The sequence below is a fragment of the Leuresthes tenuis genome, unplaced genomic scaffold (assembly GCF_036924035.1).
Source record: "Leuresthes tenuis unplaced genomic scaffold, fLeuTen1.0.hap1 SCAF_4, whole genome shotgun sequence".
Lineage (NCBI taxonomy): Eukaryota > Metazoa > Chordata > Actinopteri > Atheriniformes > Atherinopsidae > Leuresthes > Leuresthes tenuis.
In genome coordinates, this window is record NW_027325358.1 from 9645518 (window position 1) to 9932993 (window position 287476).

Genomic DNA, 287476 nt, shown 5'->3' on the forward strand with positions numbered 1-287476 from the left:
GAGCATTTTTCCTTCTAGAATGAAGAGGAATAGATGTATAAACTGCCATAAAATGCTAATACTCCAGTAAAGCAGTATCTCATAATTTACCCAAGTTAATGTGTTCAGTTACTTTTCACCTGAATAATTTTAACATGACTCATAAGATAAATTCCTGAAGACCATCAGGTTTTAACATAAACTTTGTTTTTTGATATATACATGGAAAAAAGTCAGAATTGAATTTTGTATATAGCGCTTATTTTGCTAATATTAGCGTGAAAATTTTTTTGTTCAGTAACTATGTTGAGTGAAAGTGTGAGCTTGGTTTGCTGTTTGTTAGACTAAAAGTTTTAAGGCAAGGCACTATATGCTCTTTCTAATATCCCATTTATATCTGAATGTAAGATCAAACTTTCAGACATATCTCAATTAAGATAGACTCAACAGAGAAGAGGATTGGTCTGTGGAGTCGAGTTGCTCACTCCACGTCCGACAGCAAGTTCCAAGCAAAACAACTGCTAAGTCATATTTTTAAAAGGAAGAGCTGTAATGGCTGTCTGTTTTATTTTGACCAAACCATGTCATTTGAATTACATTAGTATTTCAGAAAAGTGTGTCAGCTTGTAAAAAAATGACATTACATGTTTCACTTCAGTCTGTTATGCTTTGTTGACTTTGTTGAGCTTAGTTGACTTCTTTTTGAGATATGATACAATCCTAGATACTGTGCAATGTTTTTGTATATTGGGCTGTACCTCGTAGGCTTCCTCTTGTCTCATAGTGACACTTTGCCCTCTTTAATGGCGTTATATAGTTCATCAGTAACAGCCTCATAACACCCGGCACGACTGTTCAGAAAACAGATCTTTTCTCTTGTGTCTTGTGGCTTGTATCCTTCCCTCTGCAGACGCACTTTTGAAATTTTGAAAGTGCCTGAGAATAAAAGCAGGAAAAAGTTTGCATCCTCATTTCTTATTTCTTTTTTTTGTTGTTGTTAGAAACAGGTTTTTGTCGTTGCATTGTTGTCTCACCAGTAGTGTCAACAGAAGACAGGAGTCGCAGAAAGACAGGCCGTGCATAGGAAGGAAGAGCTTTCTGTACAGCGATCCAGAATGCATCAAGGTCAAAATGGCCCCCTGCGTGAGCTATTGCAGCCATACCAGCCTTTCCTTCTACACCTACACACAGTGGCAGACAGTGATAGACAGTCAGTTTTTTTTGTACTTGAGTCTTTGGATTTGTATGTTTATTTCTTCCTAACTGTCTCATCTCCTCTGTACCTGGTACTGACACCCCATAGACAGCTACATCAGTGTGTCCCATCAGGCGACTGAGGACTCCCTCCACCTCTGTGGTCGAAACATTTTCTCCTCGCCAACGAAATGTGTCACCGCTGCGGTCCTTAAAATATATGTAACCATATTCATCCTTCACCAGCACATCACCTAATGAGAGAGAAGGAAAAAATATCAATTACTATCATCCCTGAAGGCGATTGCAGTAATAAGATTAATCAAATTGTGTGATACTTTCTTAATCAGTGAAACACACAATTTTGCATTTACAATATTCTTGTTGTATATCTATCAGTGCTCTAAGCTTATCTATTTTCTCTGTAAGTGATCTCACATTCCCCTTGATGACTAAGCAGAGAAACGGCAAAAACATCCTCATCATTTCTCTATATTTGGCTCCTGCTCTGCATTCTGGTGTCTTCTCTTTGACCTTACTCTTTTTGGGGTCTTATTTCAGGCATTACTTTCACCTTTAACAGCTCAATAAGCTGCTCCCACATGCATACGACTCTCATTTGGCAAGGTAATCAGCAGAATCAGAATCAGCAGAAAGTAAAGCATTCAAATCAGTGAAGAAAAAAAATAATCAACATGTTTTTTTTGCATTTTTTTACAGAAAAAAACTCAAAAACACAAGAAAATAGAAAGAATGACACAATATAACCAGGGCAACTACAACAAGCTGCCAGTCTTGAACCTTGAATTGTGCTCTGTAAATATCATCTTATGATAATATAGTGTTGATTTTGCCATCCAAAGATGTCCACTCACTATAATTTTGAATAGTGAGATTACAGTCCAAAGTTTTTTGTAAATCTGGCAGTTATGAGTCTTAAATATTCTTATAATGAGTTGACTCAAGTGCAAACTCTTGTACCCTGTATCCAAACTGTGTAGTGTGTTATTGTTGTGTGATATAGAGAGGTGGTCAAGCTCTCTTAGCTTTAAATAGTTTTAAAGTCTCTAATACCAATCATCATTTGCTGTTTTTGCAACTCACAGGGAGTTGAAGCCTGTCTGATGGTGAACTGAGAGAAAGTGGTAAACACATAGGAAATGTTCAGCACAAATTAGGGCAATTTGTAACCCAGCTGTCCTACACTGGATGTCTTTGTATGAACTCAGCAAAGCTGTAAATCAAAACCCAGACATCATATCATTACTATTCCGACTTAAAGAGACAGGGTAAAACATGCCTGAGACATAAGCAGAGTCTCCCATCTTGAATATATTGTGAGATATTTTCTGATTTGTTGAGTCCTGATCAGCGTAACCGTCAAATCTCCTGAGTGGATCAGTGTCATTGATGCATCCGACTAGCATACCTGGCTCCCCTGCAGAGACAGACCTTTGTTATTATCTACAACAAGTTTTCATCCTGTTATGGCTTCATCTCTGAGTGTGTGATGTTACCAGGCAGGCAGGGGATACAGAGTCCTTGTGAATCCCTGAGCAGCTCATTGTGATCCTGCTTTACCCTGACAAGTCTGATGGGGTAAAAGCTGGGCATGATGCAGCTAATGAAGCCACATGATCCCACCTAGATGTGTAAACACAAGATACAACTCATTTTTTTTCAGTCCTTCAGCTTATTAAGATTTGAAACAATTAGCATAAAAGCATACTTTTCCATCTATGTTGATTAGACTGCAATTGCATTCAGTTGCACCATAAAATTCCCCAACTCTTTGGATTCTGAATCTCTGGACAAACTCCTCCCACACAGAAGGACGGAGGCCATTACCGATGGCAACTCGGACACGGTGATGAGCCTCAGATGGACTGACAGGTTGGGCCAACAGATAACGACAGATCTCCCCTATGTACTGGATTACCTGGATATGCACACACATGCACAATTACGCACAAAATTGGAGGGACTTGCTTACAGAAGAATATTAAAAGGACTAGCTTGTGGCATACACACTTATTGTAGCAGTGTGAACTCACAGTGCATTTGTATTTAACACAGTCATCCCAAAAGCATTTGGCTGAGAACTTCCTCTTGATTACAACAGTCGTACCGAACAGCAAACACTGCCCCACACCCATGATGGCACCTGTAACCATACACATCAACACATGCAGCATGCCAAAAAAAAAGACCAAGAGTCCAAGCCAATAGCAACAAAAGACATTACTGACTCAATAATACTGGGTTATTGCAAATCAGCCATATTCTAAAAGGGTTATAATCATACGATAAATCGATTATGAAGCATATGTCAAACAGAGTTAGACCTACCTGCAGAGTGATATAGAGGAAGGCAGGTATAGACAATGTCATCACGACACACGCCAAAAGCATGAAAAATGGAGGTAGCGATACGGAAATACCTGACAATTGAGATTAAATAAACTGAGTGATAGTTTGTACATACTGACAGTCTAGATGGTGAATCAAACACATCTTCCCAGAGCTTAAGTATTTGGTGAGAAAGACAGACACTCTCTGTCTGTCTGACAAAGCAGGGAAAAAAGTTTTGATACCAGACTTAAGTAAAAGTACAGATATAGACATTTATAAATACTCCATTAAAAATGAAAGTGTTGCATGATTTGTTGACGCAAACTTCATCATCATGACTTATTATTAACTGTTTGTCTGCTGAAGCATCTGTGAGTAAACTGCATGTTGCAGCTGTTGCAATAAGAGTTATAAATAGCTTTTCATTGTTGTGCATTTTTTTCTCAAAATTAATTCAAAGACGCATCAGTTCAGGTCACAGATGAACTCACCGGCTGTGAACTATTATAGCTGCCTTTGGCATTCCTGTTGTACCAGAGGTGCAAATGTAGAAAAGTCTGTCTGCATTGAAACAGAGAAGAAAAGTTCGGATGGATGTTAGAAATTCTTCAACCTTTCATTGTCTGTTTTGTGTTCGACAGTGTTTTATTTGTCTGATATGTACCAAGACATAATTCCTTCACATGACAAGTGAGCGAGCAAAGACTTGAAAAGTATCGACATAGGAATGTAGTATAATAACAAAGGTCAAAACCAATACAGATGTGCAACAAAATTAATTAAAGTAACAAATCCTCAAGTGTACCATGTGAACCAAACAGGATTCCTAGTAACATTTATAAGGTTATACACAGAGACCAGGGTTTAGTGTGTGTTGGTACATGTGCTGTTAAATTGATAGATAGCAAACATGATAAAATCTGGCACCAAACAAATTTCTGTGGCAGGCAAAGACTTGTTAAGAAGATTATGTTGCAATCAGTGTTACATCTTGTAAATGTAACATAAGAATGAAAACAGAACATGTGCATACCCCCATCCCATGGACAAGCAGTACAGAACTTTACCATTGAATCCTTTCTTTAGTTTGTACTGTGGTGGGTGTGTGGGAGAACGAGACAGAAGGGCATTCAAACTCTGAACCTTGGATCTGCAGAGCTTCTCCTCCTCCACCTCACCAATACTGAACAAAACCATGCTGGGCTGCAAAAAGCGAGTCACCTCTGATACCGCTGGGGGTGATCAACAATGTAGATGAGTAGATAAGCATGGAAGACAACACATCTTTCTGTTAACTGGGTTGTACTGATGAGATTTAAAAAAAAAAAATGTATCAAACATTTTATCAGCTTGTTATATTGTAAGCAAATATTTCCAGTCACAGGATATGTTCAAACCTTTAGTCATTTCAGTTCCAAATACCATCGCCTGAGCACGACAGATGCTGATGCAGTGCATTAGAGACTGTTGTCGAAGATTGTGATTAATGAATGCTGACTCTACACCTATCATTGCCAGTCCCAGCCACAAAGCTACCACTAAAGGCTGGTTTTCCATGTACAAAGCTACAACATCCCCCTCAGTCCAGCCTTGTGCCAGAGCCCAATGGGCCACAGCATGGCATCGCTCCTGCAGCTCCCTAAAAGTCCAAACCTGACGGAAATAAAGATAGAAATGCTGTGAGCTTCTTTTTAAAAGATTCTATCTAAGTGCAGGTTCCAGAGCCTTAATTTATGTTTTTATTTGCAATTCTCTCACCTCTCCTGTGGCCTCATAGATCAAGGCAGCTTTATCTGGATGCATCTTCACAGTCTGGGCAAACAAGGCAGGGATAGTGCTCCTATTTCGCAGATTACGATACATGGAAAACCTCAATCGAATAATAATAGCCAGACATCTATCAGACAGAAAGAAGTGGTCAGGGAGGAATGAAGGATGGTTGAAATTAAGAAGGTAACATGTAAGAAATAATATGGATTTCAAATGGGAGACATTTGGAGAAACATGCTCATACAAACTTCCATACATTAAGTCTCTTTTGATGGTGTGCAGAACAATTTGAACTTTCTTCCAGGATCCCATCCAGGCCATGAAGAGCCCCAACACTACCAACAGTTTGCAGAACCAGGGAAGAGAGAGCAACAACACAGCCCCCAAAACAACGAGGCTCAAAAAGACACAGCTCATCTGATTCATTATCTGTGGAAGAGCAAATAGTGACATCGTGTACAAAAAGGTGTCAGAATAAACAGATTTAAAGAGAGCAAATGCTTACCTGTCAAAAATTTTAGGAATGCTCCCCTTAGAAAAGAAACATGGAAGAGCAGCAGTTAGTCCTAAAGAGCTCTGTGTGAGGCCACAGTGTCAGCAGCAGGAGAAGCAAACCGAGGCAGATGTTTACAGTGCAGTTGTCGGAGGTTAAATACTTGATAAGCAGCTTTCCAGAGAGAGCAGCGCAGGTTACAACTTATAGCGCCTGCGTCAGAGCATAGCGAGTGTGATTCATTATCCTCAGAGGCAAAATGTAACATCTGCTTTGTACACTGTAAATTTTAAGGGGGAATGAAGTAAGAGTCACAAAGTAAAAAATTAAGAGGCAATGGTGCCTACTTCACTAGAAGATAATCATTACTGTTTACTTGAAATACAAGCAGGATTTTAAAACCAGAGTGAAGCAAATTTCAACAATGAAAACTGGTCAGGAAATGTAATAAATAATCCTGTAAACAGAATCACAGAATAAAATTTGGCAATGTTTGCAAAACAGCTCATTTTAACTGTTGTCATATGACAAGATGGTAACAAAGCCTCCAGATGATAACAAACAAAAACAATCAAAAGGGAATTAAATGTAAAAGAACAGATCAACTATAAAACTCTATTAAAAGATAATTGAATATATTTATTCCTTAATCTTCAAGTAAAAGAGTTTAATTCATGCATTGAAAGTATAGACTTACTCAATTCATTATATCGAACTGGTGTTATAACATTTCTAGAATCTGGTTTGAGTTAACTGAGCCTACTCTAAAAGACTTTGAGATTTTAATTCTGTGTAATGGATATGTCAGCTCATTTACTGATCCTTTACTCATCATGTAAATGCCATAGCATTTACCACACATTACAATATATCCCTTGCTCCTCCCAGCTGCTCGCTGCTTCACCCAACTGTGGGCGCACTTTGGTTCCTGGGGTGCTTTGTCGGGGGCATCAGGGCAGGTACTGGCCCACTTTCCTTGTTGTCTGGGGTGGCCTGGTCCTCTCTGGTGTAGGGTGGGGCCACTGTCAAGGGTTTGGGTGGTTGTCTGACTCACAGGGCCCTGGGTCCCACACTCGACTCATGCTTGGATACCCGGCGCTTGGTGGGGCTGGTAGGCTGTCGGACCTGGTTCCAGGGACCTCTGCTTCATGACCGTTGGGAGCTCTGTCTAGGGTTTCCCTTCGCTGTTTTCTGGGTGGGAGCGTGGTTGTCCCTGCGGTGGGCTGCTTGGGTTCAGTGCTCTGTGGGGCTGCTGGTTGCCTGGGTCTTGGGGCCCTCTCTGTCTGCTTCTGATTTCTGAGGGGAGGTGCAGTGGTAGTCCTATATATCCATTATTCAAAAACAGTCCATGTAAGACCTGTGCCAAATAATTTTTTTGCACAGACACTTATTCTACAGTTGCTGTGTCATCCTATGGTTCTAATCATCAGTATCCACAGTTTTGTTTTTATCCTCTTGCTGCTGGTGTTGTTGTTGCTGTTTGTGTTTTTCTCATATTGTCTTCCTGCAGGTGCTCCTGATGGTTCTTCACCTGCTTTTCCAACAGATATCATGGAGAGTTTTCAATAAATTCTCTACAGATGTAGCAGTTCGTTGATGCTGTTTTCTTCCTTTGTATCTTTGTCTCCTTTCTCTTAATCTTTTCTCTTTTCTTTGTTTTCATAAATATATTTATATCCATAAAGCTTCCCTTGGCAAAGCAAATGCTTGTCCTGATGCTGGACAGGACAGGGTTAAAAAAAAAAACAATGACAACAAAAAAATGATTTGTGTGTGTTAATAAAAAGTTATGCAATATAAGCTGCATTCCACAGAATGTTTAAAGTCTTTAATCACTGATATCTAATGCAAAGGTTAGTGGTTGAGACCTTTTATAAACTTAGTCTGACGGATAGAGACTCTTAGACAAGAAATACCTCTCCACATATTGGTTTATCTTAATAAACACATCCATAAAGACAAATTTTCAGATGAAGTAGAAGCTTTAATAAAATCTGTGGCGAATATTCTTTAAAGAAAACAGTACCAAATAGTATACAAGACGAAGTAAAAAAATAAGAAAATATAACTATAGTATATTCTAATAACAAGGATTCTTACATTCACAAAAAGCAGCAAAATGCATTTTGCTTTTTCACATAAAACAGATTTTGCAATAAATGAATAAGAAGTTTTGATGATCGTAAGATAAAAAAAAATAACTGCAGTCCCACTTATGAACCAAGGAACAGTTTAGCTGTTAAAACATATTATTGGTTGGTCTTGATTTGCAATTTAAATCTAAACCCCCCAAAAAAAATAAGACCAAACCAGTCACAATCTAAAAAATAATACTAAATAAAAACAACTGCTTTGGAACCCAAAAAAACAAGTTTGACAGTTTTTATGATTTCTGTAAATCTAGAAATGTAAAAAAATAAAAATAAAAAAGGTAAACCTTTCAGGTACTGTAAGTGAGGCTGCCTCTCAAGTCTTTTTGATTATTACACTATGTTTATGCATTTGGCAGACGCTTTTATCCAAAGCGACTTACATGTAGGTGGGTAGGCTAAGGGGCTCTTGCCTAAGGACCCCTACTGGAGGTAGTACCTTTTATGTAGGGGATATGAACCCAGGTCTCCCACACAAAAGGTGGCAATCATACCACTACACTATCCAGCCACCCTATGTAAGTGAATGTGCTGATCATCATCTTTACAACGGAAAAGTGCAATAATAGATCTCCTTACTGATAAAACTTTACACTAACTAACACTGAGTAGTGGCACAGGCAAACAGCTATGATCTAGCTAAAAACACAGTACCAAAATAGACATTTATTTGAAAAAACACAGTTTGATAGCAGGAAGCTGCAGGCTTATCAGAAGGGTGGGTCTGCTTTTGGTGATTGCTTAAACAATAATTTTGTCCCCATTTAGTTTGTTTGGTTTATGATTTCAAGAATAATAAACAAACGTGAGTCAGAAAATAAAAAGCACAACTCCATTATTAACCAAGACGAATCCTTTAAAGTTAGCCACAAGTGATTTACAAAAATCACTCATTTTGTTTGAAATCAAAGGAACAGCAGGAGCCCACGTGGAAACTTGAAGAAACTCAGAGGCCGTTTATGAGTAATTTTCATCATCAGTCACTTGTTTCTTTCCTATTACAACATACTGTGAAGTACAGTACATGGTTACAAATACAATTTCAAAAGTTCCCATAAACAAAAAGCATACCCACCCTTATTTTTAAATCTTACATTTATAGAAAACACAGTGCAAACTATTTGCTCGTGCTCATATATATGTAGACAGCTATTGTCTGCACTTGGAAATAAATATATCACCACTCTGAAGGGAATACAGCTTATATTATGATTGTGATATGTTCTTGAAGAACTGATGAGCTACTCATGTTGCTTTCCACTCAAAGAGCTCCTGAATAAACACTTCCAACACATGGCTTGTTCTTGCCACCTGAATTATCTGAATAATTTTGATAATTCCCAATATATCTTGAATTACAGTGAGTTCTATAGAAGACCAATTGAAAATCCTCCAAATATTGAGATACATGTTAAACTTTACAACCTGTAATACACCTTACTGGCAGATAAACAACTGGATTTAAGTTTATGGTTTTTCAGTTGTAAATAATGAAAAAACTAAATTTGGTCCCATTAACATAATGAAGATGAGAAAACCTAAGGTTCAACTACATGGAATAACTTCATTCTTTTTATTGCAACCTCTCTCGTGTGTTACTATTCAAAGACAAATGTTACCGTCTTGCAGGTTCTCAATGCCACAAATTTAAAAGAAAGTTTAACTTTCTTTAACTTTAGAGGTAAAGCTCTCCTACTCCAAAATATTTAAGCACAGAGCCATCAGCAATCTGACAGAGATGCTTGGAAGCCACACACTCCCATTGAGTCACACTGTTGCACTATATAATGCATACCCCGTTTGATGCATTATTCAGGAATTTGATCTAAATTGGTCATCATCCTTAATTCAAATTAAGCTAATAATTAAGACTTTAAAGTCATTTACAAATGATTAGTAAAACTACAAATCAGTTGAGGAGAAAATAAACAATTTTCCATAGATTTCTATACAAAATGACTTTCCGCAAGAACAGGAGTCACCCCCTGTTGGTCATTAGATAGAATGCATATTTAAGTCATTATACCATTGGTTTAAGTTTTCCATAAAACAACATGCATCTTTTATGAGTCTATCTATGCTCTTTCCCAATTGATAAATTATGCAAAATTAATTTTAATTTTCATTTAGGTTCATTTGGCCACCAGTTTCTGGGTGCAAAATAGCAAGTTGAAAAATCACAGATTTACCAATACACAAGAAGCTAACATGTTTAAACTAACATGTGGGTGACAAAATAAATTACTTGAGTTTCATTTGAAGAGAATCCAGCCTTTAGGCCAAACAGCCTAAAAAGTCTGTCTTTGAGGGAGGGAAATAGGTGGGACTCTTCATATTTGGGATTCTCCTGTGTGCTGCCCACTCCGAGAACCCTAAAAGGAGACAAACCACATCATGAGAAATGATATTCATCATTTAAGCAAAAGTAGCAAAACCAGGGACAGACTTGAAGTAAATAAAAGCCTTGAATCACCACCCCTACATAGTCCCTAGCAGGGTTATCGTGACACTTTCTCACAATGATCCAGCAGTCACGGTGTCATTTTCACATTTCCCCTGAAAATGTCATCCCAATACTATTATTTACTGTGCTTGTTGTAAACTTGTATTAAAGTTGGCTTATTAAATCTATGAAAGGCATTCTGCAATATTTTTGAAAGACGTGTTACTTAATGCAGAAGCCTGTTTTTCCACTGTATTACACATGCTTACGTATAAACAAGATGAAGATTTACGATATGGTTAGGTGGTGAAATGTTTCTAAGCAAACAGTCAAAATGTGTCCAAAATGTCTGATATTCTGCACATATGCTGGCATGCAATCTATATCACACACGTAGGCATGATAATGAATCTGAATAAGTGGCACCTTCCTGTAGGGTTGTATTAATATGTGGTCACTTTTACTTGCGCTTTAGAGCAAAACTAACTGCAAATACTGAAAATTACCTATTGTTCCTCCATTCACTGTTTTGTTCTCACAATCACTCCAACGTCTCCTCATTAATCACCAGCATGGCTCTCTGCAGCTAGAGAATAAATTAGATTACAATAGATTTGTGGATATTTCCATCTGGCTGTGCACTGTCAGTTTTCAATTTTTCCACAGCAGTATTATCGTTTATGAAGTTGTTTGTGACTAAAAGAAATAATTAATGGTGCTTTAAACCTGGCAGCACTGGCCAATACCAATATTCAGCTGGAGAACGGTTGGAAATAAAGCAAAACAGCATTTGGCTGTATGGTGAGAGAGACTGAGGGTGCGGCTCTAAATGAGGGAGCTGGGTAGTAAATCAGGAGAGGTATCACAGTTGCAATAATAAAGCAAATCAGACAAATAAAGTGGATTTTTTAAAATGTTTTACATTAGTAATTTTTCATGGTACAAAAATAAATAAAATTTTCAAAACTTTGCAGACAAGTGGTGTTTGCAGTTTTAGTCTCCAAGCTGTGGGACCACTTCTCTCTTAATGTGTAGCCACTTTGGGCTTTTCCACAAATTCCACATGAGATTTTCCCCAAAACTAAACTCTACCATTTGTCAAAGGGATATATACATTTTACGACTCTACAGTACCACTCAAAAGAGTATTTCTTTCTTATGATCTGACTCCTGTTACTCAATGTCTAATATGTTAAATTTTGAACATCATCTGCATGATATTCTTGAAGAATTACAAATTATAGCAAAATTGAAAATCAGTTAACCAATTTGTTTCAGCTGAATACCCCAATCTGGATGTCTACAAGTTGTTGGAAGCACGGCCACTTAAGGATTCCCATTCAAATCTTCTGAGATAGTCACATTTAAACAAATGTTTGAAGGTTGGAGGTGTAAGGCTACAGTATTCAAAAGAGCAAAGGTCAGACAATGGAAAAGGTTTTTTTTTTCTTTCCTCCCCCATTGATCAGCTCATGACCCTTTGATATATGTTCTAATATATGTTCTTTTACTTTCCAAGAAGTATGTTTCCTTTGTCTCATTTTAATTTGGAAAATGAAACATAGTACTGGAGGGAAATTTCAGGATAACTGACCTTGAATGATTATAATCTATTATCTGCTCTTTGTGTATCTGGTACATACATTTTACATGTAAGTATTGTTAACTATGATGTTAAATAAATGCAGTGCAATAAAAATCATGTTTCAAAATTCAATCAAAGGGCTTGGAGAAGTGAATTCAGTCACTTTCCACATGTGTGCTTGTAATATCGACAGAAAATCAATACTTACTTGTGACTGACTGCTGGAGGGATTGGTGCTGCTGAAGTCTGAGCGTTTCTTCATCTGTGGTGTGCAGAGGATATTAATGTACTCCTCTCTCACCTGCAGAGGGCAGCAGAACATCAGCAAAATAATCATGCTTCACCTAACCAATCATACTTATTCATGCTTTATTGCAACCTATCTTATTTGTTATCACTTTCTCTCCCCTTTTTAAAAATATTCTAAAGTAAATGATTGACATTTTGCATTCTTGTTAAACTTTGTCATTAAATGTCCACACCAAGCTTCACACTGCCACCATGCCCTACCTGTTTAGACAACAGGCAGTGCATGATAAAGACCAGAGCACCCTGTAGGCTGTTGAGAATAGTGAAAATATATTCCACTGGAGTGAGACCCTTTTGAAACAGGAAGGCTCCAAACACCCACATCAGACCCAGCACACACATCTGGGCTATGGCAGTCACTGTGAAAGCTCTGCAGGGGAAAAAGCAGGATGGGACATGGGGAAAAGCATTACTGTATGAGATTACATAAGGAGGTCTCATGGTTGGTTACATGTAGAAGAAAAAAAGTTCACAGCAGTCAAAGAATAGACTTTACCTCCTGCTCTAAGCTAGTGGTAGCTAACAAGCTAAAGGCAAACTATAGAAATATAAGATTAGAATAAAGAGTTCATGCCATTTTAGAACACTGCACTGCTTGAAACTTTTGTAGAATTGTTTGAGGTATTTCATCCTTTTTTGCCATTTGAATGAGAAGTTTACTTTCCAAATTCTGCCTGACTAATCTCTGATTGACGAGCCAATGCATCCAAGGATGGATACTTTTTAACTCAGATGTATTTTGCAGCTGTACACATTTATTGAGTGTCTATTATTGAATATAAAAATGAGCACAGGGTGGACAGAATTGGGGAGAAACGTCCTTCAGAAGTTGCTCAAAAAACATCCACTTCATATTTTTCCAGATAATTCTTTCCATGAAAGCATTTCTCCATCACCAAGCTGTTGCACTAAATCCTTTTTTTTTTTAACTTGTTTGCGTAGTGGAGAAGCTGTGTTACTTAACAGATTATAACAGCAAACCCACACTATGACACATGCACACATTCATGAACATGCAGACTGACTTAATTTTGTGCAGCTTGGAAAGGTCTGGGTTGAGGCTGGTGAACTTCTGGGCGAGTTTCCAGACGGTGATGATGAAGAAAAAGACATTGAGGATGATAATGAAGCACACAGGGCCGAAGAAGCTCCAGATGAGGTCAGATGACAGCCAGCAGCTATGTTTGGGGGAGAGGAAACATAAGTTTACAACAAAATGTTTACGTCAGAGATTGATAACAGTATGTTTGTTTAATCTACCGACGTCATTCTACAATAAGAATGTTGATGCGCTTTGACAATAATCCACTCTTCCTTCCCTTTTATGCTCTTCCATACAACAAAAAAATAAGCCATTTTCATGTAATTTCCCCTTTCTTCACACACTTACTGACGATCAGTGCCGTATCCATTTGGTCTGATGATGGCAGAAATAATGACGATAACAAGAGGTGTTCCATAACCGGTGACATACAGGTAGAGGGGTCGAATGGTAGCATTGAACACCAGGACAACCATGCGGTACAGCTGCACCCCTTCTAACAGCATCCAGGTGAACACGCCCAGGAAGAACAAATGGAGCATCGCTGCCACGAACTTGCAGCCACCCTGTAATATCAAATTAAATGTGGAGATTAAACAGCTCAGAGAAGATGGCGGGACGCTCTGTCACCTCAGCAAGCTGAAGGCAGTACTTTGAGTAGGAACTACTCACAAAAGTAGATGTTATTGGTTATTCTAATATCCATAACATTACAATACAAATATAAATCACTGGTGGAAGTAGCAGACAGATCATTTTGCTTGATTAAAAGTAAGAATACCTTTCATTTAAAGGTATAATATTTGGAATCAGTAACTATTGTTATCAATAGTAAATTTGGAAGTAAAGTTTTAAGAATCCATTCAGTTGAATGTAAATTCAAAATGGAACTGATTTTACATCACTGAATTAAAGAAAAGAACTAATAAACTAAACCTTTACCACTTATTAGGTCACAGAGATTTTGACAGTTTTGGTTCATTGCAGAAAAAAACTAACGTACAACGTAGCAAGTATAAACTAACTTTTCTTTCTCTGAGGACGCAAGCTTGAATTTTGTATGATTTTTTTTTCTTTTTATTTCTCCTGACTCTGAGATGAACAGAACCTGATAAGCATTGGGCTAAGTTTGGCTTTGAATGGGAGCTAGTTTTTCAGAGACAATATGATGCTGTGTTTCAGGATGCTCAGAAAAACCAGAGGGGTTATTTAGCCACAAGCATGAGTTCAGGATTTGTTAACATACTTATAATCCTGCAGAAATCTTCTGATGTTGATGTGAAGAAGACTCTGCTTTGTATTATGAGTAGAAAATCTTGTAAACGTATTAACATGTTAAACATCAAATGTGTAACAAGTGCTGACATCCAGTTGTACAAATTCCATGTTGTAACTATCAAAGCTGCAGCCAAACTTTAAGGGCCACAAATAACATGAATATTATGCTCTAGAGCCAACCCACAACATGATGTTTCAATGTGTAAAACATGTGAAAGAATTAAGTCAAATACTGAAGTTTTCATGCCTATTTTGATTGTAATGATAATTAACATAAAACTGGCTACAGTGAATAGATATGTAAGCAGAGTGACATCACAAGCAAGCAAATTGCAGCCCTCCCTGAGTAAACTAACAAGAGCGTAAATAATAAAAAGCTAAAAAAAAAAAAAAAGACCTTAGCAGCATCAAAGAGCTGCAGCTGGTCTGTTTCTGAGATGTTAAATGTGTTGTTTTTTATGTATAAAGCTTAATAAAAGCATCACGTGTTAGTTTAAACTAACAAAGTATTTTTTTTTTAGTAGTACAAACACACTGAAACAAGCCCACTCAAGCTTGAAAGATGTTGGAAACTAAAGTCTGAGCTAACAATGACCTGATTTTATACAAACATTGTTTAGTTAATACTATTTTTGTCCTATTTAGTCTTCCGGTTTCCCTTTCCAGATGTCTATAAGTACACATATATGTCATATTTATAGACTGCTATCCCCTCCAAAGTTATGTCTCCGCCAAGGCGTACACTTCAGCGTGGTCTTTGTGGTGAGTTCATATGCTATTTTACTCTGGATGTGCCATCAGTTACAAAACAAATGTCTAAAAATTAGACATCAGTTCACCCTTTCTTTTTGTAGCATTCTTAGCAATTAGGGAATGTAACATCACAATGAGTATCACAGGTTCTTAACATACCTCAGGTGTGGTTTGAGAAATTCCAACCAGGAAGATTAAGTCAGCCACGAAGAGGCAGATGCAGAGGTGCAGGTGGATGGTGTTACGGGTCCCTTGTATAGAGCGGCAGAACTTAAATGTCAGAATGCTCAGTATTAGACAAAGAAGGGAGATAACCAGTCCAATCTTGGTCACCACCAGAAGTCCAAAGTCGGGCTGAAAGAGAAGACATGTCAGGTCCCAATGACATTTCTCTCATAAAAACCAAGGGGTTTTGAAAATATCTATTAATTTGAAATGTTACATGCTATGATCATCAACAAGCCACTGACTGGCAGAGAGCGTAAAGTATTTTCATCAGGGGAATTAGTTTTTAAGAAACAGCTTTCTACTGCAAAAGTAAATGGTGTTAGTGAGAACCATTCCAGACATATAATTACAGGCTGGGAAACATAAATGATCAGCCTAAAAGCTTTAAAGGTCTTTAAAAGCTCTGTAAGTGATGTGAAGCAGATCTTTGATCTTCGTAGGGGCCAAAACAGAAGAAAGTCATTTTTGCTGAAGCTTCAACTGTCATGTTTTAAGATTAAATGCCCCTGTAAACTGGACCTTTTCATTAGGTTTCTGTTTAGCTTTGCGCATATGTTACTTACCTCCATGGGGTAAAGGGCCATGAGCACAGCAAAGCTGCTGAGATGCTTGCATGTGCACACAGTGTGTGTGGCATTAGATTGCTGCTGATGGCAACCATCTGTGGACCAGGCTCCTTTCTCTTTCCAGTATGCACAGATGTAGCTCAGCTCCGGGGACTCCTTTATTTCCTAATACACAAATCAAAACTAAAACCGGCTGTATGCTTTTACTAGAGAATTATGTAATCTTAAGGACAGTTTAACACTTTCCCAGCAAAATGTTTCATCTGTGAGGACTGTGTTGCAATCTTCATGTTTTATTTGGATGTCTTTTGATTTTGATGCTCAAAAGAAGAAGCACACTATTCAAAGTATGTGACCTCAGTTATCACAGGTGGGGCTACCTGTAGATGCCTGAGGGTGATGGTGACATTGTGGCTCAGGTTCTGAGTGGATGGGTTGGAAACCACAACGGACACAACTTTGGAGAAGATCTGAAAGGACATGTCATCATTTTCATCTTCTTTGAGCTCCTCAAAAGATCCGTTCACTGATCCCTCAAGATTCTTGTAGCTCAACAGTGCAGCCAGAGCAAAACCTGTAAAAGACACTGGAAGTAAGAATATGTCGAATGTAAAGTGTTACTTACTTATTAAAATAGAAGATGAGTTTACCTGGGTACGTTCCCGTCCCAGCTGCTGTTTTCCAGTCAGTGCTGAGAGCAGCATTTTCATTTGTCAAATAGATTGGTCCAGTTGGTGGAGTTCTTCCTCTTTGAATAGCAATCTGTGCATCTTTTTAAGCAAACATGCACAATAATCTTAGTTCCTTAAAAGTTCATCATCATCAGGAAGGCACAAAAAAGCTTGTGACCTTTTTCAGATGTAGCAATCAGAGCTGAGCTCATAGATTCAAACTTCCTACCTGTCTCTGCAGTCTCTATCTTGGTAATGTTGTGTTTGAGCTGAGGACCAATCAGTAAAATAGAATTCTCGACAGTACTGAGCAGCCCGCTCACACCTTCACTGCTGTCCAGAGGTCCAGGGGACAGAATCGAATCTGCAGCTGTGAGAAGTTTCTATTTGAGATGCAGAACACAAGAGGAGGGCTGTGAATTCTATGCACGATATTCCACTTAAATACCAATTCTTTAAAATGACCTCTCCACAGTTGTTTTCATTTTGGTTTTAGTTTTTTGTTTTTGCAAAAAAAAAAAAAACTTGTCTGTGATGAAGAAATATTAAGTCGGCGTAATGGCGTAATATTTAACCAGTTCAAGCAATTTTTCCAGAGTTAGATTGTAAAAAATTGGCAACATTGTGAGGTTTAAGGGTTTAAAAAGGGTTCCTGGGAAAGCTGAAAGCCATTCATTATGTGTTTACGCCTTTGGGGACAGATGTGTAGTCTAGAGGACAGATTGGATCTGTTTTTTTCTCAGATTAATACACTCAAAAATGGATCAAATCACAATGCAAAAACATGCAAGAAACTTTGAACATCTACAACTCAAAAAGTAATAAATGTATCCAGCTAACATGTATTTCCCTGCTCAATAATAAACTTTTGAAGACCACAGATGGTTTCATCTGAAATTTAGCATGTTTATCAAATATAGACATATTCTGTTCTCTGACTATTGTAAAAAAAATAGTTCAGTGTTTTACCCCAAAATTTCAAAAGTCAAGCTGACAAGCGTAAAATTCCCTATTCACTTTAGTATTTGGGATTTATCTGTCACATAAATTCCCCTTTCACCAGAAGGAACAAAAATGATATACATATATAAATTAATACTTTATAGTGGAAACTTTTGGTTGAGTTTACGCATGATTTGCATGTGGTGTCAGAGTGTGTGTGCTTTGTATCTTTTCCTGACCTCTAACAGAGCATCTCCTTCAGACTTTCCTTCACCAGAAGTGATGGAGCCAGACAGAGCCAAGCAGCTGTTTTTCATCATGGACAATATGTCTGCCAGATCTAAGAGTGACTGGGAAACAGAGAGAAAATAAAGAGACTATGCTACTTCCTATAGACTGAAGTTCATGCATACATATTTCAGAAAATCAGCAGAAATGTTCTTACAGGAAATTGGACCTTGAATATTTTGATTAACATTAGCCCCACCTATTATATTCTCTATGTGCGCTAATTAATTGTCTTTAATTGTGACTGCTCCAATGTTTGAGTTATGCTGACAATATTGAGTTCAAACTCACCTGTGCATGCCTACTGTCAGCACTGAATCTTTCACAGTTGAGCTCTAGATGAAACAGAGCCAAATATTTAGATTACCCTCACACTAGAAGACTAATACTTGACTTCAACATTCATTTGAAGTGAAGAAGAGTGAGAGAGTCATTGAAACAAAGCTGTGAAGAAGAGGTTATGAGCCTTATCATGTGACACCACAAGTCACTAGAATTCGATTAGTCAGCACAGAAACTAGAGGAAAAGTAGTGCAGAGCATTCACAGTAAAGACTAAAAAAAAGTATTTACACAATGATGGAGATAAAAATGGATCAACATTTCTGTTTTCATTTCCAACTGTACTTTTTGTCTGTCTGTGTCTGTGATTTTACAAACGCAGCTGCTGTGGTGCAAAACTAATTTCAGATTTATTTGACAATAAAGTATTACAATCATAATCACTATCATATGCATGTATCTTTCTATCAATTCCCCTAATTATTTACCTTATCATTTAATTTTCAATGTATTCTATTGATCTTTTCACTAATCACTCATTAATTTATTTATTCATTCTTTATCCCGAAGTTTCTATCCATATTTTCTTCACATTCTCCCTTTATCTATTTATTCATTTATCAAACCTTGTTTATTTTCGTATTTTCTAACACTATTATTGTCATTTTTATCCTATTCCCTTCACATTTCCTCACTCTAATTATTTGTCTAATCCCATTTCTTTTCATGTTTAATGTAAGTATTTTTTTGTTTCTTTCCTGTATATATCTCCTTTAATATGCAAATGAGGAGGGCTGTCTATCATTTTCAGAAGGACAAGTAACAGGGGTGTTAAGATGCAAAGACAGAAAAGCAATGAAGTGCACATTTCATATGATAAGTAAAGGTGTACACTTACCTGAACAGGGGGTCCTTTCATTGCCATAATTGGTGTATCCTTCTGAACACTCACACCAATAACTCCCATTAGTATTCCTGCAACTGCCTTCCTTTCCACAGATGGCTTCGTTTTTAGCTTTCGTGCATTCATCTATGTCTGTGTTAAGACACACAGCAAAGGCACAGTTGATGACTGACATTCTTAAAGACCAACAACTTTAATGACTATAAACTATAAACCAAGAAGCTAACAGCTAAAGTATGGTGGCTTCTACCTCCTGGTGTTCTGAATGCTTCTAGCATTGTTGTGAGATTTTGTCTTTCCATTTAAAGATAGTTAAAAGCTGCAATTAGTACTAGCTGGAGGAAGGAGATGACTTTGTAGATTAAGTCATAGTATGAAGTTATAGAATTGTGGTAAAACATAAAGAAAATCCCCTCAGAACAGGTATATTTTATTTGAGGAAAAGTTGATGAGGTAAAATCAATCTATATGATTTATTCTGGTGTTAAAAATGTAATTTTTTTCAGTATATTGACCAAAAGTACTGTGAGAGCATTTTTTATTTATTAATTTTTCCCCAATATGCACTGGATAAATCTAGTTATTTAATAATAACTACAATTGTTCTCTCCCTCCCTTCTCTAAAATAATTAGAAATAAATTGCACAGCCCTCGGGGTCTTCTTCCAGAAGCCTTATTTGGTGTCGTCTGGAATACCAGCAGCTTTTTTGACTGTTTTGTCTGTATGACGGAGATTACAGCGCTTGGATATTTTCATAAATATTCCCTGCTTGTGTTATTGTTATGCCATGTTTCAGCATTTATCACAAAGATCTTGGTTGAATAAACCGTATGACGTGATGTCTGGGTACGTCTTAGGCTCTGCGTTTTTCCAGGTTATGAATGTTTATGGTTATGAATATGAAGAACCTGTTAAAACTAAGTGCAGACAGTATGTGGCAGAAGGTACCGGATCTTCATCAGGTGAAGAGGAGATATTTAAGTAAACTTTTATTTTCACTTCCTGACTGCAACCTGTTTGTGTATGCTTCTCTTTGTCTTTCAGTGAATTTCATGTGTTGAGCTTAGTTTTGAACAATCGCAAAAAATGACAAAAGCCAAATACATTTTTTCTGTTTATCTTTCCCAGAACAGTACCTCACAGCTTGAACTGAAACACAAAAAAATAGAATAAAAAAATAATCTATAAACACTCACCTTCACAGGGTCCAGCATTGCTGCTGTTAATCTTGACGTACCCAAACTTGCAGGTACAGTTGTAGCTCCCCATCATATTTTTGCATTTAGCAAATGGACCACATATTTTTGTATTATCTGTGCACTCATTGATATCTGACAGACCAAAAGGTAAAGGCAAAGTTAAGAGAGACTCTGGAGTCTTTGTCAATGGCCTTACACATTCACACACTCAAACACAACACTTACCACGGCACTGTCCATCCGTTGTGAAACTAGACTTCCCATTTCTATTTCTGTACCCAGGGAGGCACTCACAGAAGAAGCTGCCGTTTGTGTTCAAGCATCTTGAGTGGTTCCCACATAGTGCACTGGCATTATCACACTCATTCATATCTATTGTTTAAAGAAAAAAATAATCATTGTGCAATTCAAGTCAATATTTATTGTGTGACTTAAGAGCCACTTTGAGTCTGAGTATTTCTGTGGATATTTAAAATTCTTTAAAAAAAAAAAAGGACGGTCTTTTGCGAAATCTCGCAAAACTTTCTCGCAAACCTTTCTGGTGAAGTTTCGCGAGATCATATGAGATTTATAATTACATCCGGTTTAGTTAGGCTCATGGAAATACATACAAACATGGAGTGAGATAAATTTATTGAATTTTATTTTGAAATGGGCCTAAAATACAGTGAGATAAAAACGGTGCTCAGCAGTAGACACGGCTTTGAAATTAGCGAGAGACACCTCAAAAGATTCCTGAGCGAGAGAGGACTTTCTCGACGAAACACCGCGAGACCTCGGGAGCTCGCAAAAGTCCGTCCTTTTTTTTTTTTCACCCAGAATTTTTTTCCGTATTTTTTTTAGTATTGATTAAATGCTAGCTAAAATGCAAAAGATTTAACAAAAAGTTTTTAAAAAATAACGTTTATAAAATAAACTCTACTAATCAGCACTTTACATGATGGCAACACTCTTGATTTGAGCATTGGTGGACAGAAACAAAGTGTCTGTTCCAGTGTTCCTCAACTCTGGTGCTCAGGGGCCACTGCCCTGCATGTTTTAGATGTTCTCTTGCTTCAACAGACATGGCTCAAACTAATGGGTTATTAACAGGCCTGAGCGAAAAGCCATTTAATTTTGATCAAGTGTGTTGTTGCAAGGAAATAGAGAAAACATCCAAGGCAGTGGCCCCAGCAGACCAGAGTTGATAAACACTGAGGTAGATGCTACACTTTCTGTTTTACCTATACAGTCAGAACCATTAACTGCAAATCCAGCGTTACATCCGAAGACAGATTTCCACATCACACATGCAACCCCTGTAGAGAAAGAGAGATAGATCAGTTTACTTTTTGTTAGATAAAAAAAAAGACTATGCAAGTTTATATAAGTTACACCAAAAATATCCCCAAATAGGATCCCCAAGGACCCAAGGAAACTATGTACATCCACTGGACAACTCACAATGTCGCTCAAACTGGTCCTGTGTGTAATAATGGATTACTTTAAGTCTTCAAATATACAAACTGAATGGTCTTTCTTGGCTTCCATACCTAAGAAAACATATATCCAAATATTCAATTAAATTTTGTCCGATAGATCAACCTGAATGTTACATACTAGACTCAAAATTATTAATTTTTGAAAACACAAACCTGAGTCTGTGTGTCAGGAATGGGAATGTGGTTTATTTTCTTCCTCATAGTCTTTCAGTATTTACAAAGTTAACCGCTATCTATGTGCAACCTTTGAAGATTTCAGCTCACACCTACTTTAGCCCACACCCACTCACAGTTTGTAATTGAAAATGTGCCCAAACCAAGACTTTATCTCATCCTTTTAAGCTTATCAACTGGCTACTGATTTAACGGAAATATTTGAGTGATGATGATTTTTAGAAAAACGTACATACTCATGGGAAGAGCCTATGACATACATACATTTTTTTCTTTAGTTTTGCTAAGTACTTGTGTACGAGTATTCCAGATGTCAAGCAGTTTATAATTTTACATATGTTTATACAACCGCTCCCATTTTAACCCATCCTCTTTCCCATCTTGTCTAATACAGCTTGGTTGAGAGCTCCTTGTGTCAGTTTTCAACACATGGAGAACTATTCTGCAGCTTCATATTGCCTGTTAACATCTGGCACAAAATTATGAACTGCCTGCTCCAATTGTAAACAGTGACAGGAAAACATCATTCTATTATAATGGATTATGAACAACTAACATAGACTACATGAAGACTTTAGAGAGGAAAAGGGGGATAGACACCCAACTCCGACCCATGTGACCTGTGTTGGCGTCTGCTGTTTTTTTTTTTTGTTTTTTTTTATCCAGGATGTTCCCTGCCTTTCACTAGATGGAAGCTGGGATAAGCTTCAACCCCCCTGCAACCGTGAACAGGTATGGAAAATGAATAAATAGCAGTAATTTTTTCCAACGGATTTTATTCTTCTTTTATTCTACTGTAGCTTACCATTTTTGTTAGGCATTTAAAGTACTTGGTTATGGTTAGGAAAACATCCACTTTAGTTGTTGAATTTAACAATGAAATACATTGAATTGCATGAAGCTTTACCAACATTTCCATGTTACCATGACACAACTGCTGTAACTCTTGAAACTGCATGCTTTGGAAATGCACTCAGTCTGTATGTGACAAGATATTTATGTGACAGCTTTTACAGGTCTGTGTTAAGGAAAAGTGGCTTTTTAGACATACCTCTAGACTGATCAGTATCTTTCAAACTACAAGTAAGCAATTTATCAAAATCATCTTGGTGCTTTCTGACACTCTGAAGTTGTAACTACATTCTCAAATGAGGGCAAAATCTGCCAAAATGTACAGTAAATCCTCATTTTATGTCCATGCGTTTTTACTACATCTTTTCCAAATAACCACCAACCTCACTGGTACATTGTCTTTCAAAAGTTTTTGTGGTTCTGTCCGACTTGGATAGTTTCCGCTTACACCCATTTCACTTTTCACCCACTCTGAATTATGCCCTTCTTTTGCAGTATTGACATGTATAAATCTTGCTTGTAAACCAGTGTTGGCATGTTTACACACTCAGCTAAGCCTGTGAACACAATAAATAGTGTGGATTTTGTATATTTCCCCCTGCTCCAGCCATGACACACCCTCAGCATGCAAGAAATGAACCTAGCATCAAAACAGAAACTTGTCAGTTACATTCCTATGACTAAGGAGTTTGTGAAATCGTAGAAAACAGCACCCTGTCCACGTGGTATTAAACATTCCCAGAGCCTTTCCGGTGTGTTTTATTACTTCGGTCACAATGAGCCTTCTGTTGTTTTGTGATGAGGCTGAAGTCCCGCATTAACGCCTTAGGCAAACCAGACAGGGTTTGACAGTGGCAATGAGTGTGAGAAACAGTGTGACTGTGTCTAATTATATGATGAAATATCTGTGGATGGAAACAAGGCCTGAATATATCCAGCGAGTAACTTTGCACTCAGTTCATAGGCTTCATTCACCATAGAGGAGAATGCATTGCCTTCGCTGTGTGTATATTCTGCCTCACATTTCTTTATAAGCTGTGTGTTGCATTTCTCTCTTTCTGTCTCTCTTCATGTTGCATTATGTCAGTGCTGATAAATCTTCTCCCTGAGTGAAGCTCCTTGTGCAAAGCTTGGCTCATTTGCTTAGAAAAGTCAAGCCCACTAATGGTTGCAGTTCAGCGGCTTGTTAAGGGGAATTTTTGAGACTACTAACTTTAGAAAAGGTCATACTCAAAAGAATAGTTCTGTTCTTATGAGAAAGTTTTGCTTTGACTGGGGTTGCTTTCATCTTGCCAGTGTGTGTGTGTGTGTGCTAAAGCAGCATTTACCATAAAGGTGACTTTGACTACATTCGTAGGTGTTGTGTCTGTCTGATCCAGACAGATTTTATCAACATGTAGCGTCACAAATGTGAAAGGGGCAGGCTCGAAACTTCCCAGGTGGTCAGTTCTGGATCAAAATAAAGCCCAAACTTGATAATCATCATGAGTACCCACCAGTATTCAGGTATCAATGCAGTGGTCACTACTGAGTACTCAGGGGTCAGAGAGTCAACATGCTGATGGACATCACAGCTGTTGTCATCGCTTCACTAGTTAGCCTATTATTTATTTCTCTTTTACTTATAACTTAATGCTCAGTTAAAATATGTTCTAATTGGATATTAGTCTATATATGTCAGCAATATCTATTTAGAGTGTAAAATTGTTAATTTAACTCGTGATATGCAAAACCCTTTCACATTTTCTCAAGACATTCATGTCCACACGGTACTCAATGGACATGCATTTTCCATTTTGTCAGACTCTAATCAATTCTAGTCAAACATAGAGGACCATCTCTGTAGTCAACCTACTCCCATCACCGCAGTGTGAAAAGACTATCTTCATTCAAGAACTATGAAGATTTGATACGTAAATATTTTCAATAAATTTGGTTTTTATTTCATTGCATCTTGATGTGAAGGTTTTTTTTGTTATTTTACCCATTTGTTCTTGTCTTGTTTGAGTTTGTTATCTTGTTGTATTTAATCTATTTAACTTTTTGTTCAAATAATTGTCAATATGTTTTTATCAGTGGAAGGGAGGAATCTACATTCAGATTCTAGCCTCTTTGGCACAGTGTTTTCAACTTCTGTCATCTATGTGCAACTATAGTGTAAAACACACATTTCAGTTTTGCTATGGCATAAAAACACTCTAGACTAGTTTTTGGTGTCATAAATCATAAAATAGTATCTAGTAATTATACAATTAACAATTAACATATACCATGCCTCTCGCCCAATGACTGCTGGGACAGGCTGCAGCCGCCCCGCAACCCGACAGTTGGATTAAGCGGGTATAGAAAATGGATGGATGGATGGACAATTTACACATATAATTTAATTTATATTTGTGATTGGGAGAAAATAACATAATTTGTGCCTGTAATTTGTTTTATAAGAGACACTCGAGTGACACTATTTAATAGTTCCCAACTATTTGTAACATTTTGCAATATCATTTATAATCTAGAAGGACACTAAGAGATAGTATACTTCCACCTAGTTCCCTCTCCCTCCCTCAGTATGACCAGACTAACCTTTCACAGAAATATGTGACCACAACTTCTTCAACACCACTTACGCTAACTTTTCAACAGTTATTACAAAAGATTGTTTTCTTATTGCAGTCTAGAGGTAAAAGTCTAGAGGTAAAACATCGAATAATCCTAATTCGTACTAACTGCGATTTGATAAGACATGCTGAGATAAGATCTCTTTTCCTGTTTGTCAGTTTTGGTGCTGGTTTCAATTGGCTGTAACGGCCAATTCTGACCACTTTTGTAAGGCTAATTCTAAAGATCATCTGATGCTGGTGGTGCCTGTGAAAATCCAATATAGCCAAAAATCCAATAAGTGAGACTGAGTCATTAGAACTTTGAACTCATCTTTATCTGAGGAATCCGAAAGCACTGAAGATGTGAAAATTGGGACGTGAGGTTCAAAATTTACTTGGATAAAGATACCTACGTTGAAGCACTGACTGAGTTCCAGTGTAATACTATGAAGGATTTTAGAGCACCATTGCGTTGACAAAATATGTCCACAGATAAACCCAAACACAGAGTAGTTTCCACAGAAATAGGAGTCACCAGACACACATACACATACAAGGAGAAAATGATTTGGGCTATATCGCAAGTCATTAAAGTCATAAACCTGCATTCATGTTTGTTTTGCTGATCTACAGCATGCAGTGTGATATGTTGTAAATGCAACATGGACATATCCTGTACATCATGACATGAAGTTGTTATTACCAAACGGTCAGCAAGCAGTTGTCAATTCACACACCAACCAGACACAAAGCAGCATAAACAAATATTTGCAGTCCCGTCACAGGAAACTTGTTTCCATTCATCCTGTTTTTAGATATTCAGTCCACCATCTATAACTACTACAGAAAACACAGCTGTTGGGCAGTTGTGTGGCAGAATGAACGATAGTGGGGTTATTTGTGTGAGTTGGTGTTATTACTTTTTAAAAGTTTCCCTTTCTACTTTTAGATTCATATCATGTAATTCACAGTGTTGAAGAATTTTAAAAAGTCTCTAATATTCCACTATGATTACTATAGTTTTAAATTACTTCTACAGTTCCCCTATAAAAAGAATATCGGTAGTCATGTGTTCGACAAAATGAAGAAGTACATCAACTGAAGAGATGGAGCATTTCTAAATTTACCCATACTTTTTGTTTCCTTTTTCTAGCCTTCACACACCCACTAAGTAAAACACATACACTGTGTAGACTTACCAAGTATAAGCAGTGTCTTCCCAAACCACATGTTGATGGCAAACAGTAGTCCCACACAGAAGATTTATTCATAAAAGGAAGAACCAATGATTAATTGTAATTGAAATTTAAAAAAAAATAAATAGATCCTCTCACAAAAGTTGAAAAAAGCTGATTTTCTGCTGTAATTGTTGTCCAAAGTCCACAGAAATCCACAGAGCATTAGGGAGGAATAATAAAAAGTGATCCTTAAAAAGATGTGTCCTTTTAGAAGAGGATATTTAGGTACAAGGCAGGAAAAAGAACAGTGAACCTTCACCAACTTTCTTCCTCTCTCTGATTCCGACTCTAACTGTGAGCACGCCTTGCGCTCCCTAAGATTCTCCACCCCTTTCTGCTCTGTGTCTCTCTCTCCTCCCTTTCACTAGTCTTTGTGGGCTTGTGTCACTCAAGCCGCTTTTTCTTGCTCTTTTCTTTCACACCAAATCTTTCATAGTGAGCATGTTTCTCACACTGGCACCGTATCACGTTGCTTACAGACACAAACCCCCGCTCTGTCTACGCCATCTTTCACATTTCCCTCCATGCTCCAGTGGCCTCTGTTTCAGGAGCTATTCACAACACTGTCATGAGAGACCGAAAAAGAAAAAAAAAGGGGGGGGGGTAACTGAAGAGAGGGCGATGACTAACACTCAGTCCAAGCAGCTGCTGCTGCACTTGAGTTTTGCCAGTAAGTAATCCTATATCCGCTCCCATTCTCTCCCTACTCCCTCTTTGCATCTCCTCCCCCTTTCCCTCCTTTCCCTCCCACATTCAAACCTTCAGTGGAAAACCCTCTGCATTTTCTCAACCCCCCAGACAGTAAGAAAACAGACTGGTGACGGATGTACCTCTTCAAGATCACAGCAGAGTGGTTCAAGAGAAAATAGCAGTATAAAAGTTATCAAGTAATGACTCAATAAAATGGAGGCACGTAAACAGAAAATAGAGCATAAACAGTGTATGAGATCTTGAAACTTATGGTCAATCAAAAATTAGAAAACTTTTTACTTTCAGTGCAAAGTGATAAATGTAGATTTTGGTGCATATACTGTAAGCCTTGTTTATTTCAGCAAGACAATGCCATACCATATTCTGCATGTATTATAGCAGGATTTAATAGTAAAGGTCCAAGTTTTAAATCATTTGTCTACATGTTTTGTCATCCTATTCACACATTATAATTACTTTATTTTACGTTACACAAGGCCCCACCTTTTACCTAAATGCATTGCATCTGATAAGACATGAGCTCTTTCGACATACTTACTTAATTCCTGAAGAGTTGTGAATATTTATAGTAGGTTGGTTTTGATCGTGCGCTTCTTGATTTCATGGTTTATGTGTAAATTCAGCCATAAAGTGTTGCCCAGTGGTTACACTTCTTTACAGCACAATAGTTCTTGCAGAAATGCACTTTGTGATCAGGTACCAACTATTGTTTTTTTTATGGCTAAATGTTCATTTCTTTTTTTTTTTTTGTTGATTTAAAGTTTCACCATCGCGTAAAATGCCTTAAAAAAGTTTGCAAATCAAAAGGACAGGACCAGTGCTGGTTTCACGTAACAAAGAGGTTAGCATAGCTGGCTATGGCATGATTGGACTTTTATCACACCTGAAGTTTTTCCAGACATACTGGTATTTAACAACTAGTTAGTGACAAGACAAAGACATCAAATTAGTATCAGACTGAAGTCTGGATCAAAGATTTCTGTTACAGATTAATGAGCTGACCACCAGCTTAGTGCCTGTTGAACAACATGTTTAACCACTTCCTTGAACTATTAGTTTTGCTATCTAAAAGGCTCAAAATAAGCCATTACACTCCAAAATCTGTACATTTGGATTATTGCTAATTGTACAACTCAGAAAGTGGATGAATTTAAAGCTTGGTAACCATACTTCCGTTAAACAATGATCAGGCAATCGCTGCTCAGCAGAGGAATGACGTAGGTTATCATTGGGTATCTGCTGAAATCTCACAAAAGAGGAAGGAAAGGTGGCTGTAAGATATACAAGTGTAAGCAAAAGCAGAAAGATCTTTACAAATACGTGTAGGAAAATATCATAAGTAGCTGAAAGTGAGCATAGTGAGTTGGCTTAGATCATGACATTATTAAGAGCAGCAGATTCCATTTTATACTTCCAAGCGTGGAAACAATCTGTCATCATGGTTACTGTACTGTGTACAAAAACACAAAATGAATGTCATATTTTTAAGTGTGTGACAGTTATAGGTTTGAAGTTTATTTTCTTGTTGCATGCTGTGGTGGCACACAACCTACATTAAGCTTACTTTCAGCTCTGAGAGAATTGTGACCCCATTTCCTTTCCTTTGGTCTCACATCATCTCTCTGTGACTTGGCTCTCTAAAGCAACATATTGACTCTCTGACATTGTTTATCATCATATTAAATCAGACAGAGGGCAGACATACAGAGACAAATTAACAGACACATGGAGACACACAAATCATTCACACATGAAGGCAGGAAGAGGACAAGATTATGATGCTTCAGCATCTTCAGTAAACAAAAGGCTAAATGAAAGCAGACACATTGCATGTGTTTGCATGTGGAGGTGGACTGCACTGACACAAATTGGTAAATTTGTTTGCTTAAATGGTTGTCAGGTTGTGAAAACCAACTGAAACGTTTTCTGCAAATGTGCTTTTAGTGACTTTCTATGATCCCATAGGGAAAGATCCAGATAGTGTGAGTGTTTTTGTTTTTCTTACTTTATTGGGACCTTGTCTGGTATAACTGCTGACTTTGTTGGGACCAGTAGTCCTTTTGAGGGCCAATTTCTGGTCCACAGGAGGCAGAACATCATTGTGCGGTCAGGGTAAGGGCGAGGCTAATTGATATTCTGTTAATGTTATAGCTGGGCTGTACACAATGAATGGAAGTTGAAGCTATGTCCCAAAATGAAAGCTGCACAAGCCTGTGAGTGTTGCGTGTGTGAATGCAGTTGTGTTGGCTGCCATTGCACGTTAATCCCACATGTATTTTGTTAACGTCTGTATGTTGTGACCATCAGTCATCTAAAAGCAGTGTGGGAAAAATGTGATCTGTCAGAGGAAAAATGTTAGTCATTCAAGTGGCAGCTTAGACAGTTTTAAGGAAGATATGTGGTTGTCTTTCAGGGCACATTCTAGTTCTTATTTTTTTTAGAGCGTGTGACAAACTGTGATTTGATCATAACAGCAGGAATTGTCTCGCCCCTTACTATAATTGAACAGTATGTGTGTGAATAAAAAACAGCTGACCAGTGAGCTAACCTAAAAGCATTCAGGTGTCAACAACTTCCTGCAACATCACTACATATTGCACTGAAATGTGATGTCACCACAGCAGACCACAGCAAAACAGGAAACACAGAAGTACTTCTGAGAACACCAGTTCCATTTTAAAAAGCATTACAAGAAAACCAAAAAGACATAAAAGAAAACACATCATACTTTCACTTAGCACAACAATAATTCAAAAAGAAAACATTTTAGTGAACACAAAAAGAAAGATATAATACAATTTCTGTAGATGCTACAATGAAAAAGGAGCACAACAGAACAGCAAAACACATCCATCCATTTGCTATACCTGCTTAATCCAGATATCTATAAATCCTGGAGCCTATCCCAGCTGTCACTGGGCAAGAGGCGGGGTACACCCTGGACAGATCGCCAGTCCATCACAGGGCCACACAGAGACAAACAACCATGCACGCTCACACTCACTCCCAGGGTCAATTTAGAGACACCAGTTAACATGCATGTTTTTAGACAGTGGGAGGACGCTGGAGTACCGGGTGAGAACCCACGCATACACAGGGAGAACATGAAAACTCCACACAGAAAGGTCCCAGCAAAGATTTGAAAAAAGAATCTTCTGGCTGTGAGGGGACAGTGCTAAGCATCGCACCACCATGCGGTCCTAACAAAACACGACGAAACAGAAGTTAGAACATTAGTTTAAAATGCACGTTCCTCAGGATTAAACACTCAAACACAACAAAACACAACAACATAGCAATACCTCTAAAATCTATAAAGTTTATGAAACAGCAACAAATTCAAGCCCCTTTTACATATGAGAAAGCACATTAAAACACAGCAGCCATGGGTTATTTTGACATATGATCCACTGATCTGTTATTAAACTAATAACAGCACAGTGCAAGCTATCGTCTGTCATGATTTTCTACAGTAATTACTTGCAGCACCAAATATATTTTTCACAGCATTTGAAAAATTAATGAGATTGAATTACTTACTCTAGAAGGACTTGTGTCATGAAGTTTTGTGTGATGATGCAGCTTATCTTCTGAAAACCTACTGTTGACTGGCTGATCAAGTCAGTATGTTTTATATCTAATGTTTGAGAAAGACAAAAAATACCACATTGCTGACAACACAACAGGCAAGTGTTACACACAGTGAGGTGGTTAACATCGTTGATTCATAGCAAGAACATTCCCAGTGCAAATCAAGGCTTTTCTGCAGAGTTTGCATGTTCAACTTGTGCATGTATGGGTTTTCTCTGGGTACTCCTGGTTCCTTACACAGACCAAAAATGTCCTTGTTAGGTTAATTGGTGATTCTGGTAAGGAGTGATTTGTCTCTACGAGGCCTGGCAAGTTGTCCACGGTGTACCCTGAGTTTCACGCGATGGCAGCAAAGATAGGCTCCAGTTCCCCATGAACCTGAACGGGATTGAGAGGGTTGGGTGAATGGAAATAAACTAATGATTGTGTTTGTCTGACCAAAACTGGATTTTTAAAACGCATGTAAACATGTTAGTCTAACCGAAGTCAAGTAATATCAAACTTCTCAGATAATGCCGATGTGGATCAATCACTTCCATACATATGCATTTAGCCTCAAGCGGGCCGTCACAGCATCGGACACACTTTGGTCTATAGCTCCCGTCCACTCCTGTGCATGTCCACATCGAGCTCTAACTGTAGCTCGATTCAGCTGTGCATGTAACCATGCTGAATGATTGTAACCATGCATTTTCTTCTAAAGTCTCAGAAATGCCCAAACTTCTACTTTAACTTGAAGAAAGAAAGCCTTTAGATTTAAGATATAATATTTGTAAGCAGTGTATAGTAATGCTTGTGTTTTAAAGTTTCACTCTGCTCAGGTTCTCACTTATACTAAAACAAAGGAACATTGGATTTCAGTTCAGTCTGTGAACAGATCTGTAGAGCCCTGTTAGGGCTAAACGGAACATCAAGCTTAAGATGTCGTCAAGACATTTAGAAAGTTACAGAGAAAAATGGGAATTCTTGCCTCCAAAGCTTGATTGAAACCAAAGACTCACAGTCAAAATATCCCTGTCACCCATAATTCTTTTAGTCAAAACCTTTTTTGCAATATTGAACAACTGAATTATCCCTTTAACATATTTATGATTAAATCCAACATTGATTTTCAAAACATACAAACCAGTTGCATTCATGCAACATGATTCATATCTTTACTAGCCCCACATTAAAACAAGTTTCCATGACAACTGTGCTAACCCAGCATTTGTGGTTTTCTTTTGTGAGCGAAAGGGAAGTATGAGGTAAAGTCGGAGAGCATCAGATCTTGTATCTTGTATGACTGATAAAACCTGATGCTTGTGCAGAATCCAGTTTGTTTTATTCTCAGTTGTTAGATATAGAAGCTGTGCTCCAAAATATGTTTGCTTTCACAGGCAAACCTGTCTGATTTCCAAAAGAAGTTTGAAAGATACATCGTCTGGGTACAATCAAAGAGTGGACACGACTGTAAATAATTGCTGTTAAAAGTTAGGGTTGAAGGCCAACCCGTGGGTCATGAGAGTTTGGAAGCAGTTCCAAGGAAACATCTGTCAATCTGTCAATGCCCCAACAGTACATGTACTTTGAAAGAAGAATTCAACACCTGTTTTTTTTTTTTGGTGTGAGCTTTTCTCCAGGTTTAAAGCAGCATTAGTTGCTGTGGCACAGTATATGAAGAAATTACCTCTGTATTACATCACAGCAGTAGGGTGGAAAAATCTAAATTTATAATACAAACAGCTGTTGAAACGTCAGTGCCCAAATCTGCTGGCACACACACTACTAAAAGCAAGAATTTCCAGATGGAAACAGAGTGAATGGATTGTCTGCTCCCACTGCTGCAGTTGCTTTTGACTTCCTGAAATACACTCCCAAGCATACTATTTTATTTTCCAGCAGTCTGTGAGAGCAACTGACAATACGGTACAGACTGAAAAATCCCACTCAGCTACCACACTCATTTCTCTTCATCTCATGTCCACTTTACTTCTACTATCATTTTTCTGTCTGTGTTTTTAAACCCTGTTTGTTATCTATATCCTGATTAAAACAAAACACTTCCTAATAAAACTAGAGGATACTACTCATTTGACTCTGACCCTTCAGATGTTCAATTTCTTTTATCCAGTTTATATGCTGTTAGTGAAATGTTGTGGGAAAGTGATAAATGTTTTTTTCATGTGTCACTATATCAAGGAAGGGATCAGCAAAACCAATAGTTTACTGATTTATAACTGTAATAACTGATCATTTTAGTGTTGACTTACACTATAGTTTTCAAAAACATTATTTCAGTACTTTTTATTCTGTAAGTGCTATGTAACATAAAAAGTGGTCATTAATTTTTTTACTGTACACAAAATAAACAACTTAGACCTGTTTATGACTTTAACAAGTAGAAGAATGTGATGCAGTGTACACGTCGTGCTAAACTGTGACTGTGTCACCTCCCTCTTTCTTGTGCTTATGTACCCATGTATTTTTACCAGAAGTGCAACTTAAGCTTTTTCCGAACCTCAAGCGGTTTCATGGTGATACCACATCCACCAAAATATAAACACAGATACACACAGTTGTGGTTAAGATTGCTCAAGCATTGAACATGTTAAGTGTTTACCAGTCGTAGAGGAACGGATATCATGCAGCACAGGAAAAACCGAGATAGAGGTAATGAAAGCATCTGTGCACAGTGAACACTGAAGATAGTCTTTAAAGTGGTTAGTTCGAAATGAAGAAGTGAGTGCCATAATCACAGGACATCCTGACACTGGTTTGTACATATGGTGCCTTGCAAAAAGCAGAAACTGTTCTTCACTTTTTTCTCTTTCTTTTTCAGCACTACAGCCACTGCAGGGTGATACTGAAGAAGAAGGGGCTGATTATGATCTGTCAACTGTAACCATAGCAATTCTAACTGTAACTATGTAACTGTAAATATGTGTTCCTGTGTGAGCTACATATCTGTGATGACTGAGCAAAGGAAATGACTCTGTTCACTCTTTTTCACTCTGTTCACTCACTATTTTATCAAAATTGATTAGATAAAAGAGGTAGACACTAAGATTCTTCTTCTTTGACATGCTTATTATCAGGTCAGGTGTGCTTTTTTCTTTTTCTTTCCCTTTCCTTGTCCTGCCTGCACTGGGGACTTTCCTCCATTTGATCATATTAACTCCACCCCCAGTCATTACAAGAAGCACAGCTTCCAATTGAATCTCAGTTTTCTGAGATACATAGGTAAGATACATAGGTAACTGTTATCAACAACATGTGAACAAGGGTTTAGAGTCCTACAAATCCTAGTTAAACCATTATTGCCATTTGTTACACTGTTAAATCTACTGAGGTAGGTCTGAGACAGGCTACTTAGACACATCCTAAGTAGCTTTACATATATTACAAATTATTGCATTAGTATGGCAGAAACAACATACTTTTAAAATGCATGTCAACATGTTAGTCTGACAAAAATAGTATGAAATGAAGCTTCTCAAAACCTAATTAGCTGGGGACTGAACACTCCAACACGTAACCATGCTGACAGTTGAGACAAGCTATAGTTACAGCTTGAGACTTAATTATTTAACTGGACCACTGTCCCTGTACCAGTAAAAAGGCACAGAAGGGGAATCGCTGCTACGCTGTAGACTATGTGTGTAAATGTTCTTCTGACTTTCCCTATGGGAGATCATCCGGCCATCAGTTCATACATCCATTTATTATCTTCCGCTTATCTATCTATTGAGGTCAGGTTGCGAAGGCAACTGGTCCGGAATTGAAAGCCAGACATCCCTGATCCCAGCTACATTCTGCAGCTTTTCCTGGGAGGTCCCAGGGTGTTGCCAGGCCAGAAATGCTGTATAATCCCTCCAGCGTGTTCTGAGTATGCCCTGAATTTGTGGGATCTCCTCCCAGATGGATATGAGTGTTTTCTTTATTTTGTGTTTGTTTGTTTTGTGGGAGATCATTGTAATTACAGCTGAATTTTCTGCAGACATTGTCTTTAAGTTACTTGGGTGGTGAATGGTGCTTTTGTCAGATTATAAAAAAAATCAATATGACTGTCTGACCACAGAGACCATAAGTTGACACATGACCTTAATGGGCTGATTTTCTTATGCCTGTAGTCGTCTGACAAAAGAAACAGAAAAATATGTAAATGGAAGCAGCTATACTTGAAATCCAGCTGTAATGATATACATTTACACATTATTGTTTATACAGAAGGGCTACATGGTGGTGTGGTGGTTAGCACAGTCATCTCACAGTGAGAGGGTTCCAGGTTAAACGCCTGGCTGGGGCCTTTCTGTGTGGCGTTTCCATGTTCTCCCCCTGTATGCGCAGGTTCTCTCTGGGTACTCCAGTTTCTGCCCACCATCCAAAAACATACATGTTAGATTAATTGGTGTCTCTAAAATTGTCCTTAGGAGTGAGTGTGTCTGTGGTTGTTTGTCTCTGTGGCCCTGTGATGGGCTGGCATCCTGTCCAGGGTGTACCCTGCCTCTTGCTCGATGACCACTGGGATAGGCTCCAGCCCCCCACGACCCGAGTGACTGATTAAGCAGTTATAGAAGATGGATGGATGTTTTTTTCAACTTTAGAGCATGTACAGCGCCAATGCTCATTTGTATAGTTTAGTGTATACATGCAAGAGTCATTCTGGTTATCTGGTTGTGTTGGCCTGGTTTTAGGAAGCTAAATTCTCACAATTTTGATGAGATTGACATGTTTACAAGTATCTTATAAGTCATGTTTTGTAACTTGCACAGACTTTTTTTCAGTGCTATGACTGTATGTCTTGCTGGTTTCGGAAACCGCAAGACAACACTGTCTTATTTCCCCTCATTCACACTTTCCAAATAGTGAAGGCTCTAGGAGTTTGATTTGCATCAGTGTCATAAAAGGTGTGAAGTAAAACATTTAGATCACTGCAAAACTGAAAAAGCTAAAGCGGCAGAGTGTTGAAGTTCACAACACACACTCAAGCTTTGGTACAAACTGGTAAAAAACAATTGTATCAGAATATTGATATCAGGGTCCCTGTAAAAAAAAACAGCCAATCATGTCATGCCCTGCATAGCAGACGCATTTCAACAAGTTCACACATTCACACATGGCATGTCTCACGCTGAAAAATAATTAACTTTGTCGCACAGAAATTCTAATGGACTATAAACTAGTCAATGAAAGGTTACTGTGCGCTTGTACAGCTCTCTTGATTTACCCATGGGCAAATCACAAAACAGAATTTCTCAGCCAATCAAAAAACAGAATTTCTTGTTGCCGTGTGAGGTCTGAAATAGCTTTCAGCTGAATGCACAGCGGACGTAACCTATGCTCTGAATGCGTGCAGAAGTTGTAGACGAGCTGGAGGTGGAAGAGAGCCGTCAGGATCATCATCAGGTAAGATGAGAAGAAGAACAGGGTAAGAAATATTCAGCACACACCCTTTGAAATGAGCAACTTAATGAAAAATATATTAGGAGTGTAATTAGGCTTTCATGGTTCATTTTTTTCAAAGGTGGCTGGTATGAGCAGATTCCCAAGGCTGTCTACAATTGCCGACCTGGTATTAGTTCTGCCACACTCAAATGCTGACGCATAGAGGGTTTTTTCCATGGTGGGGCTCAATAAAACCAAGACCAGGAACATGTTGGCTCTGGATGGAACTCTGTCATCCATCATGACTGTGAAAATGGCTGACATTGAACCACAGTGCTTTAAATAGGAGCCCCCAATATCAGTCATCAAGGCATCAAAATCTGCCACAAACACTTACAACACTCATAAACAAACACACACAGAGAGGGACAGAATATTGAACAAAAATGTTTTTCTCTGATGTTGAGTGCATGTCCCATTACCTGAAGTCTGCCATTCTTACAGGTATGAGTTGTTTCTTCACCTCAGTTCCTGTAGTTGCTCTGTAAAACTTGCTTTTTGGAGAGATGTATACTCTTCTAAATCACTTCTTCCAGGGTTTCTTCCAGTAGTTCCCCCTTTGGATCATTTTGGATCAATCCCCTGTCAGTGATGTAACTTGCTATATTAATATCAGGTGGGTGTTTTACCTTCAGTAAACCAATAAGCTAAAAGCCATATATGCCTCAGGCTGACTTGTTTAAAATAGAGTGCTAGATGTCATAGTCAACGTGTGTGTGTGTGGTCACTAGCACAGTTTGTTGTTGGTGGTGAAGAGGTCAGCCGGAAGTGGCTCTATTATCGATAGTTGAAATGGGTACAGCGCCACCTATCGTACTGGGGTATGACATGCTGTGTGCCAGTGATTCCATTCCTTCACCGCCATATATCCAAGGATAATTACCCTTGCTCAAATAAGGAGCAAAACCCAACTATAGGTATAATCAAGATAATCTCATCATGTAACCCCACTGACTGGTTCATCCTCGAGTTAGGTGGCTTTTTAATGCTTGAATAAATCACAGGTCAGTGTTAAGTAGCTTGACAAACAAACAAAAACATTTGCCTAACTATTGCTCAAGACCACTTTAAAAGGTGACAAGAAAGTCTCATTCCTGGGAAGCAAAATATAAAGAATAAGGAGTAGTACTACAGTATTATACTGTACTAGTACTACATGTGACATGATTATAAAGATTAGCAAATGGGGCATATTCTTACTGCTTCCTGCTTGACAAGTTAGAAACAGAAACGTTTCACACTGACACAATGTGAGATCAGGCAGAGTTGTGATATTTTGCACTCTGGTATTCATCTCAGCTCTGCAGCCAACACAGCACAGGAACTGAAAACATTATCACCCCCATCAGCCTCCCTTCCTATGTCCTGAGTAAACTGTTGTTTCTATATAGTGCCCCACCACAGCTTATCCAACTTCACCAGGTGGAAACCCACAGCAACAGACTTGGTAGGTACCCCCCCCTTCAACTTATCACTTCCTGGGGAAACTCTCACCTCAGCGGTTACTTCCTGAATGATCAGGTTTGACTGTGTTATTACTGTTGGGACATTGCTCTGGTCTTCATCCAAAACTAAATGTTTCAGTGATGTGAGGAAGGAGTATTTAACTGCCCTTGTGTACTGATACAGGCTGTGTGTTTATTTTTCCCTTCTCCTTACCTCTTAAGCCTAACATAAACATGTTATCCAGTGCCAATACAGAGCTACTACCTAGTCTTACTGCTTTCTAAATTATTGTAATGTTTCTGAAGTTGTGACAAACTGTTTGTGTGAGTGTGTGCGCACATCCCTTTTCTGGGACGTCATCTTGAGTCTTTCTGTTTATACGAGGCTCCATAAGAGACCATAAGTCCACGTCGAGTTAATATATATACAAAGTGATATACACAGATAGAGCTGGATCAGATTTCATGAATTAGTGTTTCCTCTCCACTGATACATTAATCTTCTCTTTTCCAACTCAAAGGCTTTTTATAATTCTAATTTAACAATGAATGTGGGTATCTCTCTTGTATTTTCCTCTCTGCTTTAGCTGTCTGAGAAGTGAGGGGGTGGATTGAGGTGACAGGGGGCAGATGTTTCCTCATCAGCTTTGAAGTGCCTGTAAAGATGGAGTAAAGACTAGTGGAAAGGGTAAAACCAATTTCTCCATGGAGGCTTTGTGAGTGAGGCCAAAGACACATGCAGCAGATAGAGGATTTGTTCTGGCAGCAGCTTTGGAAATGGCAGCTCACTGTTCAACCTTATGCCGTGACCACAAACCTTTATTGAGGGCATAACACCTAATATAGGCAGAGCTACTTCAAATATTGTGCAACAGCTCAACTATCGGGCACGCTTGTTGCAACACATTTTATTGGCCAAACAGGACTTTGTTCAGTGCATGGTTATAGTCCAAATGTACACTGAGGGCCGCTGTGATCAGCCAAAGGTTTTCGTCATTTATAAAGATGATGGCATGTAGTCGTCTGGAAAAAAAAAACCTTGACTGTGCTCTGCATCTGTCCCTCCATTTGTTAAGTGTGGCAGCTCGGAGTGCTTATTTGGCCCGAGGACAAATATATGTGTGTCCTAAAGCAATATATTGCCACCATGTGGTTAAAGAAATGACTTTGGATTGATGCTCTGATTTAACATCAGTTAAACTCCTGTTATCCCTTTCGTTGGTTTAATTCTGTTCTTGGTCGTTTTGTATTCCACTTCCATTCTGTCAATGGTGTCTTGGACTTAGAGCCCCCTCAAATGTTTCACATTCAGAACAAATACTAAAAGCAAATGTTACGCTTAAAACTAAAAAAAAATGTAGAAGAATGATAATGCAGAAGTCAAATATCAATAGAATTTTCAATTCCTCAAAAACAGTCTGTGTTGCAGGAGGGTGTGATGTTCACCCACATGAACACATCTGGTGGGTGTGCAAAGTGTTTGGTAATCAGCAGTTCAGTAGCCTGAAGGCTTGCATGTAGAAGCTGTCCCTAAAAAACGGTTGGTACAGGTCTGGATGCTCCCCCGTTTCACCACTACAGTTTATGGGTTTGTTTTGCTTCTATTGTTGTTTCTGTTAGGTTGTTTATAAAAAATCTAAACATTAAAAAATGAAAATCAACATTACAAAATTGGATTAGATAATATGTTGATTTTGTGGTGCTTAATCCAGACATCATTTGGATGAACTGGCCATACACTGTAACACCAGCAGTTTGGGAACAAAACAACATTGTTTCTGGCTCTCTGCTGCTTATCAAATTTAGACCCATTACTCTTTCACCCACCATCCCCCAAAGCAATGGATGATGACTCTTATGTGTGCTCTGTCTCAAGGAAGCAAAGAACATCAAACATTAGAAACTGTCATGAAAAAAAAAATGTATAAAAAAACATGCTGTAAATTTACATGCTTTTGCACATAATAAAACACACCTTTTATGACCAATAGTCAGCAGCTAAGCTCAGGTCAGGAAAACATGAGAACAACTTCAATTTTCATGTTACACCAAGCTGTCTTTTTTATTCTCTTTTCAAAGATTAGAGTTTTTCATATTTATGTCATGATCTCAACGACTTTTATATAAGATTACATTCTTGTTTGTTTTCTTCTACCTTTTTTTTTTTTTTACTATTGAACTATAGTGTAGCAAAGGAAATTAATGAAGGAAAGCAGGCTGTAATTCACATAAAGAAAAAACCTCCCACACCCATAATGTTAGATGTTAGTCACAGAGTTCCAGAGTATCAATTCCCTTTAAAAGTACATCATTAACCCCTGCGCCATAATTCCAAGAGTTCAAGGAGCAGGAGCATGGTATACATCAAAATAGATTAATTTATTAAATATGATTTTCCCTGCATGATTTTTATTTTTTGTCAGTGAGCTAAAGTGGGACCATGTCGTTTTAAGCTGTAAAGATAAAACAGACAAAAGAAACAGACACGATTAGACAGTGAAATAAACACAAAACAGAAAATTCACTTAGATGTACTTTGAATAACAAATCCTAAACACCCTCTCACCTTTTATAATGACTTTTGTCAATGCCTCACTGGAACCAATGTGATTGGTGGCCACACATTTGTATGTTCCGCTGTCGCTCAGTTTAACATGGGCTATCAGTAGCTTTCCATCTTTTGTGGTCTCTGCTCCAGCAGATAAATTGCCCCTGCCCACCCGGCTCCACGTGAACTGCATGGGATGAGTGCCGTGGGCGAGGCACTGCACCAGCAGGGCGTCTCCGGGCCGGAGCCTCACCTGGTCAGGCAGGCTGGTGGCGTACGGAGGGGCTGCGTGAAGAAAAAATACCATTAATCTCAACTTGAGTTGAGACAGAGAATCTAAGTGTGTTTGATATGTGTATCCACTCACACTCGACCTCCATCTGCGTGTACGCCTCACTGTAGCCATTTATGTTGGTTGCATTGCAGATGTACTCTCCCGAGTCTTGGCGCCCCACGCTGGTGATTGTCAGAACTCCATTAACCATTGTGTGTTTCCATGGCAATGGTGCTCGTAGTTTGGACCAGGTAATAACAGGAGGAGGGGAACCTGAAAAGAAATTCAATTTGAGAATTGGGAGCAGAAATAGAAGATATTCATAACACAACCACACAGACATCTTACCACTGGCCTTGCACTCCATTGTGACAATTTGCCCTTCCACCACAGTCAATTCTGGGCTGTTCACTGAAGCCACAGGTGCTCCTGGTTGGCCATCAACATGGACCTGAATTTTGACTTCTGAAATACCCTCATTGTTCTCAGCCTGGCAAATGTACACTCCTGAGTCCTCTGGACGTATGGCATTCCACTGAGAAAACAGTCAAATATCATGTTCTAGGCATTTTTCTAAATGTGGACATTGATTCAAGAACAACTTGCTTGGGTTAGTATTTCACCTTAATAGTGTTGACATCATTTATCTCTGAGGTAACCAGCTGGAGGGTGGAGCCTTGGCGTTTCCAGGACAATGTGGGGCGTGGCCTGCCTGTAGCGCGACATTCCACTGACAAAGAGTCACCTACCCTGGCCCGCAGGGGCCCTGCTGGTGTCAGCCGTACTTTAGGAGAATCTGAGAGAAATATGGTAATGCTTTCATTTATAGTCTGACTTGTATCAACCAAGCAAGTTTGAGTAGAATATGAATGCAATTAAGTCCAATCCATCAAGTCCTCCAATAAAAATGACTAATAAGTTGTTTGTATGGCTAATAACAGTTTTTTTTTTGTATTCCAAACTAGTTGGTTAGGATTAAAACAAACATCACTGTTAGAACTAAAACCTACTACTATCGTCACAATTATGGTCCTAATTTGTCTTTGCACTTCACATGCAGTTGCTTTCACGACCACTAAAAGTCACATATTTTTGTAGGTTGTTGTTGTTTGCATGAAGAAATTACCCATTGGGGTCTTTTTTGGGAGGACAGCCTCAAGTGCTGTTTAATCTATCTACGGTTATTTTACTGTCATGACCCAAAAATGTATTTTGCATCATGGGAAATCCATTGACCTACACTAGAAGCTTTGAAACTGGCTGGTGCCAATCAAATCAGTCATAAAACAATAGGGGATGTGTTCCTAGATTACAAGTACACAAAAATTAGGTGTTAAACATCCAACACTTAGCTTGGAGCAGGTTACAGGATATTTGGCAAATGGAAGGTGTCATTTCACCCTCTTCTTACTCTGGAACACACCTGGCTCTGGAGCTTTCTTGTGATCTTGAGCTCTCTCAGTTAAGCTCACAACCTTTATGTTAACCATGTTTATTTGCTTTTTGTTGCTCTGTATGTCAAATACAATTGATTATAGCATCTTTTTTCCAATGACTACCTGTGGTGGCAACAAATGACACCCTGATAAGATGAGATTTGCATTAGATTTTCTCTCAGGGAGTCTAGATTTTACAGTTTTGCCACTGCACACACCAAGATGAGGAAAATGTTAGTAGAAAAGACAAAGCTCACGTTTGACGTTCAGCATAGCATTGGCAGAGCTGCGGCCAGTGGAGCTGACAGCCACACAGCGGTATTGGCCCTGGTTTCCAGGTCGTGCATTCACAAACGTCAACACGGACCCATCAGGACCAATTTTAACATTGTCTAGATGAAAACAAGAGAGTTCAGTTAGACCTCACAAATACACAGTTGTATAGAAAAAAAAGGGAGTACACTTGCTTTCAATTTTAAGGTTTTTACATTTCAAGACATCTCAGTTTGTATGTTAGCTGTTAAAGTTCATGATACCACAGAAAAAGACTGAATAAATATGGCTTGTTCGGAAAGCTTATCTATAAAACTGTCATGGCAGCACAGCTCAGGTTTGAAAAACTTCTGGATCAATGTATGGATAGACAAGACAAAGTGGAGATATCAATGATTTAGGCTTGTTTTACAGTCATCGGACCTGGACACCTTGCAAGCATGAAGTCAACCATGAACTCCTCTGTATACCAAAGTTTTCTTCAGTCAAATATGAGGCCATCTTTCTGTCCACTAAAACTTGGCTCAAACTGACTCACGTAACAGGACAATGACCCCAAACCCAGTAGCAAATGTACAACAGAACGTTTGAAACAGAAAAGAATCAAGGTGTTGCAATGGTCCAGTCAAAGTCCAGACCTCTAAACAAATGCCTGGCAGCCTGAATGAGTTGAAACAACATTGTAAAGAGTGAGCCAAAATTCTTCCTCACTGATGTCACTTTAACTTATAGCAGCAATATGTGGTTCTACAGGAAATCAAATTACTGAGTGTACTTATTTTTTTAAACACTTCTGCATTTAGTTTTTTTCATTGAATAATTCTTGAGAAGGTGTAACGTGTTGTTCATCTGAGGTTGTATTTTAAGACCTGGTAAGCACCAGATGCTTTTTTGTCATATCCTGATATGCACAACCTTGACATTGAAAGAAGATGTGCTGTCCTTTCACATGACTGTAGGTGATTTTACGTGAACTGTGCTTTTGTGGTAATGTGCTTGGTCCTGACCTGGTAATGCTTGGTTATTGGGTCTACTCCACTCAAGTTGGACCGGTTGCACTGTGCTCTTCGCTTGGCACCGAAAGCTGACAGACTCTCCCTGGTGCACGGTAGCAGACCGGGGCTCCACTGTGACCACTGGAGCCTGACCAACCGCTGCACAGAAAAACACATCAAACACATGTGCAAGAACGCACACATGTATAATCAATCTGTGAACTTTCAGATCGCTCTGGGTAAAATGCAATGTAAACAAAGACCACCCCACAGCAGGCAACCAGAACAAACTCCCAGATTGATCTGTAGTGTGACATGGTCACAAAACAAATGTGAAAACAGTTTTTAAAAAAATTAGATTTATCACAATGAAAGTGGACTTAAAGACAGCACTTTTCTACTTTAATGGACTGGTTCAACTTAATCACTTAATGAAAACCATTTGTTGTGCTCATAAAAAGAAAAAAACAGAGTAGATTATAACGACAGAGTGTAGACTGAGATTCTAGGTCAGCTTTAATCTATTTCTAATGCAAGGAGTACAATTATATTTCTTATTTTAACTGACCCTTTTAGTCTATATAACAGACTATAAACTAAATGAAAAGCTGTCAGAGGGACAAAACAAGCAACATGAGAATAAACTCTTATTTGTTGTTTGAATTGAATCTTATTCATTACCTGAACATAGTAGAGAGCACAGGATCAGAATCACAGGAGATAAATCCATGATGAGTGCAGAACAGCCCCACTGTCACTGCTGTGTACAGCCTTTCTCTGTCTTTGTCCATCTCTTATCATTTTCAACCTTTAACCAATCAACTGTCCTCTTCCCCAATTCAAATACAGCCTGGAAGCTCAAGTTACTTATAAAGCACAGACTTTTACATTTCTGAACTCTTTCTGAGCTAATTATTGTCTCATTTTGATGTGCCAAAAGTTATCCAAGGACTTTTGAGTTGGTTTGTGTTTTTTGACTGATCTGTCGATGTCAGGCAAAAGGAAAACAGATTTCATCTCTTTACTCTTCCCAGAATTATTCTGTGATCCAGAAAGTGATCACTCTCCAGCCAAACAGAACCTATCAGTAAAATCGTTTTTGAAAATATGCAAAGAAATTTTGAAAGAATAACTAATAACAACATAATATAACAATTTCTTAATCTTAATTATTTGAATTAGGGGCCTACGTGGCTATAAGACCCTATGTATTAATAAAAGGAAGAGAAAATTGTCTTAAGTTTGGAAGAATTAGAATTAGTTTCATTGCAGAACATTTAGAATGTGATGCAACTGATAACTGTCAGGAACTGGTGGAGAGGTAGGACCCAGATGTAGTTCTCTTGGTTAAAAAAAAAAAAAAAACGAGGTTTATTCCACAAACAAGACGGGGAGCATGAAGAGCCGGATCATCAAAAATGCTTAACTATGAAAAAACACTAACAAAAATCAACTAAATCAAGACTATGAAACACAGAGGACTGTGGTAACAAGACTATGAATAAACAGGACTGTGACAAAACAAGACTATGAGGCAGGTGACCAAACTTATCTTTTCGTGACTCGGCATGAAGGGATAGTGAGGATTCTGCAGGGACTGAAAGTAAACCAGGAAGCTAAATACTGTGAAGGGAGTGATCAGTGAATGAGGTGCAGCTGTGAACAATGAGACAGGTGACGTGGGTGAACCAAACGTGACAGGGGAAAAACATGGCTAGAACATAACATGATTAAACAAACTGTGACATAACATAAACTGATAGGGCAGACTGTGACAATAACCATAAGATAACTACTGTTTATATGCCAGATAATGTGCCAGCTAATCAAATCAAAGCAGTTAAGAATACATTTTCCCTTTTAATAAACCAGCACTTCACTCCGTTAGTGTTAAAAACTTACCATGGTATTTTCTAATACTGAAAAGCTACAAAATTGTAGCACTCACTATACAATATTATCAGACACAAGCCTTATCTTCCTGCCTTATGTGCTCTTTCAGAAATAAATTTAATATTTACAATTTTCAAACAAAATTAAGCATCATTGTACTACAAGGCCACAATATTACTGCTTTACTTTGGTTCATTCAGTTAAAGATTTTTTTTTTTATCCTAAATTAAATCATTTTGAATCTCATTTTAATCTCATTTTGAAATAAAGAAATATCAGCCAAGATGAGCATTCAACTGATTTGCTGAATTCTGATTCTATTGTAGATATAAAATAAGATATACAGTTTGTATAGAATACAGAGTAATTTGAAAGTCTCTTGTGAGTTAAAGTCTTTCCACTTTTTTCTTGCTCAGGGATAGCAATTACGAAAGAAACCAAAAGCTTTGTAGGGCCCAGGAGCGGTCAGGTTCTATGCGATGGATGCACAAAACACCCTACAGAGTAATCAAAGGCTTGCTTTTAAAATCACCTTTCACCATTATGCTTAAAAGCAGCGTTGATTGCATTGTTTTCAGAAAAAATAAAATAATTTCACAATTTAAAATGACCTCATTTAATACCCACAGAGCCCAGTGTTATTATAACCTGCATGTTCTAATCTAAAATCTTACTCATATAACCACTTCTTTGTTCATGAAGAGTTACAAAGAGACACATTTATGTTTTATTAGAATGATTTATGTTCAGGATCAAACATCTTGGTCTTGATCCAGCGAGCTGACAATAAACCCAGCCTCTACAGTTTTAGCTTTCCAGATTTGCTCTGATGTTTATTTTAAAAACCAACAAATCCAGACTTGTAAAAAATCTTTGACCCGTGAATATCAATATCGTCTAATGTGAAAAACTCAGTCAGCCTTACGTCCGCTTATGATGTCCGACTGGCTGACATACATAACTAAAGATTAACTACAAAAAAAGAAGTGATAAGAAAAAAAGGCAGACAGAAAAAGAAGGTAAAGAGGATGCAGTGACATTACTCAACACTAGAGGACACACATGAAAAAAAAAACACATGATCAATACTGAAACAACAATCCAGTTTATGTCAGACAATTTACAAAAATGTAATAAATGACAATGTGTTTATTCGTTTTTGGTTGTGTGGGGATAGTGACATTACTTTAAAAAAAAAAACTTTAAGAAAAAAGAAAAATACAAATATCCATGCGTAACATAACATGCATCTTTTTAATCTTGAAATAAAACAATGAATCAAAATTTGGGGCGATAGTTCAAAACACATATAGGCTCTTAACTCTTCTGTAGTTTCTTCGTTTTAAGTTCTTTTCAGAGACAAACACAAAAAGGAAAATTAGAAAAACACTGTGTTTTAAGGTGATCCTGTACTGCACAGACTCAGCTGGAAATCTGAAGTCTGAAGATGAAAAGAGAGAACAGTAGAGCATCAGATGGGGGTGACAGAGCCCACGATGACTCGTGTTCTGGGTGAGGAAGAATAGGATTCACATTGTATTGCCAGCCTCCATCAACCTAAACAAAAGAGATTCAGAAAGAGACAGAATATTATCAATAGGGGGAGAATGTAGAATGTATACAAATTTATTGTGTTTGTTTGTAAATGTAAAATTTAACTTTACTTTAATCAGTTTATCACATGTAGACCTCCAAGGAATATAAGTGATTACCTGACTGTGTATACACTTACATTAATTTACTTAAGTACAACTGTATACTATGAACACTTTGCCTCTATGATGGAAGTCTACTGTTCACTGTCTTATTGATGGTTTGATTTGAATTTCTGGTTCATTCTTGGATTTTATGTTTCTTGATCCAGTTTTACTGCTACAGTTGAAGATATTTCACGCATTATGCTATCAAACTCAGTGAATACCCTTTACAAGTGTCTGAAAAAAGCTTAGTTGGTATTTCAAAAACAGACCAACATCAGGTGCCACAAATACCCCGTTTCCTTTTACATGAATAAAGTTGTTGCGTAGGTTTTCTTTAATGCTCAACAACAATCCTGATTCAGTTACTGACAAAGTCCTGGATATCTACAAGAAATACTTTATTTCAGTGTTGTATGTTCAGTGTACAACTTCTTAACCCAGTAAAAAAAAAGGCTTTCCACGTCTTAACATGACTACTAAATTGCAGAGTGTCTACAGTAACAAGGTGTAAAAGCGGCTACTCACGTGGAGACAAGGAGGTAGGATAGTTTCTCCAGATGGTTCCTCTTAACCTCTGATCAGGTGTGTAACAGGGAGCTGGATATTCTCCTGTTAGTGAAGAGATGACAGAGGTAAGTTAACCATCATATCAGTCTTCCAGACAGGCCTGTTTTTTTTCTGTATGACGCAAACCTTTATTCAAACTTTATTTAACCAAGAAAATCAGACTCTGGATACTCAAAATCTCTCTTGCTAGATCATTCTAGTCAAGACTGTCAGCAGATCTATCAGCAACTCACACAACAGTACACACATAATTTACATAAAACAAATTCAACTACAACAACAAACATGCATATCAACACTAAAAGACTTATGAATATCAAAAGAGGTCATCATCAGTTATCAGGGGTAAAGTAGGGCAGTTACAATCAACCATTACATTTGCAGCTAAATGTTTATGCCTCCAAACTGTGAATCATTTCTTTGAATTTGCTCAATGAACTCCCTCAGTGTCAGTTGTTTCTGGAACTGATTCCAAGCAGAGGGAGGCAGTTATACTTAAAAGCCCTTTTTCACAATTCAGCATGGCTTTTAGGGATGGTTAGAAGGGATTAGGAGTCTTGAGAATGAAGACAATATATTTCTATGCTGTTTTGAAAAATGGAGACTGGGTGGAAGAGGACCACCAATAGCTTTGTACACAGAGTTATAAAATTGTTGTCTGTATATTCAGATCATCCAACCTAAGCAAACAGATGAGTGAGAGTTTTAAGGTCTGTGATGAACCTCTGTGCTCCACGGTAGACTGTATTTAAAGAATAACAATCATACGAATATGCTTGCATATAATTAGCGTCTCCATATTCCAGCACAAAAGTAGTAGTGACAAGTCTGTTTTTGGCCTGAAAGAAAAGACTTGATTCTGCAGAAAAAAACACGCTGGATATAAGGCGCAAAAGACAACGAGTCATCAAATAGATTTGTTTTACAACACAAATGCGATCTTAAAACCTTGGAAAGTAGATGGAATAATCTGAGGTTTGGTTTTTGTATTTGAGAGCATCATTAGTTTGGTTTTGTTGAGATTCTAAACAAGTCCTAAATCAAAATGGTACGCTGGACAGTATTGAAAGGTTGTTGTGGCTGATGGAGGGAGTGGTTAGTTGTGGTTGCAGGGGAGTTCATCACTGTACCATCAACAGTTCAAATAAAATTGGCATCGAAGGCCCTTCAATCAAAATCGTTAACATATCAAATGAACAGGGGTGATCCCAGGACTGACCTCTGGGCAATGCTTTTTGTTATACTGTTTGAAAATGATCTGTCTAAACAGATCATTTTCAAACAGTATGAGCCCACAGTCCGACACAGTAAGTATTTGCTTTGGTATTTCATGAACTACTGTGTTAAAAGGCTTACATAGAGCCTTACAGTGTTGTGTGTAGATTTAATACCTGTAACTTTCACATGCACATCATGCTTATTCTACTTTCAGGTAACAAAGTATTTTTACACTGCAGTGCTGCTACTTTAAAAGATCTAAACGCTGACTGCTCCATGTGATTGCCTGCTCCTCTCAGTTAGTGCCTGGTAATCTCACATAGTTTTGGGCTGCTCTTTTTTTTAACCCAGCTCCTTCACTTCTTTTGGGCTTGTTTTTATACATCTGCTTAGGCGTTACTGTCACAAAATCTGGCAACAGGATAGTGCATTGATAGCACTGGAGAGAGTTGCTGTCTGCAACTTGACCGTTAGATTTGTCATTGTTGCATACTCTTCCTTTGGGTACCTGAGTTTGGTGTAACTGGGGAGCTAGCTTGACTGGCAAGTGAGCAATCACTTGCAGCGTCTGCAGCTGTCTTAGCATACAGATTTGCTTCTCCCTGGAACTTTGCAATGTTCTTCTTGTACCGAATCCTTTTGTTTCCGAACCAGTTGGCCACCTGAGAGGATTAAAGAAGGGAAAAAATTAAGCTGACCGCTGGCACAACACATAGTTATTTTCATGTTATAGATCATGGGGTTTTTTGGCAATAATTTTTTCTCAATTGACATCCTGACCTGAGCAGCAGTAATGAAGCACTTGTTGGCCAGCTCCTCTTTAGTCTCCTCATTAGGGTATGGGTTTGCCAGATGAGAGTAAAAATATTCATTCAAAATCTGTGTTGCCTGTTTGCTGAAGTTTCTTCGTTTCCGTCTGACAGAACAGGGACAATTGCACAATTTAAACACACTGGAAGATTATCGGTGAGAGGAGAAAGGAAAATAAACATGAGCGACCCAACCTGGCATCCAGGAACCTGGAACGTAGAATCATGACAGCTTCGCATGTGCTCTGCTTTAACTGCATCTGGATGGCGCTGAACTTGTGGTGGATGATTGACACCATTCGCTCAATCTCTTTGGGTGAGATGGGTCGTGTACGTGACTGCTCCCTCAGCAGGTTCATCACATGGCTGGTAAATTCACTGCATGCCTGTATGAGATGAGAGGCAAACGGGAATGCAATGACTCTTCTCTTACCTCTCTATTGTGAAATATGTTTTTTGCTTCAATAACACACCTGTTCACATTTCTCCAGCTCAGCGTGGTAAATCTGTCGTATCTGAGCGAGCCTTTCTCTGTAGTCGTCAAATTCTGTATTTCTGTGGTCAGGCAACCTTCCAGCTGTCGCAGCAACCGCTGCTGCAGAAGCTCTCCCCTTCTCTGGACCTGCGACCCCCTCCGCTAACAGCATGTTGTCCAGTCGCATGATGTGAGGGTCTGGAGGATCCTCTTGATGACAACCTTGTATATTGAGAACTGTGGAGAGGTACAGAGACTGTCATGCCTTACATCTACTCAGATTATATTTCATTTTGTTAAAAAAAAAAAAAATTTAAAAGTTTAGCAGCTTTAGTTTTATTAGTTCGAAATGTGGGGCATCTGCAGACCGAAACACACCAACTGGAAAATTTAGACAATTTGGTTGAAAAATGGAAAAAGGGAGCTTAACAACACTGTGTACCCTGCTTATGTCACACTTTTCAATCAAACTGCCAGCTCTGCTACGTAGAACTGAAAACAGTGGGTGCCCACTACATTAGACTTTTTACACACAACCCCTCTAACATTCAAAGTCAAGAAGTTTATAAAGGATGTAACTGTTGCAGATTAGAAGCTTATTCAGCATAATGCTGCATGTGTGAAGCATAAATACAAATGGGTGATTTATATACCAGAATCACACAAAAAAGTATTTTCACACTGTATTCTAGTTCTTCAAAAATGTTCCAAAGTCCAAACACAATGGCATAAAAAGCCATTAACTGCTGTAAACTCAAGAAATATCCAAACAATGTAATCTACTATGACCTAGCCACATGACTCTTTATTGCAATCAAACATCTGAAAAAATAGTGCAGGTAGAGTCAGCAGTTCTTAAACTGGATAAGATCTTTTTTTTTTCTTTGCGTGACTGAATTTGCTGGAGACAGAAAAATGAACTTAACCGAAGTCTGTAAAGAAAGCTGAGACATGTGACACCAGCCCCAGGGAGGTTCACATTTTAAAAAAACTGTGGCTGTTGCTGTGGTACTGAGACCATCTTTCCTTGGTATGCAGTCCAAAAGAAAAAAACAAATGAACAAGACACACATACGCAACACACTCTGCACACACACAGCTTTTAATAACGCTCCTTAAAGAGTGACTAAAGGCTCAGGGAAAAACAAGGGCTCATTTGAGAGGTCGCTAATTTGCAGTTATGCAAATCAAGTGACAATAACAAGGTAGTTCAAGGGAGTGTCTCCCATTCATAATCCATAACGAGACCACTGACAGCCTATAAACATTGAAACACAGTAATGAACTGTGTATCAGATAAACTAGTTGGGAATCAGCTCGATGCACTTAGTCAGAACCAGTAAAGACGGTTGTTCTGCAAATACACACAGTATGTCAGCTGTAACTGCACGAATGTGAGTATGACGGAAAATATATTACATGTGGCAAAGAACCAGGTTATTGCTACTGCCCCTCTAACATTTCTCTTCTCATGTATGAGTCTAATCTCTTCCTTTAATTTTCTCTCATTCCCATGGCCGCTTAATCTAATTCAGGGTGAGGGTGGGGGACTGGAGCCTATCCCAGCTGTCATCGGGCTAGAAGTCAGGTACACCCTGCATGGGTCCTAATTCAAAATGTCTGATAATCTGTCTAGTTTTAAACTAGAAGTGTGAGGGGAAAGTCAGAAAGAAAAGATAAGATACATTTAGTTGCCAGCCTTTTGGTTATTTCATTATAATTATTATCTTAAGAAACTGAAGCATGTGTCGAGCATGCAGAGTGCATATGAAGGATGAATGTAGCCACCATGACTCTAATCCATGTTCCAGTGGTAATAATATCAATCAACACTGACTGAAATTCATAGAATCTATGTTGACCCATTCAAGCCACAGGAAAGTGGTGTGCAATACACACAAGTGAGCTGAGCAGGCAGATAAATGCAAGATGGCTCCACTTACGGAAAGATGAGTGTCAAAGAGTCATCTGTTGGTTCCCTCATCTTTGCATTTTTCCCCATTTCTTTCTAAAAACTATTTGCAGCTTAACATATTTTACATCTTCCTTTACCACCTTTCTCTTTTCCCCGTATGGTTGATATTGTAAATTCAGTCTGTTAAGTAAGTAGGTAAGATATCTAGTTGTCTTGAAACCTCTAAATCCCTCTCATTTCAGTGTGACCTCATTCTACTTTGTGTTGAAGATGTTTAGAGCTCAAAAGTGAAGGACAGACGAGTTCTTACTCAGTAAAATAGAAAGTTTGGCCATTCAGGCCAAACAGAATATCACTTCTGTGTGTTAATAAGGTGGGGAGAGGTGAAGAAAAGTAATGTAGGATCTAATGCAACATTTAGGGCCGACATTTTTGTATGAACAGATCCTGCTTCTGTTCAGTCACGTGGATCGCAAAACAATTGGAACTAATTCAACATTGTATCATCTTAACTACTGGCACATACTCCTGCTGTTAATCACCCAGATTAGAAGATCCTGTTGCTCCCATGAATTTCCTCCTGCAGTGGTGCTTCTAGCCTTTCACCATCTGAACATTTGGAGGAGAGCCTCACCAATAATCATCAAGGCAGCCAGCAGAGGATCAGTTTTAGAAAAATCCAACCTCAAACTGAGGGCACTTGAGTACGACACACCGAGCACAAGAGCAAGAGAGGGAGAAAGGGAGACAATGCATTAATAACATGTAGAAACTGGTCAGTAAAGCCTGGAAGACGTAGTTGAACAACAATACAATCTGCTTTTTTGTCTCCAATCTCTCTCTCAGTCTCTGTCACAGTTGTGCCATCATGTGAGTCACCAATAAACATACAAAACAAAACAAAAAGAACAGTAAATGACATGATTAAGATTCCTAACACATTAAATGTCTTTACTCATGTTGTCCTGCAACCCTTTGCTTCACTGGCTGATATAAAAGTAAGTGACATGTGGACATCTTACCTGTTTTTTCTTTGATTTCACACAGGACACTGAAGAGAGCAGCCTTCATTTTATGGGAATTTAAAGCATGTTTCCTTGAATGGAAAAAATCACAGAATGACACACAGATATTACATTACAAACACATTTTTGTTTGTGAGCTTTTTAGTATCATGATTGTGGGCACTGGAACCCATAAGTAAAAGATCTAACACAGTAGACGTACAACCTTAGTTCCACAAAGCCTAATTTTGATGGCAGCAACGCATCTTATAAAAGTTGGGACAGGGAAATAAAAGTAGGTGGTACAAAAAAGAAATAGAACATGTTACAACTAATTAGGTGAACTGGCAACCAATATTAATTACATTATTTGTATAAAAAGAGCACCTTACAGAGGCAGATAGTCTCATTCAGTAATATGTAAACTTGAATAGAGGTTTTACAGCAACATATGTTCCCATCCAGACAACATCTTTTCTCAGGGAAGGCCTTGTATATTTCAGCAAGACAATGTTAAACAACATATTGATTCTATTACAACAGCTTATCTTCATTGTAGAAGAGTCAGGGTGCTGGTCTGACTTTCCTGCAGGCCAGATAGAGTGTAATGAGGGAGAGGGATAAAAACTATGCCATCTTAAGGTATACTGAATCCCCCCTGTTTAGACCCTTTTTACTTCTGTTATTACCTGGCCTGGGCCTCATCCATACTCTCATCTGTAATGGCCATCATCTGCTGGAAGATGTGACCAATGTCCTGCTGCGTCTGGTCATCGCTATGGTGTTTCCTAATGTTAGGATCACCCAGGTCGTCTCGATTAAGTTCAATATGGACCGGGATGAGGTGGGCCTCGTCTTCCATTGCACGTTAAAACCAGTATGGGGTTAGAAATGGATGGAGGGTGACTACAGAGAGAGTTTCTTCTCCATTTTAAGAACGTTCAACGCCAGAAGGCTGAGAAGTTCTCCAAAATATCCTGAAAACTGAGAGCAGTGTTGTAAGAGCTGGAGCAGTCTTGCCTTGGTCTGAATTAGGACGAAAAAGAAACAAAACAATGCAGCAGTCTTCCAACTTAGTTGGAAAATAAATTAGATGCAAACAAGTTGTCTCTAATAACCGTGGTTACTTTTTGGTATGGGATAACTTTGTTGATCAAATATAACACCAAGGTGCAGTTGTTTTAATAAACGACGTGGCGTGAAACTTCTTCCAGTGAAGAAGCAAAGCAGTGAGACTCTGAAAGCCCGATCTGTCTCTGCAAACACCCAAAAGATGAAAAAGATAACACACTGCCTATCCTTCTGAGTTCAATTAAAGCGTGGCTTATATAAAAGCGTCTATCTCAAAACCTGAGAGTCTATTTAATGTGGCCGCCCTCCTGCTCTCCTTTTATCTCCGAACACCGTCCGCTCGATCATAAAATGTGTGAACGGACCGGGTCACCGAAAACCGAACTACAGGTATTCCTGTGAAACTTCATCCATCTGGTTCGGTCCACGGCTACCACTGACGGGTGAGACACATTTGCTGTTGCTTATTCTTGTTTCCCACACTGGTGTCCGTGAGTTGTTCCACACCTCCGACGAAATACCAGAGAACACAAGCTTACTGCCCACTGTCAAGTTACACAACACGAGCAAAAACGATTTCCGCTAGAGACCTTTAGGGTGTTGTTACTTAAATCGGGTCATTTTCACACCATAAATCTCCCACTGGAGTCCAGCTGGGTTTAGATTTAGGTTCTAAACCAATCAGGGCCCATTCATGTCCTAAGGGGACAGTGTCATCCTGGTGCAGATATTCATAATATAACAAATAACAAAAAACAACTTGGTATTTGGTCACTTTGTCACCATTCAGCAACAAAATGATCTAATCACAATATAGGAGGGAACGCCACTGCAGCTCATTCATATAATAAAGTGATCAGACTTTATCTCAACCACCCAATGTAATCACTGTTGTGTCTATCAGTTCTTGGCATTCTCATACAATAGTTCCCTCAATAATACCCAAACACCGTGCGTGAAGTACATTCACAGATCGTGTGTGTACTATATATGCACTGTATCCATGTGTTTAGCGTGTATAGTATCTGCCACTTAGGTATTTAACACTGCCTGTATATATTATGGACACCTGAATCTAACTATCAGATGATTTGGTTGCTTCAGTTGGTTATAAGTTCAACAACATTATATGCCCAAACAAACTCTGAATATACTGAATTTCCGGGTTTTTCCATTGATATAATTTATTTCCTGCCCTGATGGAACAGGCATATTCCAAGATGACAAGCTAAAACTCTGAAAGAGTAGTTCAGGGAGCAGGAGTCATCATTTTCATATATGGATTGGCTGCAACAGTGCCCAGACCTTATCTTTGGGAGGTGCTGAAGAAGGACTTTACACAGTAGTACGACCCTCCCCTCATCAATAAAAGATGAATATGTAAGACAGTTGTGTTACTACTTCCTCTTTTTTCTTTTTTTTTTTTTTTGGTCTAGCTCTGAGGACTTATTATCTAACAGTTGATTCTATACTTCTTGTGTAATTTAAATTAATTTAGTTTTTTTTATGTTATTCTTGATTCTTACTGTTGCAACGAGTGAATTTCCCCTATGATTCTAAATAAAGTCTTCATATATAATTGAAGAGAATTTAATAATACTTTATTTAAAAAAAGAAAACTTCGAAACATAACAACTCACTACCAGTAATTAGTTATTAATCTTTTTGTTTGTGTGTGTTTTATATGCGTAGAATTATTGCTGTGGGCAGGAATGACTCCCTGTATCACTCTTGTTGCAGCGGAGCTGAAGAAACCTCTGGATGAATGCACTTTGAACACACTTTGATCACCCTGTTATGTAGAGGATATGCAGTATATTATACAGGAGTAGCTGGAAACAATAGATGTTGGAAATTTCTGTGCCTTGGAGTTAACCCATATATCCATTTTCCATACCTGCTTCAGTCTTATCAGGGAGAGAACAGCAAACCTCACATAGAAAGGCTTCAGATGGGGTTCAAACTGGTGACCTTCTTGTTGTGAGGTGACAGTGTTGACCACCACAGCACAATGCAGTCCCTACAGAGCTTGTTTCAGTCAAAATTATTCAAATTGCTGTTATGAAATTTAAAGTTTTGGAGAGAATATTTTTTAATGTTTGCAAGTTCAGATGATCAGTAAACCTGATACTCCGTATGGCAATTATTTTTTTTTTACTTTTAATTTGAAAGCGATATTGATGAAGTTCCGGTCTCACCCTGAGTTTTCTGGATGGCTTAATGCAGCTTCTCTCCACCAGTATGTCGGCGGGCTCCGGAGAGCGCAGTGGTTTGATTTGAAACCGCGAAGAGGCCATTGTTTTACTGTGGAAACCGTGTTGTTGCTGCTTTTATACAATCACTTTGTGTAGAGTTAGTGTAATTTTTTTCAGATAGCTGACTGAGAGGATTCCTTTGCTGATGTTAGATGTTATAGACTCGAATAAACAGTACTCTTGGTTGCTTTTATGAGGTGTCCTGATAATGACATCGTGCAAGACTCACACACAGCAAACTGCTCTCACCAAGGAGCATCCACACAGATGTGCTGAGGCTCAGCCACACAGATGCTCTCACTGACACTCTGCCTCATCAACCCCTTGTTTTATTGTCTCTGCTGATTACAGATGCCTTTTCCCTCTGTAATTGGATGATTAGACAGTAGAGCTAAGTGCTTTGATTATGTTCTCCATGCAGGAACAGTCCACCTGCCCCAGCCCCTCTACAAACACCACCCATGGTCTGCTCTTGCTGTTGCCATGCCAACAGGGATCTGAGCCCCTCTGGATGCTGCAGTCTAGTATCTCAATTTCTCTCTCACACACACACACACACACACACACACACACACAAAACATCATTGTCGAGTAAGAGGGATGCCTGGCAATTGCGTGTTGTTTTTTTTAGGCTGAACAGAATCATCCATGTGCTGTTGCTGCCATGTTGCATGGAAAAGATTATAAATCAGTTTGTATTTGGGTAGTTTTAACAGGACTATTCACATGTTTGTGTTCACTCACCACTGAAAACATGCAAAAATGTCAAAAAACTTCAACTCACATTGAAGTGTCTTTGCTAAACATAATCTATCTTACTGCTGCTACTATCAAGAATTAATCATTTTGCATAGGACAAGGTGGTGTTCACATTGAAGCAGCATCATGGGGTTGGGGTTATAATTCTATATTTTCCATCACAAAAGACAATATGAAGGTAAGCGGCCTGGCAGTGCTCTCAACATATTTGCTCTCAGAAACACTCAGCTTTACAGCTTTCAACAGGTTCGTGCTAAACACATCAAACTCCAGGACAAATGATCGTCTTTGTTTGTGAGTGTTTTTAAATCACGCGTCAGTGAGTATTTATGGAAACAAAACAGTATGTGGCTGACTTGAAAAAATGTAGTGTACATGTTCATTTTCATGAAAAAACATGTCACTCAGTGAGATCCTTTCCCTTATATTTAAAGGATTGTAGCGCATAGAAATTAACAATAATTTGGGGCTTTGGGGTGTCTTCTGGTGGTATTAAAAGTGAGTAGAAATTTAGTGTGCACTCCCACCAGTCCATATACCTTTCATTTATCCATTAGTCACCTCTCTGCTGTCATCCTTTTCCATTATACTTTACCCTCTTCCTCTGCCCAAGTCTGTCCTGCTTACCCTTGTTTTCATGTAAATGAGAAACAATCCATCTTTCAGCTCCTTGCTGTTCATCCTACTCAACCCAGTACACCTAAATTATCTGATGAATTTTGACTTCAATGTGACATTAATTCACTCGTTCAACAGTGAATGCGTTGAAGGACAGAGACTGAGGAACAAATCATGAGTAACCTTTCCTATCCTTGTAATTTGTACTATATCGGACGTAAGTGTGCTGGTTGGGATTGCGTGGGTAATATGACGTGTTTTATGCTTTCAACCGAAACCAAGCCTAAACGGAGCGGTTCCGTAATGAAACGAGGCTAATTGTGGGACAACGTTTTTTTCTTTGATCGCTGTTTGTAACATAAGCTTCTGGTAAACGATATTCACCATAAAAGAGGATAATATTTCAGAAGAAGAAGCTGTTTTAATTAAAGCTGTTAACAGTGGACGGTACTTTCGTAACGCTCCTGCCATCTTGCGTTCATAACGTGAGCTAGTTCCACGTGTTGCCCCGATGTCTGATGGGAAATGTAGTAAGAATGAACTACTCACTTCCTCATTCGACGAGAACGAGCTAAATATTTCCAGTGGTGGCTAACAAGTTTTTTAAACCGCGAAATCACAGCGCATCGAAAAGACACAAGTAACACAGAGGCAGAGTAAGTATATTTCTATACGTTTATATGAGCCACTTGATGAAACAATGAGTGTTTTGGCTAATTTTGAGCAAGAAAGAGCGAAGTTTTCTCAACGGAACAATCAGCAGAGAGTAAGGTAAACTCGGTTTGTCATGAATGTATCAATTGTGACTCAAATCCGTCTTTGTTCATTCTGTCATATTTTGTATGTAACTCTTTAACAATGTACTTAAACTTTTTGTGTAAGACATAAAAATGTTTTAGCGTTGTTGTCAAAGTTGTCATTAGAGCACTTGAACTGTTAATGCCAAGAGTGATTTAGGCTACCTGCATCTGACTGGTGTTGTTTTCCACTTGGTTCACACAATGACAATAAGCATTCCATGAGTACATATCTCAAAAATGTCCTTACTGCAGTTCCACACTTAAAGTAGTTGAGTCATTAATGTACGTGATGTTTTATAATTATTATTCCTAAAAATTGCATCAGGTTCTTCTTTACATCTCTAGATATTATTTAATCTCGCGATTCCTCTTATGATGTATTCTAGTAAGACTTTTGGGAATTTGTTTGTTAGACACATAAAAGACTTGTAAGAGTGGGGTATTAAATTATTAGCAGCAGTTGTAGGCCAAAAAGATTTGGGGGTGGCCACTGTGGAGAATTTTTTTGGAGTAATCTTGTTGGTGTTGGGGATGAATTCTGAATAGATTCATTCTGTCCGCGATTATGTCGTTATAACCTAACTATTTAGACTGAATAAGATGCGGTTGTCCTAAACAATGAAGTCTAAGGGTAACGGACCCTATTTAGGCTCTGTTTACCTCTGCCAGATCCCACTCGTCACATGCACACAACAGGTTGGTTGTCATGGCACCAACAAACGCATTCTTTTACACACATTATGGACAATGGGAATATTTGCAATTATAATATTGTAATCGTTGTATTAAAAGTTTGAAAACTTTTATTGGAAGGACCACAATGTAAATAAAACCCTCTGGCAATCAGAAAATTAAAAACAATATTTATATTGGTGCTTGAATGTGTCCATGTTCTAAGAATAGATAAACAGACAGAAAAATTACAATTCATCATTTATTTATAGACTGAAACGATCCAGTATTTCAGGTATGTGAATGCAAATGATTCTGATCGTTTGTTTTTCAGCTATTGTTGTAGCATTACCTGCAACTAAATGTTCTGAGTAACAGCTGCACATCAGACAGTTAAAACATTCTGTTCAGAACAGCTTCAACTGCTGGATGTTTCCTCATTTGAATTGCTTGCCTCAGGCCCTTTCACAACATCTCTGTTGGATTGTGAACTAGACTTTGACGCGGAGATCTAAAAACATTAGATTAATCATTCTTTGTGGAATACCTTTCAGCTTGCTGCATCACTTAGTTGCTATTGATCATTTCTTGGAACAATGTCCTGATATTTTTAATTGGAATTCATTGAATTCGTTTGGACACTCTTAGAAAAGAGATTTTAAATCTTAAGAGTTTTTAGTTCCTGATTAAATACTTAAGGGTTCTTGGCATTACGGTGTAAACAGACCCAAACGATGATGCTAACACCCCCGTGTGTCACAGAAAACACAGGACTGGTGCTGAAATGCACTGATTTTCTTTCTGGAAGCATAACACTTTAAAAGGAATTTAAAGAAAAAACTTCTTTTTTTTAAGTCTCTTCCTTCCTCAAAAAACATTTTTAACATGTCGTCAAGAGTTGTATCTAACTACAAACAGATAGTTATGTTGGATCTATTTGCTTGGATGTTACTCTGGATTCCTTTGCAACCACATAAACAACTTGGTGTTGGTGTTGCATTTGTTAATCCAGCGCTCCTGGTGAGTGGGTTTAATAAATTAGAATTTTCTCTGTTTTTGACTGTAGATTGCTGGTCCATACTCTTTCAAGTCAGTTTTGTAACCTTTTCCATCCTGATCACCATCATCAACTCTGTGCGTGATGACCTCAGAGTTCTCCTTTCTTAGTGACACAGTGCACCAAAAACATGTGCTGTAAGGATCAGACTTTGGTAGTTCTCAGTTCTTTAAATAAATCAGGGCACCTACTCGCAGTTGATTCTCATCCCAGAAATCCCACTATTGAGCCAAAAAAAATCACTGTAATTAACATGCTTTTTTTTTAGGTTCAACTTCTTTTTTCACTCACATCACATATGTATAATATTGAATCATTTTGCTTATATCTTAACCATGTCTAGGTTCTACAAAGCACGTTACAGTTTGTTTCTCATTGACTCACACATTCATACAGCACTTTTCTCTACAATCACTCACAAATTAACAAAGCAGGGGCAGAGTGGGTAACACACAGACGCACTGAGGACTGAACACCCGAAGTGGAAGACAACCATTCTGCCACCCTCATTTGTTTAATTAGATTCTAAGACTCAGGTGAAAAGTATTTGTATGTATGTAGAAATTCAAAGGGGTTTACAGACTTAAGCACCACTGTATATTTTTGGAATTATCATTGTTTACACCAATCAAAAAAAGCTGCTGCCCTCCTCTCCAGATGCCCTCTACTCCTGCACTTTCCTTTCTTTATTAAAGTTTGTCCTTTTTCTCGCATTCAGATGTCCTTGATGGAGCATGGGACATCCCGGCCTGTGACGGCAGTGGCCTGGACCTCCAACTCCAGCACCCTGCCCAAAGATTTTACCCTGGTAGGAGCAGAAATGTGTATTCTGGGTTGATATAATGGTGCATAGATATGTCCATGTTGCTCACCGCCTTGACCAAAAGCAGTTTGCTTTGTTTCAGTAGAGTGTCTTCATGTCCATGCTTTTATAACTGATTAGAAGAAGCTTTATTGTCATCGTACAAGAATACAACAAAACTGCGTTTGGCTGCAGATCTTGTAGAAGCTACAATGTCACAAGCACAGAACGTAATACAAGTAATAAATGTTAAAGTGCAGTTAAAGAAGTGATATATAAATAGTTTGTTTTTGGGGAGGAGGGGTGTCATGGTTCCTCCAGCAGTCTCTTCACAGTTCTGGGGAAGAAGCTGTGTTTAAGTCTGTTGGTGCGGGCTTGCATGACTCTGAGACTCTGGGAAACCTGGTGAAAATGGAGTGTCCTGGGTGGGCGGGGCCTTCCTGGATCTTTGTGGCTCGTCGGAGGAGAAGGCTCGAGTAGATCTCCTCTAGGCGTGGGAGTGGGGAGCCAATGATCCACTGAGCAGTCTTGATGACCTGCTGCAGTTCTTTCTTCCCGGATGCAGGGCAGCTGGCATACCACACTCTCTATTGTGCTGTTAGAGCCAGATTTGACAAGCCTTATTACTTCAGTGTAAGTAGTCATAAGCTTTATTTTGACCACCGGAGCTTTTTCCAGAAACTAAAGCCTTTTCTTTAAACCTCTCAATTTCTACCACAGCATCAAGGCACTAAACAGATATTTTACCTCCAAAAAGGGCGCTGGTAGTGAAGTAGTGCTTTTGAAATATGGAACCTTTTGGGTGGGACAATTCTAATTGGTCAAGTATTCCCAGCGATTTACTGTATTTCCATCATTTCACATTTAATCTCCACAACAGCTCATAAACTCTACTAACTTAAAGGTGTACCAAAGGAATAGTTGTTTGGAAAGACAACATTTGAACTCGGATATTTGTGCCTTCTTCAGTCAGCTCACAGCAAAACCTGAGCTGGTGGGCCGAGTTTGAAAATGAATGAGGAGAAAATCTTGACAAAAAGACCGATGAATAAAAACATTAAGACACCAGAAACCAGTGTACATTGACCAGTTCTGAGTTCATTCATCTAAAGCGCACTTCTTAGTGTGACTGCACCGCTGTGTCCAGCATGGCCGCCCTGATACTCAAACAGAGATGTTTCACATTAAAACTGACTTGATTTTTCTCATGTCCCCTGTATCAGAGTGGTACTGTGAAAAAGAAAGCCCTCGGACATATGCTTTTGATACAAAATGCAAAAGTCTGATACCAAGATGGTAGAACACCCGGCATCATTCTGTAGTTCAGTTAAATGAAGCTTGAAATGTTGTGAAATGGCTTTTTGTAGAGCTTTAAACCTCAGACTGTTTGGAGTGGCATCAACCGACTCTAAACTGCCATCGCTGAAGATTGACAAAAAAAACTGTGGTGAAAACTGTAAAAAAATATAATATTAACATTCACCAAAGTAACATCAAGTTTGTTCAAGTTGAGAGGTTTCCCAAACACAGCCTCCATCCAATAAACAGCTGTATACAAACTCTGATGTTCACACTCCGCAGTTTACTCTGCTGGCCTGGATGCAACTGAATGCAGTTAAACCCCCGGAGTTGTGCCTTTCTGAAGAGTCCCTGAGGGAAAACTTTACAGTTTAAGAACCTTCTCAGCAGCCATCAGATGATGCACCTTCCAGGAGCAACAGCCTTTGTTTCGGGCCTTCAGATGTTGCTGAACAGAAAGTCTGTTAACAGTACCTGGTGAACAGATTTATAGGCTGAGACCTTCTGTTCCGTGTCCCGGTGATTGTACGAATCCAGACAAGCAAATGAAAGCATCTTAAAAGCTACATTATTGTCAAACAGTAGTTGATAGGGCAGAGGTTTTATTTTGCCTTTTTTGATCTCCTCATGGATTGTTTCGCCACGTCTCGAAAGCCAAGCCAAGCAATAGCATTAGTATTACTGTTATTATTGTATAACCTGAGCACTTCTGGTACCAGAAAACCTGCTCCTTCACAGCAGATTCTGTTCACATGCAGATTTCTCTTCATATCTATGCTCTGTAATCCAATGTACCCTTTTTCCCTTAAAATTTCTCGACTTTTGCAGATCGGTCTCACAGAAGACGGAGCATCAGCGAATTTCACTCGTAGCTTTGGGATGAAGTCTGGATATTACCTCTGTTACAACAAGGTAACACCCAGAGATGTTCCCAGACTTTGAGAAATGTTTTACCACAAGACTTTTGCGTCTCTCTTTGGGCGCCATACACTTAAATCACTTGTATCTCTCTGTGTAGGACCTGACAGGTGGCATGGTGGTGTCAGACATTCAGATTATTTCAGAAAAAGACTCTATTCCTCATGGTTACTGCTACATAGCAGAGCACCTCGAACCAAGTGAGTGCACACACACACATTGACAGATTTTCCACATTTAGGAGTAGTCTTGTATTTATTCAATCCTCCTTTGTTGTACTGTCTGATTGATGGAGGTTTCCTGTGCTTGTCTGTGTTTGTGTGTTCAGAGGCCTCCGTTTCAAAGAAAAAGCGCATGTGTGTGCGTCTCGCCCCGCTGGGCAGTGTAGACTCAGCTGTGTTGGATATCAAACTGACGGCCAAAAGCAAGATGATGTTGCAGCATTACACATATGTGGGGTTGGTAACATTTGCAGATATGTTCATTTATCTTCATCCTCATTCATGAAATGTTTCTGGTTTCATAAAAACAGCATTATTTTACCTGAAATTGATCATTTAAAAGAAAATCGGATGGTGCATCGAGTGCTTTAGTGATAATTTTATAGTTCTTAATTTGTCATTAATTTTCCTTTTACACAGAGACATCCATGGCTATGTGCTGTGGTGCAGAAAGGGGCTATTTTCTAGCCCTGTGCCCCAAGCCAAGCCCCGCAATTTCAGCCTGGACCTCCGTAAGCTCTCCTTGGAGCAGCCGCCTGCTCCTCTTATTCTCAGACCCAGGTAGAGCTCTTAAATATAATGACTTGTTTTGAGAAGTCGTTATCGTGTATATCTCACTCAAGACGATATACAGTAGGTATAAAAAAAAACTAGAGAAACTATGGTTTCATTACCCTACACCAAAGTTTGCATCCTTGACATTAATATCTTCCTTTTCCTTCTCCAGCAATCCTCCTCCTCTGCCGCAGAGCAGAATAAGTCAGAGACGCTGTAGCCTCAAAACTGACGCCAACTCGGACAAACCTGACGGTAGTTCTCAGGGAATTACAGGTACACCAAACTCATTTTTTGCGGGATTTTTATTAACATTAATGGTTTAATCAGTCTGACCGTGACGACATTCAGTCATTCACACATCGGCCGAATTGATGTTAATGTTCCTCACAGCTTCATTCAAACGTCCTTATGGTAGTAAAGGAGAGCGCTAACGTCAGATTCCAATACCAGAATACTGATCTTGAGGAAGGCCGGAGAGCCAAGAGTCTGTAGATGAGGCATAATGCCTTTAAAGCTGGACTGTATAGCACTTTCATCAGCACCTCTGAAAGCACTGCTTTTCACTGTTGTGTGTCCCATCTTTTCCTGTCAGACAGAGAGGAGAAGCTGCGGTGTGATCCAAAAAAAAGCAAAAAAATGTGGAGATAAGTTAGATTTAAAAGAACTTTATAGACGTGGCACAGAACTGTTTTATATAGCAGCACAACATTCTGAAATTACAAAACAAACCTCAGTTAAAAGATAGATAACTTCTGTAATTACATTTTCCAAATCGATCCAGGGAAAAATGGCAGCATCTGTGTGATTCCTTTGACAAAAGCAGACGATTTGCTAAATTAAGATCCACCCTTAACCGTGCGTCCGATCTGTTAATGGCGGTTGGGTCTAACCCAGTGAGTTTGCTGTCATGAGAGAGGGCTGCATTTCATGAATAGGCTGAAGTCTCAGCAACATTATTGTTGACTTGTTGCTGTTTCTCACCTGAGACTCCCACTCAGCTGTTATACCCTTCTCTCCCTGCAGCTCTAGATGGAGTTCCTTTCAGCCTGCATCCAAATTATGATATCCAGGCCAATGGAAAGGTAGGGTTCATATTTACAACTAACTAAATAACACTTTTTCTCATTTTCACCCCTTATACAAATAAGTATTGTTTATGCTTTTCTCTGTCGTGTTGCTCATAGACCCTGCAGCTAAACTTCCAGTTAAACAACATTCGCATAAAGTCCCTTAAAGACATTGAAAATGAGGTAGGTTCACATCTGATCTTTGATTTCTGCCGTGTCATTTTTGCCTCCGTAAATTGAAAACATACTTGCTTTTTTTGTTTTTTCAGTACGATTACACGTTCACCGTTGAGGAGTCTGCTGCAAAGAGGACCAGACCTTCAATCCCATCAGAAGGTGACTCCTCAGATCAGTGACCTTTGCACTGGGTCAAAACAGCAATAACCAGTTTCTGTCACCTAATTGTATCTGAGGGGGGGGATCTAGGGCAGCGACTTAAATGAGGGTACAGATGAAGGATTATCATGCCTGCATTTAGGTTCATATAGTGAAGTTACCATTTGAGAGATGAGATTGGTTACATTGTGTCTCACGTTAAAATTTGAACAACTCGAAGTTACTTGCCAAAGATGAGGCCTGTTTGAAGACAAATGAAAGGACTAAAAATGCGGTTAGCTTCGGATCTCTAAAGCAACTGCAGCATTAAGACAAATGTCTTTTCTTTTTAGTTTCTTATTTTTCAAATGTAGAATATTTGAATGCTAAAAATTGAGATGCACTTTGCCACTTAAGATGTCTTCTTCTTGTTATTTTGTATGTTTGCTTGTTACACATCTTGATGCTTTTCAGTCAGCAACAGCAGAGCTGTGGATAATCTTTGCCAGGCATGACAACATCTATATGTAGAATATGGTGCAATTCCTTGAAAGAATAGTGGCCTCGTGTCCAGTTTATATAATTCCCTGTTTAATAATGTAATATTTTAAAGGTGAATGGAGGAAAGGGGAAAGTTGTATTTTTTTCTGGTCTTTTTATGTATAGCTGAGTAAGGACCAAATATTTATCAGTGTTGAATGTCGTTTTATAACCTTTAAAACAAACCTACTGCATGAAAAAATAAAAGTTCAAAGAAATAGTCATTTAGGAATGAGTGTGCTTTTATGTGCTGTACCTTAAACAAAAACGTCCTGTATTTACACACTTTTTGAGAGGTTTTTGAGAGGACTCATAAGAATCTATCTGAAAGTTTCATAGCTTCAGGCTGTAAATTATGAAAGAAATCCAAAGTAGAATAAGAACACTATTTTTTATTTTGTCACTGTAGTAGCCTGATCTGAGCTGAAACAAACAGACTATTTTCAAACAGAATGGCAGCTTGTTTTCCGATATGATGTACAGGCTGCAGTTTTTAAGGCTTGCACTAGTGGGTAAGAAAGGGTGGCGTGGGACTGTTAAAAAGGTCGGTATTTTTATGTAAAAGCCACTCATTAATAAACTCACGGTTAATCATACAGTGTGATCCTGGTTAGCTTATGATTAATACTGTAATTCAATATGATTTGCAGGTGCCCAAGTATCTGGTACCTCAAAGCACAGGACTGTGCAAAAGTCTGGAGCCGCAACTCATTTCTCTAAATTTTGTGTCCATGGATATTGACTTAATTGAAATCTTTCAAAGTGGTCTTGAGCAATAGTTCTCCAGGCTTTCTGAAGGTCTTTCACAGTTTTACTTTGGACAGTGGCTGGTTTTTCTGCTCATTTTTAGTCCAGTTCTTATACCAGACCATTTTCAGAGGGATCTGTTTGTTAAGCCATTTAACACAGATCTATGAATCATTCAAATGTGAAAAACGGAACCTTACCAAAGGAACCAGTGTTGTGTCTTCATAAGGGAGACAACTTAAAGCAAAAGAACAAACATAAATACTATCTTTAAGCTTTTACGAGCAGCCTGTTGCAAAAACATGAACGATAACACAGTTTGACAGACATAAAATAGTATTTTTGCCCCAACAAGGTGACTCCCAAAGAGTGGTTAGCAGAAAACATGGCATATCTCAGCACTGAATGCAGTGTGTTCTTGAAGAATTAAAGAAAAGTGAAGGACAAAAGTGAACTGTATCTGACAGTGATGTCCTTGAGAAAGAAGAAAAATCCAGCAAAGACCTGACACAGGAGCTGAGAGATACATCTGGATCTTCAGTTGATTCATCCACTGTTCACTGAAGCCTCGTCAGAAATGGTCTCCATGGAAGGGTGGCTGTCAAGAAGCCATTCTTAAGGAAGGGAAACGGGGAGAAAAGGCTGAGCTATGCCAAATTACACAATGAGTTGACTAAAAAAAAAAAAATCAGTGCCAACAGGTCTTATGGAGGGATGAATCCTCCCCAGAGCCCAGACTTCAACATTATTGAAGCAGTGTGGGATTATCTGACAAAGAACGGAACAAAAGGCAGCCGACATCCAAAGAAGAGCTTTGGGATGTCCTTCAAGAAGCCTGGAGAACTATTCCTGAAGACTCCTTAAAGAAATGACAGAAAGCTCGTCTAAGAGGGTTCAGACTGTGTTGAAGAATAAAGGTGCTCTGACCAAATATTGACTTTGAAGCTGGTTAGAATAGTACAAAATCCATTTTTCCTTAATATACTGCACTTCTGTTTGCAAATGTTTTAGTAAATCACTGATTCTAATTCCTGGTAATGTATAAAGAACTGAAAGCAGCCTGAAAACTTTCACATAGTACAGTAGTTTTTGTGCATTGGTCGGTAGTTTAATAAATTGGCCGATTCACTGTAAAATTAACTGTTATTGTGAGTGATTTTTTTTAAAGGAATAATACCAAACATTTCCCTCATACTATTATACTAATGTCATGTCTCTCATCTCTTTGTTTGGAAGGTTAGGTTCACTTTATCTTAAAAACGTGAACTTTGGGCTATTCTTTGGTCCAATCAATTCAGTTTTTACCAAAACAATAACAGACGGCTATATATAAATAAACATCATATGCAGTTCTGTAAGAAAGTGAATGAAAACACTTGATAAACGTGATTTGTGTATTTTTTAAGAGCTACACAGAGACCAAACCTGAGCAGTGGCTTATTTTTTGCATAATCTCTTCTTCCAGGTCTCCTTTGTTGTTATTCTGCAGAAGACTTCGACTCAGTCTGATGCCGTATTTATATAAAACAGGATGTTGCTCACTGGTAGTGAATTTGCAGTACTGCAGTCACTGCTGGTCTGTTTGTTCTGTTTTCCGGAAAACGAGCTCTGATTCCAACCAGCTGTTTCCCGCCTCGCACAGATCAGCTGCACACACACACACACACGAACACGCACTCGTAGTAGGCGGAGGCAAGAAGCCACACACACACACACACACACACACTGGAGGGAACCCCATCAGCTGTAGAAAGCAACACAGCTTGAATATACTTTTATTTTCAAACGCTTCCTCTCAGATTAAATTTGCAGTGGTGTTTATGATATGCGTCACTGAGCAGTTCAGCGAGACCTCTGCGATAAAAACGAACATCCTATTTCAGCGAAGTGGAGGGAGAAGGAAACAGAAAACACGAACTACAGAAGGTGGCTTTGAAAGCATGGAATATTTCATGATGCCGACAGAGAAGATACCGTCCTTACAGCAGTTCAAGAAGACGGAGAAGGATGTTATCGGAGGTCTTTGCAGGTGTGTAGCATAAATTAGCCATTTGTTATGGGACGATACTGCTCTCCTAAATGATCTTTCATGTGGCTGTAGCGTGTGCATGTGTGTGTGGTACGGGCTGGCTTCATGTAGCATGCTAGCTGTTAGCTTCGCTGCCATACCTTGGCAGCTGAAGCACGCTTGTAGAAACAAGCTGCTTGTTGTTCACTTTGCGGCTGTTGGCAGCGTTGATATACGAGCTTATCCTACCCGCGATTTTACGTTAGCTGGTTGGCTTATTTGTTACCATATGCGGAGCACGTTTCAGATAATTTCCCTCACAAATATGTAAATCAGCGAGGTGAAATCGAAACATTCGGGTCCGGATGGTTACCAACCACGTGGTAGTTAATGTGTTCGCCGCCGTTTCGCTGCTACACGATAAATCACGCCTGTAACGACATAGTTTCTTACAAGATCGGCCGTTTACCCCCGAGGAGATTAATGAATAATTTATTAACACTTGTGTGAAAATGGGGTGCTATAAACTGGGCTTCGGCTCCAGTAGGCGCGTGTTTAAATGCAGCTCCGCGCAGCAGCCATCGTTGTGTCATGTGCTAAAATTAGCTTAGCCTGGCTAACAAGTTAGATGTCACTGCGCACTTGTCTTTTTGACTGAGTTTAATGTGGGCTGGCTTCTTTAAAGTCGTTTCTTTTTAGCTCATTCAGTAGAAGTGAAATGTCTGATGTGTGTAACATTGCACACAAGTGCAAATCTGTCGGTTACTTATCAATAACAAAGCGTTAGCTCGGCGCTAATGGTGGAAAGCATTGTTCTCCGTGGTGCCAGGGGGCCTGCTGTTGCTGCTGGCGGAGTCACATTTCACTGCTGCTGCTCTCCAGATGGGCTGAGGCGCCCCCTTGCGGACACGTTGAAAGCCCGCGGCTCCTGGCAACAACAGCTGACAGCAGCTGGTTTCTGCTCTGAACAACAAACCTCGATACCTCTCCAGTCTGAAGGGCAGATGTGGTTGTTTTTCTGTTCCCTTTGCTGATTAAAGACCCCAGATTTGTGTGACAAGCAGCAAATTCTGACTACCACGAACTTTTTTTTTTTTTTTTTTTGCAGGGCAGACAATATCATGAACATATGCAACGGCTCATGTCACCAGATTATTTCTAGTTTTTTATTGCTTTATTACGATAGTATTTCTCATTGATCTTTTAGTTAAGTGTTATACCACAGCTTTAAAAACGTACACCTAGAAAAGAAAGACATATTGGAGAATAATTCCAAATAGAAGATCCAGATCCTATTTTGAAGAAATAGTTGGTACATTAGACTCGACCTGCTTGATGAAATTCTTTTGTCGCATATTTGCATATTATTTATCCTAAAAGACTGATTTACATTTGCTCCTCAGTCAGTCATGAAGAAAGCTGAAGTTTTCACAACACAGCAGGGCGCAAAGTCATAAATGCATTTCAAGCTTATTTTGAATCATTTCGAGGTTTGTTTTCTCAACTGTGGCGTTTACTTTAACATAAATGTCTTGTAGACATGCGGTGCTGAAGTGAAACCTGACAGTTTAGCTTTAGACTTCAAGCTGAGAGCGTGGCTGCTTGTCAGCCTTCTTAGACGGGAGCTGTGTCTTGTGTCTGACCTTTTTCCTCAGTAAATCTTCCAGATCTGGTTTTTCAGGTTTGTCGTGGACATCACCAGCCTTAATGGTTCACAGATTTTTTTTCACCCCCTTTTGGTAAATATGACACAGGGTCTTAGCAGCATGACTTCTGACATCATTAGGTAGCGGTGGGTGAGGGGGCACTGAGTTCAGCCAAACTCAAAGGCCTCCAGGCAGCTAGACAGGGGAATGTAAAGAGGTCGGCACTAAGAGTCAAGCCTCGGGCTGAAGGTTGTAAGTGTTATTGTAAGAGATTGCTGCCAGTTGTAGATTTTGAGATTCGTTTTGTGCCATTGTACGGTTTACTCGCATTTTGTTCATGTGAAGATAAATCGCATAAAGTCTAGCGCTCAGAGAGCACGTCTTCTCTCAAGGACAAGGCGAAATTTTGTAACTAACCAAATTTCATTCTGATCGATATAATTATAATAATTATATAATTTCTTTACAAAAGTTTTTCCTCTCACTCAACCCCAAGTTTCATTGAATTCAGATGGGTAGTTTAGTCATTTAGATAGAGAAAGAAATATAATGACACTCCTCTGCCTCTGGATTGATGTCAGTAGTGAATTACTTTTAAGTTGGGCCTTACCCTACATCTGTGGAAATGTAATAAATATCTGTCCTTTTTGGTGTGTTGTCCAACTAACAAATAGGTAAACTGTACAAAAACCTAACCTCATGGCAGAGGTTAAATTCGCTTTGTTAAACGATGAAGAGTTTTGTGACTTCAGGACAGACTGATGAACATCTCCCTCCTTTAATTTCTCTCAGCCTGGCAAACATCCCCCTCAGTCCAGAGTCGGTCCAGGATCAAGAGAGACGCATCCGCCGTGAAATCGCCAACAGCAATGAGCGCCGTCGTATGCAGAGCATCAACGCCGGATTCCAGTCCCTCAAAACACTCCTGCCACACACAGATGGAGAAAAACTCAGCAAGGTGCTTCTTTTTTTCCCTCTAATGAGCACAGCGGGAGTTTATATCTGTCAAAACATTTTGACTGGTATAACTTCTCTTTGAGTGTCGGGAACAGTGTCAGGAAGTTGTATTATAACGTGTCCAAACACCGCCCCGGTTTTTGTCCCTGCCAGGCTGCCATCCTGCAGCAGACGTCCGACTACATCTTCACTCTGGAGCAGGAAAAGACACAACTTCTGGCCCAGAACAACCAGCTCAAGCGCTTCATCCAGGTAGCTGCATGTGCCACCATTTTGGCATTTTCTTCTTTGTAGAACGTGTAAATGACGATTATCTTTGTTTCAACCCATTTTATACAGAGATAGATACTCGTGCCTTGCATGGCTCATTGCACCTTGTGTAAGGTTCATACGGTTTCCAAGCATTGAGGTGGCTGGAGCTCTGCCTTGTTTAGGGAAAGAATACAGATGAGCAGAGACATCATCATAACTTCCTGCTTATTTTGGTTGTAGTGTTGCCTGATCTGAGTTGTCTTTTGAGGCACTGTGCTCTCTCAAATGTTTCACCAGTGTCCCCTTCGGCTGGCCTTCACACGGTCGTGTCAGTGTGTGGTGTGTTGTGTCGGGGCTGGACAGGAGGATTGACCTGGAGTCTGAGTTTTGAGTGTTATTAAAGGGAACACAAAGAGTTAAGCACCAGATCTACTGGTCGTTTGGACCACGGAGATGTGTCGTTTGGAGAAGAAAATTCCACCAATCGGCTAAAAGCAGCACCGGTTTAAGTCAGTTTGATATTGACTTTTTGCCCCTCCCCCCCCCCCCCCCCCCCCCCCCCCCCCCGATATCACAGGAGTTTGGTGGCTCATCACCTAAAAGGAGAAGAGCAGAAGAAAAGGATGAAGGGATTGGGTCTCCAGACACGCTGGAGGAGGAGAAGGTGGAAGACCTGAGGAGGGAGATGTTAGAGCTGCGGCAGCAACTGGACAAGGAGCGTTCGGCTCGCATGCAGTTGGAGGAGCAGGTGAGATTTGATTGCTATCAAACCATTTCTTTCAGTTAAGCAGGAAGTGTGCGTTAGCTTTAAAACTCAAGTCAGTACTGCCAGAATTGAGCGGTCATTTTTAAAAAGTACTTCATAACTCGTTGTTTGTCAAGTTCCTGCAGGTGATGGACGTCCACATCTAAAGAACACAAAAGGCTCTTGTCCAGTGATCAGAACTGCAAACATTAAAATACTACACAGCTAATGGTGCTGACACATTTATCAGTACATCAGCCAGTTCCTGATAAGCCCACATCCTGGATCTGCCTGAGCAGCAGGTTAAGACTGAACAGGTGCTGGGGACAAACAGAAACTAAAACAGGCCATTAACATGCTAAGTAAACACCGAGAGGGGGCAGGTGTTTGATACTACCAAGGAATCGAAGGCTCTGTCCACATTAACACGGATTATTGGCAAAACAAGCTTTTTCTTGTGTGTTTGCAGCTTTTATCCACATACAAACTCCAACGTCTACATCTGGCTAGCGTTGCTTCACCACATCATCTGTCTGTCCACACCGTTCCACCCTTACACAAACGTTCCATCACTCTGGACATTGTTCCTTTGAAACAAAACAGAGCATTAGTCATTTCTGTGAATGGCCTCTTTATAACGCCGGCTTGTTTATTAGTAATGCACTTACGATGGAAACTGTATGAAAGGTGCTGCTTTATCATAAAGGCGTCATCATGAATGCTGTTGCAGGTGCGCTCTCTGGACACCCAGCTGCACCCAGAGCGTCTGAAGGTGATCACCCAGCAGGTGGAGGAGGAGCAGGCACTACTCCAGAGCCAGACACTTCTACGGCTACAGCAGATCCACGCCGCTGACAGACAAACGCACAGTCCACAGGTCAGGAACGTGCGCGCACACGCATCTTAGGTGGCTTTGCAACAGTTTCCAGACCTGGTGTTGCTGCAGTTTGCAGAATGTTTGCAGAATGACTTCATACGTGTAATTAATGTGTTGTCTGTTTTCCAGGGGCTGGCTCCTGCCTCAACCCACCACCCCACGGTCATCGTCCCAGCTCCAACACTAACCCAGCACCCCCACCATCACGTCACTGTGGTGACCATGAGTCCGTCTGCCCACACCAGCACCGTTTCCACTTCCAGACAGAACCTGGACACCATTGTGCAGGTTTGAGCTTGTTTTACTCTCTACAGAGAGTCCTTGTGGCGCTCCGTTGCTCATACACAATCAGAGTGCGATCTCATCACTGCGCTGTTAAAACTGTTTTGTGTTTTTTCTGGCAGGCCATCCAGCACATCGAACGCACTCAGGAGAGAAGAGCCAGCGCCGAAGAGGAGCAAAGGAGAGCTGTCATCGTTAGCCCCACCCACGTCGCTATGGACACCGCCTGCTCAGACACAGACACGGACACAGAGGGAGAGGACTGCTCCATGAACTGATCTACCCCATAAACACTTAGTCGTGCACGCACACACACAAACACTTAAAACACCTTCTCTCACTGTAAGATTCCCTCCAGGAGCTTGACTACTTTTTAGAAAATATTTCTTTGGCATTATCCAAACTCCTAAATCCAGTGGTTAAGCTCTGTGTCAGACTTGTACTGTAGAATCTCTGAATATTGAAAACATAGGATGGTCAGCGTGCAGAGGAAGCCCCGAGGGATTTCTGTTTTTCGATGTCAGAGCCGGCCTGTGGCTTCTTGAAAAATTGAAAGGGTCTTCTCGTGTAAAAAGCTATCGGCGTCTGTCAGCCTGTCACATGTCTGCGTGTGCACCAAACAGCCGCAGTACCAACGCGAGCTGTCGGCACCGGCACTCTGACAGTATTACTAAAAACGACTGGAGTCAGTATATCGGAGAGTTGAATGTCACAACACAATAAGCAAGCAGCTCTTAACTCTGACACGAGATATGGAGTTGCATTTTCTTTATTATTTCTTTTTTGTTGTATCTTGTTGCCAGTGGCCGTAAAAACCCAACTTAAACTACAACTGAAGCTATTTCTTAATATCAGAATTCAGGAAAAAGGCACTCAATTACAAAGTATGATTTGAAGATGCACATTAATTGAAACGATTTCTGATTTACTTGAAAATTTGCGTTTTGATACCTATGTAAGCCCTTGAAAATAAGCTGAACAATTTTGTTGGGTCTTTCAGATTTAATGTTTTTCACGTTTATGCTAGCATTTACTTTGTGTCAGGGTTACTGAATGCTGAAGGTTGATATTTTGTTATAATGAGATTAACAAATTGGAGGTTTTCACAGAGCTGTCTGAGACAAATTTGAAAAGATTTGATTTCAGACTCTGATTTCAGTTTGAAGCCAGTTATCCCCTCCATCTATTATCCACTGTTTACACTGGTTGTTGTATTCATAACCTGAGGGGAAGAAAATAGTTTTGTTTTTAAAAAAAAAAAAAAAAAGGAACCAAACGTTGGCTCACTGCATGAAAACTTTTAGCAGCTTTTTGTTAATATCAGGTGTTGATATCCATTCTGTTAGAGACTTTTTGACTAAATCGGACTCAATTTTAGCTGAAAATGTGGGATATTTGGCTGATGGGAAAATCTGAAACGGATTTGGATGATTCTGGTTTCCGATGAAAGACCGAAATCTATCATCCGGTCGTGGTTTGTCGATTTCAGCGACTATGCACTAGCATTGTTGGTATTTATGCAATTCCATCTTCTGTACATTTTGTTGGGGTCACTTATACGTGAGGTGAAGTTCTCTATGCACCGTTGATAGGTGTGTACATTACACCTACAGTATATGTATGAAACTTGACGTGCTTGTATCAAAGAATGTAGTCTCTACTTGCAAGGTGCTTTTTTTTTTGTCAACGTGGTGCTCTGCTGGTGAACCGTCAACTGATGCCAAAACCCTTCGTGTAACTTCAGGTCGTCATGTTTCCTGCGTGTACCTGAATTTTCTATTTGGTGATTTGGAGAGTTGAGGAGTTTGGATGATGAGTTCTATTTGTTCACATGTAAAAACAACCATGACAACACACTGAACTTCCACCCAGTTTGGAAAAGCAGGAAGAGAATTTTAAGTATTGGCAGCTTTAGTTGGAAAACTAATATCGGCTCAATGTAGAGTGACAGTAAGACTACACTAAAACGCTCTGAAGTGAATTGCAGATGTGCCACCCACGATCCCCCCCCCCAAATCTTCTCTTCTCTCTGAAACTCAGCAAGTCTGTCCACCTCATGTTACTCTGCTTATATTTGTCTCGGGAATTTGACTGGAAACTCCTGCTCCGAGCCTCTCTCCTGTCATACTCGATTTGATTCGCTGACTCGATGCTGTAAACATTCCTTTATTTGGATTAGTATCTGTCTTTTGATGTCCTGTATGTTCTGTTGCCAACTGAATGCATATTACTACTCACGCTTTTCTCTTGTGTTACGCAGGCTTTTGCTATGACATCTTGCTTGTTTTCTTTTTTTTTTTTTTATGAACACGTGACACAATGTGTTCAGTAACACTGTCTTTTGTGGGATGTGTGGACACTTCACTCAATTATCAGTTGGTTAGACTAGTTTAGTTTTTTTTTTCCAAGCCAAACGTGGGGGGAGGGGGGCTCTTTATATTGTTTGTGAAGCTTGATTAAAGGGTTGGTGTTTTGCTGACAAATGTTGAGCTACAACCTGAATTTCAGGTTTGGTTTGCTTATCGGTCAGAGAAACACGTTGCCCTTGAATGTTTCTGTGTATTGTGTTGGCAGCATTGCTGTCTTTTTGGTGGAATTTTACATATGAAGCACTTGTTCTGTACTGCCTAAATCAGTTATGAGGAAGATTTTCTTTTCAGTTTCTGTTTTTTGCTGCCATTTATTTTTTCTAAGCTCTTTGCTGTGACGCAATTCAACATCTGTCGTTGATGTTCTGCTCTTTTGTCTCTTATTCGTGTTACTTGCCCTGCTTTCCATATTTTTTTCAGTGACAAGCCTTTTTATATTTTGTGTGACTTAGTTTTTTTTTTTTTTTTCATCAGTCCATTTCGATGAGAAGCTGTTATATTTTGTTTATATAAAAAAACAACTTGGGTAAACCGGCCTTTGTAAGGATGAAAAAAAAAAATAAAATTTGTACTTTTTTTATTACCCTCTTTACTGTTTGATTAACTTTAATTATCATAACACTTTCTATCCACCAGGTGGTGACAATGAGTTGCCCTTCATGTGACAACAGCAGACAACAGTTGCTCTGCAGCCTTGAGTTTACATTATTGCTTAAAAAAATCAAATAATATGCATAAATAGCTTATTTTGATCATTAATTTGTATGAATATAGTTTTAAAATATTTTTAACTGAGACAGCCATGTGCAAGTCGCACTGTATAAAGCTTTAGTGAGCTAATAGTAATTTTGGTGCACGGGCATGGAGCTGTAAGGCTCCATTTGAATCTTGAATCTTGGAACTAATTACCGTAGGTTTAGCTGCAAAACGCTGGTATTATTGGGTAGAAAAAGATCCCAGAGAGGCAGAGTTTTTCAGAAGTAAAGGGACAGGCAGGAATTCACTGTGGTAAAATTGTAACCATTGTTTCCTAACAAAACAATTAAAACAAATAGTTCATTAGCTATGGGACATGATATTGCTATAACATTTGGAGAATCCAAAAAATTCTCTATAAATCAGAATCTAAAATCAAATGGCCATGATTTTTGGACCTTCCGGCTGCATTTAGCTATTCAGATTAGATGCAACTTATGTTACTATCTTTCATACTGGTGCAGACATTACTGGTACTGCTTTTATCTTTCAAGTCGTCATTTTTAAGCTCATTAAAAAATATTTATTTAAAATACAAATTAACACAAGGATAAAATCAACAATCTATATTAAAAACTGAAAGTTCAGCCTTTCGAATGCTTTTTTCTGTCTCTTCAGTGGCCCAGAGATAAATCTTCCACAGATTGTGACAGACAGAACCTCGGGTTTTAGGCAAATCTGAAATCCCTGCATGCACTCCATGACAGATTTTTTTCACCTGATAATTTATTAATCCATGAATAACTCTGCACCTTTGATCTATTATTTCTATGCAGAAACACAATCCAATTTAATCTTGTATGTTGAAAACTAAAGAGGAAAAACTACCAGAGAATATTGTTCTTTGCTGCAAACGCAAATGCAAGCACAAACTTCCCTAAAAAAGAAAAAATGCCACAAGATGCAGAAATGCTGCAGAATCTTCCGGGCCATACTGTAGCTCGTTAAAGACGGACAGACGTGAAATGGAGAACTGTGCGGTAGCGTGACTAATGAAAAATACTTCATGCTCCAGGCTCAAGAGGAAACCTATCAGTCCACAATTCAAAGCCAGCATCCACCACAAGTATGTGGATGCATTGTTGTACCGGTTTTATTGATAGAAATTTAAAAACCGCACACATACTGCATCAGAGACTAAATGTCATGATTCATTGTCTAGAGACGATCAGTATCTGCAAAATTGCTGGCCAGTCTAATCAATAGTGAAAAAAAAAGCTCAAATAAGTTTCCGTTCCCTCTTAGACATTAATCTCTAAACTATGAGATCACAACGTGGTCAGCAAGTCTTCCTGTTTCACTCTTCTTTCAACGTTCCTGACAGGGGCGGGCAGCTGTTCCGACACACAATGGCAGATATGGTTGGAGCTGCTGCGCCCCACCTCCTTCGGTGTGCCCTCTGACCTTCAGCAGTAGCATTATATATAGCTGGGAGAGATGATCAGAAGGCCCCTGGCAGCCAAAATGAAGTCTCTGGTGTCTGCGTGCTGCTTGCTGTCTCTCTTGGTACTGTCAGCTGCAGGTACGAGATGGGGTTTGGGTGGAAAATTCAAGAATTGCAGTGCTATTTGTTAGGTGCATTGAGGAATTTATCCTAGAAGGTGTGGATGGAATATGGATGGAGTATGGAAATCTTGATCTTGATCCACTACAGCTGAAATGGTTGCATGTGTTTTTTGCCTTTGTCTGTGACAGCTTTGCCAGTCTTGCTAACAGTTTGATTAGCTCTGTTAAGTAATATATTTAAAAAAAACGCTTGGATGTGTTTATTTTGAGATAGTTGATCAAATGACAACATTTGCAACTAAATTTTGAAAGTATTGCATTTTTTTGTAGTGAAGAGTAGTATTTGTGTTTGTATAAGTGGAAATGTGGTGGCTGAGGTGGGACTCCAGCTGATGGAAACTGTCCTGCCTGCCTCTTATTCTCTCTCTGAAGAGAAACGCTGCAACAGAACTGACAGTGACCAGACTCAAGTGGCACTTCATCCAAAACAAAACCTGGCTGAAATGATTTGTTTGTCCTACTGGTTCTTTCACAGCTTGCCAGGCTAGTTGCAGAAGAAGACCGTGTCTAAGTATGGGTTGCGGCTTTTTGTAGCCATTTGATAATTCACAAACTTGCCCGAAAGTCCAATAACTATTCCTCTGTGGAAATATCTCACATTGAAGATGTCTACATCAAGTGGGTTCCTCCTTTTTACTTCTACATTACAGTTAAAGCGGTGAACACCCTTGTCTGTCCTTGCACTGATTCATTTTGACCCCCACAAGCTGTTGTAGTCAGGTGTCAGGAGTCTGTCAGACAAAGTCGTCATCAGATACTGCTGTCACCAACAGCATGGACTGATACACATCTCTTTGAAGCTCCTAGGATTGGATGAATATCATTTACTCAGATGCAAAGACTTAATTCTTTTGCATCTTCTTGAAAACAACATGATCATAAAGTCCCAAGTACAAACTCTGTGTCTCCAGCTGCTGTGAACGCCATCTCATTAAAGCTTTCTCTGCTCTATTTGCCGAGCTGCTAATCTGTCATCCCTGTCAGCGGAGACGATATGGGGGGGTGTCCATTCTAAAACAGGCACTAGAGAGATCAGCAGTGGGCATGTAGGACCAGAGCACAGTAGTTCAGCAGTTGGCCACTATAAAATTACATATTTACATGATCATAAGCTTTTAAAAGTCAAGTTAAATTGAAGCAGCTTGAAGGCGAAAGAGAGTGGTAATTAACAAGAACAGATGCAGATAAAAGCTTGATTGTGTTCCTGAGCACTTTTCTTTTATGCTGTTGAGAAATGCTTTGCATACATTAATATGTAACACTATTTTTGTCTGTGACTACTACGATAAAGTGATGTTGATGAACAGTCGCACGCTGTTGCAGGGTTAGGTTTAGCAGTGTTGCAGCCCAGCTTCATGACAATCACAGGGAGGTGAAGAGCATCACACATCCTGAAAATAGAAGTGGAATTATCCCTCCTTCTTTTCACCCTCTGACTCATTGTGTGGCTATTTTTGTTTATCCAGCAACCAGGCACCTGTCCCACTCTATCCCCAAAACACTGCGCTCAGCCCAGGCTTCACTGTGTAGGGCGCTGGGACTGAGGAGGCACCAGGGAGGTGTGATAGTGTTGGAAGCAGGAAAAAGATCGGCGCACTGCTCCAATAACTTAACAAAAAATAGTATGCAGTTTTTAAAAAATAAATAAAATGTATGTGAATATTATAAATTTTTATTCTAGCTGATACTCAGAAATGTTTCCAATGAACAGAATACTTGTCTGGCGATAATCCTCCTTTTTGTATTTTATTTACACCATACTGAATTAATGTAAGATTGACAACAAAAGTTTTTTCTTGACTTGATCAATTTAAAAAAAGATGGAATAAATTACTTTATGCAATCTGAAAGGGACTATAACAGACCTACAGAGAATCATCACCAAATCATCACTGTCTGCAGCATTAGCGCTTTGATTTTATAAATCTATAGCTCAGAATTAGATAGATTGTTCATTTTCCCTTCCAGTTCCCTCAGTTAAGGAGCTGGTGAAGATTAAACTGCCTTAAAAGCAAAGACTTATATTTGATCACCAAATAAATTAAAACTATTAATGGATGTTAATACTTGGATTTGTTGCCAGTAGTATTGATACATTTCCGAATGAGCCTAACAGACGGAGGCACTGGTATCCAGGGAGTCAGGGGTCTTCTGGATTTATCCTGAACGAAAGACATAAGATTAGATGCAAAAAATAGGCTTTAATTTAGAAACATAACGTTAAAAGATGTAGCGTGATAACAAAGAAAAAACAGTCTTGCAAAAAAGAGCTGAAGTGTAATCCAAAATAAATAAATTGGGACAAAATGCACAAGATGCAGAATGGAAACAAAGAGACACAAAATTACCAAAACTAAACTTCCACAAAATCACCACAAGGAAACACTTAATGATGAAGGGCATAGATACACTGATAGAAAGACAACCAAATATTGTATCGTCTTGGTTTTTGGTTGCTTCGTGTTTCTTCAAGTCTGTGTAGTGGTATGATTGCCATCTTTCATGTGGGGGACCAGGGTTCAAATCCCCTGCATGAAAGGTACTATCCCCAGTAGCGGTTGTTAGGCAAGACCCCCTTACCCTATCTGCCTACCTGTAAGTTGCTTTGGGTAAAAGTATCTGCCAAACACATAAACATAACATAACATATAATGCATGTATGGACATGAGTAAATGCTGGGATATTTAGGCAAACTCTATGTTTGTTCTAGTCTGCCTAATTCAGTTGCTCTCAATTGTCCTATAGAAAGGACTCAAGTATATTACAAGTACATTTGTATTCTTGTGCAGTATTTGAGCAAATGTACAAAAGTTATATTCCAGAGCTAACAAATTAAAGTCTCTTTTGATTCCAAGGTTTTACATAGCAGGTCCTAATGAGAAACCATCTGGTCCTTACCAGGTCTTAAAATTAGGTGGGATGACCAACAACACATGAAATGTCTTACCGTGTCATCATTTTTTAAATCAAACTGAGCCAAAAGTGCAGAAACAGTGTGTGAAAAACTCAAGCCCACCCTTACTGCCTCCATAGGAATTTAGAGGGTAAGTAGCAGCCAAGTGCTGCTAATCAAATGCACTTGATCCACTGATCACCAGCGAGTGTGAGCACCTCCATAAAAGCAGAAAGTTTTATCAGTTTTCTGGTCTGGAGCATTTAGGTGTGTGTGTGTGACCGAAATACTAAAAAAAAACAAAAAAAAAACAAGCGCACACTGTGCAGGCTCCACTTAACCGGTTAGATGTTAATTTCATGACAGTACAATTAGAAAAAAAGACACAGGAAAGGTTGCAGGAGAAAGCCTCTTCTATCTAAAAAGAACATGGAAGCAGAACCAAGCATAGCATATCAGCACAAACACTTCATACCAACTATCAAACGTGATGATGGGCTGATCACTGCCACGGGACATGGACACCTTGTAGTCATTGATTTGAACAGGAACTCTTCTGTATACCAAAATATTCTAGAGTCACTTGTGAGGGTGTTTGTCTGACAGCTGTAACTTGCCTGAAATTTGGTCATGAAACAAGAGACAGCGCAATGATGCCAAACACACCAAAAAAACAACAGAATGTCTGCAAAAGAAAAACATGGAGGTGTTGCAATGTCCTAGCCGAGGTCCAGACCTCAACTTGACTAAAATGCCACGATGCCATGCTAAATGTGGTTCTACAAGGTATAAAATCATGGGGCAGTAGTGTTTCAGCATGCTGCTTCTGCATTTTGACATAGCTTTTGTTGAATAATTAACCATACAGTGTAAAACCTCATGTGCTGTTTTTCTCATTAGTTCCTGTAAAGTAAAACCTTAGAATTGGTAACGGGTGAATTTTCCTTTTCACTTGACTTTCTTTACTGAAAGAGAGGATTGTTGCTGTGCAGGTATTAGACAAAACTAATATTTGAACCGATGATGGAGAAAAACAAAACACTGAAGGATAATCACAGTTATTTTAATTCATCCTGAGGGAAGACATAACAAACAGCAAAATTTCCTGGTAATCCATCCAATATTTGTTGTACTCTTTGAGCCCAACTAACCACCAGAACCACATAACATGCCTGGAGTCATGTCACTTCTGAGACAGAAAAACATCTTGGAGATAGTTTTCCCTCTTTATTATTGCAGTCTTTGCAACATCAACCTCAGAAACGCAGTTGTATTATTCTCACATGTACTTTATCTCTCATATTTTTCTCCTCCCACCAGCACATAGTTTTTAGCTTCCATGATTATAACTGTTTGTTATGATTATATGATTATAATTCTTTAATTAAATTTGGCCACTACCAGCAGCTACCACAGCAGAAAATGATCTCCTTGTTTTATCTGCATAGCTATCTCAGGACATGACATGTGGAGAAAAACCAGTGGACTAAAAGTAGCTTGCATGATTGCAGTTTTAACTTGGAGTTCTGTGCTTGTTGTACAGTTTTTATGGAGGGATTACCTGTAGTTACTGTGTAACTGTAGAAACATCAGCTTACTATGTAGGCTTTGATGATAAACTAGAGAACAGAATCACATTTAACATACTCTGTGTAACAACTTTGGGTATGTAACACCTCTTAACTTTTGGTTCATTGACTCATTGCAGGATCCTGGCTGCTCCGCTGCTGTTCATGTTGCAATGCAGGCGACGCTGTAGCACTATGTCTTTGGACTACATTCAAACCCACCCCAACAAATCCTACATGGTTTGATCAGACCAGTATCTGAGCACCTTCAGACACTGGTCAGGTTACTCCTCATTAATCCCCTTCCTTTCCTTGATTCATTTACTGACACCAATTATTGACACCTACAGTACACTTAAGACTGGCCATGATGGTTTTTATGAGACCGGGTTCTGCAGCAAATGCCACTCGCTGGATAGGCACGTGTCAGTCTCAGCCAGTCACTGTCTGCAATGACACTTACATCTTTCTGAAGATGTGAACAAACCCTCAAAAGACTCGGGCCCGCTAAACCTAGACACTAAACATCAGGGCTACAAATTTCTGCGGAGCTGATTCATATGCTGGCTTTTTCTCCAGCTGGGTCATGGCCCTGAAAATGTAACGGTTCACCTGTATGGATTGACTGAGATAAAAATCTGCAATGCCATGTACATATTCAAAGTTCGGACTTCCCTTGAATTCAAGAAAAGGTTATCTTGTAAAAAGCCAGAAACAAAAAACTGTCCCAAACTCAATCAGTTTGCACACAGTGTTCTGTAGCCTCCAACAATGGCAGACACCTCGGGAGGTGATAAGCTAAACAACTTACAAGAGGTGACTAATTACATCATGGGAGTAAAATTATTTCATGTAAGATTCACTGGCTTAAAATAACAGGAAAAAGCATCATGGATAGCTGCACAGATGACAGGACAGTACATGGCGTCCTGCTTGCATCATTTAAGGCAGCTGGGTGAGTGTTAAGTCTTTCATCCCAGCTCAAAATACAAATGTGTCTTGACTCCAAAGCAGCTGAACTTGGTTTGGCAGACTCAAGCTAAACAATTTAGACTGTTCTCGACACTAAAGGAAAAAAACCCTGTCACCTCGTCATGGCATCTGTGGTGATACTGGCCTGATACTTTCCTGAAATGCCATCTTGGTTCACTTTACTGATGTAATTGAGGATGTGAATGTCAACCCAAAGGTTAGCAACGATGACTCTGATGACTCCATCAAATACTCCAGCAAGCCATGAAACGGAGTGGTGTCTAATTTTCATCATTATTATTATTCGGAAAGAAGAAACTTGTGATCTATCAGATTTAGGTGCGAACAATGGAAAAGTTACATGAATAAACACGACAAATCAGCTGTCAGAGGCTTTTGGCCTTCATCCATTGCCCTGAATCCATCTTGAAACGTGAACTGAAGACATACATTTAGTGTTATACTGTGTACAACTGTGTGTTCCTCCTCGCTGGTGGCAGTTAAAATTAAATACAGGTCACAACCTTGTGCTCTTTGCACACTGCAGTTGTGAAGGATATCCACACGCATGTGGAGTAATTCAGAGGGAGAAAAAAGTTTAACAGTATTAGCAAAATCAGAATAACAACTGTCTTTAGTATCTTAGCAAAAATAAATGTTGAGTCATTGAGTTGGAGAAATGTGTGAAACAGAAAAACAGTTATAGCCACTAGTCACAAGTAATTTGTACCTGTGTTATTGCTTATACCTTAATACATTCATTTGAAGGGAAGCCACTTGGGTCTCTGGTACAGTAAGCTCATTTTAAGGATGTTGACCATAAGACACAAAGACTGATTCTAAAAAGATTTTGTCTTCATACCAGCTTTTTGCTTGCCTTTACAGATTTACATTAAGCATCAATAAACTGATGTTGGTATGGCATCTAAAAACTGACATTCACACTTTAGTGTGTTTTCCTATTTCAAAGATATAATCATAGTTTGAAATGAAGAAATTTAGGAAATTTCATTTACATGTTTGCAGAGTGAATAAGCCCCAGTACACTCATGAATTAACTGAATTAAGCTTTTTGGTCTAAAAGCTCAATTCTAGCCCAAATTGTCCGCTGAGTTATCCTCTTTTGAATTCTCTAAACAACTGTCCAATGTTTGTCAGCCTTAAATAGTACATTCCTTATACCACCATTCAAGGAGCTGAAATCTGAGTCTGAAATATGGGAGGTGCTGGACATGTGATGTGGTCTGTTCTCACCGTGGCTGAGTCCATGTCAAGTGCTGATGTAGCACACAAAGATGACTGATCTGAGTTAAATGAAACTCTAACTCCTTTACTTTGTGGAATCTGACTCATTTCATTGCACTCGTTTCAAGTTTGGGACACTTTTAAATGTAATGGGACTGCTGGTTAGCCAGGTAATCATCATGGCCATCAGAGGAGTAAAGAATGGGCATTATCATGCAGTGTGAGACGATTGGATGTCATTAGAAATGACTCATTACGGTGGATTGTGTTGTTACAAATAGTTATGTACATCAAAATATTGCCTCTGTGTTAACAATGTTTTCTTTTGAATGTTAGTGGCGATAAAGTGACAGTAGTTCACACATGGCCAACAAAAAAAAAAATGGTCAAAGACTATACATGTTGAGTAATCTGAAATGGTATTATGTATGTTTTTAGTTTTGTTATGGTATGTTGCAGACTTGTTGTGTTTTACTCCTCAGGGAAGCTGTAGTATCTATCCAGGATGAATGTTACAGGTCTATATCAAGCTTAAATGTAAGACATTGACATAAAATGTTCTCAGAGGCTGTAACTTAAAAGGTTTTTTGTTAAAATCACTCAGGGGAAGCTTGTACAGTCATAGTCCTTTTCTTTCTGTCTCCTTAGATCTCCTGACAGAGCCCTCTGTCCACGATGAGGAGCCTCTGATGCATCTGCAGCTCCAGCAGTCGGAGGGAGACCTCTTCTCCTGCAGCTGTGACACAACAGAGGAGCACGCCAGCCAGAGCTCCTCCAATGACACCCCAGCCCCAGAGAGGGCTGTGTGTCAGCCCTGCAAACCATTGTCAGCTGCTGAAGAAGAGCCAGCCACACTGTCAGAGCATGAGGAGGAGGAAGCACCTCCATCTGAAGACGACTCTTCTGCTGAGGTGGTTGCAACTGATGAAGACCAGGAGGAGGTTGTAGAGGAAGATGAAGAGGTGACATCTGAGGAAAAGGCTGAAGCGGAGCCTGAAGAGGACTCACTGGAAGATCAAAGTAGGGAGGGGGAAGTATCTGAGGAGGAGGCAATACCCGAAGAGGAGGGGGATTCTTTTTCTGAGACTGAGGAAGAAGAGGAGGAAGTCGTGGAAGGCGAAGGAGAAGAAGTGGAGGAATTAACCCAAGTTGAGGAGGTGTTTTTAAGTCAGGAGGCCGATGTAGAGCAGGAGGAAGCTGCTGCTGGAGAAGAAGCTGTTGAGGAATTAGAAGATGCACAAGAGGAAACGGAGGTGGCAGAGGAGCAGATAACTATGGAAACTGTCCCCCAGGAAGCCATAGTCGCTGAGGAGGAGGTTGAAGGAACTGAGTCCGATTCAGAACCTGAAACAGAGCCTGAACCTGAGGAAACGCAGCCAGAACAGACAGAGGAGCCAATATCAGAGTCAGGTGCTGTTTTAGAAGATATTTTAGATTCAGAGCTAGAACCAGAGGTAACAGCAGAACCTGAACCTGAACCTGAACCAATTTCAGAACCAGAAGTAACAGCAGAACCTGAACCAATTTCAGAACCAGAAGTAATAGCAGAACCTGGACCTGAACCAGTTTCAGAACCAGAAGTAATAGCAGAACCTGGACCTGAACCAGTTTCAGAACCAGAAGTAATAGTGGAACCTGAACCAATTTCAGAACCAGAAGTAATAGTGGAATCTGAACCTGAAGTAATATCAAAACCAGAAGTGACAGAGCCTGAACCAGAACCTGTGGAGGCGGTCACACCAGACTCTGTTGAGGAAGTAGCTGTGGACGATGCAGTGGTGGAAACCCCAGTGAAGACTCCAGTGGCTGCAGAGGCTCCTGCTGAGGAAGTGACAGTGGAGGAGCCAAAGCCTCGAGCCAAAGGTACAAAAGTGTCTAAATGTTAGAGGTGACATCATTCTAGAGAGTTTTCAAGTTTATCTGGAAGTAAGAAGTTAGTTAAAACCTGTCATTGACAAAGTAAGTCAGTACGCTAAATGTCTTGGTAAAATCAGGAGACGGATAACACAGCACAATTATTTATACATGGGAGTGGACACAGAAACACCAAAATAAGCAGGGGGGGGGGGGGCTTCGCTTAGATAACAAAACAAATCAAAACCAATAGGACCCTACAATTATGTTAAATCTGTTTTGCAAGCTAACTGCTGATGCATTTGCTTGGAATGAATTATGTTGGTGATAATGTTCCAAGGCCCCAATGTCCCCATATCAAACTAGTTTGCGTCACAGGCCACAAAACTCCTACAAGTCCTCACCAAAAGTGGCACAGATGATCGTCAGAGAAACTGTATTCATTTGGGAATGTGATATTTAATTTTATGTAATTTAAGAGAGATAGATCATGACATAACAGCAAACTTCAACCTTCCTCTCCTTTTCTTTCTCACTTGACCATGCCAAACCCCCATAATTTGACACTGTGTGTAGCTAAATGAGAATTAGCAACAACCTCCTGTACAGAAATAAACAGACAGAAATAGCCGTGGAAAGGAATACATAGAAAGATAGATGGACAACAGCATGGTACAACAGTTGGACCAGTACTCAGCCCACATGGCCTGGTCACTCACAGCTCAGGAAACCGTTTACCATTTCTGCAAAGGTTATTGTGCTTCACAGCTCTATTATGGTTCACTAATGTAACATAATCACTGTCTCTCAGTTAGATATTACTGATTACCTGCACTTACAGGTAAATATAACAGACTTTAACAGTTGACTGACTGTTTGTTTATCCAATTAGAGCACAAAGAAAGTGAGGCTTTGGGCTCAACCCTGAGGGACCGCTCCCACATTGAGGACATGCTGCGACTGGCAACTGCTGAGCCCTCGGTAGAGTTCTCTGGTAAGAAACAACCAACTCAAAATTACCGATAAGACACAATAGGGCATATTCACTGACTGTGCAGGCACTCACACCCCAAGCTTAAAAACATATGCACATGCCAAACAGTAAAAAAGAAAAAAAACAGTCCCTTGATCAAAATTTGGATCTTCTGTGAAGTCTCTCAGACCTTTGTTGTGAAATGCCTGAAGTACTGAAATAAAAATGCTTCAAAATGTTTACAGCTACTTTGTCAGTGAAAAAGAAAACCAGATGTGTTTGCATGCAAATGAAAGGAAGTCTTAAACAATTTGTGGGTTTTCTGCTGATACTATTCTGAAAATTGTTTCATGATGTCCACGTTCCTGGCCTCTTTGTGTGAGTGATGAAACTGTATGAACGCATGCATGTGTGTGTGAAGGCAGGTAATTAATCCGTGCAAATGTGTAACTTTGTCCTCAGTATGAAAACCTCTCTGTTCCGTTGAGCCAGATCGGTCCATGTCAGAAAAGCTCATAAGTTGCAGCAAAGCCAGTCTTAATCACCTCGGCTCCATTCAGTAAACTTCATGAGAGCGATTCATCACGTACAGAGGAACTAAGTTTTTTCAACAGTTATGGTAGCAATAGCATATAACTTAGCCTTTCTTTGCTTTTCTCTGTGTAGGCGCCATAAAGACACTACTGAACATCTACCACAAGGCCATCAAGCCAATGGAACAAATTTTCAAATACAATGAGCTCAGACAGCATGAAGTCACAGGTAAGTCAGCTTTCTAAAGCAGCAGCATGGACAACACAGCACATGCACTGCCTTAACAACTTAGTTTATGCAGATTCCTATTACAACAGGTAACTATAATGTATAAACAAAACTGTGCAACTTTTTTCAATCACATTGTGTAATACACACAGTGCAAATGTTAATGAACGGGAACTGTGAAGAAACCATGAAGTCCACAAATAGTCATAATTTAGAACATCCACGGAGCCAGAACTGGTCATTTTTCAAACCAGGCACTGAGAGAAGCACAATAAGGACTCTGTCTGCCGAAGTTTAAAGAGAGCATATGAGGGCCAGGCGTCCCACAACTTTGTTCCATAGCTCTTGAGCCCGGGTGGGGGTGGGGGTGGGCAGGATGAAGCCTTCGCACTGTGCCATGCCACTCTGAGACACCATGTGGTGCAGAATGAAAGTACAATCAAAATATTCAAAGGTAATATTTTTGTCATCATTGCATAAAGGTTTATGAGAATTGAAGATTCTGTTTAAGTGAGCTAAGTTGGTAGTTTGCCTTGAGGGTGAAAGTTGGAGGATGCTCATGGAGAGCATTATGATGCTCAGTGGCACTAAAAGCTGAATCACTGTTGCTTCCATAACATGAAACCTTTCAGTAACGGCATGTAAGACTATATTTTGATTTACATTTGAAGACGATTTGTAACTCTTAATCTACTTTAAACCATGATATAATCTTTTGACGTAATACTTCATTACCATTGAATTTAGAAAGAACTTTTCAGAAAAGTAGTAATGAAAAAAAGGTTAACCTCTACAACTGTTGCTTGTATTCTTATCTGCAAATAACAGTTTCTGATGGTGTTCACATCAAACACCAATCAAAATATGAAAAGATTTTCCAGCCTGAGTTGTAAAAATATTTCACTGTAAAACTATAACAAATTCATTGTCTCTTACTGCATATTTTCCAATTCATGGAGTGTTTATCTCATGGAGTCAAATATCTCAAGTCTAATATAACAAGTCTTGATATGATGCTCACATTTCTGGACGTTTATGCAAATTAAAGTATTTTTTCAAGTATAACACCTAATTTGCATAATGGAGAATAACATTTACAAAACATTTGAATTACAAAATTATACTGTATTAAAGTAAGTATAAACTGGAAAAGTGTACCCCACCTTGTGGTGTCTCCCTATAAGTGAAAGCTTTCACCTAAAGCCAAAGATTGCACATACGAAAATAACTCATGTTCTTGAACATCCTCAAAAATGTCTTTATTCCTGAAAGTATTTGACAGCTGTCATCTGTTGATCTGCCACTGAGACATGAACAACGTATACTGGCTATCTTGACAAATGCTAAGAAAATAATCCTCCTTAACAGAAAATAATCATGGTTTTCTGCTTGATTATATCTCCATACAAGGAAGAATGTAGAAAGATCTCTGCATAGCTTCCTATGCAACAGTATAATGTTGGGCCACCATTGTCTACAGTAGATTTTGTTTGTTGCTTTTCTTTCAATCCCTTTCTTTGTATTGGATATACAAAACCTCAGATGGCGAGATCACCTCCAAGCCCATGGTTTTGTTTCTGGGGCCCTGGAGTGTCGGGAAGTCCTCCATGATCAATTACCTGCTGGGACTCCATGGCACCTCCAAGGAACTCTATACAGGTCCACACCCGTAAAACCACATTGCTAACATCTCAGCATAACAAAACTGTGTTACTGTGTAGATCCTCTGAGATCATCCCTTCTTCATCTTTGCACCAGGTGCTGAACCCACCACGTCTGAGTACACAGTCATTATGCACGGTGAGAAATATCGAAGCATAGAGGGCATCGTCATGGCAGCAGACAGTTCGCGGTCCTTATCTCCCCTGGAGAAGTTTGGACAAGGTTTCCTGGAGCGACTGGTCGGCATTGAGATGCCTCACAAGCTGCTGGAGAGGGTCACCTTTGTGGACACACCAGGCATCATTGAAAACCGCAAACAGCAGGAAAGAGGTGACACGTACTTACAGACTGCAGCAGATGTTTAGATATTAATTATCTTTAGTTTATTATATTGTCACAATAAGCTGTTTTTCTAAGTAATGTCTTTAAAAAACAGCATCTATAGCCACATTGTTCCACTGAAACACATAAACTAAATTGTAAAAGACTGCGATGGGCCTTGTGATTCGCTCCATGAATGTATCAGTGTAGATTCTCATTCATCCAGGTTGTGCTAATCCCAAAAGCTTGAATAATGGTCAGGTGAGTCAGTGACACTCCCCACCAACTAGTGTAGAACTGAGGAAGTCTTTCAGATGGTAGGTGAAACGTCTTCATGAATCAAGAAACAGAAATCCACTCCAGAAACATTTCAGCACAGCTTTATGCAAACGGATGTCCACTGTGATTAACAAGGACACTGAATCAATCAGTATAACATTTCACGGTGAAGTGCAACACGCATCTACAAGGAGGCAGGTTAGAAGTTTGGAAGTTTTAGAACACGTTAGGTTTTATTTGTGATGTGATTTTGACAAGTCGAAATAGATTTGTACAGAAAACAAAGGATCCAGACCAGTCAAAAGTTTGGTAATCATGTCTTTTTAAGCCTATTTATTGAAGCCTATTCCACTAAAACACAAATGATGAAAAGAGCTAGGTTTGATACTTTTGTGCTGCCTTGTACTAATAATGCATTTTAAACCTTAAGCTTAAAGTTTCTCAGTGTGTATTGTTGTGTCTTGTGTCAGTTGTGCTACTTTGTGGCATTTAGAGGGTGTTATCTTTTATGTATTTCATCACTTACAGTCCTCTTCCTCTTTAGGTTACCCTTACAGCGAGGTGTGCCAGTGGTTCATCGATCGAGCGGATCTGATCTTCCTGGTGTTTGATCCCACCAAGCTGGACGTGGGAGGCGAGCTTGAGATGCTCTTCAGGCAGATGAAGGGCCGTGAGTCCCAGATTCGTCTCATCCTCAATAAGGCCGACAGTCTTTCCACGCAGGACCTGATGAGAGTCTATGGGGCCCTGTTCTGGAGCATGGCACCACTGATCAATGTCACTGAGCCCCCTCGTGTGTACGTCAGCTCGTTCTGGCCTCAGGACTACGCTGCGGACACTAGCCGAGAACTCTTCATGAGGGAGGAAATATCCCTGCTGGAGGACCTCAACCAGGTAAATCTATTTCTCTTGTTTTGATCAACAATGTGTGGTCTTAGATTTAAAACAAGAAATATATATAAATATATATTCAGTCACTCACATTATTTGGAAAAGATCCTGTTAGGCTCTGACCTCATTGACCTCATTCCCCACAAGATAAAGTAGAAAAAAACTAGCTCAGCCCTCAGGTGAGTGGGGGGGTGGCTATGAGAAAAGAAGGGATTGCAAACAGCTGCTTGATGTTGTTTTGAGAGCATTTGAGTGTAGTTTACTTGAGATACGTGTGCTTGTTTGGATGCTTTGTGTCATTTGTGACTAATACTCTGTTTGGTCTTTGTACAAGTACCAGATGTCGCTCTGAAGCAAAGGCAGAAATATGATTTCTCCGATTCAGGGGCCACATTTAAAAAAGAGGGGTCCAGTATATATCCAATGTCAGGACACAATACTTTTTTCAGTGATGTGTAAATTGTTCTTTGTTAAAAAAAAATAGTCAGATTTATCTTCTTTTGTGTATAAACACAGCATTGCTAACTCACTTTAGGTGTTTTAAATGATACAGCTTATAACTTTTACTTATAACTTTTACTCAGCTATCAAATCAGCAGGGACCAGACTGTTGCCAACCGGTTTTTCTCGCCTCTTTCCTTGCAGGTCATTGAGAATCAGATAGAGAACAAAATCGCCTTCATCCGCCAGCATGCCATCCGTGTGCGCATCCATGCCCTGCTGGTGGACCGCTATCTCCAGACCTACTATGACAAGCTGGGCTGGTTTGGTGACCCCTATGAGGTGTTACAAGACATTGTCAATGACCCCGACAAGTATTACATCTTCAAGTCCATTCTGGCCAAGACCAATGTCAGCAAGTTCGACCTGCCTGACAAGGAGGCCTATCAGGACTTCTTTGGAGTTAACCCGATCTCCAACTTTAAGCAGCTCTCCTACCACTGTAGCTGGTCTGCCGGCTGCCTGCTGGAGAAGATAGAGAAAGCGATCTCACACGAGCTACCGAGTCTACTCATCAGCGTCAGCAAGAGCACAGACACACCAGCTCCCGCAAAGGCAGCACCAGCACCAGCACCCCCACCTCCTCTCCCTGGTACCTGCAAGGGTCCCGACTGTGAAGAGAAACCCAAAAACCGCTGGAGGAGGCAATGAGACAGATGAGAAAGGTGCAGGAGGAGGAAAGCAGGTGGTAGATGGCAGCGGCAGCCAGAGGGTTTCCTGAAATAATTACCACTTGTGTGGACTTGAGGCCTGGCTTTGGGTGAAACAAGAGATCTAACGAGAAACAAAGAAGAGAAAATGTGAAAAAATCTAGAGTTGACGACAGACCTGAGTCAGAGAGGACTTAAGAATATTTCTTAATGTTTGTTTAAATCTGCTGAATGTACCAAACTGACATATGACTGCCCAACAATAATTATCTGGTGCACACTGAATTGTATTGGGCACCTGTTTAAAAGAAGAAAATCAGCTTTTGCACATATTTGATCACAATTTCATGTATAGTGTAGATAAAAATGGGGTGTTGTGCAAGCTGTGCTAAATGTCTGCAGCAGAAAATACTTAAGAGGTAGCGTCTCTTTAACCTCTCATGATATGTAAATGAAATAACAACAACTGTTTTCCTGTTTTTCCTTTCCATTATTTATTCCCTTTTTCATCAAAGAGAGATGCTGGCAGTGACTTCCTCACTACTGGGATGATAAATTCTGCCACTCTTATGTTTTTTTTGTGTGTCAAGTCTGAAGATTCAGTCTAATCTGCTGTGCTGTGACTCACCTAGCCACCTTGTAATGTGCTGAAATCAGGATAGGCTGATATTGGTGCATTCAAATAGAAATAAGGGTGCTCACTTTGTGTTCAGTTGCTGCTTTTCACTGTTACTGGAGTCATTTTTCTCTGCATTATGCTGTACTATATTTGTCATGTTAACTGTTTTTGAACATTTTTCTGCATTTTAAAAGAGTAACGAGAATTTTTAAATCTAACTTGTAGTTTCCAACTTAAGTAAGCGTGTATACAGTGTAAGTGATGCATTTTCAACCCTTTGAATTGTTAGTTTTACCTCAGCAGTGCTGCATACCACATGGGCATTTCCTTAAAAAAAATCTTTTCTTCAGTCTGTTTATAGTTGTTGTTGTTTTGTGTGATTTCTTTTGAGTAAACAACAAAAATAAATCAGCAAGCTTGTTTCTTTTCTGAAGCCTTGAAGATATCAAGTTAAAATCTTTTGTAATGAAATAATTGCAACTCACAATTCAACTGTGTGGTTGTTTAGCTGCACAATAAAAGGTGAAATGGTGTTTGGGAAATACACGAGCAAAGGGGCAGTGATTCTCATAATACACAGGTTAGGATTGCAGACCAATTTGACTATAAACAGTATTCCAGCATTGTATGAATCTTACACGTGTGTAACAGCTGGGTGAACACACCTCAGATCGAGTAACTTAAAAGAAAAATGACGTTTCTTGAAAGCCGCTGATTAATATTCCTCTGCAATGACTTTAAACAGGCAGCAGATGGCGCTTCCCTTCAAAGTGTTGACTCAACATATCAAAAGAAAGAAGTTTGATTTCCTTTTTAAAGTGAACTTAGCTTTTAGTCTTTAAGCTTTGTAAAATCCCAAATCAGAGAATAAATCACCTACTTTTATTTTATAAAATCCTTTTACTATGAATACATGCACACTCAACTACAGTAGTTTGTGATGTTCTTGTTATAATCCCTGTATCATTTCATCAAACGGGTGGATTCTATTTGCCATAAATGGTATAAATGTATGAGTGTAAATTGATCTAAAATTTGCTATTGTTCACAAAAACAAACTTTCTGATCCCAGAAATGAGAAACCAGGAGATGCCACAGAGCCAACACTGTGATAACAATTCAATAACAAGTTGGAGACCGTATTTGAATATTGAATGAGTTCAGTTTTTTACTTTACCCTAAGTACTGGAACTAAAAATGTCTGTAGTCATCTGAAATTACACTATGCATTTGTTTTGTGCTGTACATGACATACAGTCATCTAGTAAACACATGAGGGATGAGTGAAGAGGCAGTTCAAAGTGTGAAACGGCTAAAATTCAGAAAGATTTAGCTGAAAACACTCTAGAAGCCATTGGCTGTCTTTTCATTAAATAAATAATGTTACTGGAAAACCATGATTTGCCAGTTGTTCTCGGATATGGCCGTCACAATATCAAGGTTTCATTAAACAGTTATCATGATCATATGAATTGATATTATCGCAACCTCAATGGAGGTTAATAATTCTAGGAGAGAAAAATGCGTTTAATTTGTTATTATTCTCTGTTACACAAATAAAAAAGAAAAATAAGGAGGAGACAGTCTGTGATCATACTGTGACTGTAAAAACATAACATTTGCGAATAAGGCACAGGGCCCAACTTATTTAAAAATGGGATGAAATATGTAAATATATGTATATATATCATATTAGGCTATTATTAGTTATTATTAATTAAATAATTGAATAATTATTACAGTTAAGTCTGTTTGTTCGTACAGTTTGACAAACTAACTGCCAAAGCAGCCTGTGCCCAGTGGGATGTGTTGGACTGAACCAACTGAAAGTGGCGTAGGTTTGGGGGTGTGTGATTTTCTTTAGCTTGTTTTTGGTAGTAACAAATATCTACACCATGAAATATTCAAATTCACCACTGTTATACAAAAAGTGTGCGAGCAAAAATATATTTTTGCACCCTAAAACTGAGTAATGGGGATGCAGTTGCTCCATTGCTCGTTGGGCCTATGTATGTATGTAGTCATCTAGCTACAGACATTCACGATGTATTTGAGGTGACAAATTACAGCCAAGCTTTAGCTCTCAGACAGACGACCTCATATCAGACTCTGGAATATTTTCTATACAAAGATGTCAACTCAGTGACTTCAAGGTCACTGAGGTGTTGCATTTGGTTTGCTCCAAACGTGCTGCTCTGCATTATGACCGAACATCTCCACTTTGGTCTGGCTTGTCCAAAGGACATTGTTCCGAGTCTTGTGGTTTGTTCAGATGTAACTTTACTAACCTAAACTGTGCTGCCATGTTCTTTTTCTACTGCAAGCTTTGCAACAAGCCATACTTTTTATAATTGTACTGTCAGGAACTTTAACATTTAACATGCTAACTGAGGCCTGAAGAGTCTTAGATGTAGCTCTTGGGTTTTTTGCAGTTTCTCTAAGCATTGTACTGACCTTGTCTGACCTTGGTATGAACTTGCCAGGACATCCACATATGGGAAGATTGACTAAGGCCTTGAAAGTTTTCCACTTCTGAATAATCTTACTCATGGTAGAATGATGGATCCCAAATTGTTTGGAAATTGTTTCATAACCCAGATTGATCCCAGACTGATGGGCAGCAACAATTGATTTTGTAAGATCACTGCTGATTTCTTTTCTCTTTGGCGCTGTGTTAACACACACCTGAATGCTGCAGGTCCGCAAACTGAGTCTGTATTTTGGTTTAGTTTTTGTTCAATAAACAATTAAACTGTGTTATATGTTGTGTGTCGTTCATGTAAAGTTGTATTCATCTAATTTTAAGACCTGGTGGGACTAGATTTTCTCTTATTACAGCCAGGTATTAAAATAATTTAATTGAAAGAGGATTTACTTTCTTTTTCAGATGTCTGCATATTCTAAAAGTACTCTTTGAAAGTATTGGATGAAATAAAGATTTTGACTTAAAGATGACAAAGATGTAACTTAAACATTAAAGGTTAAAACATTTTTATTGCACATTGGCTACATAGGATACATTTAAGGAAGAAAATAAGACTTACTCTTTGATATGGATGGCGTTTCCTGTAGAGTTTCAACACATTTTCCGCTGTGGTTTGTTGTATAAATTCACCTCACGAAACAAAAGTTTCTTCTTCTTCTTAAACATCAACATCAAAATGTACAGCTCTAGTTGGGAGTCACCTCTAAGGCAACATGTTCATTTTCCACAGTGGCACATATAATGTCACATGCTCATGCTCAACACAACATGGACACACTTGTTCATATGCAATAAAATTGTTCCACCTTCTAACACATGTCTGAGCTCATGTAATCTGTGTTTGCTGAGCTCACACCATGCTCCCAGGTTCTCTGCGTAGTCTGTGCAGACTTATCAGGGAAGCTTTATCATCTCCTCAAACAGTCCTCTCTTGTAAGCTCTTGAACTTAAGCATGAGCACGCCACCCACATGTCGTGTACACACACACTTATTTGTGCAGAGGATTAGTAACTATACGGAATCTGAAGTTCAAATATTATTGCATCTGTAACAATACTCACACACAGTAACTCTGAACCTTTGAACTATGAACCTGAACTATGAACCTTTGTCACCTTGTCTATCTTCTTCCTGTTCACCTGCAGTTCAAAATCTCATCTCGTTACTTAACTTCGCCGTGGTAACACTAACAAACCACAAACAAGCTTAGTTACAGTATGCGATAGCCAACTTAACTCAGACATAAATTTTGTCCATTTGAAAGAGAAAATGGCCCTGATGTAATCATTTGTCTGTAATGTTGAAAATAATCGAAACATCAAGGAACGTAGGAATTAAGAGAAGAGAGAAGCGACATGATAACAGCAGATAAACCAGCTTGTTGTAGTATGTTGACACAGTTGATTCTCAAGAAGCCATTTCTTCATATTGTGTGTGAGTGATTAATAGGATGAGGACTGCCTGTCTAATTGTGATGAAGACTTTCACAGATGTTATGTTTGACTATATGTACTCTTCCTGTGTTGCATTGCACAGTTTTGTCTGGCTGCTTCTCTTCTAACTCTGTTGGTAGTAGATTTGAAATAAAATCGTAGCCTTGTAAATTAGACAAAATTTCTTGTGCTTCATGAAAAATTCCTCAGCGATTTAAGTTGAGAATACTTGCAAGAAATATGACAATGATGACAACTAAATTACTTTTTTCCCCAGAACCTCCATTAATTTTAAAAGAGTAGGGTATGTATCAGTACAACTTAATAAACAATAGCTAATCTGATGCAAATGCGACTCTGTACATGCTTTTTATGCCTCGTATTATGTTGACGTGCTGACCTGTGCTAATAATTTAATCATTTCAGAGACTTTCTTTATTTTTCTTGATAACAGAACTTTTCTAGATTTTTCGGAGCCCATTTACCAACTTTGCTGGCAATTTAAAACGAGCATATTGTGCCAGAATCTGAAATGTTGTTTCTGCACTATGGGTTGACATAACTTGAACAGCTCGTTGTATTTACATTTTAGACTGTGTCCCAACTTTTTGTTTTGTAGGAAAAATGATTTTAGCTTTACAATAAACCTCATGATTCAGATTCAAATCACACCACTACTCTGAAAACTCGCAATAAATGCCCCTCCTTTGTTTCAATTTCTAATTTCATAATTGTGCTTAATATACAAAATAGAGCAGAAAACGTTAAGGAAGGTGATGTGCAATGATTACTGACTCATTTTCGGGTGTAGTATGTATGGTAGAGAAGCCTGGCATATCACTGTTTATAGCATGTTGTTTGTCCTCTGTTTGACATGCTACCAAAAGTAAAAGTGATTTGTTGTCCTTTTTGCGTGTCATATGAATTATAATCACAGCAAACAGCAACCAAACTTGTGTTGGAATTATCAGGGTAAACGCTAAAATACTTATTCACAAGGGAGTGGAGATGGCCAAGCTCTTATCTGAATACGAACCCTCAATCATCAAGTTAAACGCAGACAAGCAGAGGAAAACCGGAAGTCCAAGTCTACCTTCAAAATAAAGTTGTTTGACATAATTTACATTAGTTTGCCAAATTTTGTTGGTTGGTTTTGAGTTAAAGTGCATATGCTGAAAGTTTCTTTCTGCCTGGAATGCGGTTAATAATGAGTTGATTACTGGTTAACTATAGTTTTAAACTCTTTACAGCATGGAGACTTGTTAAACAACTTGGACACAAACAAAAAACTTTGTTTGTATATATATTTTTTAAAGTTATAATGGGCTATCTTACAAGTTATACATTTACTTTGATTACCTGACCTTATCAAACTGATCTAACAAGTAAGCATTATCAATACTGCTAAGAGTGCCTGAATAATTTTGACATCTTTCTATTAAACACATATAACTGTTATCAGTCATGAACTTCATATTAATGATGGAACTTTCAACTATAATTCAACGCTGAAGGTACCCTTTAATAGACATGGAAATTAGCCTCCCAGCTACTTCTCCTGGTGTTTACTCCCTTGACACATGAAAATTGCCTCTGTGAAATGGATTAAAATATTCCCTATTACAGCATTTCTGCAGTTATAATTGATCGTTTCTCCACATGATAGACAAATCAATGGGAATTTTATTGAGCAGGTTTTACTACGTTGCTTTTACTACTAAATCTAGTCTTTTTGACTATCCTGCATACACGCTTGATAACTAAACCGGAAGTATATTTTGTCTGCGCGAAGGTTGCTTAACAGATTCACCACCCTGTACCAGCTGTACAACAGCTGGGTAAGGATTTCCGACCCAGTCACAACGAAGATGGTGGCAGTTTCAAGAGTGGAGATACAGCGTTCGCCCGGGTGAGACCGAAAGAACAAGCGCGAAACTCCAGCTGTATATGCGTCGGTTCACCCACCAACTCCGCTAGAGAGCTTTGAATCAAGGGGGAAAAGGGTGACAACCAGCGACGGACGGAAGAGGACGCACCACAGCCAGAGCGCACAGTGTTGTGTTTGTTGGACACATGCATGCCAGCGAAAACTAGTGCTATCCAGACCTAAGGAATTGGTTGAGATAAGGAGATAAGGAGCATTTTTGTGATAATCCAACCGAGGAGATCCGAGGGGTTCCCATCGCTGCACTGGGGATTTTTTTCCTTCGTTGCTCTAAGGGAATGCGAGGGGAGGAAATCCAGCCTCAGCTCCAAATAAGCAGAGACTCTTAACTGGTCTCTTCTCCAAACGCAGGAAATACGGCCTGGGAAAAAAAAAAGTTTGGGAGCTTTTGGAAACGAGAGGGGGCCTATCGCTGACGCTTTGCATGCGTTTCAGGCTGCGACTTGATTCTTTTACCATAACATTCTTATATTAAGCGGTCAATATATGTGACCGAATAAGTTAAAGAAACGCATTCAGATTTTACACGCTGTTGGTGGTGTTATTTGCAAGAGTTTTGATCATCACTATTTATAGACCAGCCTGCTCCGACCGAGGCTGTTCCTCATAGCTGTATGTTTTGCCAACTGCGCGCAACAAGTTGCAGACACTCCCAGCAGAGGTAAACCTACGCTAATTTGGGACAGTGGATGGAATTTTCTGCTCTTGTCTTTTCGGATCACGCGTCTCTTAATAGCGCACACCCCTTCCCGAGCCCCCCTTTGGAAAGCAGAGGGGGACATAAACGGTGCAGATCCGGAGAGGGAGTTCAGGAAAGGACGGGGCTGTATCGGTGGGAACAGGCCTGCCTGTCAGGCCTTCTGTGATTTGGGTCTTGAGCTGGACAAGGCTCCAAAATAACTCGGTCACGAATCTTTTGCAGAGGCCCGCTGGAATATAGATGGGAGGCGAATGCATGGGAATAAGAAATGGAAATCCCTCACGCTCTGAGCCACGCATGAGAATGGATGTAGTGGGAGGTAAAGCCCATTTAATTACAGATCACCCACTTTTTTTTAGTCAACTGAATTAAACAGGTTCTCCCTATTTCAGACTGCCATTTGTTTTTGTATAAAACATTTGCTGTGTGAAAAAAGTAACAAAGCCCGATTAACTGAAAATTAATTGAATTAATGATCCACACATTTTTATTTTAACACTGTTATAACGACAAGATCTGTGGTCTGTTTTAAGAGGGTTAAAGGGAGTGTTTATGGATGATTTATCGCGCATGTTGTGGAGATAAAGGGACAGTGTAACTTTTGTAGACAACTGTTGACAGTTTAAATCGTATCTGCACATACCATGAAACCTTGGGCTTGAACTCTTATTTTTCCACACAAGCAACAAGCACTAAGGAATGAGGGAAGAAATGGGCATTTTTCCTGACGTTATCTAACTTTATTATGTCAGCAGTATCAAAACATTGCGCACATCCAGGGGAGATCATTTCCAGTCGTGTAACGTCAGGGCTGACTTGATAAAGAAAACCGTTGCATCACTAGCCAGTCCTTTCCGAGAAGGATGTTCAATTCAGGAGGCAGAAAGAGTGATGACAGTGTTTTTACCGCAGCTGGAGAGAAAGCCGGGCTCCTATCCAGAGCCTCTTTGGAGAAGGATGCATGTAATGTGAGTACTGACGCAAACCCAGGGTTGGATAATGGTGTGCTCAAGAAACTGGAACGGTGCGTCTTATGTGAGTGAGTGTGCAGGCTGCTGTGCGCGTAGCCAATACGTCTGTGCCGTGCTCACCATTCATGCACAGTGATTATTACAAAAAAAAAAAACACCTTTTGCACTCCCTCCCTCTCTGTCTACCTATTTTGTCACTCCATCACCGCCGCCTCCTCCCTCCTCTCCTAGCCAGGCGTGCACACACGTCGCTCGTGCACCGACTCTAATTGCCTGAGCGCCTTCAGAGGATTTTATTAATATTTAACACCTCTGTCGCACCCCCTCGTTTCCGCGTCGCACCAGTCAACATGGCCACGCTACAGCATCACCGGCAGCTTCTTATGCATGGCACGGAGGTGAGCTGCGACTCCGGAAGGGATGGCGCCGTGACTGTGCGGATTACCAACAACTCGCCACACATGCATCAACACGAGCGTCTCAGGGTTCCCAACAGTGGAGCAAGAGTAGCTGGAGGCTGTGGGGCTGCCAGTAAAGTAAACCCCAACCTCCACAAGTACAGCATCTCCTCTACCTGCAGCTCAGCAGACTCCAGACCGGCTGTGACCTCCACCCCCAGGGTGAAAAGGATTGTACCGCCTCTATTTGAACGCTCTGCTGCTCAATGCTGGGACCCCAAGTTTGACTCTCCCATCCTGGAGGAGGCATGCCAAGAGAGGTGTTTTCCCCAAAAACAGAGGCGGTTCCGCTATGTCCTGTTCTACTTGGCAGTGGCATCTGGACTCTGGGGAGTGTACTTTGGGATCAATAGTGACCGCTGCTACCCCATGACCTTTCTAGCCCCCACTGCCTCCTTTTTGGCCTTATTAGTGCTCCTGTTTTTGTTCACCTTCACCCAGCCATACGCATGGTTGTACAACCAAACCACCTTGCTCCTGATAGCAGTTACCTTTGCCATCACTTTAGCTCCACAGATACAAACTGCTGGCTATACTGAGCTGGAGTGGGCCGGTGGTGGCAATGTCTCCCAGAACAAAGTGGCTACACCTCCAATTCCGTGCATCTCACCTGTTGGCACCTTTTCATTGTGCATAGAGGTTCTTTTGTTGTTATACAGTGTCCTCCATGTCCGTCTGTATGCCTCCGTGATGCTGGGGCTTCTGTATTCTATATTATTTGAGGCATTAGGATGGCTGCCATTGCTCCAGAGGAGTTCTGACAATACTGGACAGGTGTCGGGGTTAGTGGGCTCTGACTGGGAAGAAGACACACTCCGCTGGCTGGGTCCAGCCAAAGGTCTACTCCACTTATGTGCCCATGTCATTGGCATCCACCTGTTCATCATGTCAGAAGTACGTACCCGTAGTACATTTCTCAAAGTGGGCCAGGCTATCATGCATGGCAAAGACTTGGAGGTGGAGAAGGCCTTGAAGGAGCGTATGATCCACTCAGTCATGCCGAGACGAGTTGCAGACGAGCTGATGAAGCAGGGGGATGACGAGGGTGGTGGCGAGAATTCTGGCAAGCGATATTCCTCTGGCGCCTGCTCTGCCTCAGCCGTTGCAGTGGGAGGTGGAGGAGGCTGCGGAGCTTCACAAGCCCCAAGTGTTATAAGCTCTAAGAATAACCCTCACAACAATCATAAACGCAAAAAGACCTCAATCCCCAGAGGGCAGATAATATTTAGGCCCTTTAACATGAAGCGCATGGAGCCCGTGAGCATTCTCTTCGCTGACATTGTGGGCTTCACCAAAATGTCTGCTAATAAGTCAGCTCCAGCTTTGGTGGGCCTTCTTAATGACCTGTTTGGACGTTTTGACAGACTCTGCGAACTAACCTGTTGTGAGAAGATAAGCACTCTGGGAGATTGCTACTACTGTGTAGCAGGCTGCCCCGAGCCCAGACCGGAACATGCCTACTGCTGTGTGGAGATGGGTTTGGGCATGATCCAGGCCATCGAGCAGTTCTGTCAGGAGACGTGTGAGACTGTGAACATGCGTGTTGGTGTCCACACAGGCACCGTCCTGTGTGGGATCCTTGGAATGAAGCGCTTCAAATTTGACGTATGGTCAAATGATGTCAATCTGGCGAACTTGATGGAGCAGCTGGGTGTGGCTGGCAAGGTTCATCTGTCAGAAGCTACCGCCCGTTTCCTGGACGACCGTTACCAGATTGAGGATGGGCAGGTGGCAGAGAGAGCCGGGCAAAGTGTGATGGAGAAACTGAAGGGTAAGAGGCTGTTAAACTCTGATTTCCTTATGAGCGCATGAAATGACATTGTGTTACAGAAAGTCAAGATGGGTATGAGATGTGGATCTCTGGTCTTGAACCAGGTGACACTGATTAATGATTACTTGAAAAGATAGATATGCTATTACCAATAAGCCTATCTTTAGAGTTTATTGAGCTTGTGATAAGATATTGAATGCTGGACTTCCAGCATAGGTGAGAAACGTATGATGCCATGAGGAGGAGGGCATTACATTTCAAAAGTCACACATTTAGTGGGTCAATGTTCCCACTAAAAGTGTGTACTTTAGCACATGGTCATCACGTCACTACATGTTTAGACAGTGCTGAAAAATGTTATCTGACCAGCTAGACCTGTTAAAATGTTGTAGCAGTCGCAGCAGAGATCAGACTATATGACTAAGAGATTAGAGCACCAAGAAGAGGGACATCCAACTGATTTATATCAGTTGGATATCGTTCAACATTTCCTAACAGTTAGTTGACAATAGAGCATTTAGTACTCACACACAAACACACACACACCCACAAGAACATGTATCACCCTAGTTATAATTACTTTAGTGCTAAATAGTAGTTCTGTAGATATGTATAGTTTATAAATGGGATATTTAGAAGCAGAGCTCGAGAGACATGTTTTGAATGGGGCTTGAGATAAGAACCTTAAATCTCCAAATGCAACATATGAATTTGAAATCCTCGCTACAGACAAATGTCAGCTACGTACATGATAACAATATTACCAGATACTAGCAGCTCAAGGATGACAAGATAAGTATACATTTCTGAGAGAAGGCTTAGATGTGTGTCTGTGACTGATGCAGAAAGCTGGTTCAGTATATTTCTTGAGATCGGTTACATGAAGACAAACAAGGTCAGTCCTGTAGCACAAATGAGCCCTATCTTGAATCTGTTTTAGCAGTTTTTGGCCCATATTACTGTTGATGTTTGTGGCTCGTTGTTGCGGTTGGGCAGCATGAGCTGAGACTGCAGTCAATAAGAAGAGAACTGACTGGATTTACTGTTCTGAGGCAGGTTATTCTGCTGGGAAAAGGTGGTCATCATATTGTGCCCACAACCTGTGGGAAAAGTATTGGGAAAGGGCAGAGACCAAACAGGGGGAATGAAGTGTGAAAAGATATTCCACTTCGCTTGCGTGCAACTTGTCAAGCATTTAATTCTATTGAGTCGATTCACGGAGATGACTGGGTCATGATATACAACTTGTGAAACAATATAGAAGAAATGGTTTAGGTTTCATTTGTTCATAATCTTTTAGCAACTAGATAACCTGAGGAAAAAAATGACAGGACTTTTAATTTTGCAGCCTCTGATAAAATATATTGAATCACTGATCTTGGAGGATTCAGCGGTTTTACTTTGTGGAAACAAAGGTTATGGTTATGAAAAAAGATCAATTTGATCTAACAGCTAAATGTTCTTGCTTTAAAAACATGCCTAAATTGAACAAGTGTATTATTACTTTGTTACAGCTCTTCTAAACTTCAGTTCTTTGAGGCATGGACTTCTTTTTCTTCTTATTTTGCGTCAGTCTTGTTCCAACTTTCTTGTGTAGCAGACAAACAGATCAGCGTTGCAGGATGGTGTCTTGTCATGGACTTTTTTTTCACATTTCCACCTTGACTTTTTAGTTTTATGGAGATCTTAACTGTAAAAGAAACGTGATGGAAAAGATTGCTTGAAAATGTATCTGACAGAAACTTTATGCATTTACATGGCATACACATACAACCTCTTCAATACCAAGAATATCTGTCTCTTTTCTACTGTGTATTTGATTAATTGGGGACTCTTAAGTTCATACAAAGCGTTATTTCAAATGGTATTTTGATGCGATGAATCATGACTAATGACTCTTAATCACAAATACCTGAGCTTGTAACAGTAGGTATGCATACATACACGTAAAATACACATGCAGTCTGCCTTAATCAATGTAACTAATCTCTACAGCAGGGAGTTCCTCATGGGTTGTCTAATATTAGGTCTCTTGTGAAAAGAGCCTGTCTGTTCTATTGGCAGGCCTTATATCAGAGTGTATTCACACTTGGCTCTAAATGGTGCCATCACTCTATTTCCAGACTGGTGAACAGTGAGAGAGAGATATTGACAAGCAGCTTTTGTTGAGGGGGAGAAAAGATGAGATTGAATGGCATTTAGTTTCACACCGAAACAGAGAGCAATTGTTTCCTTTTAAAGGTGGGGAGACGGCACTGAAAGTTTGCTTCTTTTGTGTAAAGGAAGAAGGGTTATCGCTCTTTTTAAGACAAACTGACAGTTTCATTACAAGAGAAATCAACGTGTAGTTGAATTTATTGTGTATTTACAACCTTTCTTGGAATGTTATCTCCAGAGTCTTTGTCCCACCGTCTCTTGCCCTCTGTCCTGTGTCCCCACCCTTTCATATTCCTCATTTTCTTCTTTTCTTTTCATCACTCTTGCTGTGTTATCACAGTCATTGTCTAAGTTTCCTACCTGTCACCCAGGGTTGTACTCGTGGTCTGTTGTATAACACTCCCTTAGTGCTGTATGTCTGTCTTTAGTCAGAGCTTTGCTATATATCCCCCAGCAGGCTGAGTGAGTCACCTCAGATGGCATGCTCTGAGACATTCTCCTCTTTGTCGCTCAGTACCCATTACTGTGCTCTCCTTTTAGCATCAAAAACTGAGCCAACTAAGCAGTGTTTGACCATGAATTAGATACTTAGGTTGTCAATAGCTGTTTAAGAAATGCACTGTCTGGCTAGTGTATTGTGACGGCTCATGTAGCAGCTAAAATCTATGTAGAACTATTGAGATTATATTACCATGGGTTTTATATCATTTGGATTTGAATGATTCTGATATAATTGATAAACCTTTTAAAGTGCTCATATTGATCATGCTGTGAGTAATTTGGTTAAAAAATGAAAGATAAAGCATGAAAAGTGAGAACCTTTAACAAAGAAAACTGTGAATGTCACATCTGTTAAAGCTGAAGCATACCATGCTGTCTTCCCACACTTCCCACCTTGTTAGATTAGTCTGGATTCAAATGTCGACTCTATGTCCTAATTATTTTCAACGCACTTTCATACCATTATTTGAGCTGCTTCTACTCCCTTGAAAATCTCAATCTGAAACTGAAAATGATACAGCACTATAATAATAGAGCTTGTCTCCATCTCCTACTATAGCTTCAGCAGATATTTCACAGCGATACAGGCAAGGCACTGTTGCAGTGCAGAAACAGGTTTAAACAGCTATCCATCCTTGTTAAAGTGATATGCTTATGTGCTTAAAAACATGATTAGTCATCTGTCTACATCTTAAAATATTAAGCAACAGAAGCCATATAAAATATATCATTTCTGTGTGTTAGGGCACCATACACTAACTTCACACTCAGGCTAAAGGCACTGCAATTTAGCTACTGGCTACTGAGCTCAGCTAAACCAGCACAGCTCCACTGTAACTTTTTTAGCACCTCTGGGACATTCTGCTAATTTTTCCTGTCATTTGCTCTCGTCTAGAGATAGAGAATGGGTTGGACTCTGCTTTCTGACTTCTGCGATCCACTGATAAAGATGAGAATGCTGACTCACTGATGAAGTCTGTGGGATTCATTTGGGAATGTGAAGTCGAAGTTCTTAAAGTCGATTACTCTAACAGCATTCGAAGACAGGGAAACTGCGCCACGGATTATGGTTAAGCTGTAAAATACAGCATATATATTTCTTTCATTTCTGCATTTTCATTACATTTAGTGCAGATTCTTTGAAACAATTTGACTTGACAGCCATGAGAGGAGAGCAGAATGCTAACATGCTGTTAAATCACTTCCGTGTTGAGGGGCTGGAAAATTAATATGTGACATTCAACATTTGAAGTTCCAGTTTGATACACGGAGAGACAAACACTGGGTTGCAGCCAACTAAAACTTAACGTATTTGTAATAGAAAAAATATTTAATATTCAGTTTGATATTCAAATACTCCCCCAGTTTTATGTTTACCTGATGGGATTAACTAAATGTGGGTGATTAGTACTTTGATACTAACCAGTCAGGAGCTAGTAGCAATTTTGTTTTGTTTCTCAGTGTCTTTCCCGACAAAACTTAGAATATTTTCTCAGTATTAAGCTTCATCATAGTTAAAAAGAAGATTATTTTAAGAATAACTAGCTAGAAGTTTGAACCTGTACTGTGCAAACACCTTAAGGAGACTCAACAGTGTACATAACTGATGTGTAACTCAAAGATAAAAGGGTGAAATAAATATGAAAAGGTCTCATGGGAAAAAACTCAAAAAGCTAAAACAAGTATAGAATCACAGAAAGTACGATATCACAACAAATCCACACTAAATATGATCAATTGATATGTGAGGTTAGAGTTTTGATAAAGACTTAAATATCGTCATCTATCGACAAAAAACGACAGATAACCAAACATAAATAACAAAATATATCCAAAAAGCAGGCTAACAGGAAGGCCATAAGCTGATTTTTCACAGTTTTTTTTTTTTTGACGAGCATTTAAAAGAAGTGAAAGAGAAGACTTGGATGGAGATGGTAAATATTGAAAAATCTTCCACCAAAATACAAATACGTTTATACATTTGCATAGAAACAGCGGAAAGATTAAGATTCAAATGACATGACACACCAGCTCTCTCTGGTCTAACTAGCTTCTCAGATATGATATGATATCCCAGATACTCCCTGAGATTACAATAATTCATAAGTAGAGCTCTCGCCATTTTTCTTTTGTGGGTGTCCATCAAAGTCGTTTTTCTTTCTTTCATTGAGATAAGATATCTAATTTCTGTTTAGGACCATTTCTTCTTTTGTTTTTGTACGCAGCTCAGTTTATTCACTTTAAGCCGGTCAATTTTGTGGCTTTTCAAAAGGCTGCTTCAGATTTGCTTTTTGTCAACAGCTGATTTTTAAAATAAGATATTTTACCAACGTCTACAATTTTGATTTGACTTATATTATTTACACATAAGACAGCCAGGACAGGTGCAGGTAATCATGCCCATAGTGGGTTGTTGAGAAATCATTTGTCAATTTTTGTTAAAGCACATCAGGACTTGCAGGATTCCTTTTAGCACACTGTTTCCAGGTTTAATTTAGTCAGTAATTGTTAGATTTTACACACAGATTTTAGTTAATTTTTTTCTCACATCCTCAGCATTCCTCCTTTGCCTCGCATTCAAATTGCCGTTGTGTAACTGCTTCCTCTCAGTCGCTCCGCTCGTCTGCTCGTGTCTCATCTGTCCTTTCTAATTCAGTCCTGCCATGTCTCTTTTAGCTTCTAGCACACGAATACTCGCACATTTCCCTGCAGGTGGTGAGGACTGCAGTTTTCTGCTTTGGGTTCTTGTTAGGGTGGTCTTTGCATCCCCACTTTATCTGTTGCTGTGGTGGTTGTTTTAGGCTTTTTATGTTTGACTGTTGCTGCTTTGGGTAAATAGATTGTGAGTTTTCAGGGTTTCTTATTAGCCTGTGTGTGCATTAGTGTGTTTCAATGAGAGTGCAGCGCAGCAGCAGGTTTTATGTCTGCTGGACTCAGGGTTGGTTCTGGTCTTGAACTCTTCTCATGATATCATAGCAAAGCAATGGCTCCTCTTCAGTGTCGGTTTGTGCCATCTGAAGGTAACTTTGATTGTGGAGGTAAAATGTGTGTTTGCAGATGAATACATGCAAGAACTAGCATCTTTTTCATTTTGCTATTCTTCTCCGCTTTTTTTGTTACTGAGGACTGAGCTCAATAAATATCTGTCTTTAGATGACTGATTATTAAAACAACCAATAAGCAGACAATGAAAATGTATAAATTGAATGATTTAGACATTGTTCTTTTCCCCTTTAATGCCTTTTCAGATTAGCACCTTGGCAGCACTGTTGGAGAAATAGTATTTCACATTCACTTTCTGTAGTCAGAGGTTTTCTTTATTTTTCAGGAGATCGAATTTCATTGCAAAAAAAATGTGAAGAGGAAGAGGTGATCATTAAAACAGAGACAGAAAGCAGTTAGCTTAGCCTCGCTGTTGCATTATAATCGCCTCTACTCTCAGATCCTCACCTTTCAGTGACAGCTGCAGCGCTGCACTGGCTTGTCAAACAGAATGTCTATTTGCGTGTGTGAGTGTATGTTTTACAATAAAGATAAGGCATCTAGAAAATATAACAAAGCGACTGATCAAAGTGTTTTGTCTTAAATACACTGACACACACGTGGGCTGTTCACACAGAAATTTATCACCAGCAGGTGACTGTAGAAGCTAATTTAAGCATTTAATTGTTATCTCTGTGCGATGTACTCTGTGTGAATGTCTTATTCTTTTTATATTTTTTTCTTTTCTGACCTCTTTTTCAACATCTTCATCTGCAGTGCCATACACACTACCTGAAATGTGTTTTTTTGCTTACAATATACCTCTGTGTTCCTGTACACCTGCACTTCATGTGTTTTCACTTGACAGAGATTCTTTGTACAAGATTGAGAGGCCCCATTTGGCCCCAGGCCTGAGAAACAGTGTGTTTTTGTTTCTCCCCTGGTACTCATGCGTTACTTCTCAGCAATGCTGCCGTTACATGGTTCAGATGTCAACTGTAATCACTTGACCTGGTTGTCTTGGAGGCACATCTGTGTGTCTCTGTCTGCATGTGACTGTCTTTACATAAGATAACCGAAAAGCAAAACACTGTACAGAAGCATTAGGGCAGAAAATGGGAAAACAGAGAAAGGAGAGACAGGAATTTACTGTTAAATGAGCCAGAATTAAATCAAAAGTTAATGAGGATATTTTAGATTTTTTTTTCTTTTAAAGCTTAAGACCATTTTTTCAGAACTTATGACTTCAAATGAGGTGTGAAAGTCATGTCTGGAGCAATGACTGGTCCTGTTCATAAAATACCTCTTCTTGGATGATGTGACCATAAGAGGACAGGTCACAGTGGGTCTCCTGGCATTGACATTCATCTCAAGAGAAGACTAACAGAGGAATGTACTAATACTGAGGCTAAGAGCAAAACCAAAATACAAAAGTCCAGGGTCCCCTTTCATGGCTCCATGTTATCTTCTGCCTGCATACAGTTGTCTGTTGAAAGCTATGATGTTTAAAGATTGTTAAAGTAAAGAGTAAACATAGATTACATATATTACACATCTAGTCTGAACTGATCACCTTTTGTTATTGGATCTCAGTGAGTAGTAATCAGGGCCCAGGAGGACAAGAGATCATTAAATCCTGATCAAAATGGGCTTTTTTGATGGTGGTAACTTACTGGTAAAAACTGTAAATAATTGTGAATACTCGATTGTGTGGAAATTCTCTCTCAATCCTTCCTTTATTTAAAGGCAGCAGCAATTGTTTGCCCAACATAATTCCTGATGTCTTTCTTCCTTGGCATTTTTAAAACTCTTGATTCCTATAGAAGCTGTAAGGGTGTACTTTTTAGTTGTTCACACACTGTTCTGCATTTTGGCTATATATTAAGTTCTTGCTAAACAAATATTGACACGTGTAATGTGCCTTTTGTTGTTCTTCATCTGAGGTTGTATTTACCTAATTTTAAGACCTGGTGAGGACCAGATGATTATTTTTCTTAAAATCTTTTCTATGTGTATATATAACAACAGAGTTAACAATCAGGATTTAATTTTCAAATCAGAGGTTGCACCCTTCTGACTTTCTGGTCACTCTTTACACTTGAAGGCACCGTGCAGCTTATATTTACAGTTTTCTCTGTACATCACGATGAGCTATTTTTTTTGTGCAAACAATATCAGCCGTAGAAAGTCCACCAATCACCAGCAGTCAGTAGCTCTGATAGCAGGACCTTTCTACGGATAGTAAAGTTTCCTCTTGTAGACATTCAGTTGCCCTTTTTTTTCTTCTGTATATCTCACACTCTTTTCTAATAGACTCGTCTGCATCTCTCTCAATGGATCGGCAGAAATGCTAATTCACCTTCTTTTCCAGACAGCCACCTAATAAACTGTTGTTTTTATTCACACATCCCACATGCTTCACTGGAGGCCTGTCATTTCTGTTGCTCAAGAATGTCATGAGTCAAGTTTGTTTGCCTGTGTGTTCACTGTTGATAAGCGTGCCATGCCCTGTCCTTGCCTGATTGCAGATGTTTAGCATATACACCCTCACATGTTTGTACTTCTATCTTTGTGAGGACATTCATTGAAATAACCTTTATTATAATACAATATGAACCCAGTTTTAACCCAGACTATAAAACAAAGTCTTGGCCCTCCAACGCTCCTTTGAAAGTGTTTCAGAGAGAAGCAGCCCAACCCTTTTCCAAAATGTCTCAATGCCCAACTCACACACTCGCCCACACATTGCTAATCTTTGAATTTAAGTTTTCTGCCCTTGCAATGCGTCTTGCTATTTTTAGAAGGAGTTCATGCGGTAATTCACTGAATTCCAAACATAATTTGCCTGCTCATATTGCATGTATGTTTGTATAGGAGCTGTCTGTCATTTAATGAACCTTTACATAACACAGTTGTGACACATGACTTTGCCTCGGCATGTACGTGTTTGCCTGTATTTGCTTATATTCTGCCACTTAGATACATTATTACTGACTTAGCACTCGATATATAGACCTGGGTTTCTCACTGCACTGAAGCTTGATTGTGGTTTTCACATGTGTAAGTCGCTTTGGATAAAAGCCTCTGCTAAATGACTAAATAGAAATTTATGTAACAGACAATGAAAGTGTTTTCTTTAGAAGTGTGTTTTTCTTTTTTCAGTGGGGTTGTGGGAGGTACTTATGATTAGTCTGTGTTTTTACATGCGATAGAAAAGTCAAACCTCAAAAATGTACTGATTTGCAAGAAAAAGCTATACTGTGGATTTTTGCACCACATCATTTCTGCATCAGACAGTTAAATGGACAGCATTCACGTAACACAATCCTTGTTGACACAAAATCAAAAACTGTCTGATTCAGAGGGGACATAGTGTGAGAATCCACAATGTAGCTCTCTGTCACATTTCTTTGAATATTTGTGTTGTCAGCGCTGCAAAAATCGCTCTTCTTATGGCCCATTTTGTGTAGCTTTTAGCATTAGCTAGTCTGTCATGATTCGTTTCTGACTCTTCTCTGACTGCTGTCTAACACAGGTAAGGCTCTGCCCTCTCAATAGTACCTCACACAACCCCACTTAAAAAAATATTAGATATCTGTATAATGACTATCTAACAGTCTTCATCATGATCGGTATAGTTTTATTGTAGATTTTGCTGTTTACAGCAAAGCTGTATCATTGATTTGGCTACTTAAAACGCTTTTTACACTGGTCAAAAACCTACTGACACCTGCTAACACCAGGCTTTTGAGTGCAGTGAGAAAGCATTCAGTGTATCACCAGTCAGTCCTGGGTATACTGTTGCAAGCCTCTGAGCACTGAGAGTAAACACACTGCTGCTGGCAATGGAAAAGAATTTGATTGGCTTGTTTTTGCAGGTGCTCCCGCATTAAAAGAAACACCCTAAATATTGTTCTTGGTGTGAATTCAGCTCAGGTAAAATAGCAAGTCAGATTGGGAAAGTTGGCTTTGGATTAGATAAATGTCAAGTAAAGAAAATAAAAGTAAGATTTTATGTCATAGTGGGCTCTGTGGATCAAAACTGCTTCCAAATTAAAACAGTTCAGTACACAGTTAGACAAGAAATGGGACGTAATGTTGGTATTTTGGATAAATGCTTTGAATGTTGCATGAAGCATTCCTTGTCACAGTCATCCCTCTTACTTTTTGGTTGGCAGCTGTTGGATTGTCGTAATGAATCACTGTCTGGGAACAAAGGCTCACCCAATATGTCTGCTGACTTGTTACTAATTGACCAGCTCACAAAGAATGTACGACTGTCAGAGCAGTGGAGTTGAAGAATATATTCTGTTTGTAGATGGGGGGGGCTTGGTTTTTCATTTTGGGGTTTACTCATGATATATCAGTGTCTCCCATTCACCTGTCAATCAGTCTTCATTGTGTGTCGTATGACTATTTTTTTCAATTTTGACATTTGCAACAGCTGTTTTTGTGTGTGTTTGTGTGCATGCACCAACTACAGTTTGCTGGAGTGCTGCTGTGTTAAATGGATGGCTGAATAATAAACACTGTACATGGCCTCAAGCCTGTTGAAAAATCCATGAACTTCCTCTGCACTCGTTTATATAGCTGAGGTGCTCATAAAACAGAGAAAAAGGGTTTATAGTCTGTGTTGGGGGGAAATGTCAGGGTGAGATTTGAGATCGCAAACTCAACACGTCAAGGCAAAAGCGACGAATTGATTTGATACTTGTTCAAATGTTCGACTGGCACATCACTAGACAAGGCTTTGGATAGAGGTGTAAAAATGTCCTTCGACATCATACTTGTGTATAAAAAGGGTCAATGTGCAAATAATAATTTCAAAACAGTTTTGTTATTCCTTCTCAGAGCATTCAAGAAAGACATGCTGATCATTAGATGGACACCTTATTTTACAAATATTCAGTTAGTATGTCCATTTTATGCATTTGATGTCCATTTATGGCGTTTGAAAAGACTTTTAGTCACTCAATTCTGGCACGTTAACTGTCACTGTTTAAACAGTCGTTAAGTCGATGTATGTTTTTTCTTCCTACATATGCATTTCTAGCCCTGTGCACGCAATGCTTTTATTGTCTTGTTGAGATGGGCAGATGTGTGATCACACGTAAATGTCTGTGCAAACATGCAGAGAAAAGGGTTTTATGGGTTATCTCAGGTCACAGAGGCTCAGAAGAGCTGACACACACTTAATAGTTAAGTCATTAATCCACAGTTATAAGGTCATAAACTAAAGCATTGGGAAAATTAGTATTGGGTGGTGTCTTTGTATGAGAGAAGTTACAAAGTAGTCAGTTCATCTGAAGGCAATGTTTCTTTCTGTTTTTGATGAAAATCTACTCCTTATCCAAACTAATGATATTGATTTGTGGTATTCCATCAAGTTGATGATGTGATATTGCTTCAATAATAAGTTACATTTTAATCTGCTATAGATTGCTCTATTCAGATCTAATTATCCTTTGGATACTATTCATTTAAAGTCCAAATTTTGTCATAGTCTAGCTAATAAAAAAGGATAAAAAAAAGGCTGGAGCTCACTGATTCTAATGCAGTTTGATAGTCCAAACAGACTAATGTCTCAACACTACTGTGTGTTCTTCAAAGTCAAAGTAAATACAGAATGAAGGCCGGCAATTATAGTCAATCTCACACAGGTGTGTATAAGTCATTGGATGAGCATTTTAACCTCATTGCACAACTATAACTTTGGATAGCCAAAACAAGGGTGGGGATTCATGCATTAAAAATCCACCTAACACACTTGTTGTGCCATCAGAGAGAAAAGAAAACAGGCACAAAGATAAAGTGCAGACATCTAAAAATGGTTGGCACACACGGACATACCATACCAGACATTAAAAGTGAAAGGTCAATAGCACAGAAAATGCAACCCCTCTGAAAGAGGCAGAATAGTGAACACCTGTTATGTATAAAATCAAATAACACATGAAAAATTCAGGTCTTCGTTGATGCCAAAGGGCTCTAATGTAATTAAAGTGGATCCATTAAGCTTCTCTATAAAGCAAAAGGTTAATGATGTCACCACCTCTGGAGGAAGGTGAGATTATTTTCAATTCCCCAAAATGCCCATGATTCTGCAGAGCCATGATTAGCCTATACATAGTGTGGGGCAATTGCATTGTCAATGTTTTTAATACAGTTTTCAAAGCTCTCTTTGTATGTCTCACATGAAGAAGACCACAAGGACATCTCAGCAAATACACAACATGTGTGCTACTGCATTTAATGAGCAATTTGATAAAGTACTTTTTACCGGTATGTGGATGTGGAAAGAACTTTGTGTCTGACAAGTTAGAGGTGTTGTTGGTGCTGGTGTTAAATGGTTTTCTAGTATTAGGATGCACCAATCTGTCTCCTAGGTTACGATAATGTTTAAAGTTCATCAAGGGGCTTGAGGGGGCAGAGCTGATATTATTCAAAGATGGTCACCTTTGGAGGACATGCCAATGGTATTTTTACCATACCTGCAAGTGGCGAATACTCTGTAGAGAAAGTAATACACATGGAGGTAGTGGCAGGTTTGTTTTTCTGCATTTTGGCAGAAAAACAAGTAGATGTATAGATTTTTCCGTGGTAATGTAAAACTTGCCTGACTGTAGATGGTGATATGGTGTTCTGGCACCTTCCAGTTAATGGCTGACTGGTGCCTTGGGGTCTCTGAGTTGTTCCTGACCATCCAGTTCCCAAAAGGTTACCTTTGAACTGAAAGTGGCAGTTTGGGTCTTCTTCCAGGTTCTTCTTCCTGGTTGTAAATTCTGTTGTTGTTGTTGTTTAGAAATGGTTGCAATGGACATTCCTGACCTGTGTAAATGTTACAATTCCTTTTATCACATCTAATTTGAGCTCCTTTAGACTCCCCCATTGTGCCGTGTATCACTCAATTCAGTAAGTGCTGTCAAAATAAATATTTTTCTTTTTTTGACTCAAAAAAGCTGCCAGCTGCTGTCAGTCACGATGACTAACAGGAAATGAAAATATTGGCCTTCGCATGTTAATATGTTTTGCTGATTTCAGCACCACTGACTCAGTAACATGTGTATGACAGCCCAGTCTCACCAGAAATTGTAAAATATGAACATCTGTCCACATCTCCACTACATAGCAGATTCAAATCCAGGTTTAGAAATTGTGAGATGACAACGTTTTTAGTTTTTTTTGCCAATTATTTTGTGCTAAATTGCTTATGGTCATGTAATGGAAACTGCAACCAGCGAGCAAAAGACTGTACGTCCATTCTAACCCTAACCCTGTACTTTCAGCTCTCAACCGTAACCATTAGCGCATGGGAGCAAAGTGGGAAAGTAGGTGGGAGTAGAACAGCGAACAAACTGAGGAAAATATTGCAAAGAATGGGATTAGAGGTAGCAACCTCTCACTTGAAGGACATGTAGAATTTTCTCGAGTAAGACATGTTTGTCCCCCACTGGCTCTATCACCTCACAACGTGAACATGCGGAAACGTCATCAGAGGTGCGACGGGTTTAAAATCCATGCTGAACCAATCATAGCACGTCATCTGAGCAAGCAGCACATTGATTGATTCTCTGTTATGGTTGAAAATTGGACATTTATTCATCATCAATCGTGACTTTCAGGGTCAGGAGTTTGCACAGATTCAAAACTTCTGCCGGGTCACATTTAAATGTTGTTTTCGGGTTGTGTATTTTGCCATCTCACATGGTAAATGCTGTTCCTTGGTGGTCTGTGGAAGGAGAGAGCTGTGTGACATCAGAGGGAAGAAGAGAAGAGAAGCAGGGAGAAGAGGGAACATATTTTCTGGTCATGACCCCTTCCCAAGGATTTCCCACAGTCTAACTCTAGGCAGCGAGGGAGGTGTGTGTGTGTGTGTGTGTGTGTGTGTGGGGGTGTGTGTCTGTGTGTGTATCTATTTGTGATTAATAAGGGCATAATGAATCACTGGCATACAGCAGAACAAAAAATGCATGACTCAAATGAGACTGTAATTAATGTACATTTGCACTAAAACATGTTCTACAAAGATACGGCCTTACAAGGATGATGAATATCTTTTTCTTGCTGTATGTGTTTTAGGCTTTGTTTCACCCCCACATACTGTCAGCTTACTAAAATACGCTGTTAGACCACTAGAGTGAGTTTGTGACATTGCTCAGATAGGCGTGACCCAAATTGTCATCAGCTTTCCCTTTGAAGTAAGACCAAGGTTGGTCATTTCTTCCTCAAGGACTGTCCTCTCCTGCTGAGCAGCAGCCTCCTCGGGAGAAACCCAGAGACTGTGAACTGAGACACGAAAAAGACTTTTAACAGCTGTGTGTGTCTGTGCATGTCTCTGTTTATCAGAGTGACGCAATGGCAGTCGGAGTGCGTCACTGTTCCTTTCAACCCACTGCTCTACATGCCACAGAACCACACACGAGTGGGACCAACTGAGGTAGAACATTGATCATTGTTGAACAGGGTGAATGATGAAAAAGAGGTGTAGGTAAATGTGTAAGCTGCATTGAACGCATTCCTGTTTTAACCTTTGTTAAATATTCTGTTGTACACTTAGGGTGATGTGACAAAGGTCTGAAGTTTGAGCCATGGAGTCACACTCACTGACCCACCAGTCTCCCCATAGACTCTTAAATAAATCCACACAGGGTTTAAAAAAAACAAAAAAAAGATATAGGAGGTAGGTGAAAAAAGAGAAAAGGACAAAGGAGACAGAGAGCGTGAGGAACTCCCAGGGCTGAAATGATGGCACAAAAGAGAGAAGGGAGGAGGGATGGGAGGATGGAAGGGAGGATATTTGAGAAAGGATCATGTGGGAGCCTCATCCCTTGGTTCCATCAGCCTGTCCAAATATGGAGGCTTCTGCTATTGTCGAGCCCTGTTCTCAAGACCCGTCAACGACCAGGGAGAAAGCTGGAGGGTTGGAGGGGGTGCGCGTGTACAGAAAAAAGAGATTGAGTGGTGGGAGAAAGTTCAAGCGAAAAGCAGATAGATGACAAATGAGAGACCAAGACAAACAACCTAATAAAGATGGGTTGTAAGAGGTGCTGTGAGATGTAAGGCTTGGCAAGGCAGGAGGAGTTTAAAGTTAGAGCACTAGTTGGGTAAAGCCGAATACATGGAGGGCCAAGTTTGTGGAAAGGAAAAACAAGTTAAAGTCTATTTTTAGTGCTGGAGTTGTTTGCTTTCTGACTATTGCGAGCAGGAAGATGAAAGCAAAAAATGAGAGAACAAAGTTAGATGACTCTCACAGAGAGCCTTAGGTGATCCTTCTCTGCTTCTGTTTTGAAGTTGATTTGCTTTAATGCTTAATTGGTTTGACTAAATGTTTAGGTGTTTGTCACTGCCTCAATAGCCCCTTTGACACACAGATTGTAGCAAAATATTACTTATAAGACCCCGTCGTCATGCTGCCATTGCTCATCTTGACTTGTCCACACTGATAAAAGAGATCTGGGCTAATGCTGCCCTGGTGTTTGCTCTCAGTTGCTGCCACACAGGAATCGGAGGCGTGAGTTGTAACGCAACACCGTCTGTGTCTTTTGCGACGTGCACCACCATGCGAGCTCTCCCTTTCACACAGATGTCAATTTGACTCTGTGACTACTTCCGCCACAAAGAGGCAACGCCAAAGTTCTCGGTACCTTTCACACAAAACAGTGAGGTGCAGTGAAATCCTCAACAATCATGTCCTGAAAAGGTTGTTTGAAAGAGGTTATCCTTTTCTTATTTTCACACACTTTTCTGTGTGTGAGACCAGAGGGGAGCCAGCGACCTTTGGGCCACTGGGGATGGTTTTGATCATGTGGTTGGAAGCTGACATAAGGTGAAAGGTCACTTGTCAGGAAATGCAGAGTCCAGGCTGGGTCGACCCTCTGGGGATTGTCTGAAATGTCAGTTTTGGTTAAAAACATTCACCCCGACACTCTGCCAGCAGAACTTGAGCAGGGCCTGTGTGTAAATTTGTGTTAGCTCACGTATGGTTTTGTTCACCGAGTGTTATGGAACTGTCTCGCTCGAGTTTTTGTCTTAGTATGTAGTGTCGGTTATGGAAAGCTGTGCAATCACTCACGTGTATTTATGAGTGAGTTATTATGTAAGAGCTGATGTGCAGTGTAAGGAATTCTTCAGTAATGCATTTCTTTTCATTACAGCTTCACGGTTCGATCCGCACAATGTCAGAAAAAGCCATCAATGAGACATTCTCTAAACTATTTATTTATCTTACCGTTAAATATTGAACATTTATTTTGCACTGATATAAATTGTTTTTTGCTTAGACAGATTACTTTGATCTTGATGAGTAACTTTACCAACCCTTTCAGAATTACATAATTGTGTTTGAAAGAGTATGCTTGCCATTCTTTGGGAGTTGCTAGAGAGCAACTTTCTGATGAGTTTGTGTCCACTATGAGCATAGTCTTGGAGTGTACATGTGGAATGTGACGACTCAGCTATACTTCCTCTTCATTCACCCTTGTTTTCACCGATTGATCGGCTGATTTATGTGTGTGTGCACCCTTTGTTTTTGGGGTTATGCATGCAAATGGATGTGCATGTGGTGTGCATGTGTGTTTTTAAGTTGGGATTTTTTTAAATGTGTGAGGTTAGTCATACAAGCAGAAACTAACAGGTTTGTGTCTGTGTTTGTTTGGATCGACCAGCTAATTTGTCTCAAACATGTGGATGCTGCATATTTCCTTCAAAGGGTTCTATTTTTGATGATGTACGACTTTTTTACGCACAAACACCGGATAATCAGAAGTGTTAGCAGAATATTTAACAGTTAGGTTTAAGTTTTGAGTTAGCTGTACAAAACCTTCTAATTTGCATGCTTGGACACTTATGGAAACCTACGGAGATATAACAGTAAAAGAAACACTTTATTACTCTCAATATTACTAGTGTTGTCTGATGTACTAAGAGACGTATAACAAATTAATGGAAATCTGGCATAAATAAGTCTCATAACTGATTCAGATTCTCTCACCCGTGACACATAAACCCACTGGATTGTTTTGGTCACTTTGATTAAGAATGTACTTTAATATACTATTTATCTATTCAATCACAAGATAGATGACAGATCTTTATACGTGTTTTTTTTTTTTTTAGTTTGGGTTTATTGGGCTGTACTCAATTGCAGATATCAAATCAAAGCAGGGGAATTTACTGTTGTGAAATGTCATTCTGGAGGTCAGATGTGGCATTTCAGAAAGAGTTGTATGTTTTGGTGGATATTTGTTTGAAGTAACCAGATGTGTTTGTGATCTAAGTGGGTGTTCAAACCCAAATTAGTATAATGCCACGCTTTAGTTCTTCTTTGTCTTTCACTCCACGCATGTTTAAATAAAAACGACGAAAAAGAAAATTATCGTGTTAGTCCACCCAAAGCTTTCAAAATACATGTTAGTCTGACTGAAATCGTAAGAAATCAAGTTTCCCAAACCCGGACTAACACACTAAGATAACGTGATTGGGATCAAATCACTCTTGCATGTATACAATACTCCGATGAGCCAATGCACTCCACAGATGGTTCAAATAACTTTTTGTAAAAATAGTAAAACATGCATGTAAGTTTTTATTAACACAGCAGAATTCCCAATAAAGCTGTTCTCATTCACATTTTTTTTAGTTTCTTTGTGAGATGGTTAAACACATCAAACTGAAAATCAGCCCACTGAGAATATGTGTCAACTTGAGGTCGCTTGAAGCATTTCCAGACTGCTTATCTGCTCTAATAAAATCCTGATTTTATAACTGCAGCTTCATCTGACAAAATCACCATTCAACTAACTCAAAGAAAACATCTGTGCTGTTGTTTTGACTATATGTACATGAATGATAATCTCCCACAGAGAACATTAGAGACAGCATAATGACTTGAATGTTTTCCTACACTGTCCACAGCATCGTGGTGTTGGACAAACTTAAGTCAATAACTCAGTTCCCCTTTTGAGGTACATATAGCTGTAAATGTACCTCAGCTCTGCTGTGCATGTAACCATACTGACAGAGGGCATTACATAGGTTGTTACTGGTAGGAGGTGTGGATGTGAGGCAGGACATCCCCAGGCTATAGAAAATTAGAGTGCTTCTCTGCTTCAAACCTAAGGCACAGAGGGTTCTTTTGAGGTGAAGGACTTTTCCTGTCAAGTGAACATCAGAGTGGTGTGGAGCCGGCGATGGTCTTGAGACACATCCCTTTGCTTCTTGGACCCCAATACAATGAAAGATGTGGGCAGTGAGTATAAAAGAATAAGATGTGAAACTACTGCATGGTGCTGCACGGTGGTGTGGTGGTTAGCACTGTCACCTCACAGCAAGAGGGTTCCATGTTCAACTACCAGCCGGGGCCCTTCTGTGTGGAGTTTGCATGTTCTCCCCGTGTATGTGTGGGTTCTCTCTGGGTACTCCAGCTTCCTCCCACCATCCAAAAACATGCATGTTAGGTTAATTGGCAACTCTAAATTGTCTCTAGGAGTGAGCGTGTGTGGTTGTTTGTCTCTGGTGACCTGTCCAGGGTGTATCCCACAATGACTGCTTGGATAGGCTCCAGCCACCAGACCTGACTGACAGATTAAATGGGTATAGAAAATGGATGAATGGAATAACATGTAAAACTAATAATACAATGTCATCAGTGCAGTTTGAAGCTTGCCTGAAAAAATTGATTAATCCAAATTAGCTATATTGAGAGCATTTTTTCCCCGAGAATGCTGCCTTATAGAGCCACAGTGAACATGCATTTTTCTGTTTATTCTGTTAGAAATTTGTTATGAGAATCAGTCCATTAGGACTACATGTCAACTCAGAGTCACTTAAAGCATTTCCAAGCTGTCGCTCTTCTCTAAATAAAATCCTTATTTTATTCAAGTAACTTAAAGACAACAACTGCGCAGTGAAGATATACGTACACACGTATACAATATTTGCCCACAGATAAACTCAGAAAGGGCAGAATGTCTTGAACACTTTTTCTCACAGTCCACAGCGCTGTGGGTAAATAATTCGATTTCGCTACCGGTGCATTTATACTGGGACAAAGACAGTGGTCCAGTGAACTGGTCAAGTGGAGCTGTAACCGGAGCTCGACTCAGGAGTGTTTGTTCTTTCCAGCTGTTAAACACTCTCACAAATCAAGGTTTGTTTTAAGATTCAGAGCAGACTGATGATAAAGTTCAAAAGCTGAAATTATTGTAGACAAAGAATGTGAGTCATGCAAGGCATGATAAAAATCCAAGGCCGTCAAAGCACTGCTGGTCTCTTACCTCCACCGTAGCATCTCTGTGCCATTTGCCACTATCTGTTTTCACTATGTAGTCTGCGTCTGTGGCATGTCAGCCTTTTGCCTCTTGTGTAAAAGACATGCTAGAGTAAAAAGGCTGATCACAGAAAATGTCTCTTACATCATTGCCTCGAGAATCTTTGCTGACCTTAAGAAACATTTCAGCACTCTATTCAGTTGAGTGTGTTGTTATATTTAGAAAATCATACGAAAGTATGAATTTCTTGAGCAGTTCATCTCAGCCAACTAGAAACTAGTAGAACAATCTTCAATTCTGTAAAGGGCTGATTAAAAGACACTCATTTTTATTCTTCACCGTAACACTGTAATGGGTCACAGAGAAAACCCATCTGGCTAGTTCCCATTACCTGATTTGTGGTGAGTGAAAGTAGTGACCATTAACTTGAGACAAAACTTTGAGGAAGAAGACACGGAAGTAGACACCTCAACCGTATACTGTGAAACTGATTTGGAAATGATTTTCCAGCTCCTCTTATGCCAATCAGGGTTTTCAAAAAACGCATTAAGCACATAAAAATAGTGCAAAACATTTTTTTTAGATTAAGGATAACAAGAAGGCATGAGATCTTTGCAGCTTGTCTGTTTGTGTTTTAGCAGGATTATGTAAAATATGAAGCACTTCTCGAACATAGAACTCCCAGAAAGTACCCTGTTTCTAAACGATCTAGGTGTGTGTTTACAACTTACATAGTTTTTTTTAAAAGGATTTTGCTTCTTCTGTTTTATAACACACAACTTCATAATACATAGAAAAAAAGGTAAGATTCTGACTACTATCGTCTGTAAAAAATGCCTGGAGGAGCACTAACTTCACAATTGTTACAAAATAGTTTCCCTCCTTTTTATTAAATTTACTGACTGTTTCCATTACAAATTATGTTTTATTGCAGTTAAAATCTAGAGGACCAAAACTCGAGCAATGAATGACAGGTTTAAAAGAAACTCTGTCTTTTAGTATTTTGACAGTGACTTTGAAGGATGTACAGCTTCATTCACACAATTTTGACATGTTTCTTTAACCCAGTTGCTTTAGTAAGACGCTGCCATTTTTAGCATGAACCCGCAGCCAATCACGTGCCTTATAAACCAGTGTCCTGAGAGGTCAGCTCCTGTGTGAGGCCTTTGTTTTTTTTTTTTATCTTTTTGCTTTTACTTTTATTGTTATATTCAGATGAGGTATAAAAAATCTAATATTTTAAGACCCTGAATGTTCCACTCAAAGTCTCACTATACTAGACCGACATGGCAGGGGTTCTTTTACCTGTCTGAGACTGAGTATCTGTGATTTCTAGAAAGTGAAATAGTAATGTTTTACTCCAATGACAGGGGCGTTCTCTTTGGAACAGTTTCTAAGTGATTGAGTGTTGTTGGCCTGAAGGCAGAGGACATCTGCCAAGTCTATGATGATGTGGTGCTCAGAACAAGACATACGCTTCCTCCAACCTCCCAGGATCAGTTCATTGTTAGATATGCTTTCACAAATAATTCAATTTAAGCTGACAAGGAAGGGAATGGAATTTTGATGGCACTCCATTATTTGGCCCATTTGGACTGAAGCATCTTTCAGCGGACTACATTTGCAGCTCATGGTTAGCCAAAAACCCTCCTTCAAACAGTTATGCACCAAAAGATAGAAACCGACTTTAATCAACTGGTAATCAGAAGTTACTTAAGTCAAACAGAAGAATATATACTTATGTTTATGCTCTAAAATGTACTTTTGGTATTAAAGTAACTGATAGAAGGACAATTCCAGCAGCTGTGTCAATGCAAAGCCAGCTGGACCATTTATCATAGAATACCCTGATGAATACATTTATGACTAGAAATTATTCAAATTTGGGTGAAAATGTAGAATGCATGTTTGACCAACTTTACCTGAGTTACCGATCAGGAAGTCCTGATTATTTTTTTTCTTAGTCTTGCCGGTTGGAAATCTTGAATATGGAGTCCCCAGTTGTTGTTATACGTTTGAGTCTCCCTCTAATCTGCTATCCAACCTTGTTACGTCTATTACGTTTGTCGTGTGTCAATCGATCAACCAAGGGATAGCCATTTCTAAACGGTGCTGTCCTACCGATGCAGGTTAAAAATTACCTTCATTTCGGCACACAAAAATGCAAAAGAAAAAATAATTAGTTTTTCCAATCAAATTTGTGAAAAGAAAAACAAAAAATGTCCTCATAAAGATAAATAAAGATAGATAGTAGAAAGTGCAGATATTTGTCTAAAACTGAAGCCGGTAAAGCAAATGTTGCCAGAAAGAAGAAAACTTAGAAAAGTACAGATACCTGAAAATTATTCTTCAGTGCAGTAACAAAGTATTTACTTTTTGTTACTTCCAACCTCTGCTGGTAATGAGATCAATTTGATACTTTAAAAGTAGGTTCCTATTTCACTTAATTCAATCTGAAGAGTTCAAAGGTGGTTACCTCACCGTGGGTAGTAATTGTGAAATTGAAATCATGGAGTTGGTAATTAACTTATTAAAATCACTACAGCTACATCTTGACTCCAGTGAAGTATTATATCAACAGATTTGCATCAAACGAACTCAAAGAAAGTGTAAAAACTGAAGAAGAAATAGGAGTTAGTCACTGCAGAGTTGGAGGAATGAAAAAGATGCAGTGGATCATGTGTGCTTGATTTACTGAAAATGTTGCAGATACTCTGTAGTACACAAACCAGCATTTTATCCCGCCCACTAAGCATCAGACTGACGCACATGCTTTGACATACACGTAGGTCAGACTCTCATCAGTCACACTTGAACAAGCTTACACATTTCTGGATGTCTTTCCCTTTTCTGTTTTATGAAGAAATATGAGTGGCGTCAGCTCAAGACATTCACTGAATGGATCCTCCCTCATTTTAACTCTTAATACTTGAAATACTTCCACATCTCTTTCGTATTATGGTATGTGTCAGGTATACAGTTTGTACATATGTGACAAAAGTGTCGATGAACCATGATCCCACATAGTTAAAAAAAAACTCTCCTTGACATCAAAGGCAGGAGTATTGAGTTCACCTGAGTTGAACTTAGATAGAAACATAAAAACACAAAACAATCTCAATCACTCTCTTATTTCTGAAGTGAATCAATGAGGCATTTTTATAAAAGTGTTTGTTACAGAATGCCTCAAAAGTTTCCAAAACGTCAAATCTCTCACATAACTATAAGATAAAATGTTAAAATTACTCAAATTTGATATGAGGTGATAATCAATTCGAAATATGGCATAAATCTTTTAATAAAAAGCCTGATGAATCACACCGTAAGGTATGAATTAGAGGGGTGTTTTTTTCCTGAAAGTCATTTCACAAATTGGAAAGATCATTGATGAAGAGCAAGGCTCCAATAGGACTATTCCTAAAACACAAGCAGAAAACTGAACAATTTGGGGGCATTTGTGCCAAACCAGAAGTTTCTTTTTATGAATAAAAGTCTTCTGCAGTCAGGCTGAGGCAGGGAGTCTGCTAATATTCACGATGTGGGTCACTTTTTGTCCCACAGTTCCTACAGTCATCTCCTTGCTATCAAGGATAGAGGTGTTGCTGAGGCCAACTAGCCAGGTTACTGTGTGTTTGGACAGGCTGATAGCAGCTGGCTATGAGCCACCACTCTAATCCACTGTTTGTGTATTTCCTTGTTGGCTCTGCACCAGTGTGAACAGACCAGAGCCCGCGGATGATATGCAAACATAGTTGGTGAAACACCCAGCATTGCATTACCATCTGCTCGTCAGCATTTGTCTGCATCAACAAAGCATAGGGCATGATTGGTTGATGAGTGTACAGCTCAAACATATGTAATGTAATGGCTTCATCAGTCTGTTAAAGAGGCCTTATGAGGCTTTTTGGGGCTTTCCCTTTCCTTCAGTGGTTTGCTTAATTTTTTGTACATGTTGAAGGCCACCATCGCCTCACAGCGAGAGGCTCCAGGTTCGATCCTCACCTGGGGCCTTTCTGTGTGGAGTTTGCATGTTCTCCCCGTGTATGCGTGGGTTCTCTCCGGGTACTCCGGCTTCCTCCCACCGTCCAAAAACATGCATGTTAGGTTAATTGGTGATTCTAAAATTGTCCTTAGGAGTGAGTGTGAGCATTGTTTGTCTCTGTGTGGCCCTATGATGGACTGGCGACCTGTCCAGGGTGTACCCCGCCTCTCGCCCTATGACCGCTGGGGTAGGCTCCAGCCCCCCGCGACCAGACCGACGGATTAAGCGGGTATAGAAAATGGATGGATGGATGGATGTTAAAGGCCTTAAAAGGTACAAATCCCATGGTTTACTCCTAAGAGAGTTGCTCTCCACAGCAAAAGACTTCATATTTATCTCCTAAATCATCATGGTATCATGTGGAGTGAGGTCATAATTGGTATGTGTACATCAGTGGAGAGCACATGCTTGGTGCTCGTCATCATAACACTGCAGAGTGGGGATGGTTTTGTACCTTCTGTCATCTTCCTGTGTCTAGTTGATACTCTCATTTTTGCTTAACAAACAATTGATTGATTTTTTCAAAAGATGCTTCCGTGCTGCTGCGATTCCAAATCATCGATCAGGACAGTGGAGGCAGTGTTAAAGAAAAAGGCAACAACCCACTTGTTTCAACAGGAGCTACACGTGCAGTTTATGTGTGCAAAACACCAGCCTGAATAAAAAACTACAGTGTGACAGATTCAGTGCTAGCATTGGAGCATGTCTGCCTCAAGTGTTTTAAAATTAATCGATAAAAAGTTGTGCTGGATTGCGATTTAAGCTGTGAAATTCTCTATAAAGACCATCTCATTGTTGTAGTTGAAAACAGTAGTCTGGAGCTTTGCAGGTGTCTTGAACTGCCTGACGTGGAATTTATAGTCCTTCACTTGTCAATATCTACTATGAAAACGCATGCACGATGCCAGCTTTGTAACAGAGGGAGAAGAGAACCAGAAAAAAAACATTTTGGTGCTTTACCAGATGATCTGAGGAGAAAACAATAGTTGGTATGGAAGTTTCCACAGCATTTTTCCACAGTTTTTTTTCTTAATTCAATGAGCTGATTCCACTAAAAAGCTGATCATCTGCTAGATACAGTCTCTCTGGGCTTTTGTGTCTCTGTATGTTAATTTGACCACTTACACACACTTGTACTGTGTTGAAAGTTAAACATAAATGCTGCCAAGTTTAAATTAGACTATTTGATTTACATGAACGTTCCCATGACATAAACATGAAGGAGGACGAGTTTAGTGAGCATCAGTGTGATTTGGAGTTTCGTCTGAAGTAGGATTTTTATTAACATTTTTGGTTGTAATTGCCGAGACTCTCAATAACTGCTAGTTCTATTCAATTGGATGATAACAAATTACTATTTGTAGCGTGCTGCTGATCTTATCCTTTACTTTCCAGTCAAATCATCGTGAAAGAGAAATTTATTTAAATAAACTTGTAAATAAGACTTTTTTTTCTTTAATTTTTGCTTTTTGTTAGGAATGAAGACATACCTGATCTCAGGAAAGAAGCTGGATTACGATGTGCAGTGTGGCTGTTCTCAGATGGGACTGCAAGGTGGGGATTTTGTAGGGGTCAACCTGCCCTCCTGCCCTCAACCCCGCACTCCAGACCTCATTCCTGGAGGCGCACAGGCTGCTGAGTCGCTGCTGCCCCACCAACCAACGGAGAGGACTGGGGTAAGATTAATAGTTTAGAAATAAAAACATAAATTAGAGTGTTTTTTATGCTATTCAGAGTAACGAAAATCACAACTAGCATTTTTGCTTCTTTTGCTTAAGATGACTGACTCACTTAAAGTACTAAATTTAAATCTAAACTTAAAAGGATGTTTATTACTTACTGTGTGAGTTTCCTTCTCTTACCTGCTGTAGACAGCAGTCAGAAGCTACTTTGAAAGGGGCCCTAGTAAGAGCTGATATTTTTTCTGTCTTAAAACAACTCAAACCCTGCGTAACTGTCTCATGAAGAAGGGACACGGTTGAAAAATCCACAACATAGAATTTGCTTGGACTGCAATAAATATTTTGGATGTGTGAGTTGCTTTTTGAATGCTGAAACGTTTGCTCTTCACATACTCCTTACCGAGGATCTTTTAGTTTTAACTTTGATTCTCCAGCCTGAGAGTGCCCTGACCGCTGCTTGCTGAAGGTGAAACATAAAAACATGAAATAGAAAACATATGAGCAGAAATCTTCAGCTTGTATTGTAAATTGCTGACTTTGTTCTTATGCTTTTCAATATTCTTTGAATATATGATAGTGTCTCTTGGAAAGTCGATGCAATTTATGGGATCCAGACTTGAAAGGTAATACAATGCAAGTGTTGCTTCAGGTCACAAAGGGTTAATTATTAGGAAGTTACTGAGAGACTGCTACTGGTCCTTTGACCCAGACAAAACTTAACATACAAGTGCTAGCGGTTTTGTCAGTCATGTATAGTGAGATGTTGTTGTAGCACAAACTGCTCCTGTGTAATATGTTTTAATTTGTCAGCCTCTCCTCCTGCTATCATTTATCTCTCTAGCCTCCCTATATGTTCCATAGTACAGTTCGGTCCGCTGTAACAGAGCAGGGTGATGATGTGGCCATGTTAAATGGCTGCCAGGAAGAACACAAGACCAGCAGTGCCAAGGTACAATGCACATGCACAGACATTTTGTCACTTAAGCTGCGTAGCACGTGAAGCCTGCATTTTCTCTTTCCTTTATCACCTTCATCTCCTTGTTCAGTTCATCCCAGGTCACAGCCCCAGAGCAGCCAATGGCCTCCTGAGTCCCCCACTGGAGGACCCAGTGCGCGCCAGCCAGAGTTCACTGTGTGACATCCTCCAGGAGAAGGAAAAGAAGACCAGCACGAGCACAGGAACTGGCACTAGCCTTGGTATGGCTGGAGGCCCGGGGGCAACAGGTACAGGCATGGATCATTCTGCCCTCATCCAGCTTCGCGAGGAGAATTTCAAACAGAAAAGCGACGCCCACTTCGTGGACGTTATCAGGGAGGACAGGTGAGCAAAGAGGTTAAAGGTGGAATTTATGAACTGATAATGTCACTTGAGAATGATTGATTGTGCTCGACTGGGTGATAGAGTGAATCGCGCTAAAAAAGCTACTTGATCTTGAATAAGATGTTTTCAGAATTTCAGTTATGAACCTTTGTACTTAGGGTGTGTATCTACCCTGGCACTCATAAAACAAAGATGCACACACCAAACAGAAACTATGAAAACTACGTGAAAATAGATGACGCATTTAGTGATAACTCAAAAATATGATCTGAAGGCTTTACAATTAAAATCAGAGCCTTTCAGACTTATTGTTTGTTTGTTCTGTTATGAATATGTAAATAAGTTATTACACTTGTTGCATATTTTCCAGTAAATACACTGAGGAGATCCATCAATTATCACCTGAAGCCACATATAGGATTACTATATTTAGATTTGCCCACCTTGTTGTACTGGTAGGGGACTTTTTATGAACTGATGATTATTCTAATGTTTTTTTTTATACATTTGATTCCAGTGGAAAGTTATCGTTTAAACTCATTTTTACCTTTTTTTTTCATCCCTGCTCCGCAGTCTCATGAAAGACTACTTTTTCAAGCCACCAATCAACAAGATCAGCCTCAACTTCCTAGAGAGACCTCTGGAAAAGGCCTATCGCAACAGCTACAAGGAGGAGGTGCACAAATACAAGCAAACACATGCACACGCTCTGTTTTCTGTATTGATTTACAAATAAGAACTTTGTTTTTACCTTTTTTTTCTTTCACCCCTTTTAAAATATTTGTTTAATAGAGCACACACAACAACTTTTTCCCTGTACCTTGTCCAAGATTTTATGCCTCACACTCTCCCAGTCTGAGGTCCAGTTTCAGTAGGCCAGCACTGACTCCCACAGTCTTGCAGCCCCCTGCTGTTACACCAGTGTCACTACACAACTAAAAAAACACAAACACACACTGTAATGATTAGAGTTGAACTTTTATTCATTTTTAAGTAAACCTTTTCAACAGTTTACAGTTAAGCTCTCTTTAATTCGAATTGCTGTGTAGATTTTATGTCCTCTGACAGACGTGTGGTAAATAGATAAACAAGCGTGGGGTTAGTCTCTCTAAAAAAATGTGCTGCTGCTTCTCCTAATTTTCACCAAACCTTCTCCCTGCAGGTGATGAGCCAGGTTCAGGTGCAGACATTTGCAAGCTCCACTTTCAGCTCCTTCCTGGATGTTCTCCTCAGCTGTTTCTTCTTCCTGGCGTTGACTCTGGCCTGCTTCCTTCCGTCTCTGGTGAGCCCAGCCACCTCGGGCTCTCCAGCCCTCACTGCCCTGGTCCTGGCTCCCATTGCTGCTCTGCTGGAGCTGGCCTCCCTAGTGCTGTCCATACGGTGAGAGGGTTTTAGGCTGATGGCATGCACACATATGTATTTGCGGATGTGAGAGTGCTCACATGTTTTATATCAGAAATGTTTTTACCAATGCACTAAAAGAAATTTATTTTTATAACTATTTTATGAAACAAATGTCAGTGACTCAGAGTGTTTTCCCCCGTTCAGTTTTTCCTGGCAGGATGGAGAAGCCCCTGAAATGTTATTTATAAGCTGCCATTGTGTTTTAAATCTGTATCTCTTGAGCCATAAAGTCACAGGATTAAAAATCACTGATAGACTAATGTGTTACACTGTAACTCCCCACAGACACCAGCACAAATTATTGTAAACTTAAAGTTTTATTTGGCTCCCAGGCCACAGTCCATTAATTTCCCTGGTCAGATCTGACTGGCTCGTGTCCAGTATTTTGACGAACTCAAGTACTGGCTCTGAAACTGGCACAATGACATATTGGTACCATGTTTGGTTCCAAACCTCAAAGAAAAAAGAAAAAACTTCTAGGATTTTCCAGTGCTCAGAGTGCTAAAAATGTGTTCTTACGTTTATTTTGTTTAATGGGTGTGCATTAAGAGTATTTAAGGATTGATTCATTTTCACTCGTTGCCATGCATAACTAGGCAATAAATCTTCTTTTTAATTATTAGTTTTTACTGTGACTTTGGCAGCATTGTTGTTGTAGCAGTTTGTCTTAATTAAGAACAAATGAGAGTCTACTGCACTTCTTTCCTCACTGCTTAGAAATATGAGTGATGGAGTAAAAGCAGAAGAGCAAAAATATGTTTATTTGTGCTGTATTTGGTCAAATTTGGATTTCCTTCAGGTATTACTCAGGTTTGTATATTGTGATTCTCATTTAGACAAGTCGAAGAGTGATCTTTAACTAATGATGATGAGTTCGGGTGAGCTTCACTCCTTGTCTTTCTTTGGTTTCAGCCGGTCGCTGTTTTCTTGTCAGCAACAAAGAAGTTTTTGGGATATTTGCATTTGTTACCAGTTAATTTTGAAACTGATTTAAAAATATTACTGCATATGTTTACAAAACCCGTTTGAAAACCCACTTTTTATTCTTTGGGATTTAAATCAGACTTAACATTTGTTTTTTATTTAGTGATCTTTTGTAGTTGTTATTGCCTTTATTCTTTAAACCGTATTCTTTTAGTAGAGCTGCACTTTGGTGAACACCTGTTGTTTTTAGACCTGCTCATGATTAAATGGACCTGACTTGATTAATGCTTGGAGTTTTGTTGCTGGAGACACTTCCCCTGCTGTCTCCTCATAATTCTTTGTCCTCCTCTTCCTCCTGCAGCATAACCTTCTATTTGGAGGAGCTGATGAAATGTACTTACTCCCTACTCCTGGTGATTTCTGGCTGGGTCTCTCGTCACTTGATTGGGGCTGTGTTAGTCTCCCTGCCTGCAATCTCTGTCTTGTCCCATCTCATATCCAGTGTCCACCTTCCCCTCCAGGTAAATATAAGCATTTGGTATTTGGGTTAAAATGTGTAGTGAACAGAGGCAGAGAAACGTATCTGTATTCGAAGGAAAAGCTCTACATCTAATCATTCCAGAGAATTAAAAAACAAACATGATGCTCATTAACAGCCTGAAAATATGGTGCAGTAAACAGAGCTTTAAATGAACTTGCTGTGCTTCAGTTGTTGCTGCTTTTCACTGACGAGCAGTTGCATTGTACAGCTGCTGTCAGCTCCGAATGATACTAAAAACTTCTCACATGTGGCATCTGAGCCAGGACCGATTTGCCTTTGCTGCGCATCGGTGTCATGTGTGAAAGTACAGAGGCGGCATGAGAAGTCCATGTCGATCCACTGTTACATCTCTGAACTGGCAAGGGTGGGAGTCACAGAGGTGAAACTGGCTACGCCTACAAGGTCAGCTGACATTGTGGAACACAGCCCTCTAACCGACAATGCTGCTGTCGCTTTGCCGATTCTGCTGAGTGGATTTATTTTGCCAATAAGCTGCAACCAATAAGTGAAAAGGGCTCACGACTGAGATCTTTGGTACTTTTATACAGGTAGTCATTTTTAAACTATAAGGATTTTCCTCTGCTAATAACTCCATACCAGTGTGAGCACAGATGAGTTTGTGGGTTTAGAAGTTTGCCAATCGTGGCCTGAAGCCAGAGTTTAATTAGAAGGCATTAGCCCTGAAAACACCTCCCCTGAAGACATTAACACCAGCAGTGTTGACGCATCTTCTTTTCTGTGTCCTGCACTGAGAACAGCTATGCTTTTCTTTTGCTCTTTTTTCAGTCCAGGCCTCTTTGCTCAGTACAAGCTTGACTCTCACCTCCCAGCTTCGAGCCAACAGCTGCTTGTGAGATGTGTGGTGTTTTGATATCTTGTTTTTCACAGATTTTCTATATTTCTCTCCCACCGTGTCATATCTCCCTCTGCTCTCTCCATCTCTGTGGGGCTTGCAGATCAAAGCGGTACTTTCAGGGAGAATTGTTAATTAGACATGCAGTTTTTTTGGACTTTAATGTCTTTGAAGTTATTAAGACTTTAATGTTAGGGCTAAAAGGCGGAAATTATTGAGAGTGAGGTCATATGTGAGGATGAGAGGTAAAAAGATGCAGTCTGTGAATTTTCCTGAATTTCTTCATCTCTTTGTATGAAAATAGCACTCTGTGTTTCAGAAAGACCAAATTCTCTTATCATGATTTAAATAGCATTTTACATTTACATTTTGTGGCTGTGCATATTTTACATATTAGTGATATGGGGTGTTGTCATTAATTAGAAATGAAAATATGTTTGCAAAACCCCAAAAAGCGATCAATAACTACTTGACATCAGTACACTGTATTTCTCAGGGTTTTTATTTGATGTTGTTAAACCGTAAGTGGCCAGAAATTAGAGATATTTGAGAATGCTATAAAAAAACAACTCATAATTAAAACTGAAACCTGGAAAGATATTAAAATCTAAGAAAATTATGCTTGTTACGAAACGTAAAACCCTCCTTTACAGGATAGCAGAGTGCCACACAAAATAATGTTACAAGACTGTGTAAGATCTGATTATTATTATCTAAAAAAACTAATGAAATAATTAACAAAATGTATGGAACTAACGTTGTCTTGTTAAAAGAGCAAAAATGACTCATTTAAAAGCCAGTATTTGTGCTAGTATGGGAGTGCATTATTGCACATGTTATGGGCAACAGGGATATGTGTGTGAGGGCACCATTAAAGCTGAACAATATATAGAGGTTACGGAGGAACATACGCTGCCATCCAGACCTTTTATTCCAGAGAGGGCTTTGCTGCATAGATTGTTGCTTAAAGAATGATGATAATGCTTTCCAATTTTTCCAATGATTTTTACATATTTCAAGTATTTGTGTTAAGTTTAGTGATAGCTCTGGTATAAAAACTGTGTTTCAGTCTGTATGTTCTTGTTTTTATTGCCCTGTAACAACTTTCAAAGGGCAACAGTTCAGGCGGGTGGTGTCCAGGGTGTGACGGATCCTTGAGGGCTTTTTTCAGACTGCAGGATCTGTAAATGTTATCATGAGAGGAGAGATCGCAGCCACTGATTATGTTCAGCAGTATCAATGATCCACTGGAGTGTTTTGGTAGATTATGAAACTGTAGAAAGGAGGCTCTGAACAGTTGAGCCTCTCAAATTTTGTATCAAGCAAGATTGTTCACTTTTAACACATAAGCACCTGATCTTATCACCTGACTCAGCTTATAGTATCAAAATGAGACTGAGACATACTTTGATAGTTGAAGGAAAATTGTGTTTTGTGGTCAACATTAACTAAAGCAGTAGAAAACCTTTTCCATCAACCTCTTATTTACTTTGATAGGATAAGTTCAGTGATTGGTTCATTTCTCTGCAGGTCACCATGTTCCTGTGCTGTGCCACCATCCTGGCCATCATCCAGTATTGTAACTTCTGTCAGTTGAGTTTTTGGATGCGTTCAATCCTGGCCACAACCACAGGGGTTGCCCTGCTGTTATTGCTGTACAGTCCCTTTCACAGGTACAGTTGCATGTTATCTGCACATATATGAACGTATTAAATGCATGTGTTTAATTCTTATAGGTGGCAAAGAAATAAATGTAGCTGAGGCTTGTTATCTATAAGCAGCACATAACCAATTTTTTAGGCTCATTACTTTACTGCTGCCTGCTCCTGAGCCAGTGTAAAGCATTTTAATCTGATCTGTAAATCAATCTCATGTATGTATTGTGCGTGTTGGTGTGTGGGGGTTTATGACTGGTCCTTTCCCCTGACTGACTCTGCTCTCATCTCTTTCAGCTCAAGTAATAACAGCGTGCCAGTTCATGGGTGAGTGTCTCCATAGAAACAGAGCGTCTTGATCGATGAGTGTGGTTTGAAGGGTCAACAGGAGCAACAGCTCTTTTATATACTTCATAACTGCAGTTCTGCCAGGCTTTTGCTCATTGTCTTGCCTTCCTGATATTTATTCTGGTCCCCGCCCCTCTCCTCCTCCTCTGGCTCTCGCTGTGTGCACCAGTAGTGATGGCTGCTAAATGCCACTCGTGATGGAAATGACTCATCCAGCCCGCAAGTCAAAACTAAGCATTTTACCAAGTAGACAAGTGAGGAGGAGATGATTGATTCATTTTCTTATCTCTCGGTAGTTGCTCTGTCTCATGATTTTTTTTTTTTATATCACAGTAATTTAAAAACTATGATCAACCACAGGGTCGTTGATCAGTGACGCCTGAGCCTCAGGGTCTGATACAGTATAGTTTAATAGACTCTAAGCAAACACAAACCATTTTGCTCTTCATTTCTACTGAACACACTCATTCGTCACTCAAGGCTGAAAACACGAATTTAGCGACTCTGAGGAGCTTCTTTGTAGTTGCACCCTCAAAGAGATTTTCTGAAGCCGCTTATTAAACCCAAAACATGATTTTTTATTTATTTTTTCAAGCATTCTGTTTTTAATGTGCTGTGGGTCGCTTTGTAGCATCATCCAACAAGAAAAAGAAGATATCTACAGAGTTTAGCATTCATTGCCATGTGTGTGTTCTGAATATTCAAAATATAAATGCAACTTTTGTCTCATATGCCCAGAGACAACCAGCAGTGTTTTCCTTCTAGATTAAGATTTGTTAACACCCTCTTTCTTTGTCTTACTGGATACATAAAGATTGTTGCCCTTGGCTTCTTTGTCACATCTCTCAGGATTCACATTGTGCACTGTGAATGATCTTTAGGGGCAATAGCAATAGCCCTAAATTTTCTCCATTTGCAGACGTCTTTAGAAATTATTTTGTAGATTTTTCCATCTCTGTGCATCCCTGTAACACTTCTTCTAACAACATGTTAAAGTTGTTGTGGTCACGGCAGATTTTCACCAGGCTTCATGAGTAAGCAGACTTGGTATGGGTTCATTTTTGGGGACCACACACTACATTCACATTTCCAATTTCATCTTCTCAACTGCAACACCTGATTGCATGTAGATGTTGGAGAGGTCATCAACACAGAGGTTCACATCTTTTTCCTGTCTAAACTGAGAATGATTACTCAGTGTTCAAGACTCAGATGAAGATCAGTCCACATTAAATGACTAATGAATGCAGAAATCCCAATGACAAAGATTTTAATTTTTTTATCTAAACTTAATGTTGTGGATCCTCCAGATAGCATCTGTATCTTATAGTCATCATTTGCCTCTTACAATAATCCAAAATGTATCTTATTGTCGTCTCATTCTCATCCTGTTTTAACCCTCAGAATGAACATCTCCACACTGAGTGATGGTGGTTCAGAATCGGGCCCCGAACCTCCACAGCGACTTTTTGAACTTTTGGTCCCAGAGGCCATCCTGGCCTTTTTCTTACTCCTTCTTCTGGTCTGGTTCCTCAATCGTGAGTTTGAGGTCAGCTACCGTCTACATTACCATGGCAATGTGGAAGCCGATAAGCACCGCTTCAAGATTCAGACGATGCAAGACCAAGCTGAGTGGTTACTGGGCAACATCATCCCCATCCACGTTGCTGAACATCTTAAGGTTTTTGTTGCTGTTGAAACAAATTTATAAGACTTAAATTCATTAAAGTTATTTTTTCTTGATTCAGCTGTCTGATTGCTGAAAACATTTATCTTAGTATTATGTTAAATTGATTTAAAACACAATAAAATGTGTTGAGAGAAGGTTGATCTGAAGACTTTCCAAATCACCTGTACACAAAGAATGGAATCCACAATATTTGGAATATATTTCCTTCCTTGCTTATTGAAATGTGCCCTCTTTTCTGTGTTTTCACAGATGACTCAAAGCTACTCAAAGAACCACGACAGTGTGGGTGTGATCTTTGCCAGCATCGTTAACTTCAGCGAGTTCTATGAAGAGAGCTATGAGGGAGGGAAAGAGTGCTATCGTGTTTTGAATGAGCTAATCGGAGACTTTGATGAACTTTTACGGAAACTTGAATTCAAAAGCGTGGAGAAAATCAAGACAATTGGTTCCACCTACATGGCAGCGTCAGGACTGAACGTCCAGCAGATGGCTGAGAATGAAGATGACTCTCCGCATACTCACCTGAGGGCACTTTTCAACTTTGCCCTTGAGATGATGGGCGTCTTGGATGATTTCAACAAGAATATGCTTGGCTTTGGATTCAAGCTCCGCATTGGATTCAACCATGGGCCCCTAACAGCAGGGGTGATTGGCACCACTAAGCTGCTCTATGACATTTGGGGAGACACAGTTAACATTGCCAGCCGCATGGACTCCACTGGTGTGGAGTGCCGAGTGCAGGTGAGTGAAGAAAGCCATGCTGTGCTCAGTGCCATGGGCTTAGAGTTTGACTACAGAGGCACAGTGAATGTCAAGGGCAAAGGCCAGATGAGGACCTTTCTCTACCCTAAAAGTGGGGAAGGTGTGTGTCAGGATCGAACAGAGTTGGCTGCTGGAGTTGGACCCTTGTCTGTGGCCTTACCTGCCAGTAAGACTTCAGCATCTGTTGGCAAGGCAGTGGCTCCTCCTGCCTCTTCTTCCACTCCTTTATCCTCTTCTCTTTCCACTCTCTCCCCTCAATCCCAATGCACTGTAAGTCCTGTGGGAGCAGGACCTGAGCCTGTCTCAGCTACGTGCCCAGAAGTGAGGGATGAAGGATATAGGGACGCTGCACATCTAACTGGACAGTCCCCAGACACAGACATTCACACCCCTGCCCGTTCTGAGCCAGGCCCACAGGCCAGTGCTGCGCAAGTGCCCTCCCAGGTGCAGCCCGCTCCTCTCGCACTGCAAGAGGTGGAGGATGAAGAGGAAGAAGCTAGTGAGCTTACGAAACTCAATGAGGAGTTTTATGTTCGTCTCTGATCCCTCATGTCCCCTGCCTTCTATTCCCCTGCTGCCCCCAGCTGTTGCCTCTCTGGGACAAGTTGCAGATGTGGGCAGGTTATCCCTTCCTTTAGGCAAACGGAAGAAGGAGCTGGTCACTTCAACTCAAATCATGGCTTCAGTGGCTTTAAAAACAGTCATCGCCATCTTTCACGGGAGTGTTGCCCTAGTGCTGGGGTGTGTTAGACCTGTGTTGAGCACAGCAGTTTATAATGGAGGAAAAGGATGAAAGGGTTAAGAGAAAAAGAGGGAAGACTTGTTGGTGTTGATCATTTTTTTTGTAATGATTTTGTCATTAAGTGCCTTCAGGACTAGAACAGTGAACAAACAATTAAGAAAACTGAACAAGTTTTAGCAATCTTAGACTAAGAACATGCTGTGATTTCTTACTCCATGCTTTCATTTTGAATGCAAATATTTCTTTATAAATCAATACTGTTGTGCCATATCAGTTGTTTTTAACTTGATCCAAGTCTTGCCATTACTTAAGGGAAAGTCCTTTTAGATTTTATATAAGTGCCAGTGCAGTATGATGGGCTGCACAGGAAATTATGGGAAAAATGAGGGAATCATATGAAGCAGTGTTAGTTTATGTAATATGCTTTGACACGAGGGCTTAAATACAGTATTCATTTATGTCAGAGTTTCACTTTCAAGGGGACATGCTACAAAGCAGGTTGCATAGATTTTAGTTAGTGTCGCAGCTAAATGCACATTTTAAGCACAGCTCTTGCACAGTGTTTTTTCGACCACTTGTATTTGGTATCTATTTCCGCTTGATGGATTATAACAAATTTTTAAAGAGGGTTCTTGCAATCAAAAGCACAAAATATAATTAGACAAGGGAATATAGATCAGGAGGGAAAGGTGGTTTTAAAAAGCAAGACCATCACAAAAGCAGGAAGGCACTTTAAATATCTACTTAAAGTGACCCCAAATTGTGTCTTTGAGTATGCAACGCTCACCTCCTGTAGACCTGAAAGATGCTGGAGAAAAAAAATAGAAAGTTGATTCATACATCTAGAGTTTTAGATAAACTACAAACCTACTTTATTTAGAGTTGTCAACACATTAAATCAGTGCAATAAGAAGACCTAAATCAATAGTGTATTAATCTGCCTCTGAAATATTTTTGATCTCTACCTTATTTTGGCGTTCAGCACCAATCCAGCTCATACATTTAAAAAAGGGAGCATTAATATCATAAAAAGTAGATGCCATATTATTTTCTGGCTTTTTACACATTTTCCTTGCAGCACACACCAGATAAATTTCTTGAAATATTGAAAAAAAGTTCAGGAATGACATCTAATAGAGAAAAAATGATCTCACCTTAACCTCTAAGCCACGGCAGTTTGCCCGTTGTTTCACAAGTCAAGGGTAAGTTAATACTGCATTTTCGGGACTTTTCCACAGTGGGTTTGGTGCACTTACAGGGGAAAAAACATATTTTGGCTTGGTTTTTGTTATCAGTTTGCGTCAATAATGGAGCTCTTAAAAATAAGCAGAATTAAGTTTCGGAAACTTAGACAGTGCTGTCAGACGGGCGAATTACTGCTTGTGGTCTTTTCGTTGGACACAATAAAACAAATAGAGAATCCTACCAGACTCATCCATCATAGGCTACAGCGGGGTGAGAGTTTGATACTCGGATGATTTTGGGTGGAGTAAAACTTTAAGTGGGACTGTGAGGGACAATCACTGTGTAGTTTCTTGGTAGACGATGGGGAGGTCCACATGCAGGGGCTTCATTGTGAAAGCACAGATCAACTACAGTTTCCACAGTACTGTTTAAAACCTCAGAGTCAAATTTTGTGACGCTTCATTTGTCGCCTTCAATGCCAAAACAAACAAAAAAAAACAAACATAAGTCCATTGCTACAGACTTATTCAACAGCTCAGTGTTTTCTGCCTTTAGTTTTGTGATTTGCTGTTAAAGGATGGGGACTTTTACTGCCTCTTCCCTGAGAGGGGCCCTCTACTGTATCAATATTGTGCCACTTTAATTGAGTGATCTATAGGTGCAGTGCAACCTGAACTAGCTGATTGTTTTGTGGTGCCTACAAGTATGACTGTATTTTTTTTTTTTTAGTATTTTGGTTTTTAGTAAGGTTTTTTTTTATTTTTTTATGCTGTCATAATGAGGATAGGTTATGATTTTATCTTTGAGAAAATTATGCTCCTCCAACATTTGCTGCAATTTTTATTTGACAAATTCCATTTTTTCTTTGCTTCTTTCCACTTCTTTCATCCTGACATGAACCAGGTGTCTGAAATGGTGTGGTGTTCACATTGAATAGCTGCCTCTGTTGGTTTTCTTTGCTCTTTACTGTCTTCATGCATTGTCTTTTCTCCTGAAAGCACTTATTTTCTCTTGTTCCCTGTGTGTATGTGTACTGTATATGTGGGATAGGCTTCTAACTTTTTTCTTAAAATCAATCACAAATAGGATGCAAAAGGAAATTACTCAGCTAGGCCACTCTTTAGCTTTGTTTTGTTGCTGCTGCCTCATTCGTGCGGGAAAGACATTTACATTATACTATTTGGAATGGAAAAACATACAAGACCTGACATTTCAAGTCTGTCAATGACACCCGCAGTTATTTTGGAAACTGGTCTACCTTTGGGTTAAAGAGTCTTTCTTCGAGGAAGTGTGGCCACATGCAAAGATAGCTTAAGAAAGAGGGAACCATCTCAGTTTATCTATCTGTATCATCTGTAGCATAGAAACAAGATTGTTTACCTCTACCATTGTGCATTCTGAACATACACAACCAGTGCCTTTTGATTTAGGATATGTTTCATCAGTATGTGTGAGCTGCGACTATCGTCAAATAATCGTCACCCTAACGGCATAAATAACACGAGAATCCAAAGAAGCATCTCCAGCAGCCGTCACTGTAGCTTGAGATAGAAATAGTTACGCAAGACCTGCTTCGCCGGCCAAAATCATTACCTCTAAAACATCTTGTTGTACTTTTGTGATGCATATTCTCAGCTCGTTCATGTTTGCCAAACATTATGAATCATTACACACAGTTATAGAAAAAAACATGAGAAAATTGGGTGTCATTTATGAAGGAAGGTTTTTACCCCCCCATATGAGTTTTTTAGATAATCCTCTGTGAGGCTGCATTGCTTGGACAAGGTTAGCCGTAGCACATCTGAGGTATAAGAGGGACTCCACAGGTCAATGGGAACACCACCTCTCCAATAGTACACATCTGTACAGCAGCATGAATAAAATGTTAAAGTGAACACTGCTGGCTCTGTGATCTATGAGGTGGTAAGGGGAGATGTGTATGTGATCTCATGTGAGCTGACACCCAACATTTTTTTGTTTTTTTTTATTCCATGCTATACTTATCATACCTTTATTTCATGTCAGTATCATTCTTTCCATATTTATGTTGAACATGAAGCATGTTTTCCCAATACACAGGAATTTCAAATCACCATACTTTGCTTGTTTTAAGTTTACTTGGACAGAATATTGATCAATTGTGAATGGCAAGATTTGTCTCTTTTGTCAAAGGGAACTTGCATGTAGAAGTTCATTTTCCATTCATAAAATTGTACTTAAAAACAACAAAATGCATTACTTTTTAATGCTGAAGCAGAAGATGACAGAAAAATAAGGGAGACAAATTAAGGGGGTAGTGTCGGCACAGCATCACCTAATCAAATGATGACACCTCCATATAATTTTCAAGTACAATCAACCCATATGTGTTTTTAATTACACTGGGATAAAAGTTTGACAGTGTTGATTTGATTTGAAATGTCGTCTCTTTATGTTCATGAATGAGATGTATTATGTATGTTTTGTGCACATTATCCCTGTATCATTTATCAACACATGATCGTAATCTGTACACATTTGCACAAAGCACTCAGTGTTTGTACATATGCAGTTATTATGTCACATATGTTTTTTTTATACATGTGCATGTGTCAGATTTTGTCAGAAAACAATGAAAAAGAGACATGTATTATCAGATTGTGTGTCTATTTGCGTAAGTGTGAGTTATCTGATTTTATTCCTCTTCTTTTTTTTCAGTATGAGAGAAATAAATCTCCAAGCAGAAAACTGTAAGAGTCTATTGTAAAGTATAAAGATGACTTGATTTTAAACCTGATATATTTATGTATGCACACAGCGATTGGTATTCAAAATATTTTGCCATTTTACATAGCTGAAAGATGTCACAGGGCTCCAACGTGGAGGCCTAGAGAAACACCACTTGCACATCGATTGTTATCAAAAGCTTTGACCGCATCACAAATACCCTTGTCTCAGCGCTATAGCATTGAAGAGGAGGTCTTATAATCAGCTGCCTGATAGCTGACATTAGGACCTACTATGTATACTACAGTTGATCTTCACTTCTAGAACCAAATAATTACTTTTAAACATTTGTAAAGTTTAATATTTGACAAAGAAAGTAACCAAAGTGGACAACGCTTCCTGTGTAACTCCTGAGAAATTAGTTAAAAGTGAATTTAGAAGTAAAAATTGAATATCTGCAATCAAAAATGACAAATGTGCTATAATGATTAGGTAGTCCTGAATGTAGTTAGCCTGTCTTTTGAATTTTAAAATTAAAACTTTGATAACCTTAATTTCAAAGTCGACCAACATGAAATTCTACCTGTAGACCAAAATATAAGTGTACTTCACTTAATATGTAATTGATGCAAAACAAAAAAATTGCGTTGCATATTATAGATATTTAAATAAAGATAATATTTAACTGAGCATTTACAGTTCGGTTAGCATTTTTACATTATAAAGACTTAACTTAAAAGTGTACAAAAAAAAGAAAATTGTAAATTGCTTGTGCTAATAGCAATACAAGAGCGCCCCCAGCGGTCAACAGCGGGGGTGTTTTCACGTAGGGCGTGATTGCGCGGCCCCTCCCCCTCCACAGTCGATCTGGAAAAGAAAAAAAAAAACTTTTTTGTATCGAAGGAATCAACAGCCGCCATCTTGTCGCGGCTCGGAATTGGGATTTCGGTCCAACGCTGGGTTTTATGAAGAAATCGGCCATCCTTGCTGGGATATGACAGCGTCTTTCAGCATTAAACGAAAACTTAACGTCGCCTCGGAAACATTTTGTGCGAAAAAACGGCAATTGGATCGGTGGTCGTCGGGCAGAACAGCTCCGTATATCTGATTTCCCCCTTCAGAGTGCGGCGATTCAGCCCCTGTCGCCGTACGAGAGCAGTATTGTTTACCGTGGGCAAGCAGAGACCAAATCGTGACTTTCGAGGTGATTTGCAAAAATAGAGCATTTTTATGCAGTTGTGCATTTTTGGGGAGCTTCGCGCGATTTTTGCACGAAGGATTTTGACGTCACGCAAAATGGGCACTTTGATCATCTAGAAATTACGACTTTTCTCACGGAATGCTGCAATCCACCTAATTTATCTGGATTGTCATCTTGAGGCTCGATTTGTACATGGGGGACGTTTTAGTTTGGGTTATTTAATGATAATAATGTGGGTGTTGGGTGTTGGATTATCATGGGGTGAATGGCGGTGGCGAAGCGGGGCGCTATTGCATTTCTTTTGAGAGACTGACTCGCAGCAAGGAGTAGCTAACGCTAACAGTTAACTTAGCTGGTAGCAGGCAATTAGCTAGCTATTAGCCAGTTAGCCAGCGTTAGCAGGCTGCCAACTTGCTAATGTGCTAACTGGGAAGGCTTGGATTGCAAGATAAACTTCCTTGTCATAAAGTATTCATAACTGTCAACTTAAGAAAAACGCACCTACAAGAAACCAACTATGGCTGAAAACCTGCTGGATGTCGGACCTCCCAGCTCCAAGCGGCCGAAGCTGAATTCACCTACCCTGTCAGCGTCTGATGGACAAGGTAAAGGCCTCAGCATTATCTGTACATATAAACGCAAATATGATAAACATGTATTCATAACATGATCATCTGTCATCGGCCTTTAAAAAAACATGCGACACTGACCTGTGGAGTTACCAGGTCAGTTTGGTGCACTGTTGGTAGTTACTGTGGTTTTTACTTGTGTAGCTGGTTTGGTTTGGTTTGGTTCGGTTTGGTTCTGTGGTGAGCACGTAACTGCATCTATTCTGTATACGCCAGTACCAGTTTGTTAGATACATCTGTGTAAATGCTGTCCGATGGAGGTATGCAGAGCATTGTACCTGCAGGACGTTTAACGCAACAGTTTAACGGCATTACTGCACATAACCTTTACTAAAAGCATTCAGTAAAAGTAGTGCTGTAAGTTAAGCAGAAATGCATCTTATTATCTTTATGGAAAGCAGATTTTCTGCAGGTGTCAAGTTAAATTAACTTAATTTAACAAGCTGTTAACCGAGCTCATGTATGTGTAGGCAAACTGTATGACTCTTGCACGTGTATTGCTTTGAAGGCTTGCATACAATTTCGATTTGCTGGGAATTAAAATCCTTGACAGTATTTTGGTATCGCTTTTTGGTATTATGCATAACAGCAGGCAAAGATGGTTTGAAGACATAGCAATGAAAGTGGCCCCAGTTTTGTCTTTGAAACCTTTTTGTAATAAAGTGCTCTCCAAGAGCATACCTGTTCTCAGTCCAGATTCCTGTCCAACTCATGATACTCTGAGATAATATAGCCAGTTAGAAACTGAAGCATTGAGAATTATATGAAGAAGGGAAACTGGACGATTTTCATGACCTGGGTGACTGAAAATCTATACCGACAAGTTTCATCTTATGTGTTGTGCTCCGTATTCAGATCTCTGTTGATGCAGCTGTAGTCGTGAAGGAGAAAAACAACGCGTTTAATACATGTACTCAGATCAGCCGCCATCCCGAAGACATGTTTTGGCTGAGACAAAAACCTCAGTCGTCTACTTGGCCGCTCTCACAACATCCCTAAGCAAGCGTACAAACGTGCTCCCAGCCTAGAAGGGACTGGCCTGCCTTTGATTATACAGATTTTTGCTTAAGCTTTTACAAGTAGTGCAGAACTCTTGTGTGACATTTCTCTCGTCAGATGGACTCTTGAAATACTCTGCAAGTTTTGAGCTACCCCTCATTTCTTTATATTTTGCTTCCAATGAGTCAATGTCTTGAGCAATAGTTCTCTAGGAATTCTGAAAGTCTTTCTTTGGACATTGTCTGCTTTTTCACACATTTTCAGTCCAGTCCTTGTGCCTCTCGAAAGGAATGTTTTTCTTTTATTCAGCGGCTATGTGCTGTCTTTTGAATCATTCAAAGATTGAAAAGCCACCGAGCTAAGGATGAACCAGTTTGTGTTACACAAAGGCCAACTTGGCAAATAACCAGATTGTATCTTCAGGCATTTTGTTAATCTTTTGTCACAAAAACACATATTTTGTTCCCTCTTTAGATGTATCTATAGAAAATTCCAAAAATAACAATTTCACAGACACAAATAGTAATTTTGCTCTATCATGTTGATTCCCAAAAAGCTATTTGCTGAAAACTTACCATATGGTTTGCAGTGTGTCCTTAGAAAATTGAGGAAACTGGACAAGTGGAGGAAAAAAGAGAAAGTGGCAGACTTGGAAAAATGAACAGCAGACGAGTAGTTTCTGAAAGTGTTGTTCTTAAGAAATGGAAGAAAAAGAAAACAGGACCTGAGGATATATCTGACCCTTCAGTCGATCCATCAACTTAATACCAAAGCCTCATCAGAAATGGTCCGAGTGGCTTTGAAGAAGCCATTCTTAAGGAAGGGAAACGGGGAGAAAAGGCTGAGGTATGCCAAATGATACAAGAAGTGGACTGAAAATCTGTGGCAGCAGGTCTTATGCAGAGATTAATTCTCTCCAGAGCCCAGATCTCAACATTATTGAAGCAGTGTGGGATCATCTTGACAGAGAATGGAACAAAAAGCAGCCAACATCCAAAGAAGAGCTTTGAAATGTTCTTCAAGGACTGTTCCTGAAGACGACTTAAAGAAATTATGAGAAAACTTCTCTAAGAGGGTTCAGGCTGTGTAAAAATAATAAAAGACTGTCATATCAAATATTGACTCAAGCTCGTTAGAATTACACTCTGTTTTTGTCTTATATACTGTGTTTCCATTTATCTTTTCACATATTGCAGTAAATTGCTGCATCTGTTCTTCCCTTTTCTGGTAATATATATATGAAGCAATGGGTGGATCAACAGTTGTACAGTGCTGTGTATTGTTCCAGTAGCTTAGTTATTGAGATTAAACAATCTGCTTTGTATCGCTATGATATTGCTTTTAGTTTTAAATGGAGTATTTGAAATATGCATTACCCCCTTTAAAGCTTATTGTAAAGTTTCCAGCTTGTGCACATTCTCTGTCGTCCATATATTCTTTCTGTATTATCCAATGTACAAAGTCAACAAATAGAAAGTGTCTAAAACATCATTCTAAAGCTCATGGGTACAATCTGTGATGGGGGCTTGCTGAAATGTGTTATTTTCTCTTGACATTATGTCTCTTATGTATCGAATAGAGGCAAGCAAGCCACTGTCTAATGTTAAATAGTTTTTAAATGTCCTACAAAGATGTTTTTAATGCATTATTTTCCTTTTTTCTGCTTTATCAAAAAATATTCAATCCCTCAACACTTGGCTACATATCGGATCAACTCTATCTGTTGTTCCACACCAGTCACATACTTTTCTTCTTGCCGTTGGTTTGAACTTTTCAAAAATGTGAAGCTGCGAGCAGCATTGAGCAAGCCCTTGCACCTTGGCACTTAAAATCCCTTCAGGCCATTGTTTCTTTCAGAGACGCTGCGCTATCAAATCCGACAGTTACTAAATGATTTGACAGTCTGTTGCACTTTTAAGGTATATATGTTGTCTCAAATTGTATCTATTTTTTTATGAAATCACGAAGATATAGGCCTCACTTTTTATTTCTCTTCTCTTCTTGTTTTGGTTTCGTGGATTGTGCCGTTTGGAGGAGATAATCTCACAAAAAAACCCGTTGACAGCTGTTTCATGTGTCCTACCCAAAATCTCTGTTAAACCAGTGTTGTTATTTTTTTTTCTTCAGTTGAAGTCTTTCCACGCCCATTGATAAATCTGCTTTATAATCCCAACTGCTTGCCTCATTCTTGACATTACTCATTATTAGATGAGCATAAAGTTCGTTGTTTATGATTTTTTTTTAATATATATATAATATAATATATATGAAGAGTCTAGCACAAATTTGAAGAAATGCAACAGAGCAGCTATAAGGTATCATAAATATTGGTGGCTAATTGATCAGTGTTTATCGGCTGACCAAAATAGAGCGGCTCCTTCTCGTGGAAGCTGGTGATGTCACAGGACGAGCAGCATACCGTTCGGTAGCAGCTGCAGACCACTGTGGAACCACTTCACCAAGAGTGAAATGCCATCGGCGACATTTCAATCTATGCCTTTATTGCTTGTTGGGAGGAGGAGTGAGAGCCGTGCAATGATTTAACAATTCTTGAGGTGCACTTTAGCTAGTTGAAAGCTTTCTGTGTCTTAAAGCTTTCTATCTTACAGAATGGCAGTGAATTAAACATATTGAGCTTTTCAGCTAAGAGTTTAAGTCTGACTGTTCTCTCTGATAGTTAATCCAGCACGTTTTCTACCTTTTACAGCTCCCACTGATGGCAAAATTAACACAAGACAGAGAAGCTTGTCGGATATGTTTTTGGTTTAGATTGTTTTGTCAGGATTACTCAAAAAGCAATTGCTAGACTGGCAGGAACAATTTAGTGGTGGTTCGAAGTGATTAACTCTGTATCTTGACCTGGACACACAAATTTATCTAGGTGGAGGTGAGCTCCTTTTTTGTGTGCTGACTCACCACAGGGAATTATTAGCAAGTTTTCTCAAAATGGCATTCAGTCAGTTGGAGGATTAGTCAACCACTACTGTAAGTGATACTATAAGCATTTAACACCGATAGACGGTTTGTTTTTGGGAGGTTAGAAAGATTTAAATCACGAAATTGAGTCAGAACTGTGCAACTTGTTGCCGTCCCTGCTTGCGTTGTTGACTTGGGCCTCTTTGGAGCAAGATGACTCCTTTTTATTTTGTTTCGATTAAGTTAAATAGATTTTCCAAGATGTTTATATCTGTTTGTCTTTATGGTTATTAGAACCAGAAGTGTGCAAAAATCTAACCGGCTACCTTTGATACGTGTCTCGCTGAGGATGCTCGGTTTTGTTCCATGTCCCGAACACCAGAAAATATGCAGATAATTTGGTCGGGACTTTTTCTGCAGTTGCTGTTGACACGTACACTTCGCAGTGGAAGATTTTCGGCTGGAGATTGTGTTCCCACAGCCTGACTTTTGGAGGAGGGGGGATGGGATGTATAAAGTATGGGGTGGAAATCGCTACTTCTAGAGAAGTAATGTGGTCGGTACACGCTGATATGAAACAATAAATGCAACGTACCCTGTTGAAAAGAGTTCTGCATTAAATGGAAAATAAGATGTTGTTAGGAAAAGCATAACTTTGGACATGAGGAATTTCAGTTTAGTTTAATTTACATTGCGCCAAATCACAACAAATGTCGTCTCAAAGCACTCAAAAACGCAGTCCAATTCAATCCTATCCTATTCATTGTTACACAATCATAATCTAATCAAATTCGTATGCTAAACTTCTGTTTTTAATTTTGTTGTTCTGTATAGACAGAAATGATATAAATGCCCACGTAAACAATAAATCTTATAATCACTGTTAATTGAGCTAATTATGTCTGCATAAACGTCTCCACTCGACTCAACAGAAAACTGTTAGGTGAAACTAAAATTTATGTTTCCATCTTATTTACACCATTTTATATAGTAGAATGACTGATTTATACTTTTGCCCCGTATGATAACATAATTTGACTTCAGCTGTAGAAATGGCATGTCTGCCATTCACTATTTTTGTAGCTATAGGCAACACGTAAACGCATACTTTAACCCATTTTGTAACTGTAACCTATGTAGCTACATTTCCCTGAAAGGACCAAATTATTTTATCAGAAGTCTTAACTTATTAGTGGTGCTAGATAAGTAACTGCGGTAACTTATATGACCATCAATAAGAAAGATTTCATTAATTACTCCCCCCAGTGACCTGTACAGCCAAATGGGAAATAATTTTGAAAACGGAAACAAAAAGGGTGCAAGAAGAGCTGTAGTACAACCCATGTCCCCTGACAGCAGTTTGCAGTACCCAATCAAAACTTGGCCTTGTGCTTTGGGTCTTTAGCCAAGAGGTTTGGGGGTGGGGATGTCACGGTCTGTGTGGATCCCCAAGCAGATATAAATGCGGGGTCATGCCTTGATGTGAATACTGCTGCTCTGAGAGCATTCATACAGCTACTGGTTAGACAGGATGGGCTGAGATGTATGAGGGAATGAAGGATGGGTGGTCCCTTGAGCCTAAAAGAAGCTCCCTCCACATGGAGCACCGGCATGCTTTATGCCGGGGGACAGACTGTGAGCTAGTGCAGCAGATTTCAGCAGCAAGGCTGTGTTTACTCAGGGAAGTGTGGAGGCCAAGTGCCCTCATTAAAAGCAGAGCACTGATTGAATCTCAATGAAGACATCCAGCAGTAGTAGACGATTGCTCAATTCTTTCGCCTTTCCTCAAGCTTTAACACCGTGTTTATTTTGTGTTGCTGGCTGATAAACGAGATTCCTCAGTTATGTTACTTATGTTATGTTATGATGCACATATACATCTCTTCAAGACTGTTTTAGAGGTTTGAAGTAGAAGGTGGAAAGTCAAGTATAAAAAAAAACGTATAAAAATGTTGAATTTATATATGTAAAATTAGCTTTAATTTTGCACAGAATAAAAAGCCTTAAGAGTGCTTAAACTGCCAGAGTCTTGCCCGTTGTGAAACTCCTGCAGGGAGAGCAGACGAGAGGACAGGAGCAGTGTAACTAGAAATAGCAGCAAAATGAATGTGAGCTTATCTTAATTCCTTTTCATTCAACTCGAGGGTTGTGGAAAAAAGGGCTTAAGTGGTGGTGTTAGGTTTACAATGGAGCTGAAAACTCTGCTGATTGTTCTAGCACATTTGTGACTTTTTTTTAATGAAAACCAAGTTACATGTGAAAGCAACAGTGTAACATTGAATCACCCAGAGGGGGTTGAGGTAATGTTCAAGTGTCAAACAATAAGTGGTCATACTCCAGCCAGAATCTCCGACTGCTTCGCATGTCAAAGTGTTATTCGGCAAGACGCAGAACACCACGTTCCTCCTGAAATTTTCGTCTTTGTCTGATTGTAAAGGGGGTAAAAAGTGCTACATATGAGTGTATCGTTTATCAATCTAGTTTGGACAACAAACTTGAGAATGATTGTTTCTTCATGAACAGCCCGTATGCATGCACACCCCTTAATCTTTTCTCACTGTCTTAATCACTTGATCTCAAGCAAATTATAGCTCCCTAGGCGCTCAGCATTATGCTCACACCTCTGGATGGTGTGACACAAATATTCCTCCCCCACACAGCAGGATTCTCTTTGCTGTCACACTTACTTGTCAGCCAGTAGCGATGCTCTTATTATTGTGCTTTGTGCCGTTTGTCTTGTACTGCAGGAAAGACGCCACTGTGCACCAAGGAGTTAGCACGTTGACTTGTCAATAGCTCATAAATAAAAATGTTAGTGAACATTTGGATTGGGACAATGGCTCAGCTGTGGAGCAAATGGATGTTTATTCCATTTTTAGCACCTGCTGTTGATGCTTTAAATATTGAACAAATTGATGGACCGCTGGCAGATAGAACATTCCCTACCGACACACATTTTTAAAAATCCTTCCACATAGCATTTTTGGAGAAATTCACTGTCACGTTGTCTAAAACTGATGAGATTTTACTCGTTTCTTTCCTCGCATAGATCTTGGGTCTCTTCCCTGGGATGAGTTGGAGAATGACCTTCCAGATGAGTTGATACCTAATGGAGGTGATCTGAGTCTGATGGGTGGGATGCCTACAAACGGTGGAGCCGCACCTGGAGCCAGTGGTGGTGCCTCTGTTGTCCCAGATGCAGCTGCTAAGCATAAGCAGCTCTCTGAGCTTCTTCGGCCCGGCAGCACCTCAAGTATCACAGGTACAGGGCTTAACTCGGCTAGCCCTCAACCTGGCGGCATGGGGCCACAGCTGGGAACACCGCTTGGCAAGAGTCCACTTGGCCAGGGTTCTCCCAACAACCACCCGTCCCCTAAGGCCCAAAAAGCAGGAACACCAGCTGGAGTTGCAGGACAGAAAAGCAACAATAATACTGTAACTATGGGCTTGAGCACAACAGGATTCAACCAGGCTATGATTAACAATAGCCAGGGCCATGCTGGACTCCTAGCTCAGGGCGGGCAGTCTCAGCCTGGACAGGTAATGAATGGTGGTCTCGTACCTGGAGCTGGAAGGGGACGGGGAGCTGGGGTAGCAGGTATGCAGTACCAAGGATCGACAATGCAGGGAACTGCACCAGGAGGAACTGGGAGTGCGTTGGCAGAGACACTTACCCAGGGAGGGCAACAGATGGGAGCTCATACCACCCTTGGCGCAGCCCAGCAAGCAGGCAACATGAACAAGGTGAGTCATGCTCCCACTCTTTCACATACAGTGTCTGTGCATGCATGTGTTCAGCTGACAGGAAATCAAGGCACACACAGAATATGTCTCTTGCTATGATTTGCTATTTGCATAGAGATTTGGAGAGTGGGTGAGAACAGTTTTAATATTGGACACAAACTAAAGTGATTCATCTAAACAACCGGTGACTTCTGGCAGATAAAACTTAATCAGCTTGTTGATGAGGTGTTCTTTGCATCTCGGCTTGAATGTTGTTCCATTCTTCCTACGGTGCTTAATGAGTCAAAGCTGACATCTTAACCTGTCAAAATGATGTTGTTTATTATCCCCTGACAATTCCTAAAATTGTTTGAAGTCATACTTTGTCAATTCTGGTTGACTTTATGTTGTGTGAGTGTGCACGTTTTATTTTGGGATGAAATTTTAAAAATCGTTCGAGCCAAACCATTTTTAAAGGATTCCTGTCAAAGAAGTCTTGTTTTCATAGAGTTGCTTTTCGATTCTCTAACTTTTTTTGAACCTTGCGCTTATTTGGGTCATCGATAACTTGTGTGCAGTGGAGACAGTCAGCGTGGTTACATGCGTGCCATCGGATCGGATTAATGGCTAAATTACAATAAGATTGAGTTATTCAGTTCATGTAGACACCTTAATCTGACAAGAAATCGAATTGGATTGGGTTACTTGCAATCCCGAGATAACTCGATCCAAATGCCCACTGAACATGCAAGCAGACGACACTGGATCGGATCGAGCGTTCTGCGCATGCTCGAGATTTTTTTTCCCGCGATCATCACCCAGAAGTCGAAGAAGACGATATTACGGTTGTTGTCGCCGCCGTCAGAAATAAATAAACAACGCGATGGAGAATGCGCCGTTGTGCGTCGTGTTTGTGCCATAACCAGCTCATCACAAATGTAGAGGGACGTAGCTTCATCTTGCTCTTCGTTCGCCATCTTTCTCGAATGCCTTAGTTTCGTTGTTGTTGGTGGTGAAGACGTCAACCGGAAGTGGCTCTATTAGCAATAGTTGAAATGGGTGCAGTGCTACTTATCTACTGTGGTATTGCATGCTTTGTGCCAGTGATTCCAACTGTCAGCTGGCAGAAAAGAGGGAAACATTTTATGGGGTATATTGTGCATGACCATTGAACTAACTAAGAGATGTGAATGTACATGGATTGGCAGAACTTTTGTTACATGAAAATGGCTGTGGACCAATAGCACTGAGATCCTGCTCACACCAGGTTGCTTCCTTGTTTTCTGAGTAAAAAAAAAAAGTCCTTGTTTGAAAATCTGCACACACATTGGTTTTCATGTCACTTTTAAGTATTGCCTCAGCTCACTGAGAAACTGAACCGAAGCTGCCCAAGCTGAGTTATAACAGATGCTGCAGCACTTGAAGTAACCATCTTGTGTGGTTGGCCTGCACTTCAGATCCCTTATGGATATAATGATATAGTTTTATGAATGGTCTTTTTTAGTAAGTGAGAAGATGTTTTTATCACATGGCAGATGCCATGGGGAGGGCACTATGTTTGCACTCATTGAATTTATGTGGGATCCTATTTATTTATTCTGAGGAACAGATGTTACAGACGGATGGCCTAAGGCTACCATTTCTATTTAAGTGTTAGAAATTGGTTAGCCTTTTTAAATATAAATCTATAAACCATATTCTCACACACACTGGCATTTGCCTTCAAGCTTACATCAGTTTTCCATCTGTAATAAGTACCCCTTCTTTTAATGAATTGTCTTGAATTGAGAATGGATTTTAAATTGAATTGTGACCCCCAGAATCTGAATCAGATCATCTGATGCATAAAGATTCACAGCCCTACCTTTTGTTTGTGGGTTTTTAGGCTCAGCTGGTTTACTGGGATTATCACGTTACAGCTATTGTGGAGAAAAACACATGCGCCGTGTGTTTAGCTGCTTTATTGTGCATAAATAGTTGTAAATCTCTTCCTTTTTTCTTCTTCTGAGCATTGCTGTTGACCAGAGGCTGCTGTCACTCCATCCCACCACATGCCCCTTTTGTTATTGTGTTTTTACGGCAGAAAGTGAGGGCATGTTTCCCACTTGCTTTCTCTGGTTTATTGGGTGGCTGCTTACCCCTGTCAGTGACATGGGAAAAGACAAGTATTGTAAACAACTTAATCGTTTGAAATGACAGATGACTTTTGGGGAAAGGGGGCAGCCAGCTCAGCCAGAATTGTCAGCCTTGCAGCAGAGTGGTGAGGTGATTGTTGGCTTCTGTTCTGTTTGCTGATGTATGGAGTGTGCCGGGTGGGGACTGAATGGGAAGTGTAGTGGAAGGGGGTGTGTTTGTGTGTGTCCTCCCCCTCAGCTGTGTTGAAAGGCTGCCAGTGTCTGGTCGTCTCAGCTGGGTCTTTTTTAATCTGGTCTGTTGGAGCAGTGTCAACAGCTAGAGGGGATACAGCCTGGCCTGGCATGGCAGAGTCTGGTCTGGTTTCCTTCTCTGTGGATGAGAGAGCACCAGCAAGTTAATCAGTGTGTAAAGCAAGGCACTAACAAGGATGGTCTTTCTTCTGGTGTCACACATCTTAATGTGTACACGTGTTTATAGAAGATGTGAAGCATGGGCAAACTCTTGTCTGAAATTCTCTAAATGGCAGTTTTAGATCAGTTTGTCTCAGTCTCTTTATGTAAATGTTTGTTTACAGTAAAACTGGTATTTTCAAGTGGCTTCTCAATAATTTTCCCAGCAATCTTATTGCTTTTGTTGTGATATGTATATTTGCTTATCTTGTACAATATTTACAACTGGCTTAAATGGAGGAGGGAGGTAGAGAAGAAAAAGTCGTGATTGATTCCTTAGTCGAGAGTGGAAGTCTTAGAAGCCAGAAGCTGGTGTCATATGGAGCTGTCATGGTGCCAGAACATCCCCGGGCTTATTGAGACAAAAGCAGGCACAATTATCCTGGCGCAGTTCTTCTCTTGGCAGAGGATTTCTTGTAATGACAAATTGGCACTGGAGTGGCAGAACTTTTTGTTGGAACATTGTTTGCTGTAACTGGCAAACGGTGAGAAACGATTATGATCCCTAAGTTTTTTTCAGTTCTAGTCAAAACTATGGACTCACTCCTTCAAAACGAATGCGTACGTGTGTCTAAACCTTACACTTGTACTGATGACAAGTTTTCATTTTAAATGTGTGACTACTTTCATCGAGCTGAATCTGGCCCCTCAGATATCAGGGGAATATTAAACTCTATATTTACTCCTGTGTCTCACTTGTCTGCATTTCCAGATGGGCATGGGTACCAACGGAGGTCCGTTCGGGGCTCAATCTTATGGTCAAGGTGCTGCGGGACCGGGCCAGCAACTAAGCCCTCAGCAGCAGCTCCAGAACAAGGCTGCCCTTGCCAACAGCCTGTCTCAATTCCCTAATGAGCTCAAAGGGGCCGCTGTTACTAGCGTGCCAAATATGGTCAGTGCTTTTACACATGTTAACGCATAACAAAGCAGCGGTTCTCTCTTTCTTATAGAAAGTAGTGGAGAGTAGGCCACGAACAGGACGGACACGGGTAGATCACGAGCCTCTCGGTTTTAATTGTCCCCACCTGTGGTTTTATAACTGTCAAACAGGCTGATGTTGGCTCCCCAGTCACACACTCACACTGCACACATATAGATTCTCACCCCCTCCAGGTCTTTAATAAGAAGTATAAAATGATTGAAAAATAAAAAAAGATTTTTCAGTTATTTGCGATCACATAAAATTAGTCTTGCAAGTGTTGCTGAAGCTTTTACTGAAACTGGGTCTGGATAGCTCTACATAGTGGTTCGGACAAACCCTAAAGGTCACTGAATGAATATATAGACTTCTTGGCTATGTGTTTAGTATTATTAATCTTGTTATTTATATAAAAGCTTTCAGCATGTGAAGGTGATTCGATAAGTGACAGACTTCCTTTTTAAGACTTGTGCTCCATTTGTGATTCCATTGTAAATAAATGAATATGTTAATGATTATAGTTTCCTCTCCACAACTTGACATTGACATTTGCTACTTTGCCATCCGCACAGCAGCTCCAGCAGCAGCCACAGCAGCAGGCAGCGATGCTCCCGTTGGCCGGCAGCGGAGGTGTGGCAGTGCCTTCGGCAGGCCCCACAGCCGACCCGGAGAAGCGCAAGCTGATCCAGCAGCAGCTGGTCCTGCTGCTTCATGCACACAAGTGCCAGCGACGAGAGCAGGCCAATGGGGAGGTGCGGGCCTGCTCCCTGCCTCACTGCCGCACCATGAAGAACGTCCTCAACCACATGACGCACTGCCAGGCCGGCAAATCCTGCCAGGGTGAGCTTTAGCACATTTAAACTGTCAGGAAATGATCATTTGTAAAAGTTGTAAAGATATTAGAAGTCTTTTTTTCTTTCTTTAAGGGATTGTGACTTTATAACCAACAATTTCTAAGTTATTGTCTTAATCGAACTTGAAGCTTTTATTTTTCTTCCTAATGAATTCGTGGTCAGAAGACCTGCAGTCTTATAAATTTCCTCTGCAAACCAAACATTGTCTTGGAAATAAAACTCTCTGCTTATGTTAATTTTATTTAAAGGCTATCAATAGTCGGTGCAAGCAGATCAGTCTGTCATCTTTTTAGTTAGTGCTCCCATATATCAAACAGTTGTCTTCTGTAGAGAAATTCTCTGTGACTTCAGCATCCAAACGAACAACAGACAGTTGCCTTCTCCGCTAACTTTACTCAGTCCTTTGCCTGGGCTTTGCTATGGCTGCAGAGCTGCAGTGGCAGCTTATACTGTGAGTCCAAGGTCTTCAACAGCTGGAGAAACTTGTGGTTCTCGATGAGCAAAGAGGTCCATAGATCTCTGAAAAGTTACCACAGATTTGGTGGTTCTGTCTCAGAGTTGGAGGACAAAGTTGAAAGTGCATCATTAGTTGTCTGAATTGTAAAGCTATAAAGTCAGAGATATGCTGTCAGGGTGAAAACAGTTAATGTGGTTCTCATTTTAGTTGTTTTACCAAAGCTTAAAATTGCTGTGATGAGAATGTGACACGCCTTTTGCATTTGTATCCAGTTCACATTTTCTGGCTAGTGCTGAAAATCCAAAGTGTTTTCCAAACGTCTGCTTTCAGAACACCTCAGTCACACCTCAGTAACATTAGCATTACACTGCTTCTTTTAAGGCTTTTTCTGACAGTTAAAAAATGTAACAACCACAGACTGCGTTGTGATGATGTGACTGGGCAGCTTTATCAATCCTCTGTGGCTGATAAATCACCAGTAAATGAGAATATACTAGAATCTAGAATTTTCCACCTCCTCCTTGCAACCATCGGATAGTTCTGGCAAATGAACGTAAAGTTACAGTGGTTTTCCCGAAAGGTCACAAGAGTTGTGTGTATATTTATATATTTTGTGGAGAATTAAAATCTTGCCAAGTTGGCAACAGCTTTGAAGGTGTTAACGAGTCTGCAGCCCAGCAGGTTTTCTCACAGACGTGCAGGAAGAGTCGGCTCAAGGCTGCGCATTAAACACAACAGATATACAGACTTTGGCATGGCTTTACAGATGAACTCCAGACAAGCAGTATAAACGTTATCTCACCTAAAATTACATTTGGGAAGAAAAAGAAAAATCCATATATCCCATCGATTGGTTCCAACAAGCCAGAAACCAGAGAGGAACTGCAACAACTCGGTTGTTTCCTCTCTGAACGCTGAAGTCTGTAGCTTTATGGTGAGCATGTGCTGAAATGATGTACCACGGAGCTCTACTGCCGGGCTTTTGGCGCCTCTATCTGTGCATTTTTAGATGTAAACACTTAATCTGCCTGATCTGCGTGCCTGGACAGCTTGGATTAGTCATTAGTTTTATCTGTATTCGACGTGTACACCAGTTTAATTTACCTGATGGGTGATTTTGTTCCTTGTTTTTCTTTCTCCTTTTCTGTGACAGCCCCGGCATTCCTGTGATGAAAACTTTTCTTCAAGCTTCTCTCATTTAAATTTGGCTCTATTTCTGCTGCTTTTGGGCTTGAATGCAAAAGTTGAATTACAAATCAAACACATACGATGCCAAAGTCCCCTCTAAATCAAGTTTGATGTCCGTATCTATCCTAACCATGTCAACAAAAAATGATTTTAATTACTTTGATTTGTTATTTTCAGTTTTTTTTTTAACTTCTTGAAAAGCAGCTAAAAACTTTCTGGCCTGTTCTGCACTTGGATGTGTGCTATTGAAATGGAAGACCTCCTCAGATTTGAGCAGATCTCTTGTGGAATGGATGCTGCCCAGCGTCTTATTTTACAGGAAACATGTAAAACTGCACTTTGTGAAATTTTTCATGGGAATGTAAAACGTGAGGAAGTCTGCCCCTCTGCTTTCTGCATGCTTGTTCGTTTCTTCCTTATGTCTTTGTACAACTGTCAAGATTTTTGTTCTCCACAACACAGTTCTCTCTGACATTATAACCTCTTTGACTCTGTGCCAGTGGCATTGGCTTTATTTCAATGATAATGAATTTAAATTGTGCTTATTTATGCATGATCTGTGACGCTTGAGGCCACGTAGTTCTTGTATTTGCAGCCGTATTAACATCTGCCAGGTTGCTATCGTGGCGGATCTTTTGGTTTGATAAGCTCCTTCTATATATATTCCAGGCCACAAATGAAATTAGTTGCCCTCTTAGAAATCTTGTGGGAGTACGTTTCCACTGAGCCAAACCTACAGCTTTTAACAGTGAAATCTGTGCCACGCCGCCTCTCCTTTGAACTTGCATGCTTGTTTCCACTTAGTTTTGAGGTTTTTTGTGTGTGTTTGTGTGCGTGTGTGCATAATATTTGTCTGTCTGTGCAGTTTTCAGATTGGTTAAGAAAAACAAACTTTCCCAGGAAACTCCTATTTCTGAAAATTGTGTATTAATGTTAGTCGGGCAGTTGGACAAAAATTGCTGAAACCAGTAAAAACAATTCCCTAAAATAACAAGCCAGTCACTGTCAGTTGCATCTTTTTGTGCAGTCGTGATGAAGTGAGGAAATGTGCCTCTAAGTCATTTGGAGAGTATTTCACACATAGACAACAAATGTTTGGATAATGGCTACAGGTGAAGTGCGGCTACAGAAAAGATGCCAAGCGGCAACACAAGTGGAGAAAATGTGGAGCAGAATTCAACTTAATGTAGCAACTGACATCTCATGAATATTTCTAGAGTAAACCTGACCATCAGCACAGTGATGTTCTGCATCCTTTGTGTTGTGCATTTTTTAAAAAACGTTTCTTTCCTCCTCTCTGTTTGCCTTTCAGTGGCTCACTGTGCGTCGTCCAGACAGATCATCTCCCACTGGAAAAATTGTACTCGACATGACTGTCCTGTCTGCTTGCCGCTGAAGAACGCTAGCGATAAGCGCACCCAGCAGCGTGAGTAGAAGCAGCAATCTCAAGCACACCGTTGCTTTCCCCAACTGCAGGCAGCAGAAACGAGGCTGAATTGCCTCCATTGATAATTTGGCATGCAAGATGTTGAAATCTGGAAACTGTTTCTTTTTTAATCTATTAAGGCTGCTGTCGATCATGACAGTTATGGAAATACATTTGCTCTTATGAATCCTGCAAAGTGTCGTCATGTTTACCTTGCAATTCCGAGTGAGTCAAGCAGCTTATTTCTAGTTGCTCCTTAACAATAACATGACTAGAAGCACTCAATGAGAAGTCCTGGTGAGTTTCTAATTTGACACACTACAGGGACAAAAATGTGATGAAGGGTGAGAGATGAGAATCAAATTGTGTGCTGTGCTCACAGAATCCCACAGAGCGATTGGCTGTCGGGTTGTTTATTGCCACTCTCCTCTAGAACAGAGCCAAGTTTTACACTTGGTTTCCCTCAAACTGCTTTTCCTTTTGGTGTCAAGGGTTCTTACTCTTGAGTCTTATGGCCCATGGTGATTTTTGTGCTCCCTGGATTAGTTGTTAGATGTTGACTTTCCCCGTTTCCCTTCCTTACGTCACTGCTGAGCATCATTCGTCTCTTACAGCTTGCAGTGTTGGTCTGTCCCTCTTTAAGTTGCATGTTGAAGAACATGATGCTGGAGCTTGTGCTCCTGCCAAAGCAGAGTCCAATTTGTCTTTGCTCTACCTACTTCAGTTGTAGTCAGTGTTAGTCTGCACATACTGGGAAACTCTTTAGATCCTGAACCCAGTAGAATAAGCTAATGCTGTGTCTCCTGAAGGGATTTATGTCTTTGTGAGTTTTTCTGCTTTTAAAGCTTATGGCTGTACACTAATTAGATCGCCACATGATATCTTATTACTTCTGTTGGTCAAAATAATGTCTTGATTTTTCTGAATGACCTGCTACAGTGTGGTCACTGTACCTGTTTTCATTCAATTATATTCTCATGTTTTTGAAGTTTGCAGCACTTGAAATTTGTTTACACGGCTTGCATGATGTAATCCAACTCTGCCAGATGGACAACATTACAGGCTGCAGTGTTACCAGTTTACAGTGATCATATGATATTTGGGTTTTTTTTTTTTTTTGGACTGACTGTTCTGTCCCTCTCACCAGCCATGCTGAGTTCCCCAAATGCGGGTCTCCAGAACCCCATGTCCTCTGTTGGCGTGGGCCAGCCAAGTGCTCCCAACATCAACCCCCCAACCCCTATAGACCCCAGCTCCATGCAGAGAGCCTACGCAGCACTTGGTCTGCCTTACAGCAGCCAGACCACCGGCCAGGCTCAGGCCCCGCAGACCCCAGGACAGACGGCAGGTGCTCAGAACTCCCAAGCTCAGCAACAGCTTCCACAGCAGATGAGATCCATCAACGCTATCGGTAAAGTCAACCAGATATATCTTATCCTTCGGCTTTCCATGAGTTACTGGGTCCCCTTCCAGATGTACATATGTCTGTAATAACTAATTTTCTAAAATATTTATGGGAATGAAATATGACAAACTTATGTACACGTCTTTTTTTTTGTGGAAATATTGAATGGAGTAACTTTTTTTTTTTTTTTTTTTTTAAAGCCAAAATGATCTTGTATGCTCAGCTTGATTGATATTTAAGTTGAGGCAGTGCTGTGTGTTCACTCTGTCTATTTACAGGTAATCAGATGGGTCTTGGAGGTGGGACGATGGGTGTGACCTCTTCAGAACAGACAAACCTGCACACAGACTCCCTTCCCAACTCAATCAACACTAACAAGTCAGTTCCTTCATCACACACTGGAGTTAGTGCATTTAGAAAATGCCAGACAGCATAAATGTATTTGTTCTGCTGCTCGTATCATCACAGTAATCATTTTAATTATACACCTATAAGAACAGATATATTTTTACATGCAGTAATACAACTTCTAACCTTCCGGCCATTCTTCCTTTAGTCAGCTGCTGTCAGACGGATCAGCTGTGGCATCAATGGGCAACCTACCCACAGCAGCCCCCATCTCTGCCACAGGCTCCAGGAAAGCATGGCATGAGCATGTCACTCAGGACCTGCGCAATCACCTCGTACACAAACTGTAAGTGCATACCTCAGCTAAAAAAATACAACACTGCTTACCTGTCAGTCACATCTGGATGACTGAGTTTTTAAGTGCAGTGATGGAAATTACCAGCGATTGTGATTGCTACAAATTTTGTTTTTCTTTTTCAGAGTACAAGCCATATTCCCTACCCCGGACCCGGCAGCTCTGAAAGACAGGCGGATGGAAAACCTGGTGGCCTATGCCAGAAAGGTAGAAGGGGACATGTACGAGTCTGCAAACAGCCGGGTAAGCTTGATTAAAAGATTGCATCTTTCGAACTTTAATTGCTCAATAACAGTCAAACACATACACAAGTGGAGATGTGAGTTTTTAGCTTTATATTACACATTATACTTAAGAAGCGAGGGGAAGAGAAAGTGAAGTCATTGAAAACATTTACATGTTATCATTTTAGGATGAGTACTATCACTTCTTGGCTGAAAAAATATACAAAATCCAAAAGGAACTGGAGGAGAAGAGGCGTTCGAGGCTTCAGAAGCAGATCATCAACCAGGCACCTATGGCTGCACAGGGGACCCAACAACCTGGGCTTCCACAGCCCAGTGCCTTGGGCCCAAGGCCGCAGAGTGAGTACAAGTATAACTATTTTTAGATGTATATCTGGAGTTTTTCAAAATTCCAACGTACTCTGAACTACAGAAATGATGCACCCACACAGACTTTTTCTTCTTAACGAGTTCATGGCAGAGCCATGAAATGAAAAAGGGTTCAGGAGGTCTTATCCACTTTCTCTTTGCCTTAGAGCTTGATAGGCAGAAAATATACAGCAGCTATGTTTTTCTTTTTTAACTGTTGGAATTTTGGTGATCATCAATAAATATACGATATGTACAAATGGTCTTTTGGTCCTTATGTTTGTTTTCCTTTTTTTCTATATATTTATTTATTTTTGTAATTGCAGATGGGCCCGTTTCTTTGCCGAACATGCCAAATCAGATCATTAATCGCATGCAAGGTACACTTCCAAAGTTATAGGATATACAAGTTGTCAAGCAAAACATGGCTGTGCTTATTACGATGTGGAAAATTTTAAATCTCCTATTATCCATTTGTGAAATATGAGCAAGAGACAAAATAAAGGGAGAAAAAGTTGAAAAAATGTGCAGTTACCCAATAGAGTAACAGAAATGTAAATGGATCAGAGACGCTAAACTAAAATAACTGGAGTTGTGAATAAAGGAAAGTGAGGGAAGCAGATCTCAGCAGAAGACATGCTTGAGTAAATATGGAAGACAAACAGTCGTCAGGAGAGCTCCACCTGCTGCTTTTCTGTTGTGAAGGCGCAGTATGGGTTTAAGATCACTAACTGACCTAAACCAAGGAAAACTATAGAAACATCCACAGCTATCTTGACTTGATGCAGTGCTTCTGAACTTTTTGTTTCGCTGTGTCTATTGGTGAACATTTTAGTCTTAATTGATTTATTTTTCATTTATTTTGGTACAGGAATGAACCAGTTCAACCACATAGCTCTGCCCAATGCCCAGATGTCTCAGGCACCTATGGGAGCTCGAGCTGCTTCTCCCATGAACCACCCACAGCAAATGAACATGAGCTCGGTCCCAGCGGTAAGAGGGGCACGGATACCGGGGAAATCGCAATACACACCTGAGCAGATAAAGAACATGAGCTAGACCCCCTTTTACGTGGCACAAGCTACCTCATTTATTTTTTTTTTTTTAAAAGTAGTTTACAGGTCAAGAGTTAATTTTTTTTAAGAAAAAATATGTGGAAATTAAAGTTCTTACTCATATGAACAAATGGGAGCATAAGTCTGTTGGTCAAATCAGGCCGTTCATTAAAGAATACACATGGGAAACTATGGGCATTAGCAGGAAAACTGGTAGTATAGACACACTGCTTGACACACAGAAAACACCGTACTCCACCTATACACACTTTAATGAAGCTCTGTTTCAGATAAAGAAATTATACAACCCCTTTTAACTGGTCTTTGCCATAGTTTATTGTTTCTTGTTTGTTGAGAGCGCACCGATGTTCCTCTGCTCTTTGTAACATCTCCTTTCCTTGCGTTGTAGATGGGAATGTCTCCCTCCAGAATGCCCCAGGCACAGGGCATGATGGCTGGACACACCAACATGGTGGGTCAGACAGCCAGTCAGGGACCGTTCATGCCTCAGACCCAGTTTCCTCCTGGTGGAGTAGCTGCACCAGGTGCCATGAATGTCACTGTGGGGCCTGGCATGGGACAGCCACCGGCACAGGCTGCTGTCACTCAGGTGAGACATGCAGAGAGATGAGTGTGGAGCAATAAAATAGAAAGCGTCATAATGAATCTGAGGTTGCTGTTTTTCAGTGATATCTCAGCCTTTTAGATTTGCTGCAAAGTCATGCTAATGCCAACTAGCTGCTGTGGAACTAAAATCAAGCTGCATTAACAAATCATACTGCACACTAATTGCTCTTTAATTGATCATACCAATCACAATGAGCTCTAAACCTCCATTTAATTGTAGTGTTGTCTGTTTGACCTTCTGACTGTATGTTTGTCTGCTTTTCTTGTGTGTATGTCCGCCTGCTCTTTGTGTGTCCTTCTCTCCAGCAGCAGCAGCAGCAGGGCGCTAACCTCCCCATGAATGCACTTGGCCCCTCGCTGGGCCCTCAGTTAGCCTCTTCCCAAACCCCTTTGTGCTCCACGCCTCCGCCTACTGCCTCCTCTGCCTCCACGGCCGGGGGGGCCACTAACCTGCCGCACCCCCAGTCCTCCAGCCGCAGCTCCACCCCCACCCTCCCCGGCCCCGCCCCGGCCCCAGCCCAGGGTACCACCCCACCCTGCCCCTCTCAGCCCCAACCCCAGGCGGAGCCCCCTGCAGCAGCCCAGACGCAGCCCCCACCTCAGCCCCCTACCACGCCGGTGAGACCGAGTCCCTCCGCATGCCCTCCACTTTGATCCCCTGCCTCCTGTGAAAACTCCCATCCCTTTGATTGCCATTTATAAACCCGTCCCATTCACATCCACCTTTCTAATTGCTTCATCTTCACCACTGTTTGTAGCCTCCATCACGATGTGAATGTCACGTCGTTTAACCTCGGGGAGCGATGTTGAATCCACGAGTCGTGCATTGGTGTCGTAGCTGCATCCCTGCATGCAAATTTTACTCAAAGGGGAAAAAAAAAAAAAAAGAAAAGGACTGAAATTGTCAGACAACAAACTAATATCTCTGGCTGTGTCCTTTTCTGTGTCTCAGCTTTCTCAACCGGGGGCCAGCCTGGATAACCGGGTGCCCACGCCTGCCTCAGCCACCAGCGCCGACCTGCACTCACAGCAAGTTGGAGCAGACCTTCCTGTCCAGGAGGTCAAAGCAGAAACACACCATAACCAACAGGACTTTGAGGCTGCTGGTGGGAAAACGGAGCCCAAGATGGAGGTAGGTTAATGCTACACGTGTGAATGAAATGCTCGCCAGGTGGTCACACTCCATGGAATTAGGGGGTTGGTCATCTGACACATTTGTTATATTTGGAAATATGTCATCCAGAAGTCTTTGCTGATTCAGCCACTTGTCATTTTTCTGAAAGATAAATCTCATGTTTGCATTCATATATTTGATGATCAGTCCATGCAGTCATTTGGACACGTTGGGCCACGTTTATCAGTAGAATGGTGTATCCGTTAATCCTAGTTGTCTCTGGTAAAAATTTGGAAAACCTCTTGGTGTGAATCATCTCTTCATCAGCGTGGGATTTTTTTTATAAGTTCACCAAGCAGTTAGTACAATTTAACACTGAAAAGAACTAATCAGAAGTTTAATTCACATGATTAAAGCTGAACAAGTTCATGTTCATAGTTCACTTAACGGTCCATAGTCCCAAAATAAACTAGTTCACATTCGTTTCTCACTTTTTTATGACCTCTGAATTATCCTCGGCCATTTGAACAGTATCATGCAAACCTCTGCATTTATCTACTTTATTACTAACCATCAAGATATGCTAAATAATTTGTTTGGTACATAGTTTACTTTATTTTCGCACACTAATTAAGGTATATTAGCCCTCCGAGGGCCAGTGATAAATGCATCACACTAATATAAGGTAACTTCAGCGCAAGTAAGAAAAATTCAACTTAAAAAAAATCCAACATGTCGCACACCTAAAAGAATGAGCTGTGAGAAAAGCTGGCGTGGGAGCAGACAGCAGATGAAGTCCTGGTGACGGTAAAACATGCAGGTCAGGACCGGTTCGGTGACCACGCAGCTGTCTGGACTAAGACCAAAATAAAATTTCGACTTGCGTTACAGGTTCTCTCCCTCTGGCTTTATGATGTGCAAAGTCGTCTTTTACATCCTTCAGATTCATCTGGCTGGCTTCACTTCTTTCTCAGCCCATTATAGGTCTCTTCTGAAACCTCATGTTTTAGTATGCTGCTTTTTTCTGTCATGCAGTGGGAAATTCTACAAATGACTATAATTGCACGTCTGTAATTGTCTCTAATTCAGTGAGATTAGTTGTATATACGGCATTTATGCCCGTTACTGGTGCAGAAATCATTAAAAGGTCTTCTGGCTTCTATTGCAGCACACACCCAAAGGGTCCTTGAATGTACAATTCAACATGACATATTCACCGCTGACAAGAACCTTGTTCAATGCTGAGAGAGCTCTGCGCTCACTTCATGATCCTCGGGTTTAAAAACGGCATCGTTGAGTTTAAGATTGACAGAAAATTTAAATGCCACTCGTGAACTTTCTCTTTTTAACACGTTCATGCACAACACTGGTGACACACAATGTCTGTAGCTGCACTGCAGCTTTTTAACTTCTCAGAATGAATCATATCATAATTCTTGTGCAGTTTTAATGAGGAAAACAAGTTGTTCTCCATATTCTGACATGCAGGGAAGACTAAGGCTGAAGAGATGGCTAGCTGGATGGCGTAGTTTGGAAGTTAGGCTGATTGTTTATTGTTTTTATGATATTATGTTGCTGGTGGGTTAATCTTAAATACATACTCAGCTGTGTCATTGGGACAGGATTAGAGGTGGACCGATTCATCAGCCGGCCGATATATCGGGCCGATAGTTGTTTTTTACTTGTATCTTTTTTTTTTTTTTTTGTGTTGTTGTTGTATTACTGTTAACAAACCTTTTCAGGAAGGTAATTTGCACTACAAAGGTCTCATGCTGCTACGTAAAGTGCACAAACATTTAAGTGTTAAGATTGTTTATTTCTATTGTTATATATTTAAATGTTCTACATTGTTTGCTACTGTTAATGTTTTTTTTTTTTGTTAATTGTTTCTTTTTTTTGTTTAAATTGAGACTTGTGTAACATTTATTATTATTGTGTCATTTTTATCATGTAAATGGAGGGAGAAAAAACAATATCGGCTTCAAGAATCGGCCCAAAAGAAATTGGCAGTACATATTGGTTAAGACTGATGTCAAAATAATCGGTGTTGGCATCGGCCTTAAAAGACCCGAATCGGTCGATCACTAGACAGGATTTCTGAATCACACACTTGAAGTATGAGCATGTTGACATGTATGTATCCGTTTAGATCATTAAAACATGTGATGATGGTTTTTCTTTTGGCCGTAGACTGAGGACGACACTGCTTCAGTTTTGATAAAAAAGGAGGAGCCTGAGGAAAAGCCAGAGCCCATGGAGATGGAGGAGAAAAAGCCGGAAATGAAGACGGAACCCAAAGAAGAGGAGGAAGGTGGAACAAATGGCACAGCCTCTTCCTCTCCTTCTCAGTCACGACGGAAAAGTGAGTGAAGCCGAAGCATAGATGAACCCTGTCCTCTCTATAGGCCATTTTCCACAACAGGATCGTCTCTGTAGGATCTGTTTCGGTGCCGTTGGCAGGAGGGGAAAAACTTCTCGCTCTTTATGTTTTCCTCATCTCCAGTTTAGCCATGAGCAGCTGGCACCGGTTCTTCTTCTGCACACAATGTTATTGAGTCATATGTTGAACTGGTCCAGTTTGGTAAAAACCGAGCAACGCAGATAAGAAGACTGAAGTTTTGTGCTGGCCAGCCAGCGGGATAATTCAAAAGTCACGCTATAATTCCTCCATCGCATGTCTGCTCTATTGCCTGACCACTCCTCTCTTTGTTTAGTTTTTAGCTGCTCATGATTTTCCAGCTTCCAATTAGATAATGGATTGCTTTGTTTGGACAGAAAACATTTAACAAAGTTCTGGTAGAACATTATTCGCTCTTTTCCTTCTTTGCTCCTGAGAACAAAGAAAAAAGCAGGAGCAGAAGAGTTTGAAGATAGAGTGAATGTAGGTGTGATCTGAACTTGAAGTTGGTTGGAGATAAAGATGGGGAGGCTGAAAACTTTACTCTGGACTGGGAATGTGACGTAGAAATCTCCAGCAAATCTGAACTGCTCACAGGAGATATATTCAAATTGACCTCAAAGAAAGTGCCAGGGTTGGGTTTTTAGGTGGGAGCTCTTGAGTTATTAACGACTTGAGACGCCAAAGTATATCCTCTCAAGCTCAAAAAAGTTTTTATATAATCCCCCCTTTTAGAGGAAAGGGCCAATTTGTGAGGGAGAAGGGCTGCATAGAAGTGCTGCATACAGCTCTGCAGTTGTAGGTCACGATTGCCAATTTTATTTCAGCAGCCATTAATATACCATGGCAGCCCACCCCAAAAACCCCCCCCATTTGGTGGGAATCCCTGCACCTGGCGTCAGAATATCTTCAGCGCAGTCACTTTGTTGTAAAGTTTCAGTTCCACTTGATTTTTCAGTCAAGGGGGATGTGCCTGGAATAGATCTGCTCAGAACTCTTGTACAGACGTGCAAAGAGCATTGCAATGTGCCGTTTAGAAACGTTTAAGTGTCAAACTTGATAAATAAAACGAGTATGGTAGTACAAATAAACAAAATGGATCAGGATTTCTGAGATTTTCTTAACCAAATGGTCCACAGATGTGCTGTTCATAGTCTTTGTGAAGCCAATTTGGACTTTTTTGTCTTGAAAATGGACACCGGCTCAGTGCAGAAAGTGTCACATTAGCTCGTCTTTGTCCCTTTTCCTTGTATTATAAACCTTTCCCCTAAGATGCCTCTTCTTTGCATAACTTGCCTCTGCGTTGTTAATTTTTCAGTATTTAAGCCTGAGGAGTTGCGGCAGGCTCTGATGCCGACGCTGGAGTCTCTTTACAGGCAGGACCCAGAGTCACTGCCCTTCCGGCAGCCAGTAGACCCCATGCTCCTGGGTATCCCGGTACGTGTCACAGCCGCTGAGTATCTCTACACAAAGCCTTTCTAAATTACCACAACTGTCACTGATGGTTATGGTGGATGCACATGGCACATTTTAAATATTCTTACCTGTATGGACATTTTTTTCCCCATATCCCTGTTTCTTTAGGACTATTTTGACATAGTTAAGAACCCAATAGATCTGTCCACAATAAAGCGCAAGCTCGACACAGGACAGTACCAGGAGCCTTGGCAATATGTGGAGGATGTGTGGCTCATGTTCAACAATGCCTGGCTCTATAACCGCAAAACATCCCGGGTCTACAAGTACTGCTCTAAACTGGCTGAGGTGTTCGAGTCAGAGATCGACCCGGTCATGCAGGGCCTGGGCTACTGCTGTGGGAGGAAGGTGAGACTTGTTAATGATGTATATACCCTTTGCTCACATTTTCAGGCACCCATTGTAATATGGGTAATGATTAGATGTTAAGTGTTTTTTTCTTTTTCTCCTCATTTGTGTCTGCAGTATGAGTTTTCCCCTCAAACTCTCTGTTGCTATGGAAAGCAGCTCTGCACCATACCCACTGGAGGCACATACTACAGTTATCAGAACAGGTATCCGTCAGTGGATCAATGTGTTTGTTGTGTTTTTGAACCCATGGATCGCTCTAAATTTGATATTACTATTAAAAGATATTATATAGTCTGAGTAATCCTGTTTGCATTCAGTTATTTGAAGTTTTGTTGTATATGCAATTGAATTAATGCAGCCGTTTGAAATGTGTTAATTCATCCTCTGCAGCCAGAGTTCTGTTCATTTATAGCTTTAGAGGGATTGTTGTGATCCGCGCATTAGTGCCATCAATGCAACCACAACCAAATGCTTTTTCTCACATTTGTTAACGCTCAGGTTTCCAACATTGCACATAAACTGACCCTAAACCTGAAATACCATCAGACACTGAAAGCAAATAAATAGTGTTGATTTTCACATGTATCAAAGGATTAAGCGATTTCAGTGTAGCTGTGCCTCTTTTGCACAACAAATGAGAAGATAATGTTTTGGTGTAGACTGAAAACAGCCTTGCCCATCATTACCTTTTCCTCACAGCTAAAACAGTGCACATCTTTGCTCCCTCTGCTGTAGAAACGGTGCAACTGCAGCCATTTCTCCCCAGACAGGACGCTTTGAGAGAGTAGTAGCAGAGACACCAGTCCATTTACACTCTCACTGGGAACTCAGGGATTCCCGTTATAAAGCAGAAACGTGCATTATTTGTGCACAGCTGATAAGCGCTAACAAATAGTTTAGCACAATGTGTTGCAGTATAACACATTTTTGTACTTACATGGGCTGGTAGCCATTTTACTGTAATGTTTATAACATTAGATGCGTTTTCTTACAGGTATCATTTTTGTGAAAAATGCTTCAATGAGATCCAGGGGGAGAGTGTGACATTAGGAGATGATCCCGCACAGCCACAGACGTAAGTGAACCAGATGTTAATGAATTTGCTCATAGAAAGCAAGTTAGCCGAAGCTCTATGTTGGAAAAAAGCTAATCCAAGCAAATTGGCTTCAGAATTACGATGCCAACATTGAAAAACACTGTTGTATTTGATAAATGACGTCTCCAGCTACCAAAGCCATGTAATATATATGAATCAAAAATATGCAAATATTCATCCAACTTTGCTTTTGTTTAATTTTGTTGTTTCTTTCAATTATCTGATATTTCAGGATGATCTCGAAAGACCAGTTTGAGCGTAAGAAGAATGACGTTCTTGACCCTGAACCGTAAGTCGACGTCATCTCTACAGCCTATAGTTTGAGGGGCTGATAATGACAGAAAGCAGCTAAAACAGCCTAACCCCAAAAGCTTATTTGATTGTGATGATAGAAATATCTGTAAAATCTTTCTTTTTCTTCAGGTTTGTTGAATGTAAAGACTGTGGGCGGAAGATGCACCAGATATGCGTTTTACACTACGAGGTTATTTGGCCATCCGGGTGAGATGAACTCCCAGTTTTAAGCAGATTTGCGTGATTGATTCTCTTCTATTTTTAAATGTCTTAAATGATCGTTGTTTGAGGTGAAAATGAAAAACCTCTGATTCTGTCTCGTATCAGATTCATTTGTGACAACTGTTTGAAGAAAAGTGGGAAAACACGGAAGGAAAACAAGTTCTCTGCAAAAAGTTAGTAGTTTGTTTTCTTGAATTGTCCTTCGTTTGATCCAATTTTCCCGTGATGTTTGATGTCTTCGTCAGATTATTGGCAGTTGCTGACAGTTAACCTTTTTGTCTGTGCTTTTTGTGATGGCTACTTTAACTCTTAAGTAGAAATGAAAGTTTGTGGTTTAAAAAAGATTTCCCCATTTGCCTGTTCACCGTAGGGCTGCAGTCGACACGATTAGGAACATACATAGAGGACCGTGTGAATAAATACTTGAAGAGACAAAACCACCCAGAGGCCGGAGAAGTGTTTGTGCGAGTGGTGGCGAGCTCTGAGAAAACAGTGGAAGTCAAACCAGGCATGAAAGCCAGGTAAGGAGGACTGGGTGGAAGTGTTCATCACAACGCTGTAAATGTAGCGTTTTCTACGCGTCTCCACTCAAAGTAGACACGTGTGGTGCATTATTTATCTTCTGACGTCGCTTTGGTCAGACTTTGACATAACTGGGACAGTAAAGTAGTGTTGAATTAGAACTGTGGCACAATGTCCTCAGCGTTACCCCACGCTGCCTTCACAAGCCAGAGATGGTAAAGAAGCCACACACAGATGAATGAGTTCTACTTCTTAACATTGTGCTTGTACAGAAAGCCTTAAAGACCAAATACAGAATCTGTCGGTATGTTAGTGTACGCATTATTAACTTATTGAACAGCTCGTTTTAGTGCTTTTCCTGCACTGTGCTGTCATCCAATATTTCCAAGTTATTTCAAGTAGAAGCAACAGCGACTGCGTAGGATGAAGACAGAAGAAGAACAGTTGAGACGTTGTGCTGACATCACTCTCCATTGGCACAATGATCAGTACACTGAGGAAAATCAACTCTTACAACAAGTCCAGGTTTCAAACAAACGTCTGAAGTTTTAAACATCTAACATATGTATTATACATTAAATATAGTATAGTAGGTGAAATATAAGTATTACATTGGACCAGGAAGGGATGCACCGATACCACATTTTTTTTAAGGAATTTAGATGCTAGATTTTATCCCTCCTCTTGACAGCTTTGCTGAGCATAAACTGCACACAGCTTTAATTTTGTCACCAACACTCTTCGAAATACCTCCACACGGCTGACATGGCTCCGTCTTTTTCATGCGTCACACGTAAGCCACGTCATGGTAACTTGACTGGAACATGTTAGCTTAAACGCATTGCAGGAAAATCTGTTTTGTTGTATCAGAACACTTTAATGAATACTGAGTATGAGTACACGCACATGGTATCGGTTCTGATACTGGTATCGGTGCATCCCTACGACCAGGTGTACATTTAAGTGATGATGACAGAAAGGTAGCATCAGCTTAGAGAATTTGGCTGTAAAAGCAAACAAAATTGTCCTCGCTGGCTGACTACTTCATCTCTGTGGAAAAAACCCCTATTTACTACATAAAACCATTTAAAACTGTTTTATTCAAGGGTGGTTTTCTTTCTTTTTTTTCTCTTCAGAGTCACTAAGAATAAACTAGGGAGCAGGAGAACTCTCACACACTGGTCCAGAGGGTCAAATAAAGGAAGTCCTATAAAGTCACAATGAGGCAGGCCAAATGGCGGCCTGGACATCCTTGATTTGTTAATGGACTGGCACAGATCGTCTTTGTCCTCCGCTTTTTTTTTTTTCTTTTTATTGTTGCCGTCACACACTGCAGAATGTCCCCCATAAAGATTACAGACTCAGTGTGGAACTGCTGTTGCATAAGATGGGAGTGCACACCTTCCCTGAGACATTGAGTTTCTTACTGTTTGATCACACTAGATGAAAGTCTGTCACAATTGTGGCTTCCTAGCAGGGTGGAGTCCCACAGCCAAGAGCCTGTTATCTTCAAGTTCACTGTTTTTAAGGCTGGGCTGGTGGCTTTTTATTGATTCAAGGTCACTTTACTTTTAAGTGTGTCGTTATTCTCTTAACCTGTGACAAAGGTGGCAGCCTCTTGGTTCCACGAAGATTTAGAAGTCTGTAAGATGTAAGGCTGAATTTTCATGGTTAATAAACATGTAATTTCCTCGTTTTAAACACAGTTGGTTATTCTTTCTCTCGTGACAAATGCATCCACGGTCCAATAGAAGAACATTGGAACTTCCCCAGCATATTGTGCCGTTTCCACATTTTCATGCTTGTTTTTGTCTTTCTTTGTTAGGTTTGTGGACACTGGTGAAATGCCCGAGACCTTTCCTTACAGAACCAAAGCACTTTTTGCATTTGAGGAAATTGATGGCGTGGATGTCTGCTTCTTTGGCATGCATGTGCAGGAGTATGGCTCTGAATGCCCATTTCCCAACACTAGGTGTGCTTTTAATCAGACATTTGACTATTTTGGCATATGCCAACAAATGAAATGTATTCACAATGTTCCTTCTCTCTTCATCAGACGGGTCTACATATCATACCTTGACAGTATTCACTTCTTCAGACCTCGGATACTACGGACAGCAGTGTACCACGAGATCCTCATTGGTTATCTTGAATATGTCAAAAAACTTGGGTAAGTCTTACCCTCTGATTATTCTTCCACAAATGGGTGTTTTAACCTGTTCGTGGTATGTTTGATTTAACTCGTGGTCTGTGTGGTTCTGTAGGTACACCCAGGGCCACATCTGGGCGTGTCCACCCAGTGAAGGAGATGATTACATCTTCCACTGCCATCCTCCCGACCAGAAGATCCCCAAGCCCAAGAGACTGCAGGAGTGGTACAGGAAGATGTTGGACAAGGCTTTTGCTGAGAGAATCTTGCATGACTACAAGGTAGGTAATTTCTATCTGCAAGCAAAATAACCGTGACTTCCTTTGCACGTCGAGTGTGATACCGGATTACATTTATGTTTTCATCAGATGTTTAAAATGTTTCATGTTTTCCATTTTTTTTCTCTCAGGACATCTTCAAACAGGCCACCGAGGACCGCCTGACCAGCGCCAACGAGCTGCCGTACTTTGAAGGAGATTTCTGGCCTAACGTGCTCGAGGAAAGCATCAAGGAATTGGAACAGGAGGAGGAGGAGAGGAAGAAGGAGGAAAACACAGCTGCCTCTGAAACTCCAGAGGTGTGAATACTGTACCATGATTTGATGATAGTAGCTATGAATTTACTGTTTTTTAGAATTGGTGTTGCTCTCTTAAATTACTGTTAATTCTTTGAATTTTTTTAAATCTTCTTTATTTCCAATAAAAATTTAAGTTAAGATGACACATCATGGGTTAATTCTCACTGTAACAAGTGTTAACTTTACGTAGAGATTGTGTCTGTAATTAGAATGGTGAGAATGGTTCATATCAATGATATTACTTCTTTAATGTGGGTTTTTATAAATTTTTTATCCCTCAGGGTACACCAGGAGACAGCAAAAACGCTAAGAAAAAGAACAACAAGAAGACCAATAAAAACAAGAGCAGCGTGAGCCGAGCCAATAAGAAGAAGCCTGGGATGCCGAATGTAGCTAATGATCTATCCCAGAAATTATACGGCACCATGGAGAAGCACAAAGAGGTCAGAATTGATTTCTTAACACGTTTAGTGATGCTGTAAACTGTTTTGTGTAGACATCTTTCCCAAAGATGGATACAAAAAGTAAACTCCACAGGCTCTTACAGTAATCCACTATTTTGACCCCCTGGATAGTAACTGCTGGTATAGGCATGTCTCTTGCCACATATTTTAAGCATCAATCTCCTCCTCCTCCACTCTCTGCGTGCAATAGTTTTTAAAATCCCATTCACTACAGGAAGCAACTTGCTAGCTAACCGTATCCATGCTAACACGTCAAGTTTTGATAAGGATTCATGCAACTAGGCAGGCTCGCTTGGTATTTTAAGTGAATGTCAGTAAAGATTTACAGAGATTTGTCAATCATCTCTGCTGCCGAATTAGAACATACTTGCATGTTTGCCCACCCCCAGTTTCTCCCTGAGCAAGTTCTTCTTGTGCTATTTTGTTTAACTACTCAGTGGCTTAGCTGTTCCTAGGACAGTTGTTATTGTTTTAAGGAAATAGAAACAAGCAGAATACCATTCTCCAGGGCTGACACCACCCTTTTGATAAGGTCTGACAGGATGATACAGCACTTCCAGACTAGATGTAGCTTTTGAAAGCAAAGTTTTGCATGTTTGTTTTCTTGTTTTGCTTCACTAACTTTTTCTTTTCTCATCTGTAGGTGTTCTTTGTGATCCACCTTCATTCTGGGCCCATGGCCAACACCCTGCCACCCATTGTTGAGCCTGACCCCATGATCTCCTGTGACCTGATGGATGGTCGTGATGCCTTTCTGACACTGGCAAGGGACAAACACTGGGAGTTCAGCTCCCTCAGGAGGTGCAAGTGGAGCACTATGTGCATGCTGGTCGAGCTGCACAACCAGGGCCAGGATCGCTTTGTCTATACTTGCAATGAGTGCAAGCACCATGTGGAGACACGCTGGCACTGTACTGTATGTGAGGTGAGCTACCAATTGTGTTTTTACACTGGAAATTCCTCTGTGTCTGAAACAGAAGTATGGAGGATGGACTTGATCAAAGAGGGCATTTGTTATCTAAATCCATTTGTCACTACTGGATGGATTTGTGTTAATTTCCTTGTCCCCCTCTCTCCCTTTTCTATCTCAGGACTTTGATCTTTGCATCAATTGCTACAACACGAAGGGCCATGAACACCAGATGGTGAAGTGGGGTCTTGGACTGGATGATGACAACAACAGCCAGAGTGGAGAGGCTTCCAAGAGCCCACAAGAGAGCCGGCGTTTAAGCATTCAGCGATGCATTCAGTCTCTGGTCCACGCTTGTCAATGTCGCAATGCCAACTGCTCTCTACCGTCCTGCCAGAAGATGAAGAGAGTGGTGCAGCACACCAAGGGCTGCAAGCGCAAAACCAATGGTGGCTGCCCTGTGTGCAAGCAGCTTATCGCTCTGTGTTGTTACCATGCAAAGCATTGTCAGGAGAACAAATGTCCTGTCCCGTTCTGCCTGAACATCAAGCACAAGCTTCGCCAGCAGCAGCTGCAGCACAGGCTCCAGCAGGCCCAGTTAATGAGGAGAAGAATGGCCACCATGCAAGGCAGAACCATGCCGCTACCGTCCCCACCAGCCTCAGCTGCCCCCAACACCCCCACTTCTCATGCCCAGCCCAACACTCCTCAAACACCCCAGCAGCCACTTTCCAACCAGCCACAGACCCCCAACTCAGCAGGCGTCATGTCCCCCTCTTTCCCCAATGCACCACGCACCGGCCAGCAACAAGCACCAGTCTCTCAGGGCAAGCCTGGGCCCCAAGCCTCCCCACTTCACCAGCAGCAGTCCCCTCTTCCCCAGCCACCCCAGCCACCTCAACAGCTAAAGCAGCCTCCGCTTGCAGCGGTCAAGATGGCACGACACATCGAGATGATGGCACAGGCCCAACAGAACCAGCAGAACTACCGGGTCAACATGAACGGTTTGCCAATGAATCCCCAGCAGCCACAGCAGCGCATGACTGGACCAATGCAGCCAGCCATGCAGATGGTGCCCGGGCCCCATGGACCACAGGTCATGCAACCTGGCATGGCCCCAGGACAGTGGCCTGGAGCTGCAGGGTCTCTGCAGGCAGCTCAGACTCAACAACCAGGCCTTGTTCCAGGTCAGACCCCACAGCAGGCCATGACCATACAGCGAGCTATGATGGCGCAAGGTCAGCAAACTCAACAGGGCCAGAGAATGCTAATACCACAGCAACCTGGTGCCCGGCCACAAACCCCCCAGAGACCTGGTACTATACCCCCCAACGCCCTGCAGGATCTACTGCGCACCCTCAAGTCCCCCAGCTCACCCCAGCAGCAGCAGCAAGTCCTCAATATCCTCAAATCAAACCCTCAACTGATGGCTGCTTTCATAAAACAGCGAACAGCAAAATACCATGCAAATCAGCCCCAGCAGCAGCAACAGGCAGGCCAGCAGCAGCCCGGCATGCCAACAATGCAGACCATGGCCATGCCAGGAGTGCCGGTGCAGAGGCCTGGGATGCCCCCTCAGCAGCCCCAGCAACCCCCTGTGCAGGGCATGGCTCCATTAGGAGCTCCAGCGCAGCTTATAAACGCAGCACACAACAACAACCCCCAGCTCCAGGAGCTCTACCGTCGGCAGCTTTTAAGACAACAGCAGCAGCAGCAGCAGCAACAACAGCAACAGCAACAGCAGCAGCAGCAGCAGCAACAATCGGGAGTGATGCCTCAAGGCCATCCAGGCCAGTTCCCTGCTCAGGTGCAGGGGACAGCACCTACGTACTCCCAGCTTCGCATGCAGCAACAACAACAGCAGCAGCAAATAGCAATGCAGGCGGGTGCTGGAGCAGCTGGTGGACCTATGGGTCAGCTCCCACCCATGGCTCAGATGGCTCAGCCTGGAATGGGGATGGATTCCACCCAGAACTTACTGCATCAACGACTGCTTCAGCAGCAACAGCAGCAGCAACAACAACTTCCCCAGCAGCAGCAGGCCGTCCTCAAGCAGCAGATGGGCTCTCCTGTACAGCCAAGCCCCATGAGCCCTCAGACCCACCTGCTGGCTGGCCAGGCCCAGGGTGCGGCCCACCTGCCCGGCCAGCCAGCACTCGCCAATGCCCTCAGCAACCAGGTCCGCTCCCCTGGACCAGTCCAGTCTCCTTGTCCACCCTTGCAACAACAGCCACAGCCTCCACATTCCAGTCCCTCACCCCATGTTCAGAACCAACCCCAACCCTCACCTCAACACCCGCCTCTACCCCACTCGGGTTCCCCCCACCCGGGGCTTGGCGGCCCACTTCAGTCCATGGAGCAGGGACACTTGGGGACACCAGAACAAAACGTCATGCTACCACAGCTCAACACGCCCAACAGAGGAGGGCTGAGCAACGACTTGGGGATGGTGGGAGATGCTACAGGGGACACTCTGGAGACTTTTGCGCAGAAATTGTAGCATTTTTCCTGGGAACTTAAGTCCTTCTCACTCCCACGGACCCATCAGCCCACTTCTCTCCCCAGTTTTCCCTCTGACTCTTTATCCTGTTAGAGGGCTTTGTTTGTTCTTTCTAATGTTGAACGGTTTTTTGTACTGACGTGTAAAAAGTTTCAACTGTTTGGGGGGAAAAAAAGAAAATTTGGTCGAGGGAAAATAAAATTTAAAAAAGTCCAAACTTTTAGGGAATGTAATTGTTTCCTAAATCTAAATGGTGGGTATTTCTTCCTTAAGATGTTTAGGGATTTGCAAGTTGCTTCTTAAATGAAATTAAATCACAAAGAATATATTTTTGGTTGAGACCAAATGTGTTCAGTACTCAATTTGTTTTTGGTTTGTTTTTTGGTATGGTTTCATGCCTTTCTTTTCTTTTTTCTTTTTTTAAAAAAAAAAAAAAAAGAAAATGTACAATTGCATTATATTATTCATATCTTTTTATTTTGTACCTTTTGGAGAAAAAAACGTAATGCATTTTTGTGTTCAAACTGTAAGATATTTCATCTGGGAATCGGGCCAGGTTTTCGTTCTTTTCTCAAGCTGTCATTCCCGGCAATTGTAATCTAGTGTTGTACCATTACTGCAAGATGATGCGTTCAGGGACAGTGACTGCTCCCTTCCTTTTTTTTTTTTTTCTTTTTTTTTTTTTCTTCTTCTCGTGTGTGTGTATGAAGAGCACTCAGTTGTATTAAAGTAGGAAATGGCCTGCAGCAGGTTGTGTATACACGGGCATGTATGCAGGCGCACATGAAGACACTGACACAAACCCTCACTAAGAGAAACACAACTCTGAATGGGTTCACCATGGTATACAACAAGGACTGCAACTTACATCTCAATTTGAAAAAAATCTGTCTTGCCGTTGAAGAAAGTTGTTGCTTTGACATTAAAAAGAATTTCATACTTCTTTTGTCATACAAATGTTGTAAAGTGTAAAGAGAGCGTGAGAAAGAGACCAGCCCCCTAAGCTGAGGTGGAATGATAACAGGTTGTTTGTCGGCAACATCTCGAATGTCGTCCAGTTTCCCTAAATCTTACACTAAGTTGTGTGCTTTCGAGGGACGAAGGACATATTTGAGATTCACTTTTGAGAAAACTAAATGTCATCAACCCTCATTCCTCTCTCACAAAAACTTGAATTAGGGGGATTTTCTTTTTCTCCTATTGTAAATCAAGTTATTAAGTAAAATACTATAAATATAAGGAAGAGAGAATGAAATCACTGTATAAACTGGTAAAAGACTCATTTCTTACTTATATACCATATTATTAAATAAACTGTGTGCAACAGAAGAACTCCAGTACTCTGTTGACTGAATAATGAGGCATCGCTCCTCCCCTTGGTGTGTTCATTTGTTTTATGGTCTGCTTTCTGTGCTGCACACAATATGGGTGCTAAGTCGATAAGTCTTGGTGATGACAGGAGTCGTCCTGATGGATCGATTTAATCCTTCAGATCTTGAAACGGTTTCTCATTCCATGTACATTTGTCTGATTTAAACGGCATGAATTAGCTAAAGAGGTTAAGTTTGTGCCACAGTTTGACAGACATATTTGAGTGAATTTCAATGCTTTACAGATGGAAAACATGCTTTTGTTTAGTTTGCTCCCTTTCAACGTAGACCCACATCTGTAAATACGAAGTTTGAAAAGTCGAGCTAGAATTTCTCCAGTACTAATTTGAATATTTAAAATGTTTGTTTGTTTAAATGATAATTTAAAAATGTTTCTGACCATCCTGTTGAAGACCTTGACGGACTGCAGGTGCTTTATTGAGGATAAGATGAAATTGAGAGCATTCATTGGACTAACAGAGACATGGTACTAAGTGGAAGTCGGCATTGTTAGAGATTGTTAAACCCTGGTTCATTCAAAGATCATCAGAACAGCTGTTCTTGTAAGGGAGATGTAGCCGCTTTGCCAGTTTATCATGTCATCATCGGGCAAGAGAAAAAATGGTTTATATGGTCAGGAACCACCGCCTTGGCACAGGTCTGCCATGAACCTGAAGCTGCTGTAACACTGGTGTCTGTCTGCAATCAAACCAAGAGAGAGGTTGCTCCTCCAAAATTGACATGTTCAACCTGAACTACAATTTGCAACTGAATACAAAAAAAAAGAATGGCCTGAGGGAAGGAAAGTTTTATGGTCAAGTGGGACTAAGATTGAGTTCTGCCACAATCACCAGAGGTTTAGAGGAGTGAATAACACTACCGCCTGTTAATACTGATGGTGATAGCATCATGCTTTGGAGCTGTTTTGCTACCTGTGAGGCAGTTGGATGCAGATAAAATACTGGATCATCTCAAAATTTCAAGCCTTAGACCATCAACCAGACAGCTAAAGAGTTGACACAGGCACAGCTTGTGGAAAAGATCAGCAGGCGAATGCTAAACTTTTGGAGCCATCTAAAAATCCCTTAAAATATATATATATTAAAAAGAGTAATTCTGCCAACATGCATCAACAATGGATTCAAATCCATGTAATCCTGTTGTTCTGATGGTTGTCACGTTAATGCTGAACATCTTCTACGTTGTGACTAATTTATTAATTTACTGTGCTTAAAAATCAGGTCTGTAACTGTGAACTGCCGAACGGATTTGAAATTCACCAATTCTGCAACCAGAATTGCACCTGAAGCATGTTGATGGCTCAGATAAAACGTTTTGCAGAGGTGACACTTGGTAAGCGGCATTAAACCAAATTTCTAAATATTGTATTTACATTCCACATTTTTGTTTTAACATTAGAGATGCATGTTGTTGACCACCACCCAATTTATCCCCAAAATTTGCCTGATGTATTAACAATTTCTTGGTTTCTTCATACATTTTTTTTCTCCACAGAGAGACAACACCTCCCTTTTAGAAGACTTACTAATGACAGTGTATTGGATCCACATCAGTGTTTCACCAATAGCCAAAATGCATGTAAATTAACAGGAGGACAATCCAGAAGGACAATTCTGTAATTTTAGGGATAAACAAACGTGTCAGATTACTTAATCCCACAGTTCACTCTATACTACTTCTCATTTAGAACTGTCCTGTTTTCTACTTTTATTTTTTCTTAATGTTTAACTTTTATTATTTTTAACCTTTATTATAAAATAAATCTCTTCCGATATCAAATAAAATTCTAGAATATTTACTTCTAAAGATTAAATAACAAGTGCCTTATGTAAAAGAAATAAAAAAAGATATGATTTCATCCAGTCAAATCAATGTGTTGCAGTCACATGACTGTGATGGCACTCCATTCGTTCGTTCACCATCACATGACCGGAAGTTCGGAATGAAGCGGTTGAGTAAGAGGTTTTGAATTGAAAACAAACCAACTGGGCCCTTGCCTGTTTTATATGTCAAAATAGTTTTACATAATGTTATGGATAGATAAAAATACATGATAATAGCCTCAGAGAAAGACTCTTTTAAAGATGATGTGGAAAACTAAGGAACTAATTCGTCAAACCTTGGTAAGATAAAATGTTAGCACGACTAGCTAGCTGACCAGCTGCTTTCTGTCTGTAGATATGTTAACAAGAAGCACAGGTTTTAAATACTAGTTGGTAAGAAGATATACTAGGTAGAATATGTGTTTTGACTGAGTCTTTGTGAACATATGTATTTCATTGAATAAAACACTAGCCGCGGAAATCCTGCCAATATGCGGCAGAGGAACCTTGTTGGTCCCCCTTGAAGACAACTGTGGATGTCCGCTGTCTTTGCAGGCTGATCGTAACAGCTGGGAACATGTCAAGGCTTTTTAATATGACACTTTGCCATAATGGACGACTCGGACCAGGATTTTGTAGATCTCTGCTCAAAGTTACTGAAACGCGCCCGTAAGAAACCAGGTGAACCAGCCAGACAGAGCAAGAAAACAGGGCATCAGACTTCCAGTCAAGCAAGCGACAGTGACAGGAGGAGGAGGGATACAAAACAAGATGGGTATCCCAGGTCAAAGTTTGCTGCCACCCAACCTGTTGGTACTGGAGCTGAGCAGGATGTGGTCTGTGCTGAGACTGGACTTGATTCAGGAGATTATGCATCTTCTGTTGTGACCTCGACGTCCTCAGGAGTGACAGCTGACAGAGATCTGAAGGCAAAAGACAAAGTTCTCTTCAGGATGCAACAGTTTAAGAGAGCTAGTCCACAGAGGATGGTGCATAGTAACAAAATTCAGCCAACAACCCATGTTGAATGTTCACCGACTGCACAGCAGCAAAGGCAAGGTAAGCTGGCGTCTTCAGATTTCTGACATCTTTGATTCAGTTAGGAGAAAGGACGTGGTCATGCTATTGCTATTCTGTTGATACAACACATTTTAGATAAGCTGGGAAAACAAATGTAACAACATGTCCCTCACTCACTTAAATCTGTATCTGTTTGCAGCTAGTCCACCGCAACTCAGCTCTGATCCCCAACCGCAGCCCCTGGACAGCGATGAGGCTCTGGCACTGCGGCTGCAGCAGGAATTGGACAGGGAGGCAGCAGAGGCCACGTCAGTGGACTTGGAGGATGGAGGCATTTTCTTCTGTCAGATCTGCCACAGAGACCTATCACATATGACACCTGAGGGACGCACACAGCACCTCAACAGGTCTGATTGAATTTATTTAGATATCTTACATGCTTGGCTTTTGCGCCTACCTAAAGTAACTTTACACAGAAAAATGTGATTAGACTTTTTTATTGCATACAGTATACTGGTGGACAAATGGCAAAGCTAACTTAATCATTTACACAGATTTGAGCTTGATATTAACTCTTTCTACTCTTAATGCGAGAACAAATTAGGAAACCCTTGAGTGGAGTTTTTTCAAGGATCTTACTTGATACATTCGATTTTGAATGTATAATGTCTAATTTTGCAGATGTTTGGATGGGAGTGAACAGAGCTGCCCAGCCCCTCCTCCGCCTTCTGGTGTTCCTGACTGTCCCATCTGTGGAAAGAAATTCAAGTCGCAGACGAGCCGTTCGGCCCACCTGAAGCGCTGCTCCTCAGACATGGGTGTCTCCCCGGCTGTGTTGCTGCAGGCTGTGCAGAGACAGATCCAGGAGAGTGAGAGTGCTAACACACTGTGAGAACCTCTGAGTACTGTGGACCTCCTTATAATCATTGTCCAAGGCTTTATTTTATCCAAGAAAGATTATGTTGAACTTAATGGTACACAAGTGCAAGGCTGAACAAAACCTAATTCGAGCCATTTTCTGTTTTCCCTTCCCAGCATACCAACTGTGGGCACCAAAAGGAAAGCCCCGACCAAGTCAGGCCATCAATCGAGGAAGAAGCCCAAAAAGAAGACTGAACCCCTGGATGAAGAGACCATGGTCGCTCTGGCTCTGTCGTCTTCCCTGCAGGAACAGGAGAAGGAGCAGCAGGGACAAAAGGAGGGAGAGGGATGGTTACAGACAGAGGCTGCCTCCTCTCAGTGCTCCATGAGTCCACTACTGAAGTGGGGGTCAGATGCTGGTATGGTCACGAATAGATACTGTGATAGTCTTTCTTTTGTTTTGTTTTTATTTTATTTCTGATTAGTTTGCACTTTGTGATGAAATGTTTTGAATTTCTCTATAAAAAAAATCACGGTATCATGAGTGTGATTTGTTTTCAGTTCATATGTGCTTTATTGCCGTTAATGTTTCTCTGATGTGTTTTAGAAATTACATTGAATTAATTCTACTTCTGTTAGTCACGGTGGCAATTTCAGTGGACAGCTCTGAAGTGTAATTTGGAAGTGATATGGGAAAGCCACCACAAAGCAAACTAAAAAAAGTGCTTGATATTTACCTATCAGTCAGTTTTCTGAGAGGAAATGATGCTGTGATCAGAACTTTGTAAATTTTTTAAAAAGCAGTTTGGATTAACTGAATTACAAACTCGGTTATACAAAGTCTTTACTTTTCAGCCTTAGATCTCACATTTTAGTCTCAACATTAGGTTGATCATACCTCTGCGGGGAGCTCAAGATGAGAAATTGGAAAATTATATGTTAGAAAAACAACTATGCTGTGAAACTAGTTCCACCTCAACGCATCCTGATCAGACTTGACAAGAGTCTTTCTTTTGAGACTTTAAGTTGAGTGTTTGTCTATAATAAGTTGTGCGTTATTATAAGCTAATTAAAAACATGTTTAATGTGTGTAACAGTCAGACATTTAACAGTGCAATCTCCTCTTCAGGTGCAGGTAAGGGGCGTGGAAAGAGGAGGAAGGCCGCTGTTCCTCGTCCCCCTCCGCTCCTCCTCGTTCAGGATGCTGAGGCGGCCCTGGCGAGGCTGCAGGAACGTGTTTCTGCCCTTCTCCTGCACAGCCGAGCCCCCTCTCCCCCCACCCCGACCCGAGGCCCCAGTACTCTGTCAGGTTGGACAGGTCCTGCCCCCCTCTGGCTGAAAAGTACCCTGCTGGATGGAGGCTCCACTGGTTTGTCTGATTTCTATGTTGCAGAGCTCAAGGAGTTTTTCACACCAACAGACTCCGTAACAGTGAGAAATACTAAAGAGGTTTGTTTATTCTTTATTGTAATATTTCAGTCTCTGACTGTGAAAGGTCCCATTTTGTACCCCTTTTATACATGTTGTAATTATTGTAATGTGTCTTTTAGGTTTCAGCTCCAGATATCAGACAGAGATCTTTTGTTCCACCATAGCCCTTGTGGTATATCTTAGCGTTGTTTCAGACAGACTGTTTTAGTTTCTAAAGCTGTACTACTGATATTCTTACATATTAGTCTGACATGTGTACACATTTTTCTCTGCTGAACTGAACGTTTTTGAGAAGCTCAGCACAACAGTACATCCCACATCCAAACTGCTCTCCTTCAAGCCAATTTTACCAGAATCAGTGCTTTTCCCCTTCACTTTCAGGCTGATGCAGCTTCATCAAGCACCAGCAACAAGTCTGAGTCATCTGTCCAGGCTGTGGGTGAAGGAACTCTTGTTACAGGGACCAGGGTCTCCGTCCTACCATCCTGCTCCCAGACAGCCTCCTGCTCCTCAGCTCCCTCGACCCCTGGAACCGGGCAGCTACCAGTGGGCAGCCAGGCGCTCAGAGACCTGATGGAGCTGGCTGAGGACGGCATGACCCTGACACAATATGGATACTCCGCTAAAGGTAAAACACACAGACACATGCATTTCACTACCAGTGGGGAAAAAGTATATTTTCACTCCAGCAAATGACTCTTTTTAACTGTTAAAAGAAGTTCAAATCTAAAGGTTGTTTATGTTTTGTTTCATTCTGCTAAAATGCCATGTCTGAAATGCAGTTGCATTTAGTTAGTTTAGTTGCAGTTATTTAATAGGCAACACAATGTACCATTATGTCAGAATTTCATCTGATATTCATAAGGAGCCATTTTCACATGTAAACACAAAAGATTTAATGGAGAGTGTTCAGACATTTTGATGTGGATCTCTTCCATAGTTGATGTTCACGTGTGCTTCACAGCAGGAGGCTTTCTGCTGGAGATGTGTTGTCACTGCTGGAAGTGTGATGGAGGGGTTTTGTGGGGGTATTTAAATTGTTAATCGATTCTAGGTCTTAGAAAACCAGAATTGCATTTCTTATTTCTATTCATTCATTTGTCAATTTATCAAAATTAGATATCATATTTAGAGCAGTTTTCCTGCAAAACACACCTAAAATCTGAGCAAAAACCACAAGCTTATCTGTTTTGGTTAAAAGATCAATTTAATGAGTTTAAAACCAGCAAAGATTTAAAAAGAAACAGCGTTTGTGATATTTTACTTTTGAAAATATGGGCTAATCACTGTGAATTCTCAGGAGCAAATCACTCGGCCATTGGTTCTGGTCCTGATAATCTCTGTTTTTGCAGACAAGCATCTGAGCGGCTTCATCCAGGAGGAGTGTGAGGATCAGGCTGAGCTCTGTGCCAGTGGGTTCCTGCTACAAACGACTCAGAAACCCTCAGAAAACACCCACAGCCAGACGATGAGGACGGCAGACCAGTCAAGAACAGAGATAGATGGTGGCAGCCACCCATCAGTAAGAAACAGTCATAATTCATTTTTAACCCTTTGTTTCTGACCAAATCCTTGATGTCAGCTTTTCTGTCAAATAGCTTTTGTCTGGCCTACCTTCTTATTACAGTTTATACAGTAAAGTCTTTTTTAGATTCCATCAAAAAGACATCCGTTCACATATATGTTCACAACCTTTGTGCGACATTGTGTGAGACATAGTGTGCTTTGGTTAGACTTTAAACAAGTCTTCCAAACCCAAGCTGTGGTTACTTAATTTGGATGAACTGAATGGGTTTTGCTGGTATTTCCTCTGTAGGCAGCGCTGTCCAGGCTAGCAGCAGACATGAGCAGCATGGTGAACAACCCTCAGCTCAGTGATGTGCAGCTTCAGGTGGACAGTGGAGAGGTCTTCTTTGCACATTCCTTCATGGTGTATGCTCGCTGCCCCCTGCTGGCAGAAATGGTACAACAATTATCACAGTGTGTTTTAAGCAGTATATTTGATATAGCTTAACTGATAGAGGATTAATAAAAAGCATAGAATGATGCAGACTATGTTGAAGTGTCCTGAAGTCTTTAAAAACTTGTTTTTTTTTTTTTTTGGATCCTCTTCTCCCCTCACAGGTGCATGAAAGCGGGTTTGGGGTGCAGGAGGAAGGCATGCCAGCAGCTCAGAGGGTGTTACTGAGTGACGTCCCGGGCCAGGCGGTGGTCACGCTGCTGCAGTACCTCTACACCGCCCAGTGCTCCATCCCTTCTTCACTGCAGCCTCACATCCTGGAGCTGGCATCAAGGTTAGTTTAAAACCAAGTTTTTATGTTATTTATTCTTTTTTTTTTTTTTTAAAGAAGAAGAGGAGGAGGTCTGAAAACTCACAAAAACCCTCACTTTGCCACTGTTAGGCTCATCGGTGTGTGACTGTAGAGATAAAAAGTGCTGCATTCTATATAGAGTGAATAAATGGAGTATAATATGAAGTGCTGTGAATGAGGAACAAGAAACACAAAATCCCCTGGTAGAACCTAGAGAAGGTTAAAGTATGCTAAACATGTGTGGGTTATTTACCTTTTAGAGTTGCCACTCTAATAGTTTATACAGTCTAAATTTGATCCTGTAAACCAGTCTAATGTGTAATCCTCTTTTATTTTTTTCAGTCTTATTTTTGTTTGTGTGTTCATTTGTAGTTATGGTAAGAAATGGAATTAAAGGTAAATCGGTTGACCCAAGTACTGCAAAGAAATTTTGTGTCCGTCTGAAAATTGTTGTGACACCTCCTACCCCTTTTTTTGTGTGTTTTAAGGTTTGACTTGAAAGAGCTGGAGCAGTTTTGTCATCTCCACCAAGAGGAGGCAGAAGCTGTGGGAGACGAGACACACGACATGAATCGGGAGGAGAGTGCCAACAACCAAACAGACCAGGCCTTCATGGAGCTTCTCCGATCTATGTGGAATGAAAACAGTGAGGATGATGATGATGACGGGACCGACTCAGATGGAGGAGGGAACGAAGGGAGACTGTTGGAGGATGATCATCGAGATGACGAGGTCACTTCAGGCGACAGAGAAATTTGTGAGGAACAAGTGAATGAGGAAGAGCTGGAGGAGATTTACGAGTTTGCAGCAACACAGAAGAAGAAGAATGAGAGAGATAGCGGGGAGGAGGAGAAGAGGGGGGGTGATAAACACGATGCAGATGTGGTGTTTACAAAAGTGGCAGAAACCAAAAGAGGCATTGGTGAAAAACATCTGCATTCCAACCTTGAGCCAGAACCCAGCTTGGATCGAAGCTACAGCCGCCTTTTTTCAGAGACTTGTGGGGTCTATGAGGAAGGAGATCCCTCCCCTTTAGCCTTTTCCTCTGATCAACCTGAGATGCTCCCTTCTCAACCCAAAAAAAATCAGTCTCTCCATAAACCATCTGAACTGTCTTGCAGGACTTTGCTTCAGTCGTCTGGAAGTGTAATAAATGACATTTCCCTCAGCCCTCCACCCATTATGTCCAACCTGCCCATCACAGGACTGTCTCCGGGTCAAGAGGTTGACCTTGCTGGGGGTGGAGACAAAGAAGAAGATGCTTTGAAGCGAGAAAGCCAAAGACCTCATAGTATTTGTATCCCCCTTTCTCCTGATTCATCCCAAAAGAACGAGGAACCTGAGCTCATAGTTTTGTCCGATTCAAGTGAAGAAATGGAAGTGGATCATTCTCACTCTGCGGAGAACCTGCAAAGGTACACAGAAATCAAATCCAGGCAGAAGCAAACGCCCGATGCCGTTACTTTGAAGAATAGGGAGTCCACTAGTTTAGAGTTTAGTCCCGGTGATCCACCAGACTGTTCTCCAGAAGTTTCCTGGCTGATCCCTTCCACACCTGTCCACCCGGGCAGGAGCATGACCACCAGCTCCAGCCAGACCAAAAGCAGCATGTGCAGGACGCAGCTGTTCCCTAGAGGTGACTCCTCCCCACCCTCGTATTTTTCCTCTCCTGCTTTATTATTTAAAAACAAGCTTAACACCTCTAATAGTCTACACAAAGTTTCTGTTTTTGCTGACACAGCAAAGAGCAGCGTCTCCAGGTCAAAGCTGATCAGGACGCCTCTCAGTGCCTCTAGTTTGGACCTTGAAGTTTCACCTAGAAAAAGTTGTTACATCACTAAGGACATAGAAGTCGTTGCTGTTAAGCCGTCACTACCTAAGTTGCCACACCTCTCAAGCTTGAAACGCCATCAGTCCACCCAAGTTTCCTCAAAGCAAGATACTCCTCTTCATCTGCAGGATAAACCGTACAGCAGCACTCCCCTGCATAGAGAGGGCCACCTGCTCCTTGTTCCTCCTGCTGCCTCCCCGCTCCACACCAGCACAGATGAGAAGAATTCATCCTGTCAGAGAGAGGAGAGTGCAGCCTCAGAAAGCTTAGAGAAGACAGAGCTTGGAAGCTTTCATCTCTCCCCTGTGTCCAAGCCTTCAGATCCAGTCTCTTCCTCCTCTCATGGTGGTCGTCAAGACTCAAAGAGACAAAGCAAGTCCTCCAACCTGAGTCGTTGTTCCTCTGAGTCTGGCAGCACCGAGGATGTTCTGACAAAAAAAGAAGCAAGAAATATGCAAGAAGATAGAGAGACAGACTGTCATAATGAAGCCACATGTGACGAGGAAGAAGCAAAAGGAGAAAAGGGAGAAGCATATGTTGAAGAATCAAGTTTTCAACAGAATTTCATGGCCATGGACGAGCCTCCGATAGCTTTCAACGACTCGTGGGGTCTCGATGCCTATGCAGAGGCCAATGCAGGCTGCTTCAGTCTGAGGCTGGAAGACAGCACAGGATCCAGCCTGCAAGAGCGCAGTTTGGGACGACTAGAAACAGCCGGGTCACCCACCTGTAACCCTCTATCCGGTCAAAATTCACCAGCAGTGACTAGCCACGGAGGTACGACAAGCCCTTCAATACCTCAAAGCCGCAACCCACAAGCATCCAGCAGTCTAAAGGCACTCACAGGACCCTCCTTCACCCCATCACCACCTGACCCCAACACACGGACCACACCAGAGATTGACAACGGCCTCCTGGAATCCAAAATATGGGACAAGTGGGAGGAGGATGAAGAAGAAGAGGATATTCCTCTCTCTCAGAGGGTCAACCCAACCGCTCTGCTCAAAACTCCAGGTAAGTCATTCTTACTTTAATTACTGTATATTTGAGAGCCTATTTATGCTGTTTTAAAAGAGATGCATTTCTGATGGTAATATGCAAAATTGTTGTCTCAGAAGAGTTAAGTTGCCATGATAGCTTAAAATGATTTATGAAGAATAAAAGCCTGCAGTTTTCCTTTTGCAAATGTATTCAGACCCTTTGTGTTGACTTTGAGCTCTGTTGCATCTGCCAGCTGATGTTTTTAATGCTTCCACGTTGTTTCTGGGGTCCGACTGTGCCTTACTGAACTCGTACACAGTAAGGAGGGCAGGTACATGTCTATATAAGCTCTGACAGTTGATTGTGCGCGTTACTCACAAACAAACCATGACGGTGGGCCTGTAGATCTGGAAAACAGGAGTATTTCAGCCTTTAAAATTTAAAGCTAAAGCACAGTGGCCTCCATCATTCATTCATGCATCATAAAGTGGAGAATGTTTGAAACCACCACAGACTTAAATCCGGTTGCTTACCCAAACCTACCCAGCCAGTTATCAGTTATGCTTATTATGCACATATATGAACTCATAGTTCCTTTGTGGGGACAGAAAAACTGTGCTGCGTACACAGTGATGTGGTGGTTATTACTGTGGATGGATGGATGGATGGATAGAAAACCTTTCAGAAGGACCAGCAGAAGTCATTCCTCACCGAGAGGCAACAGACAGACTGCTGGGAATTTACCTGAAGACTCTTGAACAGTTATCTAATCATGAGAGGGAAAATCATCTGTCCTGATGAGAGAAAGTTTCCATTGAAGTGGAGGGAACCATGTAGACGACTGCCAAAAACGTGGGGATGGCAACATAGTGTCTGAGAGAGAGAAAGATGAATGCAGAAAAGCATGGAGTAATCCTGAGTATTACTTATTTGATGATTGATTTTCACATTTAAGCAGCAGAATAATCCAGAGCACACTGACCTCTGAAAAGTCGGGTCACCTGTTGTACTACTCACTCTGAACACCAATAATTTTACTTTTCAACTTTTTGAACACAACACTTCTGAAAAACAACTGTCCTTGTGTGCACACTGATGAGAAAACTGTAAAGTGTATGCCCTTTATTTCCTTTTCTATTTTCACTTGTAAAACAAATTGCTGTTTAATTTGCCAGTATTAACTGACAACAAATCTGACCCTTAATTAAATTTACATTGCAGCTTTAAGATCGACCAGTCAGTCTTAGTTCTATTGACCAAAATCATAAACCACAAGCGGCTTTAAAATCTGTACGGCACCATCTGTCCTTAAATCCTCAATCCAGATAAGGAAAACCCCCGAAATCCTCTTTCAGTCACCTCATTAGTAAAGTCCATTATATGTAAAGCATTTGAGTATCTCACATGGATGCTGTGTGAATAATTCTTGATTAGGAAAATTGAAACACTTGCTGTTAGGAGCATGTCGTACGAGCAGAAATCAGACTGTAAACCCAAACTGCGTCTTCTTGCTTTTGTCTTATCAGTATTGTCGAACATTAAAAGGCAACGCTCCTTGGTTCCCATCACTCCGATGCCCCACTTCTCTGACATGGACACACCAGACCTCAAGAACAAACTCAACAGGTCAGTTGATTGCTCTTTTCTTTTTTCCTTCCTCTAATTAAGGCGATGAAATGAGAAACTGATCAGATTACCTCCCCCAATGTCATTGTCGACTAAAGCCCTCCTGGCTCTGCTTCAAGCTATTTTTCTCCCGCCCATCACAAATGGCTTTAACTCTGCTCTATTCGCAGGTTTGGAGTTCGGCCTCTACCGAAGCGTCAGATGATCCTAAAACTGAAGGAGATCCACCAGTACACACATCAGCTGACCAGCTCCGACTCTGAGGATGGCGAGCACGTTGCGCGGGGCGCGGCTCAGACAAAGCGCCCTCCCAGCAGGCCCGTCACTTGCGCCAAATCGGGAAAGTTTAAAGAACCCAAAGCCCCTGCTGCTGTGTCCCCTGTGAAACACAACCAAGAGGAGAACGAGGAGCAGCTGTCTGCCTCACAGAGCTCAAACACCTCCTCAACTGTCGCCAGTGAAGAATCGGAGAGGTGTGTGGGTTGTTGAATTAGTTTAATTTTGCAGGGCTCAGTCTGTACTGTGCGTCTGTGCTCCTGCTCTCTTACTGCTCAAGTGTAGAGCTTCTGAAACCACATCAGATATATAGCTGCGGAACAGAGGTTGTTGCCTGACTGTATGAAAACACATTCAAGTAAATCAGTTGGCTTCCTTTTTCCTCAGGTCCAACCCAGAGCTGTTAATCTCTTCTGATGGCGACTCAGACAGTGACGGCGGCATCTCCTCCTCCCAGGCAGCGTCGCGCCTCCAGGATCGTCTGCAGGCGGTGCGCACCTTCATCCTGTCTGACTCCAGGCTGTACAATAAGATCCTCCAGTACCAGCCTTTGGTCCTGTCGCAGCTCCAGGAGCAACTCAAGGCTGCAGGGATCCGACTCGGTGCCGCCAAGCTCGTGGACTACCTGGACTCGCAGTGTATCACCTTCACCACGGCCAAGCCGGGCCACTCGGCACCTGGCCGCAGGAGAGGCAAGAAGGCAGGCAAGGCCGCAGGAGCAGTAAGCAGGAAAAAGGTTGGCACAGCCATGCTTTAAACTTTAGAAGAAAAGTGGCCGGTTTTACCTCAGCTGGAAACATTCCAGCAGAAATTATGGCAAACAGGTTTGAATATGTAAATACACACAGCGTGTTTTCTAAGGACAGGTTTTTATATTTTAAGTGTTTACAGATGCTGTATTGATTACAAAGTTCTGTTGTTGAAATAAAAAACAGAAATGTTTGTTGGATCTTAAACAAAGGTCAATTTTTAGCTTGAAGAGTTCCAAAACCAGCTTAGCATAAAAAGCACATGTGAAGGTCCAAATAGGGGAAAACCAAATGATGAAAAACTTCAGGGCAACAACTAGCTTAATTTAAGGAATTCCATCACACGGAGAGTTTTTGAAAAACATTTTACTTTATATCCAAACATCAGTCAGATGTACATAGAGCCGAGCACACTTAAGAAAGGAGACAAGAAAAATCTCACAGCTTCACAGAACGTCATTCAAGTAGAGACACCGGTCCTTTAATGCAGCACAACATAAAATCCATGCTGTCAGAGTTCTCTGTCAGGTCGCTGCTGTTGCACTTAGAGGGGGGGGGGGGGCAGTTCTGTGTTGTGCACTCAGGTTTCTCTACACCAGCATGGAGCACAAGGCATCAAATCGGATTCCAAATTACGCCACAACACTGCAGATCCCGGAGAGCGGCTCGCCTCCCTTCCACTTCCACTTGTGATGACTCGCCAAAGGAGCAGCAACACAGAGCTTTCTGTCCTGGCTCACAGCCTCGCACAGTCACGACAGGTTGGCGATGTTGGCGAGGAAGCGCTGAGCCCACCACTCCTCCAGGTCTATAGGCACAAAGTCTGCGCGGAAAATGAGGGGCGCGAGGATTAAAGGGTAATCTGATCTGAAGACTGACTGTCAATTTGTCTATTGATAATTCATTTGGTCGTGTAAATGATTAATAGAATTCATTTAAAAAGAAACTATGTGATAGAGCAGATGGGAAATCATGAAGAGACAGCATGTTTTTACACAGTTACTCATTACAGGTGAAATTAAGGCAGTTTGGATGTTTTAACTGTCAGTACCTTTAGGTTACAAATATTAATACACATCAGCATGCCGACATGTTAGTACTAAACGGGTATGTTTACCTTGGTGCCTATAATTTAGAGCACTGATGTGCTAATATTTGTTAATTAGCACTGAGGAGAACAGAAACTGATGGGAATGTCCACAGAGATCCCACTTAGTCATTTGAGATCCAACTAAAATGGTGGACTAAGCCATGCTATTATCCAAGAAAGTATAATCAACAACATGAAACACATTTGACTTTGTCAGCCTTTTCTAAGAGCCTTAGATCGAATTGAAATGATCTTTTCTGTGAATGATTCAACCCGTCACAACCAAGGAGCACAAAGGTGTGTGAGTGTGTGATCCAAGATGAGACACAGACTGTGGCTGCTGTATCTGGAGCAAACAGGTCCTCATAAAGCAACGAGGAGTTAAAAATTAAAGCAGACTATTACAACAGCTGCCCTCTGGCTACAGATGAACCAAAACATGGGATCCTTTTGGAAGGAGGAGAGCAGTCAACACATCTGTGTCTGGGTTTAAGAACCAGTCATAATAAACAGAAGGTGAGATTACTGGTCCAAAGAGCAGAAGGTTACAGCAGGAAGTTAGGATGCTATAAACCATAAAGGGATTAGATTTTACGAGGGTGAATTTCCTTAGTTTTTTTTGTTTTTTTGAAGCATGGAGCTTGTAGAAGGTGCGGGTACTTACTCTTCATCACAGCACTGGGGGTCTTCTCGGTGTACTGAACAGGCCCCTGGCTGTCAGCTGACTCCCCTCGGTCTCTGTCTTCCAGCTTCTGCTCCACCTCCTGCCATACTGTCAACACCACACACGCTTTTCAGACATTTTCAACACTACCTGGACATTAAAATACAACTATTTCAAACACAAGGTGCATTTTATTTGTCTTCTTAAACCACAACAAAGGCCTCTACCATAACAAAGCTAACTGCCTTTAAAACGCCAACTCTGCGGAGCACCGTCTGCTTTTAGGAATAATTTGACAGTTAAATTGATTTGCACAAACTACCGCCGGCTGGTGACCTTGTGAGAGTGCTGGGCAGGTTTGTGTTGGCAGCTTATCAGCTGGTGGTGAAGGATTTCCTGGTTAACCTCGAGATAAACCTCAAAAGGATGCGGAAGGGTCTCCAGCTCACTTTGCCCACAACCTTCCAGCCACCCGTTTATTTATAATGTAAAGCGGTCGTTTATTATGAACAAACACCAACAAACCAGTCGTATGGAAGCTAAACTTTAAAAGCTTTAACACTGAGAACAGTTTGTTGAATTCTTGCTGTGCCACATTTTTCTTTCTGAAAGCCTCAGTGACTCAGCTGTATTTATGCAGCCTTATATGAAAAGTTCTACAATTTAATTTACAGTTTGCACTGTGCCCGATGCCCTGGATAAAGGAAAAACTTCCCAAAGCTCCCTTTAACAGGGAGAAGGTTTAAAATATCTTCAAACACAGAGACTTTCAATGGAAAGTCGTTCTACTCTGAACCTTTCAACCATTCCAGGCTTAAACTTGGACATCTGACCTCACACTTTGACCCTCACCTTCATAGACAAATCTGACGTTCTCCTCGTGTGCAGGAGTGAATCCCTCTGCTGGACTCTGGCTCTTCTGTGTGGCCGCACCGTTGTGGCGCTTCCCGTTCAGACGATTGAACACTATCTTTGGGGGCGGAGAGCTGGAGAGGACACCAAAGAACTGATTGCAGGGGAGCAGCTTGTGGTTCAGGAAAGTCGATATCACCAGAATGCAAAGTTTGAGGGTGAATTGGAAGAAGAAAAAAAAAAGGCTGCTGGTAGACTAGTTGGCATGTAAACTGATTTTACTTTGACTTCTTAACATCATGCAGTTATGCATTTTAACCCCAGGCTGCATCAAAGGTTTATCCATTACAAGTGCAAGAAAAACGATAACTTCAGGTCCACCTCTGCTTTCCACACAGCTTTTAACCACAGAGGGCAGCCTGATTGTCTTTCAACTAACAACGTACAGAACATGACCTTCTGCCTTTCAGAATATTTTAGAATTTCACAATGTGTAGCTGCAACGGAAAGCAAAACCCATTTCAGTACCTAAGCTGTATTTACCATTCAACAAGAAAACTGTTATTATTATTAGGTCATTACAACCTCAACATGAACTACATATCACAGAGTGATTTTCTTTTTAACAAAAGCTAAGCCAAAAATGCAGAAGCACTGAGTGAATAAGCTGTTTTTTGGCCTTATATAACACAACTGCCATCTTTCCGCCTTTGTTTTTGTTAACACACACCCGAATATTCCAGACCAGCAAACTGTCAAAGCTAACGACTTTATAGACGTTTTCGGATGATAAATGAATTAAATGCATTTGACTAACTTGGCTTTACCCCCTTTATTGGGTACCCAGAGCCAGTTACGCACATGAAAGCTTTGTGCAGCATGGAGTTATGAGACTTGTTTCCGATGTTTTCCAACCTGATTTATATCTGTGATGATGGAGCTGCTCACTTTACTAAGTTAAGTTCTTACTACTTATTCGCACTTTTCCAGACAGAACCTGAAGTAAACGCGGGCGTAAACGCGGTCTCACAGGCCGTTAAGGAGCTGCCACAGGTGTCAGAGCGGCGGTCCACGCCACACATTGTAATTCTCCCAACATGACACCTCCTGTCCGACCTAAAAGGCTGTCAAGATGCCGCGTGAAAAGTTGAGTCCGATAATGGACTCAAGCCACAGGCGTTACATGATCGCTCTCCGTGTACACGTGCAAAGTATTTTGGGCCCCCGCTGGTGGAAGACCAACTCGCAAAAAGAAAAAAAGAGGCAAAAATACAAGTAAATGGATTTTTTTTTAAAAAAGAAAACAGCTACTTACTTTGACGTGAGCCAAGACTTCGGTTTAAGTTTCAAGTCGTTGAATTTGCTCTCGATCTGTTGCGTTGGACCTGAGATGAAATTCAACAGTTGAGCTTGTTGTAGTTCTCATGTTCTGCACAGTTTTATCACCAAAAAATGATCCGCACGGCTGATGCAACAATCCACCAAACTTTACCTGTGTGCGTCTCAAAGCGCGGTGATGTTAGATTGCATCACGCTTTAGATAACACGCAGCCACTCACCTGTCCTCCGTTGTGTAACGAGTTTGCTGGGACCTCTGGTGATTGTGTACATCATGCCGCAAACCACAAGAAATCCTGTAGCGTTAAAAATCAGGTCCGAACATCGAGGGTCAACAGCAGCTTCCAGTCCGCTCCTCCTGACGCAGCGGGTCTCGGTTTGTTGCCCAGGTCAGCTGCTCCAGAGTCGGCCTGAAACATGCGTGAGACTCGCTGTGACTTGCTGTCCGCTGTATGTTAATGCGTACAAGCGGCTCCAAACAAACAGGTGTTCAACTGCGATGGACCGACGTCCGCTGCGTGTATTGTAGGTGGCGTGTAGGTCATTCAAGGAGAACGCAGGTCCAAATGCCGGGGAACATTTAAAGGAGGCGGGGCGGACACTTCCTGATGCCCGAGGATCGTGGCAGTCCGGTCCGGACACACTGTCCTCTCTGCACCGCCGGTTCTGAGAACCTGGCTAAGACCCGTCCGCTGTCTGACAAACCACAAGGGCACCACACTCAGTTTTTTCCTTAGTCAGAACTGTGAAGCTACAAGCTCAACCATTACCAAGTTATACGCAATGATTAATAAGACTTCCGGTCTAAAATTCCAAAATAAACCCCCCAGCGTCTCTCTCTTTCATAAGCATTACAATTATATATATATCAATTATTTATGTCTCCACGTGTACACAGCTGTTACATCTGTCCTGAAAATGAAAGGTGGCATGCAATTTTTCTCCTCTTCTAAATAGCTAATTCAGCAAAAGATAAGACAGTTTTTTATGATGCCAAGAACTTCCTGCAAGAAGCCTCTAGGTGTACAAAATGTTGGACTGTTTTGTATTTTCCTCTTTTGAAAAAAAAAATATATACGTCTTTCTATAAATTTTGGATCATGGTTGGCTTGGGGTATTGTGAGTGAGGGCCATAGCAAAGTGTGGCTTTTGAGGTGTCTTTGGAATCCTTTTAACAAACATAATCCTTTTTTTTGTCATGGTCATCCTCTCTAACAGACAGTCTAATGTTGTAGATATGCTCTTCCTTTCCCTCAAATCCTGCCACAATTCTTCATACATTCGCTCATTGCAGATAACAGGTTCCAACATGGGTCTCGTTTCTAAAACTACTCGAAGTTTGATTTAGTAGTTCATTGACAAACTTCTCATATTCAATTCTAATATAAGGTACAGTAGAAGGTTTCTTCTAATAACTCTTCTGTCTATGCCATATTATTGCGGGCGTGGGTGCACCGTGACAGAGTGCACCACCACTCCAGAGTTTGTTTTATCTCCTGAAAGAAGATTGCATTCGTTTTTTCCAGCAGTCAGAGTTTTCTTGGTCTTCCGAACCGCTGTTCCAGTTAATATGACATTTCTTCTTTACATTAGAAACCATCACAATCTGAAAACACTTAACTGTCATCTTCTGGTCCTCTACTGCTCTCTGGGAATAAGTTAATTTAATTTCACTCAGTAGTTTTTGTTTGGCTCAAATCACCACCTTTTCTTTTCTACACCTTTTTATTCATTTTGTTTTATTCATAATTTCCTCCACTTATCAGCTTGTTTCTTACTCGCTGAATCATCCATTTGCACACAGTGTGATAACAATAAGACAAAATTATACACCAACAGTGTTTTCACATTTTTGAATACTTCTCAAGAAATTTGCAGTTCTGCGCACATTTTTAGCAGCTTTTATTTTTAAGGTAGAGCGCCTGCGTTTCCGCTCTCGTTGTTTCTGTTTACCTCTCTCCTCCCTGTGACATCACAGAACGCCCCCTTGACGGTGCGATCACCTTTCACCCATTAAACCACTGCTCAGATAGTCATTGTAAAGACGCTTATCTGAGAAACCTGAAATAAAACGCTTATTTTCTTTGCTTTCTCGGTTTGCTTACAGATAAAATTCATGAAACAATAACTAAAAGTCATAACATTTTCATTTCAGTGATATTTTCCTTACATACATATATGTGGGTGGTTTGATAAACATCCCATCTGAGATTTAAAAGTCTTCAGCACAGGTGGCCTCTGTTGTTCAGGTGAAAATCACAAAGTGTGGGCCGACAGTCCGGGTTTAGCTGCTTGAAGATCAGCCGGGAGAAGAAGCAGCTCAGACAGGCTTATCAGGGTGATATCCAATACTACGCCTCCCACATTCATCTGTATTATCTGGGTCAGTCACCTGAGTCTGCAAGACCAGGAACTAACCATCAACAGTCCACAAGCTTAAAGGCAAAGATGCAAAACTACGTCAGATCTGCTTCGGACATCCAGAACCTTTAAAGAACACGTTGCTTACAGTATGCTCCAGGAAGGCATGCTGCCACTTTTTAAGATGTTGCTTTCCCAGGTTGTGTGTGTAGCTTCCTCCGTCTGAAGTATTTTGGTGTTCTCCTAAGATGTGCGTGAGTTCCACTGAAGAGTTTGCTGCGGGATCTGAGCTTAAAGCACTCACTTTTAGGAACCAACTGGTGTCTTTGAGCGTCAGCTGCGGCAAGGCGTGAAAAAACATGCAGCGACCACAGCTGTACTTTTAAAATGGAAAAAGTTCAACATTTAATAGATGTTTCAACTCTGCACAACCTCTCCACATCACAACACATATTCCACCAGAAGAAATCAAATATTCATTATCATTCAGGACAAATTGCCACAATAAACCCTTCACCTGTTATCTGATATGGCTGACATTTGGGTGAAAAAGCATACAAGTAAGTGTATCAAGCTTTCTTAATTACTCATATACAACATTAATTACAGCTGTGTTCCAGTTAAGTGTCCCAGTTAAAATGCCCTAATATCACAGATACTGGTTGACTGGCACTGATCACTTTTGCCCCACATTCTTAGTGTTATTAATTACATCTGTACATCTCAGCCCATTTTCTGTATTTATTCAGAATCACAAAAGCCAAATATTCACATCTCAACCTCCACTGTCCCTCTGCACCGTCCTTATGTTTCTATATACACGTCTTTGTTATCAAATTGTACTTTAAAAGCAGGTAGTTCCTCGTGTTGTGTTTCAAAAAATGTTTTACCTGGTATCTGCTCCTCAGATATAATACTACAGATGAAATATAAACAAGATAATAATTAAGAACAGAAATACAAAGACAAACATTAGAAAACACTGTTTTTTCCCATATATATATTTGTAACAATTTTTCATGTATTTACTTATTTTCTTCAAGTAAATTGCTGATTTTTCTTCAAATTTTTTATATAATTTATTTATCTTTGTAACTTAATCCCCCCTCTTCCCTCTCTAGTAGCACCTACAGTATCTCAGGAGTAAAAGAAGCCAATCTTTATTTTAAAGAAAAGGCTGATAGATAAAGTGCTGACGTTGGCAATTTCTCCAAGCTTTAGATTAGGAAAAGCAAAAACAAAAGGGAAAATAAGGAGGATAAAAAATAAAAAGGGATAAAAACAATGAAATTATTAAAAAAAGAAAAGAAAAAGGAGACCAATCTAAAACCAGAGCAGTCAGAAAGCACATTGGTTGTTCAGACTTCTGCTGGATTTCACAGTTTTGACCAAAGTGATCTCAGTTGATCAAAGTTTATTGGATAGTTCGTTGCTCAATGCTGCAACTCACAAGCAAGTTTTATCAAATTCGATTTTGTCATTTTTGGGTTGTCTTGCATAAAAAAAAACTATATACATAAAGATATAAAAATATGTACAGAAATAAATGTTTACAATAATTCTGTTTTATTTGTCTTAATAGATAGATCCCACAAGATTTGTTTGAACCTTTTTTCATTTGTTTTCCCTAATTTTCCTTTTAGTTTTTCCATATTTTCTGGACTTATTTGCTCCCTTAATGATTCTTAATAATATTTCCCAAAGATCTATTAATTTTCTGTGCTACTTTATATTTTTATATTAATTCTGCAAAAGCAGATAGACTCCATTAGGAGAGGGGAAGGTCAGAAAAAGACAATATGCATGTCAATGATCTTCTATGTTACACCTAAGTTTCATATATGCTTTTCTTAAATATGCATGATACATGTTCATACTGGATATAAATTTGCATTCGACATTCATGTGGAATAAAAATCATCTTTAGGTAGTTTATGTCACTTTGATGACCTTCGTGGCATTTCTCCATTACATGGTACAATTTTATTCATTTTTTCGTCTTTCCGCTGTAGACAAAACCACATAACAGATACTAAACGATGCGGATGGGTCTGAAACACCACCTGTGGGTGGAAACAACAACATCGCTCCATCGGCGCACAAACACCAAAACACTTCCTTGTTTTAAGAGCTCGTTTGAAAGGCCGGCACACATTTTACAACATGAACTGCGGAAATGTCGTTCATGTGCAAGGATTGCCTGTATTCATGATCGGTGGCTGCACAAACGTGTTTATTAATTGCACGTGTGGATTTGTAAATGGATCAGAGTTGAGCTCTGTAGCGCTCAGCGGTTATGATCTCCCCTAAAAGATACTCAAACCTTCCTACTGCACCACTTTAAACTCCTCACTTGTAAGTTACTTTGGATAGAAGCATCTGCTAAATCAATCTAATATAATAACCGCATACACAGCAAAGTTGTGTGTCTCGTTTCATTGGAGCTTCATACACGCTGCAATGATAAACAGCTGATCTCACTCATGTGGAGGGGTTTCACTCTCTTCACCAGAAAACAGAGCAGGGAAGAGTCACTCTGTGTTCAACTGTAATGTACCATGTAATGGAAAAATGCTAAATACACAGACAGTGCTTCACACATTATAGGCCTTGAAAGACATAAGCTGACTAATTTAACAAGACAAACAAACAATCAAGCAATAAAAATCCTAAGAGTCCTGAGTTGTTGTATACAGTACGTTTGATACAGGTCCGTCATAGACTCATTTTAACACTGTATCAAAATGTCTATAAACGCAACACACCTGACTGAAGTCATAAAAATAAAGTGTTCCAGTGATAACAAAACTCATTACTTGGCCTCTTGTTATTAAGTAAGAACCCAAGTCTAATGGGTTTGACTGAGTCAGCGAATATTCATCCATGAATACAGAGAAACACACTTACAGATTTGAAACCATCTCGAGATAAAACAAGTTCTGACAAGGTAACATTTTATCTTACCTGACGCCACATGTGGGTAATAAGTCGTGAATGAAAAGTTCCTTTTATTTATGAATTCTGACTTACAAAGAGGATGAGCGCATGGTTTGCTGGGTTCCCATGTTCCTCAGTAGTGAGGTTCACAGTCCTCCACAAGGCTGTCTGTGATGTAGTTGATGTGCAGCAGCTCCTGGTAGTACTCCTTCTCCACTTTTGTGTTGACGGTCCAGGCTACAACTTCCACCCCCCTCTGGGCCCAGTACTGCACATAGTCCCTGCAGAGAGCACACAGGAACAGAGCGTTTGCCTGGTGACAACAACACCATAAGCTACTACTCTTTAGTCATTCAACTTATCTGACTATCAGTTCATGAAGAATGTTCTGGAAACATCTCAGAATGTCAGGTAATATCCAACAAAACATAGTAAAACTGGATTTTGATGTCTTCAAAAGAGGAATTTTACACACTGTCTAAAATCAGCTGCGCTGATGTGAGCACATGACTGTTGGCTCTCAGCTTCAGAAACTCACGGTGACACAAAGTTCTTCTGTATCAGGAAAGCTGAGATGCCACACAGCCTCCACAATACGTGATGATGCGCCCAGTCCAACAAGATGTCCATCAGCGTCACCCACTGATGTTTCCATAGCGACGAGAAACGTGGGGCACCATCTCCAAAACGACTCAGGCTCCATGGCCTGTGGGTCAATGCTGTGACCACTTCAGGGTCACTCTGTCTCATCTGGACAAGGGTGGAAAACAAAGTGTTGATGACGTCTGTACTACAGCAGCTACACCGGTAACACACCACAGGAATGAAGCTTTTCTGCTTTGTTTTGGTTTACTCAGACACGACAAACCATTTTTGAAAGGGATTTTTGGCCCAATATGAGCCATAAGGCCGATATCTAAATTTTATTTGTCTGCATGTGCAAAACATTTGTTAGGACAGACGAATGAATGAATTAAATGGAATGAAAATGAGAAGCTCGAGATCAACCAATCAGCTCCTGTGGTTTCACACACATAAATGTGTGTAAAGCATCGTTAAAGCAAAGTGTTGTGATCTATAAGATAGCAAATGTATTTGCAAAGACTTAACCCGACTGTGTGCAGAGTAAAGCAGACAGATTAGAATAAAGGACACTGTCAGGGTTTATATTTTAGTGTTTTTTTTTTTTCTGAGATGTTTACAAGACGACTGGCTGCATCCTTGTCACCAGAAAATCTTCAAATGTGTCATTTCATTCTTAATTGCCCCCTTTCTGCTGTGCAATAATAGTTTTCCTTACCGTCTTATTGTAAATTGTAACACAGCCAGTATACCCAGCTGTATAATTATATGAAAATATGTGACACAGCTTTTCTTATACTGGTATGAACTCAAAGCTTTTTAAGATCCACGTCAGTTTGAACTTTTCATGCAAACAACTACATCTGAAACTGTTCAGACACAGTAACTGGCAGAGTCCTCTCACCCTGTAGATGACTTTGGGCTCGAAGGAGCAGACGATGCTGCTGTTGTAGAGGACCGGATGCTTCTTATACAAGTCTTTTAGAGCTGCGGCTGCCTGGGTGGGAAGGAAAAAACAGTTAGAGTGCGTCAGGCTTTGTGTTTTTGTTTATGGTGTTCCCATCCAACCACTTGGTGGTAACTAACAGCTGCATGTGTATTGACACACTGCTGTGGGGCCTCTAGTCAGCGCCTGAAACAATAATCAACACAGCAGCTCTGCATTCCTAATGCACCTGAAACTGCACCTCAACAGACACGCATCAAGCTGCTAAAAGCCTTTCAATGTGCTGAATAAAATGTGCGCAGTCTCTGTGTTGAGACTGTGTCGTTTGGCTCAGGATTGTAAGCGACAAACTAGAGATGAAGTCAGATTTTCGAGAAACATTGAATAGTTTGTGAGATTGGGCATTTGCTTTTTTAAACGTGAACTAGAACATCCTTTCTTACTTGTTACTTAATTGTTTGTAAAGTAACAGGGCCTCACTGCGAATGATTAAGCCTTCAGCTCATGATTAATCTACTTTTTGTTTTATTCACACAAATAAATACAGCTAAAGCTTTATCTATGTGGTTTCAGCAGGCAGAATTAATACAGACCATCCTCGTAACTTTTGGATCAACTAATGAGCTGCTGGGCTGTTTCAGCACAGCAACATATAAACAACCCTATCAAACCCCTGCAGATGCACCATGATGATTTTGTACTGGAGCCCTGTAAAAACCATCTTGTCCCAGCATGGCGTTCTCTGCCTTTTTCAATATTGCCTGCAGGCTGATCAATTAAAACAACTAACATCATAAATAAATACGTTATAAATATAAATATAATAAATAATAAATTCTATGTTTGTTTGTTTTGGTGGCTGCACCTCATCTGGATGACCTTTGACATCAAAGTAGATTGTGAGCTGCAGTTTGATGCATTCCTCCACCGCTTCCTCCAGAGTTGGGATCCTCTCTCCTGCAAACTTGTCCCTGACGAAGGAAACGAGCAAAGCTCCCGTTTACAGGTCATGGATTTCAAAGGTGAAGAACATTTTCTGTTTTTTATCTGCATGAATTATGATGACATCCCTTCATGAGGCTGAGTTTCGCACAGTTGAACCTTGACAATATAATAGAAAATAAAACCAGTTTAATCCGACACTGATCAGAAATTCAGGTATTTTTATGGTCTTGTTATTGAGTGAGATTTTACATTTCTTGCCGAATGTCAGAAAAGTCCCAAAAGAAAGCCCTGCAGATTGTTGCAACACACAAATGTCTCAAATTAAACCAACCAAGATACCTGAACTGCACACAGCCTGCGTTGGCATCACTGACACTAATCATCTGTCTCAAAACAACTAGTTTCAAGTGTACAACAACACTGATGCAAAGCCTACAGTGGATTTACAGTTTAAAGCACCTGCCCTAATCTGTGTGCTTTAGGAGTGCATTCTTATCTATATGCCTGCTTCTCACCTGAGTCGATGTTTAGCAGCTGCATCCAGTTTACCCAACTCTGAAAATCTCATCTGGCTGAGCGGCCCAGACCCGTTGGTGGTCCGATCCACAGTGTCATCATGCATCAGTATTGGGATGCCGTCTGATGAAAACTCCAGGTCCAGCTCCACGCCGGTTGCACCATTCTTACTGGCCTGCAACAAAACAGCAGTGTTATATAAAATCAAGCTTTCTTGGATGGAGTCTAAAAAAAAAAGAGAATAAATTAATCAAGGAAATTGAAAGGCTACTTTCTGATGTAATCTAAATAAGTTGGCCTATAAATGAGGTGACACTGCATAACAGAGATGAAAATGAAAGTTTGTCACAAAATGCTTTTTAATGAAAGAACTAACAGGATTTAAGCTGCAAAATATCTCACATCTGGCAGTATTATTTGTACAGCGGTGTACATCACTGGCCTGCCACCCATACCTCCTGATATCTGCATCCTTGTTTAAAACTACTTTGAACTTTTTGAAGATTTGAAGTTTTTCTTTTTGTGTCAAGGATGAAAATATGACACAAGTTGCGACCATCACAGGTCATGTGAAGGAGAAACGCCTCAAATCTTTCCACCCTGCACCTCTCACCTCCCGTATAGCTGCTATCGTGTTCTCCGGTGCGTCGTGCCCACCGCCCCGGTGAGCGACCACCGATACCTTCCCGGTGTCCGCCGCGGGCGAAGCAGGGTGCAGCACCTGCCGAGCTCGGCTGGTTGCGACCTGGGGGAACCGGAACATGGCCAGAAAAAGGTAGAGGGAGGCGGTGAGGACTGTTGTCCATAGTGGGCTTCGAGTCCCCAGTAGGACCACCACGAAGACAAGCGAGAAGAGGCAGACTTCATCTCCCAGTTGAAGCATTGTTGTTGTTGTCATCTGTTGTTCTCCTGATTTCTTCTTTTGTCAGAGACCAGAAAAAGCAACTAATCGCGGAAGTGCCGCAGCCTGTCAATGTGACATTTATAACCCTGAAAATATATTTTTTTCCAAACGCCTTATCTGACGCATGCTCCGCCCGGCTAAGGTACAACAGGAGCTTTTAAAAGTATTATGAAAATACTAAGAAAGGTAAAAAATCCCGAAAATATGCAGGCTTTTAACCCGTTAAACGACAGGACCACTTTAAGGTTGCACTCAACGGCGGATATGACAGCTTTGCTCTTCCGTGTCGTCGAGTCTGCAAACCCGCAAACCAGAAAAAAAAAAAACAGTTCAAATTCGACTTTAATTTTCACGAAGTCACAAGGACATTTGTTTGAATTTATAATTTATAAACTTTCCACAAGGGGGCACACGAGCAAACAAAAAGGTTAAAAACAACGCTTTGCGCTTCCGGGTTAAAGAGCGTCACCGCTGGCTTCATGTTAGCATGCAGTGAGCTACCTCAACCTGCCTTTGGTCACCTCCTAAGTCTGTGCTTGTCTACTTCTGCCTGTTTAACTAGTCACTAGTCATGGTGAGCTTATTTTCCACATGTCATTCTGCTTTCAATGCCAAACAAATTACGAGATAATGCGAAAGTGTAATTGTAGTTTTATGCTGCTTATTGTGACTATATTTGTATTGCAAACACTATCATTAAGGCTGGCCTCTTGTAATGATATAAAAGTTGACCTTTTCTAATAATTTCATATATGTCATATTTTGTTTATCATGGAACTGAACCTGAAATTAAGCTGTTGACCTTGCAAAATATAACTACCGGTACTCAGTATAATTCTTAAAATAAAAGGAATGTTTGTTTGTTAAACTGCATAATAATTAGATTGACTTGGACTGTATCTCATTTGGTATTTAGTGAGTTTAGTATACATGTGATATATTTACCTGAGACACTTTTTTTAAAATCGTCATCCCATATAAGATCTAAAGCACGTCTCACTTGTCTTATATTTGCCTCTTTGACTTCTCTTTGCTTCCCCCAGAAGTCGATCTCTGCTAAATATGCTTAAAATGTCAAATTCATGAAATGAACCAGTAGGAAAGAGGAGCAAGGAGGTGTGATGGACAAGCTTAAAGGATAAACCAGAGTACCTTATTCTGAAGTCTTTTCAGCATCTGGGACTTCTGAAGGGGGCGTGCCATGTTAATCCCACATATAAATTGGATCAGGGACAAATCTAAAAATTGTCACAAACACTTTTAATGCTCATCTGGTGGAAAAATAATGAAATCTGGCTCTATGCTGTAACAAAACAATGCGTAGATGATACACTTCTAATCATATTTAATATAAATCTGGCTGTAAAGCAAAGACATCTCATTTTGTTGAATTTGTTGAATTTGGAAAATAGGATAAGGGGGTAGACTGTGAAGTAGTTCTCTGTCCAGCTGTGTGTCTTGCACATGTTTTTATATCCTGTCCAGTATCTTTGTTGTGGCTGTCTTGTCAATTTAGTTTCTCTTAGTGGTAATTTGATGTTCACTTTGGTAATTTTGCTTGTCTTTTAAAGACCTTTTTGTGTGACTTTGTGATAATTTGGCATCTGTTTGTTGTTGATCTGCATACAATTAAGTTTGTGGGTTCGAAACTAAAACGTCTACTTAAAGTTTGAACATCTACTAGATCTTGTAGTGGTAGACCACTTAATCGGGTCTATTATTTTTAATTTTGAGATGACTGGCATTAACCAGTTATTTGAAGGAATCAGTCACAGATTATTTCACACAAAAAAATAAAACTTCTGCATCTCAAGCAGCCTTTTCAATGTATTTGCTGTAGAACAACATTTTTGGTGACCTGTGGATCTATTTTAATGAGCAGATTAGTTTTTGGAGGTTTAATCAGTCCTTGAGAAAGACTAATTGATCAGTCTGCACTTTGTTTTTGGATTGAGAGGTCTGTCTTATCTGATCGCTGTTACTTTTCCACAGATCAGGTCAGTGTTGCTGAGCAGGTTAACTTCCAACATCCTGTCCTGCACAAGAGGATCATGTCTGCTCTCAGGCCAGATAACTTGTGTTTCGCAACTTGGTTCTCAAGGTCACACACCAATCCATCAGAGCTGCCATGGATCCCTCACACCTAAAGTCACAGCCCTGGTCAGATACTCAGACTTATCCACACAGAAGTACTCTATGATTTACACTTTGCCACACATTAAGCTCCTCAGAGCCGTGTCCAGGCTCAAACTGCTCCAAACTGCGATCACTTTGGTCATCTTGCCCCCAGTGTATGTGCTCTACTTCCAAGGAAGCGCCTCCCTCTTTCAAGTCAGCTACTCCACGGGAATTGCGCTGTTTGCTGGTGTCATGCTGTACACTGCCAGTTACTTCTTCAGGAGGGTCGTAGGGATGATGTACCTGGATCCATCCCAGACAACGCTCAAAGTTTCCCACCTCACTTTTTGGGGCAAGCGCCATAATATCTACATCCCCGTGTCAGACGTAATGACTATCTGTGATACAGGGGACTCGGCAAATGAGACCATACTGAAACTGAAGAGATACAGCACTGCAGAGACTTTGTATTTCTCCACTAACTACGGACGAGTCTTGGACAAACAGAGTTTTGAGAAAGTGTTTGGAAGCTTAAAATGATCATTTGTTCATAATTTTTCTTTAAAAAAATCATAGAATTATCCTGGATATTCTGATTAAAACATGACAAGTATGAGGTAGATAAGCTGTGCATGACAAATAATTAAAAACATAATATTATACATTTGAAAATTGTTGCTCTTATAATTTCTGACTGAAATATTGGCAGTCTGGTACATTCACTGAGAATCAGTAGATGAATGAGAGTTGTTTTCGTCCATGTGAATGAATCCTGAATATCCTTATGGAGCAATGAACAGACAGTTAAAAAAGGCTTGAACTGATCAGATACTTGCATTGTTCCTTCCTCGAATGGCAATTTTATTCCCAAATATTTACATTTCCTTCATTTGCAGTTCAGCCTTAGACAGTTAGTTCTGATCCATATTTTAGGAACAATCTTGCTACAAGTTAGGTGTTGGAATGGCCCAGATTCAGAAAGCACCGCACTGCAGAATATAACACAACGCTGTTAGTGAAGCAACCGCAAAAATACTGATATAACAATACAAGATGAAAACATGTGAACTCACTGTACAACATGACTGTTTCCAGGTTACAATGTGTTACAAGTCTGTTTGAAGGCCACAATATAAAGTGGAAACTAAATACAGAGATTAAGAAAAGAGGGGTTTTTTTTAAGTAAAAAAGATGTAGATATATGCTTTGTGTTTTACCTGGATGCTTTTATACTCCATCTTCACAGATGCAGCCTGTTAAGACAATCCTCCCCTTGAAGCTGATGCACTACCTAAAGACTCAGCCACTGCCTCTGCAAAGCCAGTGGGGATGCAGAGGTGCCTAAATCAGGCCATAACCTTGAACTATATCAACCACAACATGTACGGTAATGTTTTAGTCCTCTTATGCCTCAGAAAGAAATGTAAGCACTATCCACTTCAGAAAGCACCAAAGCCGTATAATCAGAATTTTAAAAAAGCAGATCAATTGCGGAGAAATATACTTAAGTGCTCTTTTCTGGAAGTTCTGGAGGAAAAGTGATTGTCAGATGCTTTGTGAAGGGAGCAACATGAAATTGTAATCCAATATGTTATCCATTGAAAATATAGGCTTTGCATATGAAAAATTAGAAATGTGATTAAAAAATATTATCGATATATCACTTTTCTTAACAATTTCGATGTTGATTAATCCAGGTCATGATAATTCTAAAGCGATTGAATAAGGGCAACTGGACTTTGATCTGGAAGTCATTTCACCTCTCATCCGAAAGGCTTTTTCACTTCTCAATTAGATGGTGGGGAGATTCAGCTTATGCCAAGGTTAAGATGGACGAAGTAAGCTTAATTTACAATGGCCCAGTTTTAACAGGTTTAACCAGTGTAACCAAAGTGGATATTACAACGTCAACATTTTTAAAAAGATATCTAAAAAAAATCAATACACAATAATAGTTGTGTATTGAGCTGTAAAGAAAAAGTCAGACTGAAGTCAGTCATACATCAAAGTGTTCGACTCATGGAAATTCTAATATGGCACGACATGGAAATTACACAGAAAAACTACATTGTAAGGGAGGAAAACCTCCTAAACCCACAAACTCTCTCACCATCCATTACTTTAATCCAGAGATGAAAATTTTTCCTGCAGAGGAGCTCTCTTCAACCTCCTCTTGTGGATGTCCACTGCAGTTTTTAATTTTTCAACCTGAGATTTGCTTTGGACAAGACCTTGCAACATTGCCTGTACTGTCACCCTCTGTTGTCACCATGCGTCCTTATTTATTCACTTCAAATATGAAAATGTTGATTCCACTATATGGAAATGTGTTTTATTCACATTTTCCTCTCCGCAGCTTTTCAAAAGGCCACCTAAGATTTGCTTTGCTAGTGAATGGAAACTGTATGTTTCCTAGTCTATGCCTTTTTTATTGGATTCTCTGTTATCAACACATTACCTTTGGGCTCTTTATTTCTCTGGATGACCCATTCAATTTTTAAAAATACTATACACTGAGGTTTATCCATTGTTTATTGACTGACAAATCTACAACCATTTGCAGAATGCATCTTCACACAGCAACACATTCCCTGCACAACGTGTTATCAATTTAACATTAAATACATTGAATTAATAACATTTTAATCACATTGTAGAAGTGTATGCATTAAGGTAAAGCTTTGGATGCACACTGAATACAGCACTCAATGTACATGCATCATGATGTGGCTCTTTGTTGTCACACAACATGCGCATGAGAAAGGCTGACTTTCTGAATGCTTGGAAGCATAAAACCGTGGAATCCACAAAGTAGAATTAAATAAATACTTTAACAATGCTTTCAAATGTCAGCAAAGGAGTGTATCACAGAGCTGGGCTCTGTTTCTGATCCCCATTTTTTTACCCAACTTTTGAATAGAAAGTGTCAGACTGAGGAGGTTGAAATTTGGCGGTATGCAACAGTGCTGTCTACTCTTTGCTCAGAGATGACTGCAGGCAGCAGAAATTTGTCAGAGCTCACAGAAGGTACCAGGCAGTAAACCCAGCAAGGATGGCAACCCAGGCGGCCAGAGCTACCTGACAGGGTGGATGTCTGAGAAGCATCATGCCTAACTGGAACGCATAGGTGGGATTCCCACCTGCAGCTGTAGGAGGAGAAGGGAGAGGTCAGGGAAAGAGATTTAGAATATGAAATTAAAGAATAAGAACAGACAAAGCCACAAGACTTAACCCATCGCACCATTGCATAGTCCAAACAAGCGCCACACTAGTAAGTCTGGACATATTGTTTAATTTTTCTACTAATATTTCTTCTGTGAAAACAGTTTTTTAAAACATTTTTCTGCACTTATTTGGATACTTTGCAACTGGAATCTGCTGGTAGTTCTGTACATAGATTATTATGCGTAATCATGTAAATCTGAAAGTTGTTTGCATGTGGTAGCAGCTGACTGAGCCTTCCAAAGTTCAAGTAAAGCTGTAATGAGACCCCAAATCCTAGATGCTTTGCTCATCCTGCTCTGATAGGATGCAGGAACAAAAGGCAGAGAAAGGAGGGGGAAATAAAAACAATTTCTTATATTGATTGTCATGAGAAATATGAGATCCCTGGCATATAAAATGGACATGCTTGGAGCCCTGACAAGGATTCTGTGGGAATATCAGGAAGACAATATCATTTGTAAAAAGTAAAAAAGAAGAGGTTGCACTTCAAACATGCACTCTTCAATGGAACGCTATACCCAAAAGCCAATGTCCAAATGATAAAGACAGGAGCATTCAGATTTCAGTTGTTTTCACAAAGATATGGCTGCAGGAACAACTCAACCCAGCTTTCAGGCTATGAGAGCAGACAGAAACTGCATGCAGGGATAGCAGTAAAGGAGAAGGAACTGCAGTGCTTTTTAACAACAGATGGTGTAAACTTCACTGAGAAGGAGCGTCTCTGCACACTGGATATTTAACTTTTGGCTGTGCGTTGCTCTCCATGTTGTCTTCCAACAGAATTCACCTGTTACCTACTGAGGCTGTGTGTGAGAACATCAGCTAAGCTGTGGCCAAGTGACAAAAACAACAAACCAATCGATTCATGGCGATCTTTAAAGATTTCAACCACACCTCTCTCCCTGCTAAAGTTTTTCAACTGACTGACTTTGATTTAATTTGCAACTTATCTTAGTTTGTTATCTACCAATAACAACTTTTTAAACTGCAGCAACATATTTTCCCGTCAGTAACTGATTACATATAAGTAAACTGAATTGAATGAAATCTACTGGAAGTGCAGTTCTTTAACATGGGGTCCAGCACTAAACTAACGCCACGCTGCAGAGACCCAAGTCTGTGAAACTGTTGCCATATTGGCACCCACATTGTTAAGTACTTACTTTCTCTAAAAGATAATGAGAATTTGGCTGAATTTGTAATTAGAGTATAAAAATAGTACATTATTGATATAATGTATAAATTATATCCGTACAAATGATACTTGTACTGGGCACTGCTGAACAGGGGTGTTGTCTAGTTAAGAGCGCGTGCTTCCATGACATAAACAGTCAAAATGATTTCTTACCCATTTTAGCTGCATAATATGGGCATTTGTTGATATCTCCACCCTCCATGATCTCTGCATGACTGTGTCCAAGACCTGCATCTTGGAATTCCTCTTTGATAGTGTTTCCAATTTCCTCAAGCTCTGAAAATACCTGTTTTTAGAACAAAAGGAGATTGTTGTCATACCTTTAGGCATCCCCAAAACACCTTTCCTCTTGTTAACCTGTTTCTGGTTCATCGAGTATCCTCTCTGCTCACTCACCATCATGTTGAAGCCAAAGGCCCGATTAGACTCATCCACAAGCCTCTCTTTGGCCTTTATGTCCAGCTCCAGCTCATTCATCCTGCTTCGGTAAAGTTGCTTAAAGCCCTTATGGCTGTGGATTCCCTCGAACTGGTAAAAATTCAGACCCTCCCCTGTTGAGGGGAGCTTCAGAGCCCTCTGTGCCACTTTCTTCAGGATCTGTCCACCTGAGAGGTCACCCATGTAGCGGGTGTAAGAGTGGGCCACCAACGACAATGGGTCATTCTCCCCCACTTCATGGATGCGATCCACATAGGGCTTAGTGCCTGCAGAGAGGCTGATCTGTGAGAAAAAAATGCCATGAGAATGTAATGGCTTTTTAGCTGTCACAACTCTTTCGGTAAAGAAGATAAATGTATAATAATAGAATAAATTCACACAATTTGTCCACACAAGTAAAGTGAAACACATTGACAATCTGCACATTAGTTAATGACTTAATTTTACTGTTATTGTAAGAGGAACCAGGTGATTAATGCTCCAGAAAAGAGCAGCCATGTCTGGAGGTTCACCTTATTATATGTAAGGTGTTTATGTGCTTGCTGCTCACCTGACTCTCCCAGTCCTCTCCATAGAAATACTCCAGGTCACGGGCCAGGGCCTCACGCCGGTGCAGCTCTGTCGGGAAATAGATTGGAGCTATGTGAGGATGGTCTTTGTTCTTCTCAATCGCCTCCTCCATGGCCGAGTAGACAAAGTACAGAGACGCTGTGCCTCTCTGACAACATATGAAGAAGGAGAGAAATAGAAGATCAGACAAAATAACACTTTTTGCATCACGTCCAACTCCTGCACGTTCTATGCTGATACCTCTTCAGCCTATGTCTTGTTCTGAGTGCCCTACTGTAAAGTGATTGTACTGACATGTAACTCGGTCCTAATTCTCTGAACATTCCCCAGAAGTTCTCAAGAGTTCATATGCGTAAACAGATTCTGAGTGCTCTTTAAGCGTTTGATGCAATTTTTCTTATTAAATCATAGCGGTGCAAATTCTATTTGCAGTGATGAGAGCCAATAATGACATGTTTGCTATATGATATGACATGATATGCTATAGTACAGTGTAAAAAAGGAGGACCTTGTTCCAATATGTTGGCATCTAGAAACAAAAAACTAAGTGGCTTTCACAACAACTGTATGGTTGTGCTCGGAAAGCTTCTCATCAACCCTCTGACATCACTTCAGCAGGAAGACCCCACTCAACCTCGTGCATTTGGTATAACACCTCTCTACAGATAAATGCTGCTCAGGGACGTCCTGATTTGAACATATGTGAACAAATGCCTTGACTCTCCCACAATACTGGTTGTCATTTTCAGCAACATCTTTGCGAGCTGGAATTATTCTGTTCGACAGCAATGCAAGATTCTTAGGGAGACTACCTTAAACAACTCCTTTTTGATGCGGCCCCTGAGGAAATCTTTGACGAACTGGCAGTTCTCTGCTTTGTCATGGGACTCTTTGGTGCCCTCCGCTAACATCTCAGACAGGTCGGTTGGGCTTGGTGGAACAAACAGAAGGGAAAGGAAAGGTGGGCGTACTATTAGAATTTAAAACATCGTAACAATGTAGATATTTTAAATACAAACTGCTTATCACAGATGTTTTAATCCATACCTAAGATCTTCATCATCGTTGTCCACAATAATCCTGGCCCCTCCTTTCTTCACACCATTGGATTTTGGCTCTGACGTCATCTTGGTTTCCATCTTTCTGGTTATCTTACAATGCTTTGCAAGTGAAGTATGAAGATATTTCAGTAAGTTGAGTGCAAATTGATGAATTGAAGACAACATAACGCATAATGGCGTCAGCATTGTCATGAATATCTACAACACTTCTATGTGCATCACTATAACTGTTTAATAAATCTGATTAAGTGATTTGATATAATAATTAAATAAAAGATAATTGCTGTCTTCTTTACAACAAATTTAGTCCCCTCTGAGAAGGCAAATAGTGTCCACATAAACACACACATATATAATATATATACACGCATATTACACCTGATGGCAGTGCTCTTTTGACATCACGCGTCTCTTTTCCACGATCATTTAAAACGTTGAGAGCATATTGACATTTCTATGCGCTACAACAGCTGACAGGGTTTACAATATATTTTCACAAGAATAACGTTGTCATAACATTATTATGTCTCAATTTAGGCCACGTCGTTTGACAAAATACCGCAGTGAAACAGGCCAAAACACAGAGCTGACATTTGAAGGGACAGTTACAAAACCGACACTGCACGTCGTCCCTTATGTAAGTAGCAAGTACAGGAAAAAGTCTGTTACCATGCTAACTTTAAAAAGTCAATCTCTGTCTCCGTTTATACAAAAACACGAAAGGTATTCTTACATTTTTAAGGGAAACAAGAGAAAAGGGTTTGTTTACCTCCTAAAACGTCGCTTGCACAGCACGTCCTGAGACAGCTGGAGATCACGTAGAGGGGGAGGGTCCCTGTGACAATGAACCAATCGGAGAATATCCTGGTAAGAGATAAATTATTATTGGCTAAAGTATAGATAGTCAACCAGTTATATATCGCATCACAAAAAGAGGCGGATAAGTTAAGCTTCAAGGAGGAAGGGACAAGAACAGCAGATGTCCTCTTACTCAAAATTGTTGTATTTAGGAATAGTTAAATATTCCTTTTAGAGTGATTGATGTATTTGTCTTTCGTGTAATGTATAGAAAGTTTTTTCTTCAAGTTTTGAAAAGACATTCTCAGAATGAAACAAAAAATTCTTGTCAACTTGTTTCTGCTTTATGTGCATCTATCATGTTGGGCCAGAGACTCAAGGAGTTAGAGGGCCCATGGCCTTTTACCAGAAATATACAGATATTAGAGAGAAACAAAACAAACTAAATTAGATTTGAGATGTAATATAGAGAAATGTTAAATGACCACAGAGAGAAAAAAGACAACAAAAGTGTCCAAAATGAGATATAAAACAACTTTTAAAGATATGAAATGTTAACAAAGAGGCACAAAAGTTATGCAGGTAGATGTAATACAACAGAAAAGTGACAAAACAAATTAAATGCAAAACAGAAAAAGAAAAAATCAAAGGTGAAAAGAGGTGTGAAAGAATCATCATGATGAGCAAATGGAGTGGAGTAGAATATGATATATCGCTACAAAAATATGCAAGAGACTAGAGAACTGACGTAGCAAGTGTGTCCAAAGTTAAGAGCCTAAAGTGGGAGCGAGAGATGATCTTTGATAAACACAAAAGTTGTTACAAAGAGACTCAAATGGGCTGCCTGACCACAATACACTACATTCAGTTAGTGTTTCAAAGTATCTTGATATGTTGACTGGGGAAGCTGGGGTCTGAACCACCAACCCCCTGACTGATTCCTCCAGAACTTCTGTATGTGCCCAGCGGCACTTACTTCATAGTTGATGTACAGTACTTTTAGTTTTTTTCTTATTTTTGTGAAACAGTACATGTCTATATCAACTTTCTGGAGCTCGATTCTTATAACGCTAACTATATTGTAACTTGGTCTTTAGACCACTAGATGTCACTAGACTACATGTAAGGCATGAAACATATGGCACATTTTTACAATTTTATCCAGCAATTGAACTGTTACCGTGTGGACAGACAGATAAGTGGATTATTTACAATCTAAAAGTTAACAAGTGTTGTCAGAAGCTACTGTCTTGCATATAGATGGAATATATTTTTATGTTAAATATCATGTTCAGAAACAATCTGTCACTTCACCATATTCTGCAGCAACCCCCCCCCCAGCCACACAGCTTCCAACACTACCATCTACCATCTATATTTTATCATCAAAATGCCACAGAAGCAAATAAATAGACTCAATCCTTGCTGTAAAAACAATAGACAATGCACAGGAACTGTATGGTTTACATGTCACTGTCATAGTTTGTGTGCAGTGTCCTCCTTTAGATTGCTGTTTACATTGCTCTGCTGTTAATCTACACATCTACCTCCAGCAGATATAGACTGTTTTTGTGTAATTGTAGTCATACCCTGGATAAAAAAAACCACCCTCAGTTCACCTATGGGGTCCCAGAAGAACACTTGAAAACCGAAACAAAGGAACAAAGGTGCTGCATTGGACTTTTTCCCCCTGCAAAACCTCCGTGTATTGAAAGGGATTCTGGCAGCTCCAAGTGTTTCTTTCATGTCTGGAAGCCTGCAGAGCTCTGCTCAACTCAAGGAAAACCCCACTTCTCCTTGTTGCTATCCAGCTCCGAAACGTCCAGCTCCAAAGCGTCCCACCTCTGTTTGTTTTTGTCATTGTTAATACCTGGGACGAGCTTCCTATGATCAACAATATTACATTGACCTCCACTCCTGTTGCATGAATGATTTTTGCTTTTATATTCAATACAACTTCCTGTGTTTATGACTATTTTGGCTGCTTGTACCTGATTCATCAGTCATTAACAATATATAGGAAGGCACATGCAGCTTTTAGATCTAATGTGTAATACCCTTAAGTATGCCATACTAGTATGCTTTGCCAAAGGATATTTATCAAGGTTCAACCTTGATAATGAATCACTACCTGTGAGTGTTAAACTAAGACCATTGCTCCCTGGGGTTTATATGGCGCTGCTGTGATCAACTGTCCAGCCATGCCAGAGCCTGTTAATCACGCATGTATCATGTTGGTAGTTTGTTCCCTTACATTGTTTACTACATTCCAGACTGTTTTTGGCACAGGATTATGGATCTTTATTACACAGAGGGAAAACCTTCCTGTCTGTGAGAGATTTCCTCTTATTTCTGATAATGAAAATGCTCAAGCTAAATTAATCCAGAGGTGTATGCATTTGGGTTTGGTTCAGATTTCAGACTATTTGGAGTCTGCAGCAACACTAAGGAGCCTTGAAACTAAGTGCTTTTGTTTTGGTTGGTAATGTTTTTAACTAATCTTATAGAACCGTGTTTTAGTGCTCAGAGGTGCTAATCTATGTGCTACATACTTTATCTCCTCAGTGACTTGACTATGAACAAACAAATGTCTTACTGTTGTTGTTACATAGGCCGGTTTTCCATTCATTAGTGGAGCCAATCTGAAACAATGTTTTGAAAGGCTGCAAAAAAGAATGACAATGTGAATCTGACAAATTTCCACTGACTTGCTTGAAGTGAATAATCTAGGCTGTGTCTGCCAAAGAGTGACAGTGCATGCTGGTGGTGGTTGTAATTTAGAAACAGAAGCAGTTGTCCTAACTGGAAACAACCCCAGAGAAGAAAAGGTGCAGTGGACGTCCACAAGAGGAAAATGGAGAGAGCTCCTTTTCAGGTATTGCTTTAATCTCTGGCAATATGTAGGGTATGGTATCATATCTGGGAAAATGCCGGTAAGTTATGTGAGTTTATCGTATTCTGGCTCAGTCCAGAAACAGCTGATGAGTTACAAAATTTAAGTCTTTGCCTGATCAGACATGATTTACAAAGTTTCCATTCTCCCTAATGTGCATCAAGGGCAAAAAAGACAGCAGATGTACATATAAGCATTATTGAACATTAGTGGATTATATATATATATAATTGCATCATACTATAATATAATTGCATCACCTTTATTTTATAGGCATTGTAACAAAATCATTGTAAAATCATGACAAAGCATTGTATTACCAACCTTTACAGGCATTTTATTGAATGGATAAAACCAGGCTAAACATTTCTTATTGCTTTAATTATTCTCATTACTTGCCTTTAACTTCATATAGTCCTTAGGCACTGAAGCGGTACCTGTGTTTGTGTCTAATTTGGACTGGTTGGCCTCTCTGCACATGCTGATTGAGATATTTATTTTGCACTCACACTCTTGTGAGGAGTTACAAAAAATAATCATTATGCGTATGTATATATATACATACCTAAATGTATACATATAAACCAACAAGCTTTTAACACATATAATGGCACGTACTTCACATCTAATAAATCCTTGCAGATTTCTCCTCCATCCTCCTGCAGTATGGAACACAGCAGGTGAATGACTGGCAGCTACCGGGCATACTCTCCTGACTTGCAGCCGCAGAGAGTGAAAAGTTCTGCCTCTGTGGTGGGTAGGGGGGGGGGGTGGGTTCAGATATGGGAGCATGAATGTTGGTATCATAAATCCTGCTGGCTGTGGTGGGCAGCAGAGAGTGTGTTTAACCCTGGATCAGGTTTATAATTGGAAACATACCTCCCTGCATTTGCTGGTAGGAAACAGACCGGGCCTCAGTGTGTGTGCGAGGTTGTGGATTAACAAAGAGAGGAAAGTGTACACATGGGGCAGGCATGCGATGTGATCACAGTCTGGTATTTGAGTGTTGTGATCACCTCGTTAGTATGTGCAGGTGGATGGAGGGCAGGATGGAGAGAGCCTATGAGACAATGTAATGAGACAAGGGGAGCAAGAAGTCATTCTTTTGCTGCATATTACAACTGGACATTAATGAACCATGAGGGTATGTTATAGAAAAAGCTCTGAAGGTTGACAGTCATGAAACAATGGGCTGTGACTTTTGCAAGCATACAATATTTTTGTCATGATTTTGTCACCAGCAGTGCACAGGCAAAGTCTATAACATCACAATATTTCAAGCATGAAGATGATTTATAAAAGCAGTGCTGTCCCTTTAATCGTGACCTCACTGTTGTGCTTTTGCTGTCACTGAAGCAAAGTTGTTTTTTATAACTTGGAAAGCTTGCATCATGTGGATCTTTATCTGCTTGATCAGGGATGTTTACATTTTTTACCCCCTTGACATTCACTGATCCCGATATATCTCAAGCCACATTTTCTCCTCTGAAACATCTGGAGTTGAGACAAAAATAAAGTCTGATTAGAACTATTATGTGGTAAAAGTTACAGCTCATCTGGACATTTGTAGATTTTGCACATCCACAAATACACCCTTAATGCTAAACTGTACATACAGGTTTCGGAACATATGCCGGCATCCAGATGTATTTTTTTAGGGAAGCCTTTGCTTGTTTCAGCAGAGGAATGCCAAATCTTTCTCTGCACTTAGAGTGACATGAATTCCTAATCAAGGAGACCAGGTGCCACACTGTCTACAATCCAGACCCGTCACCCACTGAAAACATTTGGTGCATTATGACAGAAAAATCATGACAATGGAGGTCTGGAACCAATAGAAAGCCTAAATTCTACATCACGCATAAACATGGACATTTTTTTTAGTTTCAATATTTGATATTTAATGTATTTCAAATAAATATTAGGTTTAAGTAATTTGATTTCATACTGTTTTTTGTAATACCGCTTTTGTTGGCTCACTGAGCCAATGAGTCAACTCTTTTAAAAGTAGTGTTGGGACTGTACTCATATGCCCATAAATGACTTAGAGTTACACTTAATAAACTAGACTATCTATGACTTCAGCAAGAATTAAAACAAGGAATGTTCAAGAATTTAAATTTCAAGAATTAAAAGTCCCCACTTATAAATAATAACATTTAAGGACGATACAGTGAAGACATACATACAGAACATGGATACATGTTTAGAATGAAATGCTGATACATCTTCTAAAATCATAAATCTTTGTACATATGATCATGAATATAAGACAAGCAAAATAAAACTTACAATCTACAGAAGATCCAACATTTTCCATCAACATTTTCTTATCTGCTCTTCAATTTTGCTTCATGTCAAGTGCTCAAGTGAGTTGCTAATGTAGTTGTTACTTCCTGTTTCTTTTCTACACCAAAACTAGACAACCAACAGAGGTACGGAAACGTGTGTATGACAGGGTTTCTTTTTCCTCTAAAGGAGCTGAAAAAGTATGACTAGTGGGCTCTGCACAGCCCTTCTAGTTTGGGAAGCCATATCGTTGGACACGCTTCACGCCATCTTCTCTTTCATCAGTTGTTTCTATGAAGAGTTGTGGCCAACCACCCTGGCAGTGCAGGCCAAGGCCAGACAAAGCACTCACTAGGAGGATTTGTATAAAAACAAAACGAGGTAGAGATTCACCATTTCACCCTATGTTTTTTCCAGTAATAGAAGGAGGGATGTGTTGTGGGGTAACACAGGGTGAGGCTCGGGGAGTCTGACAATAGACAATGGCTAATCCACATCACAACATCCATTGTGAAATGTCTCCCAGTTTAATTCACGGAGTCCAAATATTCGCTCCTTTGAGCTGGACCCAAGACTGCTTTTCTTTTCTTTTTTTCCCCCTCGAACAGTGCAGCGCGTCAGGGAATTCACAACAAAAATGTTCTATTTCTGAGATCTTTAAAATCTGATTTCTTTCAAAAGAAAGTGAAAAATGTGTACACAGCTCAAGATACTCAGCTTTGATTGGATTAAGTGCTCCCAGTGGCACTGGATTGCTTTATTTTTCCTTTTAAGGTGCTTTAAATGCATTCAGATGGGAACCTGTATAAAACATGGCATTGGAGGGAGCCAAGCTGAGTTCATAGGTTAACATGAAGACCATTAACTGTTTGCATCCTTGTTAGGTACTTCCTCTCAATGGGATAATCTTTGCATTACAATTTCCCTCTCTAAAAAAACACATTGAAGCCAGCATGCAGGACCCGTTCTCACACCCGACCAACAGAAAAAATGCTGGTGGGCCATGCTGTGCATTTGAATTCTTTGAAAACTATGCCTCACCCAGTGGGGGGTTCCTGCTGAAAAGAGGAGAGCGTCTTAAACTCGGCCTCAGAGACTAATACAGGATGAAGGGAGGAAGACTACTCTGCGCCCAACATTATGGCCCCAGTGTTCCCAGTGGCAGTCCCAATCTACTTTTACATTCACACAGACTGGTTCCTCATTAGGCAAGGTGTCAGATGGGCATTAGGGAGACTGATTGGTTGATTAACAGTGTTTACCTTGGCTGCACTTGTCAGACTGACGGTCTCCACTTTAGAGCTGGGGGGGATTTCCTTAAGGTTAATCTCATCAATAACGAACAATGCCACATGGCTGGATGAGGGAAGGAGGTAGCAGGAGGGTGTGAGGGTGGGATGAAGTGGAGTGTTGGGTGCCCTCTGGGTGCTGAGTGATGTAATCTGGTCAGTTATTGTAGCACTGCCACTCGTGGCTTCAATTGCTTACCTTGAATAGTGCACAATGTGCAAGAGAGGAAGTCCATGTTTTGATTTATATCAATAGCTGGCAGGTTTATGGCTTAATTGTACTGTTATCAGCAGCTCCATTGTGTTAAATCCAGTTTATGAGATGCTGTACACAGTATGTACTGTATATACAGTAAGAATAGACTGTGTTATTCTTGATCGATCATAACGTGCCCTCCCTTCATATTCATTGCCTTATCTTAGACAGGTCACAAAGGAGAACAAACTAAAAGCTGGACCACATACCTCAAACAGTTTGATGATTTAGGACTTATTCAAACTTCTAATGATTGAAATCTGAATGTGTATAGCACAGGAATAAAATTGAAGTAGTTTGCTATATCAGTGGCTTATCTGTGAACCTTATCTGTGACAATGTATGCAGTTTTTTGGTACTGTTGGGTTTCCGCTGCTTGTGCTGTTGTGTTTGTGGGTGTAAAGAGTGGTCAGTGATCAACAGCAGAAGTTTAATAGTGATAACTAATAGTTAACATTTTTAATAGTAAACAGGGGTTTTAAGTAAAATGTCTGGAATTTCTTAATTAATGTTTGTTTTTCACATTTTAAAATACACACATTTTTCTCTGACCCAGAGACAGAAATGTCCACTTCATAGCACACCCTTTAAAATCATAATGCCATCTCTATATTCTCAGGGTTTTCTTTCGTTTTTACATTGGAGATTGCTCAGATACCAAAATGTCTGTATATTTTCCAGGCTCTGGCAGTATTTTGAGAATATGTTGAATATGATAACATGATAAAAAAATCATTTTACTTTCATGTTAAGAAAATACAACCCAAATTTTGATACCTTTATTGCATGTTAATGATCTTCCAGAAAACATTTTTTTAGAAAAGTTGAGTCATCTGAGATCTCCAACTGACAAAATGTTTAGTTTATGAGCAAAAACTGAAACATTTAGCTCAGTTTTTTTGCTGCTGCTTTAAAGAAACCTTTTAAGTGTATACAGCCTGACACATCAGCTTCTGTATCCTCGCTGGACATTCCCTTCCACAATTACAGTGTTTGCGCCCATCTAAGGTCTTAATTATATCCATAACCTTCAACAGCCTACAAAGATCTCTGTCTTGTCCCAAAAATCTGTGCCAGAACTGGTGTTGCTAGATCTTATGATGGAAACAAATAACTCCCTCTATGAGAACAGGCCCAAAACAAGAAATACAGTTATTCAAAGTTCAAACTTGCTTGTCAGCAGACTCTGAAACTGAGGAGCCTTGAGCACGGTAAAGCCATGAAAACTCTGGTAGGACATAGGAATGAGATTAAGATGTACATAATGCAAGTAAGATTGAGATTCTTTCCTTAACTTAATTTGATTTTTGCATACTCCAAATGATACCATAAACCAAAATTACAGGAAGTTTTACTCCTGTGTTCACTATTGTTTCCTGTCGCATTGTCATCATTCCTCTTCTCACCTTGCAGAGCTGCCTAACCTCCCATCATACTTCCAAGCTTCCAAATCAGTCTCAGTCCAGCTATTTTAAAAATGCAGGTCTTAAATTTTAACTGTAGAGAAAATTTCCCCCTGCAGCTGAATAATTTCGTTATTTCTGAACAACCTACACTTTAACTTTTTACATCTTTTTAAATGACAGTAAAATCGGTAGAAAATTTGAAGAAACCGTCTTTTCAACCATTGAACAAGAACGTTATATCTGCCAACCTTAAAACACCGCAATTACTTTAGGGGCAACAGTTTGTCTCATAATGAAAGTGCTTGCTATTTCTGCAAACAACCTCAACTTTAGTTCAGGTGCATTATAATGCAATGAAATAGAGGAAGGACATTAGCAATCTTAGAGAAGCAATTGTTACTTTCCATCAACCTGGCATCGGTTATAAAGCCATTAACAGTTTGTGTCCATCATTCCACAGAAAGAAACATCCCAGCAAGTTCAACTCAAGGTCAGACTGTACAATGCTCAGAAAAAAATATGAAAAACGAAAAAGAGCTACATCTCAGACTTGACAGGCCTCAGCTATCATGCTAAGTGTTAAAGTCACTGAGAGTACAGAACTATGGTTTGTTTACAAGACAAAGCCTCTCTTTTCTCTCTAAAATGAACATGAAAGCACAGCTTAAATTTTCAAAATTGCATCTGGACAAACCACAAGACTTTTGGAACAATGTCCTTTGAACAGATGAGACCAATGTGGAGATATTTAGTTATAATGCACAGCACCACATTTGGAGAAACCCAAACACAGCATATCAGCTCAAACACCTCATACCAACTGTCAAGCACGGTGGTGGAGGGCTGATGATTTGGGCTTGTTCTGCAGCCAGAGTACCTGGGCACCTTGCAGTCATTGAATCCACCACGATCGCCTGTATACCAAAGTATTCTAGAGTCAAATCTGAGGCCATCTGTCTGAGAGCTAAACCTTGGCTGAAACTCAGTCAGCAAATCTATGACAGAATTGCTGAAAAAGAAAAGAATCACAGTGTTGCAATAGTCCAGTCAAAGTCCAGACCTCAACATGATTGAAATGCTGTGGTGGGACATTAAGAGAGATTTCAACACTTGTAAAGAACCAGAGCATTGAAAAAAACATATATAACAAAAAATATATATAATAATAATATAATAAAACCTTCAAAATGAAAGAGGATGTTCTTTCTGTATCACATGACTGGCTGTGTAAGGAAATTATGTTTGTGATGACCATTTTAACCAAATCACAGCAACCTTTCCTGAAGAGAAGAACTGCTCTAACAGTAGAGAGGCCTTCTACAAACACAGTGATGACAATCTGGCCATTTCATGTTGATTACTGGCATCAGTTCATAAGCATGGCAGGGTTAATAGCAAACAAACGAGTGCCACTTGATTAATTTTGCCATTGTTTTTCAGAAGCTATTTAACTGGCATCTGCAAAGATCATAAAGAGTTAAGCACACACGTTTGTTGATATGGACTTTTAATGCCTACATGCTGTGCAAGTGGATAAAACCTCTGCTCTCTTGGCTTCTTGTCTAGCGTATCAACCACTGTTTTGTTTTTTTTCCAAGATAATTCACTGGAATAAATGTGAAGGCCAAATTTAATTGAGCGGATTTCAGTTTTATTCATCGTTTAGATTCAGCACATGCACTACTTTGCTTGATCCTTTCTATTTTTCAGAAATCCTCTGAGAGAAATTTAACTTTCTGCCAGAAAACGATTCACAAAAAGCATATTAGCTTTCCCAGAACCCTCTGTTAATGACACTGTGCAGCTGGAAAGGCCCAAATTAAAAAACAATATTAAAAAATCTAATAATAAATCGATACCTCATTCTTTTTTTTTTATCAGATTAGACCACAGTCACTTTTTATTCTTTCTTCCATCATAATCAAAGAATGATGAGTTCATCATGGCCACAAGGAAGAAGAGTGTCAAGGTAATACCATTATAGCACAGCAATGATTAATGTTAGTTTTGAATACCTCTTCATAGAGCTACACATGTGACAAAAAATATTTGCTATAGCTCATTTATAAAGCTGGTGTGTTTTCATGTTTTCATATAGAGAAATCATCAGGTAATTATCCAAACACACAAAATGCCATTCATCATTCTCAGATCAATAGTCCAGATTCTACTGGGCTTTTCAGCACCACTCAGGGGAACTTTGTAAACATTTATTTGGTTGGAAAACTGGTTTTGTGGGTTAACATGTATTTATTGTACAAAGGGTTCCAAGGATATGGACTCATTTCCGTTTTATTCACTCACATGTTGGTCATTCTACAGTTTTTGGATAGCTGTGTCAGCCTTTTTGAGTCCATAACTAATAAACGCTGTAAAAGTAATTAACAAGCGACTTTGATGGAAGGGTTTATATGTTGCTCTTGTTCGCTGAGGGTTTTACTTTGCCTGAGTCAAGAAAAACTCAACTGATTGCAACAATGTGATGTGTTTTCAAGAAATCAGATAAAATCTTGGTGCTGAGGTCCAAACTCGAGGCTCATTTGTTCAGCACAGCCTACACCCTGTCTTAACTATCAGCTGGAGCCCGTCATTCATTATTTCTGCAATGGAATGGAAGTGTATTGCCTGCTATTTCTATCTACAAAGACACTTAAACACACACACACATGCAAGCATGCTCTTTCTAAAGCCGCTATTGTTCCTGTCTACTCCAGTGTCAACTTGAAGAACAGCATATTAATGTATCAGCATCCGCAGAGGGAAGCATATGTGCTCACTCTGAATCAAGTCTGAGAAAAAGTCTGCTACATTGTAATAAACTGCTACAGGTTGTGTTGAGTGACATCTGATGACATCATTTACATTACACTGACCCGAACAGAAATGGGGTCTGCAATGTATAACACACCTGTAGAAAGATCCTGCCTGTTCAGGGCATCTATTTTGACTTTACAATGAGTAATTCTCATAACAATTCCAACATGCACATGAACTAAGCAATCATACAACAGCTGTCAAAGCTATTAAGTCATAAAATCTGATTGTTTCAGGGCTCGACGGCCCACCCTGATATAAAGATCAACCACAAATTGTCTAAAAATGATACACTCAACAACACTGAGAATAAACGCTGTAAAAAAAAATGTGAAGACTTTTATTTTGAACGGTAGGTGTACCGAGTTTGATAATTGTTACTGGACATTTTTTAACCGTACATAGTTTTGAAGGAAATGGTCTGACTGATCCATTGTTGGATGTGTAAACAACAGTCATCATATGTCCTACCAGCTTCTTCCATATAACATAGATAGTCAACTCTGCATATTTTCAGAGGCATTGTATCTTCTGGGCATCAGCATGTTGGCAGTGCAGTAGCATTTATGTCAATGCTGTTTCCATTGACACAGCCCTATAGATTCTTTAGCATGGTTATGACCTCTAAGTCTTGTGTTTACTTGTGTTTTCAAAGGGAGCTTTTGCATTCTTTAGCAAGGTACATGAGCTGAAAAAGACCATCATTGTATCCTAAAATATCCCTGTCTCATTCCCTAGGACTCTGTGGCGCTTGGAGCTTTCTCCCTTTGGGACCACTGGCTAATAACAGAGTACAATCAACAAGTGCATCACTTTTTTGTCATATTAGGGCATATCGAAAAAGGAGAGCCAGAGACAGTTCCTCCGTCAGATTCTCAGGCCTCGGCAGGTCTGTCTCACTGGCAGAATGGACGGTTCCTGTGTTTGTGCCTGTTCCTGTCTCCCGCTGTCACCCTGAGGCGCGTCGCCATTGTTTCCGTAGCAAGCGCCGGAGGTCAGGGCTGCTCTCTCACTTGCTCTCGCCGTTTCTCTGTCGACCTCGCGGCCCAGCCGAGGGAGGGGAGCTGGGTGAGAGGAGGAGGCAAGGCTCCAAACAAAGCTGGTCACACCTAAACCAAGTTGAGATACAGTCAGAGAACGGGCTACCGAGCTGTTGATTCTAAAAACGCATGAAACGCACTCGCACTCGTACATGTGCACGTCCACCTTTTGTTGTGCAGAGGGGGGATTCCAGGTTTTCTGGTAAACACGGTGCAGGTAAACAGACTCCCTGTCTGGCACACTGTGATTGGAAGCAGGTCACTTTATTCTTTGCTATTTTTTACTGAACTCAGATGTACTTTGCTTGATTTCAGCCATGGAGTGTTTGGCTGTGCACATGATTGTTTCAATCTGTTCTGTTTATTAGTTTTCTTCTGCATTCTGCTGTTGTCTTATTTTATAATATGCTTCACATCTGCTGCACTTTTCTATTTGACTAATCTATTATTTAGGCCTTTTGTACATTGTAAGATCTTCAAACTACAGCATTTCTCATACATAAACACTTTTTTCAACAAATAATAAATGTTTAGTTTATCCAATCATTTTTTATCAATGCTTTGGCAACTGATGCATTGATTAAATATGATAAGATAAATAGAATAAAAATAACAGTCTAAAGAAGATCAGTGTTCCATTGGTCAACGTAGCTCCCCAAGTCATCTGTGCGGTTCCTTGCATCCTTTATCACATTCAAGTGTGATGAATTGTATCTGGACAAAATCCAGCTCTGACATTTAAGTGAATGGATTCAGCTGAGTTGCTGTGTCTTGGCAGATCTGTAGTATTAAGAATGCCATGTTTATACAGTCTTCTCCCCTCACATAGTGATTAAATTTTGGTAATTTACATGTCAAATTACCATGATATTTGCCCAGGCATATGAGTTCAAACTTTTCTTCATCTTCTCAAAATTGATTCAGTGTGGTAACAAGATGGCCCAGCCTAACTGTTTTTAAAGAAAATAACCTGATGATTATGTAAATTGTGCGTTAAGGGTAGAATTTTATTACTATATTCATCCCTGCTCTGTGTCAGTATGACAGCTGCAACACACAAACTTTCGCTATATTGTATCCTAACTGAATATGTTATAAATTATACTGCATAACAACATTTGTTTCCTCAAGAAACTGACAACATGGGCTTAATTTTAGTTTTCACTGTGCTACATAATAAACGACTCACATCTGGGAGCTGCTTAAAACAACCACAGTCTTTAGAGTTCTGTGTGGTAGTGAGGCAGGTGCAGTTATAGCTGAGAACAGACTTTTCCACATATACAGAGGTTTTTCTTTTAACATGGTTTTCCCTCCACGATACTAACAATATGGCATCAAGAAAGCGCTGTTTTAAATATAACTGTGTCAACATAAAAGCTAAGATGAATAACTGCAGAGAGCATGCCGAACCAACACTTGGCTTCCTGTTTTTCTTCTTGGTGTTTTATGGCCGATCACAGCACCAATTATAATGCAAGCTGCCACCTACAGTACTGGGGCAATCCACTCCTGTAAACAAAGGAGACAATGGCACAAATTAACAATTTACTGTGACCTAAAAAAAAAGCATTTGTTGGGAGTTGAGTAGCTCACTTCACACTATAAAAACCTGCTGCTATGGGAAGTGTTGCACTGTATCGCTTTAATATTTTGGCCTTGTCATAGACATTCCACTGATACCACAGGAAATTGTGCCAGCCTCTGAAAAAAGAGCTTAATATGTCTTCTGTGTGTTGACAAGGCAACAGTAATGTATGCAGTATGTAACATTTTAGGTCTTAAATAATGTTGCTGTGCAAGATTTGAAAGATTTACATACATGTTTCAACCGAGAAAAAAGACGAATCCAATCAGAATATTGGTATTGATCAACTAAGTGAGTTAAAGGGAAACCGATATGTTGCCTGTGGTGCTGTCTGTAAAATAACACTATAATTTAATTTGGTCAGCTCTGCCTTTAATCATCTTTACATTTACACTCCAAAGCCAAAATGATTTCGACTCATGCAGTCATATGAAAGAAAATAGATTGTTTCCCAACAGTTCAATAAATTTCAAAGGAAGGCTCATCCAATTTAAACACGACAATGACCCTGAGAACACTGCAAATCTCCATCAGACAGATGTTTTCCCACTTTGGTGTTAAAAACTTGACTGAATTGCAGTCTTGATTTCAACCTCACTGAACACTAACAATGACTGCAAGCCAGACCTTATCACCCACCATCAATGCCTTGCTAATCTCACTAATGCTCTTTTTGCTGAGACTGGGGTTCAGCCAGGTTCCAAAATCATGTGAAAACCATCCCAGAGGAGTGTAGAGTGCTAACAGCAGCCACGAAATGTCCAGCAATCATATGTGGGTGTCCACAGACTTGTGTTCATGTGATATATGTGATGGACACACTGCTGGAGTTAAACCCACCCAGTCCTCAAAGCATTCAGCCTTATATTTTCCCTTAATGCAAACAGTGAGTATAAACATCTTTTTATCTCCTTCCACATCTCCTTCAGTTTCTGTCCTATGACCCTGCTTTTCTCCTGTGGTGTTATTTGCTCAGCTGCCAGCAGACGCTTCGACTCCGAACTACATCGACCCTCTAAGTCCCCGAAGGCTTCATATATTATACTGACTGACACCCTAAGGGCACTTTTCTGCCTTTAACTAAGCACGCTCCATATTTTATTTTACACCTTTTACACACATTGGACTCATTTCACATCACCTACAAGATACATTTATTTGACTATTACCCAGCTCCACAAACAAAGATTGAGTATTGCTGCTTTATGTGTATATTTGGTGTGTCTATAAAAGCAGCTCAGACACTTAATCAATACCACTTTTATAAACACTGTCAGGAATGTAGATGTCTTTTATTTTTAATATATAACCATTAGACATGGATCAAAAAGCATCTGTGTCACATTGTCATCAACTGCAGGTAGCAAAGTCACACACGACCTCGGATTTGGCCATGAAATCCAACATTTTCCAGCTGAGATCAAGTTCTTAACTAATGACTTATGCCATCTGGTCCTGATGAAGTAAGGAAACGCACCGTGGGCCTTACGTAAAGCCTGTGATTTCACTATTCACAGCCTATGAGTCTGTCCAAACAGGGGCAAAGTGTAAGCGAAAGATTCCAGTCATGATAAAGTGGTTTGTTTTTAGTATGACATTAGTAATCTCCTGTTGATCTCATAACAGACACGAGCAGCAGTACCTCATCTTGATGAGGCCGTCTGAAATTACTGATCAAATATACACAGATTCAGATGATTCAACAAGCCTCATCAATTTTTTTATAATCCACATGTTAAAAAAGGCTGAATGCAAAGTGATGATAATGGCGCTGTTCGTGGAGAACTTAATATGGGACATTTACATACCTTACAACTTTTGTAGTGATAACTTTAAATATTACAATGAATTAGATTGAATTATGTTAATTATGCAGTTAAACTTAGTTGTGCACCAGTACACGCTCTGCTGTCCCTCTTGACACTGACAGTGAGCAGGAGTTTTTGTTGAGATCTGTCAGGCCCCCAGCACTGAGCCTCAGGGGGGGCTTACATCATCTTAATCTGGAAAAATCACAAATACTTACATGAATATACGTCAAACAAATGTATACAATTCTGCAGTGTGTGTGTGTCACATAGTGTTTCCTATAAAACTCTCTCACTAAATTTCTAACAGCTGATCCGCTCGTCAGTGTCCAGATTGGGCTGACATGAACATGGACCTGAATGTGATGTTTCTGCTGTCAAAGGATTTGAGCCTTTGTTTGAGTGAAGTGGTTTTGCATTAACAGCAGGGTGCAGCTGCTCTTGAGGGACGTTGGAACAAAGGCCGCTGCGTAGGCAGGCTGTTTTTCTGAACCTGACTGTTTTAAGTTCATGGAACATGGAAAGTTAAGTTTGCACTTGTGATGAATTTGACTGCCCTAGATGCGTATTCTCCCTTTGAATAGTAAATCTTAGTGCATGTGAAAAAGCATCATTTTAGCTTTTAAGTTCCATGAAACTTGGTGTACGTCTTAGTAAACTGGTTTATTCTCTTTTACGACTGCTGCCATTCATGACTTTGGCTGCATTTTAAAATTCTGTCATCATATAATGACACGTTTTTACTCACCCAGAAACTGTGTTATATCTCTGTTGACTTTGCACTCACAGCTCTAAGAGAGGTTTTCATGTTTTATTGTTATGTGATCACAATGCTATTTGTGTACAAATTCTTAAGTATCGCAGTAAGAGTTTTCCTGTGTTAGTCATGCACTTTAGCTGCAGCAAGAAAGCGAATTCCTTCAACATCCTGTTCTATCACGTCTGTGCGTTGTTTCACAGCTCAGTTTAAAAGATCAGTTCTCCTTTCATGAATGAGGAAATATTTTGACTGCCTGTTGTTTTGAAATTAGCTGCTGAGCCAGCAGCTTATAATATTAGCACACATTCAGCAGACTCAGGGTATCTTTTCGCTCCAGTAACTGGCATAACTGGCTCCAGTAAGCCCAACAATCCACACGACACAGCCACATGTATAACTTGGTTAGATTCATTTAGGAAATATAACCATAGCTTCCTCACCAGCGGGGCTAATTCTAACCATTTAATGGCTGGGCATATATGTTTTCTAGAACACCCATGTTTACCTGTATTTCTTAAATGCATGTAAAGGAGAGAGAATAACACAGTGAGTTGTAAAACTGATACTGGATGCTAACATTGCTGCTCCTTATGATGCCCTCGACTCCATTTTCACATAGAAACAAACTGATCAGATATAGGTATTGGATACTTTTTGGCTCTAATAAAACCTGCACCTTGATCAGAATAATAGAAAGTTAATCATAAATCAGGTTTCTTAAGTTTTAGTTCCTCAGACCATGTTTAAAATCTAAATGAGACATAACTATCATATTTAAAATTATACAGAAAGCCTTGACTATTTAACACTGCTCTTCAGAATTATAATGAAAATAACTTGTTGTTTTTATACTAATATTCAATAGTATCTTGAAGAATGGAACACATTTAAACATTTATCTTTTTGGATTTTGCAATAAAAAGTAATTAATCTGTTATCGTTTACGTGATTGTGGCTTCCTGAGCAATTCATTTGAAAGGCCTGTGGCAGCAGTACATACTTACTTTGGCACAGCACACAGTAAACTGATTTGTCTGCACTTTGTGTTCATTGTCAGTTTTCATGACAATCTTTGTTCACTTTGTTACTCTGTCTTTTATCTGAAATGTACTCTGCTAATTAGTTGCCAATCATTCCCACACATAAACATTAGTGTGTAGAGAAAAATGCAGTCATTACTCTTTCAGCATTTTTGCATACAGACTTCACTGCAAACAATAAAACACACACAGATGTTTTTTTCTTAATTGTTTCTGTCATTGTTGCTATCAACCACCCTATATCTGCTGTTTTTCTTCTTTATCCACCTTTGTAATCAGTATATTTAAATTTCTCATATTTTATGTTTAAGCTTTATAATCAGATATAACACAGCATACGTTAAAGTCTTACTCATACTCTTTCACAGTATGATTTCTAATTTGAATTTCTCCTCCTCTTTTCTGCTTAAAGTCCCATCTGTCTGCAGTCATTTTGCTATAGAGTGTACCTCCATCCACAATGCTACATGTCTCCAAACAGCCTGTACACAATTTGCTAGCAAATCAAGACTAATGACTTTTAAAACAGTTTTTTTTCTTTAGAAGTGATAGTCAGCTGATACAATGTGGCACTTGGAGTCATGCTCTGTTGACAGAAGTGTTGACAGTAACACTGAGGCCTGGGCAGGCAACCAACTCGTGGTTAAATGCCTTGTCTTTCCAGCAGTGGTATGCCTTAGACACATGTGGATTTATATATCTATCCCGGCCCACTCTCCTGCAACTTTACCCACTCTGCCTGAAGACAAAAAACACTGTTTAATTGGCCTGGGAAGCAGCAAGGACAAAACAAGTATCACAGCTCAACTTTCTGTGGCTTGAAAGAGTCTGTGGTTCGCACCCTGATTGTGGTTAGGAGAAGGCAACAAAACAAGCTTACTTGTATGGACTGTGATTTTGATTTAAATGTTAATAGATCTGCTCAAGTCACTGTGGACCTTTCTCTATTGAACTGAACCGAACCTGAACCATCTGCTGTCAGTAACTAAATATAACAACAAAACATGTTGCAGAGTGACTGCAAACCGTTGTCATTCCCATCTGCTGCATCTCTTGTTTGTTCTTAATCCTGTTAACAATGTTAGCATGCTAACACATTGCAAACATCATGCTTGATGACCATCAGCATGTTGACGATGTCAGTGTGAGAATGTTAGAATTTACTTCAAAGATAGACCCTCAATGAGTCAGTGGCACGGTTCTCATAGGATTAGTCTTAAGCCTCTTTCACACTTAGAGAAAATCCACTAACAACCACTAACATCTGTCTTTTGTCTTCAATGGGAAAGGGTACAATTGGCATTAATTCTGAGGTCAAAGGACTCTGCAGAAGACACAGGTATTTATCAGCTCCAGTAGCGACGGAAACATGATACTTCAAAGAACATTTCATTACATTTCTTATCTTTTTTTGGGTTAAGGTATGCTGTTTTTAATCCAAAAGTAGCATTTTGTTTGTCCTCAGATATCTAAAGAGTTACAATGTACACAGAAGTGGAGTTATGTCCAATAACAACGCGGAACAAGCCAGTAACTATGACAATTATATTCTACAAGCTGTGTTGGTCCACAATTTGTGAAGATCCCTTTGGTCTGAGAAAATTAGACTAACTTGATGATTGGAATGGACCTTAGAGGTATAACCCTACAGAGGGACTGAGAGTGAACTTTTATCAGTCTTGCAGACAGTAAAATCGATCAATCTCATCTATTTTTGTCCGCTAATTGTTGCTGTCTGTTTTGAAGTCTCCGTACAAAAATAAATAAAAAGTAAGCTGTATCCACTGAAGCCAAGACCAGAGCTTACTTAGTGAAAAAGAGCGTGTACACCTGGATGTTGTGTTTCCATTAGTGCTGAATGGAACCGAAGCCAACAAACACCTGCGACTACTGCACATCCAGTCATTTGGCACAGGACTGAACGTCGATTAACATTTTCCAATTGCATTCAAAAGCCAGATGTTAGTTGGTGCTGTTGTTTTTTTTTTAGTGTAAAAAGGCAGGGGCTGCCATTGCCATTGGCTGCCATTGTATGTTTGGCACCATAATCTAAGTGAAGTAATCTAAGTCAAACTAAAAAAGTAGCCCATACTTAAGCAGTCAAAAAAAAGAAAAAAACAACAACAGCAATGGCTGATTGGTAATGAAAAAGGAGTTAATACGACTTAATGACTAATTCTACTTGCTCATTTTGGTTTAAAGGATTTTAGATGTTTATCTCCAAACATGAACAGGTTTAGCAGCATTTGACATGTGTCACCTTCTTAAATTTCAAGGACAATACTGATATCTGTTTTATCTGACTTGTTTCCTGGCACAAATGCAGTAGGAAACTCAAAGCACAAGAGAGGAAGCAAAAGGTTTATCTTAATTCATCATCACAATCTTTATCAACATTCTGAACAGTCATCTTATTTCCATTGTTTTGTTGTAGAAAGAACATTTATTTTTCCTCCTAATCCCTTTGCAACTCTCCATGCTGATGTTTTAGAAATTACGTTCATTAAAAGTGATGAGATGTGTTGATGATTATCTTAAATAAAATGTGTCTAATTTGATTAGCAACAATGCCAATATATTCCACGATCCTCCTGGCTGCAACCAAGTATTTAAATGGCTCTGTTCATTCATGTTCATGTGTAAATGATTCACATGTGCAAATCATGCTTCCCAGAAACTATATTAAGGCGCTGGTCACTTAATAATTGACTTAAGACAGGTATGGCAACAAAAACTGACATAATCAAGTAAAAGTATGTCTTCTTTTTTAAATGGTTATGCACATTTCTATATTCTTCTTTGCTTACAATACAGAAACACATCATTACCTGATCTGTTCATACCTTGAATTTGACAAAGTGTTTTAAGTGAGGTGGTGGCAGGCGTAGTGTAAGCCTAATGTAGTCTCTGTCTCGCCCCACTAATGGCTTATGATTATACCATCTGTTTACACATGAATATCAGGCCATCTATTGAAGACTGCACAAAGACTGAAGGGATGGGGAAAACACCAGCAGTCTATTTATTTTAGTGGCCTCCTGTGGCCTTCTGAAATCCCCTCTACACCAATTCTACTCTGCCTGTAGACTCCCCCCTCTTATGTCTATTCAGTATTTGAGAGATGGTTTGATAATGGTTTTGTTTTGTGTTCTTTAAAGAGTACTTTGTTGTATACCTGTATTGTTAAAAGCACTTTATGAATACATTTGACATGTCTGAGTCTGTGTTTACTCACGTACACTCACATGCAAACCATGTGTAGCACATCGCACACACTGGAACTTAATTGGGCACATGCAGGTCTCCATTTGTTGGCCCATGTTGAGTTTCAGATGATGCATGAATAACCCAGGTCAGACACTGTTATTCTTAATAAGGCAGCACTGATTAGAAAGAATCTGGTTGAGATTCCTCCCAATCAGCTGGATACACAGATTAGGCATTTCTTCACCTAAAAAATCCCACAGACTTGTAGACATATTTCATAAATAAACTTGTGTAACTGTAATCAACTGAATGGTCTGAAAAATGTTGACTTGAAGTGCAAAGTCTACAATAATAACACATGGCTATGATGTAAATATATCTCAACATAGTGTCTTTAAGATGTTCGTAGGACAACTTGTTTCTTATTTAATCTCATTTATTATTACAATGCTTTACTTATTATTACTTTCATTACCTGTATTTGTAAAGATGAAGTTCTCAGTGCAGCAGCTCCAGTTACTATTAGTTGTACTATGCCTCCAAATGGAATATGTGGGCTCATTGTTACAACACTGAAATTTATATACAGAACTTGTGAAATCTGAGCTTTCGGAAGATTTCGAAGATTGAAACGGGGAATTCTGCAAAAAAAGGGGCATCCCTATGGACCTTTTCTTATGACAACAGTAAATACACAAACTCATCTGGAGATCGGAGACTATCGTAGCTGACATTGTGTGAGAGGCAGGGTACACCAAGGATCAGTGGACAGGTCCAACACAGAGACAAACAAGTCAAACAGCCATGCACACTCACACCAGGGTAAAATTAGAATCACCAATAAATCTGCTACACTTGTTTTTGACTGCGGTACCCAGCGAGAACCCATGCTGGCACAGCAAGAGAATGAAAACTCCATGTCAAATGGCCCCAGCTGGGATTCAAACCATTCAGTCATCATCAGACTTGAAGGTACAGTGTATCATCTGCTCTAGATGCATTTTTTTTGTCAGTTGTGTCGACAATCTCTGTAAATTCCAACTGTGGTCTAATATTTTACACTTATTTTTATTAATAATAAAAAATGAATAAATAAATAAAATATGAACGCATAAAAACAATTAGTGAGTCTAAATTCTACATTGACTGCAGGGGTGAGTATTTGTTTTCTGTGTGGCCTTGTGATGAACTGGAGACCTGTCCATATTGTACCCTGCTCTCACCCAGTGGTAATTGGGGTATAGGCTCCAGTCTCTTTGTTTACAACAACACAACATTGTCTCTGATTGCGAGAGCCGAGCAGGGGTTGTGCACATAATTGGCGCTGCTCGTTTGAACAGCAATTCCGATTCTTTTTGTCATATCTACGAACAATGTATACATTGTGCGTCTTTTAAAGTTATGACCTTATAAGTTGAGTTATAAGCCTCAACTTCCATTCCACAAGTGCAAGAAATCTCAAGAGCTCAAGACCACCCAGATGTTTCTACCATTCTTTTAAATACTTTCTCTGATCTGTATCTATATGTATTTTAGAAGTTTAACTCTGGGGCCTCTGAGGGGAGAGGGTGTTATTTTTCAACTTTGTGGCTTGAAAATCAAGTTTCCTCTTAAATTTGACAGGTGCAAAACACAACAACAATTATCTTGTTATTCACACCTCAGAGCCACCTCAAGTCAAATGGTGATTTTAGTGATAAAAATGTAATGAAACATACTTTTACACAGAGAAAAATGGCACATTTCTCTGAGTTTGAATTCTATTGGAAACATTTGGGATAATGTAGACACACAGGTCCACAAAATATATGAGTATATGGAATATATGATGAGTATAGTCAAGAACCTCAGTGAAAGATGCACATTTAGGCTGAGCTTTTAATGCTACAGCATTCCAGGCCCTTAAATGTTTAGTGGAGTTATGAACATGGTTCACATCAACATGCGCATGGTATGAAGACTCCCATGACTGCTTGTACCCAGAAAAACTCTGCTTGACCGCAGCCTGTTCTTTGTTCAATATGCACACGCTCATCATCAGAATCTCTCAACTGCTATTTTCCCAGTGCACCGTGTTATTCAACAGGGAGACAGTGTGTAGGTTTGCAGTCGCACTGGGATACTTAGAGATCAGCATGTGTTTGTTCATGTTCACATCTATTCTCATGGCCCCCTGAGGGACACTTTTGCAGGGGAAAGCAAAACTATGCCACCCAAGGCAGTTCTACAACCTCTGACCCCTGTGACATCTATCTGTTTCTGTCAAACTGTGTCTCACCACAGGAGCGAGTCACAACTGTGCTGATTTTCACTGTTGCGTTTTATTTTCCCCCCTGAGATATGGACTTCAGGGTGAGCACTTCAGGTTATTTCTCTAAGCTAGGAAGTGCCTGCACCTGAAGATGACTTAATCAATTTTTGCGTTAGCATGTAAATATACTCCTCTACTGTTTTTTGTAACAAATGTTTCCATGGTAAAACAATGTTTCTCATGAGAGGAGGAAGTTCTATATGAAGCAGTCGTATATCTCTTGTTGTCAGCTTAATGTCTATAGTAAAAAACTGTCAAGCCATCAGTCAGGAGAAATTTCCCCTGACTGATGGCTGAGGGGGGAAAGCTCCATTCTTATTTATAGCTAAGATCGAACGCCTTGTAAGGAGGTGCCTCTATATCGTTGCTGCAAAAGTCAACATTATTACTAGCAAATATTTAGATAAAGTTTTAGCTATCTATGGCTGAAGCAAGTGCCTGGAGAATCCAATGCTTGCCAACGTAATCTTTTCTGTGGAATGAAATAGGGACAATTTGACTTCAAAGTATCATGAATATCTCTGATTTGTTCCTATTTAGCAATTCATTGACTAATGCATCCTGAGCGGGAATGTCTTTTTCTTTTCTAAGGTGTTATGTTTCAGGATGCAATTTTGAAGAAAAAAAAATGCTACATTTGGTTATTACTAGGTCTTAAAATTAAAAAATTACAACCTCAGACGAACAACAGCACATTATATAATCATACCTGGTCATTATTTATTTAAGAAAGAAATTGCCAAAATGTTGAAACAGTGTGTGAAAAACTAAGTACACAATCAAATGCAGTTGATTATTTGATCATCAACAAGTGTGAGCACATCTATAGAAACAGAAGTTTGCTGGTCTGCAGCATTCATGTGTGTGTTCATAAAATGCCAAGGAGGAAAGACATCAGCAATGATCTTAGTGAAACAGTTGTTGCTGCTCATCAATCTGGGAGAGGTTATAAGGTAATTAACAAACAGTTTGGAGACCATCTTTAGATAGAACAATTATCCCTTTATTGTCTGCACTGAAGGTGACAATATTAAAAAGAATCAGAGTTTTTTTTTTTAACAAAATGGTTGAGAAGTATTTGAAAAAACATTGAAAAAGTAATGGCATAATATATACTCCCTTTTAGTATTACATGTCTAAACCGAATGCTAGCGTTTACTTCTACTAACTTTCAAAAAGACACAGTATAGTCACTGAGAAATATGCTCTATTAAATAGGAGAGTAGGACATTAAAGGGTTATTCACATGTGGAAAACATTTTTAGATAGTTGACAGTCTTCCCAGAGGTGGAAGTCCCTACAAGTTCACTCCAAGGTCAGACAATGTTCCGAAAAAAAAAAAAAAAGAACTACATCTTAGACTGTACAGACTGCATGTTACATTTTAAAGTTCAAGACAGTACAATTAGAACGAGACTAAACCAAAAGGTTTCAAAAGGTTGCCAGGGGAAAGCCTCTTCTCTCTAAAAGAGCATGGTAGCGTGGTTTAGGTTACAAAGGTGCATCTGAACAATCTGAAGACGTGAAATAATGTCCTTTGGACAGATAACCAAAGTGGAGATGTTTGGTGATAATGCAGAGCACCATGTTTCGAGAAAACTAAACACAGCAATTCAGCACAAACACCTCATACCAGCTGTCGAACACTGTGGTGAAGGGTTGATGATTGCAGCTTGTTTTGCAGCCACAGGACCTGGGGCCTCTTGTATACAAGCGCAATTCATTCTAAAAAAGGGTGTAGACACTAAATCTGAAAGGTGTGTACGCCAAAAAAATATTCTCATCTGAGCTGACTCACTTTTCCTTTGCAACTACTTTGCAATAACTATGCAAGGTACAATAACACATCCGTTCTGTCACCTTGTTGTCCAGTGGCAAATCCTGCTGCAAACAACAAACAACAAGAGGAAGTGTGAGATCGAAATGCTGATGACAGAGGTGGATGCCAGGAAAAATGTATTATTTGGTGTTTTCTCTTCTGGGACATTGACAGATGATGAAGTGGCAGAATGTCATTGTTGCAGTTAATGTATCAGACTGAGAATCGCACAGCTGCTGAAATTTAACAAAAAAGAAGTGTGGCTAACAAGCGAAGAGGCAGGAAACCCAGAGTTGACGGTATATGAAAAGAGGGTTGCTGCAATTTTGAAAGTTTCAGCTTTCAATTTTTTTTGGAATTTGTTACTTATTTTCATGATCATTTTCAGTTCCTTGTATCACATCCTAATGATGCTAGCAGCTGCATTTTTCAGCAGTGTTTTCCTTCCTGGAGAGATGGAGTTGTGTGCCTCGCCCCCTGTAATTAAGGCTTCTGCGCTCCAGCAGCTGTGCTGTCCCTGACACGACAGTATATGTTCATTTCACATGAACAGAAATTTTTTTTTAGTTTATTTGTGATTGTGGTTCTGGCAAAGAGAGAAGGTATGACATCTGTGGTAAATAATACTAAATAGATCTTCAAAGTGCTGAATAAAACAAGCTCTAGATTTTGCGAATGAAATAACATGTGTCTCCTGTATAAAAGTCTAGAATTATAATGCACCTTCAACAGAGGATATGATTTTTTTCTTGATTGTTTTTTTCTTTTTACATTATTAAGACTGACTGGGCAGCACAAAATGATCAATTACGCACACACACACCTGGAAGCTGTCATTTACAGCACACACACTGGCTACTGACCAGCTGTGTGGTGATAGATGAGGGTTAAGAGTATTGTTGATTAGGGAACCGAGGAGTGTTGGCATGTTTTCCATTCACATTCTCAGCCAGTCCAGGGATTTCACCTGATGACCGTATAGTTAGCAAGCCTGTATCTCTAAGCCTGTATTCGTGCTGCTTCTACTCTGTTTGGATCAACTAGTAACAGCATTCACACCAGCTGAATTCACTCAAAGTTGTGCATTAAAGTCTGCATACTTGGTTCAAGTTCATTTAGGAAAACTTGTCAAGATATTTCTGATATGTTGGCAAACACGCTGCATAACCTCACATTACATTTGCGTTTCTATAATGCTTGAAAATTAGAATTAAATGTGTAAAAAGGCTGATAATACTATAGGTGAAAACATGCTAAACTGCATGTGTAGACATTTGAGTTGATCTGCTAAATAGCTGGTATATCTCAGTTGTTAGTAAAGTATCTCCATGTGGAGTTTTTTTTTTTACATGTGTTTGCATCTGGTCACTTCCTTTGGTGTCCTGTTCAGGAGTCCACATAATGTATTTAACATCACACCTAGAAAATGAAGCCACATGAGACAGAGACTTATGAAACACGTGAGGTTTTCACTTTGCCCTTTTCCTTAAAGGAAGTTCACAATCTGGGTTTCATGCTGGATATGAGAAAAACTTAACCTCTCAAGGGTCAGTCAGGAAAGTCTGGTCCAATATAGTTTGACGTCTTACCCCAATAATGACACCAAAAATAAGATATTGGGTGCTTGTTTGTAGTTCACATTGAGCCAGAACCTTAGAGGCTTTGTTCGAGGAATGAGGCTTGTCATTAACTTGCTCAGATTGCTACTTTTATGGGACTTGACACATTTAGTAACATTAGCATCCATTTAACTTGGCTTTAAATCACATCTAACTGGAGACCAGACCAGAAACATTTTACCTTTGTAAAATCTAACCTGAGCACTTAATTCAGTTTTTTTTCCAGTTATTTTTTTTAGAATACCATGAAAAAAAATATGTTATTCACAAAAAAAAAAGGTAAAGCTTGAGTGGGACATAGTTACGTCTGCTCTTCTTAAGCATCTTAGTGATGAAGAGTTTCACAAAAGAGAAAATTCACACCCTTTCCTCTGTCACCAGGAAGTGTTACAAATGTGTCTGAGAAACTCAACAGATGACAAAGCAGATGGGGCACTTAATAATACTCTGAGAATTATGGTAAACAGTGAGGAAGCTGAGAGAAAGCAGGACCCGTATTCCAGAACCTTGGCAGCAAGTTATGATGTGCATTCAAGAAATGTTGGTGGATTTGCCTGAACTCCGCTCTTAGTGGTTCATCAAACATCAGAAAAAAGTTTCTCAAAAGCTCAGGGTATTTAGTGCTTTTAGAGTCAGGCTTAAAAAAAAGGAGAGAGAAATGTTAAAGCTGGAACTCCGTGTGCAGTCTAACATTTTTCAGTACAGGTCATATGATCTGGGTCATGCGTTTAAACGGTTATTTAAATACAAATAATAATAAAAAGAAGATAAGGTTTTGGAAGAGTCACTAACATGATTATTAGTGTTCAATAACCATATTGCACTGCAAAGTCACTCCTAAGCCATTTTTTGAAAAATGATGGCAGCATCTATCTATCTGAAGCGAGTGATGTCAGCACATTTCCCTAAATCTGACATATAAGCAAATATTAGGAGAGGTAGAGTTGGTACAGGTTACATACACTTCAATGTTTATCTCTCTGACTACACCACCTTTGATGTACAAAAGTGATTGAGGAGTCTCTGAGAAGTCTTTTAAAGGACTCCAGACATTGGAACCTTTTCTATGTTGATGACATGGCATCACTGAGGGGGGCTGAGTTGCCATCAGTGGTTTGTTTAAGTGAAATGCTAAGTTGAATAAGCTTTCATTGCAAGTGTTCAGGTTATACATATAGAGTGGAGGTGCTATTTATGGACTGATTCAATGAAGAGCCACGCTGATGGAGACCTGAGGATCTCACCTAACACCAACCTCTGCAATGACCATTTAACACTTGGTAGTTTTTAAAAGCTATCATTGGAGGTAATAATTCTGATTTCAAATCAAAGCTTATTTTTTTAGGTTAAACAGACTATCCTTTTCAATGCATTGATTTGAATTGGTTTGAAAGCTCCCATGATCTCTGAACAGTAATTACTACTGAGATCTATATGATTCAAAGCTTCATTGGATATTGTTGCTGTTTTTTCACCAATTCACAACTTATGTGATACTGCTTTGCACTGACTTTCAGTTTAAGATTGCAGATATTGAAAAGATGCTGTCATGATTAAATGTCATAAACAATCTTTTGTAAGTTTAATCTTTAACAGTGCATCATGCACTGTAAGCTAATTATATGTTTTAAATGTAGAATATTTAATTTATAAACAAACTTATAGTAAGGAAAAGTGCAATATTTCCCTTTGAATGACAAGTGAGTAGAGCTGTCAGTAAACACAGTGCATAACTTGTTATTCATTATATAATACATAATGTGCTGCCTGGTTGATTATTGAGTTGGTATGACAATGTGAATCTGCTACAATATCATTTTTAAGGTCTGAACAAGCAGTGGGTCAGGAAGTGAGTAAAAAAATGTAAATGTTCAAATAGAAAGAGAGTCTTTCAAATCTATACCCACTTATTTTAGATATGTGACTATTTATTTGTGTGGAACTGCTTGAATATTACAGTTTATGTCTGAAACTGCCTCCTCTTTGCAGTGGTATCAGACTGGTTCAGTTGCTGTTGCCTCCAGAGCTTGCCTGCCTCACAAAGGAAATAGCTAAGAAGTCAGCTCTCCGCTAAGTTAATGATGCTTGTCTGTTGAATGCCAGCAGAGGAATCTGATAACCAGGCAACAAAGACACAGACTGCCTGGTCCTGCATCACAGTGGAACGACTCATTAAATGGGGATCATTGCAAGTCTTTTATTCAGGATGTCTTCCGAAATGAGCCGTGAATGATGACATGCCTCTTTTTCATGCTTAGAGTCTTTCTCAGAAAATGGTAAATAAGGAAGATGTATTAGGTCCTTTTCTCTACTATGGAACAATTGTGACTCATTGCTGACAAGTAATGATATCCATCTCTTTGCTGTCCTTTCCTCTCTGCTCTGTTTTGTCTTTCAGTCAGACATAAGGGATGTCCCCGTATGGAAACAACGATCGACCTGTTTCCACTAGTGATGCCTGTGACCTTTTTTCTCTTCTGTAAGGTTAGAGAAACACTGAACCCTCAGTCATGATGGATTTGAGGACATTCCAATAAGCCTCGGAGCTAATGTATGTGGATTTGATACTACAGTCTTGAGGGACATGTGGTTTCTGACAGCAGGAATCGTTCAGTCTTTCATCCTAATTTCTCTCCCTCTACAATGGATCTGTCCCATGCTCAAACATCGTTAGTCTTTTTGAGATATTGTTTTTTTTTTGTCTGTTTAGGCCTGGAACTCATTGTCTGGGGGGGGGTTGCATGTACGAGAAGGAGTCATCACATCTTCCGCTAAAAGCACATAAGGGATGACAGGATTGTTTTGTTATTGTGCTTATGTATTTGATGAAATTGTAGGAAAACTTGTAGGAAAATAGCACAACCTGCAACAATGATAACAGTTGTCGAATGTGTTTTGGATTCAGATTTTATACTTAATGGACACTTTCACTTTCTACGAGCAGGTTTCTGAATCTAACAGAATCTAACAATACAAAGACTCTCCACGGATACATTGTGGTATGCTGCACATCATGCAGACACAGTACTTGCAAAGGTATTCACTCTTTTGAGTATTTTTTTTCCAATTTCCAATTTTGTTGCCTGACAAATTTGAACTGAAATATTTTTTATGAGGTTTGTATCATTTGATCCACACAACATATGCGATTATGTTTGTTAATGTAGCGGGGAACAAAAGACCTATACACGATGCATCTGTAAGTGCTCCTGAGTTCCTCTCATTTTCCTGCTATTTTGTTAAATTCAACATTGGTACTTTGATTTCACATTTATATTGAACTTAGTTCAATTTTTTATTGTGCTCTCTTTAATTAGACAGACTCAAAGCTTGGCTGGCTCAGAATTTTTAAACATGGCACTCACAATATTTTACCTGGACTGGTGGTCTCCATACCCCCAGCCCCTGAAGTAAGGGCTTCTTTGGTCTGACCCAAAAATGAGTTGGTGCTGCTGTAGCACCAGGTTTTTAGGGACTGGAGCCAGAATTTTAGCAGTCAAAACAGAAAGAATTGGTTAGTAATTTCCACTGCTTTGGTGGAAAAAAAGGCCAAAAATTCTTGTATTCGATCAGTAGGGTTTAAAGAGTCTCTTCAGCTTCACTCTCATGTCCAAATAAGATAATTTATGCCTTATAAAATCATCAATATGACCACAGCAAAAGGGCAAATTCACATTAAAGCCTTGAGTTTATAGTTTTTACTACCTTCGCTTACACTATGCAATTTTTAATTGTTCAGGGTTGACTGGACTTTTTCTTGAGTGGAGCTTTAAAGAAACAGGAGCTAAATTAAATAATTTAAGGTATTAGAGGACAAAAGGTGTTCCATCAATACACTGCACGTACATGAAAAGAGTTAGAGTTGATTAACAGTTACAAATTCTACATGGTCATGAGTTACACATTTGACTATTCATGCGTTATGATTCCTGTCATGTCAGATGAGCACTGCCCAACGGAAAACAACAACTTACGGTTATAATAGCATTTGACAATTTACAACCAGAGATTGTAACATTGCGATGTCTTGGACAAGCAGACAAATGTATGTATTACAAATTTTCTTGAGACTTGAGGCTGCCTGTTTTTATTTTGAGAATGATAGTCTTAGGAATACAATCACATCCTATTGCCAGAAGACATTGTAGCACATTAACAGTACAGTAGCTCTCGAACAAAAGTGTGTTAATACCTTTCATTGCTGTGTTTCCATATGATTATCAAGTAAGCTTGAAGCAAACTTTTGAAATGTCGCTAAAATGCAAAAGGACATGTTTCTATTATGTGATTTGATGAAAATACGTCATATAAGCCACTTCACACATGGCTGCAAAAGTGGTTGCAATCCAGAAACTAAACCTTGAGGAAAAGGAAACAAATAAACCAGCTGCCTTAGTCATATATGAAGAAAATATGGAGAGGGCTTCAGGAATGCACACAGGGAGATCTGTTAGACTGTGTAATATAATAAGTGTGTCGTGTATTGCACGTGTGAGGTCCACTTTTTAATGCACCATTTGTGTCAACATTTACTTTGCTGCTTCATCTGTTGATATGTCTCCTCGTCAACCTGCACTTTTATTGTTCTTAGTTGGACAATGCATGTCTGATTCAGACACTAATAAGCCCATTGGACACATTCTATTAGTCACAACTGGCCTGTAATGTTTTATCTAGTTTTATTAAAAAATGTTTCACATTCTGACCTCAGGCCCCTTTGTGTTTGGCAAGATTTCATTCTTGTTTGAAAAAAACCCTTGAGATTCATCAGCAGAACAGGATCAGAGGGACAAAAATACATCCTAATAAATATTCTGTACATATGTCAGTCACCTCCATCATGTCTGGGTCTCAGCTGAGTAAGCACAGTATCGAAATCCCATAATCATTTCTGAATGTGCCCAAAAGGCCCAAACATGCAACTCTGACCCTCTAAACTGCTTGGTCCATGTCCAAATCATGTCTCATGTTCCTCGTATGCAGCCGCACGGAGGTCAGAGGCGAGAGCAGTACCATGAAATTAATCCGCTCTACATGGTTCCACTTTATTTGAGCTGACAGCTTCATAAAGCTACATGGGCTCCCTGGAGCCACAGACAAGTGATGAGCCAGTACTACAGAAACATCAGGTGTTAAAATATCACACCAGGGTGTTAACGGTATTTAAATGTGCCATTCCTCTTACCTCCAACTCGAAGCATAACTGGTGAACGAGTTTCAGTTCTGTGGTGGATAATGTTAAGTAATAATGCTGCTGAATTGATAATTGAGCCTTTAAGAGGTTTTTCTGGGCAAAGGAATACAGTGTGAAGTTTTCATTTTCTGTTTGAACAGTTTTTTGTTTTTTGGTGAACAGGAAGTCTGGTGTCAGGAGTTTACATTTTTATCCAGTTTGAAGACAGGTTTAGTGGTCTGTAAGTCAGCCTATTCCACCTTTCTGAGGCGAAGGGTTGCCAGTTTTTATCACCATCAAACTGTGTGACTCCTCCTGACATTTCATGAAAGAGAGAAAACCTGCCTGCCCTTTACAGCCCTTCACCATGATAGCTCTCATATGCACCATCCATGCAAATAGGAAACACAGGAAAACCTCTTCCTAAATGTGAATACACGTGTTCAGGTTTCAGATGAAAAAGGGCTGCATAGGCTGCACACTTAATCATTAATATAAATGTGTGTGTGTCTATGTATAAAAACAATCAGGAGGTATCTGCAATAACTTCTGAATCTTGAAATCAGAAAATGTAAATCAAGAAAACCTAGATTTTTTGTGTTGATGTATAATCAATCATCTTAAAATGTTCACAAACTGCATCAATTTTGTTGATAACTTTTTAATAAAGGTTCCCTCACTTCATAGCAAATCTTGTGCACGTGTGAACAATGTTTTTCAGTATCTGTCTGCAAGCATTTTCCAAAACTATAGTTTCTGCTCATTTAATATTCAAACCTCATTTATTGCTCAAACATTTGTTTCTAACTCTATACTGAGAAAACATATTTCAACTTGCAATCTTGCAGCTGTTGAAATTTTGATGATTTGTCAGCAGCTTCATATAAAAGTGCCAAAGATTTTATACAAATGTTGCATGTGTGGAAAAGTGAAATCAACCTGCAGACAAACAAGGTGACAAAAGCTGAAATAAACAAGCGATTGTTTAACAGGACCAATCGTCACCTTACAACTTTTTAAAGTGAATTCTGACGGGTGCATCCATCAGTTGCCTCGGGTCAGGGCGTGGTGCTGCATGCAAGGTGGCTGCCCACATTGAAAAAAGGAAAAACTTGAATTCATTGCTTGAAGTGGTTTTCAAGCATATGAAGTCTATCCAAAAGCTAAACGTGCAATTATCAAGTTGACTGAATTCACAAAAGTACACTGCCATCATGATCAAACAAGAAAAATAATCACAACTAGTGTAAAAAACTTAAAATGCTGGTCTAATACCGAAAAACAAAACAACTGAGACAGTAAAAATAGGTCAAAAGCCTGCATTGCCACTTACTACATGCATGATGGCTGATTTTACACAGAGCAACATGGGTGAAATTTAAAAAAAGCTTCTGGGTAGCTGATGTCTTACACTAACTGCTCATAAGTACGGCACAACAACACTGAAAAAAGAAAGAAATATCCCTTTGAGGACCTGGAGACTATTCTCAGTAGTTGTAAGAGCTAGAAAATATCAAAGCAAAATAGAGTGAGTGCTAAGATTGTGTCTTGTGTCTGCCATATCTATATGACTCCAAGTCTGCTGGATTTTTTAGGTAAACATTTGTCAATAGACAAATTATCTGTAAAACTTTAAGTCAGTAATTTGTTCAAGTGTGTCTGTAAACTAACCTTGGATTCTCTCTGTCCTGGTATCATCAGAAGTCATGAAATAAAGCTTTAAATCAACACAATATGCAAACTAAAATTGCTTTCAACATGGATGACACATGGACAGTAAATATTTGTTTCATATGACTTTATTGAAAAATGAGCATAGATATCACAGCTAAAATACTGTCTCTTGGTTTACAAGCGGTGACAATACACAGAGTAATACTCTAATACATTTTACGTATATGAAGAATATGTGCCAGAAGCTGCCTCAAAAGAAATGTTTTTAGTTATTTCACATTGTGTTGGAGTCTAAAGCAAAAATAAACCTTTTTCATTTATCACCACATCCATTGCAAGGAAATATTAGCCTTGATGTGAATTTGACCTAAATCTTACAAACAAACTGACTAAAAAGATGCTTTTAAGGTGTTAAAGATATTTGTGTGTTTGACCGTTCAGGACACGTGGCTCTAAGACTGCATGGGTTAAATGTTTCTGCAGGCGTCACAGGACTGAATGGTAAAGGACTTTATGTCTATTAATGGAACTAATTACTCATTACATTACATCAATCTCATTAACATAGATCAGAAGTTAAATATATGCTGTTACCATGTCAGTAAACATTATTCTTGTTGATTCAGTTTAGTTTAATACTGGTAATAAAACCTTTTTTAATGTTATTTAGATAATTGTCACATTAAACATGAAAAGGCTGAAGTTTACTAGATACAATCTTCTTTCTAGAAGTCAGTAAATTAATTATAGAGTGGAATGTGGTTCTGTAATGAACCTACACAACAACCAAATTCAGACTTATCTTTGCATATCAGTCTATATGAAACACTTTTAGCTTATTTAACCATGTGTTTACATAAATTAGTATGATTAAATAAGCATAATTGCCATTAATTTAAATGACATTATTGAGAAATTAATTACAGGATTATTGCACCATTAGTTGTAAATTGATAAGATCATCACCAGAAACCACTGAGTCATCGTCAAACAAGACAAAACAAAACAAAGACCATAAATAACCGATCACAACTACCTGGACTTCTATAGCAACCTTTGAGGAAACAAATTTCTTTTTGCAGCACGACAGCATTTGAGAAACAGTGAACGTGAGCCTGTGGGGAGCTGGGAGTGTCCAGATTGAAAGCACATGCTGCACGCTCGGATCTCAACTGAGGTTTTGTTCTGATTTGGCTCAGTGGCTCTGTTGACACATCATACATCAAACAATGTAAGACCATAAAAAACTGTTCAATGGGAGTGACTGGTGGGCTTAATTGTTTTCTGACTCATGTAACCAATAGCAACAGCTTGTGTTTTCAATCATCGCATCTTGGATTTAACAGATACAATTTAATCTTTTTACTACAAAAGAATATGGGAAGAAAAACGAACTAGGAACAAAAATCAATAGTTCGCTGAGTATATTATTCACGTTGTCAAAGTCTAATAGTATTTCATCTGTAAGAGCAAGAAAGTTGTTGCATACCTTGAGACATACTTGTAAATGAATGATTACATACAGTGTATGTGTGGTAATCCTTAAAAATTAAGTTTGATGCTGAACTTTATGGAATAGCCTTCATTTAGTAGCTGCTATCTATTAAACATTGCAACAAAAAGCATTTAGTAAGATTACACAGATATAAAAATAAGAAAAAAGTACATTAAAAAAAACATCTGATAATAAAGTGGCTCAAATATATATATGAAATCAAAATCTTAAAAACAACCACTATGAACTTTCCCTTTGTGACATTTATCATTCAGAAATTTGTGACAATTTATTAGCTTTTCATTCCTGCCAAGGAAAGGTGTTGGTATGAAAATACTGCAGTTGTAATAATAAACACAGCTTCTTTGATAAGTAAACTGCTCTGAATTCAATGGTATAAAACCTTCTTTTCATAACACCACTTCAACAGAAAGTCATGCATTCTCAGCTGGAAATATTTCCTAATGTGATGTGATTTACTGAATAAAAATCTCAACTCTACTCCCCAATGTGCTCAACCAGTGAAAAAGCTGCATTGATGTGTTTTATTCCTTGTGTGGCCTTAACAACACCTTAAAATAGACCTTTAAACATTCAGTGAACGATTAAATCATTTCTTTAAAACATAGAGGTCATCTTGCCTGAAATTTTTGCATACAATGAACAGTGAAGCATAAATATATTAATGGCTTTGACCCATTATCCTGAATATATAGCACCCTAAGATCAGTGCGTCTTTAGCTGCAGTTTGCATGAGCTTCCTTTCTGTTTTGTTCCTGCAGTAAGCTCAGAGGTGATGCCAGACTTGTGGTGGTGTGGGCTGCCCTAACTGGCCAGGGCCGATAGATGGTTAACCCCGCTGGCCAACTCCTGTGTCTGTCCCACAATCCCTCAGTCAAGGCGTGATGCCATGCTCACCCAAGCTTTTTGCATATATGTCTGGGAAACCCAAATCCAAAGTAAGGCAAGAAGAGAAGAGAAAAAATGTATGGATGTGGTGATGGAGGAAATGCAGGTGATTGGTGTGACGGAGGAAGATGGGGAGATGGAGATGCTATGCTGAGCATAAGCATGGGGAAAGCGTGGTATACTTTGCAGAATATGAGTAGAGGTCACAAAAATCTCTGACTTAAATGATTTTCCTTTGGTGTTTGTAAATTAAACACTTCTTCATTTTACCAAACTGTAATTGACATCAGTGCAGGACCTTACAACAGTCCCAACTGTACTTCCAAAGCTCATGTGAATATTTTTCCTCAGCTGACAGCTTGTATTCATGTTAATCTGACATGACATGATGGTGGCACTAAGCTCTGCATGAGACAGAAAGCTTAAAATGCTCCCTTGCAGCTATATGAGGCAAAAAAAGTTCTATATACTGGCACCCATCAGAGTTAGTTCATGTATGCCACAATGAAGACTCATACATACACTTTCTCCTACATCAGTCTCTCAGCACTTAGCTCAAATATCTGACATCAACATGCGTCCTGTCATTCCATGGTGTAATTGCATTTGGTGCTGGTGTGGATTGTTGGAGGTGACAGCTCCAGAATGATTGAGGGTGGTGCCTCGGACAGCACAATTTAGAGGTGAAGTGCTGCTTCTGCAAGCGCTCCAGAGAGGTGGAAAAGTACATACAGCGTGTTTGCATACATCCATAGCAGTGAGAGGGAGGTAAAGAGGTGCAACCTGGGAATTTCAGGTTGGACGGCAGAACTGTCGACTTGCCTTCTCCTGTGTTTAGTTTTTCTTGTGATTGCGTCTCTTGGTTTTCTTCACCCTGGGGGAGAGTCAATGGGATAAGTATGTTACCATTTGTGTCTTCAGCTGGATCAGATGGGAACTTAAATGGAAATTTTGATGCAACATTTCTACACAATTTTCTGGAATTCAGCATGAAAGTTAGAATCAATGTTATTGTTGGAAATCTTGTTGTCTGGACAAAAAAAAATGAAGTTCTCAAGGCTTAGAAAGTAATTAATTGTGGATGCTGAATGAGGCTTGAAACAGCTAAAACTGGTGTGACACAATCTGGAACCTTGTATGAAAGTCTTGTCTCTTGACATCCGGTTTCATCATTTGAGCATAATTATGTTAAATTAATCATTTCCAACAGGATATATAAATATACTGTTCAATCAAATTGAATTCAAAGTTAATTACAAACTCTCCGTCAACAATTATATAGAAAGAGAGCATAGTTCACCCCCCCACCCCCCCCCCCCCAAAAAAAAAAAAAAAGAATATCTTGAAATATGAATTTCTTCAGTAACGATGATTGGTCCTGTTAAACAGTCACAAAGTGCTGATTCTTGAGGATAATTTGCACAGTGCCTGTGCACTGTGGACTCTTCGATAATATTCTCTTGGCTTCATTATCAGCAACTGTAAATCTCAGTCTCCCTAGCTTTCTGTAATGTGATAACAAGTGTGCAGAACAGTGAGATGTAAAAACCGAACAAAGACATCTGCACTCCATCTTTACATGCACTAAACTTGCTCAGTACAATGTTTGCTTTTGCATAGATCATGCGGCATTGACTATAAATATTTTCATTATCTGTTATTTTTTTCTGTGGTAGAATAAGTTCTAGATATTAAATCTTATTGGAGACATGAAGATCATTATCAGACAGTTTAAGTAAAGTTCAGTATGCTGCTCTGAACAGAGCACTCAGTGAAATGTTAAGTTTCTAAAAGGTGAGCATCTTTGTAAGTTATTGGCATTTCTACTACAATAGTGTACAGACATGTGACGCTCTCATGAAGAGTGGCTATTCCTTCGCAGTATAAACAAAAGTTTAAAAGTAAATTATGGAGCATATCAATATTTTGTTGTCAAGTTTTCTGGATTTTTAACTGCAGCCTTTAGTCTCAGAAATGCACTACGGCCGTGACATTAGTTTTACTGGTTGCATGTGAGAACACAAATGTTCTCGTCAAGTGAATAAGATTTGCCTCAGCCTGGTTCAGTGTTCAGCCTGGTTCAGTGTTCAGTAGTGAGAGCATGTCTCACATGAATAATGTCCTGCTGTGCGGCGCTTGTTTGACTGGACAAAGTCTGTAGCTAATTGGACATTTTCTGGTGTTCAATTAAAAGTGGGTTTTGAGACACACTTAAGCATGAAAAGAATCTGTTCTTTAAAATTTCTCATAAATGAATGCTTCTCGTTTTCAGAACCTTTAACAAGATTTTCAAACACAAATCTGTGTACAATATTTATAGTTTTTTTTTTTTTAAAATCAAAGGTGAAAAAAAAGAAAAGGGGCTGTCATATATTGGTCTCAAACACGCATCCTACAGTTGAAAGCAGATGAATGACTTAAAGCGCTGCACATAACTGTGCAATCCACCCCTTCTCCTGCTTTCTTCCTGTAGGACTTTGCTGCTTGATAAAAGGAAGCACTTGAGAATGATAATTGCTCTGATATGGAAGTGCTATTAAGAGTCATATTTCCCTCCTGTAGTAGTTTAAAGGGGAAGTTATGGGTCATATGTAACAGTATGAACAAACTACATATTTGGTTGTTTTGATTAAGAGGACCTGTTCTGGACTACTGTAGTAACCACACAGTTTGGTGAAAGGCATCTATCTTGCAACTCTTCCAGTAACCACCCATAAATGTTACACGTGCAACTTTAACAGTTCCAATATGTGATGGACACCCACCATTTCAGCCTATAGTAACATACACAGTACACTGAAAATGAAAGGCCAATGTCAAGTATGTCTAATGAACTGTTAAATCTACTATATCTTACAATACAACCCTTCACTAAATCTATAAAACGATGTCTTGTAAGTCTCCAGAAATATCTTTATTGTTTGTCTTCACATTATGCACTTTAAGTGTTTATGGTTTTTTAGGGAGCAGACATACAGCCTGGCGATAATTACCACCAGACATGTTGGAAACAGTTTTTATGAGGAGAGCACATGTATCAACAACTTAGCTCATTAAAAACTGAAACTGCTACAGCAGTTTGAGCTGTTTACCTCCACAAAGCTGCTCCCCTAACATAATAACTCTGTTGCTGATGTGCAATTAGTGATGATAATGATGTGGAAAATTCCTTTTAGAAATAAAACAGTCGAAATATAACACGAGTGAACTGAGAATGCTGAAATTGAAATTGGATGAGATCTTTGTTGTACTGAGATATAAAGTCAGCAAACATACTGGTGAAGATTTAACTCTGTTCTTACTTATTATTTAACTGATAATAACTCAGCTCCTAGTATCAACCATGTCAATTATTTTGTAGCTGGAAAATAAAGAATTGTCCATTTTAACAATGGTTTATTTCTTCCTCCCAAATGTTAAACTCTGCAGAAAAGAGTATCATATTTCATGTCTTCTTTTGAGGCTAATGCAATTCTTGGGAGGAGAGGAGAGTTATCTTACTTGTTAATGGCATTCTTTAAGTACTGCTGCAGCCATTTGGTCTCTGGGTTGATGCAAACTTCCCTGTTGCTCTTCAGCTTGGCACTGTGGGAGGAAAGAATAGTGAAAACTGAATTAATCATATATTCTCTGCCTAAGTTTCTGCTCATTTGGAAAACACAGGATAAGTTTGTTAGTAAAAGTGATATAATCTGTGATTATTTCCTTCTACTTCTAAAGTTTCTACACTTACTCCGATGTTTACATAAAGCTGAAGCAGCAGAGATAAAGAGGAAGTTTTTTGAGTGTAACCCAAACTCATGTCTAATAAATCTGATTCAAGGACGGCACTGAGAGATATTTTCACCTCTGGGCCTCTTTTGTAGCTCAGCATCTGCTGATGGTGTACAGTACAGAGATTGTATCAACTGCATTGGCTGTGCGCTCATCCTAACTGTAACAAGACCTCTCAGTAACCTCGATGAAATGTGACTGTGATTTCAATTACAGAAGCTCATTCAAGTTTCTGTCTCAGTGTTTGTCTGTCATATCTTGGACAGTGCTCAGACCAAACATCACAAATATTGATTTAGTTCCTGCTCTCAACTCCAGTGTCCTATTACTTATGTACCCCATACGTAATGTTTAGATTTTCCAAAAGTAGCCTATAGATCATAATGCATCTTCTGGTGGATAACATTTTCATGTTAAAGAGACATTCTGACAATTTTAAAGCATAAGCATCACCTGTAAATTTATCTCTGTTAAATAAGTCACAATAATATTTTCAGAGATCATAAGGAATCTCTGAAGACAGTTAAATATTCTACTACACTTTCCAGTTAAAACCAGAGGATTAGTACTTCTAACAAGCCCTCATTGTCATGTCATCTTCACTAGGGCACTACTTAATTTAACATCAGTGTTATTCATCTCTAAAACAGAAACGATAATTCATTAATTAATGAAATGAAGCATCTGCTTTATTCAAAGTTCAACTGTTGCTGAATAAATTAGAAAGACCTCGGTTCTGAAATTAGCACAGTATGTCAAGATTATATCTGGTACGCTTTATGATGGCAACCTTCAGAACACCTCATGTAGGCTTTTAAGAAAATCTCAGCATATTTTACAACACTTATAAAGCTCAAAACCGGAGATTTGCGGCACATAACAGGTTGTCACGTTCGGCATTGCAGGTGAAAAATCACAGCTCTCTGTTCCCACTCCAGGACTCCTGAGGGAGGCTCGCATCACAGATTAAACTGCACTCCATGGCTTGTAAAGCTGTCTCTGCACCGCACACTAAACATCTTCACACATCTCACATGAAGATTGCATCTGGGAAGGTCTTTTGGTCAGAGTGGTGCTGTTTAAAGCTTTCAGTGATGTTTTGTTTATTTTCTGATACATCTATCATCGGAAAATGCATTTGTAGTTATATCCTACAATATAGCTGTTCTTTTAGGTTACTGAAAAACAGCTAAAGCATTTTAAGAGTCCATTGATGTAAAGTAAAATATCTAAAACATCTGCATCACTTCTTTTCCATTTTTACTATGACTAAAATCATCAAGTTGGCTTTATGATTCCTTACAAGAATATATCTGTGATTTGATTACATTAAAATTTTATTTTTAATTTGATAAGCTGAATTGGAAGTACAGGATTCTTAGAAACCATCATAAACGGATATTCTTTAATAAGATGTCTTAAGTTACATGTCTTAAGAAACAAATATTTGCCTGCTGAACATTTGACATAGATGAAGCCTCTGAATGTTTCCTGAAGCCATCTCTGAGAGTCTTGAATCTGTCTGCTGGTCATTTCTGCCACTCTTTCCCTGTCTTTTTGTTCAAGGCCTTTAAGTTTGCAGAAATATTCTTGAAATGTCAGATTAGCTCTGTCTGAAGGTTTTCTGTGGGATTCAGGTCAGGAATCATTGCTTGAAATAGTCCATCTTCTCCTTTTCAGTATTTATATATTTTTTAATTATTTTTCTATTCAATATGGTGGTAATAATGGGGACTGGCTTACACATAATGACTGTGTTTTTCCTTTCAATATTTCATTTGATCTTAATTATGTTATGTTGGAAAAAATGTTTTAAATTGAAATTATTCTCATTGGGATGCTCGAATGTATCAAATAATAATGTATTTCTCATTAACGTCTTCAAAAAAATTAAAAGTTCTCTTTAATATGCCCGACAACTGCTTGACATTCAATATTTTGCTACCACTTAAACTTTTAGTGAACAGTTTTTCAAACTACTTATCTATGTAAGTGCAAGTGATCTTTTAAAAAAAGAATCCAGCAAAATTAGAAATTTTTACTCCAATCCAAATTGCGTCCTCAGAGATCATTTCGCTTCTCATTTGATGAATTATGCCACAGGGACTTCTGCAGGGTGGGCTCTTGTGATTTCTGGCCTGTTGGCGGTGAGGTGTGCCAGATATTTACAAGAGGATTTGTTCCTGTCAGAGACCACTGAATTTCTGATCTAACTGGGTGATTGAGGGGCCGGGCAGTGGGGTTTTGCCCCCTCCAAACATGTGGATATCACACCTCAGTGGCAAAAGGTCATGTATGCATGTTAACAACTTAGAGGTGCAGTGCCTTTCTGCTCCCCTGTCTCCTCCCTCTGTCCTTCTGTCACACAACTGTAAATTAAACACATTCCTCTGCGCCTCAAACTGCTCTCCTCTTCATTGCTTTCTGATTCAAATTGTCACCCCACGGTCTTGTTTCCTCTTTAGTTCACCTCCTCCTCTATTTTGCAACCCATTTAGATGCACACACATTAGCAGATGAGCAAATGGCCCCTGAACTTAAAAGAGCAATTCAGCGCAATCAATCCAAGCATCAGTCTCAAATCCCCCAAATTATCATGAGTCAGGAGGCCAAACAGCTCAGAAACTGGATCTGTGTTTGCTTTTCCTGCAGGGATGTTCCCTTCTTCCCCTCTTTTTTCATTTTATAAGGGGTTTTCAGCTCATCCGTTCAGAAGCTCACTGCTGTTTTGATGTGTCTCCCTTCATCCTGTTTATCTGTCTGCATGTCTGGATGACACACACAGAGTCTAAACCCTAATTGACTTGGCTGGAATTTGAGGGCCGGAGTTCCACGAGCAGCAGGTAGTAATTACTTCACAGCAAGTTAATACCAACAGCATGCTGGGATGCATGAGGTGGGGGATAAAAAGAGGGCACATGATGGGACACATGGGGGAGGAGGATTTTTTTGGGGAAAAGGAGGTGTTGCATTACTGGCTTTCTTTCATCTGCCTCAATAGAGATACTGGAGTAGTGCTCTGCATGCTCAAGCCTGAATGACTTCTTGACTCTTCTGTCGGTTATCTAGAGGGGGTTTGAGAGTTTGGAGTCTAGCTGCAGTGCTGTTTGTCCTTTTTGACCTTTTGACATTCGTTCACCCCATCTATGCTCCCTCCCTCTTTTTAGAAGAGGCCCCACAGCCTTTCACCCTTTTGGCCGTGAGGTTTCTGGTGTCCAGTTTTCTATAGCCGACGACGGAATGAGACTTTTTAGTTAATACGTTCCAGACCAGTGATGTTTTACTCAATGTTGCTGGGCAGTTGCAGGTGGGAAATTGGAAAAAAGAAAAAAAAAAGTGGATAAGGGACATAAGAGGTCAGCAAAAATACAAAGGTAATCACTTTGACCCTTAATTATTGCTTCCTTTGCTAAACATAAATGGCCCCCTCGAGCTTTGGCAAGCTCTGCCTTCCTCTCTCCGAAGGGATTGTGTTGTTTTAAACTCTCTCATTCAGGAAAAGATATTAACACCATACCTCTCACATACCACACACAACTGTATAATTGTCACTGGTCTTTATGGTAATATGTCGGTGGTTCACTCTAAATCAATTAACTTTAAAGAGAACTTGGTCATTGGCTGGGATTATCCTCTGTTATTCAAGAATGTGCCCATAGATATAGTTTTTACAATGTCCTATACATGCAAATTTTCATACCTCATTCAACAAAATGTGAAACATGAAAAAATTAATGAATACTGATGGACGTTTTTAATGTTCAAAGTATGTGAGGTTCAAAGTAATGTATGCCAGTGGGACGTGGGGTTTGTACATCCAACTCGTTTTTGTGTGTTTAGCAGACGGTGCTGGAGTCCGCATCCAATAATCCAGGAATAGGATATTTTGATGCCATATGTTATTACAGTGTCTGTTATGTTTTTCCTAACTGTAAACAATGTACTTTTTAATGCCTAAACTTAACCAAGAACATTTTTTTAATGTGTAAAGCAACAATGAATGAAAAATGTCGGAGTAAAGTCATGACCTTAACGTCAGTGTTCATCACAGCGCTTGAACTCTTCAGCTTGACAGTTGTATGTGTAGGTCCACCATCCAACCCCTTTAACCTCAAAATGGCAACTTTTTATGTGATACAAATTTCTTAATTTGTCCAATTCATGAAACACACAGTGTTCAGCAAGTTAGTTTTTGGACAACCATAATTCATGTCTGTGTCATGGAGTTGTGTGACTATTTCTGAGACTGGGTTGAATATGGTGAAATAATTCCTGATAATAAATTATGCCTTGAATGGTTTGGCTGCTACTTAAATTTATTATTTTGTTCTATTGTGTGTTTGTTTTGTCATTTGATGCATCACTTACTATATCTTTAATGAGTCTCTGCATCTAACTACAGTTAAATTGATCTATTCTGTGTCACTAGAAAGAAGCTTGAATATATCAAATATGAGCATATCAATCAGTGTCACATAAGTCATTAAAAGGCTCAGTGTCACTGTGATGAAATTGCTGTTCAAATGGTCAGCTGATTTGTACTTTTCCTGATGAAAAGATTAAACCATCTGACTGATTTTAACAACATCCTGCAAAGGATGTATTATATTTATATGAGACCTGAGAGTGGTCCAAAACCAATCAAAATCTTGATAAAACTCCAGTTGTACTATCAACAATCTGGTGGATATTAACGCTATGCATGAGGATTTTGCAAAACTTCCAACTTGAACGTCCCCAAAAAAATTGTCAGAGAACTGAAAAAAGCTGTTTAAATTTTTTTGTTTATTGAAAGTAGTTAAAATTCACACACATCTGAAAACAGATTTTGTATTCTGGTTTACTTCTAGTAGTGCAGCTGATAATTCTTCTCAACACAATCAGTAAAATTCCTCTTAATACACTGAAATTTAGGGGGGAAAAATCCACTCAAACAACCCACATGAGTGACAGAATCGTTAAACAACAATCAGATAATTACAGCAGGAAACACATTTCTTCGAGTTAATCACCCCTGTAATCTTAAACTCATTTACTTACATGACTTGGAAGGGGCAGTTGGGTGTGTGGAGAAACTTGAGCTCTTTGATGGAGCGCTGAGGAACGGTGTTGAGGGTGGAGCGACACCAACACCGCTCAACCAGACTTATGGGCTTTGCTGCGGACAACACAAGGAAAAATCTTAACAACAAGCTCAAACTCACCGAACACACAGATGCTCTCACAAACTGCAAAACTCATGTCTCACTATATATCAGTAAAATGAGGCAGACCTTAGACTTCTGAGTAGACAAAAAAAAACTGCAGGTAAAATGAATGATTCAAAGAACTAAAAAAAAAGACAATTTTTTTGCTCATGAACGAGTGAAGCGTATTATGGTCCAAATTCCACACATTTAATGCATCTAATCTAGTTTAAGGCGATTAAATGTGATTCTCTGCTTGATGGAAAAAGCATAAGCATGTTAAATCTACTGTAACAAATCTTTTAGTTTACCTGCTATTTCTCTGAACAACATATTCATTAAAAAGAGATTAGCCTCTTTCTGATCACTCTTTTTCTTCCAGTCACACACACACATGCACACCCACACGCAGAATTTCAGCTTTTCACTCCTTGAGCATTCAGCCCAGCCACTTTGAAAGAGAAGGGTCCTTAACATTTCCAATATTCCTCTCTTTTATAAAAGGGCAGTCTGCAGCTCAGATGGCTTCAGCAGCCTCTGTGGAAATCAGCTCAAGCACATTCTTTAAAATGATTACAAATCCCCCCCGTGGAACTCACATGCTTACCAATAACTTTAAATAGGTCTATACCTTTTTTAGAATTTAACGGTGATTATAATGGTGATGAAGGGAATAACTCCCAAAATTAAGAAACCAGCCAAATAGCACCAACTCATTCTTTGAATTTGCTGCTCAGATAAATGCAGATAAATGGTAAATCAGGTGCATCACGTGTAACTTACAGACCTTTGCTCTGGGTTCAATATGCTCCCATTGATATGCATGTTTATAAAGTAACACCAAATGTCCTTCCACAAATGGCTAAATCCTCAGTAATATCTGCCTAATGATTCTCACCCATTCAGGCTCTTTTATCATGCAAACTAAGGGATTATTATGCAGCATGCAGCACCAAGGCCACAAGCAAGCATCCACCACTATCACCAACTCACTCTTTATCCCTAATTAGAAACTAATTATAAGAAAGCAAAGAGGAAAGACAAATACACACATATAGACCTGAGTCTTTAATATGCAACCAGGCTTCTCACTGTGGCTGAAACAACATGTTTAGCATAACGCAGGCCAGGCGACTCAATGCCCCATCTTGTTCCCGAGTAAGGCTAACATGAGAGAGATTAATGTGGGGTCACCGTGAAGGCAGCACTCAAGATTCAATATTCAGGATCCAATTAGATTATCATTATGAAACACAAGACTGCAAGGCTAAATTTTAGATACACATCTCATAAAAAATTCAGTCCAAAGTACTGAACTAGATCATTTATGAAAATTTGGCTGTTTTTAAAAAATGTTACCAAAAGATGCAGAGATTTTGCACACTCTGAAATGATTTCTGCCTCTGCTGTAGGTGGTCTATATGACTGCTATATATATATAAAATTCTATAAGCCCATATGGTCAAAACAAAATAAAAGTTTTTTTAGAGAGCAAAACCAATGAATATTTGGCTTTTGTGCTTAAGAGAAAAAGCCAAAAAAGAGAAAAAATAGTGTCACCTCTTATCATGCTGTAAAGTGATGGACTATATATTTTAGAATAAGGTTTACTCTCTGCAAACTAATCTCCATTTCTGATCATCTTTTAGGATGTAGGGAAAGCAGGGTGTCAAAGAGCTGTAGGTTTACAAGCATGCAACCAAAGTTTTGTCAAAAATTCTTCTTCCTTCTCTGAAACAAATTAAATTCATGCACCATGAAACTTTCAATATTACAGTCAATAAAACCTTTAAATAATGGGAAAAGTTAAGCCTTCATCAGAAAAATTACTGCAAGAAGCTAGAGGAATTCTTCATAATTTACTTAAGTTATTTTATATTCAATAAAAAAAGAAAACCATCAAATGTCTCAGCCTCAGTATCCAGATCATCTTATGAGGCCACATCGCTCTAATAAAAATTTAATCAATTTCAAGTGTTCCCAGAATTCCCCTTCCTGCTCCTGGACTCACCTTCGGAGGTCGGAACATGTGTGGCCACGGCCAGCAGAGCCATCAGTGCCAGCAGCTTGACGTCCATGGTGCTGCAGGAGGGCTGCTTTCTTTCTCTGTTACAATCCAGCGCACAACTGTGGCCGGCAGCTTCGCTCTGCGCTGTGTTAAGCCTTCAGAGGGGAGGGAGAGTGAGTGTGTGAGGAGAGGGAGGGAGTCCCACTTTCTCAGGAGGGAGGGGAGAGGGTGTCCCGGCATGAGAGGAGAGGAGGTGAGAGGAGGCGGGAGGAGGGAGCAGCGGCAAGTCCGCAGAGACTTCCTTGATTGTAAATGTGTTGGCCCAGAGTCAAGGAGAAAGTCTGAGAGCAGCTTTCTCATTTTCAGACTTTTTTGTGTTTCTTGTCTCAGTTTTGCTTTAATGTGTCTATTTCATCTTCACTATTGTCCTTTTTTGACTTCCTCTTCCATTTCTCTTCAGTTCTTGTCTTTACCCCTCTTGCCACACACACACACACACACACTGAGTACAGTACACGCAGTTCCACCACTCAATCACAGCCTATTGTGATAGGCAAAACTCCCCGCTGTTGCACTAATATTGTTGTATATTTCAGCTGAGCGTTGTGTTATTGTTTGCTGGGACACAGACTGCATCCCCCTTCTCCATGCACCACCATGTCTCTCTTTCTCATTGACTCCCTGTCTTCTGGCTCGGTTCCTGTTCTGGGCACCTGGTTCATGTCGTTATTGAGCTCCACGGGACTTTCATTGTCTTCACTGTTACGGAACCACTAAAGAGCTGTTTAAAATTTTTACCATAATTAGGAGAAAGAAAAAAACCTGCTCCTGCACTGAATACAAATATGGATGATTCTTCTGCTGTCCAAAAATGATCCGAAGCTCAAATCATGCTCAAATGTGGGCTCAGCAAATTAATTCTCAATTTAAAAAGGCTTGTTTCAGTTAGAATGAAATGTAATAATCATATCAAACAACTGTTAAGATACTTTTTGTCATTACTTCTTCGATACAATGAATATATGAATTGATAAGAAAGAATCAACACAGTGAGGGCCAGTTTGAGATTGATGGTTGCACAACAGAGATTTTCTTGAAAATATTTGGATTCTTTTTTAAACAAATGTCTGACAACTTCAGGTGAGATCCTGTGATGGAAACACATAGACGTATTGTTTATGCAAACTTTAAACAGATTCACATAGACACTTATCAGAAACTGGAAACAGTTCAGTCTGTTGTGTTCATATGAACACAATAGAAAGATTTCACCTTTGGATACAAATTAAGAGGAGGAAATGGAAATATTCAAGATAATGAGGAGCTTAGCATTTGATTGTTTTATCTTACATACTGAACACAGTCAGCAGGGAAAAAATTGCAATTCCAAGTAACAAAACATATTTAAAACTTGGAATTAAATAAAAAGGTGACATTTTAAGATTTGAAAAGTTTTAGGCAAACAATTTGAGGCATCCAAGTGTTGTTTTGATACCTTTCTTGCTTTAACAGTTAAATATGTGCTCTTAGGCAAAAAAAAAAACTGCACTAATGGTCAGGATGCTGCAAGATGACAGCAAACAAAGCTTGAAGGGGCAGAGGTGAGTCCTCATGTTTCTAAAACACTTGATGATTTTATCGAGAGCTTCTGTCTTCATCTGGACTTTATAGACTGGGACTGAGAAGTGTAAATGTCCTTATGGACATTTATGCATGTGTATACATGTCTGTGCATGTATGTACGTGTCTGTAAACATGCATGCAATTATCCATGTTTTTGCTTCCTCTGTTCTGCTGCACTGAATCAGTCAACATGTAAACTGAAACTGGCCTTCATGCCAGAACTTCACGCCTTTTCTGTCAGTGTAGTTGGAGGGGACTCAACCCCCCACTCATTCTAACATGTAGCCCCCTGCCCCGACCACCAGTTATAAAACCATACACTGCTAAAGACTGCTTGTTAATTCATAGACTGAAGTCCCTCCCCTGCAGTTTACAGGCCCATACTGCTGCAGCGTGCTGAGAGAGTGCTCACAGCTCTCAGGCCTGCTGTAGGCTGTAAACCTGAAAGGGTGTTTACTGTTAGCCAGAGAGTCATCCAATATATGGGCCATTAACAGTGGGGAGATGAAACAGAACTGTGAGGAGACAAACATATAATTATCTGAGAGGAATTTACTGAACCGTCTTTAACACAAAGATGGTATTATCATTGCTTTATGAAAGAAATAAGAACTGTAGCTACAACAAATTCATATCTAGAGTCATGATCAGCATGGATGGGCTGACAGTTGATTTCCTAATTCACCATGAATGTGTTACTATTTCAAAGTTATGGAGATTAATTGTTTTTAGTGTTCAGTGACAATGGTTATTCAATTTAAAGACAAAACAATGACAAAAAACATAGACAAGTTACTTTTTATACTTTAAAGCAAATTAATTTTACAAGGATTTGTATTTTTGAATTCAAAGTTTCCAAAGATAAATAAAAATAACCTTTTATATAATTCCTTTTTGGGAAAAAAAAGTATTGTTTAATTTAATTCACTTTAATCTCGTAAGGAGCCATTTTAAATTGATAAGATCTGAACATTGAGGGAAGGAGAAGTACAATAATCCTGAAAAGTTTAAAGGACTTTTTAAAAAAGTAGAGTTTTATCTATTCTTCAGACTTCAAGTAGATTTTTCTGATGAATTATCAGTATGTCTCATTGCAAACAAACCAAAATCCGTTCACCTTCATCCTACAAATCTCGGTTTCTAAAGCCTGGTTTTATTCGATGCAGGCCTTCCCGGTGAAGCATGTTTGCTTTTCAATCAAATTTCTACAATCCACGAAGGATGTAAGAATTCATTTTTTATGATGCAGTGTTTGAACATGTAAAATAACGCTGTATTACATTTCATGCAAACACTAACACTTACAAGTTTAGCTCAGAATCCTCAGAAGGATTTTATTTACTGAAACACAAAAAACAAATGTCAGAAGTGTTTAAGCCCCTCGAGTGGTAACATGCCCCAGCAGTGCTGCTGCAGTGGAGGCTGGGAATGCGCGTGGCACGTTTACCACTGACCTGCGGGACAGCATTGTCACTTGTATCACACGTGGGGTCAGAGGTCAGTGTTTCATGCCCCTGTATAGAGTTACGGACAGGAGAGCTGCCTAGTCTTTGTTTTGGACTGTTCCTGATAGACGAGCACGCACAAATGCCTGCACTGGTGATGGATGTGACGGAGAGCAGAAGAGCGTTCGGTCTGGATGGATGGTCTGCATCACGTCCACACATGCAACATCTCCCTATCAGAATTAAGTGACTGACCAAGTAAAAACTTTAATATGTTCTTTTCATACACATTAAATGTATGAATTTATTCAGCCCTGATCACCAAACCATTCAAGAATTTGGTTATTAATTATTAAACCTGCTGCTCTCCTGCTTCAGTTTTACTTGTCATTTGTAGTGGATTAGCATGATAACAGAAGAAAATACAATAAACGCAACTTTAAATATTTGACATAGACTAAAACTAAACAGGATATTCTGCCACGAAAGCTAAAGAGTTTATCTGGTACTGTTTCCACTTCATTAATCATCTTTCATCAGCAGGTGTGTTATAGCACTTAAAACAAACCGACACAAACAATTTTGAATGTCTTTCATGCTATTCCATGTAAAAATGAACCCTAATAAACAAAGACTAATCTTTGTAGTCATCTCCCATGTGACAGCAGATCCAGACTCTCCCGACTGTCGGGATCTATGCAAGTTTATTGTGTTTGTCCAGCAGCTTGAGAGTGGTGCTGAGCTTTATTTTATGGTGGCAGAGCAGATGAAAGGTTTTCCTCCACTGGGCTTAGATAAATAGTAGTTCACAATCACAGCCTGAGCTGTATGAGAGGCTGAAAATGTGACATGTAAACACACATTAATCAACATGGGAAGAAATTCTCAAACACAACAAATAAGGCACATCTGCAGCTAGATCGTAAAAAAGGGAAGGTGGTAGGTAAAAACTATTTATGTGTATTTAGCTACCTTACAGCTTATAAAAGATTTACAGTCTAATGGGCCTGGACTGGATTTGGATTTCACCATGAGTGAAATTAAAAACTTGAATATGTACTGGATGTGTGTGTGTGTCTGCTGTCTGTGCTTGTTTGTGTGTTTGTGGTGGTTCTGTGAAGCTGTGGGTCTGTAAACAGGATAAAGTGGGGGTTTACAGTGTGTGTGGGGTTGGAGGAAGGACACATTCTCCTCTGTGTTTGACTGATTATACAATCAGTTATTGATTAATAATGGCACAACAATGAGCATACAGTTCAAACATGCTGTTTAACTGCAGTAAACTCTCCAAGTGTTAAGATCCTCTTTTTAAAACGTATATTAGTTACAATGCTGTTGTTACTCAGGTCGCCTTCTTACAGTACAGATATAGTTGAGACAATTAAAATGAAGAACTTGTATGAGCATGACATAACATGCTGTTCTAGAGTCGTCACTTTTCTTTTTAGATTAGTTACTATGTTTAAATCTCCCACTGAAAAGGTGATCCAATCCATATCTAAATGTCAGGGATACAATATGATTCAGGGACAATGCAAACGGCAGTAAAATGATTCAGTTGTTTCTCACAGTTTGATGCAGTTAACATTTGTAAAACATATATTCATACATGAAATAAGTTATTTTCTATAAATGTGACGCTTGTTTGCTACCCTCAAATAGACATATAATAAAATACCTTTTTTTTTTACTTTATAAGCCAGGAACACATTCTTACATTCTTTGATCTGCAAGTCTCGTACAGATTTATCTTTAGCAATAAATTAGGCTGTAGATGCTTTGACTACCTTTCACATCTCAGAGTCTCAGCTTTCTTTGTCTTCCTCTTGTGTGTTGTTGTTCTTGCTTGTGCCAGCTGCAGATAGATTCCTCATGATGTGTGTCCGGGTGATCAATGTGCTTCAAATATTTGTACAATTTTCCCTCTTTCTTATAAAATCCAAAGGCACAAAGGTACATAGCATATAGGCTGCTCTCATTGCTTGATCTGAATGAGGCAGCCATTGTTTTGGGAAGCTGAAACACAGTTTAAATGTGTACAGACTCGGCGAACGAGGCCTACTGTGTCAATGTAATTATATAACCTATAATACTAAAATCAGGTACCGATTCATATCAGATCACTTTTTTCTAGTTCATTCCAGACTTCAGATAATAACAACATTTTACTCAAACCACGGACATATAAAATGTAAATGCTGTTCTGTGGGCATGAGTTGCAAAACACATGGCATTCTGTCTCCTTTGCTGTCTGGAGCTGAGCTTTGAGGCACAGAGTTATTACTTATACTGTATTACAAATACTGTACTGTGCTGAGCTGGTTAAACATTCACACATAGCAATGGTGCTAAAAACACAGGAAAGTCTGAGGAGAGACTGAAATTTTGAATTTTTTTTTTCTGATATGATCACCTGGAGGCTGTTTGCTGGTTAACGAGAGATGTGCTTGAGCAGGATAAAAATTTACTTGTACATGATTACATACTGCTGTGAAGGACTGGTGACCTGTCCAGGGTGTACCCCGCCTCTCGCCCAATGACCGCTGAGATAGGCTCCAGCCCCCCCGCGACCCGACCGACAGATTAAGCAGGTATAGAAAATGGATGGATGGATGATTACATACTGTAGAAAAGATTTTTCATCTTGGTGGTTTTTAGAAGTGTGACATTGCAAAGTTTACTTTGGCCTTTGAGTTAGAATAAAGTGCATCTTATGTGCCAAAAAAAATCAAGCATTTTTTTAAAATAGAAATGTCAAAAATATAATTTCAACAATAACATAGAAATATTAACCCTCTGACTGGCTCATATGAGTCACTTCAAGCCCCAAAGTCCATTTGTGGTGGACGAAGAAAGCCCCATAACTGACAAGACAAAGTGTGGAGTAAGACTTCTCGTTGGATTTCGTCTTTGTTTCTTTAAATTCTACACCATAAGCACCTTATTATATTCAGATGATAGAAATATCAGCTCAAGTTAAGGCAACAAAATCCCTAGGTTAGGATTAGAAGATTGTGGTTGGTGTTAGACTTCAATGCTTTTTAAACTTTTACTGCTTGTTTGAAAGCTCACTTTTTAAGGTTCCAAGCAGAACTTGCACAGCATTATTGTACTACATTAGATTTACCATAAAAAGACTAAGCAATGAATCCCTGATAACATACACATGCGAGACAACGGATTTGTCTGGTATAAATAGGACATGTAAAATATGATTTAGAATTTTGAACATGCAATACACAAACTATAGAAGTAAAGTATTGAATAATCAGAAGAAATAAAGTTTGTGAACATTCAGTACGTAACAATGAATATTAGCGTTGATAGCACCAAGTTAAGTTTTATAACTTTTTAACAGTTTTATCACTAAGTAATAATGATCATTTCCAGTCTTTCCCAAAAAGCTCACAATGTTGCAGGCAACACTTTCAGAGTTTAATCAAGTTGAGGGGTCTCAGACAGCAGCGGTTTAGAAAACCAAAGCAAACATCTATTAAGGACCAAAAAGCTCATGGCTGAACAAAACGAGGAAAAATCTCTCCACTGAATCAACCTCTTGACCATTTTAATCCTGCATTCTCTGTTCACATGTACAGCACATACAGTCAGAAAGCTATGGATGCCTACAGAGATGGATGATAAAGGCATTTCCATTTGAATACACTGTTGCTTTTTAGGTAGGAATTTCCTCAATGTGTTTGAAGTTTTCAGCTCTCCTAGGCTGTCATTGATGAAGAAAGGCGTCTCAATGACTAATCCAGTTTACTTTGTGCCCATCTGTGAAGGAGAGAATTTGGCATCACACCAAATGCCACTCAATAGATGCTTTCCCAAACAAAGGAAAAAATAAATGCCCGCCCCTCCTCTCCTCCTCCTCCCTCCTTGTTTTCCGTTTGACAAGCACATTGAAACCCGTCTTGTCTTTCACATAATTGTCAAGAGCACAGTTCGTATGTGGCCCTGTTGCCATAGTTTCAGCTTCTAGATGGAGCAGGACATGTGTTTACTGTATATATTATAAGATACTGAAAAAGAGAGGGCGGACTTGAGTGCGTACCCTTTCGTACTGCATTGAAGTGTGTGAGACTGTGTTTTTATTGGTAGGAAATTGTCTGTGTCTGTTCCTTTTCTCAAGGAAGTGCAGAGAGCAGGAGGCCATATAAAGGGATGGGCATCACAGCTCAAACTCTAATTGGATGGGATGTACCGTGAATGCTTAGTGACCACAGGCGTGTGGTCAAACCACATCAGTATGGTTGCCTGTTGTACAGACTGTTATGGCCGCTCCCTACCATACCAGAAATGAAATGTGGCCTTGACTGTGGGGTAGATAAGAATCTTCTGTGCGGGCCACATCTGGGCCAGAACAGAAATAGAATGCGACAGTTTGATTAGTATTAGGTTAGTTCTTAGTTGAAATGTACCATCTACCATTGCTTTGGATCATTGTGGAAAACAGGAGCAGCCTGCCAATAATGTGCCAACATTTTTTACAATTAGGTTGTCATTTGTGGCATCCAGCAATGACTGATGGAGGCTTTAATCAAACAACATGAAGTTCAAGAACACTTTGGCCAGAGTGAGAAAATATACTCCATGAGGATGGAAAAATATTGATACCATTTTCATACCATTATTATTATTAAAACAAAACATGATAATAACAATGACAATAATAGTATCATTATTGCGATTGATAATAATACAATCAACAGTTAAGAAAACAGTTTAATGGATGGATTGTGACTGGGAGAAGAAGTAAGATGGGTAAAAAAATTAATTAGATTGAATTTGGTGTTAGTGTTTATTTATTTAATTTGATGCATTAAAGGATGAAAACAAGCACAAAATGTTGGTTGTTGTCTTTTTTATGCCTTTGTCTGAATGTTATTCTTAATGTAAATTTTCCTCACAGACATTTATTCTGAGATTCTTTATAAATAAAAAGCACTAGCAGCAGCTGTTTGCCCCTCCTCCTCCTCCTCCTCCTCCAACAATTTCCCAACAATGTGTGATTGAGGGGTCCCTCTTAGATTGACAAGTTTAATTTCCCTCAGTTTGTCTCAAGTCAAAGCGGACAGAGGCCAAAAGAACTCAGGAAAAAAAGGAGAGAAATTGAAAAAAACCAGACCACATGTGATAGTTTCAAAGAACATATGCCTCTGCTGAGCTTTTCAGTCTGTTCTATTAAAGTTGAATTAGTCTGCATACTTTCTTCAGCTGTGACTTTGATAGTAACAAATCTGTAAACAGGAGCATTTTGTCAAGTTCACCCTTTGCTTTACTCAAGACAATTCACTGTGTAAAACCTGTGCAGTCATGGATGCTGTCTTTGTGATGTAAATTACTCATTGTCCCTGAAGGCTTAATGGGATGTATGTCTGGCACATCAGGAACAAATGTGTTGGCTTTGGCTCAAACACACACAAATAGCTTAATTTTAATGCCACACACAGATACCTCACAGAGCAGAGCAGCACTGTGGAAGTCAGGGTTGAGCCCAGGCGGCGACGAGCTCTCTGAACTGGGACTGGGATGAGGTCATGACCCCGGCAGATTGGACTGAAAGCGTTTGCGTGAGGCCACCCCACTGCTTCCAGTCTGACCAGACCTTACACTCTGGCAGCTGAAGGGCAGGCAGTACTTTCTCTTTTTTCTTGTGTTTGTGCTTCTATAGCCAACATAATCCAGCATTAAACGGACAAAGCTTGTGTTTAGAAAGGGGTTTTATTCCATACCACTCATAGAAAAAAAGAAAATTGTTGATATGATTATGTTGCCTCTGTAGATAAACTGGTTAAAGTAAAGACTGTTGCTATGGATAAACAAAAGCCAACATATTCCTTATACAATGAACCTTCCCTGTGTTCAACATTAACATTACTCTACCATGTGTTCTGGCACCTACTGTAACATAGACTTTAGCTGGACTTAATTATGTCCAAAGGAAGCTGATCTGAGAGGAAAATGATCAAATTATGTATAAAAAAATCTTGTTCTTATCAGATCTTAAAATTAGGTGAATACAACTTTAGAAAAACAAACAACATTTCCTGCTTCCATAGGAATTAAGAATGTAAGTGATATCAAGGTGTTATCAATCAAATGCACTTGATAAATTGATCATCAGTAAGTGCGAGCACCTCTGTTAAAGAGACGTTTTGTCAATTTGCTGTCTGAGACATTCAAGTGTGTGTCAATGACAGGAGGAAATACATCAGCAATGATCTTATGGAAGCAACCGTTGCTGCTCACCAATTTGGGAAGGGTTATAAGTTCATGTTCAACATCTTGGAGTTCATCATTCCTCACAAGTAAAAAACATTCAGACAGTTGTCATTCTTACCAGGAGTGCAGGTCTCAGTAAATTCACCCCAAGGTCAGACCGTGCAATTTTAGTTTGGTTTGTGGGTCTATGAAAAATAGAAGAAATTGATTTTTATAAAGATGCAATAATCTTTCTCAACGTACATTTGTCTAAAACATTTTACTCAGACAACAGATCTCCAGGTGAGACAGATTATCCGGACACTGAATAATTTCTTCTCATTGTTTTCCATTTCATGGAGAGCTGTTTCACTTCTCAGTTTTACTTTCCCCCACTTGATCATTTGCCATTTTTGCTTTCTACCATTCCACCTCTCTGAATGTGTTTTTGTCTTCGCTGCTTCTAATGTTACAGCTTATGTATTTAATCCGTCTTCAAACCACAACGGACATGTTTTTATAGTATTACAGCCTGTTCTCCCTGTCAGTGTTTGATAGGATCTAGAAGAGCTCAGCTGCTAACCTGTCAGCATATTCAGGAAAGACTGTGAGCTATAAAACCAGCCAGACTGGTTATCTGCACACAGTCACACACATGTAAAGAGGCAGAAATCACAGATATGCCCATACACATACACAAAGTGCAACAGGTTCACACATGACAATATTTACTGACAAATGATCTGTACAGCTCCTCTGTTTCCAAGATATCCTGATTATTCATTCATCAGATGTCTATTTTGGCTGCTCACTGGGAAGAAAATACAGCCCTAATGTTGAAGACACATGCAGAAACCTCCGTGAGTAAGTGCTGGTGCTATTATAGCTACATGCCTAATTTATCTCGATATAATGATTACTGCAGTAGTTTGTGGTGATGTAAACTTACTCTGGCTAAAATGAAGTAAGATGGAGAACTGCGTTTACATTCACTGGCATCAGCTGTGTCATTCACGCTTTCAACTAATTTGCTCATTTACAGTTGTGTGCGCAGGTTCCTCCAGCTAGACACAGGTTTCAGATCCTTGCTCGTTTCATCATGGGTAAGAGCACTAAAAGTAATGGTGCATTTTAGGCAAAAAAGTCCAAACTAAAATCCTATTTAGTTTGCTAAGATAAAATGGGGTATGTTTAGAACGTTTGAGACACTATACTGACTGACTGACTGACACCACCAAAAATATCAATTAACAGAGTAAGATAATGTTACAGGACCTAACATAAATAAGACTGCATTCTCCTATTAACTATTATGAACAAACACCTTCACAAAAAGACAAAAAAATAACAAAAATGTATAAAGTTGTTTAGCTGAATGTAACAAGAATGTAACATATGTATGAAATATGTATTAAATGAATACATCTGCGACATAATTTGTATTGAAAATCAAAGCTGTAAACTGCAGTACCTCAGCCTCCCTGGATGCTCCAGGGTAATTATAGGCCCAGAAATGTGCATAATGGATGTCTGTGTGCCTCAAAACAAGTCAGAATGACATAGGTTCACACATTTCTCTGTGGTTGCTTTGACATTTAGAAATTCAAAAGAAGGAGTTTAGTGATGTTCCCTCTTTCTTTCTTGACAAACACACGTATCACTGACTGAAAGTAATTTTGACAGTATTTTCTTAATAAATATGAGCTATTAGAGCAAATTAAAGCTCCAGAGCTGAGGATCCAGAATAGTAAAAATGTCCTGAACTTCATAACAACCCCCTCCGTGATAACTGGACTTTTGACTTACTTTGGTATGAATTTTCTCTCATTCAGTTGTCTAGAGTTTATCTCCATCCCATTGTTTAATGCAGTGAATATTTCATATTTAGCCAAGAATTAGCCAAACATTTGCTGCCATTCTCATCTTTGTGTGCAGTCAACTCTTTACAGCAGTTCCAATATTACAAGTCTCCACCTCTTCTTATGACCAATTTATGCCCTATTTAAGAAAACATGACAGGACCTCCTCCTTCATCTTTGTGAACAAAAGGATAACAAGAAGTGATTTTTACCGACCCATTGAAGTCTCAGTAAGATTGTTCCCAGATGGAAAAGAGTTATAAATCTTCACACTAAATGTGATGTGACAGATCAAAGTCTACATGTCGCCTTCCTCTAAGAACGGTGGCACAGGTTAGTCACTGGTTTCGCTTTGTTCTTAGTGCTGAATAAAAGCAAGTCTCTTGAACACCAAGGAGGTAAAATATGAGGAGCATGACAGTGGTTATTCCAGATGTAGAATGTCACAAATTAACCACTGAGCACACACTGAAACAGACCCTGTCTATATATTTGACACAAACTGACATATCTCATAAGATCATGACATGAACATGACAGTTTGTCACTTTATCAAATGTTTCATCAGCTCCCTGAGGAATATATATTCATTCACTGAGAGCAACGTAGGATCCTGTGGAGGTTTCCTATTTGATACTCATCTTAACTCCACTCAATCCAGAAGTTCCCACGCTAATGAGACTGATAATTGGGGAGTAGTGTGTAATAATAGTGTGTTATAAATCTCTGAATCCTTTCCACTGACGCAGAATCATGTAAACTATCTGAGGTCACTTATGTAATGCGTCACAGAGCCCATTAGTGCCTGCCTATTTAGAAAGGAATCAAGTCATAAATCTAACTGAACTGTCCATTCCAACTTTGCCAAAACCAATACATCTTTTAAAGTATACCATTGTTTTTCCTCAGCACTCAGTCCTATAGGATTTGTTGCTATTAAAGATATACATACAGTATTTCAAAACCAGTCAAGAATAGTATGGTTATGATTTAAAAGGAGGCCAAAAGTTTTCTGAAGAGTGTTTTTCCCAAATGCCACAAAAACAAAATGTAAAGAGTGCATTTGTTGGAAACAGTTTTCAGACTGAATACTTAGCTGTTCTTCTTCAGGACAGTGCTAGTGCAGAAAAGTTCTGCCTTGGTGCTTTTGAGTGCTCCTAAGATTTCAACATGTTTTGTAGCGTTGTGTAGCAGAAGTTTGGCTTGACTTTTCACACAGAAATCATTAGCTGTTGCTGCTTTTCATAATTATTTTGATGAGAAAAAAAAACTTCTTGTCCCTAACACCAGAAGTTCCAAGTTAATGACCTTTGAGTTTGTGGTGTCAGCTTTTTAACACAAGCTCCAGGCTTTTTTTGTTTTGGGGTGAAAATGTATGAGGCTTGTTCTAGATTAGACACCGGATGTAACTTTGCATGTGTGGAAAAGGTCTGTACTAAGATTGGACCTGGAGCTTTATTAGTGTGATGTCTCAATATAAAATCTATGTGCCAAGCGGGAATAGAAGATGAGGCTGTCCGGGGAAATGAAGTCCCTTTCCCACCCAGCAAAAATCTCTTTAACACTCACTAACATCTGGCTTCTATCTTCAGTGGAAACACTGTCTTCTGTGTACTTCAAGCACTTCTGGAGTTTTCACTTATGTATTTCTTCCCTCTCCATGCACTTTGAAAGCAGGTAAATTTGTGCCATAAATGCTTACTCTGCCACTTCTGTCTTCACTGGAAACAGCCTCAATCAATATTCGGTCCTGAGTGACATGACAGCATCAGTCTTTAATATTTATTGTCTTCAGCACTGATTGGTAGGTCACTATCATTACTATGATCTCCTGGCCACTGTTATTCAAGCTGATTGTATGTTTGGAATATTTGCGTTTCATGTGTAAAAGAACAGCTAAATTAAACTAATCACTGTTTCCGTGTCATTTCCCACCATTTGCTACTCTTCTTCTCCTATGTTTATCAGCACCAACTGTTTAACTTGAGGTGCTTAACACTTTTAATGTCGGACAATTTGTGTGTCAATTAGCAGATATATACACTGACATCATGAGTTTGGTCTCAAAGTGAACTCCTCAGCACCATAATGGTTATGTGTTAGGTTTTGTCTTAAAATTTCTTTGATTTTGTTTTCACGTATCCTTGTTTTACTTCCAGAGTCTGCTCCCTTGTTTTTCTCAATTTGTCTTGTTTTCGGCTCTCTTAACACACCTGGTCCTAGTTTATCATTTAGCACACCTGCATTCTGTCAGTTGTTACCCTCGCTCAGTATACATGTCCAGGGTTTCCTTTGTTCTCTGCTCGATCCTCGTCTTAGTCTCCATTGTATATTACTCCTCATACCAAGCTAGTTTTGTTCCTGCCAAATTCTGCCTTTTATTTGGATTTACGCTTTTAGACTCTAGACCTTCTGCCTTTGACCCTGTCTTTGGGTCCTCCTACACACACACACACACACAACATGATTGATCTGCAGAAATGTCAATGTGACACCTAGTCACATGGAACTGTGTTGCAACAGCGATCACAGCCCAGAATTCTCAAACAACACTTTTACAATCCATGTTGGTCTGCCTCATGTTGTCCTACAAAATGATAAAAACTGCCCCTTCATTGTGATATATTTGAACTGTGGTTCATGTTAGCAGCAACTGAAGAACCAGCCCACTGAAGGTTACTGCAGCTCTACTGAATGAATCACCTTCTCTCAGCAGAAATGCCCACATTGAACAAAACCAAAACCCTGCACATGCAGTAGAAATTGATTTTATTATTGAAAAAGTGTATAGTACACTTGTATAGTGTGCACCAAAATGCCCAACAAGACCATAAAAAAATCAGCTTTTCGTCAATTAAAAGCCTCAGAAAGTTAACACATTCCTATTGCCAACTCATCCATACTGCTGCATGGTCAACAGCTCCTCAACTGCCACATATTACCCTTGACATCTTATGACTTCCTTCACTCTACCACGGTACTACTTTCTTGTGCTTTAAAATTAGATGCTTAGGATTAAGAAAAAAACATGTAGGTGTAAAACAAAACAATATGAATCTTACTGTGGAATGCTCCCCACAACTGCTATATTACTAGCTTGGGAAACCCTGCACAACAAGGTATAGTTCCTCTTTGGTGGTACCCTCTGTTCAAAACACAAGGAGAACTGATCTAAAAAGCTTTAAAGCATTAAAAAATACAGCATCTCTAAAATGTTAGACTGCATATCGTTAGAGCAATAAATAGAAAACAGTACTGAAAATACAGACACAAAGCAAGTTGAGTTGTATGACTTGTGTTGAAAACACCCACATGCACACAATCTTAAGTGTTTTACTCTTCAGGCGCCCAGATTGATCTTTTCTTTGGAAATCAATAAGCGTAAAGCCTTGAATTACTCTCGGGTGATGAGCAGATGTTAACACTTTTAGTCCAAGACAGTTTATATTGATCAGATTCTTATCTGTGCTGCTTTTAATGACCTCACTCTCTTGTGTATAAATGATGGATAGATATATGGATGTGAGTGGGCAAGCCTGATTTGGAGAAAGACACAAATGCCTAACACACAGACACACACACACAGACACACACACACACACGCATTCCATCCTCCTCTTTCACCTCTCTGTGTACCTAACACCCGTCTTGAAAAATGCCACGGGTCTGGTTGAGGTGTAAGGTCTCAGCAAGCTGCGTTTGAAGTGTGTTTGGGGAGGTTGTCCAGCTGGGTCATTGTCTACTGACACACACACACACACACACACACACACACACACACACACACACAAACACTGTGACCTCCGGTGCCAGGCCCCGGCCAAAGACCCTGCTGAATAGAAGAGCAGATGGTCCAGAGGTGGCTTCAATGGACACTGAAAAGAAGTGTGCGGGCGTCTGTTAGCGTTAGTGTGTGTGAGCTTGGGTGTGTGTGTAAGACGGAGTGCAGGTTTGTTTGGATTTTTCTTGATTTTACATGTGCTTTTGTCTACACAGTTTAACAAGTCTTGGTATATCTAAATCTTTCCGTCGACAAAGAAACATAAAAAGCTTTGTAATGAAATTTAATACATCAGCGCCTTGCAACAGGCATGGATTCCCACAGCTACTACTATAAGCCACACACACATTTCAATTGGGTCTGTTTGTGTGTGTCATTGAATTCCCCACTGTGTAAGATGTCTGCCTCAGTGGTAAGCATCACTTATCACATTCACATTCAGTGCATAAGACTTAAAAGAGTATCTAAGTACCTAAGAGGCGACTCATAGCTGCTTATTGATTATCTGCTGCTGTTACGCCACAAAAATGTGTGTTTGTTCAGGCGTTAAGTATCAGAGTTAATCTACCGGTTTGTAGGTTTTAAATTTAGTTTATCTCTCATACTGATGAAACATGTGCTGTGCCTCTTTTCAAAGTAAAATGTAAGCTTAATGTAACCAATGTTTTCTAGAAACAACACGGTTTCTCCTTGTATAACAGACAACTTATTAGGAGATTAACAGAAAAATGTAAGCAGGCCAAAAGAGAGACATTTTCAAACCCTTTGAAAAGTTTCTACAATAATCCCTCATGTCAAAAAGGATACATGGATCATTCCCTTGCCCCATCTTGGTTCCTGTACTCAGCAGCTTCTATAAACAGACCCCAAACCAAGTTTCCATTAGATTTGTGACTGTTAAGCCCCAGAGCAAAGAGCTATGCCTCAGATGATAATGTGCCTTAAATAGTGACCTTGGATCTGCCTATTGGTACAAAGTTTCCATGGCTTTGGCAATCCTCAATGGAAACCTTGGGAAACATGTCTAAGGAAGTTACTGCAAATACAAACAGTGGCTACTCATTGAGGCAAGATGAAGCATCTTTATTGTGCTATTCACTTCATTTAGAAATGCAAGACAATCCGATGATTTTAAAGGTTATGTCTCTTCACAGGTGCTCGTAAAATAGGTGCGGTGATGGTATTTCTTTTCATTGGTAAATGTATCACAAACCTAAAACCAGGAGAATGTAGCACCTTTACAGTGTTTCTACATAACACTAACAGTTTCAGAAAGGTCAAAATATGCAGCAATCAACCAAGAAATGTGAGTTGCCAAGTAATACTTCAACAACCCACCTCTGGGTGATTGAGGTTAATGTTTTGGTCTTGCTATAATGTTTCTGTCACATTAAATCTCATCTCACCTATTATGAGCCTTCAGCCTACACTGCAGAGGTTTGGAGAGTCCTAAAGTAATTTTTCATATTGATACACAGAGCCCCATTTATCGGAAATATGCTGTTCCAAAGCACCAGAGATCCAAAGAAACTTGTTGGTTGACTAAGTGATATTTGAAAATTCGTGTAGTTAAACTCACAAAGAAAGTTACAGAGGCACTGAGGTCCTTTTAACCTTTTAAGCCCGAGGCAACATGAGCATTGCATCAGCATTCATCTCTGTCATGATTTTGTTTTGTTCCTTGTTCCAGTTTTTGATCCCTGGATTTATATGTTTCAGCCTTTAGATTTATTACCTGATTAATCGTAAAACTTATTCCATCCTTGTGTATTTTGTTGTGTTTTGCGGCCCACCCTTATTTCACTCCAGGTTTCAGTAATTTATTTGCAAAATGCCTGAAGTATTAGTCATTACTTTCTTCAGTAAGTTCACTACCAGGTTTCCTTTGTTCTGTCGTATATCCTTGTCTTAGTTTTTCATTGTATGTACTATTCTGTTGCCAAGTTTAGTTTGCCTGTAAAGATCTGCTATGTGTTTTGGATTTCTGCTTTCAATCCCAACCACTACGGCGTTTTAATATTGTTATTAAATGTTATCTATCTTTACCTGCCTCCCTGCTGAGTCTGAATCAGCATAACGGTCCTCTCATACACAGAAAACAAAAATAACAATAATAATAAACCTAAAACCCTGTGACCCTGTCAGACATGGGAACTAGCCGAATAAAATGCTGGTTAAACTAAATTCAACCAAAAAAAAAAGAGATAGAAAGAAAAGAAAATCTTCAGCAGGCAGAAATCTATGATTTACCAGCATTTTTGTGAAACTGAGCATATACATAAGGCAGATATGGACTCGAGAGGATTAAACGGTTATAGAAAATTAACAAATGAACCTGGGAGCTAATGTGCAACAATAATAGCTGAATTGATATAAACAATAATGTGAAAAAAAACATATGCAAACAGATAAAACACAAGCAAATCAAGACATCTTCACTAACAGAGAAAAGCAGTGGCACAGCATTTAGAAAAAAAAATAGTGAATGAATAAATGAATGAATGAATAAGATTTATGAAAAAGAAAAGGAAATCACTGCTAGATACAGACGACAAGGAAAATGTTTCCATAGAAACAAAGATGTTAGGGAAGTTGTTATAAATTGTGCTAATGTTTTCTGTTTGTGCGTTTTAACATTCCCTCGATGAGTCAAACTATTGCAACATTAAACATGTCCCAGCTGTGTCTTTCAGCTTAAATGTCCCCGGAAACTTGATAAAGTTTTCTGTATTGGCAGGTTTCCTTTTGTGTTCAGTTCTGCATTTTTTTGTCGAACTGGTGAAGATGTTTTCTCTATTTATTCATGTTTTATATGTTTGCAACAAGGCAAAGGCTTTCATGCCATCCTAGTCTCCACTGATTTGCATGCATAGAGAAGTAGGGTCCTAAATGCAGGAAAACTCAAGAGAGCAGAGGAAAGGGAACACCTGGTTTGTTTTTACATCTTTGACTAAATCAACACTCACCATGTGGGATCGGACATCTGTTGACAGCTTAAGTCACTATAGTGGAGACTGAGGTTACAGGGAGGGGGGGGCAGGAGGAAGGGTGAAGGATTTGCCAGTGTGTTAGTGAGTGAGCATGTGTGTGTTTTATTTTGTTGACATATTCTTGTCACTCATACAGAAGCTCATCCTCCGTGATTTAAGAATAACCAAAAACAAAGGTCTGTATCACTAAGAATCTGATATAACAGAATCAGATGGCAGGGATACCAAGGCCAAGTGGAGGTTCAGTTCAGTCACTGGAACTTTTAGGGAAATTCAGGCACATTGGATGGAGTTTCCTTCATACAGCCTCCAAAATAAACACACCAGAAAACACTTGACATGTTTCAACATCACTGACGTGACTTCCTTCACCATCAGGAAACATTCTGAAGCATCAGTGAATTGGTAAAGTGTTTACTATTGAGACAGAGAGTAAAGAGGGGTTTGTGAGTGGTTTTGCTTGTGTGTATGTGTTGAAATGTGTGCCTACGTGCTGTTTCATGTATACACAACATGTGTGTCAGGAGGAGAATCTGGTAGACATTATCACCACTCAGCTATGCCCACGACCAGGAGGCACTTAACCGTGTAAAACAATCACTGCAGGGTTCAGAAGGTCAGCGCATCAACCGTGCAGCAGCAAACAAAAGGAGAGCATGATGGAGGTTAACACGGGAGCCGGTAGCCTTTAAGACCACACTTACACAGACGCAGTGGAAGGAGAAAATAGCTGCCTGGATTACACGGTCCAGCTGAAAGTGTGTTTGCACTGTGGGCGTCAAACTATTTAGGATTCCTAAGTGCTGGCATTTTGCTTGTCATTTATTTGCAGCACTTTACACTGGCAGGTAATTACACTTAATTATGCACCCACTTTCAAAAGAAAAAAACACATTGGGATGCCCTGTAAAACGTAAAAAATGCAAAGTCTTTAACTCGATTTGAAAGTAGTAGAAATACAATACATTAGATATTAAAACTTGATTGCTTATTAAAAAAATAAATATGTTGTGTTGCTGTTTTGGGGACAGAGGAGACATATTACAACTGTGAAATGTTTTGACAATCTTGCTTGACATTAGATTTTAGCTACTCAACACTGTGGGGCCCTCTCTGCTGTTTTTATTTGGTGACAGGTCTGGTCTGCAGGCAGGCCATTATGGCATCTGAACTCTTTTGCTACAAGCCATGTTGGTGTAATATGTGTATATAGTATGTTGTTTAGAGGACAGCACATGTACAAAAAACTGCATATATTGGTCAACATTGCTGTCTTTTTCAGCTTATACTTATTATTAACATTATGCTTATAATCGCAGGTCAAACCATAACTACTTTTTTCAAGCTGTTCAAAAACCTGGATTAAAAACTGTTGTGTCTACAATGTATTCAAACTAACAAACTATGTCATATCTTTAGCTTGACCAGAATACTATACAAAAAATTTACCAGTATTTTTTTTTATTGTAGAATAAGGCTGGGTACATGGTTTCTATGTCCACTGACAAATTGATTGGGACTGCAGATGCGCACACAGTCCTGTACATTTTACCTTTTGTGTCAGCTTCCAATGCATGGGCATGTAATCAGGCTACAATACATTGTAGAGATATGAACAACACTGACAGAATGAAGATTCAGGATCCATGTGCAGTCGTGCCTTGCACTCAACCTTTGCTGTTACAAATATTTAGACTCAACCACAGGGGGACTAGATGGATTCTCATGGACTGCTGAGAACAAAGAACATGGCTGAGTGGAAGTGGAAACCATAAACTGTTTGTAAGAATAACACATTTATAGACTGATGTAGTCTGATTCATTATTAAAAAAAAAAAAACTAAAGTTAAAGTGCTGGAATAATAATTATAGAAAAACATTAATCCCATGTATTGTAACACAACTGTGTCTGTCTTCTTGTGTCTATCTGATAATAGAAAAGTGTAGATTTTCAGATTAAATTGCATCAACTGCAACAATAATCAAGCAAGTGCTAGTGTAGAAGTGACTGGAATTTGAAATTTTTTTTTTTTCAGTTTTGAAAAAAGTGTTAGCAAAATATTCTACGAATATAAAGTGCTTTGCAAATGTTGGAATCACAATGAAACAACAGTCATGGATCTTGGAGATTTGGTAATTCAGTGAATTTTGTTTACATGCGAGGTTGTCATAGACTGAACTTTGGAAAGACACAAATAATGAAACCTTTACTTGTGTAGATATTGTCCATGCTGTGTTAGATGGATGCAAAATAACTGCCTAAAAAAATGTAAAGTTGGTCAAACTGCCTCTTGTTTGTCCAAACAAACCTGATAGTGGTGATTCCAAATGAAAGTTAGGACATTTTTCTTAGGAGGACATGATTGTTAGTACGTGTTTTAGTCAATCCAGATCTTATCAGCACTCTGAAGATGGCAGCCATACAGAAAAGTCAGTGGATCTCTGAGGTCATTCATACTTGTCATCTGGGAACGTCTGTGCAAAATCTTATCACTGAATTCACATAGTTGATGGTGAGATATTAGGGCCAAACGTCAGTAGCGGTGCGGTTTCATCAGGATCATGTTGTAATTTAACTGCGTTCCATCTAAAGTGATGAACCAACCCACTTACAGACCTGTACGGGTGTCCCTAAAAAGCTGTCTCAGTGTCCTTCACAGCATATTTTTTCTGTTGCGGTTTTTAAAATATTTTTACCTCTGGAAGACAGAACAACTATTAAAGTAAAGTGGCTGAGTTGAAAACATCAGTGACAAAAAATTCCCAAGCAAGACCTTGTGTTTCTGGCAGCATCGGGCTGCTGATACTTTCTCAGAGGACGAGTTTTTGCCCTTTGACAGAAAATACCCCCCACTGTAAACTCCATTGTTTCTCTTCTCCCACCTCTGTTTAACCTTTCAGTAAATGTATATGTGAAAGAAGGGGTTGTGAAATAGTTTAATGGTCTTTTACTATTTGATTTGTGTAATGTGTGTTATGACATTGGGAATTATGTGCAATTTATTCTCGAAATCATCTTTTGCTGCAACTATGAAAGCATCGACTGTGTGTATGCAACATTTGAGTCCAAGTTCCCAAGGAGTCAATAAAATGCATTGTGTCATATCATGTATTGTGTCATATGAAACTGCACTTTTTCACATAGTATTGCACCATATCGTATAATATCCTTTGATACTGTATCACATCTTAACCTTCAAGAACTAGAGAAATAAATATTTAAAAAGCAATGAAACTGGTGGCATATACACATAGAGAGATAAGAACAGTACAAGATGTTTATTATATTTGGACGCACTTTCAGTCTTATTCACTTCATTGGCTTTGTTCACAATAAGCCTATTTGTAAGAGGATCTGACATTTTCTAGATAACCCAGTCTGTAGGTAAACTCATGGAGGTGTCTTAGAGCCAAAGCGACTTTGCTCAGACAATCCCTGCAACATAATATTCCTGTGAGCTCCTGTATGATTTTGTACAAAATATATTTGGAAAAAGAAACTGAGGAAGACGATCTGATGGGAGAAATTCAAAGTGGTGTTTTGTTAGGACAAGGTGTTTTAGTACATGTAGAGGGAAAAGACATGGGAAACGCTTCACAAAGGTACTTCTTAATCCTTAAATTCTCCATAAGGAAAAGTGTTCTTTTCCATTAATGCCCCACTTTCTAAACAATTGGCTTGGAAATTAAAAAACTACCAAAGGTCTGCTGTTTCAACCCCAGATGGTCTTCTTGTTTGTAGAAGATGCACATATACGTACGAACCTTTACTCTGCATAAAATTTATCTGCAAATGCACAGAGAAAACCACGGGTAAACCTATTTAAAAGACTGAGAATGTGCTCCATACTCTGTGGCCCGAAAGATGAGCTATAGAATGGACATTCTTGAAATAACAAGTTAATTTAGTCATCTAGAAAATAATTCCTTTAAATAAATGTTACTCAAATAGGATTTTAATCATACAATTTTTGGTAAAACCATTAAAAGAAAAAAACAACTGTGGTGCACCATTCAATAGTGGGGTAAAAAGGACAACAAATCTGTTGAACATTTAAAAACTTTGCCTTTGCTTGTAGCTCACACACATTAATTCTGTCCACCTGGTCTGTGTTATGACCAGCTCATCCATGCTTCATAAACTTTGACTCCTTCCTAACGACATACGCTGTAAAAGAAATTACCTCTGAGAAAACGAGTGGCAAAAGGATTTTCCAAATAAATCTGAAGCATTAGCCTCCAACGCACTACTGAAGAAGTTTACATCAAAGCGACAACCCTCAGCTTATTTACTGTTTTTGGTTCAATTCATCCAAGCTGAACAGGTTAAGAAACCAAACAGCAGAACCTGCTGCCCAGGTGGAGAGCTGAATTCATCCGTCCACAGCAGGCGGAGCCCAGACTGAATTATGGAAGGACAGGGAGCTTGGCGGGGCGCCAAGACTCGCTGTACTGTTTATTTACACTCCTGTTTAACGAGCTTTATGATTCATAAGATGGCACTAACGGCCTTTATGGACCAAATATTTATGTAAGTCAGACCTCAAGTCACAAGTGAGGAAACTCACACACACACACACATTCACACACAACGCCGAAACCAAGTGGCCTGTTTTTTCCTAGAAGCTATTTCTCATTATGAGCATGTGGCCCCAAAACACCTCAAAGCAGACATCTGAGATTAACTACTGATGAATGGCTAAAACCCAAAACTGTGTTGTGTGTGGGAGACAGAAAAGGAGAAAAAAGAGATCTTAAAGCAAGACCGCAGGGCACAAGAAAGAGAAGAGGGACAAAATGACAGTGTTGTAAATACGTAAGAAGGATGAGCAGTGCATGCAACAGGGACCGGTTGGGACTGAAGTCAGGCCTCTTATGAGGAGAGGAAAGAGAGAGTGATGGTGCTGCTGTCGTCCCTGGTGGCTTCATAATTAGCTCAGGAAGCTCTGGTTCCCATTATCACAGTTCATTCCTCTGGACCTCTCAGCTGCATAAGACCATGACGTTTGCAGGGGTGGATTTAAGTATTTAGGGCCCTAAGGCAAACGTAGTATAGGACCTCTGTTGTGTCCCCTTCATTCTTTTTCTAGTTTAGAACGTTAGCAAAGTTGTCAGATCTTGTGAGAGAAACAAGTAACCAGGACCAAAGTAGACAAGACTGAAAAATGTGACTTGGCTCATTAAAACAAATGACTAAAAGTGCATAGTTGCACCAGCACAAAATACACAGATATCTATATGCTTGAATTAAGAATCCATAAACTGAAAATGATTAATCCATGATGATTTGCAAATAGCTCCTTTATTCTCTCCCGATCAGTAGTGATTTCTATCGCACAGCATTTTTATGCTCACTATGAAAAGAAGCCAAGCACACCTGAAGTCAGATCCCATGATAAACTCACAGAGTAATAACCAATATTCATAAAGACAGAGGAGTTTTGAGTCCTGTGTCTGCGTTGCTGCAGCTTCACACAGAGCCACTATGATAAATGTGGAATAAATTAATGAATGTGAAAGTTAAGAAGTTACACATGTTTACATGCCTGAATCCAAACTAACTTTTATCTCAACAATTACTAAAAAAAAAACAACACGAAGATGTTGCTGGGTTTAGGAATGAAAAAAAAAAATCTGAATCATGCACATATTTTACAGAATTTTCCCTTTTTCCTTAAAATGTATACATAATGTATATATATTTTTCTAATTTACTAGTTTACAACTTAATCTATTTTTCTTTTATTGTTATTTTATTTTATTGTTTTATTGTAGTATAAATTAAAAAAGGGTCACAATATAAGTCATTTAAAAAATGTTGACATCATTGCATTACAATGTGCATATTGTGATTTCATTTAAATTCTGTTTAAAACATACAGATTGCTGGAGATCGAGCTCTGTTAACCAACCAGCGTTGTTATCCATAGTTTTCCTCACCTGTCCCTGTGAAATTTTATAGTCTGGTTTTTTTGTGGTGTTCTTTTGTTTTTCAAGTTTAATTTTATGGTGTTCCAGCTTGGCTGCGATTTTAATTTTAATTTCTAAAAATTTTTTGCCTCCTGATCGTGTCTGCAGTTGGGTCCATCTTCCTCGCCTCCACTACTGAACCGTGACGATAGCAGTAATTTAAAGTTCTGAAACAGAGACTGATAATCATGAAATGAGCAGCAACCACTTCCTTACCTTACCTTCCGTACCTTAATGCTACATACACTGCATTCTTCTTTTCAAAAGCTATTTATTTGCTATGGATAATTAACAGTTTCATGTTCTGATTTGTAACATAAAATATTGTTTCTTGAGAACAAATATTTTCCAAAAAGTTCATAAGTTTACAGATGTCTCAAATTTAATTTCAACCAAGGAGACAGTTATTTACCAGTCAGCTAAACTGATAAAACTCCAGTTCTGACTCTGGTGGTGTGGAATGTGTTTATTTGAGCTACAGTGTTGGTAAATCTTCTCCAGACCTGTCCTTTATAACCCTTCAGAGCCTTTTATAATCCTTGAAAAACCTCCAAGCACCTCTTTGTGGCCTTAATCATGATGGCTGGGGTCAATCCGCTTAGCACCAATTTCCCCCATCACTTCCTCTTCTGTTTCTTTTCCCCCTGAACATCATGAGGGTGTAAATATCAAAGCCATGCTCTTTTCCCCCTTCAAGATAAATGACCAGGATAAATGATCACGTTTTACTCTCTGTTGTACAAAAAATATATATAAATGCATATCAAATTGACCACCTGTCTGTTGAAAAATCTAAAATGTTATTAAATTGGATCCTTAACACCTAAAACACTCCAAATGGAGTATGTTTTTCTTACAAAACACTTAGTCTTGTGTTAAAATGTCTGTTTAATTCAGCTGGTAATTCCTGAAAAAATTCCCCTTGCAAAGCTTTGTACACTTAAAAACAGAATTTACACCAAAAGCAGCTGATATCTGCCATCCTGACGAGTCTAAACGTCTCAATCGGTCTCTCAATCCATTTGAGTGTTGACAGTCTTGTAATGCCTTCATGTCTGAGGGTTAGGGGGTATGTTGGCATACGCACTCTGTACTCTTCACTCTTCAAAGCTCAGTTTACCAAGAACTCTTCATTTTGAGCCTATACTGCTCTCTGATGTCTATTACATCTACTTTGCTGCTTTTTTTTTGAGTCAGAGGACACAACTTCCCAGAAAGACTAACCATGTACCAGAGAAAACATGTCAGTATATCAGTATTTTGAAATTTTTCCATCTATTGTGGTGTGATTTTGGACAAGCAATAAATTAATGTTAAATTCCACCAAATCTAATTTAATTTAAATACAGGTTTCATTAGCATGTTTCATGTTGTCAGGTAATGGACAAAAAATCTTTTTACAGTTTCCTAAAAATTCAATTTACAAAAACACAGAATCAGAAATCAGAAAACAAACAGAATCAGAGAGGAGCATTAACCTCTGAAAACAACCAAAAAACCAGGGGCTAAGTTTCTCCAAAACAGCACCGACCTTGTGACTTCCCGAGACAAAGAAGCTGGCTTCTATTGAAACTTCTTTTAAGGGTTTTAGTTTTGTAAAATCTCCAGGCACATCACAAACAGGAGTACTCTTTTGCCCTCCTTTTCAGTTCACATTTTCCCCTTCACACAAGCGGACAGCCGTCATTCACAACCCATCACGTTCCAGTGGCCGAGCCACAAAGGCTGAGGAGCTCCCACTGAAGAAAAAAGAAATTACATTGAAGGAGTTTTCATTTGTCTAAGGCCATAGTCATCCCCCAAGCACCAGACTGAATGCACCTTCAGTAATGTTCAGGCTTTTTATGGACGTTATTAAGAACATCTTGAACTTAACCAAAGTCCAAAGGCCAGTTAAGGTTAGTTCTTTTCACTCTTCAAAGCAATTCTGCTTTTTCTACATTAGCAGGCTCTTTGTTTTGTATCTCTGAAATACCAGTTGGCATCAAAGAAACTCATCCACAGTCTGTCCATCTGTAAAACATGCCTTTGCTTTGGAGTAACACTTGAACAAGTGAGCTCTTGATGCACAGATGTCATTTTGTGAGAACTTTCCCGTAAAAAGTAAACATGAAAGATTGAAGGTGTGCTTTGCACTGCAGTAAAAATCCAGAGTGTGGATTCTGTTAAGGAAATGAGCTCTGTAACACATCTGCTTCAGGATTTTAGGACAGTTTGTCCCAATTGACTTAAGAGCCAAGCAACAACATGACAAAGAGCATGTGAAAGGTCTAACATATACACACTTTGATTTAGAATATCCACTGGATCAGTCTTGGGCAACATGAAAAGTCTTTCCAAAAATCTGCTACGTCAGGCTATGGATGTACTAGAAATAATGTTTGTCTTATTCCTGTTTCTAATGAAATCAACGATCATCTCCTTTATTTTGTTTGTGTTACAGATAATGTGATTATACCCACACCATTTCCCCATAATTAGCCTGTGATGCTGAGTCATCCATGTATTTCTGGAGATGACAGGACTCTGAGTTATAATTAAAGTCTGAGGTGAAGAGAAACAGTGAGAGCACAATCCTCTTGTGAGAAATAGCATAGGCCCATTCTAAAAGATTCTAAAGCAACATTAAATGATCCTTCACTGCCATTTCATTGGTATATTGTGTAAGTTTAAACACTTTTCACTAAACCATTATTGGTTTTATTATTGGTTTTATTATTATTTATTATTGGTTTTATTATTATTATTATTATTGGTTTTTCGATGATCCGCTCTAACTTTGGTCTGCGTTGTTGCCTGAATGAACAAATAAGTGAGGATTAATTTTGCAACAATGCTGCCCGCTCTGATAAATTGATCCTGAGACCCACAACAGTGAAACTTTTCAAATGCTCCCGTACCATTGATCCATTATTAGTGATTAATAAATTCATATATTCTTTGGGGTAAATGACACATTCAGCTCAAGGATAGACAAAACATTGCAGTCAGCTATTATTGAACGGTTTGAGTTGCTCTTCACAGGTTAAACATTAGACTACCCACAATGATGTAATTGAATTCTCTATTCTGTGAGAGATTTATTGGCAATTTAATCAAAACCTAATCTCATGTCACCAC

The 287476-nt window shown here is 39.7% G+C and overlaps 15 protein-coding genes across 27 annotated transcripts; 7 read left to right on the forward strand and 8 right to left on the reverse strand.

Moving 5' to 3' along the window:
- Positions 1–527: 527 nt before the first annotated feature.
- On the reverse strand, positions 528–5948 carry LOC140305560 (long-chain fatty acid transport protein 1-like). The gene is made up of 13 exons (XM_072384474.1): positions 5552–5948; positions 5284–5422; positions 4923–5178; positions 4593–4757; positions 4017–4086; positions 3523–3614; positions 3228–3337; positions 2903–3112; positions 2691–2817; positions 2474–2611; positions 1263–1427; positions 1014–1160; positions 528–915 (listed from the first exon to the last, which is right to left on the reverse strand). The coding sequence occupies exons 1-13, from the start codon at positions 5746–5748 to the stop codon at positions 758–760; spliced, it is 1974 nt and encodes a 657-aa protein (XP_072240575.1). The 5' UTR covers positions 5749–5948; the 3' UTR covers positions 528–757.
- A 1817-nt stretch (positions 5949–7765) lies between these two features.
- On the reverse strand, positions 7766–27329 carry LOC140305561 (adhesion G protein-coupled receptor E5). 2 transcript variants are annotated; one of them, XM_072384475.1, is made up of 18 exons: positions 26735–27329; positions 21652–21726; positions 20654–20800; positions 20426–20560; positions 19223–19360; positions 18335–18378; positions 17995–18105; positions 17043–17196; positions 16793–16912; positions 16523–16716; positions 16140–16307; positions 15508–15702; positions 13666–13883; positions 13301–13453; positions 12477–12645; positions 12175–12267; positions 10888–10967; positions 7766–10310 (listed from the first exon to the last, which is right to left on the reverse strand). In XM_072384475.1, the coding sequence occupies exons 1-17, from the start codon at positions 26763–26765 to the stop codon at positions 10923–10925; spliced, it is 2190 nt and encodes a 729-aa protein (XP_072240576.1). In that variant the 5' UTR covers positions 26766–27329; the 3' UTR covers positions 7766–10310; positions 10888–10922. The 2 variants fall into 2 exon arrangements, with proteins under 2 accessions (XP_072240576.1, XP_072240577.1); XM_072384476.1 differs by lacking the exon at positions 10888–10967 and having other exon boundaries at positions 26735–27328.
- A 12653-nt stretch (positions 27330–39982) lies between these two features.
- On the reverse strand, positions 39983–44266 carry LOC140305562 (basement membrane-specific heparan sulfate proteoglycan core protein-like). The gene is made up of 8 exons (XM_072384477.1): positions 44155–44266; positions 43486–43632; positions 42463–42597; positions 41393–41565; positions 41118–41304; positions 40863–41042; positions 40514–40780; positions 39983–40400 (listed from the first exon to the last, which is right to left on the reverse strand). The coding sequence occupies exons 1-8, from the start codon at positions 44201–44203 to the stop codon at positions 40396–40398; spliced, it is 1143 nt and encodes a 380-aa protein (XP_072240578.1). The 5' UTR covers positions 44204–44266; the 3' UTR covers positions 39983–40395.
- Positions 44267–46600: 2334 nt separating this feature from the next.
- LOC140305569 (pre-B-cell leukemia transcription factor 1-like) lies at positions 46601–54633 on the reverse strand. Its single transcript, XM_072384486.1, has 8 exons — positions 53744–54633; positions 53073–53146; positions 50134–50372; positions 49856–50046; positions 49632–49767; positions 49360–49513; positions 47592–47675; positions 46601–46923 (listed from the first exon to the last, which is right to left on the reverse strand). The coding sequence occupies exons 1-8, from the start codon at positions 53914–53916 to the stop codon at positions 46919–46921; spliced, it is 1056 nt and encodes a 351-aa protein (XP_072240587.1). The 5' UTR covers positions 53917–54633; the 3' UTR covers positions 46601–46918.
- Positions 54634–58301: 3668 nt separating this feature from the next.
- mvb12a (multivesicular body subunit 12A) lies at positions 58302–66226 on the forward strand. 2 transcript variants are annotated; one of them, XM_072384487.1, is made up of 10 exons: positions 58302–58413; positions 61005–61094; positions 63216–63299; positions 63406–63505; positions 63634–63763; positions 63947–64087; positions 64254–64357; positions 65108–65166; positions 65269–65334; positions 65421–66226. In XM_072384487.1, the coding sequence occupies exons 2-10, from the start codon at positions 61005–61007 to the stop codon at positions 65505–65507; spliced, it is 861 nt and encodes a 286-aa protein (XP_072240588.1). In that variant the 5' UTR covers positions 58302–58413; the 3' UTR covers positions 65508–66226. The 2 variants fall into 2 exon arrangements, with proteins under 2 accessions (XP_072240588.1, XP_072240589.1); XM_072384488.1 differs by lacking the exon at positions 58302–58413 and adding an exon at positions 58445–58528.
- Positions 66227–68449: 2223 nt separating this feature from the next.
- On the forward strand, positions 68450–76472 carry LOC140305572 (transcription factor AP-4-like). 2 transcript variants are annotated; one of them, XM_072384489.1, is made up of 7 exons: positions 68450–68782; positions 71200–71365; positions 71518–71616; positions 72194–72364; positions 73092–73238; positions 73368–73526; positions 73643–76472. In XM_072384489.1, the coding sequence occupies exons 1-7, from the start codon at positions 68574–68576 to the stop codon at positions 73796–73798; spliced, it is 1107 nt and encodes a 368-aa protein (XP_072240590.1). In that variant the 5' UTR covers positions 68450–68573; the 3' UTR covers positions 73799–76472. The 2 variants fall into 2 exon arrangements, with proteins under 2 accessions (XP_072240590.1, XP_072240591.1); XM_072384490.1 differs by lacking the exon at positions 68450–68782 and adding an exon at positions 68918–70500.
- Positions 76473–78082: 1610 nt separating this feature from the next.
- LOC140305573 (uncharacterized) lies at positions 78083–93934 on the forward strand. The gene is made up of 8 exons (XM_072384491.1): positions 78083–78167; positions 85539–86753; positions 87637–87738; positions 88384–88479; positions 90022–90138; positions 90238–90471; positions 91286–91635; positions 92278–93934. The coding sequence occupies exons 1-8, from the start codon at positions 78083–78085 to the stop codon at positions 92782–92784; spliced, it is 2706 nt and encodes a 901-aa protein (XP_072240592.1). The 3' UTR covers positions 92785–93934.
- Positions 93935–99106: 5172 nt separating this feature from the next.
- adcy9 (adenylate cyclase 9) lies at positions 99107–141858 on the forward strand. The gene is made up of 11 exons (XM_072384492.1): positions 99107–103166; positions 127593–127792; positions 128640–128747; positions 128845–129119; positions 129693–129795; positions 130282–130499; positions 131809–131968; positions 134372–134514; positions 134794–134823; positions 136249–136525; positions 136784–141858. The coding sequence occupies exons 1-11, from the start codon at positions 101288–101290 to the stop codon at positions 137837–137839; spliced, it is 4449 nt and encodes a 1482-aa protein (XP_072240593.1). The 5' UTR covers positions 99107–101287; the 3' UTR covers positions 137840–141858.
- A 971-nt stretch (positions 141859–142829) lies between these two features.
- Positions 142830–178644, forward strand: crebbpa (CREB binding protein a). 8 transcript variants are annotated; one of them, XM_072384493.1, is made up of 31 exons: positions 142830–143735; positions 150724–151418; positions 154695–154874; positions 155474–155741; positions 158713–158826; positions 159974–160237; positions 160510–160609; positions 160788–160925; positions 161060–161177; positions 161347–161518; positions 161854–161907; positions 162399–162520; positions 162992–163192; positions 163516–163827; positions 164162–164341; positions 166514–166685; positions 168040–168158; positions 168306–168545; positions 168663–168751; positions 169543–169623; positions 169877–169933; positions 170068–170145; positions 170266–170333; positions 170531–170681; positions 172508–172654; positions 172739–172852; positions 172947–173112; positions 173241–173408; positions 173690–173851; positions 174516–174797; positions 174964–178644. In XM_072384493.1, the coding sequence occupies exons 1-31, from the start codon at positions 143648–143650 to the stop codon at positions 177280–177282; spliced, it is 7419 nt and encodes a 2472-aa protein (XP_072240594.1). In that variant the 5' UTR covers positions 142830–143647; the 3' UTR covers positions 177283–178644. The 8 variants fall into 8 exon arrangements, with proteins under 8 accessions (XP_072240594.1, XP_072240595.1, XP_072240597.1 ...); XM_072384494.1 differs by having other exon boundaries at positions 163519–163827; XM_072384496.1 differs by having other exon boundaries at positions 163522–163827.
- A 1974-nt stretch (positions 178645–180618) lies between these two features.
- Positions 180619–191788, forward strand: slx4 (SLX4 structure-specific endonuclease subunit homolog (S. cerevisiae)). Of its 2 annotated transcripts, XM_072384502.1 has the most exons (14): positions 180619–180796; positions 181052–181555; positions 181716–181923; positions 182198–182404; positions 182552–182796; positions 183507–183826; positions 184190–184436; positions 185161–185330; positions 185625–185771; positions 185933–186102; positions 186609–188965; positions 190459–190558; positions 190729–191031; positions 191222–191788. In XM_072384502.1, exons 2-14 carry the CDS (start codon positions 181108–181110, stop codon positions 191589–191591), a joined length of 5292 nt encoding a protein of 1763 aa, XP_072240603.1. In that variant the 5' UTR covers positions 180619–180796; positions 181052–181107; the 3' UTR covers positions 191592–191788. The 2 variants fall into 2 exon arrangements, with proteins under 2 accessions (XP_072240603.1, XP_072240602.1); XM_072384501.1 differs by having other exon boundaries at positions 180619–181555.
- A 146-nt stretch (positions 191789–191934) lies between these two features.
- mcrip2 (MAPK regulated corepressor interacting protein 2) lies at positions 191935–196313 on the reverse strand. The gene is made up of 5 exons (XM_072384503.1): positions 195749–196313; positions 195505–195574; positions 194190–194323; positions 193338–193445; positions 191935–192406 (listed from the first exon to the last, which is right to left on the reverse strand). The coding sequence occupies exons 1-5, from the start codon at positions 195801–195803 to the stop codon at positions 192336–192338; spliced, it is 438 nt and encodes a 145-aa protein (XP_072240604.1). The 5' UTR covers positions 195804–196313; the 3' UTR covers positions 191935–192335.
- A 1952-nt stretch (positions 196314–198265) lies between these two features.
- On the reverse strand, positions 198266–205044 carry gde1 (glycerophosphodiester phosphodiesterase 1). Its single transcript, XM_072384504.1, has 6 exons — positions 204428–205044; positions 203814–203989; positions 203219–203324; positions 202312–202404; positions 201364–201575; positions 198266–201106 (listed from the first exon to the last, which is right to left on the reverse strand). Exons 1-6 carry the CDS (start codon positions 204710–204712, stop codon positions 200959–200961), a joined length of 1020 nt encoding a protein of 339 aa, XP_072240605.1. The 5' UTR covers positions 204713–205044; the 3' UTR covers positions 198266–200958.
- Positions 205040–207877, forward strand: tmem186 (transmembrane protein 186). Its single transcript, XM_072384505.1, has 2 exons — positions 205040–205292; positions 206711–207877. Exons 1-2 carry the CDS (start codon positions 205290–205292, stop codon positions 207374–207376), a joined length of 669 nt encoding a protein of 222 aa, XP_072240606.1. The 5' UTR covers positions 205040–205289; the 3' UTR covers positions 207377–207877.
- A 1473-nt stretch (positions 207878–209350) lies between these two features.
- Positions 209351–214162, reverse strand: hmox2a (heme oxygenase 2a). Of its 2 annotated transcripts, none has more exons than XM_072384506.1 (7): positions 214095–214162; positions 213312–213424; positions 213077–213194; positions 212245–212412; positions 211653–211976; positions 211410–211542; positions 209351–209982 (listed from the first exon to the last, which is right to left on the reverse strand). In XM_072384506.1, the coding sequence occupies exons 2-7, from the start codon at positions 213401–213403 to the stop codon at positions 209855–209857; spliced, it is 963 nt and encodes a 320-aa protein (XP_072240607.1). In that variant the 5' UTR covers positions 213404–213424; positions 214095–214162; the 3' UTR covers positions 209351–209854. The 2 variants fall into 2 exon arrangements, with proteins under 2 accessions (XP_072240607.1, XP_072240608.1); XM_072384507.1 differs by having other exon boundaries at positions 213312–213415; positions 214095–214155.
- Positions 214163–247218: 33056 nt separating this feature from the next.
- On the reverse strand, positions 247219–260659 carry cxcl12b (chemokine (C-X-C motif) ligand 12b (stromal cell-derived factor 1)). Its single transcript, XM_072384508.1, has 4 exons — positions 260485–260659; positions 258328–258445; positions 253015–253098; positions 247219–250387 (listed from the first exon to the last, which is right to left on the reverse strand). Exons 1-4 carry the CDS (start codon positions 260549–260551, stop codon positions 250348–250350), a joined length of 309 nt encoding a protein of 102 aa, XP_072240609.1. The 5' UTR covers positions 260552–260659; the 3' UTR covers positions 247219–250347.
- Between the last annotated feature and the right edge of the window lie 26817 nt (positions 260660–287476).

Excerpts from the sequence above, each read along its gene's own strand:
- LOC140305560 (XM_072384474.1), bottom strand. The coding sequence starts at position 5,748 with ATGTCACTATTTGCTCTTCCACAGATAATGAATCAGATGAGCTGTGTC. Across the intron at positions 5,423-5,551 it reads ACCATCAAAAGAGACTTAAT|ATGTCTGGCTATTATTATTC; the intron begins GTATGGAAGTTT and ends TCTGTCTGATAG. Across the intron at positions 1,161-1,262 it reads CTATGGGGTGTCAGTACCAG|GTGTAGAAGGAAAGGCTGGT; the intron begins GTACAGAGGAGA and ends CACTGTGTGTAG.
- LOC140305561 (XM_072384475.1), bottom strand. The coding sequence starts at position 26,765 with ATGTGGTTTGGGAAGACACTGCTTATACTTG. Across the intron at positions 13,454-13,665 it reads GGATACGGCACTGATCGTCA|CTGCTGGCTGTCATCTGACC; the intron begins GTAAGTGTGTGA and ends CCCCAAACATAG. Across the intron at positions 10,968-12,174 it reads CCTCCAGCAGTCAGTCACAA|CTGCAGAGAGCCATGCTGGT; the intron begins GTAAGTATTGAT and ends TTTATTCTCTAG.
- LOC140305562 (XM_072384477.1), bottom strand. The coding sequence starts at position 44,203 with ATGGATTTATCTCCTGTGATTCTGATCCTGTGCTCTCTACTATGTTCA. Across the intron at positions 41,566-42,462 it reads TGCTATGCTGAACGTCAAAC|ATTCTCCTAAAGTACGGCTG; the intron begins GTGAGCTTTGTC and ends TATTTCTCTCAG. Across the intron at positions 40,781-40,862 it reads CACGCAGATGGAGGTCGAGT|CCCCTCCGTACGCCACCAGC; the intron begins GTGAGTGGATAC and ends TTCTTCACGCAG.
- LOC140305569 (XM_072384486.1), bottom strand. The coding sequence starts at position 53,916 with ATGGAAGACGAGGCCCACCTCATCCCGGTCCATATTGAACTTAATCGA. Across the intron at positions 53,147-53,743 it reads ATGGATGAGGCCCAGGCCAG|GAAACATGCTTTAAATTCCC; the intron begins GTAATAACAGAA and ends TTTCCATTCAAG. Across the intron at positions 47,676-49,359 it reads CCCAGTTACACCAAACTCAG|GAGAATATCCAGCTCCCTGT; the intron begins GTACCCAAAGGA and ends CTTCACTAACAG.
- mvb12a (XM_072384487.1), top strand. The coding sequence starts at position 61,005 with ATGTCCTTGATGGAGCATGGGACATCCCGGCCTGTGACGGCAGTGGCC. Across the intron at positions 64,088-64,253 it reads CCTCTTATTCTCAGACCCAG|CAATCCTCCTCCTCTGCCGC; the intron begins GTAGAGCTCTTA and ends TTCCTTCTCCAG. Across the intron at positions 65,167-65,268 it reads ATATCCAGGCCAATGGAAAG|ACCCTGCAGCTAAACTTCCA; the intron begins GTAGGGTTCATA and ends TGTTGCTCATAG.
- LOC140305572 (XM_072384489.1), top strand. The coding sequence starts at position 68,574 with ATGATATGCGTCACTGAGCAGTTCAGCGAGACCTCTGCGATAAAAACG. Across the intron at positions 71,366-71,517 it reads ATGGAGAAAAACTCAGCAAG|GCTGCCATCCTGCAGCAGAC; the intron begins GTGCTTCTTTTT and ends TGTCCCTGCCAG. Across the intron at positions 72,365-73,091 it reads GCATGCAGTTGGAGGAGCAG|GTGCGCTCTCTGGACACCCA; the intron begins GTGAGATTTGAT and ends ATGCTGTTGCAG.
- LOC140305573 (XM_072384491.1), top strand. The coding sequence starts at position 78,083 with ATGATCAGAAGGCCCCTGGCAGCCAAAATGAAGTCTCTGGTGTCTGCG. Across the intron at positions 86,754-87,636 it reads GCCAAAGCCTCGAGCCAAAG|AGCACAAAGAAAGTGAGGCT; the intron begins GTACAAAAGTGT and ends TTATCCAATTAG. Across the intron at positions 90,139-90,237 it reads CTCCAAGGAACTCTATACAG|GTGCTGAACCCACCACGTCT; the intron begins GTCCACACCCGT and ends TCTTTGCACCAG.
- adcy9 (XM_072384492.1), top strand. The coding sequence starts at position 101,288 with ATGGCCACGCTACAGCATCACCGGCAGCTTCTTATGCATGGCACGGAG. Across the intron at positions 128,748-128,844 it reads ACAAGACCAGCAGTGCCAAG|TTCATCCCAGGTCACAGCCC; the intron begins GTACAATGCACA and ends CTCCTTGTTCAG. Across the intron at positions 129,796-130,281 it reads GCAACAGCTACAAGGAGGAG|GTGATGAGCCAGGTTCAGGT; the intron begins GTGCACAAATAC and ends TTCTCCCTGCAG.
- crebbpa (XM_072384493.1), top strand. The coding sequence starts at position 143,648 with ATGGCTGAAAACCTGCTGGATGTCGGACCTCCCAGCTCCAAGCGGCCG. Across the intron at positions 160,926-161,059 it reads AATCACCTCGTACACAAACT|AGTACAAGCCATATTCCCTA; the intron begins GTAAGTGCATAC and ends TTTCTTTTTCAG. Across the intron at positions 172,655-172,738 it reads TGCCCATTTCCCAACACTAG|ACGGGTCTACATATCATACC; the intron begins GTGTGCTTTTAA and ends TCTCTTCATCAG.
- slx4 (XM_072384501.1), top strand. The coding sequence starts at position 181,108 with ATGGACGACTCGGACCAGGATTTTGTAGATCTCTGCTCAAAGTTACTG. Across the intron at positions 190,559-190,728 it reads CTCAAGAACAAACTCAACAG|GTTTGGAGTTCGGCCTCTAC; the intron begins GTCAGTTGATTG and ends CTCTATTCGCAG. Across the intron at positions 191,032-191,221 it reads GCCAGTGAAGAATCGGAGAG|GTCCAACCCAGAGCTGTTAA; the intron begins GTGTGTGGGTTG and ends CTTTTTCCTCAG.
- mcrip2 (XM_072384503.1), bottom strand. The coding sequence starts at position 195,803 with ATGATGTACACAATCACCAGAGGTCCCAGCAAACTCGTTACACAACGG. Across the intron at positions 194,324-195,504 it reads AAGTCTTGGCTCACGTCAAA|CTCTCCGCCCCCAAAGATAG; the intron begins GTAAGTAGCTGT and ends TGTCCTCTCCAG. Across the intron at positions 193,446-194,189 it reads CGTCAGATTTGTCTATGAAG|TATGGCAGGAGGTGGAGCAG; the intron begins GTGAGGGTCAAA and ends TGGTGTTGACAG.
- gde1 (XM_072384504.1), bottom strand. The coding sequence starts at position 204,712 with ATGACAACAACAACAATGCTTCAACTGGGAGATGAAGTCTGCCTCTTC. Across the intron at positions 203,325-203,813 it reads GCTGCTAAACATCGACTCAG|GGACAAGTTTGCAGGAGAGA; the intron begins GTGAGAAGCAGG and ends TTCCTTCGTCAG. Across the intron at positions 201,576-202,311 it reads AGCCCAAAGTCATCTACAGG|ATGAGACAGAGTGACCCTGA; the intron begins GTGAGAGGACTC and ends ACCCTTGTCCAG.
- hmox2a (XM_072384506.1), bottom strand. The coding sequence starts at position 213,403 with ATGGAAACCAAGATGACGTCAGAGCCAAAATCCAATGGTGTGAAGAAA. Across the intron at positions 213,195-213,311 it reads AACGATGATGAAGATCTTAG|CCCAACCGACCTGTCTGAGA; the intron begins GTATGGATTAAA and ends TGTTCCACCAAG. Across the intron at positions 212,413-213,076 it reads TCAAAAAGGAGTTGTTTAAG|AGAGGCACAGCGTCTCTGTA; the intron begins GTAGTCTCCCTA and ends ATATGTTGTCAG.
- cxcl12b (XM_072384508.1), bottom strand. The coding sequence starts at position 260,551 with ATGGACGTCAAGCTGCTGGCACTGATGGCTCTGCTGGCCGTGGCCACA. Across the intron at positions 253,099-258,327 it reads AACTGCCCCTTCCAAGTCAT|TGCCAAGCTGAAGAGCAACA; the intron begins GTAAGTAAATGA and ends TTCCTCCCACAG. Across the intron at positions 250,388-253,014 it reads TTAAAGAATGCCATTAACAA|GGTGAAGAAAACCAAGAGAC; the intron begins GTAAGATAACTC and ends ACTCTCCCCCAG.